This window comes from Adiantum capillus-veneris, chromosome 14 (genome assembly GCF_014529385.1).
Source record: "Adiantum capillus-veneris isolate H3 chromosome 14, ASM1452938v2, whole genome shotgun sequence".
Taxonomy (NCBI): Eukaryota; Viridiplantae; Streptophyta; class Polypodiopsida; order Polypodiales; family Pteridaceae; genus Adiantum; species Adiantum capillus-veneris.
In genome coordinates, this window is record NC_140944.1 from 27,248,673 (window position 1) to 27,537,030 (window position 288,358).

At 42.8% G+C, this 288,358-nt stretch overlaps 2 protein-coding genes across 4 annotated transcripts; both read left to right on the forward strand.

Moving 5' to 3' along the window:
- Positions 1-77,698: 77,698 nt before the first annotated feature.
- On the forward strand, positions 77,699-206,050 carry GRL (transcription activator). Of its 2 annotated transcripts, none has more exons than XM_086528421.1 (25): positions 77,699-77,717; positions 77,872-77,974; positions 95,318-95,655; positions 95,740-95,814; positions 95,996-96,076; positions 96,208-96,288; positions 97,168-97,250; positions 136,114-136,201; positions 138,648-138,773; positions 138,886-138,993; positions 140,025-140,069; positions 160,924-161,063; positions 175,955-176,087; positions 177,154-177,261; positions 177,351-177,429; positions 178,250-178,443; positions 178,965-179,110; positions 185,949-186,030; positions 186,115-186,225; positions 186,305-186,430; positions 203,342-203,481; positions 203,570-203,666; positions 203,746-204,731; positions 205,008-205,244; positions 205,374-206,050. In XM_086528421.1, the coding sequence occupies exons 3-25, from the start codon at positions 95,320-95,322 to the stop codon at positions 205,879-205,881; spliced, it is 4,110 nt and encodes a 1,369-aa protein (XP_086384547.1). In that variant the 5' UTR covers positions 77,699-77,717; positions 77,872-77,974; positions 95,318-95,319; the 3' UTR covers positions 205,882-206,050. The 2 variants fall into 2 exon arrangements, with proteins under 2 accessions (XP_086384547.1, XP_086384546.1); XM_086528420.1 differs by lacking the exon at positions 77,699-77,717 and adding an exon at positions 77,739-77,790.
- Positions 206,051-259,497: 53,447 nt separating this feature from the next.
- On the forward strand, positions 259,498-263,723 carry LOC147442133 (uncharacterized). 2 transcript variants are annotated; one of them, XM_086528422.1, is made up of 6 exons: positions 259,498-261,382; positions 262,152-262,184; positions 262,352-262,363; positions 262,444-262,531; positions 262,986-263,133; positions 263,226-263,714. In XM_086528422.1, exons 1-6 carry the CDS (start codon positions 259,677-259,679, stop codon positions 263,348-263,350), a joined length of 2,112 nt encoding a protein of 703 aa, XP_086384548.1. In that variant the 5' UTR covers positions 259,498-259,676; the 3' UTR covers positions 263,351-263,714. The 2 variants fall into 2 exon arrangements, 1 of the variants encoding a protein (XP_086384548.1); XR_015190178.1 differs by having other exon boundaries at positions 259,512-261,382; positions 262,152-262,363; positions 262,451-263,723.
- The last annotated feature ends 24,635 nt before the right edge of the window (positions 263,724-288,358 follow it).

A 288,358-nucleotide genomic window follows, 5' to 3' on the forward strand; every position in this document is an offset into this window, starting at 1 on the left:
CTCTCTCTTTTTCCCCTCACTCTTCACTTTGGTCCCGCCATGCCCGGCCTTCCCTTCCTTTTCCTTTGCCTTTGCTTGGTCTTGTTTGGCTGGCCTTGGAATGGCCTTGTACACTTGGCAGCTTCCTCGGGCTCTCTCTCCCTCTCTCTCTTCTGTCATTGGCCGCGGGACCCCTCCCAATGGGAGCAATAGCGACATCGCTATGGGGGGGAGGGGGCTTTACCTTCAAAAAAGTTTGGGCCCCAACGGGCGCGGGCACGGGCCACTGGAGGCTGCCATGTCATCATGCTGCTCCACCCACCCGCCGTAGGCCACCACCACGCCGCCCTCTCCAAAATCCGTCGCCTGGATGGCAGCGCCACCACGCTCAGGCCAGCGCGCAACGGAAACACTGCACCTCAAGTGGGCTGCCATATCCACGATCAAGGGGAGCTTCCACTTTCTCATACACTCCCAAAGGATTTCATGCTGTGGCCTTTATACCATGAGGCGTGCGGCCCCCGTCATCACATGTGGGACAATTCCGTCCACGTGGAAATCCCCTAGGCTTTATCTTCCAAAGGCCTCAAGGCCTCTTAAAAAAATATCCTTTTATTTTTTGTTTTTTCCCCCCTCAGTTTGAAGCTTTGCCAGTGACTGCTCACAAAACCAATTGTCGGACCATAAAACCCCTTCGAAAGCCTTCAACCTAGACCTCGATTAGTGCAAACCCCACTGCCCTGGGACTTTCTCTGGCCTCCAACCGAACTGACCAAAAACTTGAAAATCATCTGCAACCTTCCCTCGAGTAACTACCTAAACTTTGACAAGCCATAACTCGCTGCTCCAGGCTTTGTTTGGCATACAATCAACTCCTACTAGCTCCATGCATTGCACAACACCTCCTCACACTTTGTCGCGGTCCAAAAAATGATAGATGGCACGACTCCTCATGTGGTCGGGTGGGCACCAACCTAGCCCCCTGGAAAAACTTCAACGGGCCATAAAATGCAATCCGTGGCTCCGATCTGCAATCTGAAAAGACGGGTTTTCTCCATAAATAGATCATTACATGCCTATACTCTGACATCCACTCGGGCCACCTATCCTCAGTTGCCAGGTCTAGGAAGAATTTGCAACACATTGAACCTTGAACTGCAATATCTTGAGCACCGAGGCTCCGTTTGACGAGCCGTTTGGACCGGCTTCTAGAGCACATTGAACACTACATTCTAGATCACTAGCTTGACACTTCAGAAACCTCCACTTTCTATCCCATCTGGACCATCCCTTCGCTCTTTGGCCTAAAAAATGGCATTAAGCATACACTTCCGCTACCCTTTGGCTGCCCAAGACCTTGGTACCTGCCCTAGACTTCTACACTACACTTGCCTGCAGCCTTTGCCCGGCATAGACCACTTTCTTGCTCGGACCAACTTTGGCTGCACCATGATTGGCCAGCCCCCTCGTCGAACATTTATGTTCGACCAAAAGCATATGTACAGAAATTTAAAACTGGCACACCAAATTCAGAATTGAAAGCACTAAAAAAAAAATTGCAGTCCTATGTACAAGCTATGTACAAAAGCTCCCTTTTTTCTCTTGCACACCGCACACTTTAGGTGGGTTGCCCACCGTGCTTGACTACAATTTGATGCACCTCGGGCACTAGATCTCTTTCAAAATACAACTTGAGCCGCACACCGTCCACCCTGTTACTAAGAAGCTTGCCATTTGCTCTTATCAGTTGATAGGTCCCATTTGAAAAGGCCTTCTGCACTTTATACGGACCTGTCCACTTTTTCTTAAACTTCTTATGGAATGGGAATCCAGGTAGCTTTTGTACTTTATGACCAGGTCTCCTTCCTCTATTCTCTTGTCTAGCAGGTTCTGATTGAACTTGGCAACCCGCTTCTCTCTCTGTTTCACATAATAGTCCGTTGTTGCCTCTCTGTCCGTCTGCAAAGCCACCAAATTGGCTATCCGATCTTGTAGAACTCCTTGTTGAGTGGCATTAACACGCCACATACCCTTCAAAGCACCCAAATGTGCATGCACCGGCAGTACAACCTCCTTACCATAGACTAGCTCGAATGGAGTGAAATTTGTTGCTACTTTATAGGATGTTCTATACACCCATAGACACTTCTCTAGATTTGTTTCCCACTCAGCTTCCTGCTTATACACATACTTTGTTAACATTTTGACGATTTGCCCATTAGAACTCTTGACTAGACCATTGCACTGGGGATGATAGGGTGAGGAAACTTGATGCTGAAACTTTAGCTTTTCCACTAATGCACTTATGAGCTTGGTTCTAAACCCCTGACCCCTATCAAAAACTAACACCCATGGAACAACAAAGCGGCAACAGATGTTATCAAACACAAATTGAGCCACCACATTAGTATTTACTTCCTTCACAACTTTGGCCTCAACCCACCTTGTAAGGTAGTCAATGGCTACCACCACGTACTTCTTACCGCTTGTAGACCTGGGGGAGGACCTATGGCATCCAGACCCCACTTCTCGAAAGCACTTTGTGTGATGATGGCACCTTGTGACTCCACTACCAGTCATCTTTCGCTTATAGTCTGACAGTCGTGGCACGTCTTGCACCAATAATGCACGTCCTTCACTATGGAAGGCCACCAAAAGCTCTAAGCACTCGAAACAGAAGTTGGTCTTTGCCTTCATGTCCACTTTCTTCGTGGCATTGCTCCAACACCATACCTACTCTTCTTTTTATAGCACCCTTCTTAGCACTCCGTCATTCCCATAGTTCATGAGATCTTCACCTATGAGTGTAAATTTGTGGGCTTTCTGCATCACCCTTCTCTTCTGCAACTTGGACAAACCCTCTGAAGATTGTCCTGTATTAAAAAAACCTTCAATCTCTTTTAGAGTCTCCCTACCTACATAAGTGGCTGGGGCCACAGATAAACATGCAACATGCACCTGTACTTTGCTACTTGCTAACTGATCCGCCTCTTGGTTCTACTCTCTTCTCACATGCTTGAATTGAACCTCTTCAAAAGACTTTAGCATTTTCTTTATGGAAAATAACCGATGCTTCAAAGAATCTCGCTTTACCTGCCATTGGCCTAGTAGTTGCTTGATGACTAGCAACGCATCTCCCTTCACCACCAACCACAAAATGCCGAACTCTATACACTCTTCAAACCCAAATGCAGAGTGAGATACTCCGCCTCGTTATTGGTGTGGACATCTTCCAGATCATATGCCTTCTAAAATATAGCTTTGCCATGTGGTTCGTGTATCATCACACCTCCTCGTAACTTCTGTACTACCCTTTGATATGCTCTGTCGAACCACATTGTAAAAGCATTCTCCAAATCAGGCTCCTCCTTAGCTTCATCTTGCACCACCCTTGGATAGGCTGGCAAATCAACGACCTTGCTGACAACAATGTCCGTCAAGTGAGACCGACTCATGTGATCTACCTTGAACTTGAACTCAAACTCTTGCAGCTCCAACACCCACTTCATAATCCTCCTTCCTGGCTTCAAATGCAGCACTACCTCTGGCAATAGATTGTTAGCTATCAACACAAAAAACTTGCACACAATTAAATGCACCTTGAACTTCGTGCAAGCGAAGACCAAAGCCATCACCCATTGCTCTGCTTTGGTGTAGGTAGCCTCTCCTGGGCTAATGACCCTGCTCTCAAAGTATATCAGCTTGTAGCTTCTCCCTACCTTTTGCAGTAGAACCGCTCCAATAGCAACCGTGCCCACTGCCATAGACACATAGAAGTTGTCCTCTTGATTGGGAGGACACACCGCTAGCAACTGACACAAAACTCCCTTAACCCTATCAAAAGCCTCCTAAGCTTCCTCATCCCACTCATAACCGTGCACCTGCTGAGCTCTCTTTTGAAGAGGATGCACATATTGTGACAACATCCAAAAGAAACATGATAGATACTTTATCTTATGAACAAACAAAGCCAAACCTTGAACATCTGATGGTGGCTCCATCAACACCAATGCCTTCACCTTCTCGGGATCAGCCTCTATACCGTTTTTGGACACCAGATGACCCAACAGCTGCGCTCAAGGCTATGCTAGTTTGCACTTCTTGGGTTCAACTGACCTCCTTCTTCATCAAGCCTATGAAATCATAACTATAACTTTGATAGGTGCTCTAATCTTGAACTGTAGCAGCCTATATCATCCATGAAGACCCTGATAAAACGGCCCAAGTATGGACCAAATACCATGTTCATCCAATCTTGGAAGGTGGCATATGCATTCACCAATCCGAACGGCATCCTGAGGTAAGCAAAACAATCCCATGGAGATATGAATGTGGTCTTCAACTGGTCTTCGAGTGTAATCCCTATCTGAAAATACCCCAAAAAGCCATCCATAATCGAGTATCTCTCGTGTCCAGCTGCCTGGTTTAGGATTTTGTCTTGAAATGACAATGGATAGTAATTTCTCTTGGTTGCTGCATTCAATGGCTTATAGATGACACACACCCTCCATTTCCTATTCTTCTTAGGGGTTATAACCACTGGTGAGACCCACTCCGACTCTTTCACAAGGTATATAATTCCTGCATCTAGCAACTTATTGATCTCCTGCCAAAGGGCCTCCTTTTGGATTTCCCGTAGTCTTCTCAACTTCTGTGCCTTAGGCCTATGTCCCTCCTTGAGAAAAATCTTGTGCTCTACTCCTCTTGCACCACATAAATGCTTGTATTCCATCGCAAACACGTTTGGATAGGACCCACACAGTTGAACATAACTCTCCTTTTCACCCTTGGTCAAATCTACACTCAACATGCTTGAAACCTCCTCTATGCTTAAACCATGAGCTTGAGGCTGCATACCCTTTTTCTATAGGAGAGGAGTCGTCTACGATGACTCCGAATAAATATGTGTCTATCTTTAGCATGTCGTCCTCGCTCTCCTCTTCCTATGTGCTAGTGTAGCCTTCATCATAGCTCCTCTCTATCTCGTACTCGTACCTCGTCGTGTTGCCTTCATCTTTAACTACCATAGGACGACAACTGCTCTCCTTGGTCTTCAAATCTAGCACAATCTGTCTTCCCTTCTCTTTGTTAGGCAAGGTGAACACTTTGCTCTCCCAATCCTGCTTAGCACCTATTGCCAAAAGCCATGGCCTACCCAAAATGATCGGATAAGCATTATCTCCTGCCTTCATCACAAAAAAATCTATCAGGCACTCCATGCCCATTACCTTGACCTTCACATCCTAAGCCACACCAAGATACCTGGCTTTAGTATGGTTGGCCATCCTCATACCCACATTCGACTTGGCTACTACCTTGACTCCTATCTCTTGCTGCTTCCGTCATGACACAAACCTACGCTCCACCGTCTATGTAGGTCTGTACCTGCATCCTCTTTTCTATAATTGCATCCACCAGTGGAAGGACATCAATCGGGCTACCTACTCTCAAAGCCATGTTTTGCACTTCTTGCACATTTCCCTAAGCTCTCGACAGCCTGGTGCTAACACTTGTGGACCACTGCCTCCTCAATTTTGGATTTAATAATAGCTAACCAAAAGTAATGTTTGCTTTCTGATTTGGAACATCACTTACCAGATTGTACTCAGGATAGCCCTAATTGGAATCCGCTTGCTTGATTTACAGCGTCTTTGTCTTTTGTTAGGCTCGGGCTGCTCTCTACCTTTGTACACCTTTTCTTTGCCTTTGCGAGCTCTGGTTTCCCGCTTTGTCCTTATCTCTCTCTCATCTCTGGCTCTCTTATTGGCCAAAACCTCGATATCCTCCTTATCCACCCCAATAATATTTACTCTTGGCACCTTGCCTCCGTTTGGTGGGGCTAGCTGCACAGGATTCTCCACTGCTTGCTCTCTTGGACCATTGAACTGCCCTTGGCCTGGACCTCTACCAAACAGCCGGTAAATGCCTCATCTCTCTCTCTCTCTCTCTCTCTCTCTCTCTCTCTCTCTCTCTCTCTCTCTCTCTATGGCTGGGGAAAATCGGGTGCATACTGCCCCTCCTTTCCACACTTGTAGCATCTACCTAGCAGTGGCCTTGCCCTACCCCTTGCTCCTCTTGGTTGTCCTCTAGCCATGACGCCGAGCCGCAACTCCTGCATTTTCTCGGACAAATCCTGCACTGTGCGTACCCAATTTTGTGGCACAACGACTACACCTCGGTTCCCATGATATTCTTCGTCCATAGCCTCCCTCAGACTCTGCGGTTGAATAGGGGCCATTGTCTCATAGCCCGACACACCCTGCCCTATCTTCTTCTTTATCTTTCTGCTCTTTGACCGTGAAATTGCTACCGCACCATTGTAATTTTTTGGGTTCTCGAAATCGACTTTCTCTCTTACCTTAGGATGCAGACATGCCATGAATTTGTCCAGTTTAAAGTAGTCTCCATCATCCAATTGCATGGTTGTCGCTAATTCTGCCCAGCACTCTTCAAAATGACCCAAAAATAGATTGAACTCTTGACTTACATCTTGTTTAAGCACCTTCAACTTCGCATCCATCTCGACTGGGGATGCCTCCTTGTGGAAGTCGTGAAGAAATCTCGCCCGTAGAGCCAACCACGCTTACCTAGGCTCGCTCTCCAAAGCTTCATACCATACTTTAGATTTTCCACGCGTCACCAAAGGAAATGTCTGCATCTTGCTATCCTCGTTTGGCATACACAATTTGTTACATTGATCGCCATATTTGTTGACACTTCTCTTAGACAGCTTATGTTGTATTTTGACAGTACTTGGTGTATGAGTTAGCCAGGATTTGGCTATAGTCAGTTGATCAATTTGTGCTTGGTCTTGTCACAAGTTATTTCCATGGATTTGGCATGTACATCATTGTCAAGGTTTGTGCTTTTCCATACAAATTTTGATGGTTCAAACTTTGAGCATTGGAAAGCAGGTACGCATGACGCATTGACTCAGTTGGGCCAAGTGTTGCCACTACAAGGCATGGATGCTAAGCCAGAGTCTATGGCTGACGATGAGTGGGAGGACTTGGATGAGCTTGCACGTTTGACGATCATGTTACACCTTGGTGAGTGTTTCTATCGCATTGGTTTGGATGCATGTAGTTATGGCAAAGATTGTGCAATGCTTTTGGCACAAATGAGTCTAGAGAGATGCCTACACTCAAAGGATGATCTCGCAGACATAGAGATGTTGTGTGTTGGCATTCTATCACTTTGGATGATGTGGGAGCATAAGTAGCGTATGTGGTTACGCACGACAAAGATGTCGCCTTTGCTTCCATGCTTACTCTTGACTTTCTTATGCCGGTTTTTGATGACACATTACCTTCGCATTGTGAGTGCTAGGTTTCATGTCATGCCGAGTCGTGAGTGGTTTAGAAAATATGCTAGTGGTATGCTTGGACGTGTGTGTCTAGCTGATGGTTCAGTGCATGACATAGTTGGTGTAGGAGATGTCAGACTATTGTTGCCGAGTGGTGCATCATATGTGTTGGAAGATGTACGCCATGTGCCAGGTTTGACGTCGAGCTTGATCTCTATGAGTCAGTTACGAGACAGTGGATGCCAAGTAGTGCTGGATGAGCACAGTTTCAGATTGCATCGTGGACAGCTAGTCATAGTGAGAGGTGCTAGTCACGCTTCATGCGATGCAAGTACCTCATGTACAAGACAACACAGTCTTTGTGAGAACGCACTCATGCAGAGAGATGAGGCACGTCTCCTTTGCGGATAGGTTGCATGATGCTCCAGTTTGTGAGCATGTTGAGCCAGTTGTGCAGACATTTGTGCAGCAAGGCATGTCATTTGTGGATATGATGACAGATATGGATGGCTTGAGTGCTGAGGATTCAGCCGTGATTCAGTCATTCATGGATATGCTTAGGCCAGAGGCTGATGTGTGTGAGTTAGAGCTAGGCATTGCTCTTCCCACACAGGGTTCAGGACACACATATGCTCTTGGTGCGCACGTGACATGAGATGGACACGAGGATGGATTCTAGGGATTGGAGTTCGGGATGTCAGGGTGATTTCCATGAGTGGAGTTCTGAGCCAGATTTGACTGAGATGGTCAAACTGGCAGATATTGCTAGGATTGCATCAGCATTCGGGAGTCTCATGTATGAGATACTCATCTCGAGACCCGAGATTGCATTTGCAGTAGGTGCATTTGCAGTGGGAGCAGTTAGTCATGAAGTGATTGACGTTGGCCTTGAGGATAGGGGCACTTTGCAGCATATGGTGAGATACGTCTTTGGTGAGGAGTATGGTGTTGATCGCTCTATACTTTCTCTATGATTAGAGCTAGATGCACACAGATTCAATGAGCCAATGAGCGTTGGCTAAGGTCATACTTATGATGGCCTTGTACAGGTTTTGTACGGTTTTCTTTTCTCTCTCACGGCCACATTGGCCTTTACGTGGGAGGTTGTTGGGGTAAAGCCCCATGTGGCCGGTTAGGCCAGGTGCCTGCCCACTATACTTATTCATTATGTACATAATAGAATAAGAGGGCTCACATGTAGAGAGTGAGTTTTAGCCCCTGAAAATACAAGGTGTAACATGATTGTCGTATGTGCAAGCTCATCCAAGTCCTCCCACTCATCGTCAGTCATAGACTCTGGCCTAGCATCCATGCCCTGTAGTGGCAACACTTGGCCCAACTGAGTCAATGCATCATGCATACCTGCTTTCCAATACTCAAAGTTTGAACCATCAAACTTTGTATGGAAAATCACAAACCTTGACAGTGATGTACATGCCAAATCCATGGCAATTACCTGTGACAAGACCAAGCACAAATCGATCAACTGACAATAGCCAAATCTTGGCTAACTCATACACCAAGTACTGTCAAAATACAACATAAGCTAGCATAAGTTGTCTATGAGAAGTGTCAACAAATATGGCGATCAATGTAATGAACAAGTGAGAAAAACCGCTCAAATGATGCCAAAAACCCCGCTCTAATCCAAGAGCACTATGTGGTAATCGATGAAACTAGCATCAACAACTAGCATCAACAATCTCCAAGCTGAAGAGATTACCACATGTATGTCAAAGGACATAATCTGGTGAGAAAACACTCTCACAATGCGATGCCAAAACACTATGGCAAAGCAACCACTGAGTACCAAATGCAATCAAAACACGATTGCAAACCATGCGCATAAACAAATAAACTCGTAAGAAAATCCGGCAGAGTTTCAGCAGTATTTGGCTATCTAACCATAATAAACATACATGCCATAAACATGCTCAAAACCATGAGCAAATCATGCACAAAATCCGCACTCAAGCATACATGAGCTGGCCCAAAGTCTCAACTCCCTAAACTTGGAAAACAACCCTGTAATCCGAAACACAAAGTGCATCAACCGCACTCTACAAGCAAGGCATATACTAGCGTAAACTCGGATACAAACCAACCAAAATATGACACAAATTAATGCTCAAAACAGCTGAAAATCAGCCTACATATGCCATTGCAAGGCAAAGAATACCATCCATCGAAAAGCGCACATCATGTGCATCCACATGGCAATATAAACAAGCATCAAGCATGTACCAAAAGTATATCAAAGAGCATCCAAATCAGCTGAAAATTCAACTCTCAATCATGCTTAAAATGCTTGCGAAAACTCACAGCAAATCCATGCACCACACTTTCCGAAATCTGCTCAATTGCATAAGTCAATGCACATAACCTGTGATGAAGCCACTCTCGAATCCTGAGAGTCCACAAGAATGCATACATCCACAAAGCAACGTATGCGCATAAATTTGTTGAAAATATCAACCCACACTCTCTTCACTGAGAGCAAACCATCAATGCGCAAAACAAGAGAATGACAAAGCTCAATCCGAGCTCTCCGAATGTAGCAAATCACCTACCAAGCGATGGGGAGCATTGGGCAGTCCCCAAGATTTGTATTCGCCCAGTATTGACTCAACTGCATTTTTGTAATCACATCACCATGGTCTTCATCATCAGTTATACGAAGGTCAATGCTAAGCGATAGGGAGCGTTTGTTAGTCTCCTTAAGGTTCCTATATGCCCCGTATTGACTTCACTGTATGACATGTCTTTTTGTTGTTGGTTATCATGCCCCAAGGTCTTTGATGTCGCTTGTAATGGCTTTAACACCAAGGTCAACACCAAGCGATAGGGAGGTTTGGGCATGGCTTCTACTTAAAGTTGTACCACATGCAAACTACCTTCAAATTGTCATTGTACTCTAAGAAAAGGAGGTTGTACCACCCAACCTAGATGATGGCATCAACTTGCTTCAAGATCATGAGAACAAGATCAGGGACACAAAGGACCTCAAGAGGAGTGTTTGTTGCTACATCTTCAAGGAACCCAAAAGTAACTATGGGCCTAATTCGCGTTTGTACGAAGATAAAAACAAAGATAAAGGCAACATCAACATAATTGAAAAATCAAGTGATGAAGACAACGGAGGAGTATGCTTTGTAAATGTACTCTAAGACACTCATATCCTACACCCTATTTGCTTACTACTCTCTATGGGAGGAATTTTTTCCCTACACCCTTGTTTCCTACTATTCTCAAGGGGAGGGATTTTCTACCTATAACCTACTGCCACTACTCTCTAGGGAAGGCATTCATTTGTATACCTATCTAAATAGAAGACTAAGATCCCACTAGAAGGAGTTTGACCTTCGATGTGCTTAGACACTAAAAGGGTAGGATTGTTAGTTTTGTGCCTAAGCTCACACCATGGAGCTCTACCCTTGTCACACTTGTCCATATTCATTGTATTTGCCCAATAGACTTGCCTACTACTTTTAGTTGATGCTTGCATTGACTACCCATGATTCACACACGCACCCATAGAGGAGCATGCAAGACCTAGAGGCCATTTGGGCTGATCTGTACTCATTCCATTATCCTTGATGTCATCCAAAGATCTCTCCAAAAGCCTATATAATGCTTGACTATGTATTTGATTTCTAGTTCAATATCAATCCACTTTGTGCCCATTCTCTTTGTACATTGAGTCTCCTAATTGTGGTTAGTGTGGTTGCACATGATGTTCTCGCTATGATCATGAATGCAAGCCTAATCTATCCTTCTTATTCTCTCTATTTTACAAAAAATTAGGGAAAAGGGTTGCTTTTATAGATTAACTTGCCTTGTGAATAAGGAGATTAAGTGTTAGCATTAGTACAAGTGTCTTGCCACTTGTCTAAAAAGATAATTTTTGTTTGATAAGTGTCATTACATGTCTCAAGTGTCTTGCCTTTTGAAAGAAAAAAATTATCTTAACACTTGTTTTTCTTGTGGAATTCTCCTTTTATATTCTTCAAGCCCTTGGCTAGAAGCTTCTAGAACATTCTAGAATTGGCAAAAACTGATAAACTATCAATATGTGAATCAAATGAAAGCCCTTTTTGAGTAGAGCACATAATGCTCAAGCATTTTTTTTTAAAACACTCAATGCAAGTAATCATGCATGTTTTACTATGGTGTGTGCCTAAGGTAGCTTTCATCTGTTTCATACATTGTAACCATCTATATCTCTCTTCCCAAAAAGGTAAGAGGATATAGTCCTTCACGCTTTTCAAGCATGTCAATGGCCATTCATACTTCCCCACTTAGGGATAGAAGTATGTCTAATCAATTATGTTTCGTAAACACATGAACGCATGTTTAGCTATATAATCTTTCAATAAAAAAGGCAACATATGTAATCTTTCATAAATTTCTTTGATTCATATACGAAAATTGATGATATACCTCCCTCCTAAATTTTAGTTGTCCTCAATTAGAAGGGAATTTGTATTCATCCATTTGGCATCAAGGGTTGAATAATTTCAAGGATTTCCTGACAATCTTGCCTTTCGGTCCTTTTTTTGTTGTGTGAAAGACAATTTGTTATGGTTGTAGGACTTCAATAGATTCTTCATGAAGTTCATGTGAATATTACATGATAGTTCTTCATGAAGTTCGAGTGGATTTTCCATGATAGGAGAGTATGGTTCTTCTCCATGGTAGGGCTTCAATAAATCACGTGAAAAGTGTTGTGAATTTTCCAACGAGGAAGCAATTCAAGTTGAATTGCTACGTCTTTGATCATTTGTTTAATCTTTAAGGGCCCATAATATCTTATGAATTGGCTCTCCTCTCTACCCTTCTTCTTCTTTAGGTGTGTGTGTGTGTGTGTGTGTGTGTGTGTGTGTGTGTGTGTGTGTGTGTGTGTGTGAATGTGTGTGTGTGTGTGTGTGTGTGTGTGAGAGAGAGAGAGAGAGAGAGGAGAGGAGAGAAAGTGTCCCAAAAAAAAGCTCGCTCCAAGAACCAAAAAAAGGCTTGGAGCGAGCTTTTTTTTGGACACTCTCTCTCTCTCTCTCTCTCTCTCTCTCTCTCTCTCTCTCTCTCTCTCTCTCTCTCTCTCGATTATATACACATCTAGAAAGCAACAACATTAACACAATTAAATACTGCAAAATGTTACAAATATCCAAAGTGACAATACAAGTTACAATTTGTCAGAGTGGTAGTTCTTTGGTTCGACTACTTATGAGGTGATCCTCTACATCAATTACATAGTACGATGATGGTTGAATACTCACTGGTAGATCTTCGTTTGTGAGCTTGCTTTGATGGATAAACATGCTATGAATCACATCCAATCCAAAGTACTGATAGAAGAGAAAGTGATGTGTTTGCAAGCCATGTATGGTTTGCCTTCTGATGTGCGATCTTTAATGTCTCCACATGTACACATTGTATTATTGGCAATGTGAACTTCATACATCTTGCTTCAAACATGAGAACTAGATGCACCAACCATGAATTGTTCATGCATGTTAACCTGAAAAAAAGTGCACCCTACAATTTGAACCTCCATTGAAACTACTAAGTCTATTCACTTGTAGGTTGCAATTGAGATCCCTGGTCCATAACACACACTATTCAGTTCTTTAATTACACTCTTCCTGATTGTGTATCTTGCATTCTCTAAAGTCATCAATTTACTAGGTGTTGAGTTTGTTCCCTTCTAGATAGGCCATATGCTTGGTACTCTTGTTGGAAACTATATGATGGTGTTACAAATCTACCACGTGTGATCCACACTGTTGTTGCAAAACCACGTAAATTAAGCTTTTGAGTCTTTCTTGCGTGCACTATCTATTCCACTATCCCAAGTTCTAATCCCCAAAATGACGGTGTAGCTACCCCCATATTGGTGTTCTTTGATGTTTTTTTTACTTTTCTAAAGTTCTAATCCCATGTGCACTTTCTATTTCGCTATCCCAAGTTCTAATCCCCCAAAATGATGGTGCAACTACCCCCTTATCGGTGTTCCTGATAATTTTTTTTTGCACTTTTCATCTTATGCACCCAACCATCCTTGGTAGTGTTCTCTACTACCCTTTGGGATGCAACAAACTGTCCACATCATCTTATATATTTTAGTCTCCTTTGCCACTAGCCCCTCATCATATTCATTGCTTGTTGGGTGGAAATCCACTTGCTACATGTGCACCTCAGTGATTCCTAGGAACATTTTGCCTAAGGTACTCAAGTCGGTTTCTTTCTCTTAGTCGACATGACTTGTTTGGTTTTGCTTCCTAGATATTATGACGTTTTTGCCTTCAACAATTGGTCGTTGATAGAGAGGAGTCCCCCCAATGTGTTGTCAACCTCTTTTGCAATTTCTATTGGTGTGGGAGCTCCTCCTTGCTCGGGGTGAGCCAACGTTTTTGCAGATGGCCCAACCCCATGATACATACAGTCCATAAAAGCAAGCATCTTCACACTTCGAAGTAACAAATTGGATAGATTGGACACGCATGCATCGTATAAGCTCAACATCTCTTTATTCCCTTCCTTGCCAACCAATTGGTGTGATTTGTATCCACCAAGTTTGTTGCGGGAATGAATGATAAAAACTCTACCTTCTTCAACAAAGTTCTCATAAGTAATATTTACAGATGATGCTTTAAAATTAGATTCAAAAAACAAGATATAATATTTACCCCTACAAAGTGTTTCCTCCAGTGAGGATATCGTACATGCTCGTATACGAGCTTAGCCAACAATCCATTTGTGAAAAATTTGAGTCTGCGACCTTGCCCGTCCCCACCAAGCTCAAATATTATACAAGGATGTGGATTCATCATCACTCCTATCACCATGCCATAATTCGCATAGATTTTTGTGTTCATCTTGAAAGTTTTTATGCACATATTGAGTAGTGTGAATTTGCAAACTTTACTCCCAATGAAATAAACAAAACCGCTCTCTACCCTCCACTATCTTGTCAAGCCCACCGTTAAATACTGTGTGGATTGGTCTTCACTTTGCTCTAACCTCATCTACCATGAATCCTCAAAAATCAGCTAGATGATGCTCGTTGTCTAGCCATGTGGTATTCATCATTTCCTAAAACATGATCTGCGCTTGCGTATCTTCTTCTATCATCTCACATATAGCAATTGTTTACATTTCTTGAACCTTATAATTCATAGGTTTAGGGTTTACCAATGTGATTTAATTCATGAGTACAATACACTTATGAAGGATCGCACACATGTGCTGCCATTGTTGTCCAACCCACAACTCTTGGGACATGATCAAAGAAAATCCAGCTCCTTTTTTGCAAATCTCCATTCCCATCTTTATCACATTCTACTATAGCTAGCTTGACACCTGATCCGGGTCCACTGGTTGACATTTTGTACACATGGCATCCATTGTTTGGGTCGGTGCATTGACATGGAAAGAGCATCCCATGAAAAAACTTGTAGCCGCATGTGTTTCTAAACTTAAGCAATTGGGACTCGATCCCAACTCCAATCCTTGAAGCACTAACCTCTTTCATCATTCGCTTAAATCTAAAAATGCGATCAAGATGTTACCATAATATTGTATGCACATTGGTCATTCTCAATAGTAATTGAAAGGTTACCTTTGCATATGGATTTATAGTCTCATCTCTTTAATAATTGACATAAGCTCATTGTTATTTAGTTGTTCACTATTAAGACATACAACTGCCCCGATTACCATCTATTTTGCAAGGTTCATTTGCAAATGTCTAGGTCCATATGTAGGAAATTCAAAGATCACTCAAGAAACAAGTTGTTTTGTCCACTAGATTGTACATCTCAATAAAATCTTGGCTTTTAAAGTACCATTTGTAGAGCTTATGATGCCCACAGAAGCAATTGCCATCATCAAATTTCCCGTTAATGATGTTTCATTTGCCCTTCATTTGGTTGGCCATCATTTTTTGGACAATTCTTACCTGAGAGAGTAGTTTTTGAGGATACTTCTCTTTCAAAGGGGCTTTCAAGTTATTATCTTCAGCCAACTACCGGTGCTCCATTCAGCGGAGTGCCATGCATGGTGTCTTCTAGTCCTCGGATTCCTTGCCCATTTCTTGAGGTTTTGGATGGTGTGTTGTAGCCCACAATGCAATCAGAATCTTGGTGAATGTTCTTCTTTAGCCATTTCGATGGTTGCTTCGTCTTTCAGATTTGAGGTGTGACGATTGCTCTTCTTAGAGCATCCAAGCAGTGTTGCCTTGTCTTCCAAATTGATCCTTGGAAACTGTACCATTCATGACACACCTTCTTCCCTTATCCTTAGACTTGCATGTTTTTTTTGTACATGTGGATAGTGGTCCTTCTTGGATTAGGAATCGGTTACAATTAGCCGGCATTATTTAATGTGGGGGGACAGTCTACTTGGTTTTCCCGGATTTGTTTTCAAGCTCCACACATATATTTTCCTTTCGGATTTACCTACGTCGGGTGATCCAAATACACATGTAGAGACTATTGGAGAGTTTTGATAGTTAGCCATGGTCCAAGTGTGAACACCTTCATATGGGGATGTGGAGCTAGCTTGGGAGTCAATTTTTGCGGCTTACTTCCTTTCAATTCTAGTGGTTACATGTGCAAAGGAAAGGATTGACAGTCTATTTGGTGTCTAAGCGCTTTGCCCTGCGATCTCTCTTCTCTCTACTAGCGCTTTCCTTCCCCTTTGCAGTGAGCCCCTACACGTCTGGTTACATGCATGCTTGGCTACCCGTGCCCGTTGGGTGGGCAGTATGCGATAGTAGTTCGACTACGAGGAGATTTGTCACAATAGATCGGAGATCCATTGGTTGCCTGGTCCCGAGAGGTGTTTTTGCTCACAATTGCAGATGAGATCATCATCCAATTCACCCTTTTCCACTGCACCTTTGACATTGTCCAGTTCTATACAATCACTAAACGCTTGTTTCCAAGTTTTACCAATGTCATAAAAGCTTCTCCATAGTTACATAGTGTATGGGATATACCTTGGATGGCTCCTCTAGGTTCACATAAACAAGCCTGTAGGGAGTTTTTGAGGGCATTGTTTTGCAGTTTCCTTGCAGTAAACTCCCATCTGTATTGATGCATATGCCTTACTAAGTGCTTGTTTTTTCATTGTTGTGGCCAAGGAATTAGCCGTAGTCACTACTTGGCAACATTGTGGTATAGTTGATACAGTGCAGAATGAAGCTGAAAATAATGTAGGCTCATGGTTGACTACCATCACATCTTACCAATCCTTCTTCAGGTGCAGTGGGGCATGTTCTTGAATTCACTTTATAAGGCAAGTGTCTTGAATGTTTCTTTGTGTTTCAAATCAGCTAAACTTGCTACACAAAATCAAATTTATCCTTAATGAGATGTTTTTACTTAAATGTTGATGTGTAAGCATTGCTGAGTATTTAATTTAGCTTGTTGCAGTATGCCAAAAAAAAAAAAACATTGCCACTTGGGAGTCAATTTCCTGCGGCTTACTTCCTTTTGATTCTAGTGGTTACATGTGCAAAGGATAGGATTGATAATCTATTTGGTGTCTCAGCATTTTGACCTGCAATCTCTTGTTTCTCTGCTAACAATTTCCTTCCCCTTTGCAGTGAGCCCCTACTTGTTTGGTTACACTCGTGCCCATTAGGTGGGAAGTACTTGATAGGAGTTTGACTACGAGGAGATTTGTTGTGATAGATCTGAGATCCATTGGCTGCCCGATCTCGAGAGGTGTTTTTGCTCACGGTTGCAGATGAGATCATCATCCAATTCACCCTTCTCTGTTGCACCTTTGACATTGCCTAGTTTTGTGCAATCGCCAACATCTCTACCTTGTGTGTATTGAAGGCTCGTTTCCAAGTTTTCCATAGTTTACATAGTGTATGGGATATGCCTTGGTTGGCTCCTCCACGTCCACATAAACATTCCCGTGGGGAGTTTTTGAGGGCATGGTTTTGCAGTTTCCTTGTAGTAAACTCCCGTATGTATTGATGTATATGCCTTAATAAGTGCTTGTTTTATCATTATTGTGGCCAAGGAATTAGCCATAGTCACTGCTCGGCACCATTGTGTTATAGTTGAAATAGTGCAGAATGAAGTTGAAAATAATGTAGGCTCATGGTTGACTACCCATCACATCTTACCAATCCTTCTTCAGGTGCAGTAGGGTATGTTCTTGAATTCACTTTATAAGGCAAGTGTCCTGAATTTTTCATTGTGTTTACTCCGTGCACATCCACTCCTGGTCTTTTCTCAAATTTTGGAGGGTTAATGAATATGTTGTAAATGGCACCAATTGTGTGTCTACAGAGTGCCAACAAATCCATTGACACATCTCAGGAACAAGCAATATTTGCTACACAAATATAGACTAGAATTTGGAAGACCATGATGAGGAGTCAAAAGCGTCAACAGACCTACAAGATGTCGATATTGGCTTGAAAATTCATTTTAATATTTTTAGTCAGGGGTTGTTGCAAATAATTGTCACGCTTGGGAATGCCTTGGTCGATATGTATGCCAAATGTGGTGCGGGATGTCGTCTTTTGGAACGCATTGATTGGATGATATGCCCAACAAGGGCCGGGTTAGCAAGCTTTCAGATGTTTTTTAGCAGGTGCTTGAGGAGCTTATAGTCTGGAACGGTGTCAATTGATTGTGGGATACGCACAACAAGATTAGGGACAAAGAAATTTGAGTTATTCTCAACGGATACAAAGTGAGGGACTCTATCAAGATGCAATCACCTACGCGTGCATCTTGAAGGCATGTGGCTCTACGCAAGATGCTGATATGAGCTTAAAAATTCACTCTGATATTGTTAGTCAAGGGTTGTTGCAAAAAAAATTCGTGCTTGGCAATGCCTTGGTTGATATGTATGCCAAATGTGGTGCACTTCAGAAAGCACAAAACGTGCCTAAGCAGCTTTCTGTCCCGAATGCCTTCTCATGGGATGCATTGATTACGGGATATGCGCAACAGGAGCAGCTCTTCATTGTTTTCAGTGGATGCAAAGCAAGGGCCTCTCTCTAGATGCAATGACATGTGTGTGCATCTTGAAGGCATGTGTCCGTACGCAAGATGCCGATATCGGCTTAAAAATTCACTCTGATGTTGTTAGTCAGGGGCTGTGCAAAAAACTATCGTGCTTGGCAATGCCTTGGTCGATACGTATGCCAAATGTGGTGCTCTTGTGCGGGATGTCATATTTTGCAACGCACTTATTGTAGGATATGCCTGACAAGGGCTGGCCAGGAAGCTTTGGGTTGTTTTTAGCAGGAGTGAAACGAGGGCCTTTCTCCAGACGCTATCACCTACGTCTACATCTTGCAGGCATGTGGCTCTATGCAAGATGCTCTTGAAAAGAGAAAGAGTGCTTGGCATTGCCTTGGTCGATATGTATGCCAAATGTGGGATACTTCAGCAAGCACAAAATGTGCTTGAGGAGCTTACTGTTTGAAACGATGTTAGTTGAATGTGGGACACGCACAACAAGAGTAGGAACAGAAAGCTCTGGGTTGTTTTCAGCGGGGATGCAAAGTTAGGGCCTCTGTCCAGATGCAATCACCTACAAATACATCTTGAAGCCATGTGGCTCTACGCAAGATGCTGATATTAGCTTTAAAATTTACTCTGATATTGTTAGTCAAGTGTTGTTGCAAAGAATTGTCGTGCTTGGAATGCCTTGGTTGATATATATGCCAAATGTGGTTCACTTTAGAAAGCATAAAACATGCTTGAGGATCTTCTTGTCCCAAATGCCTTCTCTTAGAGTGCATTGATTGTGGGATATGTGCAATAGGAGCACGGCTAGAAAGCTCTCAACTATTTTCAGTGGATGCAAAGCAAGGGCCTCTCTCCAAATACAATAACATATGTGTGCATCTTGAAGGCATGTGTCCATGTGCAAGATGTTGTTATGGGCTTAAAAATTCACATTGAAGTTGTTAGTCGGGGGCTATTACAAAAAACTACCATGCTTGGCAATGCCTTGGTCGATATGTATGCCAAATGTGGTGCTCCTATGTGGGATGTCATCTTTTGGAACGCACTAATTGCAGGATATGCCCTACGGGCCAAGAAGCTCTGGGCTGTTTTCAGCAGGAGTGAAGCGAGGGCCTTTCTCCAGACACTAGTACCTACGTATGCATCTTGCAGTCATGTGGCTCTATGCAAGATGCTCTTGAAAAGAGATAGTGTGCTTGGCATTGCCTTGGTCGATATGTATGCCAAATGTGGGATACTTCAGTAAGCACAAATGTGCTTCAGGAGCTTACTATTCGGAACAACATCAGTTGCACTTGTATTACAAACTAGGACTGGTTGTTTCTTCTCAGACATTACCTAATCTAAGAATCCCCATGGTGATAGGTGGATTGTGCAGATCATGTCAAGCGAAAAAAAGATTTGATTTTATTTGTACAAAATTAACACGATGCATAATAATCCCCCTTCCGTTGGCATGAGCACGAGGTTCTCTTTCTAATAAAAGACCAAACATTTCCTTGTCATTGATGGTTTTTCACGTTGGTTAACCAAATTATGGGCTGAGGAATCTATTCTCCCTTCAAATGACAACAAGCTTAACATTTTGGGAACAATGCATAATAATGCCCCTTCTGTTGGCATGAGTACGAGGTTCTCTTTCTAATAAAAGACAAAACAGTTTAAGGTAGTTTATGGATGGTTTTTCTCATTGGTTAACCAAATTATGGGATGAGGAATCTATTCTCCCTTCAAATGACAACAAGCTCAACATTTTGGGAGCGACGGATTTAATAATGGATTCTCCTCTAGGGAGATACCTCCACTTTGCCCTTATTGAGCTATAGAAGCTTGAAATGATTGGATGAGCCAAGTTGGACATTGTTTTGACCTTCTTCCCTACTCTCATTAATTAACACTCAAAAGGCACAAGTGTGGGTAATGCAAAAAAAAAAGGGATTTTCCAAGAAGATAGTCTCTCTTCATTTGACACAAGATTATGAGTCCCTAACAGATTTCTCTTTATAAAATTCATGAACCGGAAAACTCCTTAGATAGATCCATTATTAATGTCATGAATGTAATGTAAAAACTTGGATAAAGGGACATATATAAGAAGAAGGCCATGGATTTCCTCTTGCCTTTATAAAACCCAAGAAGAGGAAGGGAAGCCTTTCTCCTTTATTGTCTTTAGCAAAACTAAAGACAATTAACCAGTAGCATGGTATGAATTTGACCTGACATTGATGACTAATTTTTTTTTCATGCCAATAGGAGAAAAGTATTTGGGATTCCTAGATAATTAATATAAAGTTTCTCCTTTTGATAATGTAAGGTGTGCATAGCCTTTACCCAGCCTTGAGAGGGAAGGGATGGAGAAGATGGAATTGAAGTGCAAGGCACAAGTAGCAGAGGACAAAGAGAAAGCTACAAATAAGGGAAATTCATTGTATTTAACCAAAGGCTAAAATTCAAAGAATTAAAGAGTTCAACCACTTTAATGCATGTATTCCTAGCCATTAACTCTGATGCATGATTTAAGGGCTAAATTCCATAGTGATGTGTGCTTGATTATCCAATAAGCCCCCTTATCAACTGTGCTCCACTTTGGCTTTAGTGGCTTCTTATCTAGTCTAGTGGCTTACACAACTTGTTAGAAAGTTGTAGATTATCCAAGTTGTGGAAACTAAGAATTGTTTGTATTTAAAGTGATGTCTCACATTTCTTGAATCATCCTTGATTATGTTGTGAAATGAAGGGGTTCTTGACTCTTCATAGGGTCAATGTCAAACCCTTTTACAAGTAAACTATTGTGAAAAAATAGAAAGGAAGTTAGTTTAGAATCCACTCTTCATCATATACAAGATTTCTTACAACACCAAGTGGTGGAGCATTTGGTTCATCATGCTGTTTATCTCTGACTAAATCGGCTTTTTGTATGTTCTTGTAAAAACAACCTCTTTCAACATGGTTAGGTCTTCCACATCTTGAACAATTAATTTGATTTTTACAATGCCCATAAGGAGAAGTATTAATGGCAACAACACGTTGTATTTGATGATACATTGTGAGAGCAGGACTGGTGTACATTTCCACAAAAGATGGATGCTTGTTATTAGAATTGACACGTTCCTATTTCTAAAATGAAGCAACTACACTTAGAAATTTGAGATCAGTAAGGTTTTGTAATGTAGTGACAGTATTTCTATAATTTGGCAGATCGTGTGCACTCTTAAGTAGGACAACAATAACTTCACCTTCTTTAACGTTGGCATTAATCCTAGCAAGTTATAACATAAGACTTTGCATACTATTGACGTGAGTTATAAGCATAGTACCTTTCTTCATGATGAGGGAAAATAACTCAATCTTCAGAACAACCTTCACATTCTTCATCTAAGTACCAAATAACTATTCAAGTTATTGCCACGTAATTGCCGATGTAGTCATCCCCACAATATGATGAATGAAATCATCGTTAAATGCGAGTGCAATACTTGAATTTTTTTTCTCAAAGGTTACATATATAGATAATTGAAGAGTTCAAACAATCTAATTTCATGTATTCATAGCCATGAAGTCTGCTCCATGATTTAATGGCTAAGTTCCATATTGGTATACACTTGGTTATCCAATAGATTAATATTAATCAACCATAATTTTTTGGTTTCAAAGACAAGTTCAATCTTCTCCTTTGCTTTTGAAAGATTTGGGGAGCTGGGTTTAAATATAACCAAAATGTTCATAATTTTGTTATACAAATAGAATACATAATTCTTTCATGTTTTTCTACTAACTCTTTAATATACATAAACACCCCCAAGAAAATTGTATGTTCCTTTTGGAAGGCTATCTACATTTATTGATTAATATGAAGAGAAAATTACCTCTACTAATTTTTTTTTGGAAATAATTGATGAGAAACCTTTTAATCTCTCTCTCTCTCTCTCTCTCTCTCTCTCTCTCTCTCACACACACACACACACACACACACACACACACACACACACACATATGGGAGTTTGAGGATCCAATTGAGTGCAACACCACAAACTAGGTATTCTATAACCTTCTATTTAGGAATCATATATGAAGATTATAATAATAGTAAACCTCAATCATGAACTAGCATATAAGGTATCTCTTTGATATATTATCAAAAACCTTGACTAGAGGATGAGCCAACATGATAGTTATCATAGAGAGCGCTTTCATCACATGGTACCAGTAAGGTCAAAATGATCCTTGAAAATTTTCTTGGTCTCAAGGAGTACTATGGTGAAGAAGAAAGAAATTGACAAACCATTTCAAGCCAATGGGAGCCCTCAAATCATATCAAGAAAAATTCAATATCTACTTACTCAAATTCACACATAAGATTTTGTATAAGCATAATGCAATGAAATTTTGGCTACATGACATAGACAAGTTATTCTAAAATATGATTTCATGTCAATCCAAAAGACCAACATTCTTGAGAGGATGAAATCAATATGAGATCCAAAAATTTTGATTTTGTTGAGCCACAAGTGAGATATGATCTTATCTCTTCTCACCTTAGTATAGAAACTTAAAAGATTCAAAGAAATACCACTATGACTTACTGGCCTAAAAGGTATCTCTGACCAAGCGATAAGAAGTATCATGTGAAGTATTTTCATGCTTTCAACTATATGAATGCCATGATCATTGCAACAAGAAGACAAGGGTATGTAGCCATTATAGGGGAGAAGTAGAAATATAAGTTTTCTAGTAAAGAATCAAATAATGACAACTCAAATTCTCACTTTGGAGCAAAAGAAAGTGTAGTCATTGGGTGACCCAATGTACATACATAAGTCTCCATCAATAATTATTTTTCCTAAGGCAAATTTTCTTTCTAAAGGAACATCTCTATTTGTATTTGGTTTTTTCACAAATCATAAAAGAATACAAAATCCTCCCTTCACACAGAAACTGAGGCAAAATGAAACTTTGTTGAGAAGTTAATGCTTGAAGTTGTATCAAAGAAAAAAAATCATAGGGATTCACAAGGGCTTGAGCCACCAATGCAACAAAAAGAATCTAATAGTTGGGCAAGTCTTGGAGATGGTTAATTCTAGGCTCGTAAGGGGATAGGATGAAAAGGGCTTGTAAGCTCCAAAACTCCTCTGAATTTACAAGGACACGATGGAATCACTATGAAGGAAACAAGGTTGAATTAAGAAATTATAGAGTCATTCAATGGGAAAGGTGATTTACCTAGAATTTGTTTTTCATAGATTATTTTGATCTTATATTAAAATTGTCTCAAGGATAAAAGTATCCACATAGTTGTGCATGGCTCTCTATAAGCCATAAAGAAACACAAGCTCTATATATATTAACACAACCAATGACATGCGTACCACAAAAAACATTCACAATATGTTTCTCCATGCTTAATCTCCAACAATGTCACTTTTTGTCAAATTTTCATAGTTGAGTAATGAAGAACTTTTTATTTCTACCACATGAATTGACTACATAAAATCCAAGGGTTTTTTAAATAGGAAAATCTCTGTTTTATTCCAAATTTCTAAATTCTCATGAGAACTCACATGGCAGCCAAGTAATGTGCAATCAAAATGCTTTCACAACATAGGGCCAAAGGTACCATGTATGTCTTTCGGATTATATTATACTTACCCTTATGCATATTAAAGGATAAATGCTAGAATTATATTGTACTTGCCCTAATGAATAATAAAGGATGAATACATGCTAGGGATGGGAAAAAGATCCAAAAAGTTCAAGAGGGATTCCTATTCCAACCGAGTCATCTTGCCCAAACTTAGCCTTTGAGGTAGACCAAATCACATGTTGATTTTATATCCCCTTCCATGGAGGAATACACTATGAGTCCATAAAAGGAGAATAACAAAAAGTGTTTGCTTGACCTTATTTAGATTAAAGAGATAAATACTGCTTTAAATATTTAATTCCGTTAATATTTCTATTAATATGGAAACTGACTCAAACATGCATAATTCTTATCATTTTGTGATATTGTTGTAAGATATCGTTGCTCATGTTTATGGATATAATCTTCCAAATGTTCAATCAAGAAAAGAGAAGATGCCCTCCAGATACTGTAGCATCTTGGCAAAGTTTCATACTTTAGTCAATATAATCCATGTGTAAAGAAATTTTTGGGAACGCAAGTCTCTCATCCCATGCAAAACACTATTTTTTGTATTAATAGTTTTGTAAAGGTAAAAACATTTTTCCTATGACTGAGGATGTGCTTTTATGACAATCTATCCCTAAAGGTAGCACTTTACTTTATTTTCATACAAAGAAACTAATGTCAAATAATATTGTAGCAAAAAGGGATCCTAACACATAATAATTTCCTATAAGATAAAGAAAAAGACAAATAAGGCATAGATGTAATACTTACATAACAAGGACATAACTCTCATTCAATGTTTTGCATTTTATTTGTATATAAAAATGGCATGCTTATGACATAGTAAATATCTCAAGCAGCCCAAAGACTTGCAATGTATGGTGGGATGATGTAAGTGCTATATGTGTTGGCATGCCTACTATTGTACATTGATTCTCTAGCCCACACCATGGCAAAAGAAAAATATTAATGCCTACAGGACCCTCTTAAGCATAGTCAAGGAAGAAAATGATTCAAGAGCGATATGTCATCAAAATGGATTTAGCGATAACTTGAAAATGATAAGGACTGGAATGACTTGAAGAGTAATTCTCTAAAAATGATAAAAAGGGGCTCATATATGAAGTTCTCCAACCTAGATGATCTCGAATGGATGAAGAAGAAAAAAAATTCATGAGTTCCACCATGCTTTTTTGAAAACAAAAGCATGAAAAACTACCTCTAAACTAATACTTTCTCAAACTACCTATGAACTAAGACTCTCTCTCTCTAATTGTACCCAAGAGCATGAGAACATGGCCATAGTAAAAATAAGGTTACACATCAACATATACTGATTTCCTAAGAAGTTTTTCAATCAAGTCACAAGGCTAGGTCAACTGAAAGAAGAAGAAAAGCTTGCGAAAGGCCTAAAAAATAGGCAAAAAAGTAGTGGAAGCTCAATTTAATAGCCTAAAAATGGTAATATGATGATTTTGTCACACCTCTGAGCACATGAGAGTGTAAGGGTCATGGGAAGAGTTGAAAGATATTCCTTTGCATGACCAAGGACTCATGTGGTAGCTCTCAAAATCCTTTATCTCTCTATGCTACTCTCATCTACAATATATATATGTTGGGTGCTCTACAAAGAGATATTTTAGATCTTAACACACTCAGAGGACACGTACAGAGGAAAATAATGCATCACATCCCTTAGGAGAAGTCATTACTAGAGGCCTACAACTAGCGTTATGGAAACATCAACTTCAAGACAAGTTGTGACTAGCCTCAAATAATAGTTGCCAAGCTTAGTGGCTTGTTGGAAACACACGCATGACCCTGTTCAAGACTCTTGCACCTGGATTAACATCCCAAATTTCCCCTTACAAATGGTTGAATCAGTTGGTTGTCAGTTGGAGAATTGGTAGGCCTAGAGTGGGTTTGTGATGGTTAGTGTCTTCAATGACTAGAGCAAACAATAACATCAGTTGATAGGAACAAAGAGTTCCCATCCCACTGTGATTAGAAAGAGCTCCATAAAAGTTGTACCACAAATTTGGCCAGACAATTTGCTGAAGAAACTCCACCCTCAATATGCATCTTTTTTATTGTTTATCACATTTACACTTAGTTATTTTGGTAAAAATAAGTCTTTGCCTAAGGATAATTAATTTAGAGCTTTCCATGCAATGACATAAGCTCTTGGGCTAGAGCATAGAATGATAGATCATTGTAATCCATCTTTAAGCATTCAATAAAAGCAGAACTCTCTTTTTCATTAGCATTGAGTCTCTTTTGTGTTTGTGTGTGTGGTCTTGCCATGAATATATCCATGCATTACCCACCATGTCTCCAACAATTGGTATAAAAGGCATGTGGCTTAGGTCCTTGTGGTGGATAGTCTGTCCTAAAATTAGGTTAGTGAAACTTCATATATTAGTTATGTCCTTACTTTTGACATTTGCTTCTTTAGTGCATCTTTTTGGTGAGTCAAAATTTCATGTGAGAATCCCCTCTAAAAGTAGGTGGACCATATTCTTAGAGCACATCCGCACGTCGAGCTAGAGGGGGTAAATCATACGACATCTAATTTATAAGGTTCCTCTTGCAAAAGATTTGTTGCAGTTTTCTGTGGTGAAGTGTAGCTCCCCAAACGAAGAATGGTTAGGTAACTTTGCCAAAAACAACAGAGTTGGACTTGCAAAAGCTTTGTTAAGAAAATGGTCACAAAATAGTTGACAAAATTAGCCCTGCACTCCCCTTCGTGCTTAAGTGCTCTTAAAAGAACTCCAACAAAAAAGGATTCAAATGCTTGAGTAGTGTGTTTTACGCTTTCAAGCCGAGTGTGTGAGTATGCAGACTAAGAATGGAACCTCACCATGAACTACGCAAACCCTTTCCTTGCTTGGGCAACCACGTGGTTGGCACCACAACATTGAGTAGCCTCTAAGAAACTCAATTTCTCCTTATTTATGAACTAGGAAAATCCTTTCCTTGCACGCTTAGTGTGTGGGCTTATAGATAAGGAATATAACCTAAGACCTTCCTTTTTTTGCCTCAAAAACCACATGGGCTAGAACAACAACATCAATTAGCCTCTAAGTGAATCAATTTCTCCTTATTTATCCTTGTTTATGCACCTTGACCTAGTTGAAGACTAGCGATAGATCGTCTAGCTTATTCTCATTAGGTGCTTTTAAATCAAGGGTGACTTGGACCTCCGTTGCATTTATACGCCCGTATAACAAAAATTATACGTATAAAACGTCAATATACGTCGTATTTTCGAATAATTACCGAATAATCGTATAAAACCGTTTTCGATCAAGATATTTTTCGATCGAAAACTATTTCGATCGAAAAATATCTCAATCGAAAAACTGTATATATATACAATCGTCGCCGTATTCGATCGAAAAGCATTGTGGACTTTTTTGGAGTTTGGAGAGCTTGGAGCTTCTGAGAGTTTGGCAGATAGCGACAGCGTCTTCGGTTTACAACGGTTTTCAGGTATATTTTTTACAGTTTTAGTAAATCCTAACTTTTTTTTTGTGTTGTGCCAGACTTGTGTGGTGCAGTAGTTTCGGCTCTCACCACAAAGTTGGCTTGCAGCCACTTTGTGGTGTGTAGCCATATGGCTCACTCCAGAGGTGTGTAGAATATAGTTTCCTTTCCCGTGGTGTGTAGTTATATAACTCACTCCAGAGAAGGCTTAGGGTAAATTTAGATTCTCACTCGTATGGTATAGTAGTATATCTCTCACCATAGAGATGAGTTAGGATTAGAGGTCGACTCGTGGAGTGTAGTAGGCATGATGCTACACCTCTCACTTCAGAGTGGCCTATAAAATTTACAATCTTAAAGTAAATCATTATTGATTATTCTACATAGAAGCACAAAGATTAACGTTTGTCATTTTAAGAGTGTAGAGATGCATACTTTATGCCCTCTTCATCTTAATGCGACTTTCGTTATTTTTGTGCTTCTATTTCTGTACTAACATCATTGTTCATCAGCAGATGACTTGGTGTTACTCTGAACGTAGATATATACAACAATTGATTTACATTTGAGATTGTTGAGCTATTTTGCTGAAAGTTGTGTTGTCCGTTCCACACACTCCATTAGAAATAGCTTACAAAATTTACAATTTTAGATTAAGTTTTTCTGTCATATGTGTTACATAGAAACACAAGCGTTACCACTCATTATATTAAGAGTGAAGAGATGCATATTTTCATGCCCTCTTCATCTTAATGTGACATATTGGTTACTCGAGTGTTTTATATTCCAAAAGAACATCATTTTTCATCATTAAATGACTTGGTGTTGTTTTGGACGTAAACACATACGATAGGTAACTTACATCTGCAATTGTTAATTTATCCGCTGATAGTTGTGTTGTGAGTTCCACACACTTTATCAGGGATTAGATTGATTAAAACTATCAATCTATTTTACAACAACATCCAGGACTTGTGCTGAGAATATCTCACACTAGCTGAGCTGTTCACATGTACGATTTTCCAACCCGTTAGATGTAGTTTCTTTCAATGATATTTATGGATATTTATTCCATGTGTCATACATGTAAACGCATTTTGAAGTGCTTACCAGAGCCCCAAGAACAAAGCAAGAGACATTTTTTGAGTAATGTACTTTCTCATCTTGAAACCGGCAAGCGCCAAAACCCCAAAACCCGGCCTAATGCTTTTGATCTCTCCTTATGTTTAAATGGTGCCCATAGAGTGGGTTACAACATTGTAATGACATCTGGCTTACGACCAACTGATGATTAATGAAAACACAGTCTCATGATTTCATCATTGTTTTACTTTTGGTGTTAGATTTAATTGTATGTTTAATTGAACAAAATATCTATGTTTGTCATTCGATATACTGTCCAATGTCAAATTGATTGAATGGGTATTTAAAAGTAATGATATGTTCACCTGATATGCAGATATGGAAGAAGAACTCAACCACGCTGAAGCTCGGGCAATTTTTAAAGAAGAACAAGTTAGATGTGGACAAGCAGATCTTTCTACTATTGCCAACATTGAAGAAGATGAATCTGAGCTGCAGGGCAAACCATTAACCCTTAAAGAGTGAAAAAAGCTTTGCCCTGATCACTTTGTACGCCATCTAACTAGTTGCAATGTTTTGAGGCTTATAAATATTGCAAAAAACATACATCAAATCAGCAGCCCGTTTAGTATGAAGTTTGTTTCGCTTTTTAGTGTGCATAAAGTCGAATGCTGACCAGTTTCGCTCACAACTTCCACTTGATGCAGCTACTGATAAAAATCTAACTGCAATGTGTTGCAACTCCACTTTCTCTCCACCATACTCCTTCCACCATAAAGGTGCACTTGTTTTGCCAATGGCATCTATATGCCACGGATCCTGAAACATACCAGTTCTGTTGGCATAATCTACTCGCTGATGAAAAGCTGTTTTTCCATCTTCGTGTCCTAAGAGTTGGGAGCACACTGTTTTGAAGTCGGACATAACTTCTTTGTTGGCAGATTGCTGATGCATTTGAAACTTAGGATCCAATACAAAAGCCGCACCATGCAATGGAATTTGCAACTGCACCCAACGCTTGTTAACAATTGTAATCATGGTAGCTTTATCCTTTGCACCAAAACTGACATTTTCTCTTAGCTTACGTATAGCCTCTGACATATACCAGTAGACCCGACCAAAAATAAAAGAATCTGTGTCAACTGCTCTCAAAAGATCTACAAATGGCTTTGACACAGTTACTATTCTTTCTACATTACACCAAAAGACTAGCGAGTTTACTATTTGCGCACATCGACCAGCTGCTTCCTGATAACTTGGATACTTGCTGAGCCATCCATCCCATCTTCTGTCTGCTAAGGTTTCCATCAATGCAGGCTTCAACTCTTGCAAAGCAGCAAGAACATAGTACGCCGTAGCAAACCTTGTCGCGCAAAATATTTGCAAAGCTTTATTTGGTGACTTGGTTCGAAAAAGAGCGTACGAAAATTGATGCTCTCTAATGAATTTCACCACATGATTTGCATCCAATAAAGTTTGCTTCACACATGCCATTTTACCAATATCTTTTAAAAGCAAATTTAAAGTGTGAGCTGCACATGGTACCCAAGAAATCTCCAAATACTTGACTTGAATAGCTCTTCCTGCTCCTTTGTAGTTGGTCGCATTATCTATGACAATAGCAGTCACATTCTTTGGTCCACCTGCCTTTGCAATTGCATGCTCATACACCCCTGCTAGGTAGGTGATAGTCTTCTCTTTCAATGAGCTGTCAATTGCTTCCACGAACATAGCCCCTCTAGGGTTAATAAGCATTACATTGATTAAAGGTTTTTTCTGACAGTTAGTCCATCCATCCAATGCTATGGTGCATCCATATGCTGGAACAAACTCTAGAACTGTGCGTTTGAGAATGGCTTCAGTACTACCTTTGACTTTATCAAGATATTTAGTTCGCATCTTGTTATAGTCAGGAAGCACAAATCCTTTTTTGACTGTACTCATCAAAGCATCTTGAAATATTGAATTGCGCATAGCATTGAACGATATGCCACACGCAAAAAATGCTTGTGTCCATTTTAAATGCAACTCAAGCAACCATTGTTTATCTAATGCTTCAGGCATTGTTTGTCCATTGGATGACGCTCTGCCGGATTTGCTTGTGCTAGGAACTCCTCCTGATGTAGAAGCATGTCCATGAAGAGGGTTCAATTGAGAACTTTGATCGTTTACTTGAGTGGTACACACCTCTTCTGTTGCCTCATTGCATACAGATGGTTCAATATTCGCATGAATATCTTTAGAAACATCACCTTTATGTTTAGATGCAAGAATCAACTTTACTTTGCGAGAATACATGGCAAATTTTTCATGAATATCTTTTGGTGGTGCCCAACACTTTTCAACATTGCCAGGGACTTTAAATAAATGCTCTTTAATTCTGGTTGCATTACCACTGAACTCGTGGCCACAAGATTTACATTTAAGTTGAGATGTATTTCTCCCAGCTTTCAACTCGTGCACATAACTCCACTCTTGTCCTTTCACCATGATGCACAAAAGTAATTGCTAGTAAAAACAAAGTCAATGATCATTTTTATAATCAAAATCAATTAAAACATTAAATTAATTTAACTAACAATGATTGAACAAAATTAAAATAATTAAAAACAATGATTGAACAAAAATACAATAATAAAAAACAAAACCATTGGATTACATATAAATGTTAGGAAATAAGACGTAGCTAAATAGATAATTGAGTAGATTACTTAATGGAGAGAGACAGATTTACATACACGAGATTATAGAGTAGAGAGAGAGAGAGTACACATGATATATGTGGTTCACCCAATGTGGGCTACGTCCACGGAAAAGCAGCCACCCAATGGCTTTAGTACTTCAAAACAAGAAGTAGTTTACAAAGGGATTATACCCTTAATGGAGCTCCCGCCTTGCTTCACTCTCACCACCTCACACTCACCTTGTTGCATCAACTTCACACTATATAATGTGTGTAGAAATGGCCTCCTTTTATAGACCAAAAGGGCTGCCCTCTCTCATGAGAGGCAGCCCTGTGTAGCCGCCCTTGTGTAGATAAGTCCAAATCGGACCCTTCAATCCGCCCATGTGTGGTTGCCCTTGAGAAGACAAGTCCGCTTTTTAATTCGGCCACCGGCCATTGACTTCCGACCACCGGCCACCGGCCATTGAGGGACTACCGGCCAACCGACGGTTGTTTTCCGACCACTTTCCGGCCACCGTCCGGCCATAATATTCCGGCGAGGGAAAAAAAGTCTCGGCGGCTTCCGCCCCCGAAGCCCCTAAAGTTTCCCCTGATTTTTGGCCGTGAAAATTTTGGTTTCCGACGAGTGATTTTCCTTCACGCACGATGGCTTCTCCTCATAATGGGGGCCTTACAAATGTGCGCTTTTACCACATAAAATTACAAGGGTAAATCAGGCTCCATACTTAACAATAAATTGCATCGATCTATCTAAAGTGCAAGCTTGTAGCTTTAACACATTACGATAATCAATAATTACAATTAAATCAAGTATTAAAATGATTATCATTATAAATTGCTATACATACAAGAGCTATAAGTGACATTTTTAAATGTCAAAACGATAATCACTTACAATACTTGATAATTATCGTATCTATGTAAAGTGCGAACAAAAAGTTCTTACACTTTACCATAGATTTTTAAGCGATTATCTATCTACAATGCGAGCATGTGTATGCTCTCACACAGTATGGTAGATTTTGCAGTCCAAATAAAGATAAGAGAATATCAATATTTTTGGACATGTTTTTCCTAAATTTTTACTCTAGTGAGAGCATAGCAGTGTGAATAGCTCTAGACAAAACGTAAAAATATAATTTTTTTTCATCATATTCATTTCGAAGTGAGAGAAAATCTCTACACATCAAAATCGAACTTAAAATTACATAAGAATTAATTTTTATGTAATTATATTTTTAAACTAATTATCTCATGTGAGAGTACACTCTACACACAACGATAATATCTTACTTTTTTTTTAGTAGTCACTTTCAAGTGTCAATTAACTGAACACATTGACAAGTGATTCTTATAATTACAGTTTGTATCAGGTGAGAGATTAAACTCTTCACAAAATACAAACTTTCAACTATTTACTAAGTTTTTCAAAACAAATTCATATATTTGAATCACAAAACTTAAAATTCTATTGAATTTTAATTTTTATTAAATTCAAATTGTTTTATTTTTTTACAAATTACTTTTTTTTATCGTTTGGTGAGAGTACTCACATGGAAAACACTGACTGTGAAAGCTGGTGTGAGGCATATCGCGTGCTGCTATATATACTAACATATTCGATCGTTATAATTTTTGATCGAAAATAATTTCGATAGAAAAATTAAGAAGTTATACGATCAGCCGTTTATGCTAATGTGGCACCATATAATACGGCCGTATAATTTAGATAAACGAATAATACGTCCATTATTCGCGTATTATACGTCTCCCAAATAACGAATAATGCAACTTAGACTTGGACAATAATTGACCACATAATGGAAGTTCTCCATCTTGATTCGCATGGAAATAGCATTAAACATTGAGCTAGCCACCCTATGATTTGCTAGGCGATGCATCTAAAGAGGTCTAAGGTGAAGCTCCATTTTCTTTGGGTAGCTTGAAGTTCTTTGAAGCAAGTGCAAGTTTCTTTATGTAAGCTTGAGCAAGGTCATGCATTGCTTTTTTGATCGTCGCTCAATTTTTGCTACAATCATTCAAGGTCAAGATTCATCTTTCAAGAGTCTTCATCCAAGAGTATGATTCAAGGTTCATTTAAGCTAAGCTTCAAGATCTATCAAGGGGACGCATATAATGTCAAGGAAGATTCCATACAAAGGTGCATCTAGGTTCTGCCTTAACAAGTTTAAGTGAGAAACTTGTCCAGCTTCAAGAGCAACATTTTGGGTTTTCACTTGGTAACAGACCTTTTAAGATTTCCATCATTTTCTTTCACTTTTCAAGATAATCTTTCTTAAGTTACCTTCCCAAAATAGAGAGAAATGTTGCTCATTTATCCATTTTATCTCACTTTTCTTAGTCATATTATATACATTCTATCAATCATATGTTCTGTTACTCATATATGGAGACGACTTACTAGTGGACTTCTATAATAGTGATTAAGCCCAGAAATCATGTCTACTTTAGATTCAAACTCAGCTTACGTAAGTTTCAAGATCCCGACAATAGAGGAGCATCCGCCCATAATGGATCTTCCAAACTTGCAGTTGATAAAGACCAATTTTGTTGAGAAAGTTTGGATGACATATCATGAGAGCGAAGGAATGTATAGATACATTGACGACAGTGAGGTCAACCTTTATAGGTGCTCAGAGCCATACCAAGAAGAGCTGATGGATTACAAGATTTTATATGTCTATACATAGGGCGTCGATTGTCAATGGAAATCTATAGTTGTTGACAAGTATGAATGACAATACAAAGATGTAGAAAGCACAAATCCACTGACTACATTAGAAATAGGTGGATATTTGGTCAATGAAGGACCACCGATACCTCCACCAAACATGAGAATTCCTATGAGAATTGCAAAAAGGGAGCCACCTGGATTCCCTCCTAGAGCGATACCAAGAGATGAAATGATCACAGAGATGGAAGCCATGCCTCCTCAAGTGAATCTCCCTAATGAAACAATCTCCAACAGAATGACCAATCCCTTTGAAGAAGATCAATATACAATCATGTATCAATCGACTTGACAAGGGGAGTGGAAATGCCGATCTATCCACCAATGAATTATGTCGAACCAAATATACCGCAGTCATTACAATCGGGGCTACATCAAGAAGCCATGCCAAATAGATGTGGTTATCCGATGATCCCAGGACCCAAAGCACCACCACTATTTCCATCATATCTGTATTTGAGTGAAGGTCAAGGACCAGTTGTTAGACTGGCTACTATAGGGCTACCTTATGCAGAAAGAGTATGAATCGAGAGAGCGTTCCGGCAAGACCTACCTGTTGTGCAACATTCACAAGGATATGAACTAGAAGATGAAATCAAAATAGAACCTAGGCATAGTAGAAGGCCCAAAGCTAGAGAAGGATTGGGAGAGTCTATGGTTACAATCGGCGAGTTAGCTTGTCCCAAGTCCAAAAATGGGTAAACAGAAAATACTCTAGAGATAAAGAACAGAGAGATCACGTAGCGGCTTTTATAAGAGTAATTAGAGCAGAGAAAGTTTTGGATTTTGCAACACAGTTTGCAGAATTTGGACTAACTGTAGAAGATGATGTTGCTACATGGCTCAACTCAGTGGGGAAAGACGGGATTTTGAAACTCTAGATAAGCTGCTTAATAAATTGATCGAAGAATTCTCTGAGAAAGGCATAGCTCACAAAACAATCTCACAAATTCATAGATTTAAACAGAAAGAAGGTGAATCCGTATGCAAGGTGGCATTACGGCTCAAAAGATAAGTTTTGTTCGAGAGTGGAACTACCTACACAAGCACGATTGATGTTGATCTTTATCTAGGGAATGAGATATGCCAGTCTTCAGAAGGATCTGCATATGATAAGGAGCCTGACGCTAAAAAAATTGATCAAAGAAGCTCTTTATGTGGTGGATAATTATGAGGAATATAAAGAAAACGATTGTAAGAGTGAAGAGGACCACACATCATCTCAGCATAATGATTCACTAATGATTGAGTCCATTGCAAAACCAACAGCACCTATCAATCAAGAAAAGTTTATCGAGACAAAATGGTCAAGAGGTTAACTCCTCTTGTAAGGTCTGATCCGAGGGAGCATAAGTGGTGCAAAATTGAGAGAAAATGGACAAACCATACGAGGGAAGAGTGCTACTATAGCATGGAATATGCTAAGCAGAGGTATGTACAACCTATTCTAGTAGCACCTACGCCACCTAGATATGGTACGGGAAATGCGCCAAGTCCAATAGGAGTTTCAAGGCCACAATCTTTCTTAGGACAACAACCTTCGATGTTGGGTGCTCAAATGCCTATAGAATTAAGATACACACCGATGAAAGAAGCATCTAATAAACAAGCGCTACTACCAACTACAATGTATTATAACCACCAAAGCGGGTACTGCCCTTCAAAGTGACAGAAGATGAGGGAAACACATGGAGTGGTGAGGCAGGTACATCCTCCACCTCCTACGTTTTGACCTGAAGAAAGAAGGTATGAGATGGATGAAAGGATATTGCGGATCATTGTGAATAGTAGCTTAGCTAGGTCGAAGCCTGCTTACAGCCAACAAGAAATGCAAGAAGCTCCTCAACCAGAGCCAGATTGTCACAAGAGCTGTGACAACCACTTTGTCAAACAATGTCCTCAGACAGAGATCACTCAAGTAAATGCCTACTGTCTTGACTGTGGAATCATTCACTTGATCTCCGACTATCCAAAAAATCCAAACCAAGTCATAAAGATCCCAATGAATGTCTCAGGTATCGTTCAGCTATCCAGTAGCTCAAAAAACAAAAATGCCATACCAATTTAAGTAGTTACGGGAGCGCAAGCTCAAAAGGAAGCTACTGAGAACCAAGAGACAGAGAAAACAGAAAATGATGCGAATCGAAAGACGGGTGGACCAAAGCTTGACGCACCCAGTCAAAAAACCAAGAGCATACGGAATAGTTGGAAAGCTAGAAAGGCTACGATGAAAGCATGTAGGTAACAAGAGAAGAAATCCCTAGTTGAGGAGCTTACAAAGAGAAGATAAGATAACATGAGGAAAGGGTTGCACCTTCTCTTACGCAAACATATCAACCTCTAGAAGAACCATCCACGAAGGAGAAACCAAGAAGTTCTAGTCAGGAGGACCAGTCTTGGTTGAGAAGGTTAATGAGTCATTAGATGCCCTCATGAAATCCTATGAAGTGCGGTTTAAAACAACCAAACCCAAGAACAAAGGTAGATGACATATACATATGCAAATGTGCAAGAAAATGATTCAAACAACCGAAGCTTTCATAGAACCACCAGTTGAAAAACTCAAGGATGTGATCCTTGTCCCACCTACACCAGTAATCCCACCAAACCAAGAACACATATAGGCAGATACCAGTCACGAGCATCGAGCAAAGCTCAAGGACCCAACGTTAGAACCAAGGATAATGTTGAATACCACAAATAACTCTTCCAAGGGATTTAACCTAGCTATACAAGAGGGTTGTAAAGAAATAGATGGTATTGACGAATTGTGGAAACAAGTCAGAGAGGCCAATGAAGACAATGAGCTAAGTAGAAGAGTAAACCGGACATGTGATGGAAGAGAAGTGCTTCTTCCATCAATAGAGGAATTTGAAACTGGATCTCAAATGAATCTAAAAGTGCAATCGTATTGGGGAGACAAAGGATCTGTACAGTCCGTGGACAGTCAACCCCATTCGTTAAGAACACTACCATCCTATACAAGAGAGCACAAGGCCAAATCAAATGTTATTGCAGTCCCATCACAGAGACTGTCTTCCAACAAGGTCATCGATTTGAAAGGTTAATAGATATTCTGTCTACCCCAATTACATGTACGATAATGTTAGCCAAGTTGCTCAGAATAAGACCAAAGATGTGGACTATTGTGGGTAAGTTCCTAGAGAAATTTGGCATTAAAAACCCAATGACTTAGATCAAGGAAGGGATCAAAGAGCTTACAATTCCTTAGCTCAACACTAGGCCAGTGCCATTAAACAAGTTTGAAGAGAAGTATGAGGGAGAAGATGGGCTCACCAATCTTCCTGTGGAATTCCAAGGTGTAAAAACCATGGCAATCCTTGACAATGGAGCTTGTGTTGCCATCACAACTAAAGAGATCTAGAAACAATGGGAAAAACTAGCAGTGAGGGTTACCAGGATGAAATTGCAGCTTACAGATGGATACATGAAAAATCCCATAGGACTGCTAGAAAAATTAGTTGTTACTTCTTGTGGCATTGAATATGAGCATACATTTGTTTTGTTGACTTTGGCAAAAAGAACAACTATGACATCGTTCTAGGAAGACCATTCATGCGACAATTGGAAATGGTTCAAGATGGGGGATACGACCATATATACCTTAGACACATGGAAACCACTACCAAAATAAATCTTAAGAACCATAGCTACAAGGACATGAATCGAACATCAGTTGAGGAGTTTGAATCAACTATGATAGCAAGATCAGAACTTCCAGCATGGTTGAGTAAACCTAAAGAACTGTGGATGTGTGGAGCTTTGCAATGTGGTAGCTTGAAATGAGAGGAGTGTATTTTAGAAAGGACGATCGAAGATAAGGATTATATCCCATAACCATTTCCTGAAGAAGCATTAGAGCCCCTAGAATGGGAAAACATCTTGGCTACTCTGGATGTATGCGCTATTCAAGACGGTCCAACAACGAATAAAGATGGCTTTGATATCGTCCCCTACTTTGCAGTGAGTGTGATCCAAGAAAACAAAGAGAACCAAGCATCAAACAAGTTCCCGATATGAAGAGCAAACAAAGGAATGTGGTGAATCAAAAAACGACAAAGAAGACGAGTTTTATGACTCCGTAGAACACTCGAAGCTTCAAGAAGATACCAACAATGGAAATGCAAAAAAACCTAGCAGGCGACATGAATGACACTTTAACTAATGCACGGTTTTATGATTGTCCAGGTCAAATATCCAGGAATCAAAGTCACCGCTACACAAATAAAATGCATCAAAAGTGGATTCCAAAGTCTCCAGTGGTGATGCAATCATAATAAGCATCCTCATACGTGGCTCCTAACAAGAAGAAAAGACTCAGTAAAGAAGAAAACGACCATGGAAACAAGCTAACAACACACTAATCAATTGGCTAGAAAAATCCTTCAAGAAATTGCAATCCAAGAGAAAATAGACATTAACTTTCCATAACCAGCCAAACCACCAAGGGAAAGCGCCAAACATCAACCTTGATGTTGATAGCAGCTCAACATAAAGCAACAATGGGGAATCTATCACCTACAGAATTCAACCTTGTTGAGGATAGTAGCGATAGTGATGATTCTTATGACATCCCCTACCAGGAACTCAGATCATCACCCTCACTAGCACCTTCTCTAACAACCACAGAAGGCCAAAAGCAAAGAACAACAAGTCAGAGGAAAAAAGTTCAACAATTCTGGATATCAAAGAGCCAATTAGGCCAAAAGCAGGTATGGATCAAGAAGATGAAGATCTCTGATGAAAAATCACAAGATCCAACACCAAAAGAAACACAATCAAAGTGTGCAAGAACAACTAAGAAAATCAAAAAGTTGCAAGCTTTCACAAATCAGATTTGGGTTCCACATAAGTTGGATCAAGCACAAAGAGGTCAAGAGTTTATTTGGATTTCAAAACAATTGAAGTATCAACTTCCAAAGTTTGAATCCCATCCCCAACCAAGCCTACAAGAGCTGAAGAAAAGACCGTTTCTGACTCACACAAAGACAAGGTGGATCCCAAAGAAGTCTCTTCAAACACAAATGAAGCAGGGACAAGTATGGGTTCTCAAACAAGCGTCATCACCAGTAATCACAAAGAAGTGGGTCCCAAAGAAAACCAATCAAACTACTGTCATGACACTGCCACTTGAATTCTTTCAATTCCTCCTACGATTATAATATAGTTAGAAGAGAGCAAGTTTCTCACTTCACCATTGCCTGTTGCACAAGGCTTACAGGTAAGGAGACAAAGTGAATGCACAAGAGAAAGCTCAAAAAAAAACCAGAGGCAACCAAAGAGGAATTCCAGATCTCTCTACAACCTTCAATCAAGCAAACGACACAAGAGCTTCAAAAAACATCATATTGCTTAGAATACGAAGCCTCACAAGCAAATTCCAATAAGCAAATTGCTTATACCCGCATCTTGCACAACATATATTTTTTCCATGCATTGGATGTGTATGCATAATAGGGCTACATTACAAGGCCTGCATTGGCACAATTTTTAATTGCCCAAGCACGACACCACATACCCTTGACGATACCCTATTGTCCAAGAGGACTCCAAATAGGAGGGGGTGAGGCATTGTAAATGTGGAATTAATATTATGAATATTAGAGGGCAATGTTTTGTGAGTTGCATTGAATTTTTTGCATTTTATTGTGATAATTTTTTGACAAAATTCAGAGTATATGCCCTCATAATAGCGTTACAAGTGGAGTACATGGACAAAAGCCATATATGAGCCCCTAAGGACATGTGTATAGTGTACATAGTGTCTAAAATTCTATTCAAATGATTTTTTCTTTTTATTGAGTTGCTTTTTGGTTTTATTTATTTGTTTTTTGACATTTTCTTAAGAAAAACATGAAAAATCCATAATCTAGATGAAGAAAAGATTGAAGAGATATGTGAGCAATACAAAGAGAAGAAGGTCCAAGAAAATAACAAAACTTCACGAGGTATGTCTCAAAAGCCATATGCACAAGGCTATAATGTTAGAGGTAAGAAAAGAACGTTGATCAGTCTTCAACGACAATAGGAGGCCAAAAATGACTGAGAATGGTCATAAAACTCTGGGATGGCATATAAGGACAAAGAAAGTTGGTGATGCAACTAAATGAAAGCACCCATCAAGTGTAAATTTTCCTCTAAGTTCATGTGAATACAAGGCCGTATATAGGAAGTAGATCTTTATACTATAAATATTCTATCTTGTATGTGACTTAATGAAACCTAACAAACAAAAGGGACTAATAGTACTGACAAAAGAAAGGGGGGGGGGGGGGGGGGGGGGAAATGACAATTCAGACATCTATCACGATAGATGTTTGTAGGAGCAACCAAGGGTCAATCCAAATTCTGGTTATCGTCATTGGTTCTACATGTGTTTGGCAGTCAGAAGGTGCCAGAGATGCCCATCAATCATTTTTGAGACTGAAATCCAGAAGTCACCTTGGAAAGCCAAATACAAGTCCAAATCAAGCCAAACTTTGTCAATGGACTATGAATAGCAAATACCAGCTAACGGTGAAGAAAAATTGAAAAAGGATAGACGTCTAACCCTTAGCCAGAGATGCAATTTTTTCAAATCCGAAGCCATGATAGCCATCTACATACCTTGTACATCATGTATATGAGTTTTGGGGATAAATGGAGAATGATACCTCATAGATGGTCATCTATCCCGGATGATGTTGGATAAGCCCTTTTTGAATAAAATTACTAACTTGGGGCATTAACTGGGATTTGGTAGGCTTTAATTAAGTTATGTATCAAGTAGAAGCAGTATGATTACACAACACACAAAAGCTAACATTGGCAAATGTGGCTTTGATCACCTTGATGCAAGAACAAAGGAGTCACCAACGAAGAAGAGGAGACACAAATGGTAGACAAACCAACCTTTAAAGGGTTACATATCTTGTTCTTGATGAGGCAGATTGAATGTTGGACATGGGTTTTGAACCTCAAATCAGAAAAATTATCTCCCAGATTTGGCTTGACAAATAGACTTTGTATCGGATTGCAACTTGGCCTAAAGAAGCTGAAGGTGTAGCCAAACAATTTCTTCATAATCCTTACAAAGTTGTCATTGGTTCACAAGATCCAAAATCCAATCATTCAATTCTATAGATTGTAGAAGTTGTTTCTGAGAATGAGAAATACTCAAAATTGACAGATTTATTGGAGCGAGTGATGGATGGAGCTTTATCTACCCATGGTGATAAGAGTCAAGCTGAACAAGATTGGATTCTTTCTGAATTTAGATCAGGAAGTAGCATTATAATAACAACAATAGATGTTGCAGCTCGGGGCTTGGATGTGAAGGACATAAAGTTCGTTATCAATTATGATTTTCATGGATCGTAGTTCTTGTTGTGGTTTGACAAAAGTACAAGCAGTGGAACAAACAAAAGCAAAAACAACAACAAAGGCCGCACCGACATTGACAATCAAGTCATGTCAAGGACGACATGAATTTGGAGGGGGGGAATGTTGACCCATGGGTCAACAGTACAACATAACTTAATTTTTGTACCAAAGTCTTATTTTTTGAGAGTTTTGAAATGATGTAGATTATGCTTAAAAACATCATTTGTAGTGAGTAGCTATTCTAGTTGCAGAAGCCGAGGTGCAATGGCACTTCCAGATTGTATAACATATGGTAGCCTTAGTATATAAGGTACCCAGGTCATTTTGTAAAGAGAAATTTATGATAATCAAATTTTTGAGCTTCCGTCAACTGTGTGTGAGAGAGAAAGAGAGAGAGCATGAGCTTCATCTTGGCACAACTTCTTGCTTGCTCATTGCATTGGAGATCCAATTGCAACATTGCAATAAACTCATAGAGAGCTATGCAACAATGCCAAGCATTCCATGCGAAATGGAGCACGTGCACCAATGCATCTACGAGCTGTTTGTGGTCGTAAGTGTATCAAACGATGTATGTTTTCTGCATGCAAGTAGTCATTACAATCATGCAAGTAGTCATTAGAATCATGCAAGTAGTCATTAGAATCATGGCAATATAAGCTACGCATAGGTAATCATAGATTTTAGTTTCGCACACTTTCAAAATTATGCGCGTTTTTTGCAAATGGGTTTGGAGTGAGGATTTTGAGTGTAGAGGCTTTGGGATAGGTTATCCTAGTGAGGGGATGGTTTTCCTTAAGTTTCGTACAATTCTAGTATGGTTTGGTGAGTTTCCTTATGCTTGTGTGTATGTGGGTTGGGTGGTGTAGTTGAGAGCACTGAGATTCCTAATGTTGGTTTAGTTGGCCTTCTAGAGTGTTGTATGTATGGGATGGTCTCAGCCTGACAAGCTATAGAGATTGCCTTCGTGCACACATCGTGTCATATGTGTCCTTGATTGACGTCATGTTGATCTAGGTAGTGTTGCATGCACTTTATAGGTGGTGTGATTTGCTCCCGCAACAGGTGGCTTGGATGTTGAGAAGCTTGAACTATTTCTACAAGTTGGAGGTAAAGACTTTCAAGAGAATTCATAGCTACACTTAATAGATAAGAACATTGAAGAGGGCTTAAAGACTGATTGGAAAGGGGTTGAAGACGTTGTTTCACTACCTACCAAGAGACAGCATAGTAGAGACAAGATCGTGGTGGTAAATAGTGTGACTCGTGCCTCTATCCCACCTGAGACTGCCAACTAGGCAATTATTGTGAATCAAACGTGTGATGACTCTTTAATGCTAGATAATCATGTCAAAGGGATGCTTGAAATGAAGCTCAACCTTGCAAGGATGGAAGAAAATGGGAAACCAGCATGGTAAAGCTTCAAAGCAAGGAAGGCTTTGTGCATAGATGTATATGGTGTGATAACACAGAGCATATTTTCTTTGAAGAGAGATCTTGACTTCTTCTAGTAAAATCCATTTTAGGAAAATAGGTGTGAAATTGGGAAAACTTTGGAAAATGAAGAATGTGAAAGTTAGTGGAGAATATGGCAATGATTCATGCCATCTGTCTAGTGGAAGGCCCTACCTTTAAGGCAAAGATAAATCCCATTACAAAGAATAGATTGAAGCTTGTTAAAGATTTTTTTCATGAGGTTGATGGGTTGTGGTTATATGCAATGGCATTAATTGAGAAAGGAAAACCGACTAAAGAGGAGCTAAATCAACCCAGTGATTATCACATGCTATTATGAATGATCCAATGGACTCTCTATGAGCGTATGCATATCCTACCAAGTATCACAATAATAAAGCAATTGTAGAAAAGAAGCATAGATGTGAAAATGGGGATGGAGGTCCCTCAACTTCAAAGAGGGCTATAGAAACTAGAGGGAAAAAGGATCCAAGACCCTCTCACAAGGCTTCACCACAAGAGCCTCCTCCATCTGAAGTACACATGGAAGAATCATCAATAGGAAAGAAGAAAGAGTAGGTAAAAGGGCTTTGCTTATAAGTTACAATCCAACATTGAAGCTACAACCAACTTGAAGAAGGTATTGGATGAAATGATTTTGAAGCGTAAGGCTGAGTTTAGTTTGGGTGAAGCTCTTGGACAAGAGTGTTCCATGATAAAATTCTAGATATTATAAAAAGGCAGAGGCAAGCTCTACTTGAATCTATTCTGCGACAATCATGGTAACATTTTCAAGGTCTCCATCTTGCTATTATATAAGGATCTTGGTTCCAGGCTTAGCATCTTCTTACTAGACCTACCCCATTAATAGGACAGATTCTAGAGTATGAGTCTTGCTTTTGGCTTCTCTAATAGAATTTCATAGCTCATTAGGACATTCTACTTTGACTTCAAGAAAAATGTGAAGAGACTCATCTATTGCATTCTCAACAAGAAGAGGATGGCCTTGGAACCTTTGTAGCTTCCTCAAAGAAATCTATAGCTATTTTATTATCCTAATGATTTTGTTTCTACCAGTGATTCTTACTTACAAGGTCCTCAAGTTTCTCTTGCTATTTGCGAATTGACACAATCCTATCTGAGAGATCCATTGGCTTCATTGGCTACATAAGGGCTTGGGTAGTTTTGATCAACTAGGTGAAGGGGAGACAAATGTGGTAGGATGCTACCAATCTTTTGGAAGAGAGAAACATGTTAGATTTGTGGACGATGGAGAAAAAGATAAATCCACATGCAAAAGACACTACTTAAAACTCATTGGCAAGAGCTACAACAAAAACTTTGGTCAAGGTGGGTCGCCTTGAGGAGCCATATGTTGTGCTGATACATCATGGCTTTGAAATCAATCCCATGTCCAAGAGTCTCTACATGAAGAGCAATTTGGCCGATAGCTATAGATTATGATTGGATGACTAAAGCTGCTAATAACCCATCATGAGATCTATATGGGGCTTCTCCAAATGTGAAGGTGACTATTGGCAATGTCAAGGATGAGCAAAGATCTTTGTGCAAGAAACGTTTGCCTATAGTCTTCTCCTTGGGAAGCCATACATCACATCAATTTGCATGGAAGCAAAGTTCTTTTTGGTGGATGATTCTTAGCTTATGCTAGAACAAGGAGTAGAGATGGAAAGCAATCTATCCATTTTTTTATTATGTGTGTGAATCATGAAAGGAATCCTGATAGTCTTCAAGAGTATTCTCAACCAAAGGAAAATAAAGAGTTCAAAAAATACGTGGAGATGAGGGATTTGGGGCATGTACTATTGTAAAGCAGGATTGCAATGGTACAAAAAGAAAAAGATTTTTGCTTGACCTTAAAGCAAGAAGAAGATATTTCTATAGGTTTTCAAGGTTTAGCAGAGTAAGGGTTAGAGTGTTTCATGAAGCTTGAGGATATGAAAAGAAGTGAGCAACAACATGTATATAATGTACAAAAGAAAATTTTAATGTATATAATATACAAAAGCAACATGTATATAATATACAAAAGCAACATGTATATAATGTACAAAAGCAAATTTTTAAAAATGGTTTTATAGAGGATAGTGAATGTATTTGAGGTCTCTTTGAGAAGGTTTCTTAAGTAGTACTATGTATGACCTTGAGGCTAGAATGAGTAATAACATGCAAGATGGAAGCCAAGTTGTAGAAGTGTTTTGTATGAAAATGTATAAAGTGATTGAGGCTTTTGGAAATGAGGAAGGTTTCAATGTCAATGAAGGACCAAAATTGTGGATAGAGACCAAGTATAGAACTATGGCAAAAAACGTCAGACTAGTGGCCTTATCTTTACCATCAAGTTGAAAGGAGAAGCTAGAATACAGATTCTTTTCAGCCAAATGTGAGAGATCCAAAAAGAATTGAACATAGGTTCATAATGGAATCTTTAAAAGAACTGAAGGTTGGCCTATGAGGAGTTTTTACAAAAGAAGAGAAGAAATGCTTTGAAGATATGGTACGGCTTTTGATTTTCATCCTCATGAGATAGGTTGTGTTGATCTTAGTGTTTTGGCATCTAGATGATCTTTGCTACACCTCATGTACCTTGGAATTTGCATCCAATCTTGGTTCTAAAAGCACATTTTCCAAAGTTTATAGAACCACTCAATGAGAAAATTTAACGTGGGTCTTTTGGAGCCTCTTGGACACTGTATTCAAACAACTGGTTCACAATGCCCAAGAGAAATAGAGGTTTGCCTTTCATACAAGATATGTAGCTGGAAAACAACATTACTATCATGAATGTGTATACATTACCAAATGTGGATGAATTTATAGAGGTGTCTGCAGGAAGGGAAATTCGCTCAATGAGAGATCTTTATTCAAGGTATGATCAATTTCAACTAGCTATTAAGAGGAGAGATTAGACAACAATGAAAATGCCTTTAGGATTGATCACGATGTGAACCTTATCTCAAGAAGCACCTAGTTTAGAACATGTGATGAATGGGATGAATAAAGTATGATCAATTTCAACTAGCTATTAAGAGGAGAGATTAGACAACAATGAAAATGCCTTTAGGATTGATCACGATGTGAACCTTATCTCAAGAAGCACCTAGTTTAGAACATGTGATGAATGGGATGAATAAGGTTCTACACATGACTTCATACCTCAAATCACAATGCCATTTCTTCATGATGTGCCTATCAAACAATGTGAAAGAAAAGACAAAGATGAAGCTATGGATCGCAATGCCATTTCTTGATGATGTGCCTATAAAACAATATGAAAGAAAAGACAAAGATGAAGCTATGCATTTGAGGGGGTGCCATCATTTTTGCATACCATATTGAAGATTATGAGAGGATTTTGTCAAGGTTACAAGCAGCCATTCTTTCCTTGTAAGGGAAAAAGTATTTGTTTGGAGGGAAAGAAGTGTTGATTGTGGGATATATGTGTGGTCCTTATGGTAGAAGGCCTTGTCCAAAGAAGGTGAATGCAGTCAAAAACATGAAAAAAACATGTACAACTATAACTAAAGTTCAAGATTTTTTTAGGTGCATGCATCTTCTATCTTATTTGGATACAACATAATGCACATATAACACATCCTCTTTATCAATTTTCTATGAAATAATCAAAAGCTACAATGGGAAGAGCATACAAATCCATGAGAAAGTTGAAAAAGGTACTTCTTTCATCACAACCTTGAGGAAGGTAGACTATGCAAGTGTAAGACCTATGATAGTGACAATGTGTGGCACGAGTCCTATATGGATTGGATAAGCAATAGGGCAACTTGATTAAAAAGGAAACATGTGTGTGGTGAGATTTGGTGCTAAAGTCCTTAGTTCTTGTCAAAATGATTATGTGCAACTAAAGAGAAATTGTGGGGATTTGTCACAACATTGAAGTAAGACAAGGATTACTTGATAGGGACATTAGTGATTGTGGAAACTAATTGTTTACCTTTTCTTGGAATGATTACAATTTACATCGGTGATTGTGTGTTAGCATGTCACCACAATGGATGTCTGTAGCATAGCTATCTGGCACTAACATAATGTCGATACTCAGGAAGTGACTCGAATGGGGAACAAAGACTCTTTGAGATTGTCAGTCTTCAAGAATTGAACCTAACAAGCAAATGCATCAACTCAACAAGAAAATCACCACTCAATGATTGGAAAATTTACCTATGTCCTTTCTCATTGCTCATAATCATCACGCCATTCCGTCGACTAAATGGACTCGGATCGTCATGAGACTTCAAGGGAAGTTTCATTAGGCCTAAAGGGACAAGTCTACAAAGTCTGACAGCATTATGACAAGGTACATGGATCGTAATCCATCATGACCCAAGTCGAAGACAGAAGAGCCCAAACAAGTCGCGCTAAGGTCTAACAACACTCTCCCATGGTTGAAACATAAAAAAGAAATGACTTAAGCACTCAAATCTGAAGATTTAGCTCGTGGATACATAGTCACAAACCACAACAAAATTTGCAATGCTTACACTTAATTGAAAGAGCATGGAAAGAGGAACGCAATGCAACTTTTGGAATTGAAAAAGGATCACCCAATCATTAGATATGAAGATTACAAGTTTAAGCTGAGAAGCCGCTTGAGTGTACGTACAGAGATTTCTTCCTCTCAAAAAGATAAGCCTCCCATTTGTTACTATATAAATGTGGTAGTAATGTGTGTGAACACACTTAGGACCATCGAGGCATTTTTTCCCTCATTGAGAATTTTTTTCCCCCATGCATTGTATATACGCCCATCACTCTAGGGCTATCTTATCTTTCCATTGCACAGTAAGTAAGACACTCTCTGTTGTATGCATTGAGATTCCTTCATCTTCTCCAAGTTGTGTGTGTTTCCTTGCAACCCTAATTCCAACAATTGCAGGTTGCATCCTCCCTGGCTTAGTCACCAGACAGCAGCTCTAGCACATGCTTGCTCACTTTCTCCTAATTTTGTGAGCTTTGGTGAGCGTCAGCAGGTGGACAAATACTTTGGGGGAACTCATAGAGCTTAATCAACTCAAATTTTTGATTTGGGCTCATTTTGGCCTCCATTTCCACTACAGGCTACTATGCAGACTATTTTGTCATTTTGTGCAAAAATTCTACCAGTGCCATTTTTTGCATAATAGGTCCCTTATAGTCTTCTATGATTTGTTCTATATAGCATGTGTTGTTCCTGCTTTGTTTCTCCTCTTTCCGGGTAATTTTCACATCAGGTGTAGCATTTACCATGGCTCACAACAAGACAGATGTGTTCAAGATGTTTGTTGTTGAGGATAGATTGGATGGGGACAATTACCCTATGTGGGCTTATATGATGCAACATGTCCTTGTGTCAAAGGGTATCTAGAATATTGTGAAAGGCATTGATGTACGTCCTAGTTCTGAGGATGTAGGCAATGCTGAGGATATTGCAAGTTTTGGTGATAGGGTTGCTGCTGCCAGAACTGTTTTGCCTATAAATGAGCAAGCTTGTTAGGATGTGAAAAATTTGCAGGCTCATGCATTGATTGTGTTGTCTGTGAAGCATACCATCACTCCTCACATTTGTTCAATGAAATCTGCAAAACGGGCTTGGGATATTCTAGTTGGTCTTTTTGCAAGTCGCAATGAGGCTAAAATTGCATTGTTGCATAAAGAGATGGAGTCAAAGATTACGCATGAGAAAGTGATATGGACACTTTCCTTTCTAGTGTCAAAAATATTGATGAGCAACTTATTTTGTGCAGGCGAAGTCATTTCTGAAGCCTCCCTTGTGCAGACTATTCTTGATGCTTTGCCAGATTCTTACCAGACTTTTGCTAGTACTTGGAGACTTATGACCCAAGGAAATTTAGAAGTCAAGTTTGATGCATTATGCACATTGTTGAAGCAAGAATCACTTTCCAAAAAAAATAGGACTAGACAGCGTGCAGTTGAACGGACCTTTATTGCTGCTCAAAGAAAAGGTGTTAACAGCAATCTCACAGCAATGTAGCCACTTCTCATGGTTCTTCTATGAGTGGTAAATCACATGCTCCTAATGCTTCTACTCTTAGCAATTTGTCTGGGAATATTGGTGATAAGGGCAAAAAGAAGATGTGTTGCCATTATTGTAAAGCTAATGATCACTTGATCAAGCAGTGTCCAAAATTAAAGGCAAAAGAGAATAAGAAGAAAGAGGTTGATTCCACTACAAATACTGGTTCCACTATAAATGCAACTATTGTTGAGTCTTCTGTGAAAGGAGATTATGATGATGATGTTGATGCAGAATGGGCTTTTAGCGCAGAGTGTACCTATAATCCTTATGTCCATGATGCATGCATGTCAGTTGTTGTTGCAGATTCACATGTGTGGTATTTTGATAGTGGTGCTACAAGCACATTACCTCACATCATGATTTGTTCACCTCTCTTGAGTATGTCCCTCATGGGAATTCAGCACTTGTGCCAACAATGCCTCTTATCCAGTTCAGAGAGTTGGGAAGATTGTGCTTACTATTGAAAATGGCAATTCTTTCACACTTTTTGATGCTTTGTATGTACCTGGAATCAAGAAGAATCTTTTGTCTGTATCTGCACTTGCTAGACTTGGACTTGTGGTCAAATTTGTGGATGACAGATATACAATACATTTTCTCCATTTTGGTGATGAGATTTTTGCATCATGCATTTTATGTCGCGGTCTATATAAGCTCACTTTGTATGACAAGTGTGGATAGAATTTTGCAAGTGCATTTGTGGATTCTAAGGCTATTTCATATGTAAAACCTTGGCATGCATGTTTTGGGCATCTAAATTTTGCCAACTTATTGCGTTTGCAAAAATCTGATATGGTTGCTTCTTTGCCGCCTCTTGAAGCACCTATCAAACATGTTTGTGAAGGCTGTATTTTGGGTAAGATACAGCGTCCTAAGTTTCCAAAGGATAGTTCAATTAGGCCACATGCAGGTTGCAGCTTGTGCATTGTGATGTTTGTGGGCCCATGCAAACTCCATCCTTGGGCAATGACCTTTACTTCATGACTTTCATTGATGATTACTCCAGGCATACATGGGTGTATCCGCTTAAAGCAAAGTTTGAAGTGTTTATGTGCTTCAAACAATTTTTGGCTATGGCTGAAAATGTCTCGAAATGTACTATGGAAACCCTCCGTTCAGATTGAGTGAGGGAGTAAATGTCTCTTGAATTTAATGCATTTCTGGCTAGTCGTAGGATATGACAACAATTTACAATTTCGTGTACACCTCAGCAAAATGGTGTTGCTGAGAGTAAAAACAGGTGTCTTACGAAAAATGGCAAGACGTATGGTCAAAAGTCATGCTTTACCACATTCGTTTTGGCTTGAGGCTATTATGTGTGCCACTTATGTACAGGTGTCTTGAGCAAGCTTTGCAGTCTATGACTCCATATGAAGCATAGCATGATATAAAGCCTTCTATTGAGCACATGCGTGTTTTTGGTTGTTTGGCATATGCTTTAGTGCCACAAACACAACGCAGAAGATTGGATGATAAGGCTGTCAAATGTCTTTTTGTTGGTTATAGTGTTGAAAGAAAATGTTATGGGTTGTATCATCTGCAAACGAAGCGTATCTTGGTTTCACGAGATGTTGTATTTGAGGAAGATTCTGTTCAACCCTTGTTGTCATGTACTAGAGATAGTAATGTAAGATCACGTGGAATTTATCACACTTTGTTGCCTCTTTTCAGTGGTGGAAGTTTGAATATAAATTTCAATGAGGCAAATGTACAGCCTATGGGAGTTTCTTCAAAATGTTACAGATCAACCTATTTCTGATGTAGATGTACATTATGTACTTGATGAGAAAAGGGCTAAGAATGAGCAGGCTAGAGGTATGCCTAAATGGTTGGTACATACTTTGCATGATAGTCAGAGCGCATAACAGTTGGAAGGAACCCAATTTTTCATACTCGTACAAAGCACATTGAGGTGCATTACCACTATGTCAGAGAGATCCTCTCAGCAGGAAAGATCAGCTTGGCTTATGTGCCAACACAGGATAGCCTTGCAGATCTTTTCACAAAGGCATTGTCTCATGAGAAGTTTGAAGCTTTTGGCAAAGCTTTGGGCTTACTGGGAGATTTGTTACCATATACATGTGATAGTGATGTGTGTGAACACACTTAGGACTGTCAAGTAATTTTTCCTTGACTAGGAGGTTTTTTCCCCAGTGCATTGTATATACGCCCATCACTCTAGGGCTATGTTATCTTTCCATTGCACACTAAGTAATACACTTTCTGGTATGTGCCTTGAGATTCCTTCGTCTTCTCCAAGTTGTGTGTGTTTTTTTGCAACCCTAATTCCAACACCATTCACACTAAAGTTATTGACTTTTATACCTAGAGCTTTCTAAATGGCCAATGGATGGCTCACATGGGCCTTTACATATATCATGAAAGAATTACAACTCAAGAAATAGATTTACTAATCTAGAATCAGGATTTACACACAATGTAGCTACACTAGCTCGAAAAAATAATAGAGTACAAATGTGGTGTCCGGCTAGGTGGGCGTCCATATGCTGAATCAGCCAAACATTGTAGAAACTAATTTTCTACCACTTCTTGGAATGATTACAAAGTTTTCAAGCCTTGAAGTTACTAAGTTGCGATGGATTGCCTTTGTTTAACTCTTGGAATCCATAGTTTAAGCATATTGTAGGGAAGGATAATGCAATGGAAAAAATGCTATCTAGGGAAAGATGTGAAAATGAGGAGGATATAGTTGTTGACAAAGATGATGTAGGTACAAAGTTTTGTACTACTCCTCATGATAAGGGTGATCAAGTGTGCTTATCACGAGTTACTTGAGTTACTTTTGAAAGACAAGAGTATTGGTCTTAACAAGAATTCAAGAGGATAAGTAGGAAGGCATATGGGTACTTTTTGAAAAATGGCTATCTATGGAACGTTCAAAACAAAAGGGTGGAATACCACAAATAGTAGTATGTGATATGGACACTCAAATGAAGCTTTTCATGAGAGTGTACGTGCTGGTCATTGAGGTGTATGGGCAACCTTTTACAAGCTGAAAGAAATATATTGGTGGAAAGGAACGTACACAGATGTATCTCAATATGTGGAATCTTGTGAAATCTATCACATCTATTCATATGTAAGGCATCATTATAGGCTATGCATTACAAATGAACAGTAGATTTGGTAGCTATGCCTTTTGGGATTAGGTCATATGAGATACATTGTGCTTGCAAGAGAAGATCTATCTAATCAAGTCAAAGGTCGTACATTAAGAACAATGACTACAAAAGATCTATCTAATCAAGTCAAAGGTCGTACATTAAGAACAATGACTACAAAAGTAGTATGTAGATTTCTCTTGGAAGATGTAGTTCTTTGTTATGGCTATGTTGGAAAAATAGTAGCAGGAAAAAGTGAGATGGATGTTGAGAAATCAAGGGAGTTCTTCTGTAGGATGAGTATCAAACTTGCTTTCACTACTGCTTACAATCTTGAAGGAAATGGTAAATCTAAGTGTGGGCATTCTCCTCTCATTAGCTTTAGCTAAGGCCTTTAAATGTAAACTCGAAGAGTGGCCTAGGTTATTTCTTTATGCAGTATGGCTTGATCATACAAACTAGCCAGGGATTTTATTGACGTGATCTTGATCATGTGATTACATTGATAATGTGAGTACACATGAAAAAGACATGATTATGTTAAGTATTGACCCGATTTTCATGGTAACTTGCAAAAACCACTAGACTCGGTAACCCCATCGAACATTTCTACACCCCGTCGGGCTATTTCATTTTCTTGGCGGGCTCGTCGGTAAAATAAGCAAGCCAGGCAGGCCTGCCAGGAAAATGAAAAATCCTAGCGGGCTAAATTGTATATAGTAAAACCTCGACTAACTTTGCATTTTGACTATACAAATCCCTGGGAGTGTATCCGAGCACCGAGTACAATTATCTCCTTATGAAATTGACCCAAGGTTACAGCATCACATGTCCTTTTTCTGGGCCAAGCGTGATTCCTAATACGATAACCATTTCTTAAAAAATTTAATTCCTTCATTAAAGACAAACGTACGATGCCAAAAAAAATTGAATCTTTGGAGAGTCGTGCTCATTGACACAAAGCCACTAGTTCGTAAAAGGATTGAAGTTGGTTTTAGAAGATGGGCATATTCAAATAATGAGTTGATAGTCAAGGGTCAGATGCCCTGTACTAGTGTATTGAGCATATAAACATCCTTGAAGTATTTCATTATACACCATCATAGGTTTAACTGATATACATTATCATTTCACAATATGAGAGCTATAATCCTTAATTGGGTGAAAATAGATTTTACATATTGAATTGGATGCATAGGGGGGCTACAATCCTTGATTGGGTACAAGTAGTCCTCAATTGTGTAATTGCATTAAAGATTTCATAGTCTTGATTTATGCATTAGTTTAGATAGGGAGTGCATTGTGTATTATGAAAGATTGTTAGTGCATGAGATGGCCAATCATAGGTATTATTGCTTTCGTTTGTGTTTTGTAAATAATTATCATCATTTCAATGTATAAGTTATTATTCTTTGTAGCATATGAAAATAGTTAAGCAAATTTAAAAACCTGAAACCTCTATATATACAAACAATGTGAAGTTTTTAGATGTGTCTTGTTGTCTGCAAATCACAGAGGGTGTATAACTAATCCTCATATTTATAATTGCATTGACAAATTCATGGCATTGTTGTATGCATGATGTTAGATAGAGAGTGCATTGCAATGTGTATATTTTCTCTGGTCGATATGTGGAGTGACAAATGTGCATTGCAAATCACACAATGTGTAAACTTGATTGGCTTTTTTAATGAAGGTTTGAGGGGTATATATTGGAAAGTAGAAAATTGTTTTTATAACTGAACATCTAGTTCTTATGCCTTCAGCATTAAATTCAAGCAATGGAGCAAAATGTCAACACAAGTGGTACGAAGAATGCAAAAAAAAAAAAAAAACCCTTGGCAAAGAGTGCAAGCCTGCTCACAACATGTGCGGTCGATATATGGAGTGGCAATGTAAATTTTTCTTCACCACAAAATCAGACGGGCTACCACATATTAGGGACCATTTTTTGGGTAACCTTACAAGAATTGTCGCACATGCGATCATCCTTAGACGCCTGCAATTGCAAAGAGCTCGTCAAGAAAGGTGGCAAGAGATAGTAGGTACAAAAATATGTTTTGGATGCATGTCAAGAGCAGATAGACTTAAATATCAATCAAGATAATCATGTGATGACACCAACCAAACTTGTAGAACAAGCTATGCAAGGAGAGAAAATACCAAGCAATGTTCCTTTTAAGCGCCAGAATGAAGGTGGACTTGGACAAATGCGTCAAAAATCATTGCATCAAAGTTTTCGAATGCAGTAACTAGAAGAAGCACAAAATACATTCACCATAGCAATTTTTTTCACTGGGAATGCTTTAGTCGTGGTAGACAGCAATCATTGGAAACATGCATGGAAAAAAACTGGTGAGTTTGATCCAAGATTTTCAACCCTTCATATCACACGATACGAAATGATCTCTTGGACAAATGTTATATCAAAGTCAAAGAGCGTGTTTTCAAAATAATTCTTGGGAATATATTGCTTCAGGATGCACAATCATTAGTGATGGTTGGTCTAATGTTCAAAGAAGACCACTGATCAATGTGATGTTGTTTTGTCCAATGGCAGAAACATGTATAAATGCAGTTGACAGTTCTGATGCAATCAAAAGTGGCAAATACATTGCTAAGGTCTTGATTAGTGTAATTAAAGAAATCACTGTTGAATATGTCATTCAAGCAGTCATGGTTAATGCAAAGAACTATATAAATGCTACCAAAATAATAAAAAAGTGCTTTCCACACATTTTTGCCAATGGTTGCAATACGCACAGTTTAAACTTGGTGTTAAAAGATTGGTATACTAGTGAAGAAACCACATCGTTTGCCAAAATAATTGACATAGCACAACAGGTTGTGAAGTTCATTTTGAAACGACAAAGAGTGCTCAATTTGTACAGGAAGCACATGTCAGCTATGGTAAAATTACCTTCTACTTGATTTTGCAAACATTTTTATACATTGAAATCACTCCTATGCAATAAGTGAGATGTGACTGACACTTTCAACTGCACGGCTTTTGATGAATGGAGACCAAAAAAGTGAAAAAGAAAATTATTCGTCTATGTGACTCCGTAAACAAGGCTGCTTGGTGGAGGAGTTGTTACCATATACATTTGGTAGTGATGTGTGTGAACACACCTAGGACCGCCGGGGCATTTTTCCCTCACTAGGATATTTTTTTCCCCATGCATTGTATATACGCCCATCACAATAGGGCTAATTGATCTTTCCATTGCACACTAAGTAATATACTCTTTATTGTGTGCCTTGAGCTTCCTTCATCTTCTCCAAGCTGTGTGTGTTTTCTTACAACCCTAATTTCAACAATTGGTATCACATCAGGTTGCGTCATCCCGGGCTTAATCGAAGCAAGGCATGATAGAAAGCCTTCTATTGAGCACATGCGTGTTTTTGGTTGTTTGGCATATGCTTTGGTGCCACAAACATAGCACAGAAAACTGGGTGATAAGGCTATCAAATGTATTTTTGTTGGTTATAGTGCTGGAAGCAAAGGTTACAAGTTGTATCATTCACAAACAAAGTGCATCTTGGTCTCACGGGATGTTGTGTTTGTGGAAGGTTCTGTTCAGCCCTTGCTGTCATGTACTAGAGAAAGTAATGTAAGCTCACAGGATATTTATGATACTTTGTAACCTCTTTTCAGTGGTGGAAGTTTGAATGTAAATACCAATGAGGCAATATATACAACCTATGGGGTTTTTTGAAAATGTTACAGATCACCCTATTACTGATGCAGATGTACATGATGTACTTGATGAGGAAAGGATTGAGAATGAGCATGCTAGAGGTATGCCTAAATGGCTGGTGCATACTTTGCGTGACAGTAAATTGGATGCACCTTTGTCTAATCATACTCATTCAGGTTCTCACCATGCATCTTATGCATCAGATTGTTATGCTTTGGTTGTGTCTAGCTTACATGATGTTGAGGAACCTCTATCTTTTGATGAAGCACATAATTTAGAAAATTGGATGGTTGCCATGCAATTAGAATATGATGCACTTATAGAAAATGACACATGGACTTTGTATGATTTGCCTCCTGGCAAAAAGGCCATTGGTACAAAGTGGGTTTACAAGTTGAAATGCAAGATGGATGGTGAGATTGATTGCTATGAGGCTGGACTTGTTGCAAAGGGTGAAGCACAGCAAAAAGGCATAGATTATGAAGAGACTTTTGCTCCCACATGTTGTATGACTACTGTGCATTTTCTATGTGCATTGAGAACTCATTTTGGTTGGGATGTACATCAATCAGACATTGTTACTGCTTTCTTGAATGGTAACATATTTGAGGAAGTTCATGTAACACAGCCTCGTGGTTTTCTCAAGAAAGGACAAGAGGATAAGGTGTGCAAATGTAACGAAGTTTTGTATGGGTTGAAGCAATCTCCTCATGCTTAGTATGAGAAGGCTGACACTGATGCAATGTCATTGGGATGCAATAGATGTGTAGGCTCATGCATTGATTGCATTATCTATCAAGCGCACTATTACTCCTCACATTTGCTGAGCATTCTGACTGGTCTTTATGCAAGTCGCAATGAGGCTAAAATTGCATTGCTATGTAAAAAGCTTAAGTCAAAGATTATGCAAGAGGAAGATGACATGGACACTTTTCTTACTGGCATCAAGGATATCAATGAGAAACTCATTTTTCTAGGTGACGTTATCTCTAACCGTTCTCTTGTGCAGACTAGTCTTGATGTGTTGCCAGAATTTTGCTAGTACTTGGAGACTTATGACCCAAGGAAACCCTCTAGCTATCAAGTTCGATGCATTATGCACCTTGCTATTACATGATTCAAGAAAGAATAGGGCAAAACAACATGCAGTTGAACAAGCTTTGTTGGTGCTCAAAGAGAAGGTGGTAAAATCAATGCCGGTTCTTCTCTAAGTAGCAGATCACTTATGTCTATGGGAATTTCATTGAAAAAGGCAAGAAGAATATGCCTTGCCATTATTGCAAGGCTAATGATCACTTTATAAAGCAATGTCCTGCGTTAATAAAGGCAAAAGAAGCCAAGAAGAAAGAGGCTAATCTACTATCAATGCAACTATTGTAGAATCTTCTGTAAATGGACATTGTGATGTTGATGTAAATGTAGAGTGGGCATTTAGTGCAAAGTGTACTTATGATCCTTCTATCCATGATGCATGTATGTCGATTGTTGTAGAATCGCATGTTTAGTACTTTGATAGTGATGCTACAAAGCACATTATTTTGCATCGTGATTTTTCAAGGCTGTCCCTCACAAGAATCCAGTCACTTGTGTCAACAATGCCTCTTATCGAGTCAAGGGAGTTGTAAAGATTGTGCTAATAGCTACAAATGGAAATTCTTTGACACTTGTTGATGCACTCTATACATCAGGGATAAAAAAGAGCCCTTTTCTATATCTGCACTTGCAAGACTTGGTCTTGTTGTCAAATTTGTGGATGATAGAGGTACAATTCATGATCTCAGTTTTGGTGATGAAATTATTGCATAGTCATTTTGTGTCATGGGCTCACTTTATATGACAAGTGTGGAAAAATCTTGCAAATGTAGTGGTGGATTCAAAGGCTATTTAAATGCCAAACTTTGGCATGCACGTTTTGGGCGTTTGAATTTTGTCAGTTTGCTGCATTTGCATAAATTTGATATGGTTGCTTGTTTTCCGCCTCTTGAAGCACATCCTAAGCATGTTTGTGAAAACTCTATTTTGTGTAAGATGCGCATTCAAAGTTTCCAAAGGATGGTTTAGTAAGGGCTACATGTAGGTTACAACTTGTGTACAATGATGTTTCTGGGCCTATGCAAACTCCGTCCTTGGGTAATTACCTCTACTCATGGCTTTCATTGAAGTTTACTCCATCTATGCATGGGTGTATTCACTTAATCTAAGTCTGAAGTGTTCATGTTTTTCAAGAAATTTTTGGTTATGGCTGAAAATGTCTCTAAATGTATTGTGGGCACCCTCTGTTCTATGTCTCATTTATTTAATGCATTTATGGCATGTCGTGTGGTAAAACACCAATGTACAATGCGGTATACACCTCATCAAAATGGTGTTTCTAAATGAAAAAATAGATTTCTTACAAAGATTGCATGATGCATGGTCAAGAGTCAAGCTTTACCACATTCATTCTGGCTTAAGGCTATCTTGTGTGCTACTTATGTACTTAACACGTGTCCAACCAAATCCTTGTAGTTTATAACTCCTTATGAAGCATGGCATGATAAGAAGCCATCTATTGATCACATGGGCATTTTTGGTTGTTTACCTTATGCTTTGGTTCCACAAAGCAACACAAAAAATTGGATGATAAGGTTATAGTCCTCAAAGCAAAGGTCATAGGTTATACCATCCACAAACAAAATGTATCTTGGTTTCACAAGATATTGTATTTGTGTACGATTTTGTTCAGCCTTTGTTATCATGTACCAAAGTTAGTAATGTAAGCTTACAAGACATTTATGATACTTTGTTGCCTCCTTTTTATGATGTAAATTCCAACTAGGCAAATGTACAATCTATGGGGGTTTCTAAAGATGTTACAAATCAATCTACTACTAATGCAGATGTACACGGTGTCCTTGATGTGGAAAGGGCTGAGAATGAAGAGGCTAGGGTTATGCCAAAATGGAAAGTGCATACTTGTAAATTGGGCACATCTGTCTATTCCTACTTGTTCAAGTTCTTGTCGTGCATCATATGCATTAGATTGTTATAATTTGGTTGTTTCTCATTTATGTGATGAAAAGGAACCTCTTTCTTTTGATGAAGCACAAAATTCAAAAAATTGGATGGTTGCTTGCAATCAGAATATGATGTAGTTGTAGAAATTGAAACATGGACTTTATGTGATTTTCCTCTTAGAAAAAGGCCATTGGTAGGAAGTGGGTTTAGAAGTTGAAACATAAGCTCAATAGTGTGATTGATTGCTACAAGGTTAGACTTGTTGCAAAAGATTATGCACTGCAGAAAGGCATTGACTATGAAGAGACTTTTACTCCTAGTTGTCTTTTGACTACTATTCATTTTCTATGAGCATTGGCAGCTTACTTTGGATGCAATGCACATTAATTAAAAAAATTTACTTTTTTCTTCAATGGTGATATATTTGAAAGAGTATATATAATGCAGCCTCGTGGTTTTTTCAAGAAAGGACAAGAAAAGAAAGTGTGCAAATGTAAGAAAGTTTTATATGTGTTGAAGCATTCTTCTTGTGCATGGTATAAAAAAGGTAACACTCATTTGGTTAAACAAGGCTTTCGTGACAGTCCAACTGAAAGCACTTTGTATGTCAAACGTGAGGGTGATGTATATCTCATTCTCATTTTGTATGTAGATGATTTACTGATTACTAGTCCAAACAAGATACGCATTGCTGAATTCAGGGCTAAATTGAATGCTACTTTTAAAATGAAAGACTTGGGGCTTTTGCATCATTACTTGGGCATACAATTTAGGTAGTGTGATGGAGGAATTTCTTTGTGTCAAGCAAGATACATAGAGACATTACTAAGTAAGTTTGGACTTGAGGAGTGCAAACATATTGCTTCTCCAATGGAAACAAGTTTGAAATTGAGTCTTCATGATGTTGGAGATATTGCTAATGTCACTCTTTATCACACTATTGTTGGATGTCTTATTTATGTATGCAATATGAGGCCCGATATTTAGTTTGCAATCTCACAGGATCAATAGATTTATACAAGACGTGATTTTTTAGCGAGCATTCATGGTAAGCGCTTTTTTGGAATCTGCCAACGAGCAAATTTTGAAGATTCCTTTTGTCCAAGTGGGATACTATCCACTTTGCAAAAAATATAAATATTTATAGTAAATGACACTTCTTGTTAAAAAAAACTTTCACAACCTTCAATATATGACATAATGCATTAACAACATTAGCTTAACATTGAGATGGGTGAAACATACCCATATAGTGATATGGAAAGGCTTCAAAGTAAAGATTGAAACAACAATGGCAAAAGGATAAGTGTTGAGTGAAACAAAACAGTACAATAATACCAAATGCTATAGGGTTCACTAGCTTACTTCTCTAACCCTAACTTATAGTGGCAAATGTAGTTGTCGTTGTCGTTGCTACTGTCATTGCCATTGTCATTTTTGTTGTCATTGTCCTTGTCATTTCCATTGTTGGCTCAAGTAGACTGTCCCTATGGAGTAAAGTATGCCCTCCACACTTGTAGCCAAGCCTCCACATACCTCTTGAAGGCTCCACACTCACTTGCACTACAATATCCAAGATCTACCCAGTTCATAGCTGCATTGTGGGTGATAGCCACACATTGCTTAACATTCTCTTTGGTTGGGCTTGTAGCACCATCTAGCCCTAACATGGCATTGAATAGGGAGCTTGTGGTTTCATTGGTTACACAAAAATCTTCTATATTGTTGCGTTCACTTTGTACTTCACATAAGTTAATCATTACATTAGAATATAATTAGCATGCACATTGTTGATAGGGTCAACGTGAGGATAGGTGGAACACGGCAAGAAGCATACCCGTGTTCACCAGTTTGCCCACGCTCAACGCATTATCCACAGTTCCCCGTTGGCATGGTAAATGTGTAGAAGCAAGAAGAATGAAAGAGAAGCTTGTAAATAAGTGCAAAGAGAAATTGCAAATGAATGAAATGTGTATTATATTTTCCTTTAATAGAAAATCAAAGAAACTTTACTTTTTAAGGCCATTCACACCAACAATTACGAGTGCTTTTTGAATAAAATATCACATTAAACAAGATGTCACTTTCAAGATTAAACACCGTTGGTTAATTAAATATAAACCATGGATAACTAAACCACACACATGCACTAAACTCATTTATTGTAAAATAGACAGCAATCCTTTGTAAAATTTAAACATGGGTACATCAACAATTACAAATTTTAGTTCCACATGACCATAAAATTAGTTCATAAGAAGTAAGTAATACAAATTTTGTATCATGGTTTAGGTGTGGTGGTTGTGCTATCTGGCCAAATCATGGTGGAGGCCCCATGGATAGGGAGGAAAAGAGTGGCCTATGGAGTAGTGGGTCGTGGTATGGCCAACCAAGCACTATAGATGGACATCTACCCAGAGATGGATTACATGTCACCATGGGGTCATGGGGATGCGATGTGGATACCTATGTCTCCATGGATCGTGAAACATCACCAAAATGTAGAGTCAACCCTAGCCCACTCGGAAGCCACTGCTGTAGCAACACACGTGCCATAAAGAAACTGCAATCTTGCTCGATGCTAATGTTATTTCATTGAAGACTTTAACACTCTGTCGAGGATTGCATCCCCAACCCTCGTGAATGTACCATTTGAAGGAGCACACGTACATCATTGGACTTGAATCAATTCACAACTTACCAAGATAAGAACTGTCTCTTCTCTACATTGGGCCAAAAGGGTGGTTCGCTATGGCTGAAAGATCATGGCACCTCCTAGAATGGTTCCCAAATCATATCATTATCAACATCAAAACCATCACCATCGACTAACACATATTTGGCATGATGATCATACAACGGAGCAATTGGGAGCCCCATCAAATCTACATATAAGCATGGCTAGCACCAAAGTGCCAACCTGCAACATGGTTTAAGATTACAAAAAAAAAATATAACTATCATCACACATAGAGGAATGGTTTAGGGCTTATTGAATATGTAAAATTGTTGATAACAACATACGTGCGTGAGAACATCCAAAGGAAAATGATACGGAGTTGGCGAAAGTCGCATTCATGAGCCTCCTTGGTGATGATTGGAAAATAATCCGCTCGACACACCATCACAAGTGCATCATCCGGCAACAAAAACTCTGCAACTAAGGTGAATACACTAGCCATGAGCTCGGCAAAGAATACATTTCAACGGGAAATGCCGCCAATATTAGTGCTCAATTTGCAACATGTTGATAAGTCCGCCCACACAAGCTGCACACTTCCGAGCCAGTGAATCAGGATCCATTTTATTGGTGTGAGAGAGGGAGCCTACAAAACAATGGATTACTTGGAGGGTTGCGATGCAAAACAAGATGCAATGAGTGTATAATGAATTAGGTATAGAAAATAGATACTAAAGTTTCATAAATTCACTCAAGGTTTTTTTTCGGTCCAAAAGTGCCCTTCGTAGATGGTCTACATCTGAAAGGACTACAAGATGTAGGGAAACCACTCCAACAACCCCAATTTCCACCATGTCCATGTCCAAGTGTGTTGAGACTGTGTCACATATAAAACATAATAAATTGTTGGAAACCACTTTGATTTAAACATCATGCATTGTCTTCTATTTGTATTTCTTACCGTGGGAAAGGAACCAAGCATATCAAAAGGCCTTGCACAATGATCTGAAAGAGAGTGGTTGTGCTCACTTTGTTTAGTCGCCAAGGAGATGGTGCATATCGAGCCTCTAGATCTCAAATCCCCCAATGGAATTGACCTACATGATTTTAGGCATTAGTCGAAGTCACCCTGCTCAAAATCTGAGTTGTCGCCTCCTTTGAATTTGTTGCCCTTTTGATGACTCCTCCGATTCTTCAATGACTACTTGAACTCTCTTCTTTCCTCTTGATGGTCCTACCGCTGCTATGTTTGGGCTTGGACATCCCCTTGGCCGTGCTCTTGCCCTTCCCCTTTGCCTTCTTATGTAGTGTTGCAAGTCAATTCAATAGTGAGGGTACTAAACACCAACGAGTATACGTTATTTGCATAAGAAGGATAAAATTTATCATTGTATGCTTCCACTTCGTTTTCAAGGAACTCGTCATCGGCAATCTCTCCACACATCCTTGCCATGAATCTTGTCTCTCCACTCATTAGGATAGGTCCCACTCTCCTCTCTCCAACTCCACCCATGCATCACTAGCATGCTCAAGTACAGACTCTGCAAGATTTTCTAGAGGACGCCTACCCAACACATACAATATACAATATTGACTCCATTGTCCAAAACATACAGTATGAATCACTCTGCAAAGTAGCCATTGTTCATTCTAATGGCCGGATTGGCCAAAATATTACAAAAAAAGAATTCTTGGCAAGAGGTGATTGTATGGCACAATATGCACATCAATCCACCCCATTAAAATGTGACTATCAACCACAAAACCAAAGAGGTCACTCAATGGTTCATTACCAACATTTTGCGGTTCTATGGTCATCAAAGTCATTGCACCCATCGATGGAGCTGCATGTGCAACCACCACCATAGATGTAGTAACCACACGCGTTGTTGCTTGCAAAGAACCACTCTCTTGAGTCATATTGATTGGAATTTCTTCTTGACGATCGACACCTTTGGATTGATTTCTTGTAAAGATTGTCATTTTTTCTTACAATGAAAGTGAGAGCAAATAAGAGAAAGAGTGTGAGGGTAAGAGAGAGCGCGAGTGCGAGGTTTAGAGAGAGAGAGAGAGAGAGAGAGAGAGAGAGAGAGAGAGAGAGAGAGAGAGAGATTTATAACATTATACATAACACGTGAGATACAATATATAAAGACCTTTGCCTACAATACTAGTACAAAATCATGTATTTCTTAGACAGTTTATCCAAAAAATACACCATAATTACAGGCCAAAACAGTAAGATGGTCATGCATAGTATGAAAGTCAAAAGTACAACGTACAACACTCCTTCTTTTTAATCAGCAGCCAAGAAAGAGCACCCTTACCTGCATCCACAATAAGAAAACAACCAAGAGATTAGTTTTCAAACAGCATTGCAAGTAATTGGGGTGACCTTAGTTGTCATTCATGTCACCTAGGCACTAGTAAAAAGAGGAAGAAAAATGCTGCTAAGAAAATTATGAAGTGTAAAAACTTTTTGTATTATTTCCTTCAGATGTCATAAGTTTCTCAATAAACCAAGCAAATAAAAACCTATTTGTTCAATGAGAAAGACCAGCAAGTTGCTTTGAGCTAGTACTTTCCATGCAATCATTATGATACCAAAGCATAAATCATGTAGACCAATAACATCAGTAATTCAACTTATCTTGTCAAATGTAACCCACCCAAGCATTTGTTATCCCGGCAACTGCCTACTTTAGAAGTCATATGCAGACAAAAGGTCTTTGTTTGTAAGAAACCGTATGAGGTGTTAACAACACAATTTACCAGCAAAGGGCAATACCCAGTAGTATACAAGAAGCCTATAGTAGGCTTAGCCCAACAATAGGCTGTTCAAAGCCAATACAGCCAATGAGCCTAAGTTTGTAGACCAATAGTCGGCCGAGAAGGTTGATAGATTATCAGAAACTCACCCAACAACAAGAAGGTCTGCTACCATCTCACAAATACTAAGTAGACCTTCTAAAGCCTTCAAATGATCTAATTGTAGACAACAGTAGCCAGGCTCAGAGTATCAAAAGCCTACAAAAACTAAAAGATAGTCAAATCCAACAAGATTGTTTTGTTTTTGCTAACCTGTCAGAAGTAAACACATTCAAGCCTGTTAGATTTAGCCAATACCCAAAAAAAAGAATCAACAAAATTTGCATGATAATTGATGATTTTTTCCAAAAAGATTGTTAGTCGTGGACAATAATCAGTCAAGCAACTGAGAGAGAGCCTTGTAGGCCCCAAAAGGGACTACAAACTATTAGACAATCAGTTGTCTATTGAGGCATAAGAGTTGCCAGAAGGAGGAGGAAAGAAGCAGTTAAAAGCAGAGCAAACCATGTACACACCAAACACTATTCCCATAGATATATGCTAGCTGCCTATTACAAAGTCAGAGATAATAGTACCTATTCAGTCCAGCAACAAGTGATAAGAAAGAAAATATCTTTCAAGACTAAGAAAGCTCTCAGTTCTGACCCAAAGAGCTACCCTTTAAGCCCAAAAATAATCTTGCTACATCTTGCACAATGTGTCATCATAATTGGAGCCAGGACATAATCATGTAACCATATCAAAACAATGTAGAACAAAAAGCTATGTCGAGGTCTAAAATACCCCTTAGACCCCATCACAACAGAATATAGCAGCAGTAGCTGAATCTTTCAGAAGTTATCAACAACCTACCCAAAAAATGTTGACAACAGCCTGTAAATGTCAGCACATTGTATCAAAGGCAGCTAGATAAGGTAGCAGCTCAACCCGAGCTATACATGTACAACCTTAATCAAATACACAAGAAACCAGCTGCCAATCCCAGAGCTAGCAGTACCTAGCCAGACAAGCAGGGTGGTCAGCAGACAATTGCCAGAGACAACTATCATGTTGAAGAATTTCCTCATATAAAAACTAGTGAGCTACCAAGAGAGAGCCCCAGCATCAGAAGGGCCAGATGTTTATGGAAGTAAAAATTGATCATGCCCTTGTAAACCAAGGTTTCAGATGATGTATTGAAGTAAGCCATCTTCTCCATACCTGGATAATCTCCAGAAAAATAGTATCCATCCAAGTAGCCACAGGTTAATGGCTTTTAGAGAAAAATCCCTACCCAAGGCAAGAGCCAAGTTCAGAAAATAGAGCCTGGTTACCTTTGATATCAATAGAACAAGATCAGCTTATTCCAAGCAATAATTCTTTAAAAAGTGATTTTATGGTTACCATTTATGTCAGAACCAGTGCTATCTGCCTGTAAGTTAAGATTTAGTGATTGTTCCAGATGTGAGTTCCATGTATAGGTTGTCAAAGGAGATTATATGAGGAAGGCATATCAAACATTAACCAAACTCACAATTCCACCATGATCTTTAAAAAATCCCTTGAAGAATCCCATATTCCAAAGGATTCTGGACAATAATGAGCAGCAGTTGTGACTAACAATAAAGGTCGTGGTCACAAAGAAAGCCAGTTACAACTAAAATATCAAATCTCACAGCAACAAAGTTTGTGAGGGATTATACCCTTATTCCCCCCAAAAAATATTTTTGAAACCTCAGTTAAACCAATGTGATTACCATAGAGTTTGAAGCCATATGGACCAACTAAACAGACAAACCCCTAAAAATGTAAGATTTTTGTAACAAAATTGGTGGCATTTCAGTACTGTAAGCAGTGATAATAATCCAACCAATTGCTCAGCTAAGAAAAATATTTTCCCCTTCATATTAAGAGGTTTGATTTACAAATTCAATGACCAAGAGCTGTAAAAACAAACCGTAGATTCCACTAGACAGTAGTCGCATAGAGTATAATACCTCATTGGAATTAGCAACAGCTTTCTTGTCGGGGGCCATTGTATTATAGCTTGAGCTTAGAAAACCAAAGTGGCGAGTAGGTGCATGATATAGTGAGCAACACACACACACAAAAAGCAAAATAGAGAAAGTGATGCTAGATGAAAACTAAGTGAGCTAGGGCTCACCTTTTATGGTGATGCCCACTTGGTGCAGAATTTTGTACGCCTTTGTCGTGGCCAAAAAACACAGAGCATGCTGCAGAGAGTAGCACATGGAGCCGAACGTCCACCACCAGCTATTCCTAGCCAGAGCTTCATGGAGCCTACCTTCATTCCAAACCAAGGCAGGTTGAATTTGTTACGCAGCTATGGCAGATACCCGAAAGGAGCAGCCTTCACCACTAGTTTAGTGGTAATGTAGTTATTGCACAAAGGACTTGCCAGCAGAATTCATAGGCATTAAAGAGGTTTGTTGGCAAAAAAGAACCCCATCCTTAGAGTAGGTTTAACAAAAACAACCCACTAGGTAAGTAATCCCAAATAGAGGTGAGTGACCCATGTTTGGCATCAATATTGACACAGGGCAAGTGATAAGGAGAGAGAGAGAGAGGGAGAGAGAAAAAAGGAGAGAGAAAAAAACACAAATAGGGGAGGTAAGGTAATTTCATTGAAGTGCTTGAGTCAGTTAGCTAACTTTGAGAGAGAGAGAGGTAGAAGGAGGCGAGGGGGGGGGGGGAGGGGGAGGGGGAGGTGAAGGAGGGAGAGCACGCGAGAGAGTGGTAGAGGGAGGAAGAGTGAGAGAGAGGTAGAGGGAGGGAGAAGATGGTCGAGTGAGAGAGAGGGGAGGGAGAGCGTGAAAGAGAGAGGGAGACTGAGGCTTGAGTGAGCGAAAGAGAGTGGAAAAAGTGGGGGGAGGGGGCTTCTGCCCCCTTTTATAGGGGAGTTGTTCTTCACAAACAATCCTATTGGACAATTTGACCCCCGAGGGCAGTCCATGCTACCCTTGTGGATTGCGGTCCATGGGGGTAGGGTAGTCTACGTGGGCTACCTCCGTGGATCGTGGTCCATGAGGTAGTCAAAGCGGATTGCAATGTGGAGTGTGGATTGCCTACAATCCGTGTGGTGGTTTAGATTGCACCTTTGTGGCACACCACAGGGACAACGATCGCCCGGATACGTGGGCATGTGACCCGCAGTCCATTTGGACTGACCTCGGTGCCCATCTCAAATGAGCACCCGTGGGGGAGAGAGAGAGAGAGAGAGAGAGAGAGAGAGAGAGAGAGAGAGAGAGAGAGAGAGAGAGAGATTGCACCTTTGTGGCACACCACAGGGACAACGATCGCCCGGATACGTGGGCATGTGACCCGCAGTCCATTTGGACTGACCCCGGTGCCCATCTCAAATGAGCACCCGTGGGGGGGAGAGAGAGAGAGAGAGAGAGAGAGAGAGAGAGAGAGAGAGAGAGAGAGAGAGAGAGAGAGAGAGAGAGAGAGAGAGATGTAGTAGGAAGGAGGAGAGTGGCTTCTCATGGAAGCACTACCCATCTGTGGGAGAAGAATGATAGGATGTAGAGAGTGAAACACATGGATTAGAGAGAGAGTAGGGTTTTTTTTATAAAAAGAATTAGTAAATTTATTTATTTATTTTTAAATAATTTTTAATTAAATCTAACAATTACTTACTTTCACTTGTTATATAAATTTAGTCTCTTTTAATTTTAAGATGAAGTTATGCTATAGTACCATCTATCAACTAAGCTACTTCTTTTTAGATATTATCTCTCTTATGGCTTGTATTCTCAATTTTCTTGCTTCCAATCAATCTTTTCCTTTTTCTAATAGAAATATTATTATACTTGAAAGTTTCTTGATTGACCAAGTTGCTCCTTCAAAAGTTTATTTCTCTAGATGTTATTATTGATATTGGTATAGAGCAAATATATGTACCTCTAGAACATATAATCAATCATCTTGGAGAAGGTGGGTACATTTTGGAGGAATGTTTGTCAAGAGTTCACAAAGTTAGTGTCACAAAGCCATCATCTCCTCATTGCTCTATTGCTAGCACCCCATCATTTTCTGAACCAAGCACTCCAAATTTCATTGATTTAAGCAGCTCCGATGGGAATCATGTGAGTGCAACATTGTTTGCATGCTTCACCATTTGGAACATATGGAAAAAGCCTTGTGAATATTTTGAGGATCGCGTCAAAGAAGAACACCTTAATGAAGGTCATATGTGACATTGATCTCATTGTGAAGGTGATAGAGATTTCCAAGAGTTACAATGACGATGTCATTTTTTAGTTTCCATCGATAAAGGAAAAAGTGCACGCAATGGACTCAATGGAACATTGATATGACCCTCATCTCTAGACGAAGCCACAAACCTCAAACATAGTCTTCTCCGAGATTGCACGACAAAGCCAATACATTGGTTCTTGAAATGCATCAATGAAGTTCGTCCTAAACTTCTTAACTATGGATACTCTACTTATGCACACTTTTGCAGTAGCTTGTTGAGGGCACCAGCACCCGACAAGATATGCAACACAACATCAGGCAAAGTGATCTATCACTTTTTTCTCCCAATGTTGCACTATGCATTAGAGCTTATGAATGTTTTGTGTATTCTGTGATCCCGTCAAATGAGACATGAAGTAGGTTGTTGATTTATCAAGGCACACACTCTCACAATATTCACACTGCCACATCAAAGTCACTCATGGACAAAATCAAAGAAATGTTGAAAAAGGTCGGTGTTGTTGTCAATCAAGCAGGGGCTAAGAAAGTCCAGATGTGTGTAGAAAAAGAGATAGTGTCAGTACGGTCTATTCTTCAATCCAATCATACAAGAAAGAAAATCGGTGACAACTATATGTTGTGGCAAAGGAAATGGGTTTCTTGGTGCAAGACAATTGGTAACTCATCCTTTTCATTTACTATAGCAATTTTTTTTTCAAAATTTAATTTATGTTATGGAGGAGTAATATGTTTGTGATCCTCCTTTCATTGAATTTATCCATTAGATTTCGGTGATCTATTTCATCGATGCGTAGTGGCTCAACCAAAGAATCATTTGGTATCGACGCACTTCTCAAATTGAAATGAGATTGCACTTATGACTTCTTCCAAGGTAGCCAGTTTCCAGGGCAAGATAAGGAAGGGGAGAAATGCTTTGTTTTCAACATGTTCACAATGGGTCTATCATCAGGCATTGACCTAGAGAACCGCATGAGGCAAAATGGAATAAGAGGTCTACATCACGCTTGGATACAATTTGACCACACTAGACCAATCATAGATAGGGTAACAATGACGTGCCGTGTATATGATCCAAGGTGTATTTTTTCAACATATTGTGTGTTACAAAGAGCATTGTTTTGCAAGAAATTGATTTCATTCCTTGGTGGGATGGATGCAAGATTTGCTCATTATAGCCACATGCAAAATGAAGGAAGAGGACATGCAGTCATAGTGCCTCTTTTGGGAATGCCTCAATGAGACGGTGATAAGGGTGTGATGGAGAGCTAAAAGCATTATGCCTATTTCATTGAAAGCAAAGCATGAATCAACACATGATCAAGTATATAGCCGCACCCTCACAAGCAACTCACAAGAAATGTGTGAGAAGTGGAGACAAGCACCATCCAAGGAGACAACTGTTGTCGAAGATTAATTGATACAACAATGGTACTGACTACAAAAGTGCATGGACAAAAATCTTGCATACATGGATTCATGGCTAAGCTGTTGGGAGGTCCGCATTACCCATTATGGTAGCATCATCATATTTGTTGAAAACAACACGGACACTTCCAGCACCTCACGTAAAAATATTACTAAAAGCAAACTTGGGAGCTGGCTGGCAAGAGAGGGATTCAAGAGGCAGATGTCATTGTACGATACTTGTACCATAGACTTAGCAAATGCACTTCTGTAGAGCATGAAGGCTAGTTCATACTTGCAGGGAAAACATTTAGGAAAGGGTCTGTCCTTACAAAGTCTTGTCGAGCATCTAAGTAATCGACCATCTCATGTCACATACCATATGAATGAAGCTACCGAGGGAAGCCATGCTACAGGGCACCCTCGACTCTAACGGGTAACAAGAAAACTTATCAAAAGAAAATGTTACCAATAGAGGTGATTAATATTGAGGATGAGACTCATCGATCGGAGTATAATTTAGTCACAAAAAATCAATGGTCAAGTGGACGGCCAAGGAAGATAACTTTTACAGGTGAAGGGATGTCAAATACGCCTATTAAGAGGAATAAAGGGGGAGGGTCTATGGTAACGTAGAGCAAGATCAATAAAGCAATGTGGGATATTTGGCGCACTTGCACATGCAGCACAGTGACTTGTAGTGGAACGCCTAACGAGGGAGAAGATATAAGAGGGTGTGCCATAGGGAATGAGGCTATTTGTTACCATATACATGTGGTAGTGATGTATGTGAACACACTAGGATTGCCATGGCATTTTTTCCCTCTTTAGGAGGTTTTTTCTCCCATGCATTGTATTTTTGCCCATCACTCTAGGGCTATCTATCTTTCCATTGCACACTAAGTAATACACTCTCAGTTGTGTGCCTTGAGCTTCCTTCATCTTCTCCAAGCTGTGTGCGTTTCTCTGCAACCCTAATTCCAACAATTGGTATCATAGCAGGTTGCGTCTTCCCAAGCTTAGTCGCCAGCAGTTCCAGCACATGCATGCTCACTTTCTTCAATTTTTGTGATCTTTGGCGAGCTTTTGCAAGTCAACAAAATTTTGGGTACGCTCGTAGACCTTAGTGTGCTCAGATTTCTGATTCGGGCTCATTTCGACCTCCGTTTCCACTACAGCCAGGTCTGCACATGCATTTTTGTCATTTTGTGCAGAATTTTTGTCAGTGCCAAATACTGCATAACAATTCCCATATAGTCTGTTGTAGGTTGTGTTATATAGCACGTGCTGGTCTCACTCAATTTCTCCTCATTTCGGGCAGTGTCCTAAGTTGAAGGCCAAAGAGGCTAAGAGGAAAGAGGGTGGTTACAATGCAAATGCTGGTTCCACTACAAATGCAGCCATTGTTGAGTCTTCTGTGAAAGGAGACTGTGATATTGATGTTGATGCAGAATGGGCTTTTAGTGCAGAGTGGACTTACAATCCTGTTGTCCATGATGCATGCATGTCAGTTGCTGCAAATTCATATGTGTGGTATTTTGACAGTGGTGCTACAAAGCACATTACCTCACATCGTGAATTGTTCACCTCTCTTGAGTCTGTCCCTCATGGGAATTCAGTCACTTGTGCCAACAATGCCTCTTATCCGGTTCAAGGGGTTGGAAAGACTGTGCTTTACTGCTGCAAATGGCAGTTCTTTCACACTTGTTGATGCACTTTATGTACCTGGGATCAAGAAGAATCTTTTGTCTATATCTGCACTTGCTAGACTTAAGCTTGTAGTCAAATTTGTGGATGACAGATGTACAGTTTTCATGATCTCAGTTTTGGTGATGAAATTGTTGCATCTGGCCTTTTGTGTCGTGGGTTGTATAAGCTCACTTTGTATGACAAGTGTGGACAAAATTTTGCAAATGCAGTTGTAGATTCAAGGACTATTTTAGATGCAAAACTGTGGCATGCACGTTTTGGGCATCTGAATTTTGCTAGTATGCTGCGTTTACAGAAATCTCATATGGGTGCCTCTTTGTCGCCTCTTGAAGCACCTGTCAAACATGTTTGTGAAGGCTGTATTTTGGGTAAGATACAACGTTCAAAGTTTCCAAAGGATGGTTCAGTTAGGGCCACATACAGGTTACAACTTGTGCATGGTGATGTTTGTGGGCCCATGCAAACTCCGTCCTTGGGAAATTACCTTTACTTCGTGACTTTTCATTGATGATTACTCCAGGCATGCATGGGTATTTCCACTTAAAGCGAAGTCCAAAGTTTTTATGTGCTTCAAACAATTTCCGACTATGGCTGAAAATGTATCAAAATGTACTATAGGCACTCTCCGTTCCCATCAAGGGGGGGAGTATATGTATCATGAATTCAATGCATTTCTAGCTAGTCGTGGGATAAAACACCAATGTACAGTGCCATATACTCCTCAGCAAAATGGTGTTGCTGAGAGGAAAAACAGGTCTCTTACGGAAATGGCAAGATGTATGGTCAAGAGTCAAGCTTTACCACATTTGTTTTGGCTCGAGGCCATCATGTGTGCCACTTATGTACTTAACACGTGTCCTACAAAAGCTTTGCAGTCTATTACTCCATATGAAGCATGGCATGATAGAAAGCCTTCTATTGAGCACATGCGTTTTTTTGGTTGTTTGGCATATGCTTTGGTGTCACAAACACAATGCAAAAAATTGGATGATAAGGCTATCAAATGTATTTTTGTTTGTTATAGTGCTGAATGCAAAGGTTACAGGTTGTATCATCCGCAAAAAAAGTGTATTCTGGTTTCACGAGATGTAGTGTTTGTGGAAGATTCTGTTTAGCCCTTGGTGTCATGTCTAGAGACAGTAATGTAAGCTCACAGGACATTTATGACACTTTGTTGCCTCTGTTTAGTGGTGGAAGTTCGAAGAAAATTCCAATGAGGCAAATGTACAGCCTCTGGGGGTTTCTAAAAATGTTACAGATCAGCCTATTACTTATGCAGATGTACATGATGTACTTGATGAGGAAAGGGCTGGAAATGAGCAGGCTAGAGGTATGCCAAAATGGCTGGTGCATACATTGCGTGACAGTAAATTGGATGCACCTTTGTCTAGTTGTACTCGTTCAGGCTCTGGCCATGCATCTTTTGCATGAGATTGTTATGCTTTGGTTGTGTCTAGCTTACATGATGTTGAGGAACCTCTGTCTTTTGATGAAGCACATAATTCAAAAAATTGGATGGCTGCCATGCAAGAATATGATGCACTTATAGAAAATGACGCATGGACTTTATGCGATTTGCATCCTGGCAAAAAGGCCATTGGTACAAAGTGGGTTTACAAGTTGAAACGCAAGCTGGATGGTGAGATCGATCGACATAAGGCTCGACTTGTTGCAAAAGGTTATGCACAACAAAAAGGCATAGATTATGAAGAGACTTTTGCTCCCACTTGTCGTATGACTACTGTACATTTTCTATGTGCATTGGCAGCTCATTTTGGTTGGGATGTACATCAATTAGACATTGTTACTGCTTTCTTGAATGGTGACATATTTGAGGAAGTTTATGTAATGCAACTTGGTTTTGTTTGGAAAGGACAAGAGGAGAAAGTGTGCAGATGTAGAAGGCTTTGTATGGGTTGAAGCAATCTCCTCGTGCTTGGTATGAGAAGGCTGACATTCATTTGGTCAAATGAGGCTTTCGTAACAATCCAACAGAAAGCACATTGTATGTAAAGCGTGAGGGTGATGTACTTCTCATTGTGGTTCTATATGTAGATGATTTGCTGAGCACTGGTCCCAACGAGGCACATATTGCTGAATTTAAGGCTGATTTGAATGCTACTTTCAAGATGAAAGATTTGGGGCTGTTGCATCATTACTTGGGCATACAGTTTAAGCAGTGTGATGGCGGTATTGCCTTGTGTCAGAAAAGTTACATAGAGACATTGCTATGTAAGTTTGGACTTGAGGATTGCAAACCTATTGCCACTCCCATGGCAATAGGTTTGAAGTTAAGTCTACATGATGCTGGTGATCTTGCTGATGTCACTCTATACCAAACTACTGTTGGCTATCTCATTTATATATGCAACACGAGGCCAAATATACAATTTGCAGTCTCACAAGTCAGCAGATTTATGCATAGCCTAGGGTCTAAGCATTGACAGGCTGTCAAGAGGATTTTTCGCTACCTTAATTGGTGGCACTTTACATCTTGGCTTGTTTTATCCCAAGGGGGATCATTGCTGCCAGACTTACATGCTTTTTCGGACTCGGATTGGGCTGGTTGTTTTGACACGCGAGTGTCCACAAGTGGTTTTTGTTTCATGCTTGGCAGTTCATGTATATCATGGTTGAGCAAGAGGCAACCTACTGTGGCCACTTCTAGTTGTGAGGCTGAGTACAGGGCAGTCTTCACAGCTACGGTTGAGTGTGTATGGCTCAGACACCTTATGGCTGATTTGGGTGTTGGATAGGACACGACCAACACTATGTACATTGACAGTTAGAGCGCATTGGCAGTTGCAAAGAACCCAGTTTTTCATGCTTGCACAAAGCACATTGAGGTACATTACCACTATGTCACGGAGAGGCTCTCAGCAGAAGAGATCAGCCTGGCTTATGTGCCAACACTGGACAACCTTGCAGATCTTTTCACAAAGGCATTGTCTTGTGAGAAGCTCAAAGCTTTTCGCAAAGCTTTGGGCTTACTCCCCTTTGTGGACTGATCATGTCCTCAGGGCATGGCACTTCCCTTTACTCATTTGCCAGCTCTTGTTCACCGCATCACACCAGGGAGGATTTGTTACCATATACATGTGGTAGTGATGTGTGTGAACACACTAGGACCGCCGAGGCATTTTTTCCCTCTTTAGGAGGTTTTTTCCCACGTGCATTGTATATACGCCCATCACTCTAGGGCTATCTATCTTTCCATTTCACACTAAGTAATACACTCTCAGTTGTGTGCCTTGAGCTTCCTTCGTCTTCTCCAAGCTGTGTGCGTTTCTCTGCAACCCTAATTCCAACACTATTGAGGTGTCAGTCATCTATTCAATTAAATATTAATTTAAGAGCCTCTCAAATAATATAAACAACTTTATGTTCATAGTTTCTTTTGTTCACCACTCAAAAACTAACGTTGTGCACTACTCTCTCCCCACAATGTTTGAAGATCTTGAGGCGTCCATCAAATCTGGTTGGGATGCTCTGGAGGCCATCCCCGATGATGGTGAAACAACATATGGAAAAGAATGGTTCAAGTAGGCTTCCAATACAACACTATAAATGTATGGCCTTTATCGAATATGTACTACAAGTGATGTGAAATGTAATGCTTTCTATGAATAATGAGTGTTTATGTTTTTGATGTTTTGATCAAGTTGTCGAATGGGTAGGCAATGCAACGTTCTCAAAGAGTTGAAAAGTATGCGTATGTCTATAAGATCTATAGTCCTTTTGTCCAAGGTCTCTCTCTCTCTCTCTCTCTCTCTCCCCCATTTTCTCTCAATGGAGAGGGTGTGAGAGAGTGGGAGAGTCATGAAAATAGATTAGATAGGTCTTTGTGGTATGTATTCCCTCTCCTCCCATCCCCCTCTCTCGCATAGCCTCTCTCTCTCTCTCTCTCTCTCTCTCTCTCTCTCTCTCTCTCTCTCTCCCCCCCCCCCTTGTTCTCTCTCTAGAATCCTTTTGGAATTTGCTCACTGAATTCCAAAAAGCGCTCACTAGAAAATGGTTGCCAAAAAAAACCCCCATTTATGCATAGCCCATGGTCTAAGCATTGGCGGTATGTTAAAAGGATCTTTCGCTACTTGAGTGGCACTTTACATCTTGGGTTGTTTTACCCCAAGAGGGGATCATTGCAGTGAGATTCACATGCTTTCTTTGACTGAGATTGGGTTGGTTATTATGGCACATGAGTGTCCACAAGTGGTTTTTGTTTCATGCTTGGTAGTTCATGCATATCATGGTTCAACAAGAAGCAACTTAATGTGGCTACTTATAGTTCTGAAGCTGCGTACAAGGAAATCTTCATAGTTGCGGTTGAGTATGTATGGCTCATATGCCATGACACTTCCAACATCATCTACACTGACAGTCTCATAACGCATTTGCAATTGCAAGAAGACCAGTTTTTCATGCTCGCACAAAGCACATCGAGGTGCATTATCACTATGTTAGGGAGAGACTCTCAGTAAGAGAGATCAACTTGTCTTATGTGCCGACACAAGACAATCTTGCATATCTGTTCACAAAGGCATTGCCTCGTGAGAAGTTTGAAGATTTCTGTAAAACTTTCAACTTGCTTCCCTTTGTGGATTGATCATGCCCTTAGGGTATGGCACTTCCCTATACATTGTGTGCCAACTCTCATTCCATATATGTGGTAGTGATGTGTGTGAACACACTTAGGACCGTTGGGGCACTTTTTTCCTCACTAGGAGGTTTTTCCCCCATGCATTGTATATGCGCCCATCACTCTAGGGGTAACTTATCTTTCTAATTGCACACTAAGCAATACACTCTCTATTGTGTGCCTTGAGCTTCTTGTTGCACATGAGGAACATGGGTTGAGATAGTGGTTTTCAATTTTGCTAGATATTGCAAAGCAATAAGTGCTAGAACAAGCATGGCGTTGGCATGCCGGTCCACAAAATTCCCAAAAACTTCAATATTTTGCAATTTATAGGCCCCTTGCTCTATTGTCGAGGGTGGTCGAGCAACATATGTCACCTTTGTTTTTGCTTTGAGCAACATTTTATGAGAGAGGACCTTACAACTATGTCTATTGATTGCAACTCAAAAGCTTGCCCAATTTTGTAGGTGAACTATTGCATCGTCGCCATTGATGAAATATCAAGGATGCATTGTGATGGACCAACCCTCACACAAATCTGACCTTTAGTGTAATGGAAATCTTTAACTAACTAAATTCTCAAAATCTCTATGAGATGTCAAGCTTATCTTGAAGAAAATTGGCAAATTCCATACATGTCGATGCAAAATCGACAAATCCTCCATCTTTTGACACAAAAAAAGCGACTAGAAAAAGGGTATTTTTTCTCACTGGTTTGGAAAAGATTTTTGGTGAATGTTGACGTGGGCATTGGGACTTGGGGAGAAATTCAAGGGAGAAGATTGGTTCTTCAACATGAGTTCATATTAATGACCACTGTAATGACACAGAAACAAGGTTGATTCTTTCTAGGCACCCTTGCCTTTCCAATTTCAAGTCTTTACACTTTTTGTGATTTAGTCTATTTTCTAAAAATAGCTCACATCTCTGCATGTAAATAACGAGCAAAACACTGAATATGGTAGAATGTCGGACAAACGAGGGTGAAGTGTATGTCATAGCATAAGACAATATCTAGTCATTGCCCCTCTTAGAAGATGTAGGAAGAAAGAAAGTTTGCCTTTATTAACTTGCCATGTGGCAGTAATTGACAAGCTTTATACAATAGTCCACAATTGCTTCCAAGGGTTCGATGCTTCACTAAGGTCTTAGTCATGTGAGGCATAGATATCAATTATTTTGTGGATAACTATGCCTCCGCCATGGTCACGTGTGGAAAACTATTGGGGATCATAGAACTATGCAACCTTAGATTGTAACTGGGCATAGTAGCCCCGATAGCTCGTCGTAACTCATTTAATGAATGCTGATCGCAAGTTTGATATTGTCAAAGGACTTCCACATCTCCAAGCGGGTCCAATTCTCACACTTGCAAGGTCCGGTCAATTGTTGCTACTACTACTCCTTTGCGTGACCATGAGGGTCGACCGTCGGTAGTTTGCTTTGGTGTTTGGGCGTAGTAGCACATAGTTATCCGTAAAGGATAACTATGCAGAGCGTGACCACTGCCTTATGTGCCCCAAATGAAGTGTTGCACTCCAAGGTGTTTGTGGGGTGAGCTGGTGACTGGTCCACACTAAAGCTGAAGATGCATTACAAGGTAAGCAAGCTGAAGTAGTACTTAATTACTATCACTAGCCTGTCTCACAAGGTGAGATCTCTAGCTCACGAAGGTGCGCTCATCTCTCTCTCTCTCTCTCTCTCTCTCTCTCTCTCTCTCTCTCTCACACACACACACACACACACACACACAGTTTGCAGGGACGTTTCTCGCGTGGATTTCTGCATGGGTGGCTTGCGGCATAGTTTTTTCGGTATACTGACCTTGTAGCCCTGCATATCACTCTATTCCTTAAGGTACATTCTCTCTCTCTCTCTCTCTCTCTCTCTCTCTCTCTCACACACACACACACACACACACACACACACACACAGACGCACACACGCATCTAGCACTTGCTGCTTGTATTTGTGCAAGAGAAGTTTTGGATTTCCCTTGAAATCAAATCTCTGATTATCGAATTCCGTAGCATCCTGTGGAAGAAGACGGATCAAAGGCAATGAGCATGATGGGTGATGCAAGTATACGAAATCTGTAGAGTCTGAATTATAATTAAAAGGATGCCATAGTTTGCACTAGTGGCTCAATGGAATAATACAATGCCTTACTGTATAGCATGTATAGAACGTAGAATGCGACCGGCCGTCGAGGTGGAGAAGAGTGCAATAAGAACGACTTAAAGGCTCGGAGTGTCACAGGGACTGGAATTGGTCCTACTGCTTTGGAATCAACTGGTGGACGACCCCAAAGACTATGAAGAGAATGGAAAAGCTTCAATGTTAATATGTCTGTTGACGGAAGGTTTGTCACTCAAAAAATGGAAGTAGCGAGTCTCCCACATGCACCATCATTGGAGCTTGCAAGGTCTTATGTGAGAGTTTGCATATTAGACAGTGCTATAGGACACATTGGAATGACATCAAAGTTTGTAGCGTCAACTATGGAGATTAGCTCGACTTCTACCAACAGCCATGGAGATTAGCTCGACTATTGCCATCTCGTTTAACTGATGAGTGTAGCTGGAGGCGATCACAGAGAGAGGTGGATCTGGACCTAGGTTTGGGTAAAGTTGTATTGCAACCTGTTGCAACCCCCTTATTCTCTTGAGTGTGTTGAAAATAATGAATACAGAGTGTAGTTAGTGAGGTTAGTCTGATACTGGCAGCCAGACACGGGCGTCCAGGGTTGGGTCTTCAACCCAACAATCTTTAAGCATGTTATGGACATATATACAAGGTATATAGAATTTGAATCTCTACCCAATCCCATAAGCACTTGATACCATAACCACTTGTTTGTTTAGCTAAACCATAGGTGTATGAAAAATTGTTTTCATAATCGTATGAAAATTGATCGCATCCTCTCACATGTCACACACTTCTCACAATGGAGAGCTAGTGACGTGTCTGTTCATCTATTCATGTTGGTGATGTTTAAGATTGCCTGTGGTTGGTGTTAGAAATATCTCTCTTGGTAGTCTTGCAAGATGTGTGTCACGTGCCTAAGCTATCAACCAACCTCTTATCCATTTATAAAGAAACCTCTAAAGGTATGGAAGTCTAAGTCTCTATCTTGTGGATTGACAATGAAGGTGAATTTAGACCATTTGATAAATTTCTCGCTACTAAAGGAATAGAGCGGTAAACCTCTCCCTCCTACTCTCCTTAGCAAAAGAGTGTCGTAGAGAGGAAGAACATGTAGTGAAGGATGGCACACACTCGGAGGAGACAAAGCAATCATTGCAACATTCCCTATCTAGATTAGCTACTATCCATTTCGATGTATTGAAACCTCATTGTGGCCGTACCTGTTAGGATTCCTAAGAGGGTTTTCACAAGCATTGTATCTTCATTTTTGTTTTTATATGCCTTTGTAACCAAGATGTATTTGTCACTATTTGATCTTTCCTATAGGTCAAGGTAGCCTCTAGAGGACGCTAATATAATCTTTCTTTCTTTCTCTTGCATCAAGCCTCTCTCCCTCCCTCATTTTGGGGTGAAGTTGTGGATGCACCAGTTTACCTTTTCTACCACTCTCTCACATAAGTGGTGGATGACATCATTCCAGACGAGGTATTTATATGCAATAAACCTACATTGTAACAAACTTGGACACCCCAAGTCAAGATTATACCGCGACACAACAAAGATTCACTTCAAAACAGTCACAAATTCACAATTGATTCGACACGGCTCGGCGGAGTTCCGTGCCTAGAGATATTGGCCCCAAAGACTGGCGCCCCTTTCGGTATTTCTTTTTGTAGTAATCTGTGTTCAAAGTACAAGAGAGTGGGAGGGTTCTCACTCTCAAACTTTGCGTCCAGATGCTCTGATTTGTGAGGGCCCTGCCCACTTATTTATAGATTACAAGGGATGCCCAAAAGCAGAGCCCCAAAAGCTTCTCAATTCAAAAGCTCTTAAAATAAAGCAAGTGAGCCAAAAGCTGCCAATTTCAGCCCCTAGCGCTAAAGCAAAATTCCGTACAGCCTTCCGCTTTTTGTGCCGCATTTCATGGGCCTGTCGTACAGCTGCCATGTGTCGCAATTTTTGCTGCCGCCACGTTGGCCTGTCTCCGCATTTCACGGGACTGCCAGCCGGGGTGTGTGTGTACTTTGCTGCCCCATGTCCAGGGCCATGCCACGTCACCAGTTTGTGATATACCCCCCTCTTGAAAGCATTGTAATCGCCCTCGATTACGCCTGCAAAATTGACAGAGGCCATAAACTGTCTTAGCAGACACTGACTGTTAGTATCGACGCACTAGGAACAACACATCTAGCACATGTACCAATCGATAGTCACATCACAGGACATCACTTGACATCACATGACAAATCATATTCAACAATCATTCGAATCTCAGACCATGATTAATCGGCAACCTATTTAGCAATCGCATCTAGATCCAGTCGGGACCTCTCAAATGCCCAATTGACTAATCCTTATTGCAATCATGTCTATAGAGATTTATCAGACCGAAATGCTGCAGTCATTTCGTCTATTAGTTCCTGCACTTAAACAAGTCAAGTACAAATCAATATCATATTATCGGGAATTCCAAGTCTTAAAGTCATTACAGGAGAATATGTCAGCCCACAGTATCCTTGAAAACCAATAGGGACATCAGTGACTCTATTATAAAAAATCAGGGCAATCTGTTGACAAAGGAGCGGAGTGACTCCCCTCTTGTGCAAGCCCGTTGCACCAAATTTCGCCCAAGCTGAAGTCGGGGTTCTATCGGAGTAGACTATGCTAAACCGAATGCTTCAAGGTAAAGATTCAGAATCTGAGGAGTATCTGCCAGGTCCTCCTCCTCCATCCACTTCGCATCCAATGCGGGATAGTTCTTGAATTTAACCAAGAACCACCTTATCGCTTTACCGTTTATCTTTTTATCTTTATGTGCCAATATCTGTTCTGGAACGAGTATCTCCTCGTTTTCCTCCACTTCGGGTTGTTCATTTGGCTCCCCACCATCGGGCACATCGCCTTTAAAAGGCTTCAGGAGAGTCACATGAAAAGAGGAGACACCATTTATATGGAAAGGTCCATAGTATCTCATGCTAAGCTTTGGAAAAAGCCGTTCCTTTCCCTTTTTCTTTCTCAGGCGTGTCTTCTTAAAATGTAAGAGCACCCAATCGTTCTCCTTTAGTTTCAAATCGTGAGGTGTCGATCTGCTGCCTATTTGTGTCTTTCTTGAGATTTCTCTAAAGCCTCCCGGACCTTGGCAAAAGCTGTGTCGAAGTCCCTCGTGTACTGGTCTCCTTCAAAAATCTTATCTTTCGTGCTTAAGAAGGGTGGAACCTTCGGAGCATTTTCAATAATCTTAAATGGCGCCTTCCCGTCGAAGAGTGTATTGTGTTATTGTAGGCAAATTCCACCAAGGGCAAATGCTTTTCCCATTGAGTCTTCTGATCCGAAATGTAAGACTTCAATAAATCCAGTACGACTGAATTTGCAATCTCAAATTGCCCATCTGTCTGCGGATGGAAAGATGACGAGAACTGCAACCGTGTGCTTATGTTCTCCCAAATAGCCTTCCAAAACAAACTCGTGAATCAGGGAACTCTGTCAGAGACAATTGTCTTAGGCATGCCACGTAATCTGAATATCTGGGCAATGCACAGTCTCGCTAAGTGATCCGGCTTGACTGTTTTCTTCAGTCCAGATACCATTGTACCTCCTCTGTGTCTTCAGGACATCAAAAATGAAATCCATAGCAATACTTTCCCAGGAGCGGGTGGGAATGGGTAAAGGTGGCAACAATCCTTGTGCTTTATGCCTGTCAAACTTGACCTTCTGGCATACCAAGCAAATGCGCACAAAATCGTCCACATCCTTCTTGAGTCTCTGCCAAAAGAAGTATTTTTCCACACCTTTCAAAGTGGTATCAATGCCGCGGTGACCCGTAATGGTGGACAATGGCATTAGTTAGAACCTTTTCTCTCAACGGCTGTGTAACACACAACATAGTTTTCTTCATCAAGTAGCCATCTCGAATGCAATATCCCGCTACTACCTCCCAATTCTGTATTCGACTGAATATATCTGCAAAATCTGTATCTGTGGCATACTGATCGACCATATCCTCGAAGCTTCTATGGTGTATCGCAGAAATAGCCAGAACTAAGGGCTTTTGGGACAAAGCATTTGCCACCAAGTTCTTATGTCCCTGCACATGGGCAATCTGGAAGTGAAACTGTGACAAGACGTTTGCTTCTGTGACAAGAAGTAGCGTAAACTCTGAAGATCTGTGAAGACCGTAAAATCGGCTCTGAGTAGGTAATGTCGCCACTAAGTAAGAGCATGGATAACCGCCAAAATCACTTTTTCATATATTTGTGTTGTCAATTCCGGCCTTGAAAACAATCGGCTCTCATAGGCAATGACATGGCCTTCTTGCATTAAGACCGCACCCAGACTACGACCACAACCATCACAATATACTTCAAATGACTTTTGCAAATCCGGCAAAGTCAAAACTGGTCTTATAGTCAATTTCTCTGTCAAAGTTTGAAAGGCAGTCACCTTTGTGGGTCCCCACGAGAAAGGGACTCCTTTCTGTGTCAACATATGCAAAGGGGAAGCAACCTTTGCAAACTTTCTAATGAACTGCTAGTAGTAAGAACATAAGCCCAAGAAGCTTCTAACTTCATGGACATTCTTCAAATTAGGCCAATCACGTGTAGTCTCAATCTTGGCCGGGTCCATTTGCACTCCTGCTGCTGAGACGATGTGTCCCAGAAAGTGTACCTCTTGTAGGAAAAATTCACTCTTCGTGTGTGTGTTTCCCCTACTAAAAGGGCTCGCCCCCTCCTATGTAGGAGCTTGCAAAGACTTTTGTGTACACTCAAAGCATCCAATTTTCCCTAGGGTTGGACCATTGGACATAACCTTTGAATTTTGGGACCTTAGCATTTTGGAAGTCTTAATGGGCTGAACCTTAGGGTCTGTGAAGCCCATTGTTGCACATTGCTCTTTTGCAAATGGCTCCCCCTTTGGATCCCTACTGTGGCCGGTCTGCCAACTTAACCAATATTCTAGCTTTTTCTCCCGTGGTACTTCCCCATATTAAATGATCAGTTTAACATGAGAAAATCATTTAAGAGAATTAGATATTAGTTGTTATGACATGAGATATTGAAAACCACCTACAAAAGTGTCTCATTGTATGAACTTCTGTCTTGATGGTGATTTTATTGAGAGTGTCACAAAACGAAAGCGTACACGAGCACTTAGAAATCTGAAAAATAAAATACTTTGCAAATGTGAGAGAATGGAGAAGATCGACACAGTGTTGGGGACCAGAAGATGGGCTGGTCCCCCCCCGTCAAGAGTATTCTTTATTTAGGGAGAATTCATATACAAGCACGAGAACCCGAGGAAACCCCTCTGTTCTGTAATCTTAGACCCGAAGGTCGTTCTTTCCCGTAAAAGGGCTTGGGCACAAGGCCGTTCTTTCCCGTAAGGGACTTAGGCGCGAAGCCGTACTTTCCCGTAAGGGACTTAGACGCAAAGGTCGTACTTCCTGTGAGGGAGGATTCCTGCAAAACAACCACACAAAGCAATACTCGCGATGTGTAAACGACAAATTATACCTGTTGCTCCTCGCTCGAGAAAGCGACTTCTGCACTTCGTCGTCACACGAACTCTCGCAGATTTCCGTCGTCGGTACTTGCTCCAGAATCCTCAGCGCTAACTCCTTCTGCTGCTCTTGGCCCTCCTAAAACTGGAACGCTTGCTGCCTTTTTATAGGCCCGAGCATCCGGCGGAAATAGGGCACCAAAAGCAGAAGCTTTGGCGCTTCTAGAGAGAGGAGAGAGAAAGCTCGCTGTTTTTGGCCCTGCATAGCTTATTAGCGCTGGTTTTCTTTTTTAGAAGAGCCTTGCTTTATTTTATTATAAGAGGGTTGGTCACTTAAAAGTGGCCAGCCACTTTATAAAATAAAGTGTGAACCTGTTCAAACTTTAAAAACCACTCAGTGAGTTAGAAACAATACGACACAAACACATTCCAGGCGTCCCCGGGTGCAGAACACGGCCACAGATGCAATGCAGACACAAACTCCTCGCGGGAAAGCATCTGCCCTCCCGCGAATGTTCCTGCTTTTCGTAAAAAGCTTCATTGAACCCATCTTTATTCTTGTGCTTGCATTCTTACGCGTATTTTCTTACTCAGTTCGGATTTCCTCCTTAGCCTACGGAATGCCCCCTTACTGATGCACCCGTCACACATCATGTGATGCATGAGGGGCACTCGTAACCCGGCCCTTTCCACCGAACTTACGGAAACTCCTTTGCGATGTTTACCGTCACCCATCAAATGACACATCAGAGTTGTCCGTTCTTGATGGCACTTCCTGTAGCTACAATCTTTTAACAGTTCTTAGTGTACACAATAAAATATCCTAGAAAGAGATTAATCATTAAATTTTTTTAGAAAATAGTCCAATTAGCAACATCCCTCTGGCTTCTTAACAGTTGACCTCAACTGTAGTGCTTCGACATATGCCTCCAGTATCTCGGGATAAGCTGCTAATTCCTCGTGAGTCATCCACTGAGCATCTAGATTCGAATAGTTCTTAAACTTAACCAAATACTTCCATGTTATTTTTCCGGACTTGAGGGGCCGCTCCTGATGACTTACTATCTGCTCCGGTTGGAGTATTTCTTCTGTTTCCTCAACCTCAGGAGGTTCCTCAGCACTTGGCTGACTCGGAGGCGGTCCCACATACGGCCGGAGTAAACTGACATGGAACGCATTATGGATCCTCCAATTAGGCGGTAGCTCTAATCAGAAGGTGACATCATTCACTTGCTCAGTGATCTTAAACGGCCCATAATAACGGGTAGAAAGTTTTACCACCTTCCCCTTATGAGACGCTTGTTTCTTAAGTCTTGCCTTCTCAAACTTGAGTAAGACTAACTGTCCGACTGTTAAGTCTAGATTCCTCCTGTGCTTGTCTGCAGCTTTCTTATGCTTTTCTTGAGAGCATAGAATAGCTCTCCTAACTTGCCCGTAGGCTGTGTCCAAATCCCGGACAAATTCATCTACTGCAAAGATCTTATCCTTAGTTAAAAGGATTGGTGGAAGCAAAGGCTTACCATAGAGAATCTCAAAAGGTGCTTTCCCCGTCGATGAGTGTATGGTATTGTTATACGCATACTCGACAAGGGGCAAATATTTCTCCCAGTCATATTGCCGGTCTGACACATAAGCTTTTAACATATCCAATACTGTGGAGTTGGCTATCTCACTTTGCCCGTCCGTTTGAGGATGGTAGGCAGATGAAAAATTCAGCTTTGTACCAAGATTATCCATCAAAGCACGCCAAAAATTTCCTGTCATGCGAGGATCTCGATCACTCACAATAGACTTAGGCATTCCATGATGCTTAAAGATCTGTGCCAGAAAAACCCTAGCCATATGATCTGCTTTGATCGTTTTTTTGACTCGTATAAAGTGTGCTTGCTTGCTAAACCTGTCCATAATGGTCCAGATCGCGTCATTTCCAGTCTGAGTTCTAGGGAGGTCCATGATGAAGTCCATGGCAATACTTTCCCAAGGTTCATTAGGCACAGGCAATGGTTGTAGCAACCCAGGCGTCTTATGCCGATCATACTTCACTTTTTGGCAAACCAAGCATTCCCTGACATACTTATCAATGTCTTCTTTAAGGCTAGGCCAAAAGAAATATCTTTCCATTGCTAAGGTCATAGGGAGAATACCCCGATGACCGGCATAAGGCGAAGCGTGTGCTTCATCCATGATCTTCTTTCTTAATGGTTCTGCCACACATATGGCTTGATGGTGGTAGAGATAACCGTCCCGAATGGAATAGGGAAACTCATTCTCTCCACGATGTAGCTTTCCCCAAACGGTGGAGAAGTCTGGATCATTCGGATACAAATCCGGTAGTGCTTCTAATTCTTGGTGATACACCGAAGTGATAGCGTTCACCCTTGGCCGCCTAGACAATGCGTCCGCGACCACATTCTTACTCCCAGCCGTGTGAAGGATCTGGAAGTGAAACATAGACAAAAAGTTTGCCCATCTCATCTGCCTTTGAGATAGTTTCCTTTGCGTAAGAAAATACCGCAAACTCTGGTGATCAGTCTTGATCACAAAATCCGCTCCTAGAAGATAGTGCTTCCAGTTGGATAAAGCGTGAATCACATCCGTGAGTTCCTTTTCGTAGATTGATGCATGCAACTCTGCATCCTTAAGCCGTCTGCTTTCGTAGGCCACTGCATGGCCTTCTTCGTTTAACACTGCTCCAATGCAATCGCCTGAAGCATCGCAGTGAACCTCAAATGGTTTCCTTAAGTCAGGCACTATCAAAATAGGTCCATAGCTTAGCAAGTACTTGAGCTAATCAAAAGCTCCTTGTTGTCTCGATCCCCATCTGAAAGGAATCTTCTTCTTTGTCAAATCATGAAGTGGTCCTGCTACATGAGCAAATCCTCGGACAAACCTTCGATAATACGAACATAATCCCAGGAAACTACGTACATCATGTGCCGTAGTGGGAATAGGCCAATCTTCTACCACTCGGATCTTGGCAGGATCCATACTCACTTGATTGTGAGAGACTATATGGTCGAGATAGTGTATCTCTGAGAGAAAGAACTCGCTCTTCTTTGCATTCACATGAAACTCATGCTTTCGCAATTCTTGAAACACTAGGTCCAAGTGCTTCCGATGTTCCTCTTTTGACTTAGAGAAGATGAGTATGTCGTCAAAGAATACTCCTGTAAAAGCTCGATACGGGCTGAAAATGTGGTCCATCATGCGATTGAACGTCGCAGGAGCATTGGTCAAGCCGAAAGGCATTACCAAAAATTGATGTAGTCCAAAGGTTGTGCGGAAAGCAGTCTTATGGACATCCTCAGGGGCGATGCGTATCTGATGATACCCACTCTTTAAGTCTATGCGACTAAAGACACTTGCACCCTGCAACTTATCAAGTATATCATCAATCTGAGGGATCGGAAAGCGATTCTTGATCGTGATCTTGTTTAAAGACCTATAGTCTATGCACATTCGAAACGTGCCATCTTTCTTCTGCACTAGTAGAACTGGAGAGCAGTAGGGTGAAGCACTTGGCCGTACTAACACTTTCTCTAGAAGCTCGTTGACTTGCTTTAAAATTTCCTCTTGCTGAGCAAGACTCACCCGATAAGGGGGTTGATTGGGAGGCGAGCTACCCGGTATGAGATCTATGCGGTGATCTTCCGGGTGTACCGCAGGTAGTTCATCAGGAAGTGTTTCCGTGAAACAATCTTTGTACTTTTCAATAAATTGAAAACGCTTAATGTCCAGACTAGAGAGTGAATCCCCACTAGTTTTATCCTTCTCACGTGCAAAAATCAAGTAAGCAGAAACACACTTCTTCATTTCTTTCTTAATGGAGATACGACTTACAATTGGGAACTGCCAATCTCCTACATCAGCATGAATCTTTATTTTCTTACCCCCATGATCAAAAGTGAGGGTCTTTTCCACATAATCGGGGACAGGTGTCATGTGGAAGTGCCATGGCATACCCAAGATGATATCACATCCCTCGATGGGTGCCATCAAAAATGATTCGCGGTCCTTGTACTCGCCAATCCGAAGATCGAGCTGTCCTTGCACGGGAGTTGCATTGGTTGTCAACCCCTCGAATGCCGATCCGGATGTAACCGGTGTGCCAAGTTGAGCCGGTGTGAGGCACAAACGTTCCACAGTATCCAGGAAGATGAAGTTATCCGTGGATCCTGGATCATAAAGAATCAGTACCGCTGGTTGTTCAAAGACCCCCAGCCCTTCAGAAGCTGACGCTTCCCTTTCTCCGTTTCTGTGTTTCCTTGAACATCTGGAATTGAGTTCGAGCTTGGTGGAGCGGGTTCCTTCCTTGCTTTATCTTGCCTTGTAGAGGCTTGTTCTTGCCGTTGCTGCTTTAGCGGGCAATCCGGTTTCATATGTCCTTTCTTGCCACAGTAGAAGCATCTTCCTTCCTCTCTGAGGTTTGAAGTTGAGTAGGAGAAAGATACTTAGTTCGCTTGCCATTGCCCTCTGGCTTCTTAGAATGATCATAGTCCCTAGATGGAGGACGTTTTCTTCCTTCGCCCCCTTGGTCATCGTAGACCCCTCTTTGTCTCGCACGGTAAGTGCTATGCTCCATTTTTTTGGGCGTCCCAGTTGAGTGCAAATCCTCAACAATGATTGCTGACTCCATCATCCTCTGAAGAGTATCATGCGGATACACTTTCATACTCTTTCGAAGCTGCGGTTGGAGACCCGCTTCGAACTTTCGTTTCTTTTTCTCGTCGGCAATCTTCATGAAGGGAGTGACCTTCAGAAGAACCAACCAATACTTGTCCTCATAGGTCGTTACTCTTTCATGTTCCTTCTGGGCGAGCCAGTCCCATTCCTTCCGTATGTCCTGCTCGAAGTTAGGCGGAAGAAATTGTTCATAAAATTCAGATTTGAATCTCTCCCAAGTTCTGGCGTGAGAACCTTCCAGAATCTTGGCTAACCACCAATTACTTGCCGTTTCCTTGAGGTGCATCCCCACATGGCGTAATTTGGATCTTTTTGTGAAGTGCCCGTTGGTAAAGGCGACTTCAAACTGTCTGATGAAGGACAGTGCTTTGGAGTTATCTCTCCGTCCGTTGTAGGTTTCGAACTTGATGTCCTTGTCACCCGATTTGAAGACTCTCATGCGATGTTGAGACTTGCGACCATGCTTCTTGAATCGTGGCTTATCTTTAGGTTGATGTAGGGTAGTAGTAGTAGGAGCTTCCTTCTTCTGACGAGACGATTGAGAAGTAGAAGTATAATCAGGAGAGTAAGATGGAGATGAGATAGAGATGTCCTTGCTCTCGTCTAACAAATAGAGCGCTTTTTCCTGGCCTTTCCTTGGAGTAGGCCGTTCATTCCGATCCGAAGATCCTTTGTGCACCTCGGCACGTTCTTCTTCTCTTTCCTCCTGTGGTCTCACGCCAACAGTGTGGTCTGGATGCCCGGCTGCATCGGTTCCATTCGTTTTCTTCATTCCGCCCAAGAGCTTTTGGACATCTGGCAATAGTAAGATTTGTTGCAAATCCGCAAGCTGAGCTTGCACTTGTTGAAGCTCCTCTTCAACGCTTCTCCCTTGGCTCGACATGGTTCTTCCCGTTCTTCCCGGAATCGTCCTTCTTTGCAGAGAAAGAGAGGAGTCCGAGCTCTGATACCACTGTCACAAAACGGGAGCGTACACGAGCACTTAGAAATCTGAAAAATAAAATACTTTGCAAATGTGAGAGAAGGGAGAAGATCGACACAGTGTTGGGGACCAGAAGATGGGCTGGTCCCCCCCCGTCAAGAGTATTCTTTATTCAGGGAGAATTCATATACAAGCACGAGAACCCGAGGAAACCCCTCTGTTCTGTAATCTTAGACCCGAAGGTCGTTCTTTCCCGTAAAAGGACTTGGGCACAAGGCCGTTCTTTCCCGTAAGGGACTTAGGCGCGAAGCCGTACTTTCCCGTAAGGGACTTAGACGCAAAGGTCGTACTTCCCGTGAGGGAGGATTCCTGCAAAACAACCACACAAAGCAATACTCGCGATGTGTAAACGACAAATTATACCTGTTGCTCCTCACTCGAGAAAGCGACTTCTGCACTCCGTCGTCACACGAACTCTCGCAGATTTCCGTTGCCGGTACTTGCTCCAGAATCCTCAGCGCTAACTCCTTCTGCTGCTCCTCGCCCTCCTAAAACTGGAACGCTTGCTGACTTTTTATAGGCTCGGGCACCCGACGGAAATAGGGCACCAAAAGCAGAAGCTTTGGCGCTTCTAGAGAGAGGAGAGAGAAAGCTCGCTGTTTCTGGCCCTGCGTAGCTTATTAGCGTTGGTTTTTCTTTTTTAGAAGAGCCTTGCTTTATTTTATTATAAGAGGGCTGGTCACTTAAAAGTGACCAGCCACTTTATAAAATAAAGTGTGAACCTGTTCAAACTTTAAAAACCACTCAGTGAGTTAGAAACAATACGACACAAACACATTCTAGGCGTCCCCAGGTGTAGAACACGGCCACAGATGCAATGCAGACACAAACTCCTCGCGGGAAAGCATCTGCCCTCCCGCGAATGTTCCTGCTTTTTGTAAAAAGCTTCATTGAACCCATCTTTATTCTTGTGCTTGCGTTCTTACGCGTATTTTCTTACTGAGCTCGGATTTCCTCCTTAGCCTACGGAATGCCCCCTTACTGATGCACCCGTCACCCATCATGTGACGCATGAGGGGCACTCGTAACCCGGCCCTTTCCACCGAACTTACGGAAACTCCTTTGCGATGTTTAGCGTCACCCATCAAATGACACATCAGAGTTGTCCGTTCTTGATGGCACTTCCTGTAGCTACAATCTTTTAAGAGTTCTTAGTGTACACAATAAAATATCCTAGAAAAAGAGATTAATCATTAAAAAAATTTAGAAAATAGTCCAATTAGCAACAGAGAGCTCTATAATCAATGCAGATTCTCCAAGATCCGTCTTTCTTCAAAACCAACAACATCGGAGAGAAGTACGGTGAAGTACTCGGCTGGATAAGACCCTTTTCCAAGAGGCCTTTCACTTGGTTCATAATCTCTTCATTTTGGGCTCGGCTTACACGGTAAGGTGGTCGGTTCGGTGGTGTGCTTCCAGGTATCAGATCAATGGTATGATCCTCAGGACGAGCTGGTGGCAACTCGCCTGGCAGGGCCTCAGAAAAGCAATCGGCATGAGTGTGGAGAAAATCCTGGCGTTCTTTATCAAGGTCAGACATATTTGTCCTATGTTCATCATTCAACTCTTTCAAAAAGATTGAGTAAACAAATAGACTGGATTTCATTAATTTTGAAATGGCCGAAGCCGATACAAAAGGGACAGACTCGCCCTTAAGTTTCACATCAAGTACAATGGTTCGGCCCTTTTTATCAGTCAATGTTGCTTTCTTCGCCCGATAATCGACCACGTCGTTCTTATGGTACCAAGGGACTCCCAGGAGAACATCACAATCTTCCAAGGGCATTATGTAGAAGTCCTTGTGCCCTAAATACCCCTGACAATGTAACCGAAGTTTGCCAATGACAGGCCACGTCCATGCTGGGTGCCGCTAGAACTGTCTCTCCTTGTGGTCCCATCCGATCTGGTGTAATCTCGAGCCGCGCCACCAGTTCAGGTGAAATGAAGTTGGCCTTGGCTCCTCCATCAAAGAAACTTAGGGCTTCTTGATCTTTCACTTTGTCCCAAGCTCGGCAAAGTTCTGTACTTTCATCAATCGTGCTTGGGTCAATACCCATGCAATCTGGAACTAGTCCTGCTTTCATCTTGCCTTTTCGTCCACGTTCCTCAGTTGCTTTCAAACTCTCTAGCCTCTCTACATCTTGTTCTTTCTGTGCCTTTTTAGGGCACTTCGTGGAGATGTGCCCATGTTCACCGCATCCAAAACACTTCCCCTCTTTGATGTAGTTGGCTCTCTCTCGAAGAGTGAGCCGGGGTCGTGCATCCTTATCTTTCTTTTCTTGGGGGCTCTTCTTCTTTCAACTTTGAGTATTAGAAGTTTGTTCGGTTCTCTGCGTCATGATCTCATCTGTGGGGTAAGTTAGACTGCCTGAATGTATGGCAAAAGCCCATTTTGCATGACTCATTAGTTCTTGAATAGAATCTAACTTTTGTTCTAAGCAATGATCTCGGATCTCTGTAGGAATTCTGCAGCTAAACCGCTCAATCTGTTTCTTAAACGAGATCTTCTTAAATGAAGAAGCGGTAGAAAAGAGCTCCAAAATCTCTCGCAATATGTGTCCAAAGGATCTCTCTTGGTCATCCGAAGATGATTCCAAGCAGTTCGTATATCTCGTTCGTACTCCCGAGTCAGCCAAGAAGAAATAAAAAGCCTTTTAAATTTCAGCTATTTAACTCTCGCTTTCTTGTTCAATAGAAGGGTGGACCACCATGTTCGAGCATTCCCTTGAAGTAAGAGGTAGCCCTCTGAATCTTGGAGTGCTCTGAGTAATGCCCTCGAGAGAAAGCTATATCAAATTGCTGTATGAAGGCCAAAGCCCTCGAAGCATCTTGGAATCAAGAAAAAGTGTCAAATGTAATTGATTGTCCACCTTCTTTAAATTCTCAAACTTTCTTGCTTTTATCCTCGAGAAAGTCATATTGGTTGGCTTTATAAAAATGCTTCTTCTTTGCGTAAAATCTGTGATCGTCGGAGTCCGAACTATCTGAAGACGAGTCCTCTATAGAACTATCAGAAACTGGGTGAAACTTAGGCTTCTTTGCCTTTTTCTTGCCCTTTCCGAAGCTCTGCTTTGTGCTTCGCTTTTTCCCTTTCCTGTCTTCTTTGCTCGTGTCGGAAGAGCTAGAAGAGCTGTCAGAAGAAGAAGAAGAAGAAGAAGAAGAAGAAGAAGAAGAAGAAGTGGAGACTCCTTCAAATCACACACGCTTCTTCTGCGTTCTTGCAGAGGCAAAAGTAGATTGACTACCCAAATAACCCGGGAAGTCAGTTCCTTTCTTCTGCTTTTTGTCGTGCCTTCTGGCTTTGTTGTCCGCGTCAAAAAGCTGGGTAATCCGTGTATCAACCACCTCTTTCAATTCTTGCTCTGTAAACATCCTCGGAGTAGGAGGTTTCTTGAGTGCCAGTTTGAGGGGTGGCTTTGTGGCTTTCTGCCACTGGGTGTGCACTTCGTTGAAGGATGTCTGAGTCAAAAATTTAGCAAATTTCGGATCCTTCGCAAGGTTGATCATCATCTTTGTCGCATCGTCAACCAATTGTCGACGTTCCATCTCTTCAATCTCTGCCTGAGTAGGCCGAGGTGGGCCGTACTCTTTGTGAGAATCTTCTTCGTGATCTCTTCCCGCATCCCCAGATGCAGAGGAAGTCGACTGTTCGTTGTTGGAACCCATAAGTGCCGCGAGAAAAGGATCGGATTTCCCGGTAGAAGAGAAATCAGCCGCGCTCTGATACCACTGTAACAAACTTGGACACCCCAAGTAAAGATTCTACTGCGACACAACAGAGATTCACTTCAAAACAGTCACAAATTCACAATTGATTCAACACGGCCCGGCGGAGTTCTGTGCCTAGAGATATTAGCCCCAAAGAATGGCGCCCCTTTCGGTATTTCTTTTTGTATTTAATCTGTGCCCAAAGTACAAGAGAGTGGGAGGGTTCTCACTCTCATACTCTGCGTCCAGATGCTCTGATTTGTGAGGGCCCTGCCCACTAATTTATAGATTACAAGGGATGCCCAAAAGCAGAGCCCCAAAAGCTTCTCAATTCAAAATCTCTTAAAATAAAGCAAGTGAACCAAAAGCTGCCAATTTTAGCCCCTAGCGCTAAAGCAAAATTCCGTACAGCCTTCCGATTTTTGCGCCACATTTCACGGGCCTGCCGCACAGCTGCCACGTGTTGCAGTTTTTCGCTTTTTTCGCTGCTGCCATGTCAGCCTATCTCCGCATTTCACGGGACTGCCAGCCGGGGTGTGTGTGTGTGTACTCTGCTGCCCCATGTCCAGGGCCATGCCATGTCACCAGTTTGTGACATACATTCTCTCATCTTCATGTTTTTGGTCGGGTTGCTCATGTTCATGTGTCTGCAAAGAAGAGGACTTTGGATGCTGAATCCAAGGATATGATTTATTGTGGTTATGCTTCTATGAGCAGGTTTCTACTCATCGTGTTACTTGTTTGCAGCAGGTAAATTATGCTTTGATGTCCTAGGGTTTTTGAGCCAGATTGTGTAGAGGAGGCTTTGTCTCACTCTCATTGGGGTGAGGCTATGGTAGCTGAGATTTCACGTATTGAGGAGAATCGTATGTTGGAGCATATATCACATGGATAGTCATAGGAGGATCTTCATGAGGATCAACTGCCTGGTTTTATGAATAAGCTTGGTGTTGCACCTTCTTCTCCTACTACTATTTTTTCTGTTCTCAGGGTGCTATTGCTCTAGCACATAATTTGCTGCTCGTGGATGGACTAAGCACATCGACGTTCATCACAATTTTGTTGGGGAGTACATTGAGGATGGTTTTATTTGCTTGGAGTATTTTCCCACTTGAGACAATTTTGTAGATCTTCTCGCCAAGTCTCTATCCCAACCTAGATTGTATTATGGCACTGAAGAGGTGTTGGGAGACGTGTCATTACTAGATGGTGGCATTCTAGGTTGCATCTCATGATTGTATGGCCACAATGGCCCTACCCATGCTCTTGTAGTTTATTTTGGCCATTTATTAGCTTTTATGCTGTTGTGGCACATGTATTACTATATTTGCCACGTGTTACTATGTTTTTACTGAGGTGGCGGTTTTATTAGCAGAGTTAGCTACAAATATCAGAGTAATTGCACTTGGATCATTCTCTTCCTCTGACATTGTGTTTGTCTCCTCTTTCGCGTGCTCCTTTCTTCATGCCTTCAATTGCATCCATGTTATGATCCTGATCAGTGATGCTACCCTCCCGCAGGTAAGGACTGCTTGATTGCCTAACTGCAAAGATCCTCACTTTGTATAGCCTCTTTAAGGTTTTTGGGATCTCTTGTACTCCGAGCTGCCTCTCAATCTTCATTCACAATTAAGCTTTGAAAAAACTTCACAGAGTGCAGAAGTTTTGAACATGCTAGTGTCCATGCAAGTAAGCTATCAAAACTCAAATATGACCGATCATTTGACCTGCCTCTTTGGCTATGCTATTCTGCTCTTTGTGAATCATCAGATGATGGAAGTCCTTGCTGACCTAACTGCAAAAAGGATCATGCAATCAAGCACACTGATAAATTGCTTACTCCATAAATTCAGCTCATAGAGCATCCCGTTTCATTCTCTATTTTTTGACAAGCTCTATTTGTAGAATCAGGTTTCTGTTTGGCTAGTGATATGTCCATGTGGCAGAGCTGAAGGACAAATGTACGGAAAAAATATTCTTTACTAGATGATGGGAATTTGGAAGGCACTTTTTGCCAACTACACAAATGCAAATACCATCATCACTTAGAGTTTGTTTTGCATTGGCAGGGGAAATCATTAAAGGCTGCATGCATAACTATTTTACTTTCATACTCAAAAACAGTGCACTGTAAAAAACATTGTTAAACAGAAATTTATAACTATCTTGTATATTTGCTCCAGCTATGGAGGATTTTGGATATTCTCAGCATTATGACTATATGGGCTCTTCTTCGCCAAGTTGGAAGGAGACAGGAACAGCAGCCAGCTCATCTAATCAAGATTCAAAGATTTCTCAAAAGCTTCACCAAATAGATGCTGTGCTACAGTTGTGTGATCTTGCAGAAGGCTTAATGACCAAGCTATATAAGTTCAGACAAATTCTGGATAACCCTGATATGGGCTCTTATCAGTTTTCGGAGCTGTTTTGGAAGGCAGGAGTATTTCCAGAGTTACCCAAACTTTGCATGCATATGGCAAAAAAATTTCCAGAACATCCATCAAAGCTACAATTGGAAAAGGTGAAGGAACATGATAGTGGCGTTTTGAGGATAACAATTGTGCCTGCTCTTTGGGCCAGCTGAGACAATCTGCTTGTCTTTTAGGTTGACAAAATGGCCTATGATCAGTTTCGTGATGGTGCAGAGTCCTCTCTTTTTGCAATGGATCCTTGGGTGATGGTGAGGTCATTGTTCGATTGTTACATTACTTTTCCTTAGCAAAATTAAGTTCACAATTTTGTGAATACACTTTTCCAAACAGAGGAATGGTTGTTGCACAGCTGAAACTGCAGTTGCTAAAACTGAATTGAGAGTCTCATGCTTGTGTGCAGCAATTTATTTTTGATCATTTGGCTCTCAGGTTTTGCTTGACCTTATGAAGTTCCGAGAACAAGCTGTTAAAGTTATTTTAGAACTTTGCAGTACAGTTATCACACTTCAGGTATCTCCTTTTTGATGTACACATAAGTAAAGATTACGATTATTCCCAAAGTGATATGTAAGAAATATCACTGTCAAATGCCAGCGGTCAGCTATGATATTCCTTTTTATTTTTTGATGCAATGGTGCCAGCCAAATCAAAATCCTTTGATTCTTCACGGCTTTATGAACTTGTTCTGTTTATATGTCCGACTGCACCTTCTTTCTGCAAAGGTGAGTTCTGTTTTACAAGTTCCATGGCACTCTACTCTCTTGTTAACTCTTTTTTGTCAAACACTTTTCTCACTGAAATTTGATCATTGCTTTTGCTCAGAAAATTTACTTGGACTCATGTAATTTTTTGGATGAGTGATCGTTTATGTACATGAGTGGTGACCAAACTTTCTGGCCAGAAATTCCTGTGAGAAAGTGAGAACAGGAGGGTGATAGAAGTTATGAGTTAGTTGAAAAAATGGCACAACTTAGTTGTCACAGGATGCAGAATTTTCCTACATCCTTTGAGCATAGATTGTGGAAGTTGTGAACATCGCCCACGGCTAGCATATTATCATGACAGCCCAACATGACTCCTGCAAGGGTTCTATGAACTTATTCAGCACATGGAGGTTACATCTTTTTATTGCAAAGTTTTGCCCCTTGAGGTTCTTAAATTCAGACCTAGCTGCAGCCCACCAGCTTCTCTTTCATCAGTGAAAGTGTATAATGGAGGTGTCTCTAGACTTTGATAGTGCTTTTTCACCTTCAGCTCTCGTGAGGTGAGGATGCTGGCTCCTTGCTGACATGATCTCTCGTCCTTGATGAGAGTGACTATAATTGCAAGCTGGAGTGGAGTTGGTCTTCTTTTGGCTTGCATGCTCGCTTCCTTTTTGGCTGTTAACAGATGGTGAGTGATCATTAGTGCTCCTTGACCCTGGCTATGTTGTTACTAGAGATATAGTCTGTTAGTCAGTCATTGCTTTGGGAAAGTCAGTTTTTCCATTTCTAAGGGATGTTTATGGATTATTTGTTGTAATGTGCCAAGTGTTTTCAAACTTGCAATTTTAAGGTTTATTTTGCTCTTAGGGGCATATTCAAATGTATGTGCTCGTGTAGGTTCCAAGGAAAATGCTGCTACAAACATATAATCTTACACACACATTTCTCAAGAATGGAAGGGATTATGAATTCTATCATCGGTAAGCTTGGTGAGAACTTTATATCCTTCTCATTTCTTCATTATATCTAAGTTTACATAGCTTGTTTTCCTAGAGTCTGCTGAACTGAACAAGTGAGAATTTCATGGTGGTGGTTGCGGCGCAGGGGGGGGGGTGTTAAGAGTCATGTTTCAAGGATGGTATGGTAAGGGCAAGGTGTGCATTGGAAGAGTGTTCCTTAAACCACTGTATCAAAAGCTTTGTAGAGGAACACAAAGAAGCAGTAGATGTCACGAGGTTGTGGCAACCACTAACCTTAGTTGTTGGTTTCTTTCCCTTGATTTTTGTTTAATTTTTGGGACCCTCTTTTTGAAGTCACAAATGACCAGACATTGTGTGACCAGTGTGAAACGGCCGACAGCCGAGAGTCACTTGCAGTTGGGAAGGGTAGGTCACTAGCGGATGGTCGGGCCGGTCGGCATTGAAATCCGAGCAGTAAAAGGTGTCTAGGCCGAGTTCAAAGCCATTTTAGGCCCCTCGCTTAATAAGTCGGTGGGTACTAGGAGTTAACTCAAAAGAGGCAAAGTGGACACTTGGCGGCTGCAGATGCAATGTCCCAGTCCAGCATGAAGAGGGGGCGTCCAAATTGAGAGAAGGGCTGATTTTGACTCATAAGTGAACTACTGTGTGTGTGAGTAGTGGGTGCAGGTGATCACAGCTTTAATGGAAAGCTTGCCTTCTCCCTTGTCTTATGTAGCGCGATGATTCCACTCTCACGCACTTGTCTTCCCCTTTGAATACAGATTTGTAATGCCCCGCTCGAGGGCTTTCCATCTGTATGTATAGTTGTGTGGGTTCATGCGCGTATGCCGAGGCAAGAGCCTCTTGTCCAGGTACTGGATTAGCTAGTTGCTAATCCCCCACAGGTACATGTGAATTTGGAGAGCTTTCATGTGAGAAATCTCGTTTGATTCAAAGGGCAAGTAGCCCTATCGGTGCGGGAGTACGAGGGCTTGCTACGGATGCGACCGGCACACGAAACGGAGCCCAAAACAGTAAAATACAGCTTGCTGTGTATTTTTTCAGGTTTAGGGTTTTGACCCTAATTGATCTCTAATACCCCTAGGAGCTTCGGGGAAGTGTTGGGATCATTGTATAGTTGATCTGGTGCATTGTATAGGGTTTAGGGTTTTGACCCTAATTGATCCCTAATACCCCTAGGAGCTTCGCAGAAGTGTTGGGATCATTGTATAGGTGATCTGGTGCATTTTCATGGCAAAAAACAGAGAATTCAGCGTGCTGCAGATAGTGTCCGTATGCGTCGGGAAAGTCACCTTTGGCATGGGGATTTTGTTTGTGAAGCTTCCTACTGCGGTTATGTTCCCAAAATCGGGCTAGAGTAGGCCATTTTCAGCCCGGTAAAAGCAGGACAGCGTGTAGGAACTTGCAGGTTTTCTCCCAAGTTTTATAAGAAAAAAGAAATACCGAAAGGGGCGCCAGTCTTTGGAGCCTACAGGGTGTCACTGTTTGCTTGGTAGCACTCTAGCTGCCAAGCCGTGGTTTGTTTGAAGTGTTAATTCCAGTCACAGGTTTATTCGTGAAATTTTCTTGTGTGTCGTAAAGTCAAGTACACTTTATCAAGTAAAGATTCCGGTGAAAGCTAAAGTCTACCGCCCTACGGGCTGGTTTCATGGTTCCGTTGCCGGGACAGAATCACTTTTTCTTTTAAGAGTGAGCCTTGGTTGGTTTACGGCGAAGACACAGAGCACAAGAACTCAAAATTACACTATGGATGATAGAACAAACAACGCTAGGGAAGAGGGTTCCTATTCATAGGATAGACAGGTTATTCCTCCAGTGTTTTGAGCGTGGAGAGAGTTCATTGCCACCCCTGTCTGTACCTTTTGTTGATTTGAATGCTCCACAAGGTCAAGGGTATACGACTGGGCAACTAGCTGAGGATGCGTTTAGGACACATTTGGTTTTTGATGTGAATGTGTTCGCTCAGTTGGTGCAGAATCCTAGGTTTATGGAATATGTGCAAGCGCTGCCAGTGCTAGAGCAGACAAGGCAACCGTCGCATGGAGTAGAGCCTTTTGATGCTCAAGCCCAGGTCCCTTGTGCGTCCCAGCAAGGCGGGGAGCACTCACATGTTGCGGAGTCACGTGGGGCTCCAAGACAAGTTCCTTCTATCCACGAACAGGTGGTTAGGACGCCTATTCCACAAGCTTTACCAGTTCAGCCAGCCACCTTTCAGAGTCCGCATGTTGCATCAAATGGACAGGGAACCAGTTTCCAGGCTATGCAATACGTTTTTCCACCACCCACGGTACATCCTAGGTATTTCGGGGATGGATTAGTGTTTTAGAGCATGGTTGGTTATGCGCCTTGAAACCAGCAATATATGCTAGGAACAATGTTTGGGGGTATGCAAGGCATGATGCCAAACCCCATGTATGAAGATATTGGCATGCAGTAGGGGTTTCAGTGCAATCCGGGCGAGTTTGGGGTGCCACATGGCAATTTTGACATGGTTGGTTTTTCCGACCAGTAGGTCCATATGGCACTAGTGACGCAAAATGTCAGTGGCCAAGGGGCGTCGATGATCCCTGTTACTACAGTGCCCATGTTGCAGACAATTCCCTATGACAATTTGGGAGCACTAGAAAAGCCAAAAGCCTACAAAGAAGGTGGTGCAACTGTCAAGTTTGAAACCTTGAGCGGCTTTGAGGATAAGGCAAAGGCTCTTACTTTCCTCTAGCAGTTTGATATAGCTTATGTAGGGGGGAATTTTACAGAGGCCTCATATTTTTCCACATCAAATAGCCTTCCTTTAGGGAAGAGCTTGCAACTATCTTCTTACTTTGTAACCGGTCAAAGATGTCTGCAGAAGCTGGATCTATGGTGTCATATCCTCGAAGCTGTGATGGCGAATGGCCGAAATAGCTGAAATTAGTGGCTTCCGAGACAATGTGTCTGCCACCAAGTTCTTCTGTCCCTGAACATGGACGAACTGAAAGATATTTGCCCACCTCATTTGTTTGTCCGAAAGTTGTTTCCGAGACAGGAAGTATCGCAAACTTTGGTGCTTAGTGAACACAATAAAGCCGGTTCCAAGTAGAAAATGGTGCCATTGAGTACGAGCATGGATAGCTACCAAAAGCTCTTTCTCATAAATCTGTGCAACCCGTTCTAGGCACGAAAACATTCTGCTCTCATAAGCTATAACGTGGCTCTCTTGCATTAAGACCACTCCCAGACTGCGACCACAGGCATCACAATAAACTTCAAAGGGTTTTTGCAAGTTTAATAATACCAACACGGGATCAATTGTCAACTTTTTTTTGAGAGTCGTGAAGGCTGCAATCTCAGATGGTCCCCAAGAGAAAGGAACCCCTTTTTGTGTTAACATGCAAAGGAGAATTAATTTCTGCAAACTTTTGAATGAATTGTCGATAATAATAGCACAAACCCAAAAAGCTTCGAACTTTGTGTACATTCTTCAAATCTGGCCAATCTCGAATGGTACAACCTGGGCCAATTTTTATACTCTTCGCAGAAAATGTCCTACAAAGTGTATTTTTGGCAAGAAAAACTCGCTCTTTTTCCCTTTAACCTTGAGTCGATGTTGCCCCAGTGCCTGGAAAGCTTGGAAAACCTGTAACAGATGGTATCTGTGCTCTGCCTCACTCTTGGAGAATACTATGATGTCATTAAAAAAGGTGCCCACAAATGACTGATACTCTCGAAAAATCTTGTCAATCATCCTATTGAACGTTGCAAGAGCTTTTGTGAGACTAAAAGGCATCACCAAATACTTGTACAATCCAAAGGACGTCCTAGACGCGGTCTTGTATACATCTCCAGGAGTGATCATGATATGATGATAGCCACTTTTCATGTCAATTCTACTGAAACATGTAGAGCCGTGCAGGCTATCTAGTATATCATCGATCGTGGGTATTGGAAACTTGTTCTTGATGGTGATTTTGAGAGCTCTGTAGTCAATGCACATTCTCTAAGATCCATCTTTCTTTAAGAATAACAGCACTGACGAACAATAAGGTAGGTAAGACCCTTCTCAAGAAACTTTGTCACGTAGCATGATAGATGCGTAGAGATATGGATAACCTGAAAGATTAAGAGAGACATATTAGAGAGATAGAGAGAGACACAATGTTGGCCCGAACGGCTGGGGCCCCTTCACAAGGATATGTTTATTCCTCTAGAATTACAAGTGTATAGGACGAAAATTCAGCATGGAATCACCGTCAAACAAGTAAAAAAACAATCTTGTTGGTTTCCCCTCGTTTGCATGGGTTGCCCTTGCAAGCACATACAATAGTTGGAGAAATGCACCCGTCTGTGTGCCACCCCAAAGGCCTACCAATGGGTCACCCAACTGGTTGTCTTCTCTTGCAACGTCGAATGTGCAAGAGTGATGTCCTTCAATGAAGAAAAATTCAGCATTGGCTTCCTCATGCGTTCTCCTTCATATAATCACTTTGTTAGCACCCCCTCCAATGTCTTCCTTACATAAGCTTGAATGAGAAATGAAATGAAATGAAATGTTATATTAACGTCTTCAAAAGGCCAAAATGACCTATGAGACCAATCAGTTACAAAATAGTGAATCTAATACCATGTCTTGGTACAAAAGAACTAGAAAAGAACTAGAAGTGGAACAAAATACTACCACTACTACTACAATCTAAATGGAGGGAGGTAGTATGTAGAGCTTAATGGAGGGAGATGTAGCATGTAGAGGTCAAGGGAGAGAGAGGGGTAGCAAGTAGAGGGCAATGGTGTTTGCGGTGTAGAGGCTTCTTGGGCTGAATTAGAGAGAAATTTCAGCAGTGAGTGATCTCCAAAATGAGGGAAAAGGGCGTCGTCAGTGCCCAAGAGTAGGTGCAGGTTTATATAGAGGTCATTCATCCTTTGAACGTACTCTACAAAACCAACGAGCTGAGTTTCTATCACCCTCCGGAGGTGATGGGCATACTTAGCCATGATAAAGGCTAGCATTTGTCAAGCTATAGTAAAAATACTAGAACCGCTAAAGATCAAAACAACAACATAAGGTGTTATTAAGTCAAACAATAAGTGGGCTTTTTAGCTCCCCACTTCTATTGAATTTACTACTGATTATCTTGAACATTCCAAAGGAAGAAACATTAAAAATAAACTTACTACAATGCAAAAATGAACGAACTTTTTTCATGATTCTTTTGAATGAGTATCCTTTTTCAACTAGTAAAGAAATAAGATGGCAAGATTGAACAACAAAAGCAGATTTACTAGAACAAAGACGAGAAAATCTAAATAGTTGAGAGCAAATGACACCGTACTTAGCTAAAAGAGAAATGTTAGAAGAAATGTGAGGCATACGGATGATATTTAGATTGGCATATTCTGGTTCAAGGTGCTTATCATAGATATCTACTTCCAATCCCAAGGGAGTCTGAAAAATCTTAAGGTCTAAAAAGGCACAACAATCACTATTCGTGGTACAGTTGAGTTCACAAAACTCCTTGGGATAAATTCCTCCGCCTATAGAACTCGAATTCAAGTACATAAAATCTTGAAAAGAAGGAACGTCAGGGACAAAAAGATCATCTACAAAGCGTCTTACATTGCATAACTTGTGCAAAAAGATTGGGCAAGTGTTAGCAAGGACAAGACGCTCCATAAAATCAAACTCATAAGTAAAAAGATAGAAATTAGCAAGAAAAACAGCACAATTGGTACCCATAGGGATACCAATTGTTTGCTTGAAAAGAGAGTCGCCGATGGTTATATATAAATTGTCCAAAAGAAAATCTAACCAAGATATGATGTCAATGTCATCTACAATCCTGGTGAATCTCTTTCTTCCTTTGTCTACATCTACATTCTTACTTTTCAACCATAAGAAGTCAAAGTTCAAGGCTGACTTTTCTACTAGCAATGCCTTGTACCTATCCTTCTCAAGCTTGTACGCAAAAACTTTTGAAATAAGAGACTTGACTCTAAATTTAAGGTCCTCCAAATTTAGCTTCGTGTATAGCGTAGTAAAGTCAAAAGTTTGGAGACATAAAGGAGAAGATTTCTCCTTAAAGCTTCTTGAAGAGTTCAAAACTTTAAAACAAGAATCACACCTACTGAATCATTTAAAATCCAACTTGAATCGGTAGGTACGTCTGCTTCCTTTAGTATATTTTTCCACAATTCATTTACGCTAGGTAAAATAGCTTTGAAACAATAACTAAGCCATTTGGAAACCTCGGTCAAAGAGGTGTTACAAGAAGCAGCTATAAATCTAGGCTTTATAGGGTTCTTGTGGAACTTCTAAACGGTATATAAAAAAGGTAATTTAGGTTGGCACTTGAAACCAAAAGACTTACAAAAATCTTGATGTTTCAAGATAACATCTTGAATTGAAAAATCACAATCATTGTAAGTCTGAGAGTTTACTTCACCTAACAAACATTCTAAATAGAACTTTTTGCACGTAACAACAATGTTATTAGAGCACTTATCTACGTAAGAGATTACAAAATCATGATGAAATTTCCTAAGAGCATCACGATCAGAAGAAGATTAGCTATCCCTTCCTGAAGAAACGTTCCGAGAGCAAGATGCTAATTTCAAAGAAGCTTTCTTGAGGACTACAGACTTCCAATGGGTAAAAATACCTTGAACTCCTAAAGACTCCTCAAACTTTACTACGAAACTAAAAATTCCTTTTTCTATGGCTTTGAGAAGGCAAGAGTCGTTTGAGGAAGGGAGCCTATATTTAGTACCTCTTGAGAAAAGGTCTTTCAAGGAATCCGAAGGAAGGATAGAACAATTGGCAGTAACTACATGACCCAAAGCTCCATTTACGTAAGAAGAAAAGACAGTTTTACTACAAGGGCAATCGACACTTGAGATTGCTAGCCTTTCTTGCTTTTTTAGATTACGTCCTATGTCACTATAGTTGAAAGCTTTTTGTTCTAAGGTTTTCACATATTTGAAAGCTACGACGAGATGGTTCCATACCTTTCTCACACAAGGAGGGAGAGCATCCAAAGCTTCTTGAGATCTCAAAATAGAGCTTAATCCACTCTTGTCTAAGTCAGGGGAGGTAAAGATAGTTATAAACAAATCTTTCTTTCCAACCAAGGGATTTTTCAGACTAGGACACTTGGACTTCAGAAATTTGCCTAATAGTACTCGAAGTTGAGTGCTATGAGACTCTCTTAGCTCCAAACCTTCTTAAGAGTAGTTCTCAAGGGTATACAAGAGCTTAAATAGGATCCTTATATTATACCTTTCAAATAATTTATAAGAAAAAGAACCCAATTCCATGGCTCTAGATAGGTAAATCAATCTCCGTTTGAAATCTCTATAAGCAAAAATTCTATGGTTAGAAGGGTCATCACTCTCAATTCTAGAGATTGAAGCCTTAGGGAGACCTTGTATTCTACTAGAAATAGTGTTGTGCAAGACAACTCGATTAATTTCAGGGATAGAAGGTGGATCTGAACAAGAACCTTTAGGAATCCAAGTTCTTTTAAACTGACTTGAAGGGAGAACTAACTCGGGTTTGGGATGCCTTCGCCAAAGACTCTCTTTTCAAGCAAACAATTGGTATCCCTATGGGCACCAATTGTGCTGTTTTTCTTGCTAATTTCTATCTTTTTACTTACGAGTTTGATTTTATGGAGCGTCTTGTCCTTGCTAACACTTGCCCAATATTTTTGCACAAGTTATGCAATGTAAGACGCTTTGTAGATGATCTTTTTGTCCCTGACGTTCCTTCTTTTCAAGATTTTATGTACTTGAATTCGAGTTCTATAGGCGGAGGAATTTATCCCAAGGAGTTTTGTGAACTCAACTGTACCACAAATAGTGATTGTTGTGCCTTTTTAGACCTTAAGATTTTTCAGACTCCCTTGGGATTGGAAGTAGATATCTATGATAAGCACCTTGAACCCGAATATGCCAATCTAAATATCATCCGTATGCCTCACATTTCTTCTAACATTTCTCTTTTAGCTAAGTACGGTGTCATTTGCTCTCAACTATTTAGATTTTCTCGTCTTTGTTCTAGTAAATCTGCTTTTGTTGTTCAATCTTGCCATCTTATTTCTTTACTAGTTGAAAAAAGATAATCATTCAAAAGAATCATGAAAAAAGTTCGTTCATTTTTGCATCGTAGTAAGTTTATTTTTAATGTTTCTTCCTTTGGAATGTTCAAGATAATCAGTAGTAAATTCGATAGAAGTGGGGAGCTAAAAAGCCCACTTATTGTTTGACTTAATAACACCTTATGTTGTTCTTTTGATCTTTAGCGATTCTACTATTTTTACTATAGCTTGACAAAATGCTAGCCTTTATCATGGCTGAGTATGCCCATCACCTCCGGAGGGTGATAGAAACTCAGCTCGTTGGTTTTGTAGAGTACGTTCAAAGCATGAATGACCTCTATATAAACTTTCACCTACTCTTGGGCACCGACGACGTGAGTAGGGATGTCATAGCTGTTGTCCAAGCTATGCATGATAAAGGTGATAATCTTATTCTTCCTGTTTGGACAAGCAGCGAAGTTGAGATCACATATTGTCAAGTTTGGTTCTTTTCTCTTCGTAGGTTTGTAGTAGTATTCATTTTTCGATTTCGTATTTAGCTTACCTGAGGACTTAAAGAATGTGTTCCGTTAGAAGTTGTTGTGTGAAGTTTGATTTCTAGGATTAAGTTTTTAAGATCTCTTATTCTTTTTTGCTTAAAGTTTAGTACTTGTTTTAAGCTAAGTAAGTTGCGTCAACTTATTTTACACATGCCTTTTTTAAAAACATTTTTAAGTTAATAATGTTTTGTTTTATTTAGTTTTGTTTCGTAGCAAACAAAGTGATTTAGTTAGTTAGTTTGTTTGTTTTTGTTTTTCTTTTTCTTTTCTCGTGTCCCTTGCTTTTATAGTTCTCTGAGTGCTTTATTCCCTCTTATAATTCGTGAGTTCAGACTTTCTGAACTTATGAAGGTATATTTCGTCTTTGACAAGTGTCCTTACACATGTAACAAGTGTTTTGACACTTGTCTTTCTTTTGGAATACTCCTTTTACATTCTTATAGCCCTTGACTAGAGGCTTCTAGAAGATTCTAGAATGGGCGAAAAGCTGATAACAAAAATATCAATATGGGAATCAAATGAAATCTATTTTCGAGTAGAATACCTAATGCTCAAGCATTTTTAAAACAACACTCAATAAAAGTCATCAGGTATGTTTTACTGTGTGTGTGCATAAGGTAGATTCCATCTCTTCCATACACTTGTATCCATCTATATCTCTCTTCGAATAAGGTAAGAGGATATAGTTCATGCTTTTCGAGCACGTCAATGGCCATTCATACTTCCTGACTTAGGGATAGAAGTATGTCTAATCAATCCTTGTTCTATAAACACAAGAACGCATGTCCAATTATGTAATCTTTCAATCAGAAAGAAAACATATATAATCTTTCATAAATTTCTTTGATTCATGTGTTACAAAGGTTGATGACATACCTCCCCCCCTAAATTTCAGTTGTCCACAATTGAAAGGATTCCAGATAGGGGTTTAATACTCTTGGATAATCTTTGAAATCATTTTTGTGCTAATTTTTCCGATTTAATGCTTCTTTTAGTGCTAGGCTCCATTATGGCCGAGTCTGCCCTTGATCTCTGGAGTCATGACAGAAACTCAATACGTTGAACTTTGTGTTGATGTATGCTCATGTGTGTGTGCGTGTGGTGTGTGCTGTGTTGGGGAGCATATGTTAGTACCTAGTTCTACACCCACTATTGGGCACTGACGACAGGTTAGTGGGGATGTCATGGTATTTTAGTCAATACTATGCATGATGGAGCTGATGGTTATATTGTCTTGTGGGTGACTACCATGGGTCTTTACCTTCCACTTTCCTTCAAGTGTGAATCTGGGCTTATCCTGGATTCATCTAGGTATAAATCTTTGAAATCATCTTTGGGTCCTTTCTTTTCTTTGTGAAAGACAATCTGTTTTGTTTGTTGGACTCCCGTAGATACTTTATGAAGTACAGATGGATCTTCGAACTTGATTGTTTAGAAGATGTTAACGGCTTCTTTCCTTGAGTTGAGTCAGTCTTCGCTCTCTTTGATGCCGTCATTCGTTGAAGAACCCGTCATTCGTTGAAGAACTGCTTTTGCTTCCGCGTCATATCACGAGCTTCTGCGTTCAATGGTGACTCCAGGCAATGCTTTGAAGTTTCTTTTTTTGAGACATGCATAAGAGGCTTCAAAAGTGGATTTCAAACTTGCGGATAACTTCTTCGTCACTTACATTGATACATTGGGCAGCCTTGAGATATGTATCCCAAAAGCGGTCAATATACCCTTGGAAATTATCCTCTTTCTGGTCGAGCTTATCCGAGTCTGTGCACACGTCCTTCTTGAAACTTATTGGCAGAAACTGAGATGTAAACATCTCTTTAAATTCCTTCCAAGTTTTAGGATCTGTGTTCTTGGTTACATGTGTTAAATACCAATTACTAACAACTTCTTAAAGATGCGTAGATACTTGATGAAGCATAGACTCTTCAAAGAAGTTACAATTCTTGAAGGATAAATCAAATTTTGTGATGAAGGCAAGTGCCTTTGCGATGTCCATGCCCTTCCATCGAAATAAGGAAGTTTCACACTCCCGTCTCCCAGCTTGTAGGTCTCTTTCTTATTTTTCTCATTCTCCGATTCGTATATCTTCTTCTCCTTTGTTCGTAGCTCCATTGGTGAATGATGAGAAGAGGCTATCGCATAGGGCTCTAAGAAAAATAGCATTTTGGAGGAGTCCAGATTGATGGTGCCCTTTGAATTTGTGATGGCCTTCTTAGCGACCACCAATTGCACATCACGATCTGACAACTCTCTTTCATACGCTGAAGGAGATTCTTATTCTTTTCAAGCTTTGTCGATCCATCTTTTCTCTGGTTGTGAGCATGAGATAATGATGGAGTCTTTTCTCTATGTCAGCTAGTTGATTTCTCATGATTACTACTCTTGGAGGATTCTCTTTTGAGGAAGAGGAATCCTTCGAATGACTATAATGTGTCGTTGACCTCGATCTCTCTTTGTGGCTTGGCATCTTTATGGCAGCAAAAGTCATTAAATCCAAGATCGCCCTCAATTACTAGGATGGTAACGAAGGTAACTCTGCTCTGATACCAATGTAACTCGCCCTTGACACACCACAAGCTTATTCCTGCCAATTAACACTTTGCATAAAAAATAAATACTAATCTCTGGTTCCTTGAGAGAGAGGGACATGCATGTGTAGAGATATAGCAAAGTGGGCTGACGAAGATTTTTTCACAGATTTCCCGGAGTCATTGGCGGACTACATGGAAGCCATGCAGCTCACCTTGAAAAGGGGGGAAGTCACGTGCACAGACCTGCATGCCCAGGCACCTTAGAGTAGTTGCATACCCTTTGATTGCACATGAGCACAACCAGTGTCTGCTAGGTGTAGGCACTGGGGAGTGTTCCCATATGGTTGTATTAGTACCTAGCCTAGGTATTTATATGCATGAAGCACCTCTTATAAGTGAGTTTATTAACTCATTAATGAGTGACATTTTTAGAAATTGTGGGATTTTTTATGTGTTTGCTTGACCCAGCTTTAATCTCATATATAAGTGACCCTAGGGGTCTCTTCTCAAGCATAAGTCAGTACCCTCAGTACGAGCACCAAGTACCCGCAGAACCTCAACACCTCTAGCTTTTTTGCTAGTAGTACCACTATCAACATCCATGGCGTTTTTTCCATCAGCATATTCAGCCCACCAGCGTCTTTAGTCTACAGTAGCAGATTTGCATTGCCATCAGTTTTCAGCCCTAGCGTCAGTTTCAAAAGTTGTAGATTTCAGCCATAGTCCCAACGTTTTCAGATTCAGCCCTCAGATCAGCCCAGTGTTTTCATGAGTTCCTTCAGCGTTTTTGCATTTCAGCCCTTAGCTTTGCAGAACCAAGCACCTGCAACAAGATCCCATGAGCGTCTAGGACCATTGTACCAGCATTTGTGCAATCTAAAGCAAATACCTCTCTAGCAATAGAGAGGGGGGCCCTTGGAGGGGGGTTTGGGACCCCATTTGCTGTTAGTCTTCTTCTTCTCTCTCTCTCTCTCTCTCTCTCACTCAAAGAACCTTCATTCAATATCATTCTCTCCTCCCTTTCTAGTCTTTGCACATCTCTCATGAAGTAAAATGAACTCTCTCATTCAATAAAAGGAACTTGAGTACTCATCCCGAGCATTCACCATCAATCACTTCGGCTGCACATTACAACATGGAATCACCGTCAAACAAGTAAGAAAACAATGTTGTTGGTTTCCCCTCGTTTGCATGTGTTGCCCTTACAAGCACATACAAGAGTTGGAGAAACGAACCTGTTTGTGTCACCCCAAAGGCCTACCAATGGGTCACACAACTGGTTGTCTTCTCTTGCACGTCAAATGCATAAGAGTGATGTCCTACAATGAAGAAAATTCAGCATTGGCTTCTTCATGCGTTCTCCTTCATGCAGTCATTTCGCTAGCACCTCCTCCAATGTCTTTCTTCCTCACATAAGTTTGAATGAGAGAGAGGTAGTATGTAAAGCTTAAGGGAGAGAGGTAGCGTGTAGAGCTTAAGGGAGAGAGACAATAGCATGTAGAGGGCAATGGTGTTGGTGTTCGTAAATTTCTTTGATTCATGGGTTTCAAAGGCTAATGACAAGTATCGTCTTTCGTTATCGTCAGGTAGTTCCAAGTCGTGAGGACATCCTGTTCGTACTTTGCAATCAATTATGTTGAAGTGAACAGTTTCTTGAATTATACCCAGGTTTCTAGAGCTTTCTTGTTCAAAAGCAAGGTTGACCACCATGTCTGAGCATCGCCCTTCCGAAAAGATGCCGTCTTTTGTACTTTGGAAGCTTCAGAAAGGTTACCCCAGAGAAAGCGGTGTGAAACTATTGTATATAAGCAAGAGCTCGATGGAAATCCTTGAAGCCCGAAAAAGTGTCAACCTTTACTGCTTGACCCCTATCCTTGAACTTCGTACTTTTCTTTTTCTTCTTCTCTAAGTTGTCGTACCGAGTGGCTCTCAACGGGTGATTTTGCTTCTTTTCATAAACAGTACCAAAAGGGTAGGTATCACTATCAGAAGTATCGAAAGAGGACTAGGTCTCCTCTGAATTACTAGTTTGCTTTTTGTGCTTTCTAGACTTCTTCTTGGATCTGCTTTTGTTGCTTTTCTTGGTCTTTCTCCACTTCTTGCTCCTTTTCTCGTCCTCACTAGAACTAGAGGAGGGGCTGTCGAAACTTTCTAAAGTCCACGAAAAACTGATGTCATCCTCGAAACGAAGACACTTCTTGGATCTACTAGTCTCTTTGAAAGTCGATTTATTGTCCTAGATTAAACCCGGGGTAATTCTTTTATTTTCTTTTCTTTCGAGGGTGCTTTTTTCTTCTCATCAACTGATTGATCTTCTATTCAAGAGCTTCGTCAAACTCTTCTTGCGAGTACAATTTCCTCTTTTTGCACTTAGCTTTGCTTTTGTCTTCATGGCTGACCTGAAAGGTGAGTAGACGGCTCGTCGCCATCTAGAGTGAGCCGTGTCAAGCGGATAATTCTTCAGGGACTTCACATAGGTCGGGTCCTTGGAGTACTTGATGATTCTCTTCGTGCACGTGTCAACTTGGAGTTGACGTCGGTATTCCTCCGTCTTGTCGAGATCCCCTGCGAGAAACTTATGGTCTCTCGAGTCCTTGGAAGGAGGCTTGCTCCTGCTCCCATTGGAATCTCAATGGCTCCCTTTGTTCCCTTGCTCGGATTGGAGTTTTTTTCATCTTCCCTGTTATGTGCAGCGGAAGTGATCTATGGTGATAACTCAGGGTGAGTGCTCAGTGCATACTCAAGGTTCCTTTTACTGCATGAGAGAGTTCCTTTCACTTCATGAGAGAGATGTGCAATAGACTAGGGAGAGAAGAGAGAATGATAGTGTGAGTGATAGAGAGAAGAACAACACCAGATGGCGTCCCAAACCCCCCTCCAAGGTTATCGCAAGAGAGGTATTTGCTTTAGATTGCACGAATGCTGATACAATGGATCTAGATGCTGATATGCTGATGGGATCTTGCTACTTATGCTTGGATCTGTGAGGCTAAGGTCTAAAAGCTGAAAAGGTTGGCTGATCTGCAAAGCTAAACCTGAAAACATTGGCACTGTGCTGGAGATGGTAGCGCTAGGGCTGATCTGTTACACTAAGGTGTCTGCTCCCAAAAATGCCGATGGCTGAGTGTGAATGCAAAAATGCTTGGATCTGTGAGGCTAAGGGCTAAAAGCTGAAAATGTTGGCTGATCTGTAAAGCTAAACCTGAAAATATTGGCACTGTGCTGGAGATGGTAGCGCTAGGGCTGATCTGTTACACTAAGGTGTCTGCTCCCAAAAATGCCGATGGCTGAGTGTGAATGCAAAATGCTAGGGCTATGTGGATGCTGAGGGAACGACAAGGAGTAGAAAGAAGCCAAGGCATGCTTGTGCTGCTGATACTTGTATTGCAGGGACTGGATATGAGTTGAAGAGGTGAACTCCAAGGGCCACTATATAGGTAAGAGAAGTTGGGTCGAGTAGATGCTACAAGAGCCCTTACGATTTTTAATAATGCTGCTAGTATGCCAATTATTAATAAGTTAGAAACCTATTAATAAGAGGTGCTTCATATGCAGTTACTACCTAGGGTTGGTACTAATGATTTGTATGGGAACACTCCCCAATGCCTACACCTAGCAAACATTGGTTGTGCTCATGTGCAATCAAAGGGTATGTAGCTACAATGAAGTGCCTGGACATGCACGTCCTGCGTACAGGCCCATAAAGGTGCCAGAACACATCCTAGGCTGTCCTAAACCCTAGAAATAGGAGTTACAACTTTTCCATATGCACATAGGGTGAGATGTGTAGGTGACATTCCCGCAAACGTGCAGTCAGAGGGGGTGCCGTCTCTGTCGGATTCATTGCTAGAAACCATTTGTGCTGCAGAAAAAGAATCGGATTCTGCATAGAAGAAGAATCGTTTAAGCTTTGATACCACTATATCAGGCTTGGACACCCAAGCGAGAAATCACTAGCAACACATGAACATAAACTGCAACAATTGAACTTGAAAAAAGAGAGAGAGAGAGAGAGAGAGAGAGAGAGAGAGAGAGAGAGAGAGAGAGAGAGAGAGAGAGAGGTGTGAATTGATATATTAACGTCTTCAAAAGGCCAAAATGACCTATGAGACCAAACCAGTAGAAAGTGGTGAATCTAATACCATGTCTGGGTACAAAAAAGAGATGCTAAAAATGAAACTAGGAGTGCTACTAGCTGGTAATGTGTGAGATATGTGTGATCACTAATACAACGGGTGCCTAGTACAAGAGGGTGATATAATGGGTCATGAGTCTATCCTCATCTGTACTCTGAACGTCAAGATAATATTGCTCAAATCCCTAGCTGCAGTCTCCGTCGATGCTGTGAAGCTCCTTTCCTCAGTCGCGGGCGTCTCGATCTCCCTAGCTCCAGTGCTCGATCAGTGAGAGTACGGTGAGTGTGAGTATGAGCTGAGCTTTGCAGCGGCGGCTTCTCCTCTATCACTCCAGTGTCTGGTGTGAAGAAATCGGTAATCTGTCTTTGGGATTGTCTCTCTTTAGATCTCCTCAGTAAGCTGTCCCTGTGTCTGTGTAACTCAAGTAGATGCAATCCAAGGCATCTCTGGTCCTGATAGCTCATGACTCTAGAGACGGGTCTGAAACTGTCTTTGAATAGACAGTGGAAGCGACCTTTCATCTTGTAGTACATTGTGCACTGACATATATAATGCATCTCTGTCTCTGGTTTTGTATGGTATAGGCGGCATATCTTGCTAGTTGCTAGTATCCCTCTGAATCTATCGGTCTCAATCTCAAGCCGGTAGGAAGATGTCCGTATCGGACCAATGGCACACCTTAACCCATGAGAAAGATGTGTATCCATATAGCTGGGTTGAATCACAAACACATCCCCTGTGAGTTGGAGAAGATGCTCTTTATAGAAAGCCATCTTCGTACCCAACTCCTGTGTCGGTTCTATCCATGGCCTCTTGGTGCTCAATTGGGTCAAGTCTTGGCGAATGAGTCTAGTAATCTCCGCCCGTGTAAGAGACAACAATGGTGCATCAAGGGAGTACTGGAAGGGGGGTAAGCTGTCTATGCTGAAGCCATATATCTGGAACCATGATGACATCTGTGCATACGAGCATGATGTGTCCCCCTATGAAGCTAACTGTATGGAGGACTCAAGGGCCAATCCGGCATATCCATCTCTGGTAGTATCCCAGAAGCTATGTATAAAGGAGAGTGATGTGGTAAATGCCTTTATCTCCACTAGGGGGGGTGCTAACTCCGCTCAAATGATCTCATGTGGTACGGAGGCCGTGACTCTAATCAGCCGAGAGATCATAGATACCAAGGGCCTCTCCATACCTCTCCACACATCCTGACCTAAAGAGGGTCCCCAAACCTGAACCCCATAGAGCATACCTAAAGCTACTAAGGTGTCAAAAGCCTAAGTTTTGTTTGGGGTTCCTGGAACCAAACTTGTGAACACATCCTCTCCAATCCTCCCAAGGCCGCATACGCTCTGGTCAGTATAGTCTCTGCTGTCTCTTCAAAGAAAACCTTGGCCCAGTGAAGGCTACCCCAAGATAAGTGTATGCATTTGTGTACTCCACATTCTTCTGACCATAGGTGAATGTAGGTGTTGATCAGCTGATCCTTTGCGGTGTGGTGTGAAATGAAACCGGCCCGTAGTGGGGCGGTAGGCGTTGGCTTTCACCCGAAATTCTTTACTTTAGACTTACACACAGAGCACTTTACAAAGAGAACCTGCGACGGGAATTAACACTTGAATACACACATGGCTCGGCAGCTAGAATGCTCCGAGCAAACACCGACAGTCTGTAGGCCCCAAAATTGGCGCCCCTTTCGGTATTTCTTTATTCTTTAGGAGGGTAAATTACAAGGTAAGGTCCTGGGAATCCTTCACGTGTATCCACCTAGATACCATTTGATTTGGCCAAATTTCGGCAGCATAACAGCCCCAAAACTTGCGCGAAACCAATTCCCCTGCTAGAACTCACTTGCACTGGCGTATACCCTCTGTTTCCTGCCCAAAAACAGTAAATTCAGCACGCTGTATTTACTGGTTTTTGCCCTGTTTTCAGCCCCAAACAGTCCCCTAACTGTCCTCTGCCAGTGGGGCACGATTCCCAATGGTCCTGGCGTCCGTATGGCTGAAAAACAGTGAATTTACAGCGCATACACAGCGCTGATTTTGCACATGTACGGTGAGGTTATGACCCTCACCAGTGCTTGCTTTGGAGCAGCAGCTAGCTACCCCTGTTCCTGCTCAAGGAGGCTCTTGCCTCAACACAAAAGCATGAACCCACACAACTGTACATCAGTCAAATGAGTAGCTCTCTTGTGGGGCATCACATAACTGCACGTAGGGGAGAGAGAGAGCAGTGTGTAGTGTGCAGGGCATCACTCCTAGCACCACACTGTACATGAGAGGGAAAGGAAGCACTCCATAGCTCTTAACCTGTGACAAATTGCATAATGAGGCCTTGCCAGCTTAAAAATTCAGCGCCCATTTTTCTGGAAGAAGCAAGTGCATGAAAATGTGACACTTGGCGCATTTTCAAGCATTTTCCCGTTTCGGGTTCGCCGCTTAAAAATATCCCAACCGACGCGTCAGTTGACTTCGCGGTAGAGTTATAAAATGTTCCCCTAGTCATACCGAAGGTAATGACGCGAACACATTTTTCGGCCCAAAATAGCAGTACTCTAATTTTTAGGAGATGCTTCCGTTGGGCTCCTACTGGTCTTCTGACCATCTATCCTCATTGGGACCGCATCCAAAAGTGCAATGTGGTCCAACTGTCGGATACTTTTTGTTGGTAGTCCCACCTTGACTTTACGCCTTAATTGAGTTCACTTCCTAGTATCCACCAACTTGCTAAGTGCGACGGGGGGACCTATATGATCTTGCTCTGAGCCTAGACATCCTCTTACCATACGAATTCCAGTGCCGACCACTTCCCGTTTGCGGGTGAATCTACCGTTCACATTGGCCATACAATGTCTGACCGTTTGCTACTTCAAAAAGAGGGTCTCAAAACAAATAAAATAAACCCCATTGGAAAGAAACCAACAACCAAGGTTTGCAGTTGCCACATCGCTGTGACATGGTTAATAACTGCCACGTCCTTGTGACATACCCCCCTCTTGAAATCGTAAACGTGCTCGATTGCATACCATAAATACACGCCACTGATGATCTTGTGCTATTAACACTCTTTTATCATCGCATGTATCCGCAAGAAAGGTCGTAACATACATAGATACAAATGACTTAATGAGGCCTTCATACTTTTGCCATTTCCATCTATGGCATTGAATTCATATGTACATTTGATGTACTAGCTCTATCATTACCCCTCCTTTGCACACGTTGGGTTGGGGCATAAGTAGGCTGTAACCCAAAGGCTTCAAGGTAAAGCTGCAATACATTTGGTGACTCTGACAGTTCATGCTCTTCCATCCACTTTGCATCCATAGGCGGATAGTTCTTGAACTTCACCAAATAGCGTCTTGCAACTTGTCCTTCAACTTTTCTGTCCTTATGTGCCAAAACTTGCTCAGGTACCAGGATCTCATCAAGTTCCTCAACTTCTGGTTGATCCTCAACTGGCATATCTTCTGGCACATCACCCACGAAGGGTCTTAGAAGATTCACGTGAAACGCATTATGAATCTTCCATGCATCAGGCAATTTCAGCCTGTAAGCCACATCGTTGATCTTGTCAAGCACTTGAAAAGGCCCATAGTAACGCATGCTGAGCTTAGGAAACAGCCGTTCCTTGCCCTTCATCTTCTTCAACCTTGCCTTTTCGAACCTTAACAGAACCCAATCACCATGTGATAGTAGCAATTCACGACGGTGGCGATCAGCAGCCTTTTTCTTCTTTGCCTGAGTCTTCTCCAAGGCAACTTTAATCTTCTTATACATCTCATCCATGTTCTCAACATATCGATCCGCCTCAAAGATCTTGTCCTTTGTATGCAAAATGGGAGGAACCTTTTTGCCGCCTTCAACAATCTCAAAAGGTGCTTTGCCAGTAGATGAATGCACCGTGTTATTGTACGCATACTCAAGCATAGGCAAATACTGTTCCCACTTGCCCTTATTATTTGACACATAGCATTTCAGCAGATCTAAGACAGTAGAATTAGCCTCTTCTGACTGTCCATCAGTTTGTGGATGAAACGAAGACGAGAACTTGAGCGTAGTACCCATGTTCTCAAACAGTCCTCTCCAGAACAAACTGGTCATGCGAGGATCACGATCACTGATAATCGATTGTGGCATACCATGATACTTAAACACATTGTACATGAACAAGCGTGCCATCTGATCAGATTTTATCTTCTTCTTGACACGGATAAAATGGGCCTGCTTGCTGAATCTGCAGATAATGGTCCATATACCATCATTCCCTGTTGGCGTCCTTGGAAGATCAAAGATAAAGTCCATAGCAATGCTTTCCCATGGCTTATCCGGAATCGGCAGTGGTTGTAACAACCCTGGTGCCTTTTGCCTGTCAAACTTGACCTTTTGGCAAACTATGCATGCTCGCACAAAGGCATCCACATCTCTCCTCAAGGTAGGCCAACAGAAGAATGTCTCTACCGCCTTAACTGTTGCATCAATGCCACGATGCCCTGCATACGGTGGGACATGACTCTCTTCCATGACCTTATGTCGCAATGGCCTAGTGACACAAAGTCTGCCATGCATCATCATAAAACCATCTCTGAGGAGGTAGTGCTCGTGATGTTGCCCCTCTTGTAACTGTTCAAAGATCCTTGCAAAATCTTCATCAGCAGTATACTGTTCCTTCATGTCATCTAACTCATGATGATAAGGAATTGACACAGCTGAAATTTGTGGCTTTCTTGATAACGCATCAGCCACAACATTCTTCTTGCCTTCCACATGCATAATCTGGAAGTGGAACATGGAAAGAATGTTTGCCCATCGCATATGCTTTTCGGATAACTTTGACTGTGTCAAGAAGTATCGCAAGGGGGTGATGATCTGTTTGGACAACAAAATCAGCACCTAAGAGGTAGTGCTTCCAGCTAGAAAGCGCATGAATCACGGCCAAGAGCTCTTTCTCATAGACTTGCATAGTCCTCTCTGGCCCTTGCCAAATTCGGCTTTCATAAGCTACTACCCGTCCATCTTGCATTAGCACTGCTCCGATGCTACTGCCACATGCGTCACACTGGACCACAAATGACTTCCTGAGATCTGGCAAAACAATAACTGGATCTGAAGTCAACTTTTCCTTTAAGAGACTAAAAGCTGAAATCTCTTTTTGGGTCCATTTGAAAGTGACCTCTTTCTTTTGCAATGTGTGAAGAGGCGATGCTATCTCTGCAAAATTTCTGATAAACCTTCTATAGTAGGAACACAATCCCAAGAAGCTTCTGACATCATGCACAGTCTTCAAGTCTGGCCATGTCTTGATAGCTTCGACCTTTGCGGGATCCATTCTAACACCATCCTTTGAGACTATGTGGCCCAGAAAGTGGATCTCTTCGAGGAAAAATTCACTTTTCTTAGGATTGACAAGTAACCTGTGACTGCGCAGCTCTTCAAACACAATGGTCAAGTGACGCCTATGCTCCTCTTCATTCTTCGAATACACTATCATGTCATCAAAGAACGTTCCAACAAACTGTTGATGCGAGCGGAAAATCTGGTCCATCATTCTGTTGAACGTGGCAGGAGCATTTGTTAGCCCAAACGGCATCACTAGAAACTCATAAAGACCAAATGTCGTTCTAAACGCAGTCTTGTGCACATCCTCTGGCCTTATACGAATCTGATGGTACCCACTCTTAAGGTCTATCCTGCTGAAAATTGCAGCACCCTCTAAACGATCGAGAATATCATCAATGCGAGGAATAGGAAACCTATTCTTGATGGTATTCTTATTCAACGCACGGTAATCAATACACATGCGCCATGAGCCATCCTTCTTCTGCACTAGGAGCACTGGGGAGCAAAAGGGTGAAGAACTAGGCTGAATCAGCCCCTCCTCTAATAACTCCTCAACCTCGCCCATAATCTCTTTCTGCTGCGCCGCACTAACCCTGTAGGGAGGTCTATTTGGTGGGCTACACCCTGGCACCAAATCTATCCGATGGTTCTCAGGTCTCTCTGGCGGCAATTGCGACGGTAATGAATCAGAAAAACAGTCACTAAACTTTTGCAAAAATGCTGACCTGTTTTTATCTAACACAGATAAATTTGACTGATCACTATCTGAGACATCACGTGCAAAAATCAAGTACACAGAAAGATGATTCTTTATTACAGAAGTGATAGCAGAAGCAGATACAATAGGGACCGACTCTCCTTTAAGCTTTACATCCAAGATGTGAGTTTTGCCCCTATGCTGTACAGTGATCTTTTTGTTGTAGGCATCCAAGACTCCATGCACTCGGAACATCCACGGGATCCCCAACAAGGCATCATAACCTTCCAGCGGCATGATGTAAAACTCTTCAGTGTCCACATACGACTGAATGCAGACACAGTTTTCCAATGATAGGAGTAACACACTCTGAGTGGCCAGGACATGCCAACCCTGCCTCTGCTGTGTACCCCATCTCTTCAGCTCTGATACCCAGCTTCATAGCTAACTCTGGTGAGATAAAGTTGGCTTTGGCACCTGGATCAAAGAAGATGAGTGCCGTTTGATCCCTAACTTTACCCCATGCCCTGCATAACTCACTGGCATCTGTGCTGGGCCTGTCACCCACCATGTCTGGCACTAAACCAGCCGTGGGTTTTGGCTTCTTGCCTTTTTGGTCTTCTTTATCCTCTGAGTGAGCTGGCCTTTTCCTTTGTGGACAATTGATAGAGAAGTGACCAGGTTGCTCGCATATAAAGCATTTGTTCTCAGCCATTAGGACCTTCTTTTCCTCGAGCGACTTGCGCACAAAAGGCTTCCTTTTCTGTTTCTTTGCGTGCGCTCCAGAAGTCCCGGCTGAATCCTTGTCTTTGGTGGCCTTTTCTGACCCTTGTGACGCATCAGGAGCCGTTTTCGCAAAGGGCTTCTTCGCTGAATTTTTCTTTTGCTGCCCTCCTTTGTCACTGCTCGGAAATCCACTGTCCTCTCCTTTCAACAAGGCAAGACCAGTGTTCGCAACTTCCATAAGCTGAGTAAGGGTAGCCACTCTGTTCTTTATACAGTAATCGCGAAGCCCTCTAGGCAGCCCACAACAATACTTCTCTATCTGCTCTGTCAATGGCACAAATTTGTAGGAGGTCACTGAGAGTAATGCTTTACAAAACCTCCTATTGTACTCCAGCAAGCTCTTGCGCGAAGCTGAAGTAAGCTGGTGCCAATCTGTCAGGACATCGGCTTCAAATTCATTTGATAGCCAAGCAGATGCAAACATTTGCTTGAAGTAAACCCAAGTGGCGGGTGCCTGTCCTTGCATTAACAATGTCGTCCACCATGTAAGCGCATTGTCCTTTAAGAAAGTGGCAGCTTTCCTGACCTGCGAGGCCTCTTTAAAATTCCCTCCCGCATATATCAAACTGCTGGAGGAAAGTGAGTGCCTTTGTCTTGTCCTCGAAACCACTAAAGGTATTGAACTTTACCGCTGCACCACCTTCTTTGTAAGCCTTCGGCTTCTCTAGTGCCCCCAAATTGTCATACGGAATGGTTTGCAACATGGGTACTGTACTAGGCATCATCGGCACGTGTTGGCCATTCACATTTTGCGTCAAAGGTGCGATATCTGGCTGCTGTCCAGAAAAACCAGCCATGCCAAAATGACCCTGTGGCACCCCAAACTGGCCGTGGTTGCTCTGAAAACCCTGCTGCATGCCGATATTACCATACATGGGGTTTGGCATGATGCCTTGCATACCCCCGAACACTGTTCCTGGCATGTACGGCTGATTTCCAGGCGCATAACCAGCCATACTTTGGAACACTGATCCACCCCCGAAATACCCAGAATGTACCGTGGGTGGTGGAAAAATTGAGTGCATAGCCTGGTATCCAGCTCCCTGGCCATTCAAGACAGCATGCTGGCTCTGAAAGGTGGCGGGTTGAACTGGCATAACCTGTGGAATAGGCGTTCTAGCCACCTGTTCAAGCACGGGAGGAACCTGCTTTGGAGCCCCCGACTCCGCAACATGCGAGTGTTTCCTTTCCTCCCGCGCCACATGAAGTACCTGGGCTTGAGCATCAACAAGCTCCGTACGCGGCGTAGGTTGCCTATTTTGCTGTTGCACCGGTGGCGCTTGCAAGAATTTCATAAACCTCGGATTCTGCACCAGTTGCGAAAAGACATTCACCGCAGCAACTAACTGAGTCTTGAACGCATCATCCTCAAGTTGCCCTGTCATAAAGCCCTGTACTACTTGAGGGACATTCACGTTGACATGAGGTATAGACTGACGTGGCCGTGAGCTCTCCCCAATCTCAAAAACCATAGGAATCTCCTGCCTGTCCTTTGAAGAGGAACCCTCTTCCATAATTCCCTTCCCCTTGTCGGCCATAGTGTAATCCCGGTGTTCCTGCACTGTGTGTCTTTACCCTGAACAATCCAGGCTCACTCTTTGAGGAAAAAGTGATTGATGTCCCGGCAACGGAACCATGAAACCTGCCCGTAGTGGGGCGGTAGGCGTTGGCTTTCACCGAAATTCTTTACTTTAGACTTACACACAGAGCACTTTACAAAGAGAACCTGTGACGGGAATTAACACTTGAATACACACACGGCTCGGCAGCTAGAATGCTCCGAGCAGACACCGACAACCTGTAGGCCCCAAAATTGGCGCCCCTTTCGGTATTTCTTTATTCTTCAGGAGGGTAAATTACAAGGTAAGGTCCTGGGAATCCTTCACGTGTATCCACCTAGATACCATTTGATTTGGCCAAATTTCGGCAGCATAACAGCCCCAAAACTTGCGCGAAACCAATTCCCCTGCTAGAACTCACTTGCACTGGCGTATACCCTCTGTTTCCTGCCCAAAAACAGTAAATTCAGCACGCTGTATTTACTGGTTTTTGCCCCGTTTTCAGCCCCAAACAGTCCCCTAACTCTCCTCTGCCAATGGGGCACGATTCCCAATGGTCCTGGCGTCCGTATGGCTGAAAAACAATGAATTTACAGCGCATACATAGCGCTGATTTTGCACCCGTACGGTGAGGTTATGACCCTCACCAGTGCCTGCTTTGGAGCAGCAGCTAGCTACCCCTGTTCCTGCTCAAGGAGGCTCTTGCCTCAGCACAAAAGCATGAACCCACACAACTGTACATCAGTCAAATGAGTAGCTCTCTTGTGGGGCATCACATAACTGCACGTAGGGGAGAGAGAGAGCAGTGTGTAGTGTGCAGGGCATCACTCCTAGCACCACACTGTACATGAGAGGGAAAGGAAGCACTCCATAGCTCTTAACCTGTGACAAATTGCATAATGAGGCCTTGCCAGCTTAAAAATTCAGTGCCCATTTTTCTGGAAGAAGCAAGTGCATGAAAATGTGACACTTGGCGCATTTTCAAGCATTTTCCCGTTTTGGGTTCGCCGCTTAAAAATATCCCAACCGACGCGTCAGTTGACTTCACGGCAGCGTTATAAAATGTTCCCCTAGTCATACCGAAGGTAATGACGCGAACACATTTCACGGCCCAAAATAGCAGTTCCCTAAATTTTAGGAGATGCTTCCGTTGGGCTCCTACTGGTCTTCTGACCATCTATCCTCATTGGGACCGCATCCAAAAGTGCAATGTGGTCCAACTGTCGGATACTTTTTGTTGGTAGTCCCACCTTGACTTTACGCCTTAATTGAGTTCACTTCCTAGTATCCACCAACATGCTAAGTGCGACGGGGGGACCTATATGATCTTGCTCTGAGCCTAGACATCCTCTTACCATACGAATTCCAGTGCCGACCACTTCCCGTCTGCGGGTGAATCTACCGTTCACATTGGCCATACAATCTCTGACCGTTTGCTACTTCAAAAAGAGGGTCTCAATACAAATAAAATAAACCCCATTGGAAAGAAACCAAAAACCAAGGTTAGCAGTTGCCACATCTCTGTGACATGGTTAATAACTGCCACGTCCTCGTGACATTAAACATCATAACCTTGGTTTTACCAAGGTTTACAGACAATCCACTATCCTCTTCAAAGCTATGTAATGCATCCAAATGTTGCTACATACTCTCTGGTGAGTCCGATATCAACACAATATCATCAGCATATAGCAACAATGGAATCCTTGTCCCTACCAACTGGGCGGCTTTGTCACCCTCTCTGTTAATATAATCAGAAACCTCATCTACATTAATACCAAATAGGGCAGGGACAGTGGGCAGCCTTGTTTCACTCCAATAGTGGAGTGCACTAAATCATATATTTCCTTTGAAGTGCGTACATGTCCCACCACTAATTTGTATAGAGCCATGATCCCCCAAATCAACTCATTGGGCACTCCCATCTCCTGTAGTCTGTGCATCAATCTAGCTCTAGGCACCATGTCAAATGCTTTCCGGAAGTCCACAAAGCTACAATGAATCCGTCTCCCATGTGCCCTCCCCTCCTTGATGATGGCTTTGAGTATCAAAATGTGGTCAAGAGTGGAGAAGCCTCTCTTGAAACCGGCCTGTCTCGTTGCCCGTACACCCTCACTCTTTGCCCATCTGCTCAACTGCTCCTCAAGGATAGATGCATCCAACGGTGCCAGTGTATGTCCAATCATAATAGTACGGTAGTTTCTAGGTTCTGTAGGATCACTTGCCTTGTAGATAGGCACAATAGTAGACAGTCTCCAAGTCTCAGGTAGACCCTCACACATGACACGATTGAACAGGACTGCAAGAACCTCTGTCAACATATTTCTAGCATGTATAAAGTGCTCTGCTATTAGGCCATCATGATCATATGCCCTCCTTGTCTTCATCATGTCAATGGCCGTCTTTACGATCTCACTGGTGAAGAAGGTACTTGTAGATGGGCATGGCTCAGGAGGGTCTGTCCAGTGGGAGGGCAGTGCTCATGAAAGAGACGCCATGGCTCTCCTGTGTGTCTGCTCAAGAACAACTGGTGTAAATCCCGCTCCATTTGAGCGAGAAACACGCCCTTCTTCCATCACACAAGACGTCGAAAGGCTATCCGAGACTGCCTCTGATCGATGACCCCTAGGAGAAGATCCCTTCGAAGTTGTGCGCTTGTCTCTCTACATTCCTTGTCATACCAACTATTCAGAGGCATGCTCCTAGGCGGACATCTCTTGTCACAGGCTGAGTATGTGGGTATGTCTCTGCTTCTGCATCATGCAATGTCTCAGTTAGTAAACTGGTGAAAGTTTTGGCCTGGATGTTGTACATAGACGACCATAGATCTCCTCTGTTGTCACGTGCACATCTAACCCTATGTGCATGTGGACAAGCTACTTCAGGTCTAGGGTTTAGGTCAGCTTAGGAAGTGTTCTGGCACCTTTATCAGCCTGTGCGCATGCCGTGCATGTCCAGGCACTTAGAGTAGTTGCATATCCTTTGGTTGCACATAGCATGATCATCAGCATTACAATCAGTACCCATCATGAGCATTTTACAGTGCACAAAACCCATTTTCCCTATTTTATCCATTTTTCACTTATTGTTAATAAGTGACTTTGTTGGGAAACTGGGTAGGCAACTTTGCTAAGTTAATATATAAAGAACCTAGCGCTAGCACTTTCTGGCAGAAGAGGTAGCAGAAGTTTACCAACTGACAGTGCACCTTCTCAGCAAGACTGGTAGGTGACCTAGCGTTTCCAACCAACAACAAATCAAGACCAGCGTTTTGGCTCAGATTCAGCCTAGCGTTTTCAGCAATACCAGATCAGCCCTGGCGTTTTGCAGATCCCAGAACCGCCCTGGCGTTTTGCAGATTCCAGATCAAGCCTAGCGTTTTTGCAGATAGCATCAGCATTAGTAGATTCCCGGCGACAGATTAGCCGCAGTCATTAGCGTTTTCAGTTTTCAGCACCTAGACACAGCAGATTCCGCCCCTAGCTTCGCAGATCTCACCTACCCACTGTAGATCCCTGCTGCATGGTCATGCCAGCCAGCGTTTTCAGTTTCAGCCCGCTGTCCGCAGATTTCAGCATCTGCGTTTTCAGCGCATCATCGTCGCCCTCGCCGTCCTCACCGGCACAATGTCAGAATTTAGCAGTTAGCAGATTTGCAGATTTCAGCCCCTAGCGTTTTCAGATTTCAGCCCGTCTCGTCGTCGTCATCATTGTCGTCAACATCGTCTGTAAGTCCATTGCACCTAGACCATTGTACCAGATTTGTGCAATCAACAACATAGACCTCTCTCGTCGTAGAGAGGGGGGGCCCTTGGAGGAGGGTTTGAGAACCGTCTGGTGTCGTATTCTTTCCTCTCTCTCTCTCTCTCAGTCTCAACACTTCATTCACAATGTCATTCACTTTGTTTGTGATCATTTTCACTCTCTCACTAAAGGAACAGAAGGCTCTCCCTTTCGTAAGTAAAAGGAACCCTTGAGCACAGTTCGGAGCACTCATCTTGAGCAAAGTTCAACATTCACCTCCTCTGCACCTTACATTGGCATCAAAGCTTTGGCAGTGTTCTGTATCACTCAAGAAAAGAACCACAATAAATTTTTTGCTTGTTGCGGTCGCACGTAACCCAAGTCCACTTGGGCGTGTCGATTCCTGATCGTGTTTTTGAAGAGGGACAAGTAACCCAAGAAAGAAGGGCTTGTTCGGCCTCCGCTTGTTCCTATTTTCACTCATTGAGAGCGGACCGTGCACTTAGCGGCCGGCCAATAGACGTGAGGTGGGAAAAAGCAACCTTGGTGTGAGCGCAAGGCCGCCAAGGGGTGCTCGGGTAAGAGAAAAGCCTTCTCTAACATAGATTGCAAGCTAAAGAAAGACCTCAAGAACTCAAGAACCTCAAGAACCCGAGAACCCAAGAATCTCAAGAACCCAAGTTGCTGGTGAACTTAAGTACCCAAGATCTTAGTGTATGAGCATGGAGGTGGCGAAGAAGAATTTTCCCCACCAGGAGGTTTTTTCGACCCTCCCTCTTCCCCATCTACGCCATGGTTTGTACCAAATCCGATGGAGGCTTTGGTCAAGTCGATGATGGACATGATGCTACGACAAGAGGCGCAACGCGCCGCCTTGGATCGCGAGCGCGAAGAAAGAACGGCAGCCTTGGAGCGTAAGCGTAAGCAAGCGCGCTTGGCGATCGAAGAAAGAAGGGTAGCCTTGGAGCGTGAGCATGAGCAAGCGCACTTGGGGGCCGAAGAAAGAAAGGCAGCTATTGAGCTTGAGCGTGAGCAAGCACGCGAAGCCCAACGCATAGCGGCCGAAGACAGACGAGCGGCCTTGGAATTAGAACGTGAGGCGCAAAGAGACCAACGCATGCAAGTGTCGGTCCTACATGTACTCACCTCGAAATCCGAGCCACTCAAAGAATCTTCAAGTAGCACAAGCAGAGATTCTGACTCCAACAATCCAGTCACGGAGAAGTTGACGTTCAGTAAGTATGACGGTAAAATGGATGCTACTATTATTCATTCTTGGTTGCATCAATTTAATGCTTACTTTGCGACAACTAAGAAGACAGGAAATAGCAAGGTTTTGACGGCAGCCATGTACCTTGCCGGTGATGCCATGAATTGGTACCACGCATGGCAAGAGGCACAGTTGACCGCGCACCTAGAGGAAACAGAAGAAGGCGCGCCCCTTTCCTTCAATTGGGCCGACTTCTAAGACAAGCTCAAGGCGCGATTTATGCCACCTCAGTACCTAGCATGGTAGAAAGACGATTGCCGCGGCGAAGGATAAGTGCCCTTTCCTTCAAGGTTTACCCATTGCTTCCATTTTTCTTATTGCCCACTTTCCAAGCTCTCGTATGCATTGGCTCATTAACCCCCATCATAGTCATGAGTTCTTTTACCTCTTCGTTCAGGCCACAAATTCTCACATGTAAGGCACGCACCCGTCTCCTTTGCTCCTCTTCTAGTGTCAAGTTAATAGTGGCGGGTGGTGTGGGCGTTGTTTCCTTGCCTTTTCCTTTCTTGGCAACCTCGATCCATTTCTCGGCCTCGTTCGCTTTCTGTTGAGTCTTTGTAATAACATCCATCCAAGAAGTCATCATTTCTTCGTGTTGCTCCTCCCCCTCTTTGATGGCCTGCACTTGCTCTTTAATTGTGTTGAGTTGTTCAATTAGTAAGGGTTGAAGCTTTCCCTCTTTGAGTGTGTATTGTGATCGTACCTTTGCAAGCTCCTCCTTGAGTAATGCAATCTCCTCATCTTGGGTAGTCACACGGCCTTCAAGTATGTTTATCTTGATTTCATGAGCCGACACGCGCTCGTCAAGCGTCTTTATTGTGCCTAGGAGGTTGCGATTAATTTTGTTGATGGTCTCGCACATTTCTTCTTTGTATTTTTGAATGGCCTGCTCCAGAGGGTCATCCTTGTCAACTTGCTTCTTCATGTTCGAGAACCACAATGGGAGAGGGAGAGGTAGAGAGAGAAAGAGAGTAGAGAAAACTACATTATGTAGATACGTGTTTCCACATTATGTATACATGTGTATTGCACATTTGTCGTTCTAAACCAATAGGTGTTCCCACATCACGCTTACATGTTTATGCCACACCCATCTACATTTCTTGCAAGTCTAAAAAATTTGAAACTGCTGAAAATCTGTAAAATTTCTGCACTGTTGCATTTCTTGAATTTTTGCAAGGTTCTTGGTTTTTGCTGAAATCTGAATTTCGGGGGGGGGGGGGGGGGGGGGGGGGGAGAGAGAGAGAGAGAGAGAGAGAGAGAGAGAGAGAGAGAGAGAAATGAAATGAAATGAAATGTTATATTAACGTCTTCAAAAGGCCAAAGTGGCCTATGAGACCAGAAAGTTACAATGCGGTGTATCTGATACAAAGTCAAATTAACAAAATAAATTAATCTAGGATAACAAAATATAAATACTGCGGGATCCTAAACTAAGCAGTACAATGTGAAGACAATATGGGAGGGGATTAGAGATCCATCTTCATCTGCACTCTGGACGACGAAAGAGTATGGCTTGAATCTTTTGCCATAGCCTCCTTCGAAATTGTGTAGCTCCTCTCCTCCCTCGGGGTCGTCTAGATCTCCCTAGCTCCAATGCTCGGTCTATGAGAATGCCAGTAGTGCGGGTAGACCTCTCCACCGTCGCTGGTTGCTCCTCTGTCTGTTCTTCTGGGTGTACAGTATCTAGTGTAAAGAAATCTGTGATCTGTCTCTCTGCATGTCTCTCTTCACCTCTCCTCAATAAGGTTTCTCTATGCTTGTGTAACTCAAGTAGATAAAGTCCAAGACATCTTTGATCCTCATAACTCATGACCCTAGATAGAGGCCCATAGCCTTCTCTGAATAGACAGTGAAAACGACCTCGTATCTCATAGTACACTGTGCAATGACATATGTAATGTACTTCTGTCTCTGGCTCTAGATGGCATAAGCGGCATATTCTGTTATTTGCTGGTGTCCCTCTGAATCTGCCAGTCGCAATCTCGAGCTGATGTGAGGACGTGCGTATCTGGCCAATGGCACAACGCAAACCATGCGAAAGATGCGTGTCCATATAGCTAGGTCGAATTACAAACCCATCCCCCGTGAGGTGGAGAAGATGCTCTCTATAGAAAGCCATCTTTGTGCCCAACTCTTGTAATGGCTCTATCCATGTCCTCCTCGTGTCCAGTTGGATAAAATCCTGACGGATGAGTCTATTAATCTCTACCCGTGTCAGAGGCCTCAAGGGTGCCTGAAGAGAGTATTGAAAAGGAGGCAACCTGTCCATGGTGAAACCATGTGTCTGAAACCATGATGTCATCTGAGCATACCAGCATGATGTATCCCCGTTAAGAGCTAATTGTCTGGAGAACTCTAGAGCCACCCTGGCATATCTATCTCTGGTAGTATCCCACAGACTGTGTACAAAGGAGACTGATCTTGTGAGCGCCTCAATCTCCATAGGGGGGACAGCAAAATTCCGCTCGAATGATATCATGCGGTACAAAAACCTTGGCTCTAATCAACCGAGAGATCATAGATACTAGGGGCTTCTCCATACGCCTCCACCCATCCTGGCCTATAGAAGGTCCCCAAACCTGCACCCCATATAACATAGTAGAGGCAACCAAAGTATCAAAGAGCCATAACTTTGTCCTAGGTTCCTGGAACTGAACCTGTGAACACATCCTCTCCATTCCTCCCAGAGCCGCACCAGCTCTAGTTAGTCTAGTCTCTGCTGCTCTTCTCAAGGAAAATCTCGGCCCAGTAAAGACTACCCCCAGGTAAGTGTATGCATCTGTATACTGCACAATCTCCTGACCATACTTGAAAGTGTGTATTGATCTCCTGACCCATTGCGGTGTGGCGTTAAACACCATGACCTTGGTTTCACCTAGGTTTACACACAATCCACTATCCTCTGCAAAATTGCGTAGTGCATCCAACTGTCGTTGCATACCTTCTGGTGAGTCAGATATCAGCACAATATCATCAGCATATAGCAACAATGGGATCCACGTCCCTGCCAGCTGTGCACCTCTGTCACCCTCTCTATCGATATAATCAGACACCTCATCAACATACATACCAAATAGAGTAGGAGACAATGGGCAGCCCTGTTGTGACTCCTATGGTAGAGTGAACTAAATCAGATACCCCTTCCGGAGTGCGTACCCGTCCCATCACTGATCTGTACAAAGCCATAATCCCCCAAATCACCTCTATGGGCACCCCCATCTCCTCGAGTCTGCTCATCAATCGAGCTCTTGGTACCATGTCAAATGCTTTACGAAAGTCCACAAAGCTACAATATATTCGTCTCCCATGTGCTCTGCCCTCCTCAATGATGGCCCTGAGTGTCAGAATATGATCAAGAGTGGAGAAACCCCTCCTGAAGCCCGCTTGACCCTTTGCTCGTACCCCCTTGCCCTGTGCCCAATTACTCAAGTGTTGCTCCAGGATGGATGCATACAACCGTGCCAATGTGTGTCCAACCATGATAGTGCGGGAGTTCCGAGGCTCTGTAGGGTCACCAGCCTTGAAGATGGGCACAATATTAGACAATCTCCAAGTCTCAGGTAATCCCTCACACATGGCACGATTGAACAACACTGCGAGAACCTCCATCAGCATATCCCTGGCATGTATAAAGTGCTCCGATACTAGACCGTCATGATCATATGCCTTCCCAGTCTTCATTCTGTCGATGGCCCTTTGTACCATCTCAGGTGTAAAGAAAGTGCTCGTAGCTGGGCAAGGCTTGGTAGGGTCTGGAAGGGGTTCCTGTCCAGGAACCGTATATAATGATGTCGCATATTGGCCCCACACCTCAGGTGAAGTAATCACTGGGGGAGGGGAGTGCTCATGGAAGAGACGCCATGCCTCTCCTGAGTCCCTACTCAAGAACATCTGATACAACTCTCACTTCAATTGGGCTAGGTAAGCTCGCTTCTTCCGTCGCACAAGGCGTCGGAAAGCAATCCGAGACTGTAAGTGATGACTCCTAAAAGAAGATCCCTCTGAAGCTGGTCTCTCATCTCTCTGCATTCTTCATCATACCAACTATTCTGGGGCATGCTCCCAGAATGTCGTCTCTTGCCCGACTGAGTGTGTGGGTATGCCACTGATGCAACCCCGTGCAATGTCTTAGTCAGTAGCGTGGTGCACTCCTCCACTGAGAGGCGTGTACCATTTGTGCCAGCTGTGCCTTCCAATCGACGGTCCCAGATCTCCTCTGAATAAACGAAATCAGTCTCTGGAGTAAAAGTATAGCGGGTGTGTGACCTGCCTCCTGATGTCTGGGTTGTACTATACTGGAATTTAACGGACAGTGTCAAGAGAGCATGGTCTACTGCTATGCCCATTGGCCTGGCTCCCATGTGAAATCCTGAATGCAGGGGATAAAGCTCGGTTGTGTCATAACATAATCCATTGTACTGGCCCCATGTCTATGTGGAAAGCATGTGAAACCGGCTGCTCCAGGAAATCGCTGTAAGCCATTAAGTATGGCTAATCCATGTGTAGTCGTCATTTCCATGAGGTATCTCCCATACTCCGTTTGCTCTCTGTCATCTGAGCATCTGTCAAGCCCCAATTCACCCACATTCAGCTCTCTAAGCATCTCATCTGAAGTGTCGTAGAAGACTGTCTGCGAGTTGCCCGTTCGGGCATTGAAGTCCCCTAGGAGAATGATATCACCATCCCTAGAAAACTCCCAAATGTCATTATCTAGGATAGAGAAAGGCGCCTGGCCTCTGGATGCGGCATACATTGATGTACTGGGAGGAAAGTAACATATGGCAATATATAGGAATCGACCTGTGTTAGGTCTCAGTCTCACCCACATATATCTAGCATGATCATCTCTTCGTACAATATGCAGTAATGGTTGTAGTTCCTCTCTGAATAGCACTGCTACTGTTCCTGAACCTCTACTCCCGTGCTCAGATCTCACATTTGTCCTGTGAGCTGTTTCCCATCTGTATCCCACCACATGTGGCATTACCTGTCCAGGGGCCTGATGAGTCTGTGAGAAGAACACAATATCCTTGTCTTTGAAACTCTCCTCAAATGCGCCCACGTCCAACCTCATAGACCCATTACAGTTGCAGGTAGCCATCTTCAGTGTGGTCCCATAGGTCTCGCACCGTCATGTAGTACGCCGCTCTAAAATCACCACCCGTCCATCTCTGTAGAAGGCTATCTTTCCCTTCTCCCTTGCCGCTGTAATCTCTGGCATTACCTCTCTCATGTGCGAGCTGTGAGAGAGTCAGGTCATCACCGAGGAAAATACCTGTCTTTTTGAGAGTAGGCCTCTTCCTCAAGAATTCCTTCTTCTCTTCCAACGAGGGGAAGCGTAGTATGAGAGCTCTCCCCTTTGAAGACTCACCCGTGCCATCACTTTTCTTACCTACCCTCCATGCCTTTGTGTGCAGAGGCTTTTCCATCTCCATCATGGATGTAAGGCTTGTGACCTCTTTCTCCACATTGTTTATGTCTTTGAGACCGGTCACTCTCACATGCAGTGCTCGCATCCGCCTTCTTTGTTCCTCTTCGAGAGTCATGTTGATAAGCGTCGGTGTACAAGGAGTTTCTTGACCTTTCCCTTTCTTGGCGACCTCAATCCATTTTTCAGCCTCGTCCGCCTTTTTCTGTGTCCTTGTTATCATCTCCGCCCACGAAGATGTCTTTGCCACACTCAATTTCTCTTCCTCTGTGATCATCCTTACCTGTTCCTTAATTTCCTTGATTTCATCTATTACCGAGGGTTGAAATTCGCCTTCCTCTAGTCCATTGCTTACTCTATCAGCAAGCTCCTGTTTAAGGGCTGAGACTTCTTTTTTGAGTACCCGTATCTTTGCGTTTGAACTTTGGGTTCTCCTGTTTGAGGGTTGAGACTTCTTCTTTGAGTGTTTGTATTTTTGCGTTAAGGCTCTCTTTCTCCTTCTTCCACTGTGCGCCCTCATTGAAGACCATCTGAAGTAGGTTGGCCTTCTCCTTCCACCATCCTTCCATCTCTGTTTTCCACTCCTTCATTTCCCTCTCCATCTGCGCCATCCGCTTATTCGTGAGCACGAAGGTTGCCTTTGCTCGCGGCTTGCAAACAGGTGAGACATTGGCGGCTTCCGTGTCCTGTGCAGGGTCTTCTTCAAGTGGACCCCTTACGGTGAGGCCCAAAAGAATCAGGGTCTTCTTCAAGTGGATCCATTACGGTGAGGCCCAAAGAATGAATGAGAGAGAGAGAGAGAGAGAGAGAGAGAGAGAGAGAGAGAGAGAGGTAGAGGTGCGATAGATAGGTTGACGGGAGGGGGGGGGGGGGGGGGGGGGGCGATAGACTGAGGGGGTGGCGATAGATAGGGGGAGGGGGAATAGCTGGAAAACTTAAAGTTTCAGTTAAAATAAATAGGGGGGCGGGGGGGGGGGGGGGGGAGGGGGTTAAAACTAACATTAAATGAAAAATTAAAAGGGGGGGGCGCGCGATAGACTGAGGAGGGGGGGGCCCGCGATGTGGTGGGGGGGGGGGGGGGGGGGGCAGCGCGAGAGAGAGAGGGAGCGATGGAGCAGTAGGGGGGAAGTGCGAGGGGCAGGGGGCGGGAGGGGCAGGTGCAGTAGGGGGTGCGGAGCGGGTAGCAGGGCGAGGGTGCAGCGGGGGAGGGGGGGGGGGGGGGGGGGGGGGGTGTGGCGGGCGCGAGGGGGGCACAGAGAGAGAGAGAGAGAGAGAGAGAGAGAGAGAGAGAGAGAGAGAGAGAGAGAGAGAGAGATGAAATGTTATATTAACGTCTTCAAAAGGCCAAAGTGACCTCTGAGACCAGAAAGTTACAATGCGGTGGATCTGATACAAAGTCTGCGCAACAAAATGAAAAATAAAATACTATGGTATCCTAAGCTACTAGATGTGAATTAAGCAGCTAGCTGGGCGGGGGGTGTGAAGCGAATGGGGAGCTAATACAACACAATGTGGGTGTATCCTCAGAAGAGCTAAATCATAGGAGATCCAGCATCGGTCGCTGGCGGATCTCATCAATGTGATCCAAATCCTCTGATGCAGCCTCCGTCGATGCTCTGTAGTCCTTCGCAGTCGTGGGCATCTGGATCTTCCCAGCTCGGTTGCTCAGTCGATCAACGTGCCTCTGGTGGAGAATGTGGGCTCTGTTGTGGTAGTAGCTGAGGTAGGCTAGCTCCTCCGGTTGTCCAGTGTCTGCTCTAAAGAAGTCTGTGATCCGTCTCTGAGATTGGCTAGCCTCTCCTCTAATCAGGCTCTCTCTGTGTCTGCGCAGCTCGAGCAAAAACAGACCCAGGCATCTCTGGTCCTTGTATCCCATGACTCTTGAGAGTGGTCCAAAGCCCTCTTTGAACAAGCAGTGGAAGCGGCCTCGTATCTCATAGTAGGCTGGGCAGTGACATGTGTAATGCAACTGTGTCTCAGGCTTCGGGTGACATAGGGGGCATGTCCTGGCCTCTGCTGGTACTCCGCTGTATTTCCTAGTCTCGACCCTAAGCTGGTGTGAAGATGTGCATATCTGGGCAATAGCACATCGTATCCCATGAGACAAGTGGGTGTGCATGTAGCTGGGTCTCGTCACAAAGCCGTCCTCTGTAAGCTGGAGAAGATGCTCTCTGTAAAACGCCATCTTCGTGCCTAGCTCCTGTGCTGCCTGTATCCATGTCCTCCTGATGTCTAGCTGAGTTAGGTCCTGGCGGATGAGCCTGGTGACCTCGGACTGTGTAAGAGTCAGAGGGTGCATGCAATGAGTACTGGAAGGGGGGCAATCTATCTATGCTGAACCCATTTGCCTCAAGGTGGAACCAAACGTAATATACTGTACGTATTTGGTAGGTAAGGTACGCAGTCTTGTATGGATGGAGGTTTAAGGTATGTAAAAATACGCACTATTGGTAAATATCCCTTAAAAACTAGGAAGAAAATAGGAATTTCATGAGAGAAGCCTACAAATATATCACTCGATATGTCTATATGGCATTAAACATCAATCAAGTGACCTACCATGGTCCATGATACGAACTTGGGACACCACACCACATTTCAATAATAGCAATGAAAAATAGAAAAAAAGAGAAAAAAAAGTATGGATTGAATCTGTACGGGATCCGTACTATACGGACATACCGTATGGATCCAGTCATTACGTACGTACGTACGGTCCAACCCTGATGTGCTTGGAACCATGATGTCATCTCCCCATACCAGCATGCTATATCTCCCCGCATGGCTAAATGTCGAGAGGACTCAAGTGCTAGGTGGGCATATCTGTCTCTGGGAAGTTCCCACAAGCAGTTTATGAAGGAGACTAAGCTGGTGAGCGCCTCAACCACTAAAGGGGGGGCAGCTAGCTCTGCTTGGATAATGTCACGTGGTACTGAAGCCTTGGCTCTAATAAGCCGCGAGATCATAGAGACTAGAGGCTTCTCCATGTCTCCCCATCCATCAGTGCGACCCGACCTCCCATGATGATCCAATGAGGGTCCCAAATCTCAGCTCCATATAGCAATGCGGAAGCCACCAAAGTGTCAAAGAGCTAGAGCTTCGTTCAAGGCTCCTGAAACTGAACCTGTGAACACATCCTCTCCAATCTACCCAATGCTGCATGGGCTCTGGTCAGTCTAGTCTCTGTTGCTCTCCTCAATGAAAATGCTGGTCCACTAAAGACCACCCCAAGGTAAGTGTAAGCATCTGTATACTCCACTGTCTCCTGGTCGTATGTGAATGTGGGTGCTGACCTCTTGATCCACTGTGGGGTGGTATTAAACACCATAACCTTGGTTTTACCAAGGTTGACAGACAAACCCACTTTCATGGGCAAACCTATGCAAAGCATCCAAGTGACGTTGCATCCCCTCCGGAGAGTCGGAGATCAATACAATATCATCAGCACATAGCAATAGTGGAATCCATGTCCCTGCCAGCTGTGCACCTCTATCACCATCTCTCGATATAGTCAGAGACCTCATGCACATACGTACCAAATAGAGTAGGAGAGAGCGGGCAGCCTTGCTTCACGCCAACAGTGAACTAGTGTAGATAGAACCTTTGAGGTGCGTACATGATTGACCTGTATAATGCCATGATCCCCCAAATGAGCCCTGTGGGTACTCCCATCTCTAGTAGTCTGCGCATCAGTCTAGCTCTGGGTACTATGTCAAATGCTTTGCGGAAGTTTGACATGAAGCGGCGGAGTTCTGATTCCAAATGCACTGGTCCCAAAGTCTGCGGTACATCTTTTTTTATTGCTCAATCCCACTGTACAACTCCCGAGGGTCCTTTGCACGAGCTCTCACGACTTCTGTGCCTGAGAGTGGCCTTAAAAACTGGGCGTTGAAACTTCTCACGCAAAGACAGCCAGAAAGCTGGCCGTACGGACCTGCCACATCATCAGCTGTCAGTGCGTTTTTCAGTCCTGCTGCCACGTCAGCATGTCAGTGCAAATCATGGACCTGTCTGTAATGTCAGTGCCACGTCAGCACATTCACAGGCTTATGCTCTTATTTTCCGGCTTGTCCATTGGATTGTGCCACGTCATCACATATGTGACACTCCTACTTGGTGCATGTGTGCCTATACATGCAAATATGAGAAGGTGTTACTGATCCATTCACCATCACCTTTTGAAGTGCAAGAATTATTGTACAAAAAGAATATTGACTTTTAGAAACTGCGTAAATACCATGCTAAGCTCTTAGGCAACTATCTGATGTCCAACTATCGACTGAACAATGCATATATTGACATGAGAGACCACATGCTAGTGCAGTCGCTATAACCTTACATTTTCTGGAAAACTCTCTCAAGTCTATTTTGAACTAAAAAATGCTTTGTTTCTGTCCATGAATATGTATGCCTTGCGAATCACTAGAAGTAACAGCAATTAAACAGAAGGCTAGCACTTTACTATTGTGATCGATTTATGTCCACTTATTACTCGATGGTGACAGATTGTTTGCATGCCCATTGATGCAATGATATATGTCTTTTTGAAAACTTGCACCTGAGTGACATTAATTTTGTAGAAACATACAGATTATTTAAAAATTATTTCAAGAGTTTTTTAAAATCACATTTTCAACCATCAGTTAAAGAGATTAACATCTTGTGTCGCAATATTTCACTGCTCTTGCCTCTTCATATTGTCAAGAGTAGGAAACTGTATGGTGGGTAGTTTCATTTGACAACGATTGTCCTTTTTGCAGGCTGGTACAATATGTTGATTCATATGATCCACCTTTGAAAGGGTTGCAAGAAGATTTTAACCTCGTCATTAGCCCTCGTGTTGGAGAGGTAAGCTAGCATTTCCTCTCATTAGCTGTAAGCTTGTTTTTGGACATTTAAGCATGATTGAGGCCCAACTTCTGTCCTTTCACCGGCGGGCCCCCCTCTTCTCTTTGGAACTATGGAGGGCCACATCATCGTAAACTCATAGAAGCAGTCTGATAGAAAAAGGGATGCATGCTCCAAAGGTGATCGCACAAGGTTTGCTTGATTCAGGAAGCGACTTCATGTTTGAGCCTGAACATATCCAGTGTGGTAACATGTCGCTGAGAACGTTTTAGTAGTGTCACATCCTATTAACTCATGAACATGACATGATCAAGCATTGTTTTAAAGCCTACTCTGCAGGCATAACAGGTTTCATCTTAGCCTAGGGATCCAGTTGTGTTAACTATAAGGTACTTCAAAAGAATGTACCTTACCAACTTACATCTAGCAAAGTGTGAGATACTTCATTTTCGATGGAGTTTTCCAGTTTTTTTTTCTGAAAACACTGGGATTTCTTCTAAACAACACAGCACCAAGTGCCTAGGCATAAGTGCACAACCCCACCCAAAGGCAGAAATTTTAGTTCTTATTCTGTCTGCACATTGCAGACAATTTTGTGCTAAACTGACACCCGAGAAAATGCTCCTCTGTGCAATTCACTAGACTGCATTTACAAGAAAATTAGCTGCGAGCTTTAGACTAAATCTTTCAGAGAATGAGTATTAGTGAAGAATAACACATAAGGCCAGGCAACAGCTGACCAATGAAGCTGGTTTGAACCACTGTTTAAAACTTGAATGCTTTTCATGGCAGAAAAAAGGGGCCTATAATGCTTAGAAGCTTTCACGATGGGTGTTGTGGCCTTACGGTCTTTGGAGATTTTTTCCCGTGTAAATACTTGCTGCAATCTAGCTTATGCAGACCTTTTGTGTGACGTCCTGATGTCTTAAGGATGTAACCTAGAGAGGCTAATAGTCCACAGATTGATCTTGCACCCAGTCTACCGTACTGAATGGGGCTAGGCAGTATCCTTGGATGTACTTATCTGTCATAACCATTGCATCCCTACTCACGTGGAACAATGTATAATAAATCTACTTTTGCATTTGTGTCTTGTGTGAGACCCACTCACCCATCCACAAACAACTGGACTTTGTATGCAATTGATGTTCAAGAGAGGTGGAACAGATAGCTTTTATCATGGGCCATTTTGGATTTAACAGAGACTAGAATTCACCCTTTCTTCTCTTTCTCCCTAAAAATCTCAGTAAGACTCTATTTTTAGTACTATTGTGCCCTTCAGTTACCCCCACTAGCCAACAGCTAATTTGCCTCACTTGATTTAACTCCAATAACACCCTATGTAACACTACTGTCAATGCACACACATGCGTCTCTTTATGACCAATCTCAATCTTGCATCCTGTGGATGCCTAAACACTTTTTTAACCATTTTTGAGTACAGCAACTATGGCCTTTCCCTCTCCTGCAATTTGTAGCCACTGTTGTCCTGGCACTGTTCCCTCCTAATTAGCATCTGGAAACAACATGTCTTAGATGTTTTGTGGTATGCAAACAAAAAGGTAACCGTCCCATAAAGTCCAGAGTTTGTGTAACAGTACAGAACGCGTAAATTGGCATCTCTGCCAAATTAATCCCGGCACTTGAGCCGCATCCAGCCAGTGTGAACTGGTCCTTGGGATGAGGCAGTTTAGGAGCCCTTTACTCCTTTGTGAGCTATCTTGCATGATCACCACATTTAGACTGTACCTGGACATCCAAACTAGGGTGTGGGTTGGTGGTATAGGTTGCCAATATTTGTGGTATGTTGCGCAATGCGTGTTTGGCTTGTATCATATCATGTGTGAAGGATGGATTGTAGGGTAGTTCTAAACCCATGTCTCCTCCCAATATCATCAGTTTTGGTCTAGTGACATGGGTGGAGGACGTGGGCCAGGTTGATCAGTGCATCTCTTGAATATCTAGCTGTAGCTGCTGTCGCTTTTCGTGTGGTTGTTGATGTGGTCATCACACAAATCAAGTATACGTGGACTGATCTAAGTGGCTGGAAGAAGTTCATGATTTTTGACCGAGGTTGACAGCCTTGTGTAGCTGGGCCTAGGTAGTAACTGCTTTTCCTTTCGTACAGCTTGACACCTAGACAACTCTGATCAGAGAGAAAAGTCAGTTGCAGGAAACGAATGTATATCTTTGAAAGTCTTTGTTTAGCGTAGGACATTTTTCAGGCAGCTAAAAGAAATCTGGCGCATGTAAAAATTCTCCCCTTCAGAATGAGAAAAAAATAAGGTTTTTCCAAAGCGGACCTATAAATACTGTTGGTGTTTGAAAATGCTAGTAGAAGATCGGCTTTGGCAGGCTGCATTAATCATGTTCAGCATATCCACTAAGTTTCGTATAGGCCAAGAAGAACAACGTTATTCAGTTTCTAGCATCTTTGTGTGGTCAGATTTTGGAAGGAATTGCTCCTACGCTACTGCTTGGGGTGGACTATCAGAAGTTGAGAAATGAAGGGTTTCTAAGCCCGTTTCATCCACGATATCCTGACAAGTTAACCAATTCGGCACATCCAGCGGTAATCTTTGTAATGTGCTGTCCAAGTGTTGCTTTGGTCCATGGTCTATTTAGTGAATTGAAATTGAGGATTGATTGTTGTGCTGATACTGAAAATGTTTTTTTCTACCCAGAGAGCCCAAGATTTGGCCTTCATGGATAGCTATCAAAACTGGGTTCTTATTGGATATCTTGTCTGCCCAAATGAACTTTTAAGGGGAAGCGGAATGGATATTGCCGTGGTTTGTGTTTCTTCCCACAATAAACTGATTGTAATATATTCAAAATAAGGATTTTTCGAGGTAAGTTATGAGTAGTGTACCCTTTTAGAGCAGTACTGCTTCATTGTTTGCCTTTCTACAATACATAATATTCAAGGATGGTTCTGGTTACTTGTCAAAATTTGAGAGAGAACCAATTTCTTGTGACATAATGATGCTATGGGATCTTCTAATGATAACTTTGATCTTGCTCCATATATTCATAATCGTGCATGCCAGCATTCTGTGGTGCAGTCATGTGATTGCTGTATTGTGAGTTGTATGGTTTTGTGCATACTTAATCTGGTTTAGTACTTTTTTCTGACAAGAAAGAAACCTTATGGACAAAGTACAAAGAGTTATTATAATACACATCTTGCCTGGAGGCTTTCAAAGATTGGTTAAATTTGAAGTCACTTTTATTTCTAGCATACCACGTTAGCTTCAGTGGACCCTGCGTCATAAACCCCTATAAAGGAAGGAAGTCATATATGTATGTGGAATTGTTGCCGTCTTTGCTATTATCGACCAAAAATCCATCATGTGAACTCAGTAAAGGCTTGGGGACTGGGGGCTAGTAGGAGGAAAACTGATGAGGAAGGAACATGTCTAGTAAGAGCTTACCCTCTATCATAGTTAACAGGGACCGGCCATTTCCAGGTCTCTCTTCCCCTTTCCCCTCCAACCGCCCGTTCCGAACCCCCATTCCGTGTTTCAGACCTGAGTATCCGTAACAGGGAATGGCATTTCATACCCCTTGCCATTGTTCCGATTTCCTGTTCCGGGTAACTATGCTGTCTATGAATATGTACAGCTCTTAGGACTTCCAACTTCAAACATCAAACGCTGCCAATAGTGCTGCTTCCAAGGAGACATGACTAGTTATTGTTTGACCATTTCATTGATTACTCCTTTAAGATATCAAAGATCTATTTGAACCTGCTTTTGTGGATTTTCTTATTCTTGGCTTGAAAGGATTGCTAATTTTTGTCAATTTGTGTTTCTCTTTGTAGGCAATGTTGCGGGATACTCTAGTTCTGCCCCTTTTTCGAGATGAGGTTTGGATTTGAAGTAGATTATTTTGTATCACAAAATTTGCATGCAGTGTGTGTGTGTGTGTGTGTGTGTGTGTGAAAGAGCGACCTGCTTCTGCTGCTCGCGTTTGTGTGTTTGCTCCTCCTTGCGTTTCTACAGCCTTCGTACATATTCGTTTTATAAGGCTTCGTCATTTTTTAAAAGTTTCATGGCTTAGTTTTAAATTAATTTCTTCGCTTGCTTTTAAACGCCATCGCTGGTCTCTGTGTTTTCCAGTGTTCTTTGCTCGCTGTGTGTGTGAGAAGCCTTAATACAATGTGGAGCGTGCGTGTGTGCACGCGTGCGCGTGTGAGAAAAAAAAGAAAAGAAAGTGAGTGTTCTCTGCGAGTTTTCCCTAAAAACTGAACTGTACAGCAAGTGCCTTTGAGTTCTGTTAGAAAGTAGCAAAGGAACGGAATCTCGATACAACGCAAGATCTCTTTGGAAAAATCAGCGGGTTCAAGTTTCATGACAGATATCCCCTGCATCTACAAAAGACGCAAAGCGATGGACTCTTCATCGGATGATCCAATGGCCCTCATCAAGGAATGCTTGCATGATGATTTTGAAGATGCATGTAGGGCCTGGGAGGGTCCGGAACTTGAGAAAGAAGTTGTCATTCCTGTTCAGCAATTGATGGATCCTGTTGCCCAGTACACGTTAAATGCTGTTAACCTTTTCGCCTACGGCACAGGATCTGGGACAATGGGTGGATTACATGTTGAAACGCCAAGCGGTTCGTGGGGTTTATTTCGGAGCTCAAGGATTTTACGAGGTTTTGTTGGCCAGTGAGGCCTGCGACGGCCTGCTTGAAATGTCACCACTGTTCTTCAACACGCAAATGACACATGTATTGCCATGGGCTCTCACTAAGGACTATCAGAGTCTCATTCGGCATAAATGTCCAGTATGGGTGGAGGTCGTGGATTTTCCTCGTACATGGCGTCACTTTCTTCCACTTATGGCTGCCTATAGTTGGGAAAAGTGGTTTGTCCTCCCAGGTTGGATGCAAATACTAATAGATTTTGCACCTTGTGGGATACAGATGTCCCTACACCAGCAGGCATAATGATAAATTCATGCGACCCGTTAGTAGGGAAACGCCCTTTTAAGCTGAAATGGGGCAGATTTGCCAACTCTTGTTTTCGATGTGGTAAGTTTGGTCATGCAATCAAAATGTCCAGAACCCCATTTGCAGCTTCTTTCTTCGGCGCTACCCCTTGTACAGCATGCTCCACCCATAGGGCCCGAAGTCCCGTCCGGAATTTAGACACAATGGTGCTTCGAGTTTGACAACGCCCTCTTTCGTGGATAAGGGGAAAGGGAAACAGGGGTTCATGCCTATTGCACCTCCTTCTACAGTTTCAAAAGAGAGGGAAAAAGAAAAGGACAAAGACAAAGAGATAGTGAAGGGCAAAGACGAGCACAAGGAGGGATGCTTGGATCGTTCCCAAAAAGACGATTAAGGTTCGCTCCAGCCTCCTCTTGAAATTATGTGCCCTCACTGAAGGCTGCGCCTCAAACGAAGATTCTATATAATGATAATAAGTCTCTGGCGGAGGCTTGGGATAAGGTGGTCTGGTCATATAGGAAGCGGTTATAGGAGAATCGGCTTCTTTGCCGAGAGCTCTTCAGACTTTCTTTGCTACCCTTGGTTGTGATCCACCTATGGTTGCTTCTGTAGTAGATGTGGATGTGCTCATGGGCACTTCCACTTGATTCTCGTGTTGCTGTCCTCTATATATATCTCATAGAATGCATGGTTCACTGAGATGCATTTTATATAACGTGCGTGGGTTATGCAATCATGACAAGTGGAGGCTAACCTGGCACTATGTGCATACATGCAAAGCGAATGTGGTAGTTCTTCAAGAGCATAATCAACATCATTTTGCCGGTCATACTTCTTATTTTGCAGGATATTGGATTGGCTATGTAGGCAATACCAATTACTCGGGAGTGCTTATGCTTGTTCGGCATGAATTACAGCCAACTATTGCTTATAATGACCCAAATGGAAGATGGATGGTGGTTCAATGTACTATTAATGGTGAAATCTTTGAATCAGGAGGGGTTTATGCTTTTACAACTTCTAATGATCGTGCAAGATTATGGAGAGATATCTCCATGTACAGTTGGCGTTCTGATGCATTTCTTTGTGGAGATTTTAATAATGCGCCAATTACTGCAGACAATACTAATGGCCAGTCACACATGCTGCGTATGGAAACGTCAGGCATGGGATCGTATGATGTGTTCCTGTATTGCATTGGATCTGTGGCCACTTTTGCATGATGGGGATCCAGGGTTTACCTTTAAGCATAATGTTCGATCCTCTTATCGAGCTCGCCTTGATTGCTGGTATCTTTTTAACAGACAGCAGTGTGACATTTTTGTGTGTGATATGAGGGTTGACTACACTTTATGCCTTTCGGATCATGCTCCTATATGTCCGGTTTTACACTTTGGCCCGTATACGGATGTTACTTCCTTGCCCAGGAAACGACTTTTACATGTCAAAAATGCATATCTGAAGCATGACGTTTTTGGTGCAATGATTGTGGACATAATCCCGCCTTTGACCTTCCATAAATACATAGATATGGATGTTCCGTGGTTCCGCTTTGTTATGCGGATCCAAAGTGTTATTAGTGATTATGGAAAGTATTACATGTCTCAACTGCGGGGAGATGTACAGTAGGCAAGGAACACCTGTCAAAGATTGATGCATATGGCTAATTCCTCCATGCTTTTGGACACTGAACTCAATGCATTGATTTCAGCCCGTACTACCATACGACATAATGATGAGCGGAAATTGGTTAAATGGCAGATGCATGCAAGGCAGCATGATTTTGTTGATAAAGGATGTGCTTCCAAGCATTTTTTCAAGCACTTGCATCATTCTCGTTGATCTCAAGACATCAAAAGAGTTAAGCTTCCCTCTAGCAAATGGACATCTTCCTCCCAGCAGTTGGCAGAGGCTTTGGTTGCGCACTATGGATTCTGGAAAGATCTTTGAAGCACCGCCCCCTCTTACCCAAGAAGCTAGACAGACACACAATCTTTTTCTGTCATATGTGTCTTCAATTATCTCTATACAGCAAGCACAAGATTTGGAGGTTGCGTTCACTGAGGTAGAGTTGCATGCAAGTCTGCGAGATTTAGGAAGATGGAAATCTCCTGGTTGGGACGGCCTTACTGTTGAGTTCTTCCTCTCCTTTTGGGAAAACCTTTATTGGTAATGATGAATATGGCTTGGGAGAAGCAAGATGTACCCCTTTCTTGGAAGGAGGGGCTGCTCAAGCTACTGCCAAAGCATGTCTTTTGTAATCAATTTTCCCATTGGCGGCCTATCACCCTTATGCCAGTAGTCTACAAGTTGATGGCCAAGATGATAGTCAACCGTATTAAGGATTATCTGCATGAAGGACTTCATTAATCCTAGTATGGTTTCATACCTCGCCGGCACATCATTGACAATTTAGCGAACGTCATCACAGGCATGGAATATTCAAAATACACTCAGCAAGATGTGTTGGTTATGCAAGTTGACATTGAAAAGGCTTTTGATACTGTTTTATGGGATTATGTCGCAGAAACAATGCAAAGGTTGGGGGCCGAATATTTCGCAAGCGGTCTTTCTCCTGTACGCTCAGAGCACTTCTGCAGGTCTGTAGAGTGGTTCTATCATAGATGCTTGGAATCTAGGTTGTTTGGTCAGACAAGGGTGTCCTCTGAGTGCTTTGCTTTATGCAATTGCTTCGCACCCCTTGTTGTCATATCTTGAGGCTCTCACTTCCTCAGGTCATATGCGTGGTCTTGCTCTACCTTCTGGAAAGCAATTTATCGGCCAGGCATATGTTGATGACTCTCTTTTCATGCCCAAAAATGTTAAGGAGGATATACAACAGATTATGCATGCTCTACATTTATCTGGCCTGGCAGCTGGACTGCGTGTTAATTTTTGTAAATCCAAGTTGATATCTCTGAAGGAATTTGATTGGCATAGGCTTTTATGGCCAGGGGATATTGTTCCCCCTGAGACCATAGTACGCCATATGGGATATCCAATCGGTTGGAATGTGTACGGCAACGTAGAAACTTGAATGGGTGCTCCAAAGAATGGACTTAAAGCTTAGCTATTGGAAATTGTCGACCTGGCAATCGCATGTGCGACTCAGAATTGTCCAAAGCATAATGATGGCCTATGTGCAGTTCTATTTGCCACTTTTATGTTGGCCCCAACGATGCCTTGGGTCTCTTATATCATGTATGTTGGAACATTTCTGGCATACTTCATCCCATAAGAAAGGATTGCGGTTTCTATCAATGGATAAGCTATGCCAGCCTAAGCGGCTAGGAGGGATTTTATTCGGATTTACATCGCCATGTTTTGGCTCGAAAAGCTATGCTTTTGCTTACACTAGTGGAATAGCAACAGCCATGGACGCTCATGGTTTCGCATTTATGTGATGGCATTGTCACACAATCTTTTGGCCATTGGCATCCTTCGTATTGGGATGTCATTTTTGGGCAATTGGATGACCATTTTCTAGCATGTCCCTTCAGTTCGTCTCTTGTTGCGGATTAGAAGGCTGTCACCTTGCACTTATCCTGGTATGGTTGTCAATCTCCGCCAGGAAATTCACTTTTGTTGGAGAGCTTCCATTGGAGCAAAGCATTCTCTCTTACTTTGGTTCAACGCTCTCCTCGACAAGCTTACTTTCTTTCGCAAAAGGGGATTTGCTAGGTTGATCAAGTGGTGGATAATGCGGGATAGGTTCTTTCTTTTCCGGTTGCTGCTCTTCGTTATGAGTTGGGAGCTCATTATCGACATTTGTGGCAGCAAATTCAGCAGCTACTTACAGGCGGATGGACTGCATATCTGCTGGGTCTGTATATGCCTTGTTGCAGTCTGATGCAATGTCGCTCATGGAAATCAATTGTGGTCCCTCTTTAGATCTCAATTGTGGTGGCAAAAAACACTCTCGCATTTGGAAGAATCACTTACCACTCAAGGAACGCATTTTCTTGTGGAGATGCATGGTGGGTGCTCTGCCGATTGGTACTTTGTTGCATACACGATGATGCTGACGAGTTTGTTACGCATTTGCTTTGGGATTGCTGTTGCTCCCGGACTTTCATCAGGCAGGTGTCCTCAGCTCTGCACCGTCGTTTCCCATCTGGAATCTTTCAGACGGTTTTGGATTTTTGGAGTTCTTCAACCGCCACAGTCTCAGTTTGAGATCTTCTTCAGTTGGGTCAGATTTTGGGTCATGTGGACTATTTGGCACCTGCGCAACTCTCGGATGTTTCATGCATTACAAAGCGACCCTTTCCCTTACTTCAAGTTTTTGCTCGGACGAGCCCTGCGTTATGCTTATGATGTTGGAGATATCTCTCTTGAAGCTTATAGGATTTTCTTTGATTGCTTCTAGCTTTCGGAGCATCACAACACTCCGCTTATTGTACTTTTTTACTGTGGGTTTTCCTCGTTTTGAGGTTTCCCACTGGTTAATTAAATCACGATTTACAAAAAAAAAGAGTGTGTGTGTGTGTGTGTGTTTTAAGCATTTGGCATTTTCTCTCCGGCGTTGCAGCGCTTCGCTGTCTTTTTCATGTGGGCCAGATTTTGGGCTTACTGGAGCCTATGGTGACAAGGTAATGGCTATATGTTCCATTGCATTCATGTAGATCCCTTCCCGTTCCTCAAGCTCTCTCTTAGGCAGTCTTCACGGTTCGCCTTGGGGTTGGTGATGTCACTGCAGAGATACATCGGTTTTCCTATGCCATTTTGTACAGCCGAACACTTCTGTGTTCCTTCCCTTGCACATGACCTTTTTGGTGGGTTTTCCTTGCTTTGAGGTTTCCCACATGTAAATAAATCAAATTGATTTTACAAAAAAAGGGTGTGTGCAGAACATTTATTATTTTTTCACAAAATTCACCCAAGATCTACAAAGGATTATGGATGCATTGTCACTCTAAGGTCTTATTGTGAGGGGGGCATTCTATTTTGTGAAGTCCCTCCTTTTCCACTTCCCCATTTTGTCTGGCGCTCATGTCTATGACCTCATGGTTTGTTGGTTAGGCATCTTGGTTGCCCCATTGGTTGGGATGTTTCAGCTAAGGAGGTCTCTTGGGTCTTTAATCGTGCTGAATGCAATATCACTTATTGGTAGCTGTCCACTTGTCCTCTACAAGTTTGTCTACAGATTGTCCAGTCCATTATTATGGCCTTCCACCAATTACTGGCTTAGAATGCAAAGCAAATTTGTTTGTTTATGATAGAGGTCATAGAATGTTACGACCAGCTTGGTCTGACAGCAAAGGTCTGCATTTGTTCAAAAGAGCTTTGATGTGCTGATGTAAGATGCATGTAGGCCTCAATATGCATGATATTCATGACTTTCATACTTGCTTGGACCTTTCTTCGACAACTAGAGCCTTGGACTAACATGTTGGCAGCCTTGTAACCACATCAGAGTTTGAACAGAGCAGTCTGGACAGTTGATTGTACAGCACAGATTTTGTGTCACGAATCGCGGGCGACCTTATACTGCTGATGTGATAGTTCATATGCTTGTTGACGTGGCATTTAAAAAAAAAACGCTGGGCTGCTTTTTGGGCTAGTTTTATTAAATAACAAACGTCTCGAGTGCTTTTGGACACAACTGTAAATAGCAGATGATTTAAAGTTGTTTCCGAGGCCAGATGTCTATAAACTAGAGGCCAGGGTGCCATTAGTTCTCAGAAGTGATTGAGCTCACATAGAACAGTTGTAACCGCAACAATTCATCAATATAAAAGGAAATACAGCAAGGGGTACCAATTGAGGGGCCAATCTCTTTTAGTTGAGAACTCCACCCCAGTCTGTCTCTTGCCTAAAGTGTTTTTTCCAGTTTAGTTTTCTGTTTTTCGTTCAGTATTACCGGCCGAACAACCGTCCCTTGATAGGCTTAGTAGCCCCTTGTTACAAGACTACTCAATTAGGCGCCCTGAATCCCGTAATATTCAGGCTGACCCAAGGTGGGCCTGAATTACATGTGGCTGACGGCTAAGTAGCTGCCTTGGTTGACATTGGTGAGAGTATCTGTGGGTGCCCAGTGGCTCAAGGGGCTGCCACAGATTCCTTAGGTGGTACCGCCTCAATAGATCAGGAAGCCTCCAAGACGCTAAAGAAACTGAGCCAGATGCCTAGAAGCAGGCTGCCCCCTTGCTTTCTCAACCGGCTAGAAGCAGGGTTACCCCTTTCTATTAAGCAGACCACCCCTGCAAGGAAGCCAGTGGGAGAAATCTGAATTGGCATCTCCCAGAACAGCTTAGCGATAACCATTAAAGCCTTGCCTTAACCACCCATTGTCTTATTAACTTCTAAGAGGGTGCAACAACCTTTGGGTCAGGGCTGTGCAAACCATCCAACACACCCTTGGGCTGTAATTCAGCATAGACAATTCAAAAATTTGTACATTTTTGCATTCATCTAGTTTTTTTGTTACCTCTTTAGTTTTGTTATGAAAAGGAGCTTGAGTATCAATACTATCAAATTAGCATATCATATAGTATTAATCTTAAAGAAATTTGTTGCGAGATTGTTAAAAGCATAAGAGACGGGCAACCATTTTCATCTTCTCCATGAGCACATTTTCTATTCACTATGCATAGATTGACCAGCTCTCTTCGAATTTCAAATTCTACAGAGCAAAGACATCCTCTGTATTCTGAGGCAGTGCCATCCCTAAGGGCTCGAGGAACCCCGTATAATCGGGCCTGATTTCTGTGGCAACAGCTCTTGTGGCGGATGTTAATCCACAAAAAAAGGCATTCTCTGGCTGTCCATTAGTACCAACACGTGGTTGCAATAAGTGATTTACCATGGGCCTTTTTTGATCGCCAAGAAACAGCCCTAATCAAGGTAGTGTGCCATAGGGGTTTGACTTTGACAATGCTCCCAGCTGGCCCGATTTGCATGCATGGATACCCTTATGGATTCCATATATACACATGCGGTGTGTACCCTTTTCCACTTGGAATCACATGTCTTTCACCTACCAAGAGCCACTTGTATGGGTCATGGATCTGACCTTTAGTTTAGCTTCTTGATCTTTGTAAATGTATGTAAAGCACCCCTCGATCAATGAAAAACCTAGCTACTCGACAACTTATCAACATACTATTCATTGAAAACATCTCAAAGTGGAATAGAAGAGGACCCTCTTGGATTTTGAGAAGAAGCTCTTGATCCGCGAGATGTGTTTTTTAGTCGTACAATTGGTGCGACTGGCAGGTGAACATAGCTCAAAAACTTTTCTAAATTATGTAGATGCGGTACAACCACCCTTGCTTAACAAGTAGTTCAAATATTCGTTCACGAGAAACTTTGCATATTCTTTGTACTCCATAAGTGTCTAGTTCAAAGTTTGTAGTAGAGGAGGATTGGTTTGCTTGCTAGAAAAGCAAAATATTGAGCTTTGATACCATTAATGGGTCGGCACCACGTGCCAACGCGAAACTCACTGACAGTCTAAAAACAATTGGAAAACCAGCAAAACTTCACACTTGAACTCTGGGACTACACGAAAGATGTGAAGCTCTTCTTTAGAGAGTGATTGTTGTCAAAGGTGCAGCGGAAAAGGCTGACAGGATGTGATATGATTTTGGGCATTCGATGATTTCGTGAACATAACCCTCTCATTGATTGGGTAAACAATACGCTCACTCTAAATGTCAAAAGTGACTCTCCCATGATCATTCATGGTGAGGAGGGTCTTCATTCTTTACCTCTCATTTCTCATGTGTAGGCGAAGCATGAATTACGAAGAGGAGCACAAGCAGCATTCATTTAAGCCTCTCCAGTCCACTGAGAACCTCAAGGCTTCATAAAGGTATTCATGTTTGTTTACCAAGTATGAGCACCTCTTTTTATAGGATGATCATCCACCTCGTCTTCCTCCCTAGTGGCCGGAGGACCATCGCATAAAACTCACGGAGGGGGCACAACCAGTCAGTAAGGCTCCCTACCGTTTGGACAAGACTCAAAAGAAGAGTTAGAGAGGCAACTCACGGAGTTGGTGGCCCGAGGATTCATACGCCCTAGTGTAAGTCCTTCTGCTGCTCTTATTTTATGTCTGCAAGAAAGATGGTTCGTCTCGTTTGTGTGTTGATTACAGAGCTTTGAACAAGATGATCGTCAAGAACAAGTTTCCGATGCCTCGCATTGAGTATATCCTCGATAGGCTCAATGAGGCAAATGTTTTGAGCAAAGTCGATCTGAAAAGTGGATACCATTAGGTAAGGGTATTTAAAGGCGTTATCTACAAGACTGCCTTTTGCACAGAGCGAGAGCAATGTGAGTATGTGGTTATGTCTTTTGGATTGACAGGTACCGTGGGTACATTCAACCGTCTCATGGTAGGTCATTTTGGTGATATGATTGGCGTGTGTGTGTTAATCTTTCTTGATGACATTCTCATATTCTCTACATCATGGGAACAACACGAAAAGGATGTAGGAAAGGTGTTAGCCTGTTTGGATGAGTGTCAGCTGTACATTGCAGCTAAGAAGTCTAGATTTTTTCTCATTGAAGATACTTATCTGGGTTATATCATTTCTTTAGAAGGTATCAAGCTTGATCCCGCAAAGGTAGAACATGTTTGTAATTGGGATTTGCCCAAAACTGCTTATGATGTGCGTTCTTTTCTTGGTTTATGGTGAGCATACAGTTCGCACATAGAGAGTTTTGCACGCATTGCCGTACCCATGACTAATGTTTTGAAAGGGGTGAAAACTCCTCGCCAATGCGTTGTTTTGTCCGAGGCAGCCGTTGTGGCTTTCACGGCTCTCAAGGTTGCAGAAGCGCCGTGTCTATTCTTGCCTCTTGGGACGACCCCTTTGAGGTATGGACGGATACAAGCAATGTCGTCATAGGTGCTGTGCTTCAACAGCATGGCCGTCCAGTTGCATTTCTCAGTTGGAAGGTAAATAGTGCTGAAAAGAACTATTCAGTTTATGACAAAGAACTTCTATCTGTTATTCATTCTCTCAAGCATTGGAAGCATTTTCTGTATGGTAGAGGGTTCACAGTCCGCATAGATCATCAAGTCCTTAAGTGGCTCCAGTCTATGCCTAGTGCACATCGGAGTGATTGCCAAGCACGGTGGTCACAAAAGTTTTTTGAGGAATTTTGTGGTTTGATTGAGTATGTGCATGGGAAAGCTAACCCTGTTGCAGATGCATTAAGTCACAAAGGACAGATCTTGGCTTTTAAGTTAAGATCCACAGTTTCTATTCAGGGTGTCTCTTTTGACAGCATGAAGAATCATTATGTAGATTCCGAGTTTGGTAAGCAATGGTTGTAGGCTCTTGCTTCCCAAGGGTCCAACAACTATCTCATTCGTGAAGGTTTGTTGTATTTTCGTCACCGTCTATGTCTGTTGCCCTCTCTCAGGACAACCATATTGCACGATGGTCATAACTCTACGGGTGGGCATAAGGGAATGAACACCACTTTGGAAAAAATAAAAAGATTCTTTTATTGACCTATAATGCGAAAAGATGTGTCTCGTTATGTCACATAGTGCACCATCAAAAGGTAAAAGCCCCTAGGGGTAGGCAGCAGGATTAGTACAAGCAATTTTGAATGACTCTCATTCCTCTGTGCCATTGGTAGAACTTCGTATGACGCAGCATTTGGCAGTCTGTTCTAGTCTCTTTTCACTCGTTCGGTTAGTTAATTGCCGGATGTCAATGATGAAAGTCAGTCATTGGATGAGATTACTGAGAGTGTGAAGCTTCGGCTAAGCAAGGCTCAGAGTCTTATTCACGGCAGGCTAATAAGCATCGTCATGATGTTACTATCAAGGAAGGGGATTGGGTCTATTTGAGAATCATGAAGCAACGTCTTAAGCAAGTCGGGAAGAAGTGTCCTAAGTTGTCTTTCAAAATATATGGTCCATTTCTTGTCATTAAAAAGATCAATGAGGTTTCTATGAAATTGCGGTTGTCTAACTCATGGTCCATACACAACGTTTTCCATGTTTCTTGGTTGAAAGTGTTTCAGGGTACACCTCTAAAGGACATTTTTGAAGAAGAGGAACCAGATATCATAGATGAAGCCGAAGTCATGGAACCAGAGGCTAGAGCAAGTCTTGTTGCATCGGTTTCGTCATGGTTCAAAGAAACAAGTGCAATAGTATTTTTTGAAGTTCAAAGGTCGAGGAACCCACGAAGCTGTGTGGGTAGACGATGACTTTTTCAATGATTACCCGGAGTTATTGACAGACTACAAGGAAGCCATGTAGCTCGGTACCAGTACCTCACTTTAAAAAGGAGGGGATGTCACTAACCCTGTGTGCATGTGGACAAGCTACACCAGTTCTAGGGTTTAGGACAGCCTAGGAAGTGTTCTGGCACCTTTGTGAGCCTGTGCGTAGGCCGTGCATGTCCAGGCATACCCTTTGGTTGCACAACCATTAGTAACAAGCATTTGCATTTTCCAAGTCAGGGAACTTAAGGCATTTTATCTTTTTATTATTATTTAATAAATGACATTTTTCAAGGTCGTAGGACTGTAGGGAAGCCTGCTTGACCCAGCTTGGGAAATTGGAATGTTATAAAGGGAGAAGAAGGGGCATGCATTTCCAACAGAAGAGATAACAAAAGAAGTTCTCCAACTTGCAGAGTCTCTTTCTCAGGAGATTCCCGGCCTTCGCCATCACCGAGAGCATCTAGCGTTTTCAGAACTTGGCAGCGTTTTCAGATCACCCTGGCGTTTTCCAGTTTTTGGCAAGTCAGAGTCTCCTATCAGGTTAGCGTCTTCAGTTTTCAGCAGTTTTCCTTTGCAGCCTAACCACTTAACCTTGTAGATCTCACATCCCATAGCAGACCCTCTCTGTATCTATCAGACCATCCAGCGTTTTCAGATTCAGCCCGCAGATTTCAGATTTCAGCATTAGCGTTTTCAGCGCATAGTCGTCGAGTCGTCATCATCGCCGTCCTCTGCGACACGGCGTCGGAATTCAGCAGATCACTCAGCGTTTCACATTTCATCACGTTAGCCCTAGCGTTTTTCAGTTTTCAGCCCGTCCTTGTTGACGCCATTATCGTCGTCGACATCGTCGGAAAGTCCATTGCATCTAGGCCATTGTACCAGATTTGTGCAATCTAAAGCATATACCTCTCTCGCAATAGAGAGGAGGGCCCTTGGAGGGGGGTTTGGGAACCCATCTGGTGTCATATTCTTCTCTCTCTCTCTCATTCTCATCGTTTTTAGTCATAGCAGCATTCACTTTGTTTGTGGTCATTGCACTTGCACTCTCTTTGAGAACGGAAGGCTCTCCCTTCCATAAGTAAAAGGACCCTTGAGTAAAGTTCGGAGCACTCATCTTGAGCACTATCAACATTCACTTCCGCTGCACCTTACATTGGTATCAGAGCTCATGCTTCGGCTTTCCGAACTCAAGGGAAGAACCTAGAGAAGAACCCCAGAAGAATCAAGAACCTCAAGAACCAAGAACCATCAAGAACCCAAGTTGAACCAAAGAACCCAAAGAACCTCTCTCAGATTTTTTTCCTGAAGAATCTTCGAGTCCTGATCATGGACTTATTAATTCCCATCTCCATTGCCATGTCTTTTGAAGGAAGATCGACATCAAATACACGAGAACCCAAATCTTGAGTACCACGATCTACTAGCCTTGTATGCGGATATGGAAGGAGTTGGGGACAGGATCCCTAGCCTCTTCTGCATTTGCATTCGCATGTAGCGTGCATCCACTCCCGTCAACAAGAAACCCTTGGAAATACCTCCGAGCACCCTCACCCTTCATCCTCACCCACAATGTTTTCACGACAGGACTATTCGAGTGGTAGTACTTGCTCGTAGGTAGAGATAGCATCAAGGCTGGATTTTTGCGCTAGTAGTAAGGCTACCTAGTAACTTGTATGGTTGGTGTTTATAGCGCAGCAGTACCTACATCCATAGTATCCACCAGTTTGGAGGAATTTTCATTGGTGATGCATCCACAAGCATCAGAAGCAGTCAACATCAGAAGTACAGATAGAGGTTCGACAGGTGTGTCTCACTTTTAACATGGAGGATGTCACGTGCGCACTTCACTTCCGCCACGTGGACATGTTTCTGCTATAGTCTAGCATGAGTCTTAGCTTAGGACTGAGCCTGACACCTTTGTGAGCCTCTAGCCGGACGTGCATGTCCAGGCTGGTCGCACTTGCATACCCTCTCTAGCACAGAATAGTTATCCCATCATGAGCATTTTCCAAAGCATAGAATCCTTTTTTTCCAAAGTACATATTTTTCACTTATTTATCAATAAGTGACTTTTGTTGGAAAAGTAGGTAGGGCAAATTGCCAAAGAATCTATAAAAGAAACCCATTGGGCACTCAGTAGAAGCTGAAGACGCAAGACAGGCTCAATGCACAAGTGTAGAGTGCAACCAGATAGCTTGCCCTAGCGTTTTCCCACAAGATCAGCCTAGCGTTTGCAGATTCAGCCAGTTTTGCCAGTGTTTTCAGTTTTCCGCCCTAAGCCTTGCGAGAACTCGTTCCCACCCGGTTGCAGATGCTCGTCAGTTTCCTCGTCAAGACCCAGATCATCCTAGCGTTTTCAGATTTCAGCCAGATCAGCCAACGTGTTTGCATTTCAGCCCTAGCCCGGCGAAGCGGTTGCAGATCCAAGCTGCAGTACCGCCACAGAAGCTGATCAGCTCCAACAATGTTTTCTCAGCAGTTTTGCCAGCGTTTGTGGATCCATCCTGAGCGTTTTTCAGCCAGCAGTCTAGCGTTTTGCAGATCAGCCAAGCCAGTGGCGGTTTGCAGATCCAAGTTAGAGCATTAGCGTTTTGCAGATTTCAGCCCAGATCTGCCAGTGTTAGTACTTTCAACCCATAGCCTCGTCAGATCCAATTTGATCCAGTAGCAGATGCTCGCCGCAAGTCCTAGCGTGTTGCAGATCTGTCGCATTCAGTTTTCAGCCCCAAATCAGCCTAGCGTTTTGCAGATTCAGCCAGATCTGCCAACGTTTTTGCATTCCCAGCCTTGCCCGTGTTGGTGGTTGCAGATCAGCCCCGTAGTGGCGCAGCGGTTGTAGATCAATAGCAGTTCGACCTAGCATTTTCAAATTTCAGTCCTAGCCTCGCGTCGTCGTCGTCGTGTCTGTGACAGTTGTCGTCGTTATCGACATAGTACCTCTAGTCCCCAACATCAATAGCATCAGTACCCATTAGCATCAGCATTTAGTCATTGTATCAGCATTGTGCAAGAATAAAGAAAGTACTTGCTCTTGAAACAGAGCAAGGGGACCCTTGAGGGTTGGGACCCGACATCCGTGTGTCGTCTCTTTTCTCTCTCTTGTCTCTCTCTTTCTTTCAGTTCAGTTCAGTTCTTTCTAGTGAAGTAAAGTGTCCCTTGTGTTTCTACGGAGTATTAGATCCGAGCTAAATCCTTAATCTCTTCCGTTGCAGCTGACATTTATGTCATTTGCTGCAAATGCTCATGTGTGGTACTTTGAGAGTGGTGCTACAAAGCACATTACCTCTCATCGTGACTTGTGTAGCTCTCTCGAGGATGTCCCTCATGGGAATTCAGTCACTTGTGCCAACAATGACTCTTATCTGGTCAAGGGACTTGGAAAGATTGTGCTGACTGCTACGAATGGCAGTTCTTTCACACTTGTTGATGCACTTTATGTACCTGGGATAAAAAAGAACCTTTTGCTTGCTAGACTTGGTCTTATTGTCAAATTTGTGGATGATAGATGTACAGTTCGTGATCTTAGTTTTGGTGCTGAAATTGTTGTATATGGCATTTTATGCCGTGGGTTGTATAAGCCCACTTTGTATGACTAGTGTGGGCAGAATTTTGCAAATGCGATTGTGGATTCAAAGACTGTTTCAAATGCAAAACTTTGGCATGCACGTTTTGGGCATGTGAATTTTGCTAGTTTGTTGCGTTTGCAGAGATTTGATATGGTTGCTTCTTTGGCGCCTCTTGAAGCACTTGTGGAGCATGTTTGTGAAGGCTATATTTTGGGTAAGATGCAGCGCTCGAAGTTTCCGAAGGATGGTGAGGGTTACATGCAAGTTGCAGCTTGTGCATAGTGATGTTTGTGGGCCCATGCAAACTCCGTGCTTGGGCAATTACCTTTACTTCGTGACTTTCATTGATGATTACTCCAGGCATGCATGGGTGTATCCGTTGAAAGTGAAGTCTGAAGTGTTAACGTGCTTCAAGCAATTTCTGGCTATGGTTGAAAATGTCTCGAAATGTACTATGGGCACCCTCCATTCCGATCGAGGGGGGAAGTATATGTCTCATGAATTTAATGGTGTTGCTGAAAGGAAAAACAGATCGCCTACAGAAATGGCACGATTTATTGTCAAAAATCAAGCTTTGCCACATTTGTTTTGGCTTGAGGCAATCATGTGTGCTACTTATGTACTTAACATGTGTCCTATGAAAGCTTTGTAGTCTATGACTCTTTGTGTAGTAGTTAAGCGACTCTGTCACAAACTGTTGACGTGTCAACCATTGAAGACCAAAGGGGGTTAGGACTCTCTAAGCCTAACCCTAGTGAACTTGTAGATCTCGACTGAGGGGCCTAAACCCTATCAAAAGAAGAGGTAGAAGAAGAAAAGACCAACTTACTGAAGATGGCAGAGGTGCCTAAAAGACAAAAGGGGTTAGGATTAAAAATCGTAACCCAACTAACTTACAACTCATTGGCCGAGGGGCCTAAACCCTAAAATAAATTAGGGTGGCTGCTTTTGGACCAGTGCTTTTAGAGCTAAGTATGTGAGAAGCTGTTGGATAGGCCAAGGGCCTTTAATTATGATGTGTGGGCTCTCTCTCTAGCATTCTACTGTGTGGAGAAGGAGAGCAAAGTTTCCAGAGCTTGTACTTTGGTGGAAGCAATATAAAGAATATTGAAAGGGGCGCCAGGGTTTGGGGCCAGTGTCTTCTGGGAGTGGAATTCCGACACTCTGTGTTTCTCGCGTGGATTCTCTCTCTCTCTCTCTCTCTCTCTCTCTCTCTCTCTCGTGTCGCAGTGGATCATGCTCTTGTATCGCTGACCATTTCTTTTCAGTTTAGTGTAGCACACAGGCTAAGGGCAGCAGCCCCTACTCGCTACACCTTCACGCGGGAGATTGACTCTGTATACATAGATGGGATCTACAGACCCTTGTGCGCAGAGGAGCCAGGGCGACCTCTGGAGGAGCTTACTACTATACTGACACAGACACTACATGAAGCAACAGCAGAGGCATACCCACATACCCAGCCTGAGCAGAGACGCTGTTCGGGGAGCATGCCCCAGAACAGTTGGTATGATGAGGAATGCCGGGACACTAGAGCTAGACTTCAGAGGGAGGTGCTTTTGGGGGACATCTTCCATAGGCAGTCACAGATCGACTTCCGACGCCTAGTGCGATGGAAGAAGAGGGCATTTTTGGCTCGCCTAGAGCAGGATCTATACCAGCTATTCTTGAGTCAATACTCACGTAAGGCGTGGAGGCTCTTTCATGAGCACTCCCCCCCCCCCCCCCCTCCCCCGCCCGCCATCACTTCTACAGAGGCTTGGGGCCAGTATGCATAATCTTGAAACACAGTTCCTGAGCAGTCTCCCCTTCCCGACCCCCCCGATCCATGCCCATACACATGTGTTTTTTTCACCGCTGAGATGGTGAGGAAGGCCATTGACAGGATGAGGACTGGGAGAGCATATGATCATGACGGCTTAGTGGCTGAGCATTTCATGCATGCCAGAGATTTACTAGCAGAGCTTCTGGCAGTTATGTTTAACCGTGCCATGTGTGAGGGCTTGCCTGATACCTGGAGCCTATCTACTATTGTACCTATCTTCAAGTCGGGAGACCCTATGGAGCTTGGGAACTATCGCACTATCATGATTGGACACACATTGGCACGGTTGTACGCATCTATTCTTGAGCAACAGCTGAGTAGATGGGCAGAGAGGGAGGGGATGCGCCCAGTCGGGCAAGCAGATTTTAGGAGGGGTTTTTCTACTCTTGACCATATCTTGACACTCAGAGCCATCATTGAGGAGGGTAGATCGCGTTGGAGACGGATCTATTGCAGCTTCGTGGATTTCCGTAAAGCATTTGACACAGTGCTCATAGCTAGATTGATGCGCAGATTACAGCAGATGGGAGTACCCACAGAGCTCATTTGGGGGGTCATGGCATTATACAGGTCAGTAGTGGGGCACGCACGCACCCTAGAGGGTCTATCCACACCGGTTTACTCCACTATTGGGGTGAAGCAGGGCTGCCCGCTCTCTCCTACTCTATTTGGTATGTATGTAGATGAGGTTTCTGACTAATTGAGAGAGATGGTGATAGAGGTGCACAGCTGGCAGGGACATGGATTCCACTATTGTTATATGCTGATGATATTGTTTTGATCTTTGACTCTCCGGAGGGGATGCAACGTCACCTGGATGCTTTGCATAGGTTTGCCCAAGAAAGTGGTTTGTCCGTCAACCTTGGTAAAACCAAGGTCATGATATTTAATACCACCCCACATTGGATCAGGAGGTCAGCGCCCGCCTTCACATACGGCCAGGAGAAGGTGGAGTATACAAATGCTTACACTTACCTTGGAGTGGTTTTTAGTGGGCCAGCATTTTCATTGAGGAGGGCAGCAGAGACTAGATTGACCAGAGCCCATGCAGCATGGGGTAAATTGGAAAGGATGTGTTCACAGGTTCAGTTTCAGGAGCCTCGGACGAAGCTTTGGCTCTTTGACACTTTGGTGGCTTCTGTATTGCTGTATGGAGCTGAGATTTGGGGACCCTCACTGGACCATCACGGGAGGACATGCCGCAGTGATGGATGGGGGGACATGGAGAAGCCTCTGGTTCTATGATCTCGCGGCTCATTAGGGCCAAGGCTTCAGTAGCACGTGCTATTATACGAGCAGAGCTAGCTGCCCCCCCACTGGTGGTTGAGGCGCTCACCAGATCTGTCTCCTTCATACACCGCATGTGGGAACTTCCCAGAGAGATATGCACGCCTTGCACTTGAGTCCTCTCGACAGTTAGCCATGCAGGGAGATACAACATGCTGGTATGGGGAGATGACGTCATGGTTTCAGGCGCATGGGTTCAACAAAGACAGATTGCCTCCTTTCCAGTACTCACTGGATGCGCCCTCTCTGACTCTTACACAGTCCGAGATCACTAGGCTCATGCGCTAGGACTTGACTCAGTTAGACACCAAGAGGACATGGATACAACCAGTACAGGAGCTAGGCACGAAGATGGCTTTCTATAGAGAACATCTCCTCTAGCTTACGGAGGATGGTTTTGTGACGAGGCCCAGATACATGGACACTCACCTGCTTCATGGGATACGATGTGCTATTGGCCAGATACGCACATCTTCACACTAGCTGCGGATCGAGACTGGGAGATACAGCGGAGTACCAGCAGAGGCCAGGACATGCCCCCTGTGTGACATCGAGCCTGAGACAGAGTTGCACTACACATGCCACTGCCCCGTCTACTACGAGATACGAGGCCGCTTCCATTGCTTGTTCAGAGAGGGATTTGGACCATTCTCTAGAGTCATGCGGTACAAGGATTAGAGATGCCTGGGTTTGTTTTTGCTCGAGCTGCGCAGACACAGAGAGAACCTGATGAGAGGAGAGACTAGCCAGTCTCAGAGACAGATCACAGACTTCTTTAGAGCTGCCATTGGACACTCGGAGGAGTTACTACCATAGCAGAGCTCGTCGCTTTACACCAGAGGCATACTGATCGATCGAGCGACTGAGCTTGGGAGATCCAGACGCCCACGACTGTGGAGGACTACACAACATCGACAGAAGCTGCATTAGAGGATCCGGGTCACTTTGGCTCGACATGCACGCCCGATCAAACTACTGACCATGGAGGAGATTGATGAGATCCGCCAGCGATCGATGCTGGATCTCCTGTGATCTAGCTATCCCAGCTAGCTGTTTTAGCTGCTTAGTCCACACCCAGCAGTCTAGGATTCCATAGTATTTTATTTTGTCATTTTGTCATCTTGTTACTCTGACTTTGTATCAGATCCACCACATGGTAACTTTCTGGTCTCATAGGTCACTTTGGCCTTTTGAAGACGTTAATATAACATTTCATTTCATTTCATTTCATCTCTCTCTCTCTCTCTCTCTCTCTCTCTCTCTCTCTCTCTCTCTCTCTCTCTCTCAGTTTAGTTGTTTTGAAACCTTACAAAAGATCTGGAAGTTCAAACTGCTGCTGAAACAGAGGTGGTTTCCTCTTAGCGTTATCTCACGGGTTGTGAGACTACACGATGGCTGAATATATCCTTTCCCTTGGCCACTGATTTGGCCCAAATTTGGCAGATTGAGCCCGACAATACCAAAGTATGACATTTCTAATTTGGGTGCAGTTCTGGGCCATTTATCGTACCCACAACCATCATTGACAGCTTTTTTTGTTCTGGCAACAGTGTTTCCATTTTGCCCCAAGGTTGCATCCGTGCGTACGTACGTACGGATCCGTACAGTACGATACAGTAGTACGTACGGAACGTACGGATAGATAGTGTACGTTTTTTTTTCTTGGTTTTTTTGCTTTTTTGTTTTTTTAGGGGCATCTTGCCATTGGGCAATGGACTAAAGTTTATTGTATTATATAGTGTATTCCCATTTTTCTGTCTTTTTAATGGTAAAGTCTAGACTGGTCACTATAGTATGATGTATCCATCTTTGTATGAGGATTGATAATCAATCCTCAATCTTGACTCTTGATGTTTTATGTATTTTGATTCCGGTATCATGGTATGTTGAAGTTTTAAGTTTTGACTAAGCGATGTATTCTAAGAGTTAAGTACGGATAACATTTAAAGCAGTATCTAATGGACATTGAAGCAGTATCTAATGGATGTTTGAAGTAGTATCTATGTCTAGACTCTATGTAGTTCCTAGTATGTATAGGCTGAAAAAGGCTGAAGTCACTATTCTTTTTGTTGTTACAAATGTTACGTACTGGTCACGTACCTTAAAGGCCGATCCTTACAGAAGTACGTACCTTACGTACTGATTACGTACCGTACACTCCGTACCTTTCCACCTTGTTTTGCCCTACCCATACTTTTGTCCTCAGCCTCTTTATAATTTTTTTAATTTTCGAAGACATTTTACTCGAGGAGTTTTAGTCTTTCTTCTATGATTGTTTCTTACATGGCTTCACCCATTTCGAATGGCTGTGTGTTGTTATGAGGGTGGAGAGTCAGTGGGTGGCATTGCCACCTTGGCTACACCAGCTATTTGTTTCGTCTCGTCGCATGACCGTCTTGTTGGGGGAGACATGGCAAGCTTCCACCGAAATGTGCACGGGCTCATACCTGTAAGCATGCACATGTGCTCGTAATAAGGGACAATCTCATCAATCTATGTTCGATTGTTGTATCTCCTTCTTGACCTCTTTTTGATAGTCTCTTTATGACGGAGTCTGTTACATATCGGGGGACATCGATGATCCTCAATTTAGGTCTTTTGCTGGCCTCTTATCATGGATGAATTAACTTGAAGTCAAACCAAGTTGTCCTTATTGCTTATTGTTAATGTAGCATTGGATTTGAATAAGATGCGCAAGCGTGCATGCATGTGTGTTTGGGGAAGGAGAGAGAGAGGCCCGTGTGGGTGTTTGGGAGGGGGGGGGGGGGGGGGGTTAAGGTATGCTAGGACGCGTGTGGCATGGATGTGATTGATTATTGAAACTGACTATCATAGTCTACTTTATGAAGGTGGTACATTGATTGTGATGATTGTTGTCTGCAATGTAGTTTGTCCTTGTGCACGATGAGTACCAGCTTCATGTGCTTCCCAAAATTGACGAGTCGAAAAGGACTGCGAAAGCTGGGCGAAAGCAGAAAGATGCAGATCAAGAATATAATCTTGCCAAGCAGGTCAAAAAAATGATTTGGTATGTCCTTTTTTTAATTCTTTTGGTAATGGCAGGCTTCTTCGTCAGATTTGATAGAAAGAAGTTTAGTATTGAAACAACTTTGATTTAAGATGAAAGGATTTTGCAGTTCTGACATAAGTAACCGGGTGATGACAGCAGGGAAGTTGATAAATTCTTATTCCAACCATGCAGCTTTATAGGATTCTCTTAGGAGCTTTCCTCCATTTAAGGGCTGGCTTAATTGATTTTGCATTGTATGCTAGTGTGGCATTATAACTTCACGTGAGCATTGGAAAGTAGCTACTCTGTTTGTGCATACGATCCGGCCTTATTGAATTTGCGGCACAGACAGGCTCTTTTAGTAATTTGCTGGCTTAATCAATTCCTTTTCACATGCTAGCAGACACTAAACTTCTTGTGACCATAAGCTCTGGCCTTTATGAGCTTGGGGCAAGGACTATGTCAAGTGTTTACAAAGCTGTTCGAAGCATTGTTATCAATTTTTTGGTGAGAGGAACATTGTGGGATCAGCACAGGAGACAAAAGGCAGCTCAGCTTCACTTGTGCTGAGTTACTGAGTTGTAAATTCTGGCTCAGTCCCATTGCAAGGGCCTTGAGAAGAATCTAGCTAGAGAGCTGTAGCGCTTCTTATGCTTGCTGGCTCTTGGATCCGAGGTTTACGCCCTCGCTGAGGGAATCTGAGTTTTTTAAGCTAAACCTGATTTTGGGGATATATGACTCTCAATTCTGAGGGTGTGCACTCTATCTGATGGAGTTGAAGAACCTTATTTTGAAGAGTCACAATTCTCATATTGGATGATCTATACCCTATCTGAGGGATGTCCTTCCCTTGGGTTGATTCTAACTCTGATTAGGGAGTTGGTCATAGCAGAGGATCAAATAACGGAGTCCGCGACTACTTCCAAATTGAAATATTCATGTGTCAATAGAACAAGAAGAGAAGACAATCAAAAGAAGAAAGAGATCACCTGTTGGATTTTGGAAGCGAGAATCATCTGTGTTTGACTTTGTTGTGATAGAACATCACAACAGAAGTTCTCTTATTTGATCTACCACAAATATATATGGTCGCTGCATGCTATTATGATGTCTATGGGGCTGTAAAAAGAGAATAAATAGCAAGCTATCCTAATAGAAGTGATATAAGTGACGTGTATCTATGCTGTGTTGGCGGCAACCGAAGAGATGCTGGCCAGTGAGGGAGAGCATTTTGGCCGAGTTCGAGAAAGGAAGAGAAGCAAGGTTGCCTTTTTTCTTGATATGGAGAATTGAAGGAAAGGGGGCCTTCTTACAGGCACGGGACAGGGGGAATGCAGTAGTAAGGGGTGTGTCCGGTGGTGGCTCCAGTATCTCCCAAGAGCAGTGCAGGGAGTGAGGGCTGTTTTGTGGCTGTGCCTGACGTACCTTCTCGGGTGTGCATTCCACGGTGTTGCCCACCCCGATAGGCTCGCATGAGGCGGGACCCCTGGTCCTAGGGTTTCCCGGGATTAGAGTCTCGAGTGTTTTGCATTCTCTTTGCTAAATGTGGGCAGTATTAGGGACGTCACACATTTATCAGATTTGGGCAGTGCTTTTCAAATCGTGGGGTTTTCTGTAGGTAGGTATGGAATTTTGATTATGCTCCAATATATGCAGGCCCTTCATGGTTGTATTTGATATATCAGTTATGAATAAGCTTCCAACGTTTGGGCCAACACTCTCTCCACTGCCTATTCAGAGAGGTTTTTGGTCCTTTATCTAGGTTCATGAGTTATGAGGATCAGAAATGTCTTGGACTATATCTACTTGAGTTACACAGACATAGAGACACTTTACTGGGGAGAGCTACAGAGAGACAGTCCCAGGGACAGATTACAGATTTCTTTTCACTAGATATGGGACAGCCAGAGGAGCAGCCACCACCGCAGAGCTCGGCCAGACTCACTCGACCGCTACTAGCACTCTTATCGACCGAGCATTGGAGCTACGGAGATCCAGACGACCACGACTTAGGAGAGGAGCTACACAGCATAGACGGAGACTACAGCAGAGGATTCGAGCTATACTCTCTCGACACTCAGAATGCAGATGAGGATGGATCCTCACCATTTCTCCACCCCCCATTCTGTCATTGTTCACATTCACATAGTTCCAGCTTGTAGCAGTAGTATTTTGTTCTAGTTTCTTTTGTACTCAGACATCGTATCAGATTCACTATTTTGTAACAAATTGGTCTCATAGGTCATTATGGCCTTTTGAAGACGTTAATATAACATTTCATTTCATTTTCATTTTCTAGCGTTCTAGCGCTTGGCAGTTCCTCCTCTCTCTAGTTTTTTTTCTCGTGAGCGTCTCTCTCTCTCTCTCTCTCTCTCTCTCTCTCTCTAGCGTCTCTCTCTCTCTCTCCCAGAATAGTTGGTATGATGAAGAATGCAGAGAGATGAGAGACCAGCTTCAGAGGGATCTTCTTTTAGGAGTCATCACTTACAGACAGTCTCGGATTGCTTTCCGATGCCTTGTGCGACGGAAGAAGCGAGCTTACCTAGCCCAAATGGAGCGAGACTTGTATCAGATGTTCTTGAGTAGGGACTCAGGAGAGGCATGGCGTCTCTTCCATGAGCACTCCCCTCCCCCAGTGATTACTTCACCTGAGGTGTGGGGCCAATATGCGACATCATTATATACGGTTCCTGGACAGGAACCCCTTCCAAACACTACCAAGCCTTGCCCAGCTACGAGCACTTTCTTTACACCTGAGATGGTACAAAGGGCCATCGACAGAATGAAGACCGGGAAGGCATATGATCATGACGGTCTAGTATCGGAGCACTTTATACATGCCAGGGATATGCTGATGGAGGTTCTCGCAGTGTTGTTCAATCGTGCCATGTGTGAGGGATTACCTGAGACTTGGAGATTGTCTAATATTGTGCCCATCTTCAAGGCTGGTGACCCTACAGAGCCTGGGAACTACCGCACTATTATGGTTGGACACACATTGGCACGGTTGTATGCATCCATCCTGGAGCAACACTTGAGTAATTGGGCAGAGGGCGAGGGGGTACGAGCAAAGGGTCAAGCGGGCTTCAGGAGGGGTTTCTCCACTCTTGATCATATTCTGACACTCAGGGCCATCATTGAGGAGGGCATAGCACATGGGAGACGGATATATTGTAGCTTTGTGGACTTTCGTAAAGCATTGGACATGGTACCAAGAGCTCGATTGATGCGCAGACTACAGGAGATGGGGGTGCCCATAGAGGTGATTTGGGGGATTATGGCTTTGTACAGCTCAGTGATGGGACGGGTACGCACTCCGGAAGGGGTATCTGATTTAGTTCACTCTACCATTGGAGTGAAAGAGAGGGTGATAGAGGTGCACAGCTGGCAGGGACGTGGATCCCATTGTTGCTATATGCTGATGATATTGTGCTGATATCTGACTCACCAGAAGGTATGCAACGACAGCTGGATGCACTACGCAATTTTGCAAAGGATAGTGGATTGTGTGTAAACCTAGGTGAAACCAAGGTCATGGTGTTTAACGCCACACCGCAATGGGTCAGGAGATCAGTACCCACTTTCAAGTATGGTCAGGAGATTGTGGAGTATACAGATGCATACACTTACTTGGGGGTAGTCTTTACTGGGCCGAGATTTTCCTTGAGAAGAGCAGCAGAGACTAGACTAACTAGAGCTGGTGCGGCTCTGGGAGGAATGGAGAGGATGTGTTCACAGGTTCAGTTCCAGGAACCTAGGACAAAGTTATGGCTCTTTGATACTTTGGTTGCCTCTACTATGTTATATGGGGTGCAGGTTTGGGGACCTTCTATAGGCCAGGATGGGTGGAGGCGTATGGAGAAGCCCCTAGTATCTATGATCTCTCGGTTGATTAGAGCCAAGGTTTCTGTACCGCATGATATCATTCAAGCGGAATTTTGCTGCCCCCCCTATGGAGATTGAGGCGCTCACAAGATCAGTCTCCTTTGTACACAGTCTGTGGGATACTACTAGAGACAGATATGCCAGGGTGGCTCTAGAGTCCTCTAGACAATTAGCTCTTAACGGGGATACATCATGCTGGTATGCTCAGATGACATCATGGTTTCAGACACATGGTTTCACCATGGACAGGTTGCCTCCTTTTCAATACTCTCTTCAGGCACCCTTGAGGTCTCTGACACGGGTAGAGATTAATAGACTCATCCGTCAGGATTTGATCCAGTTGGACACGAGGAGGACATGGATAGAGCCGTTACAAGAGTTGGGCACAAAGATGGATTTCTATAGAGAACATCTTCTCCACCTCACGGGGGATGGGTTTGTAATTCGACCTAGCTATATGGACACGCATCTTTCGCATGGTTTGCGTTGTGCCATTGGCCAGATACGCACGTCCTCACATCAGCTCGAGATTGAGTTTGGCAGATTCAGAGGGACACCAGCAAATAACAGAATATGCCGCTTTTGCCATCTAGAGCCAGAGACAGAAGTACATTACATATGTCATTGCACAATGTACTATGAGATACGAGGTCGTTTTCACTGTCTATTCAGAGAAGGTTTTGGGCCTCTATCTAGGGTGATGAGTTATGAGGATCAAAGATGTCTTGGGCTTTATCTACTTGAGTTACACAAGCATAGAGAAACCTTACTGAGGAGAGGTGAAGAGAGACATCCCCAGAGACAGATCACAGATTTCTTTACACTAGATACTGTACACCCAGAAGAACAGACAGAGGAGCAACCAGCGACGGTGGAGAGGTCTACCCGCACTACTGGCATTCTCATAGACCGAGCATTGGAGCTAGGGAGATCTAGACGACCCCGAGGGAGGAGAGGAGCTACACAATTTCGAAGGAGGCTATGGCAAAAGATTCAAGCCACACTCTTTCGTCGTCTTGAGTGCAGATGAAGATGGATCTCTACTCCCCTCCCATATTGTCTTCACATTGTACTGCTTAGTTTAGGATCCCGCAGTATTTATATTTTGTTATCCTAGTTTAATTTATTTTGTTAATCTGACTTTGTATCAGATACACCGCATTGTAACTTTCTGGTCTCATAGGTCACTTTGGCCTTTTGAAGACGTTTATATAACATTTCATTTCATTTCTCTCTCTCTCTCTCTCTCTCTCTCTCTCTCTCTCTCTCTCTCTCTCTCTCTCTCTCTCTCTCTCTGCGACGTGAGATTATTCGAGCCGAGCTAGCTTTATATCCCCCCCCCCGGTAGTCGAGGCAATTACTAGATCAATATCCTTTATGCACAGTTTATGGGACCTCCCCAGAGACAGATATGCTCGGCTGGCCCTAGAATCATCCCGACCGCTAACGTTCTAGGGTGATACAACATGCTGGTATGGGCAGATGACATCATGGTTTTAGTTACATGGTTTCAACATGGATAGGTTGCCTCCGTTCCAGTACTCCTTGGATCCCTATCTCTCTTTTTTTTTATAGTAAGTGCATTTGATTAATTTACAAGTGGGAAACCTCCAAAGAAGGAAATCCCACAACAAGAAGTCGATACATCAGGGTGAACACCAATGTGTTCAAGTATGAAAAGGCTCTAAAAGCAAACATAAGAAAGTTGATAAAGGTCAGGCGATATATCCCCAGCAGCAGCAGCGAGAGCAAAGCGCAAGGATTGCTGAAGTGACATCTTGAAGTAGGGGGAAGGGTCCATATCAATGAGGTCAAACATGCGGGTGTTGCGTTGGCGCCAAATACTCCAGAAGGTCCAATATCTAACCCATGTGAAGAAAGTAGCAAAAGGCTTTAATGCTGATGCAATGAATCCAAAAAGCCATAATTTCTTCTGAAAGACCGCTGCGGGAAAACGGAGACGCATGAGTGTAGAAACCCAAGCAATAAAGACTCTAGTACAACGACAATCCCAAAGCAAGTGTTGAACAGATTCTTCGGAGGCAGAGGAACGAACGCAGCGTGAGAAGCTGATCCAACGCTTTTGCAAAAAGGAACCAACGGGCAGCACACCCATCAAGCAACGCCACAGAAATAGACGTTCCTTAAGAGGCAAATGGCTCTTCCAAATGGCAGCAAGGGGTTTTTGCCACCACCGGGTGGAACGCTGTAGTGACCATAGGGCATTGCAATGGTCTGCAAGGCACGGATCGGGCAACAAAATGTTGTAAACTTGGCGAGCAGAAACTGTAGTGAAGTTGAATTGATGTAGTCGCCAATCCATGATACGGCATCCATCAGCGAGAGGTGCAATGGGGAGTAGATCAGCCAGCAGGTGCAATTGCCACCAGAGAGGTCGATAATGCATGCCTAAACCAAAATTGCGTGCCATCTCGTCAAAACGAAGCACATTCCCCATACCGGGAGCGAAGCCCGACACCTCGAGAGGAGATGTCTTGCTAACAAGACCACCATGTGTTGACCAAACAAGACCACCATGTGTTATGTGTTGACTATTCACATGACCATAACACTTCATGAGGGACTCATCAATGAGAGGATCATGAGAAACTGGGGACGCACTAGTGTTCTTATTTATGGCATTAACAGAGGATGTGGGTTCTGTGGATTCTTTAGATTCATTAGATTCAATCTTAGGACATGGTTTCTTTATATGACCCTTGACTTGAGAATGATAACATCGACCTTTCTTAAAATAAATGACTTGCTCTTCTGCCGTGATGTATCCTTCTATGATTCCTTGTGCAACTTTTTCATCTGGGGTGAGCTTAGGTTTAGCAAGTGTGTTAGCTTTACCCTTAGATTCATTTTGTGAATCCTTTTCCGAAGGATTAGAGGAAGATTGGCTAGAAGAGTTACCGTTCTTACCATTCTTATTGTTCTGAGGAGTCTATGAGGTACTTGTTCTCCTTAGGCTTTCCCTGATTGTGCTTCATCTCTTGTGTGAGAGCAATCTCTACAGCCTTGTTGAGATCGATTGGATCGAGTACCTTGAAATCATACTTGATATACTCGTTTAATCCATAAAGGAATGCCTCTTTGTACTCATCATCCGATTTGCGTAATTGGGTGCCGAGCTGCAAAACACGATTAGAGAAAGCATAACTGGCATACCATTTTGCTTGAGATTGCGCCAATCGTCTTTCAACCGTGCTAGGTACTAGGGTGGCATAAACCGCGCCTTGAGCTTGTCTTGGAAGTCGGCCCAATTGAAGAAAAGGGGCGCGCCTTCTTTGGCTTCCTCTAGTTGCACGGTCAACTATGCCTCTTGCCATGCGTGGTACCAATTAATGGCATCACCGGCAACGTACATGGTTGCCGTCAAAACCTTGCTATTTCTTGTCTTCTTAGTTGTCGCAAAGTAAGCATCAAATTGATGCAACCAAGAATGAATAATAGTAGCATCCATCTTACCGTCATACTTATTGAATGTGATCTTCTCTATGACTGGGTTGTTGGAGTCCGAATCTCTGCTTGAGCTACTTGGTGAACTATCAACATCTTTGACCGGCTCGGGTTTCGAGGTAAGTACCTGTAGGACCAACTCTTGTATGCGTTGGTCTCTGCGCCTCTCCAAGGCCGCTCGTCTATCTTCGCGCTCGCGATCCAATTCTGCCTTTCTTTCTGGGACCGCCAAGCGCGCTTACTCACGCTCACGCTCTAAGGCTGCCCGTCGTTCTTCGCGCTTACGCTCTAAGGTAGCGCGTTGCGCCTCTTGTTGTAGCATAATGTCCATCATCGACTTGACCCTTCACCACTTTCATGTTCATCACCTTCACACAAAGTATCCATTCCGCTTCGGGTGATGACCATACACTGAGATCTTGGGTTCTTAAGTTCACGAGGAACTTGGGTTCTTGTGGTTCTTTGGTTCTTGAGTCCTTGAGTTCTTGAGGTTCTTGGGGTTCTTTAGCTTGCAATCTGTGTTAGAAAAGGATCTTCTCTTACCAGAGCTCTACTCTTCCTTGCGGCACACCCCTTGGTGGCCTTGCGCTCACACCAAGGTTGTTGCTTTTTCCCACCTCACGTCGATTGGCCGGCCGCTAAGTGCACGGTCCACTATCAATGAGTGAAAAGAGGAACAAGGGGAGGCCGGACAAGCCCTTCTTTCTTGGGTTACCTGTCACTCTTCAAAAACATGATTAGGAATCGACACGCCCAAGTGGACTTGGGTTACGTGCTACCCCAACAAAAAAAATATTTTGTGGTTCTTTCCTTGAGTGATACAGAACACTGCCAAAGCTCTGATACAATGTAAGGTGCAGCAGAAGTAAATGTTGAACTTTGCTCAAGATAAGTGCTCCGAACTGTGCTCAAGGATTCCTTTTACTTACGAAAGGGAGAGCCTTCCGTTCCTTTAGTGAGAGAGTGCAATGGTCACAAACAAAGTGAATGACACTGTGAACGAAGGTACTGTGAGAGAGAGAGAGAGAGAGAGAGAGAGAGAGAGAGAGAGAGAGAGAGAGAGTGAAGAGAATACGATACCAGAACGTTGTCAAACCCTCCTCCAAGGGCCCCACTCTCTATTGCAAGAGAGGTCTATGCTATTGATTGCACAAATCTGGTACAACGATCTAGATGCAATAGAATTGCCGACAATGACGACGACGACGAGACGGGCTGAAATATGAAAACGCTAGGGGCTGAAATCTGAAAATCTGCTATCTGCTGAATTCTGACACTGTGTCGGGGAGGTCGGCAATGGCGACGACGCGACGACGATGCGCTGAAAACGCAGATCTGAAATCTGTGAACAGCGGGCTGAAACTGAAAACGCTGGCTGATCTGACCACGCGGCGAGGATCTGCTGCGGGAAGGTGAGATCTGCAAGGGTTGGGACTTGATCTGCGGTGTCTAGGTGCTGAAAACTGAAAACGCTGATGCTATGGCTGGTTTTGTCACTGGGAATCTGCAAAACACTGAGGTTGGTCTGCAATTGCAAAAACGCCAGGTTGAATCTTGGGGAATCTGCTAATGCTAGGGCTGATCTGCCAATTTGCGAAATGCTAGGGCTGATCTGCTCTTGCCAAACATGCTAGGCTGGTCTTGATGGCTGAAAAACACTAGGTTGTCTTGCCGGGTCTTGCTGAGAAGGTACACTGCAAGTGTGGTACTTCTTCTGCCTCTTCTGCCAGAAAGTGCTACCGCTAGCTTCCTTATATAGTAGCTTATAAAAATGCCCTACCCAGTTTCCAACAAAGTCACTTATTAATAATAAGTGAAAAATGGCTAAAATAGGGAAAATGGGTTCTGTGCACTGTAAAATGCTCATGATGGCTACTGACTTTAATGCTGATGATCATGCTGTGTGCAACCAGAGGATATGCAACTACTCTAAGGGCGTGGACATGCACGGCGTGCGCATAGGCTCACAAAGGTGCGAGAACACTTCCTAAGCTGACCTGAACCTTAGACCTGAAGTAGCTTGTCCACATACACATAGGGCTAGATGTGCATGTGACATCTCAAAGGTCATTTTGGCCTTTTGAAGACTCTAAAATATCATTTCATCTCTCTCTCTCTCTCTCTCTCTCTCTCTCTCTCTCTCTCTCTCTCTCTCTCTCGCGTTGCTGCCAGCCCCCCCCTTCGCGCCACCCGCGAGCCCCTCGCACTCCCCCCCCCCCCCCCCCCCCCCCCCCCCCCCCCCCCCCCCCCCCCCCCCTCCCCTTCTTCCCCCCCCCGTCATTGTTTGGCTGAATCCCCCCCCCCTCGAGCTGCCTCCCGCTTTCACGCCATGGTCTTGCTCCATTGGGCTGCCCATTGACATGGTCTCCCTCCATTGGGCTACCCATTGACATCCGATACCTTTCTCATGGCCTCTCCAGTGGCTAAAGCCTGCCTCCCTCTCAACATGAAGTTCTTGATCACCAACAAGTGGATATCAACACTTTAGGCTGAAGTGAAGGAGTGGAAGAAAGAGATGAATGCAACCTTTCTTCGAAAGATGGAGGAAGAGAAGAGGAACCTATGCGAAAGGATATCTCGCGTTGAAGAGCAAGCGGCTTCACAAGAAGCCACAATCCGAACTCTCCAAGGTGATCTTCTTGCAGCAAAAAGTGGGCGGCTTGAAGAAGGCGAAATTCAGCCATCCATGATGGAAAAATTAAATACACATGAGAGAAGAAATAGGGGTTATCAAGGAAGATGAGGAAAAGAAGTCATGGGCCGCGGTCATCTCCGCAACACAAAAGAAAGTAGAGGAGGCCGAAAAATGGATTGAGTTCGCCAAGAAAGGGAAAGGTAAGGAAGCTCCTTGTACACCCACTCTTATTAATATGACCCTCAAAGAGGAACAAAGGAGGATGCGAGCTCTACATGTGAGGGTAACCGGCCTCAAGGACATAAACAATGTGGAAAAAGAGGTCACAAGCCTCATATCCATGATGGGGGTGGACAATCCTTCACACACAAAGGCATGGAGAGTGGGCAAGAAGTATGATGGCCCGGGAGAATCTTCGAAAGGGAGAGCTCTCATACTGCGCTTCCCCTCCTTGGAAGAGAAGAAGGAATTCTTGAAAAAGAGGCCTACTCTCAAGAAGAGGTATTTTCCTCGGTGATGATCTCACTCTCTCACAGGTTGCGCATATGTGAGAGGTAATGCCAAAGATTACGGCGGCAAGGGAGAAGGGAAAGGTGGCCTTTTATAGAGATGGTCGGGTGGTGATTGTAGAGCGCCGCTTTACATGACGGTGTGAGACCTATGGGACGACACTGAAGATGGCTACTTGAATTTGTAATGGATCTATGAGGTTGGACGTTGGTGCCTTTGAGGACAGTTTTAGAGACAGGAACATTGTTTTCTTCTTAGAGACTCATTAGGCCCCTGGGGCCTGGATAGCTTATGCCACATGTGGTGGGATATAGATGGGAGACAACACACAAGATAGTTGCGAGATCTAAGCATGGGAGTAGAGGTTCAGGAGCAGCAGTGCTATTTAGAGAGGAGTTACAACCGCTACTACGTATTGTACGGAGAGATGATCATGCTAGATACATGTGGGTGAGGTTGAGAGTTGACATAGGCCGATTTCTGTACATTGCCATATGTTACTTCCCCCCAATATGTCAGTATATGCTACATCGAGAGGACAATCGCCTTTCTCAATACTAGAGGATGATATATGGGAGTTTTCTAGGGATGGTGATATCATCCTCCTAGGGGACTTCAATGCGTGAGCGAGCAACTCTCAGACAATCTTCTATGACACTTCAGATGAGATGCTTAGAGAGCTGGATGGGTGAGTTGGGGCTTGACAGATGCTCACATGACAGAAAGCAGATGGAGTATGGGAGATACCTCACGGAGATTACGACTATACATGGGTTAGCCATACTTAATGGCTTACAATGATTTCCTGGAGCAATCCGTTTCACATGCTTTCCACACAGACATAGGGCCAGTACAATGGATTATGTTATGGCATAGTCGAGCTTTATGCGCTGTATTCAGGATTTCATAGTTGGAGCCAGACCAGTGAGTGTAGCAATAGATCATGCTCTTTTGACATTGTCCATTCCATTTCAGTATAGTACAGCCTAGACATCAGGGGGCAGGTCACATACCCGTTTTACATTTACACCAAAGATTGACTCGGTTTATACAGAGGAGATCCATAGCTGTCTATGCACAACTGGTCTTGGTCTCTCAGTGGAGGAGTTCACCACTTTACTCACTGAGACACTACATGGTGTGGCATTAGAGGCATACCCACACACTCAGCCGGGTCGGAGGCGACATTGTGGGAGCATGCCCTAGAATAGTTGGTATGATGAGGAGTGCAGAGAGATGAGAGCCCAGCTTCAAAGGGATCTTCTTTTAGGAGTCATTACTTACAAACAATCTTGGATTGCTTCCCAGCGCCTTGTGCGACGGAAGAAACGAGCTTACTTGGCCCAGATGGAGCGAGACTTGTATCAATTGTTCTTGAGTAGAGACTCAAGAGAGGCATGGCGATTCTTCCATGAGCATTCTCCTCCCCAATGATTACTTCTCCTGATGTGTGGGTCCAGTATGCGTCATCGTTATATACGGTTCCTGGACAGGATCCCCTTCCAGATCCTATAGAGCCATGCCCACCTACCAACACCTTCTATACCACTGAGATGTTAAAGAGAGCCATTGAGGGCAGGTCACATGGGAGACGGATTTATTGTAGCTTTGTGGATTTTCGCAAAGCATTTGACATGGAACCGAGAGCTCGATTGATGTGCAGACTGCAGGAGATGGGGGTGCCCATAGTGTTGATTTGGGGGATTATGGTTCTATATAGATCAGTGATGGGACACGTACGCACCTGGGACGAGATATTTGATTTAGTTCGCTCCACCATTGGGGTGAAACAGGGTTGCCCATTGTCTCCTACTCTATTTGGTATGTATGTTGATGAGGTGTCTGATTACATTGACAGAGAGGGTGATAGAGCCTAGAGGTGCCCAGCTGGCGGGGACATGGATCCCACTGTTGTTATATGCTGATGATATTGTGTTGATCTCTGGCTCACCAGAGGGTATGCATTGACAATTGGATGCATTACACAATTTTGCAGAGGATAAAGGATTGTCTGTAAACCTTGGTAAAACCAAGGTTATGGTGTTTAACACCGCACCACACCACAGTGGATCAGGAGATCAACACCGACTTTCACATATGGTCAGGAGATTGTAGAAAATACAGATGCATACACTTACCTTGGGGTTGTCTTCACTGGGCCAAGGTTTTCTTTGGGGAGAGCAGCAGAGACTAGACTGACTAGAGCTTTTGTGGCCTTGGGATGCTTGGAGAGGATGTGTTCGCAGGTTCAGTTCCAGGAACCTCAGACAAAGTTATGGCTCTTTGATACTTTAGTAGCCTCAGCTATGTTGTATGGGTGCAGATATGGGGACCTTCTGTAGGCCAGGATGGTTGGAGACGTATGGAGAGGCCCTTGGTACCAATGATCTCTTGATTGATCAGAGCCAAGGCCTCTGTACCCCACGCTATCATTTGAGCAAAGCTAGCTGCCCCTCCTATGGAGATTGAGGCGCTTACCAGATCAGTCTCCTTTGTGCACAACTTGTGGGATACTACTAGAGACAAATATGCTAGACTAGCCCTTGAGTCTTCCATACATTAGCTCTTCATGCGGACACTTCATGCTGGTATGCACAGATGACATCATGGTTCCAGACGCATGGCTTCACCATGGAGAGGCTGCCCCCTTTCTGGTACTCTCTTTAGGCACCCCCGATGTCTCTTACACGAGTGGAGATTACTAGACTCATTCGCAAGGACCTGATCCAGCTGGATACCAAGAGGACACGGATAGAGCCACCACAAGAGTTGGGCATGAAGATGGCTTTCTATAGAGAGCATCTTCTCCACCTCACAGGAGATAGGTTTGTGATTCGATCGAGCTACATGGACACACATGTCTCATGGTTTGCGGAGTGCCATTGGTCAAATACACACATGCTCATATCAACTGGAGATTGAGACTGGTAGATTTAGAGAGACACCAACAGACAACAGGATATGCCGCTTATGCCAGCTAGAGCCAGAGACAAAGCTACATTACATATGTCATTGCACAGCGTACTATGAGATACGGGGCAGTTTCCACTGCTTATTCAGAGAGGGTTTCGGTCCCTTCTCTAGGGTCATGAGATATGAGGATGAGAGATGTCTTGGGCTATATCTACTTGAGTTACACAGATATAGAGACACTTTACTGTGGAGAGATAGAGAGAGACAGTCCAAGAGACTGATTACAGATTTCTTTTCACTAGATATGGGACAGCCAAAGGAGCAGCCATCACTGCAGAGCTCGGCACACTCTCATTCAACCACTACCGGCACTCTCATCGATCGAGCACTGGAGCTACGGAGATCGAGATGGGCAGGATTGACGAGAGGGACTACGCAGCATCGACGGAGACTACAACAGAGGATTCAAGCCATACTCTCTCGACATCCAGAGTGCAGATGAGGATGGATTCTAGTAGTAGTATCTTTGTTTTAGTTCTTTCTTTTGTATCCAGACATGGTATTAGATTCACTATTTTGTAACAGATTGGTCTCATAGGTCATTTTGGCCTTTCGAAGACGTTAATATAACATTTCATTTCATCTCTCTCTCTCTCTCTCTCTGGGAGAGCTAGAGAGAGAGAGTCCCAAAGACGGATTACAGATTTCTTTTCACTAGATATAGGACAGCCAGAGGAGCAGCCATCACTGCAGAGCTCGGCCCACACTCATTCGACCACTACCGGCACTCTCATCGACCGAGCACTGGAGCTACAGAAATCCAGACGGCCACGATTGAGGAGAGGGGCTACACAACATCGACGGAGACTACAACAGAGGATTCGAGCCATACTCTCTCGACATGAGGATGGATTCTAGTAATAGTATTATTTTTGTTCTACCCAGGCATGGTATCGGATTCACAATTTTGTAACGGTTTGGTCTCATAGGTCATTTTGGCCTTTTGAAGATGTTAATATAACATTTCTCTCTTAGACACATGTATGGACGTGCACACACACAACCCAAGGTGACACTCACAGAAAGACTGTACACACAGAACACGGCTATGGCAGAAAAAAGGTAGCGACTAAAATAATACTTACGTGAAACAATTCAAAGACTTCATTAAAGTCAATTATGTAAGACAAAAACAAAACGAGAGCAATCAGAAGAGAGGAGCATCGAACGTGTCACAGTTCTCACACGCATGCGTGCGCACACACACACGACTGCTCTGCAATTTCTTCAAAATTCTAGCTTTTTTTCTCAATGAGTCCTATAGTTGTAGTAGGAAATATCCCACAAATTGTTAAGGAAATTTGGGAAAGTAGTATAAATGTTGTGGTATAACTTACGAAATTAAGAAAATGATGGGTTGTCAAGTTCACAATTTGGTGATATGATTTAAGTTTTCTTACTATCCTCATATTAATTTGGATGTCCTTTGGCTGCTTGCCAGTGATTCTCATGAGCTGGCAGTCAGCAGAGCTGAAACTAATCATAGAGAGAGAAGAACCTTTCTAAGGCAAGAGCTCAGCCGAATGGTGTTGTTCTTCTCTGATCAACCAAGCCTTGTCGCACCAAATATTCAGGTACTGGTTCTTAAAGGAATGGGACACTTCTTTAAAAAAGTTGGAGGGTGAGTTGAAAGTAAAGGTGCAAAGGCATCATGAAGGCTCCCGCTTGCTTGGTGTGTTACTCGCTTGGTGTGTTACTCATCCTTTGAGCAACGGGACTCTTGAGGTTGGGTGTTTTTTGTTGTGCTTCCTCAGGATATATTGGATGAGGCTTCTTTTTCATGTTGATAGATTATCAGAACTAGTGATGGTTGCTCAGCTTCATTATGGCTGAGTCTGCTCTGCATGCAAATCTTTGTATTGACATATGTCCATGTGCGCCCGTGTGTATGTGTGCACGCAGAGGGTTCTGGATTTTTGGAGTCCTCCAACTGCCTCAGTCTCTTTTGGGGTCTTCTTCAGTCGGGTCAGATTTTGGGTTATGTGGACCATATGGCACTAACGTAACTCTAATATGTTTCATGCCATGGAAATTGACTCTTTCCCTTACTTCAAATTTTCGCTTGGACAAGCACTATACTTTGCTCATGATGTGGGAGACATCTCTCTTGAAGCTTATAGGATTTACTTCGACTGTTTCTAGTTTTCGGAGCCTCATGGTGTCTTTTGTGCCTCTTATTTATTGTGGGTTTTCCTCGGTTTGAGGTTTCCCACTTGCAAATTCAATCAAGATTTACTAAAAAAATAGAGTATGTGTGTGTGCACGTGCTCCGTGCGTGTGCACTTGGGTGTGGTTTTTTTTTGTGTGTGTGAGTGTGTGTTGGGGGGGGGGGGGGGGGGGGGGGGGGGGGGGGGGGGGGGGGGGCATCATAACTGGCACCTAGTTTTACACCAATATTGGGCACTGATGACGTTAATGTAATATTTAGTCATTACTGTGCATGATGTTTGATAAGTCATAGTGTCTTGTGGATCAGTAGCACAAGTCTCTAACTCGCAATTTCTTTTGAGGGTGCATCTCGGTTTTCCTGGAATCATCTGGGCAAATGAGTCATTTTGATTAATGTGCGCTTAGATTTTGCAATCTGTCTGCCTGTTAATATCTACTTGGTTCTGATTACTTCCATGAAATCTGTTGTAGATGGTATTTTCAGCTTTGTCAATGGCTCGGACCGAGGTTATTTGGTATTTCACACATGTAGGAGTTTTGGCTGGAAAACCTAAAGGACGGTTAGTTCCAGTAGAGATAGTAAGTTTTAGCCACTTCTTTTGTAATTTTGAGACATTGTACTGCTGTAGTAGTCACTGGTAATCAGTGTTTACAAATATTTTGTGCAGGAAGCAACTGATCCTAGCATTGGGTTTCTTCTAAGCAGCATGGATAAGCTGCAGGGGCTTATTCAAAAATATGTTTCAGGTGTTTCTCTCACTCAGCAAGTTTTATTCAGTTCATGTACATTGCAAAAGAAAGGAGCTCCTTCTGTAGTTGTCAATTTCTGCCACTTTCTAGTCTCGTCATGTCTGTTCTATTGATGTGCGTCCTGTTGCATTATTTCAAAACCTTCACTGCTTAGCTTTATACTGAGCGTCTTCCATTTGCTAGCCTTTGCATCCCAGTGACACACCACTTTTCTAATGCAAGTTGCCTTGTAAGGGTCTGAAATCTGAAATGTGAGAAAAAAGGGTATGTTGTTTTACACTGAGCTTGCAGATGAATGGACTAATTGGGCTACAAGTAGACAGTATATTGATGGCAAGAGGGTACACAGCAAAGCCTGAGTAATTTTATCTTTTGATGTTCAATTGGAGAGTATAAGATGCAATGGATAAGGATGGCTAGGATGCCCGATCCTTCTAATAGCTGATAGTACAAATGGAGGATAAAACAGGGAGCAATCATGCCAGATTCAAAAGCCAACAGACTAACTTAATTTTACCAAAGGCCAGCTATCATGAGAGCCTTCATGAAAATAAAAAAGCTCCAGTACTGTTTGTCTTCATCACAAATAGGAAGCCAGCAGTTAGAGTAGAGTCCTTCCTGAGTATTATCACGTTGCTTCTAGCTCAGTAGGTATGTTCAAGGTGTGCCTGTCCAGCTAATTATTGCTATCATGCGAGTTTTATTTCTTGAGGTTGATTTCTGCTAGAAAACAAGAGGTGAGCCAGATTTTGATAACATGCTTCAGCTTTTTTGGTTTCTTTCTTTGAATTTGGTTTCGATACTTTTTTCTGTGCAGCTGTGAGAGGTTATGCATTAGGTTATTTAGCTGGAGCAGGTGAAAGGATCAAGTTGCTGTTGAGCTCACCAGGAATGGTTGCTCTCGATTATGAGCCCCCTCTTCAAGACATTCTGAACTCGGTGTCTAGACACTTGGAGAAGCTTCCGAAGTTTCATATGGAGACAAACTTCAGTGATGCTATCAATCTCTCTGTAAGCCATTGATTTGACACTTAGTGGTGGATCAAGAATTTGCTTGCAAACTAACTGGCTAACACTAATCAACTCAGTATGCAGATATTTGTATTGATGTATACTCGTTGTGTGTGTGTGTGTGTGTGTGTGTGTGTGTGTGTGTGTGTGTGTGTGTGTGTGTGTGTGTGTGTGGGTGTGTGGGAGCATATATTGGTACCTAGTTCTACACCCACTATTGGGCACTGACGATGTTAGTGGGGATGTTGTAGTATATAGTCAATACTGTGCATGATGGAGTAGATGGTTATTTTGTCTTGTGGGTGACTACCACGAGTATATACCTTGCACTTAAGGGTGAATTTGGGCTTATCCTGGATTCATCTAGGTACGTAAGTCATTTGCTTTTTTCACCGTTGAGTCTTCTTTCTTGCAGAGGTATATGTGTGCCTGTTGATTGTGTGTTTCGTGCAAATGGTTCCTCAGTTCTTATAGTTTGCAATTGCAGACCTTTCTCATCTCAGAAGCATGAAATATTGCAGGGCTTTCGAAAAGAGTGGATTTCATTGATGATGCTGGCTTCCTCCTCGAGATCAACTGTTAATGTACGACATTTGGAAAAGGCTGCTGTCCCAACTGGCAAAGAAAGTATTATATCTGAGGGGAATGCGGCTTATCTTTGGTCCAGGTTTGATGATAACTTTTTCCTTGTGTTTGGTTTTGTTTTATGGTAGTTCTACTTTTCTTTAAACAGTGCAAAATATTTGCATAGTTCTGTTATGCTCATTTAAATATTTAAAAGATTATCATATGGCTTTTCACTGCTGTCTGAAATCTGCTACTGAATATTGGTAAGGAACAACAGCACCTGTTTAAGATGGTGGTGGCTTTGGCAGTGATAGACATTGGGCGATAGTGATCTTTGGATCGAGTTCGCTGCTGCTGCATCCTCTCTCAGCATTGCCATTCCCCCCAACCCCCGCCCCCCCCCCCTTGCGTGCTAGGCGACCCCTCGCCCCCTGCCTTGCGCGGCCTCGCCGTCAGCCCACCCACTCCCCCTGCTCAAGATTGTTTCTCGCCCGACTCTTTAGCAAGACTTTGCCCCTTTTGCTTTTCCCGGCAGTAGCAGACACAGATGGAGGCTTGTGCTTTGCCACAGAGGGACTCAGATGAAGTCCCCTTGCCCACCATCCGACTTGCTTTGTCGTCATCAGAGCAAGCGAGCCTTGTAGCAGCGGTGGAGCTCCTTGAGGCCACCTCTGTCATCTACAAGATTATTGGCAGCCCTCCCAACAGAGGAGCGGTGCGTGACCTCCTTCGGGCGTGTCTCCTGGCATAGGTGGGAAAGATCATCGACATACAACTTCTTGAGCATGGATACTACCAGATAGAGTTCGAGACTCTTGAGATGGTTGCCAAGGTCATGGCGATGAGCCCCCTGGCCATTCGAGCGGTTAGGGCTCACTTTCGACAGTGAGGGGGGTGAAGAGCATGCATCAAGATATTACAGAGGCTATAACTCCTGAGTGGCATATCCTTCTTGAGACAGTAGCTCCCAGTTGGATGGGGAATTTCACAAGATTGGAGGTCCTAGGGCTTGCTTAGAGTCAGGACCCTGCATGTTTTTTGAGGTTCAGGGAGAGGGTCGCCTTTACAAAGTTCTGGCTAAGGCATCACAGGTTGCAGAGTGTTGTTTTTAGACAGCTCGCTTGGGTCGCCACATACTGACAACACTTGGCAGGGTTCTTGGAGCACTTGTGGGACAATAGACAGTCGAGGAGAGTGACCATGTTTCAGTGGCTAGTTCATCATAGAGCTACTGCAGTTGGGAGTTGGTTGGCACACAATGGCTTCTTGGCAGTATGTGCAGCTTGTTGCCACCCACTGGAGACTTTGTGTCAATGTCTGTGGGATTGCCCCATTGCACAACAGGTTTGGGTTCGGATTCTTCGGCTGATGCTAGCACTTTCCTTAGCCCGGTAGTACACTTGGGGTGTTGCAACCTGGTCCACACTCACGAGCCTAGCGCTTCGTTTTGAGATGGCTTCCATCAGCAGGATGACATTGATTCAGGAGGGTTGGCCTACACTCAAGCCTGCACAAAGCTCATCTCCTTAGAGTGGTGCAGTGATAGAGTGGTGTTGGAAACTCATCTGCGGCTACTTTGGTTCATCTGGCGGGCCCCCTTTTTTTTTCATTTTTGAGGCTCGTGTTGTTCCTCCGGCAGAATCTGTTCGTGATATCTGGCTGGAGCTGATCCATTCACTTCGAGGTTAGTTTTAGAGACTTTAGGGCAGTTCCAACCGCATGCGGGAGTGCCGTGAGGCCTTCCTTCGACTTTGGTGCCCAGGGGCCTTCTTCACCATGGTCCGTGGCGTGCATAGATGGCACTACTAGCCACATGTGGTGTTCCCTCCTCCCATCTTGTGATTTAGCCCTCATTGTAGATATCTGTCTTTTCATTGGGAGTCTCCCCATGTTTTGATGTAGTCCTCTATAGCAGAGGCTGGTTGTAGCCCTCTTGGGCAGTATTTTCAACTAATGGAAGGATCTTTTTCTTGAGGAAAAAAAATGATAGAAATTGGGATTGTCGAGATAGGACTACCTGGCATTGTAATCGTATTTTGATTTATATAGTCAATTGCCATTGGCAGATTAAGTTGCCAAGCTCTGCTCAACTCTCAATGTGTTGAAGCCTTACCTCCTTATTTACTGCATGTTGTTCAGTTTGCTAAGGAAACTGCTTTCTGTAGAATTCATTCTTGGAACAAAGCATATATGTTTTGAGAGTGATGCGGTGAACGAGAGCTGGCACATAGAGTTTAGGGAAGTACCATGCCCTGAGGACAGGATCAATCCACAAAGGGGAGCAAGCCCAAAGCTTTACGGATCTTCTCACGAGACGATGTCTTTGTGAAAAGATCTGCAAGGTTGTCCCGTATTGGCACAAAAGCCAAGTTGATCTCTCCTGCTGAGAGTCTCTCCGTGACATAGTGATAATGCACATTAATGTGCTTTGTGGAAGCATGAAAAACTGGGTTCCTCACAACTGCCAATGCGCTCTGATTGTCAGTATAAATGATGTTTCAGTGTTGTGTCCAACACCCAAATCAGCCATAAGGCATCTGAGCCACACACACTCAACCATAGCTGTGAAGATTGCCGTGTGCTTAGCCTCACAACTAGAAGTGGCCATAGTAGGTTTCTTCTTGCTTAACCATGATATACATGAATTGCCGAGCATGAAACAAAAACCACTCGCGGACACTCGCGTGTCAAAACAACCAGCCCAATCTGAGTCCGAAAAAGCATGTAAATCTAGTGGCAATGATCCCCCCTTGGGATAAAACAACCCAAGATGTAAAGTGCCACTCAAGTAGCGAAAGATCCGCTTGACATCCTGCCAATGCTTAGACGCTAGGCTATGCATAAATCTGCTCACCTGTGAGACCGCAAACTAAATATCCGGCAAGATCACCAGCAGTTTGGTAAAGAGTGACATCGGCAAGATCACCAGCATCATAAAGACTCAATTTCAAACCTGTCTCCATGGGAGTGGCAATAGGTTTGCAATCCTCGAGTCCAAACTTACATAGCAATGTCTCTATGTAACTTGTCTGACAAAAGACAATACCACCATCACACTACTTAAATTGTATGCCCAAGTAATGATGCAACAGCCCCAAATCTTTCATCTTGAAAGTAGCATTCAAATCAGCCTTAAATTCAGCAATACGCGTCTCATTCGGACCAGTGATCAGCAAATCATCCACATAGAGAACAACGATGAGAAGCACATCACTCTCACGCTTCACATACTGTTGCTTTCTGTTGGACTGTTACGAAAGCCTTCTCATACCAAGCATGAGGAGATTGCTTCAACCCATACAAAGCTTTCTTACATTTGCACACTTTGTTCTTTTGTCCTCTTTTGACAAAACCGCGAGGTTGCGTTACATAAATTTCCTCAAATATGTCACCATTCAAGAACGCAGTAACAATGTCTGATTGATGTACATTTCAACCAAAATGAGTTGCCAATGCACATAGAAAACGCACAGTAGTCATACGACAAGTGGGAGCAAAGGTCTCTTCATAATCTATGCCTTTTTGCTGTGCATGGCCTTTTGCAACAGGCTTACGATTCAACTTGTAAACCCATTTTGTGTCAATGGCGTTTTTGCCAGGAGGCAAATCACATAAAGTCCATGTGTCATTTTCTATAAGTGCATCATATTTTGATTGCATGATGGTAGCCATCCAATTTTCTGAATTTTGTGCTTCATCAAAAGATAGAGGTTCCTTAACATCACATAAAATGGAAACAGCTAAAGCATAGCAATCTGAAGTTTAAGATGCACGGCGAGAACCTAAACGAGTGCGACTAGACAAAGGTGCATCCAATTTACTGTCACACAAAGTATGTACCAGCCAATTCGACATACCGCTAGCCTGCTCATTCTTAGCCCTTTCCCCATCAAGTACATCATGTACATGTGCATGAGAAATTGGCCGATCTGTAATATTTTCAAAAACCTCCATAGGCTGTACATTTACCTCATTCGAACTTACATTCGAACTTCCACCACTGAAAAGAGGCAATAAAATGTCATAAATGTCCTGTGAGCTTACATTCCTATCTCTAGTTTATGGCAGCAAAGCCTCAACAGAATCTTCCACAAACACATCACGCGAAACCAAGATATGCTTTGTTTGCGGATGGTACAACCTGTAACCTTTGCTTTCAGCACTAACAAAAATGCACTTGACAGCCTTATCATTCAATTTTCAGTGTTGCGTTTGTGGCACCAAAGCATAAGTTAAACACCCAAAAACGCACATGTGATCTATAGATTGCTTTCTATCATGCCATGCTTCATATGGAGTCATAGGCTGCAAAGCTTTCGTAGGACACCTGTTGAGTACATAAGTGGCACACATGATGGCCTCAAGCCAAAATGAATGTGGCAAAGCTTGAGTATTGATCATACATCTTGCCATCTCCGCGCGGTAAAAATATGCTATGTTCGCAACAATCAACACAATCTTTCCAAGACCCTTGACTGGATAAGAGGCATTGTTTGCACAAGTGGCTGAATTTCCATGAGGGACATCCTCGAGAGAGGTAAACAAGTCACAATGAGAGGTAATGTGCTTTGTAGCACCATTGTCGAAGTACCACACATGAGCATCTGCAACAACTTACATACATGCATCATGGACAGAAGGATCATAAGTGCACTCTGCACTAAAAGCCCATTCTGCATCAACATCAACATCGCAATCTACTTTCACAGAAGACTCAACAATAGCTGCATTTGTAGTAGAACCAGCCTCTTTTGCCTTCAACTTAGGACATTGCTTGATCAAGTGATCATTAGCTTTACAATAATGGCAATGCATCTTCTTTTTGCTCTTTTCATAAGAATTCCCAGACAAATTGTTGCCAATAGAAGCATTAGGAACAGTTGATTTACCACTCGGAGAAGAACCATGAGAAGTGGCTACATTGCTGTTACCACCTTTTCTTTGAGCAGCAATAAAGGCCTATTCAACTGTTTGCTGTTAGACCTTTTTTTCCGTGAAAAGTGACTTGCAACAGCAATGTGTGTAATGCATTAACCTTGACAACTTCTGGATTTCCTTGAGTCTTAAGTCTCCAAGTACTAGCAAAAGTCTCGTAAGAATATGGCAAAGCATCAAGAACAGTTTGCCCAAGGGAACTGTTAGAAATGACTTCGCTTGCAGAAATAAGTTGCTCATTAATATCCTTGACACTAGCAAGAAAAGTGTCCATCTCATCTTCCTCATGCATAATCTTCGACTCCAATTCTTTGCGCAACAATGCAATTTTAGTCTCATTGTGACTTGCATAAAGACCAGTCAGAATATCCCAAGCTTGTTTGCAGATTTTGCTGAATGAATGTGAGGACTAATAGTACACTTCACAAACAACGCAATCAATGCATGAGCCTGCACTTCTCTTACATCCCAACGAGCTTGCTAACTGTAGGCAAAACAACTCTGGTAGCAGCAACCCTGCCACCAAAACCTACAACATCCTCAACGTCGCCTACATCCTTAGAACCAGGACGTACATCAATGCCTTGCACAATATTTAAACGCCCTTTGACGTAAGGACACATTGCATCATGTAAGCCCACATATGGTAATTGTCTCTATCCAATCTATCCTCAGCAGCAAACATCTTGAACACATCTGCGTTGTCGACAATCATAGCGAATACTTGCACCTGATGTGAAAATTGGCCGAAAAGAGGAGAAAAGAAGCGGGACCAACATGTGCTATATAGCACAACCCTTATATGACTATAAGGACCTGTTATGCAGAAAATGGCACTGACAAATATTCTGCACAAAATGACGAAATTGTCTATGGAACAATGTCTGTAGTGGAAATGAAGGCCGAAATGAGTCCGAATTGAAAAAACTTAGCAGATTGAGCTCTACGAGTTGCCCCGAAATATATGACGACCTGCTAATGCTCACCAACGCTCACTGAAATCTGAGAAAGTGAGCAAGTGTGTACTGGCGACGCTGACGACTAAGCCCGGGAGGACGCAACCTGCTCTGATACCAATTGTTGGAATTAGGGTTGCAGGGAAACACACACAACTTGGAGAAGACGAAAGAAGCTCAAGGCACACAACAGAGTGTATTACTTAGTTGCAATGGAAAGATACGATAGCCCTAGAGTGATGGGCGTATATACAATGCACGAGGGAAAAAAACCTCCTAGTGAGGGAAAAAATACCCCGGTGGTCCTAAGTGTGTTCACACACATCACTATCACATGTATATGGTAACAGACGAGAGGGGAGATGGTGTGTGGGGGGACATGGGAAGCAGGTAACAGTGGGTTCCACTTGAGAAACGTGTTTTGTTCCCCCTATTTCGTGTATGTTTAGAAATGTTTCGAGTGTTTCGTGTTTTGTTTCGTTTCAAGGGCACAAAACGTGTTTTCATGTGACAACGCTGACATTGTGACATGTGGAGTTCTCTCACACAGGTTTCCCTCTAAAGTAGGCGACCCGTCACCCTGGCAGTAATTCTTTACCTGTATTAATCAACAGGATTGAGTACGATTGTATCCTTCTCGGACAGACCACTCAATAATCTAAGTCACAATTTGGCATGCTGGCCTCTTACTTGTAACTCCTTGAGTGCTAAAAGCGGTCAAAGAAATTGCTAAACACAACTCAAAACAGTTAAGCAACTTCAACTTGTGACTCATGCACTTGCATGTAGAACACAAAAAGCATTTACGAATGCAGCTCCTCTTTGCGCTATCTTTTTCAAATGAAAAACATACATAAATATTGTAAAGTATTATGTGGAACCACTAAAGCACAAGAAGTTGAGATAGAAGCCAGTGTAAAGATCCATCTAAGTGAGAAGTTGAGAACCAATCTTCATCTTCTAAACATACAGTCATTGTTTTAACATCCATAACACCCTTATAATCGCACTGCTTTGTTACATCAACAATGCTTTGTTTTTGGGCAGATGCGTTGATGATATTGAGGGCCAGCTGTCACAACACTCATCTCTAAAAACTCTCTACTTTTACCGCCAACATTTAAAGACAGTAAGAGAATTTTTCTTTTTCTCACGAACGAGACTGTAATGATTTTAATTTGAGAAAAGGTGCCATTGGTTGGAATTGAATCAGGTATTTCGGCACACAATGTTTGGCCCAGAGGGAAGACCCCAGCATTGCTGTGCATGGCTAAGGATTGCTGGCAGCTTTGTGGAAAATGTGCACGCAGCTGTCCCGGAAGAGGTCTTTTTTTTTGAAAATGTCAACTCCCTCTTTAATAAGTTAAAGCAGTATTTAATCATCTTCCATGAAAAGCATGCAGGAGAAGGAGATAACAGAAGAGTCAATATCTTATGTTGAATCTGTCCTGGAGTCCATCATGGGTGGCTTTGAAGGGCTGATAAACATTCTAGATTCTGAAGGAGGATTTGGCTCTCTGGAGTATAAGGTGAGAGATCGTTCAATTGAAGTTAAACGAGATGAAAATTTTGCATAGTTGTGATATTTCTCGACCCTGAAGGACCTCTTTTCAGCTTAGGAGCACATTTTAGTGAATGTAAGTACAAATTGATATTTTATGGATTATGGTCTCTCTTATGCTGTTGGAGTAAACTGTAAGTGTTGTTTTGCATGTTTTTCTTTATAGAAATGAATAGTGGCAGCTATTTCCATGATTTTCAAACCAGTCATCACCTTTGCCTGAACAAGCCTTTCCTGGGATAATCTATAGTTGTGAAAGGGCATCTACAATGCTCTTAATGGATGTAGGGAAGTGTTTGATAGTTTAGAATGCAACTTTTTGGTATTTCCTTGCAGGATGGTTGGTGGTCTCATTGATGCCTAATGACATAAGCCTGGTGATTGTTTGAACGGGTCACTCACATGAGATCTCTGCTTGTTTGGACTGTGGTAGTAGGCTTATCTGCTCTTGATTGATCTTGCAATAAGAGGAATTAGAATGCTATTGTTTCTCAGTGGAGACAGGATATTTTGATACTCATCAGCCTTTGTGTTAAATGATGGGAGCCGTGCTATGCTGCATGTTGTTGTAAGTAACAGAGACGAGCGAAGAAGGGTTGTGGTAGGAGAATAAGTGCCGCTCCCTAGTGGAGTGGCTATCAACACAGATATCTGGTTTGGAGAAGAGCATAAGCCAGTTCTGGGTACTAAAAAGATGTGAAGGCTTGCAACTTTTTTTTTTCCCGAGAAAAGATCCTTCTATTAGTTAATGAAACTGCCTGTAGGGCTACAATCACCTCTTCAAGAGAGGGCTACAACAGCCATGATGGGGAGACTCTCCCAATGAAAAAACGGCATATGTACAATTAGGCTAAATCAAGAAATGGGAGGAGGGAAAAGCCACACAGGTGGTCGGTAGTGCCATCGGGGTACACCCTGGACCATGGTGTAGAAAGGCCCAGGACACTAGAGTCGAAGGAAAGCCTCTCTGCGCTCCCGCATGCGGTCGGAGCTGCCCTGTAGTCTCTCGAGCTGTCCTCTGAGAGTGTGGATCAGCTCTAGCCAAAGATCGCGAACAGTCTCTGCTGGTGGCACAGGGCGAGCCTCAAAGAGGCGGAAGCAACATGCCCGCCAGATGAACCAGAGTGTCAGGCCACTGATGAGCTCTCAACACCCTCTCTCACTGCACCACTCCTGTGGAGTAAGCTCTGTGGCAGGCTAGAGTGTAGCCCCCCCCCCCCCCCCGCATCACTATCATCGTGCTGGTGAAAGATAGCTCAAACTGAAGTGCCGGGCCCGTGAGGGTGGACCAAGCCGCTGCTCCCCAAGTGTACTGTCAAGCCGTGGAAAGAGCATACATTAGCCGAAGAACACGAAGCCACACCTGCTGTGCCAAAGGACAGTCCCAAAGACAGTGACACTGACTCTCCACAAGATGGTCACAAGCTGCACATGCGGCCGAGAGACCACTATGCACTAGCCAGCTCCCAACTGTTGTAGCTCTGTGTGCGACCAGCCACTGAAACAAGGTGACTCGCCTCGGCTGTCTGGAGTCCCACAACCTCTCCCAGAAGGCTGCCAAGAACTCAGCTGTGAGATCCTCCTCCTGCCAATGAGGTGGTGCAGCGGGGCGGGCCTCTCTGTGTGCTGCTAGTTTGTGACGTCCCAGTCGAACAGTGTACTAAAAGAACGGGACACCTGGGTGGTCTGTAGAAGAGAAAGGGTCCCTCCAAAGCCACTCTCCAGGATCCCACTGTACTCGTGCCAGTGGACAGCACTCCCAAGCCCACAGTCTCCAGTGTCCAGTCTCAAGAGCTGCTGGGTCAGGATCGATGACACAAGTCCTCCCACAGATGCCCACCGCTCAGATCCATTGAAAACAGTACTCTGCCACCTGCGGGGCTTCTACTGCAACTCGCTATAAGCATCCCACACCGTGTAACTCGAAAAAAAGGGATGGAACAGTCTCTGAGCAGGCCCGAACTGAGATGAGAACCTCCAGTCGTGTGAAGGCTCCCATCCACCTGGGTGCTACTGGCTCGAGAGTTGTGAGCCACTCTACTGGCACTGCCTCTGAGATGTCCTGGCACATGCTCTGCACCCCTCTCATGCCCTGTAGCTGGAAGCCCTGCAACTCCTCTGACAAGCCTGAAAACTCTAACCAGTCACCTAAAGAGCGCGCTGGACCCGCTGCCATGGGACCCTAGGAAACATGAGGCCGACTACCAACCAAGTGGCCTCTCTGAGTGCTAACCATGGGGTTCCAAACAAGGGGTTGTCGTAGGCGCTCCTCCGTGCAAGTAGGCTGTCGTTGCTCCAGGCCTCGCCGTAAGTGCTCCAAGATCGAAGCAAACTCACAGCAAAGCGGTCCTCCAGTCTCCTGCTCAAACCAACTCTGCGCATCTCTGTGAAAATCCATCTGGTCGAAGGTCGCCAGGGGCCTCCAGCTTGAGGCACCCTAGCACGAAGCCGCTGTAGCAAGAACTCCTTCTAGGGTTCCTCACCTGGAAGAAGTCCTCTGACTATGAACTTCCCAAGAAGGGCTCTGCTCTGCTGTGCTCGGTCAATGATCCCAAGCCCTCCCTGTGAACAAGGAAGAGTGATGACCTGCCAAGCCACTTTGGCTCGGGCTATCTAAGTGTCACGTCCTGACCAAAGGAAGTTCCTGATCAGCCTCTCTACCTGGCTGATACAAGAACTCGAGAAGATCCAGCAAGAAGTGATGTACCACATAGTCGCCAACAACACTTGGTTGGCCACTACTACTCTGCCAGCCAAAGAAAGTCGTGCTGAGCTCCAGTGTAATAACTTCCTCCTGATAGACAGGAGGAGGGGAGCAATCTACTGCTCGGGAGATAAGTCCAAACCAACCTGACAGCCCAAGTACCGAACTGCAGTCCCTGGGGGAATCCACCTAACACCCTTTCCTGGCATCCAATCGGGCACAGGAGCACTACCAACCAAGAAAGCCACTGTCTTTCTCCAATTGATCAGTGCGCCAGATGCACAACAGAAGGTCTCCAGAGCCTGCTCACACCTGTGAAGGTTGGCCTCCTGGCCATCTAAGTACAAGGCTGAGTCGTCAGCAAACTCAGCGTCCAGTAGCTCATCTCCCCAAATAGGGAGTGCTAAGCCCCGTAGACCAACCTGCTACGACACCAAAAACCTGCTCATCGCCTCCGCATAGAACAGAAAGAGGAAGGGGGCAAGAGGACAGCCCTGTCTGACCGAACGTATGAGCATGAAGCGATCACCTCTACCTCCTGCCAAAAGTACCTGACTGTGTGCCTGTCTGTACAAAGCAGACACCCCTCTGATCCAAGCATCTGAGAAGCCCATCCTGCGTAGAGTGCCCTCTAGAAAGTCCCAGTCAACTCTGTCCTGTGCCTTCTCAAAATCAAGAAGAAGAATCACCAGGTCCTCACCACGGAGCCGCGCTAGGGAAGAAGCCTCCCAAAAAGTAAAGATGTTGTCAAGGATACTGCGCTCTTTGACAAAACCTGTCTGAGTCCCATGTATAAGGCTCTCTAGAAGTGGCTGGAAAACTCAGAGCCTTGGCAAGAATTTTGTAGGCTGAGTTGAGGATGGTGATGGGGCGCCACTGTCGAATCTCATCCAAGGAGCCACCCTCCTTAGGAATGAGGTAAATCAGACGCTCACTTATGTTGTCAGGCATCACTCTTGTGTGCAAGATGTACTGAAAAGCACTACAAAGATCTGGGCCAAGCAAGTCCCAGTTCTCCAAGAAAAAACTGGGAGTCAACCCATCCTCACGTGGACAGCTACCACGGGGGAGGGCACTAAGAGCCGTGTGCAGCTCCTCAAGCTGAAGTGGCAGCTCAAGCCTTTGACGCATCTCCTCAATCACAAGGCAAGGCATTTGTGCCCACACCTGCTCCCTGCATGCATCCTGACGCTCTGACTGAGGCTCTGCAGACAGTAACTCACGGTAAAAGTCCGTAGCAACTGCACGCATATCCTCGGGCTCAGAAGCAACTGACCCGTCGGGCCTCCTCAACTGATTGACCTTGGCATGAGAATGCCGAGGTCCCACTGCCTCGAAGAAAGCACCAGTCACTCTGTCGCCCATCTGTGTCCACTGAGATGCCTGTCGATGGAAAGCAAACTCATGTCGCCGCTCCTCTGTGCTAACAAGCTCCTGGCGAGCCTGCTGTAGCTACTCCTCCAACCAAGGACTGTGTGGATACTGCTCCTGCAAGCTCTGCAACAAGACAATGCCCTGTTTGAGACGCTGCTCCTCTCTCGCTGCAGCCCGGCGAGCCAAAGACTCTTGGAGAAAGAAACGACCAATCTGAGCTAGTCCTGAGGCCACTCTGTCAGCAGGAGAATCGTGCCTGTCCAAGCTCTCTGTCCAGAGAGCCTCTACTCGCTCTCTGAGTGCAGAGTCCAGCAAGACCCTCTCTGGGATGCGAAGCATCGTGCTCCCTCTCCTTTGCCTGTCTGCCACTGTGAGGATCATTGGTGCATGGTCCGAGAAGGAAGTCCCTGCCAGAATGTCAACTGTCCCTCCCAAGTCACTGAAATGATCTCTAGTGTAGAAGCGATCTATCCGCGATAGATTCACTCCTCCCACTCTGCGGTCCGAACGAGAGAAGGCAAGGCTGTTTGGGGGCCTCACAAAACTAGAGTGCTGCCATACATCCGAGACCCTCAGAGTCATACAAAACCTCTCCCAAGCTGCCAGCTCAACTCCATGCACAGTAGCTTGGCTACCACCAATCCTGTCAGAAGGGTCCTCCAACATGTTGAAGTCCTCCCCTTTACACCAGTGTTCTGCCTGTGGCAGACTCAACTATCTGTGACCAAAACTCTGCTCGTGCACTCGCCACATTGGGTGCATAGATGTTCAGGGAGCCCACAAGGCAACCCTGAACCTGCATAGTAATTCACTGAGCCCTGCCTGGCACAATAAACCCTCTGCCCACAATGGCCTGTTGCTGCAAAGAATCCGCAATAGTCATACATACCCCACCCGGGATGCCTCCAGGTCCAAAAGCAGTTGACCAAAAAGTATCATATTGTCCACGCAAGAGCTGACCACGTCTAATGCGGCTCTCACATAGATGGTGCTCCTGAAGCATAAGGAGATCAATCTCTCCTCCCACAAGGCAGCGTTGAAGCTCCTGACGCAGTCAGCCCCGTTGACGCTGAAACTGGGGCCCAACAAGTCCCTGCACATTCCATGAGACGATCCTCATGGGGAACGAGAGAGAACAGATACTGCCGCAACAGCTAAACGTGCTATCTTCGAGGCTGGCTTGGATGGGGAGTAATTCGCATCCTAGCGTCCTCTAGGTAGGCGTGACTGCAACGAGTGCCTAGCCCAAGCCCAAGTAGAGCGAGCCGTCCGTAAAGCAACCTCCTCTGTCCAGGAGTCCTCAAGAATGTGTAAATAGCATGGCAAGCACTGCGTATCGGCAAAGAAGTAGACCACAATGTGTCTATATTCTGTTGTATCTGGCGGAGTCACTGCAAACTTGGCCAATGGCCACAAAGTTTGAAGCATGTCTGTAACTCTTAGTTCTCCCATGTGGTGAGAGAACTCTAGGACCCGTGTGTGTAACCACCGCAACACTGAGTCGAGAGTCCAGTCAGTCTGGTCCCTGCCACAAAGGGGCAAAGAGAAGCCAACCGCCGTTGAGTCCAAGGCCTCTATCCCCCTAGCTGCAAAGAACAGAACATAGACCCTGAAGCAGGCTGCCTCATGGTTTGGTGATGGGTCGCCGAGAAAACGAGTGAAGTCGTAGTCGAAGAAGTCCCATCGGCGCCGCATGTCGATGCTCGTTAGACCACAAGGGATGGCTGCAAAAGGAGACGTCTGTACCTGTAGAGGGGGTCGCAAGAAAGGCTGTCCCTCTCTCGCCAAGCGACTCGTGGCAAAGGCGCTGCCAAGAGATCTCCTTGCAGCCGGAGATGGCCTTGCCCCCTGGGTCGGTTGTGGAACTGGAGCAGGAGGGGGGGGAGTAGGTAGGAGCAAGGGGAGAGGTGGAGAAGAGGGGGGGGGGGGGAAGAGGTGCAAAGGGGGGGGGGAAGAGGTGAGAGGAGAGCAGGGGGTGGGGGGGAGAAGGATGAGAGTGGGGGGAGGGTGGGGGTGGAGAGTGAGGGAGGAGAGTGGGGGGGGTGGAAGGGATCTCATCGTGCTCAAGAGGACCGAAACGGTTCCCCGTGGGAACCCACTGCTGCTGGGCAGGCGCCTAAGGAACGCTCTGAGTACCAGGCTGTCACTGTGGCCCATGTCGTCGTCGACCACGGACCTGCTATCATCCCTCCTTCGCTGGAGTCCCAGGCTCAGAGAGTGGCTCTGCATGTGTGCGCTGTGTCTCTGTCTGTGGCTGCTGGCCAGCCCTTGTAGGCTGGGGCTGAGTCTGTGGTGTAGGTCGAGGCCTCCTCCGTGGACAGGCCTTCGCGAGATGGCCCGTTTGTTGACAAATGAAGCACTGGTTCGGGAGGCCCGAATACTCCACGCTCTGTCTAACCAACCCCCACTCACCCGAGGCAGAAGAATGACCTTCGGGAGCGTGTGAGTGTCCCTAACCAGAATGCGAACTGAGGGAATGCCAGCTGCCTTGGCAGCTACTGAGGCTGTCGTGCGAGGTATCTGCAGGACAGTCCCAATCGTTGAGCCTATCCTGGACAAAAGTGGTAAGTACTCCCTCCGCAAACCAGGAAAGCAGACGGAGATGGGGATGTCTACCTCCTCTACCAGAACATCCGACGCAGGGTCGAAACCATGTCTCCACTGTCGAAAGTGGGCTCGAGCTGCTCGGATGGTCAATGGACTCATGGCTATGACCTTGGACGCCATGTGGAAGGTCTCAAACTCGATCTGATAGTAGCCTCATCCAAGTATATGTACGTCCAAGATCTTGCCCACCTTTGCGAGAAGGCGGGCCTGGAGAAGGTCACGCAGCTCTCCTCTGCCAGGTCGGGTGCCGAGAATCTTGCAGATGACAGAAGTCGTCTGCAAGCGCTCTACCTCTGCAGCTAGGCTCGCTTGCTGTGTCGGTGAAAGAGCAAGTCGAATGGTGGGCTCAGCGGGGTCGGGCGAGGGGGCTTCGGAAGAGTCCCTCTATGGCGGAGTTGGAGCCTCCATCTGTGTCTACTGCTGTGTCGGAGAAGCGGATAGAGTAATTTCGCTGCAACAAACCGTGACGAGCACTGTCCGAAAAACCAGTACTGCCAAAGCCTCCGGGAAAAAAGGCAGCGCAAAGAAAGAGGCCGGGGGGGGGGGGGGGGGGGGGGAGGGGATTCAGAACGGGGGGGGAGCGGGCAAGGTGGGCTGGCTGGGAAGTGGGCAGCGGGCAGCGGGCGGGGCGGGGCTGCGGGCTGGGAAGCGAAGGTGGCAGCAGGCGGAAGGGTGGATTGCGCATGGGGCGGACAGGGGGCTGGCTGCGCAGGGGTGCAGGCAGGGGGCGGGTAGGGAGGGCTGCGCGAGGTGAGGCGAGGGTGCTACACAGGGGCAGGGGGCAGGCAGCGATGGCTAGATGGGGGGGGGGGGGGGGGGGGGGGGGGGGGGGTGGGGGGGGGGGGACTCGGGAGGGGGGGCAGCAGAAGCGAGCAGCTCAAGTCTTTGTTGTGCCTACTCCGAAGGCTTTTAACTTTTGTTGCTTGTGTGAAAGAAAGTGAGACTAGCTGTAGGCTGGCTTCCAAAAAAATATTTTTTGGAAAGTATGCTCAGAGATTGTGGTGGATATGTGATGTAGAAAGTGTACGTATGCGTGTTATGTGGTTATACCTCTGGCTAGGCATGGTTGGCAGGTGCTGTAAGTCTGTGCCTTGAGTCAATTGGCTCTCATCGAGCTTGGGTATGTGTGTGTTGTAAAGATCCAATGAGGTTTGAGACCTCAGCTAAACGGATCGGCCTAGCAACAGATGCTATCTTGTAATTCACACTAGCATGTGAGCCATGCGCAGGACATGCAGTCAAGTCTACTTCAATTTCAATGATATGAATTTACAAAAAGACTTACTGTATATACAGTGGTTCAGAGATGGTTGACGCAGGTAGGTTAGCACGTTCCATTCGATGAGCTCACAAAACACTTGACAGAGATATTGCATACTTGAAAAAGGCTTGTACTTGTTTTTGCAGGCTTGTGCAAAAGAAGCGAAGTGATTTTGGAAGATTGGAGGCAGAAAGTTGTCAATTGTTTGTATGACATGACAATAAGAGGCCATGGAGGAGCTCTCACGAGAGCCAGCCACTGATAGAAATTACTGCAGCTGATGTTTGGCATGAGTATGCTGGCATGCTGCTCAACATCAGGAGCCCATGTCCCCTCCCTCAATCGATAGGCCAACACATTGCAATTTCTTCACGAAAATGAAAGGAATGAAATGCAATGTTTATTTATGTTTACAAAAGGCCTAACAGACCTATGAGCCAAGGAAATTACGTTGTTTTCATTTGCTCCAATGTCGATTATGGGAAATATAGAAGACTAAGGTAAAAATGCTAAATCGTGGAAAAAGAAGTGAACCGGTAGAGCCAGCTGGTAGTCTGTGTGCCAAAGCCTGATGCCCTCAGGGGGCTGCCAGTGTATGTACGATCACATGAACTTTCTCATGGTCTGTTGTATCATGGCATAAATCTCCTCTTGTGTAAAGAACCTTGGAGGAGCTGCTCTATGCCTCTCAATAATGGACTGAATGAGGGAATAGTAAATATGTCTGTGACGTGATCTCGGAGAGGTACGTGTAGAGTGTAGAAGTGATGGAGAAGGCATACTACAAGGCCACACAAAGTGCACACACACTTTTTTAGAGTGCGCACACACTTTTTTTTTTTTTTAAATCAGTTTGATTAATGTACTGATGAGAAACCTCGAAGCGAGGAAAATCCACTGAAAGGATCATATACAAGAGAAAGAACATAGGACTGTTCGGCTGTACAACATGGCTAAAAGCATTCATAGGAAAGCTGATGTATCTCTGCGGTGATATCGCCAACTTCCAAGGTGAACTGTAAAGATTGCCTAAGAGAAAGGTTGAAGAACGGGAAGGGATCTGCATGCATGTGATGGAACATTGTAACATTTCATGCACTAGTAACTTGTGTGTAGCGGAAATTGATAACATAGTGAGCATTTCATTAAGAAACAAGTTCCTAATGAGCATAGAGAGAGTACTTAATTTGAGAAAGCAACATAGCAATTTACGCCTAGCTAATTTGGCATTGACAATACTTGAAAAGAGAGAGAAATAGAACAATTGACAACAGTTGAGGACCGGATTTACATAAAGCCGGTCCCCCCTCCATAAAGGCTTTGTATTAGAGCTTCTCCCATCAAAGGAGACTTTTGTACAATACAATTCTTGTGTTCCTTGACAAAACTCGTTGGTGCAATGAAGATGGAAGCTTCATGTACCAAATTATGCTTGAAAAGCACACCTAACGTCGCTAGCAGGGAATGAGGATAGATTAGAGGAAGAAGATGTATCATACGAGAAAGAAGTATTCTCCTCACATAATCACTCTAATAGCATAGCTTAGCTTAGTAATTAGCATGGTAGAGGAGATGAGCATGCCATTGAAGCTTGGCTCTTGGTTGGATTTGCATTCCATAGCCAAGAGTTGTTGGTGTAGGCCTCTACTTCTCAATGCTTGGAGAAGGAGGTGGAGTTCTTCTTGCACACATGATTGTGTGTGTGTGCGTGTGTGTGTAGCATTGCGTAAGTAAAAAATATAGCCCTCTCTCTCTTCTTGGTTGACCCCTCTTGCAAAATACTCATGCTAGCCTCTCATTGGCTTTTGCAAAGCTTAGCCAATCACAATTTAGAAGCATAATTGATAGCCTTGCGACATGTGTCCCCCTTTCCCCTTTTGTGAGAGCTTAAGGTATTAAATAATTCAACTAAACTCTCATTGGACCTCTTAGTCTTTTGGCCAATAGGAATCAGGCAAGCCATTGGGCTGCTAGATGCTCATTGGACCCCTTGGTAGACTGTCCAATAGTCTTCTAGGGAGCTTAATTTCTTTTGGTTCTTTTATCAAGCATTTTTTAAATTGATTAGATTAACTTTAGCCTAGCCTAATTCTCATTGGTCCACCTCTATGGCATCCAATAGGATTTGAGGGGAGATTGGGGGCAACTGGCCTAGGAGCCTGACATGTGTCCAGTATTCCCTTTGTGTAAAGGGGGACCTTTGGAGCTCATCCCCTACTAAAAGGGCTCGTCCCCTCCTTCCTAGGGATGTGGGAAGACGTTTTAGTATTCCATGACGATCCAATTTCTCCCTACTTTGGCCTTTGGACAATTGAATTAAAATTAGGAACCTTAGCCTATGGAAGTCTTAATGGAGCTGAACCTTAGGTCTTTTAAGCCCCATTAAAACACATTGCTCTTTTGCAGATTGTCTCCCTTTGGATCCCTGCAGCGACCGGTCTGGTAGCCTTACCAATATTCTAGCTTTTACTCCCCTGGTACTTCTCCATATTAAATGATCACTTTAACATGAGAAAATCATTTGGAAGAATTAGGTATTAGTTTTTATGACATTACCTCTCTCTTGTAGTACTTTTGGTGTGCCATAGGATTCTTGCCCGTTGTGTGCCTTAATCGAGCCTTGGGAAACTTAAGCAAGATCCAATCATTTTGTTTAAAGGCTAGGGCTCTTTTGTGCTTATCAGCAGCAGCCTTTTGCCTTTGCTGAGAGATGATATAGCATCCTTATTCTTGCAGGTCTCGGCTATATTCATCTGCAGCGAAGATCTTCCCATGTACCTTGAGTAGCAGGGGACTTTTTGATCTTCCCTCTATCACCTCAAAAGGTGCTTTTCCCGTGGAAGTATGTACAGTGTTATTGTAGGCATACTCTACTAAGGGTAAGTACTTCTCCAATTGGGACGTTTGATTCACTTCTGTGACATAAGCTTTTAATAGATCAAGAATGGTTAGGTTAGCTATTCCACTTTGGCAATCTGTTTGGGGATGATAGGCCGAAGAGAAGTTTAGCCTTGTACCTAAATTCTCAAAGAGACTCTTCCGAAAATTACTTGTCATTCTAGGATCTCTATCTGACACTGTAGACATTGGTAAGCCATGGTATTTGAAGATTTGTGATATAAAGAGGGTTGCCATTTGATGGGCCTTGATAGTCTTTTTGACAGGTATGAAATGTGCTTGTTCACTAAATCTGTCTACTATCGTTCATATCCCTGTATTTCCATGGATAGAGTTAGGCAATCCAAAGATAAAATCCATGGAAATGCTCTCCCATGGTGAATTAGCGATTGGCAAAGATTGAAGCAATCCAAGTTGCTTCCCTCTATCAAACTTCGTCTTTTGACATACCACACATTTTGAAACATACTCTTGTATGTTTGCGTTCATGGCAGGCCAATAGAAATATGTTTCTATCCCTTTTAGGGTAGACTGAATCCCTCTATGCCCCGCATAAGGAGTAGCTTGAGATTCATGCATTACTTTCTCACGTAGTGAGTCAGTAACGTATAGTCTATTGCCATAGAGAAGATAACCATCTTGTAGGGTAAATGGTTCTTCCTTCTTCCTTAGTGCAATGACTGAAACCACATATCTAAAATCGGGATCGATAGCGTACTCATATATCATAGAAGATAGATCATTGTGAGTTGCTATGGATACCGCATTCACTCTCGGTCGTTTTGAGAGTGTATTGGCCACTTGATTATGCTTGCCAGCAATGTGAGCAATATGAAAATGAAATTGCGAAAGGAAATTTGCCCACCTCATTTGTTTGTCAGAGAGCTTGGTCTGCGTCATGAAGTACTTAAGGCTTTGGTGATCCGTTTGCAGAATGAAAGGAATCCCCAATAAATAGTGAGCATGTAGAACTGCTAAGAGTTCCTTCTCATATATGCCTAGAGCTTGCTCAACAGGGTCGAGCCTTCGACTTTCATAGGCTATGGCATGCCCTTCTTGGAGCAAAACAACTCCAAGGCAATCACCACAAGCGTCGCATTGGACCTCAAATGGCTTTGAGAGATCCGGTAGTGTAAGCACAGGTTGAGAGATAAGCTTTTCGAAAGCATTGTTCTCCTTGGTGGACCATATATACCAAACGTTTTCTTTGTTAGGTCATGTAATGGTTGTGCGATTTGTGAGAACTTTTCTATGAAGCGTCTATAGTATGCACACATACCTATATAGCTTCTTAGTTCATGGAGATCCTTGGATTAGGCCATCCTTTTATTACCTCTAGCTTTGATGGATCCATTTGGATGCCATGTTAAGAGATAATGTGACCTAAATACTGAATCTCTTGTAAGAAAAAATCACTTTTCTTTCGATCAATATAAAGTTTGTTCTCTCATAAAACTTGAAATATTACCTGGAGGTGTTGCTTGTGTTCGTCTAATGAGTTAGAGCAGATGATTATATCATCAAAGAACACTCCAGTAAAGGTTCGGTGAGGCTTGAATAGCTTCTCCATCAAGCGGTTAAATGTCGTTGTTGCATTGGTAAAGCCAAAAGGCATGACAATGTACTCGTAAAGACCAAACGTAGTGCGAAACGTGGTATTTACAATGTCTTAATCAACTATTCTTATTTGATGGTAGCCACTTTTGAGGTCAATCCTACTGAAGTAGGTTGACTGCTCTAGCTTATCAAATAGGTCTTCTACCCGTGGAACAGGAAACCTATTCTTGATAGTGATCCTATTTAGTGCTCTATAGTCGACACACATACGATATGTGCCATCTTTCTTTTGCACTAATAACACTGGTGAACAAAATGGAGATGAGCTAGGCCTAACCATGCCTTTCTCAACCAACTCATGCACTTGCCGCATAATCTCCTCTTGTTGAGCTTGAGAAACTCGATAAGGAGGTTTATTAGGCAGTGAGCTTTTTGGAAGAAGTTCAATTGCATGGTCGTCATCCCCTCGTTTGGGAGGTAGCTCACAAGGGATGCCGTCAATAAAAACATCTTGGAATCCCTTGAGGAAATTGGATAACTCTAATCTCTTTTTATTGGTTATATTTTCACAAGGGATGCCGTCAATAAAAACATCTTGGAATCCCTTGAGGAAATTGGACAACTCTAATCTCTTTTTATTGGTTATATTTTCTTTTGCTAAAACATTAGGTTCGTTTTGAGAATCTTTAACAAAAATCATGTACATGGAAATAGAGCTCTTTATTGACTTATTGAAAGCTTGCTTATGTACAATGGGTATGGTGCTACTCAACTCCTTAGCGTCCATGTACATATCTTTTTCCTTGAACCTAAAGTAGATTTGCCTTTCAGGGAATTTAACATTGGCAGCCATGCGATCAAACCATGGTGCCCCTAGGATTACATCCATATGCTTGAGAGGAGAGATAAAGAAATCCTCCTTGTCCACATAGCTTTGGACATGGAGTCTCAATCTTCCAATTAAGGGAGTGACTAAGGCTTCTTGCCCCTTGAAAGCACCATCGGTAGGTAGAACATCTCCCATCTCAGCAGGGTCAAATACTGGTTTCAAAGATTGGTGATTTTACTCCCGGGTGGAGGGTGAGAAATGATGTTTGAGAATGCTTGTTCATACTCATGGCTCGGACCCTTGTGGTTATTTGGGGGGGGGGGGGGGGGGGGGGGGGGGGTTGGGGGGGGGGGGGGGGTATTAAGAAGTCTGAGTAGTGGTTACTCTCAGCACCTCCAAACGACGCAGGCTGCGGTCTGGGGGGCGTTTGGTTGTAAAAGGCCTCTATATCTCATGGCCCGAACCTTTTTAGGTTATTTGCGGGAGGAGTGATGAGGGAGTCGTTGAACAGCTCATGGCCCGGACCTGGATGGTTATTTGCGGAGGGAGTGTTCATCGGCGGCTTTATGTTTCTGTCTTGTAACATGCATATGTGAGCAATTGTGTTGCATTGTGATGTGCCAACCACTGAATATTCCTAATTGGATGAGATTGCTTGGGTATGTAATTTTAGTGCATCAAGACACCCGTGGAAGATCAGTACGGTCTGGGTGTGATGGCTAATTTTACTACGCCAGAATATCAAGAGTTCCGATCTGGACGAAAGGAGAAGCTAACTCCTTGATCAAAAGAGCCGAAAGGAGAAGCTAACTCCTTAACAAAAAGAGCAAATTGATTGTCCTCGGAAATTTTCAGCTAACTTGAGTTGTTTTGCAGATATGCTGTAATCGCGGACGATTACTCTCTTTCAAGAAGGGGAGATGTAACAAACTGATGACGTGTCAAAGCCTTGTAGAATGGAGCCAACTTGCAGATGCCGGCCAAGGGGCCTAAACCCTAGAAGAAGCAGAAGCAATAGAAGCAACGGAAAAAGAAAGCAACACATTTCCGCCGGACTGCTGACATGGCAGTTTGTAAGGATTTCCAAAAATTCCGTTGATTGCTGACGTGGCAAAACTGTAGGGATTTCCGCTTTTTACGTTGGCAATGCTGACGTGGCAGGGCTGTACGGATTTTCGTAATTTACGTTGGCAGCTTTTTGGCTTTGCTTTTGGACCATATGCTTTTGAGTTTGATGGCTTTTTACTGTAAATTGCTTTTGGGGCCTAGGGCCTTTAAATATGAGGTTAGGGCTCATTCTCTGGCATGCGTCCTGGAGAAGATACAGAGTATGAAGTACCGGCTTGTACTGTGTTGATGCAATATAAAGAAATACCGAAAGGGGTGCCAAGGTTTGGGGCCAATACTCTCTGGGGTGGAATTCCGCCATTCCGTGTCGCGTGTCGTCTCTCTCAGTTCAGTTGTTATTGAAGTGCTAAAAGTCTGTTCAGTCTGTTCTTTTCTATTGGCACGTGGTCCCCGTCTTGTGACAAGATTCACAATGCTTTTCATGTGAGTCTCTTGAAACTTTAAAGGGTGAGGTGCCAGTTGACAGGGAGCCTGATGAGCAACCTGAAGTGGAAGAGAGCGAGGAGATACTTGTTCCAGAACAAATACTGGCCCATAAAGAAAGAAAAGTGAAAGGTAAAGTGATTCGGCGGTTCTTAGTGAAATTCAAGAACTATCCAGCATTGGATGCGAAGTGGATGGAGGAGGACCTAGCAGATACTCAGATTTTGAAACTTTACCTTGAGGCTTCGGCTTAGCTGCATCCATTCCGAAAGATCCCGTGGATCAACAGGGTTGAATCTGGTGCAGATGGGACTGCACAAGAGGGGAGTCACTCCGCTCCTTTGTCACAGATTACGTGGATGGAATAAAGTCATTAATTTCCCTTTGGATTTCAGGGATATTGATGTGCTGACAGTATTCTGTTGTATGACTTTACGATTGAAAATGGGAATTCCTGAACTTGATTTTGATTGATGTGTACTCTCTCATGTGATTTTGTTTGAGTGCAGGATTGAAAGACGAAATGACTGCAACATTTCAACCTTGAGAATCTATAGACATGATCGCAATAAGAATTAGCTAATCTGACATCAATGAGGTCCGGTGTGGATCTAGGTGCGATTGCTAAATACAATGCCAAGAATTATGGTCTTAGATGTGGAATGGGATATGATCATAATATGCACTGACTGAGTCGTCTTTGTGCAAGTGCTAGATTTGTGTTGTCTATTGCGTCGGTACTTAGACTCTAGAGTCAGTGTCTACTGAATTGGTTTATTGCCTTTGTTTGTTTTTGCAGGCGTAATCGAGGGCGATTACAATTCTTTCAAGAGGGGGGTATGTCACAAAATTATCACGTGGCACGCCCAACAGACATGACAAAAACTTATAAGCTATCCCAACTTATGGTTACCTGCCGATAGGGCCCTAGGGACACTAGAGATTTGAAGGAAGCTGGCAGGTTGGCTGTTCGAAGACCTGGAAATCGCCCTTCTGTGATGACGTGGCAAACCGTACGGAAGTCGGCAAATTACGTTGCTATGCTGACGTGGCACCTGTATGGGTTTCCGCAGAACGCGCTGATAGCTTTTGCGCTAGTGCTTTTGAAGCCAGGTGCTTTTGAGTTTGAAGGTTTTTTATGTAACTGCTTTTCCATGGCCAAGGGCCTTTTAATAAGACCCTTGGGTCTCTCTTTGGCTCATGTATGCTGACTTTTCTCAAGCATTTATACAACAAAAAAAAAAACCGAAAGGGGCGCCAGTCTTTGGGGCCAATCTCTCTGGGCACGGAACTATGTCCGGGAGTGTCGACTTAATTGAAGTGTGATTTAAGTGTGAAGTATTTTAAAGTGGTTCTCTCTCGTGTGTCGTGCCAGATTCTCGACTTGAGGTGCCCAAGTCTGTTACAGTTTCCGCATTTTCGAGGCTCGACCCATCCCACAGGCAGAGATTGTCCGTGACATTTGGCTGGAGCTGATCCATACGCTTAGGGGCAAGTTTGAGAGACTCCAGGGAAGCTCCGACCGCATGCAGAAGTGCTGCGAGGCTTTCTTGCGACTTTGGCACCTTGGGCCCTTCTTCACCATGGTTCATGGCGTGCCTAGATGGCGGTACCGTCCCTCGTTTTCCCCTCCCATCTCCTGATTTAGCCATCATTGTATATACCTTGCCTTTTCATTGGGAGAGTCTCCCCACATGTTGACATAGTCCTCTCTAGCAGGGGAAGATTGTAGCCCATTGGGCAGTTTCTTAACTAATGGAAGGATCTTTTTCTTGGGGAAAAAAAAACTAATTGAAGAAGTTACAAATGAAAAATGGAAAAGGGGAAATCACAAGTCTCACTTGCTAAAGGGAGGCATTTGTGGTCATAGAAGCAAGATTTAGCTGATTTTTAGTGAGTGCGCCTCAAGTTGAAGAAGACAACAGGCTATCCTTGTGCATAGCTATGCTGACAAGTGATCAGTGGTCACAAACTCTCAAACATCTTGCATGGTTAAGCATTACATTTTTCTATACAAGAAGCTTAATCAGGGGATTCAATGCAAGATTTTTTTATCATTCTAATCTAGGGAAAAATACTGATAGTCTTTGAATTACAGCTTTCTCCAGACCAGGCTGCCATTCGTCTAAATCAAGCGGCAAAGAGTGGAAATCCTTCTAGCAAGTCCTTAAGAAGTACATTGGATTTGCCTCTACCTGGCAATGAAAGCGAACCTGCAAACAGGGATGCAGTGAAGATGTAAGCCGTTGATATCAAGCAAGTGTTGTTTAGGCTGGTTGACTGCACAAGCAAGGCAGTTAATGTAGTTTTACTGCTGTTTTGACAGGCTTGAAGCTGCTGTTCAAAGGCTTACAGGTCTCTGCACTGCTCTTAATGATATGGAACCAATCTGTCTCCTGGGTCATGTCTTCATTTCTCAAGAGGTAATAGTACGTGTTGTACGATTTTTTTGGCTAAAAGTTTTCTTTTGCAACAGAACTTAAATCATTCAATGCTTGGCAGTATTTAAGAGAGCATGTGCTGAACAACTTCAAGAGGCGGCTTCTTGGCGTCATCAATCCTGAAAGAGAACAACAACGTCCTTCTCAAATAGAAGCATTGTTATTGCGCCACATGCAGATAGTTCATTTGATCGAGAAGCATGTGAGTATGGATTTGAAACAGGGACTGAGGGACACTCTCCTTAAAGAGGCCTTTGTAGGTCCCATGCGAGATCTCCATGAAGCAGATATAATGGAGAATGTAGGTGGTGCAGCGGTTTCAGTAGTGTGCAATTGGTATATGGATAATGTTGTGAAAGATGTCAGTGGTTCAGCTGTAGTTTTCAACCCCTCAGACAAGACATTTAGAAGCTCAAAACCTCTTGGAGGAGGCAACACTGGTGAAATACTTGCAGATTTAGGAGAGCTGAAGTCCTTTGTAAGGGTATTTGGACCTTATGGTGTGGACAACCTGGAGAATTTACTGTATGAGTACCTTAGTGTTTTGGTTGGTTGCATCGACCTTGCGTTGCGCTCAAACAGAGATGCCCTGGAAACTTTAGCATTAAATATGCACAACCAACCTGAACGCTCCTTAGCATTGAAACAAGTTCAAGATATAGAATCCTTAATGGCTTTTTCCATCCAGATCGGCCATGCCCTAAGCTTCAGACTATTGCTAGCAGAAGCTTGTGCAGACGTACTGGGAGCAACTACGCCAGCAGTGTTTTCCCTGCTTTCAGACTTTTCAAAATATGCTCCATTATCTATCCCAGAAAAGGAAGAAGTTTTGAAGCTGAAGATGCTAGCAAATAGATTGGGTGCCTCTTCACAGCAAGATCATATAGTCTTGCATTCTGTCTTGAAAAAGCTGGGTGGAGCCGGGGACTCTATGTGGATTTTGTTACCTTACCTGTTTGTAAGCTGCATGATATCGCAAGTTTGGAGCTCGAGCACGTACAGCATTCATACAGGAGGTTTCAACAACAACGTACATTGCTTAGCAAGGTAGTTTTCTTACTACACTTTCATGCGTTGGTAGCATAGTCCCCCACTGCCATCACCACCAAAAAGATGCTCCCATAGTTTATTGTTGAGTCTAAATATGTTACCAATCAGAGTAGTTGAGAACTAGGGTCTACCCATTATTCTGAGCGGCCATCTGAATGCAAAGAATGAGTAGATGTTTCTTAGCAGTGTAGTTTTCCTTTTATTTTTTTTATGTGTTTTGTTTCTATGCTGCCAAGCATTTCCTTGAAATCCTTTCTTTACTGCATGTTGAAGGTGCATAAATGCAGTGATGGTAGCCAGCGAGTTTATTCGATTGGAGAGAAAGGAATTGCAGCGCCAGCATTCACAGAAACAACTGGGGAGGGACGACATGGAAATGGAGAAGCTGGAATCAGAAGCTTTAACATTGGAAGGAATTGCAGCTGTTGAGGCCAACATTAAATCAAGTATGAAAACATATGTGCAGTGTTCAGCGGTCATTGTGCTGGATTCATGGAACGAGAGCAACAGGTAATGAACGTAAATTGCAGCCGTAATTGCGGAAGGTTGGTGTACTCTTGTTGATGGTTTGTGGGTGTAACATCTGTGTACTTAAAACTACACTTAGATGCCATTAATTAACACTACGGTCCTCAACAGGTCTCCACTAGTTGCCAAGCTCATATTCTTGGAGCAGCTCTGCGCAATCTCAAATTACCTTCCAAGAAGCACCCTCGAAAGCCATGTCCCGTACACCGTCTTGAGGTCTATATATCAATTGTATTATGAGAATGCAGTGCCCACTTTGATGCTCATTGGCCCAACCCGACGACATGGGTCCACACCTACCACAAGCCATGCTCCATTGAGAAGTGGCAGCTTCGCAGTAGATGGAGGAAATGACTTGAATGGAGGCTTTTCAAGCTTTCGAAGTGTCCCTTCCATAGGGGCCAGGCATAGAAAGCATGGAGGTGCAGACAAAGAGCATTCTAATGATAGAGTAGGCAGTGGGAACCACGGTGTTAGATTATCTGGTCCGCTTGATTATAGTGGTGCAAGGAAAGTATCATTTGCGGAAGGTATTGTTTCAGGGCTTGGTTTGCATGGAAGTCCTCGTGAACGCGTTGTAAGCTCAAGATCGGGTCCTCTCACATACAAGGACCACTGAAACTCTCTCTCTCTCTCTCTCTCTCTCTCTCTCTCTCTCTCTCACACACACACACACACACACACACACACACTGCTGAGTTCCTTTCACTGGGAACATTTTTGTAATGCAGAGTACTCGCTTATGTGAATGAGTAAAGGGATGATGAAGCAATTGGCTGTTTTCCTCTTATACTCTTGTCATGTACTGTAATGCAATGTTTTGCTTATGGGTTCCTGTTTGGTTATAGAATACTTATCAACCACACTTGTATTGCTAACTACTACCTACTACTGGGTAATTAATTTGTCTCCGAGATTCACAGGACCCTCAAAATTTCAAAGGGAAAGTAATCCCATCTGTCGACACCCCCCCCCCCCCCCCCCCCCCCCCCCCCCCCCCCCCCCCCCCCCCCCCCTCGTGCGGCTCTGCATACACAGCGCGCTTGCAGCAAATCGATGCAGATGATCCCCCTCGCGACTGCGTGCCCTGGTCTGCAACTCGAAGGAGGTCCTGCTCCACGCATGCCTGCAATGCATAGCATGGCTGACTGCCTTGTTGACGCACTCCATCCTCTCACTCAAACCAAGATGCAGTGCCAGCAGAAGTGATCAAAGAACTCTCTCTCTGCCCCACGTTCGCCTTTGAAGAAATCTCCCTCTCTCTGCCTTGTGTTCGCGCTCAGAAAGAAAAGAGCAGCTCCCGCATTGGTTGCTCCCATGCGCTCTCTCTCTCTCTCTCTTTGCGGCTTCGCCCTTAGACCTGCTATCTCTGCAAATGCCATTCTCCCTTTGTCTCGGGGTCGTACATTCTCCCTCTCCCTCCGGGTTCGTGCTGTCCCTCCCCTTGCTCCCTAACCAAAAATATCTCTGTCGGTTCGTGCACAAAAAAATTATATTGCACATCACGCCTATGTCCCTGCAGTGTCTTTGCGTCTCTTGCTCGCAGTGACACACAAAGGCGTGTGTCTCAAACAAAACAACTAAAAAAATGTGTCCAATTCCTCCACGCATCCTTTCCCACCCTTTTCTCAAACAAAAATGGGAGCATCTCTGCAGATTCTTATCTAAAGAAATGAAAAGAACGTTTTGGGGACCTACTGGATCTGAATCTGTTAAGTAATATTTGCTCTTCGTCATTAAACCGAAGCATGTCCAAAAATTTACAGCTTCCAAGGAAATTAGAGCATGTAAAACATTTAATATTTGAAAGGGAATTGGGAAAAATCATATATGGGCCTACCATTATGCTAAGTCGCCTAGAATGATAACTAGACACATTTGCAATACTAGAATGCAGAATAGTCCCTGCGGAAGGATGCCATAATTGAACTGTACCAATTCCAAAGGAAGTCATAAAAAATGAACCCTTGCAAGACAACCAAGATGAGAAGAATGCAAGATGCACTTGGGCAAAAGGTCACCTCTCTCTCTCTCTCTCTCTCTCTCTCTCTCTCCCCTCCTTGCCCGCACTCCCTACCCATTGCCCACTGCTAACGCTCCCTACCCGCTGCCCTGTGCATTAGCTACTTGCTTGCCCACAACCTGCCCCATGCTCAATCCGCCACCCTCCACCCACACAGCAGGATTAAAATAAAATAGAGCATAAAACTTGCAAATTCAATTGAGGTGGAGTCCAGAATCAGATAAACTGGACAGATTTTTGCAGAGTGTATTTCGGTGTTGGAGAGCTTATTTCGGTGTTGAACTATTGTGGGATGTATGTATAATGTGTCCACCTATATGTAGTGCGGTTTCTTCTTTCAAAAGTTCTCTCTCCTCATTCCGCATGATAGAACAACTTGTCAACAACATTGCCACACTAGAGAGTCACATCTCGGACCTCCACAAAGAGATTGGCCGAAATAAGATAAAAAGACCAACTCAAGGAGGGGGATTTTCAGCCATCTTTGCGGGAGGAAAATGACAACATAAAGGAGCAAGTAAAAACCATAAAGAACAAGGAAGAGCAAAACAAAACAATAGCATCTTCATGGGTTGAAGTAGTTAAGAAGACGCAACAGAAGGTAGATGCAGCCTTGGGTGATGACCTGACCTTAGCACAACTAATTCATGTGTAGGAGTTCATGCGGTAGCAAGAGAAAGAGCAAAGATTGAATTTTATAGAGATGGGAGAGTAGTGATCTTAGACATATGCATCAGTTGATGGTGTGAGACCTATGGGACTAAAATTAAGATAGTTGCATGGAATAACAATGGGTCCACGAGACTCAAAAGTGGTGTGTGAGTGATAAACAATATCCCTATTGTTGTTCCACGAGACTCAAAAGTGGTGTGTGAGTGATAAACAATATCCCTCCTAGTGAAACTATCTTGAAATGCTCTTGGGTGCCTGGACAAAACCTACCACATGTTAGTGGATATAGATGGGAGTTCGCTAGCAGAGACACACCAGGCACCTAGACAAAACCTACCACATGTTATTAGTGGATATAGATGGGAGTCTGCAAGCAGATAAGAGACGAGATCAGAGCTTAGAGGACGAGAGTCCAGCAAAGTACGCAAAGATGTTCATACTCGATGTATGTAGATTGAGGCTTGAGATTGGCATATTATTTTCTCCCAGTACATCAGTCTATGATGGGCCTAGAGAGCATTCACCTTTCTCTATCCTAGACGATGATATATGGGATTTTTCCATGGATGGTGACATCATTCTCCTAGGAGACTTCAATGCCCGGAAGGGAAATGCTTAGACAATCTTCTATGACACTTCAAAGGAGATGCTTAGAGAGTTGGATGTAGGAGATTTTGAGCTTGATAGACAATCTGGCATCAGCCATACTAAATGTGTCAAGTACTTTTTTTGGGGGCGTGTTGACGCTCTGACGAGCCAATTGCCATGACCACCACTCAGTGCAATAGAGGCTTGGTGTATCGAGACAACTTTTGAACCTTGAGGTGTTGTGAAATCAAGTGGAGTGGGATCTCTATCTTTGAGTACATCAGGTCTTTCTATGCTAACTTATGGCCCTGCTACTTGATGAAGGCCTTTTCATTGTCGATTGCTTTGGTCATCTGGTAAGTGGAGCGCTTGACATACGATCTCACTTGTGATCTTGACTTGCACCGTGGCTCGATCCTTGTTAGTGAGTGTTGCTTTTCCATTGTAGTGAATGCTTGTCATAAGCTCGTGAGCTCTCCGGAAATCAATACCCCATGGTGGTAGATGAGAAAAGCCATCCAATTGCAAGCATCGGGCATAATCCATCACCTCAAGCTTTTGATGCAAGGTCCATAGCTCTCTAGGAAGGATGGCGGCCTTGACTTTAGTTTTGTCTCGTGCCTAGAATTTTCCAATGAAAATGTTTGTAGGAATCTGCTCCAATTATTCATCTATAACATGGGTTTACATTCATAGGATAGAGAACAGATAGAGTATGGGAAACATCTCACAGAGATGGCGAGTACACATGGTCTCGCCATACTTAATGGCCTATGATGTTCTCCTAGAGCGGTCGGTTTCATATGCTTTCCACATAGGCATGGGGCCAAGATAGTCGACTATGTTATGGCACAATCGAGCTTTATCTCCTACATTCAGGATTTCATAGCAAGAACTAGAACAATAGGTGTATCAATGGATCATGCTCTCTTTACACTTTCCATCTCCTTTTAGTAGTGTACAGCCCAGGTGTCAAGAGGGGGAACACATACCTGCTATACACTTACACAAGAGACCAACTTTGTTTATATAGAGGAGATCTATAATCGTCTATGCACAGCAGCTAGGCCACGACTCTTTGTGGAGGAGATCACCACTTTACTGACTGAGACATTGCATGATGTAGTAGCAGAAGCATACCCACACACGCAGCCTGCTGATCAGAGACGCTTCTCTTGGAGCATACCTTTAAAAAGTTAGTATGACGAGGGTGTAAAGAGACGAGAGCACAGCTTAAGAGGGATCTTCTCCTAGGATTCATCAATCACAGACAGTCTCAGATAGCCTTCCAACGTATGGAAGAAGTGAGAGTTCCTAGCTCAGATGGTGCAAGGCTTATACCAATTTTCTTGAGTAGACTTAGGAGAGGCATGGCGTTTCTTTCATGAGCACTCTAAACATCTCATAATGTGTGGTATCAATAACATCCTTATCTATGGTCCCTGGATAGACCACCCTTCCGTATCAGTTTCTGCTCAAACTGTCATTGCCCACCTATGAGTACCCTCTTTACCATTGAAAAACGGCCATTGACAACTGAGGATCAAGAGGGCATATGATTACGATGGTCTAGTAGTACAACAATTTACACATGCTAGAGATATCCTTGTAGAGGTTCTTGTAGTTATGTTCAATCGTGTCATGTGTGAGGGTCTACCTGAGACAGTCACTATCTACTATTGTGGCTATCTTCAAGGCAAGTGACCCTACACAGCCTAGAAACTACCGTACTATTATGATTGGACACACATTGGCACGATTGCATGCATCTATCCTTGAGCAACAATTGAGCAAATGGACAAAGAGTGAGGGTATATGGGTAGTAAGACATGACTGTTTTAGGAGAGGCTTCTCCACTCTTGACCATATTTTGACACTCAGAGCCATCATTGAGGAGGATCGGGCACATGGGATTGTATCTTTATAGATGTTTACAAAGCATTTGACATGGTGCCCAGATTCACATTGATGCGCATATTACAGGAGATGGGAGTGCCCATTGAGTTGATCTGGGGGATCATGGATCTATACAGATCAATGGTTGGACATATACTCACTCCAGAGGGGATATCCGATTTAGTTCACTCCATTATTGGAGTGAAGCAAGGTTGTCCATTGTCTCCTAATCTATTTGATATGTATATAGATGAGGTTTTTGATTACTTTGACAGAGAGGGTGACAGAGGTGCCCAGTTGCTTGCAGGTACATGGATTCCATTTGCAGGTACATGGATTCCATTGTTTTTATACGTTGATGATATTATGTTGATCTCTGACTCATTACATAGCTTTGCAAAGGATACTGGATTGTTTGTAAACTTTCGTAAAACTAAGGCTATGGTGTTTAACACCACACCGTAGTGGATCACGAGATCGGCACCTACATTCACTTATGATCAGGAGACTGTGGAGTACACAAATTCACACAGTTATCTTGTGGTAGTCGTCATTGGGTCAAGGTTTTCTTTGAAGAGAGCAACAGAGACTAGACTGACAGAGCATATGCAACCTTGGGAGGATTGGATAGTGTTGGATCTCTTATAGCATAGCTCCGACGGATCAACAAAATCATCAATCCGTGGATGGTAGTGACCTGGCTAGGGCATGAAAGCATCACAAATGGGTGAGTGTGTGAGAGTAATGAGTAAGAAAAGAGTGGGGAAATCATGAGAGTCCCTCTAGATTAGAGAGAAGAGAGAACTAATGAAAGGGATTCTTGTTACACACACGCTAAACCTTATGCTAATCACACATTTCTCTTCATTGCATTCCCTACTAATGCTTGTAATCACATCCCAATCACAAGCTCATCCAAGCTCATGGGGTTACGATTAGAGCAGTGTATGCACAAATCCTAATCTACAAACTAATGTAATCATGCACGCAACACCATAATCAAACACACAATAGGCAGTCAAGCAATTAGAGGGTGATTAGTTGTTAATACACACACATCAAGACACTAATACACACCTTGACTGAAAAGCAAAGAGAGAAGCAATAGGACTCAACTTCATTGTATGCTTAACCGATCCGTGAAGAGAGTACATGCAGCTCCAAGCCTCCACCTCCATAGCCTCCTTCTTCTTCTTCTCTACTCTTGGTTTTCTCTCAAAATGATATCTCCCCTTTCATGTGACCTACAATTCACTTATATGCCTAAGTTTTTTTTTTTAAATGGTCAGACGCTCAATGCACATAAAGTAAAGTCCTAGATTGTATCTAGGACTCGTTCAGAGCCCGTAAACCTATACATGATAAATAAAAAAGTATGCTCATAGAGAGGAGGTAAATAGTTATTAATGTTGGACGTTGCAAACATTCCCCCTGTTCCTAAGCTTTGTCATCCCTGACAAATCCATGTCATGGTAGACGCTCAAGGAAGAATGTGCCTGCAAAAGAAAAACGTGGATGAGGGAACAAGTTGAATTATATGGCAATAAAGCATAAGGGGAATGCAAAGCACATGTGAAATGTTACACTACCATTAAGGATAAATAAATTTCACTTTGCTGAAATTAATTAATCAAGAGTTTTGGGCTTATGGTGGGATGAGTCTCTGAATTAGCTAGCAATAATGACTAAGGGTCAAAACACTCACTCTACCACTAGCTAAGTTAAGAAGATTATATAAATGCAAGATTCCCTATTTGTGTCTTTCGACTTTGATTAGGTAACTAACTTTCACAACTTCAAATAAAAGTTTGAATTTTCTCTTGAAGCTCAATGGAAGTCTTTTTCATGTCATTTTTCTTTCTTTTTATTTTTCTCTTTTTTATTCTTCTCTTTTTTTCATTTTGATGTGTGTGCTTATTTTGGACTATTTGCTTCTCAAATAAAAGCCTCCACAATAGGAACCTCTAGGGCCCTAGCACCATAGGTAATACATGTGAGTGAAGTATCAAGATCAAGCTGGGATTACTCTTCTAGGTTAAGATTTTACATTTGTGGCAATTTTGATTTTTGCTTCCATTTTCTTTGTATTCTCACTAATATTCTTTGTTGTTTAAGTGAGCAAGCCTCTCTATGCCTAAAACACTCCTAAGGTCTCAAATATTCAAATAATTTTACTAACTAAGAATAACGATCAAGTAAATGAGTTAACCTAAAAACACGGCCTCCTAATTTCAAGACTCGTCAATAAGACTAAACTCGAACTCAATCAGCTAAAGCAAAGACAAGTTTATACATCTTTAATGGTGGATAACAAAACATAACTAAATGCACTCAATCAAACCATGAAAAACCACAATCGGCAAATATAAATGTCCATCAACATGAATCATAGGAAGTAGTACACTTGGAGGTATGGGATGTGTCTCCTCAAGAGCTTTGAAATCAAACATGCAATGTTGAAACTCAATCTATCCATGCTACGTGAAAGCTCAAATCCATCTATGCTACAAAATCATAAACAAAACACTACCACCTAGAAGGTGTGTCAACATAGAAATGAAATTTTTATTACCTAAATGCAAATAAAAAGAAATCCTATACTAAGGTCTCACACCTGGATGCCTAGAGGGAAAAACCCCAAAGGGAGAAAAGTGTCTCTATCTTGTTGGAGATCCTTGTGGTAGGATTTATAGGGACACGGATGGTATGAGATATTTCTTGATGATGGGATTGCCCTATTCTCCACGGTATGGCCACGATCCTATAGTCATGACCACACAGAGTCCACTCACACCTGCTATATAGACTTCCCCTACCAAGTCACCTCCCAAATGTCCACACAGATTTTGCCTCAGAGCACAGTTGATTGTTTGAGATCTACAAAGTGATTGAGATGAAGGAGACAAATGCTCGGATTGACGATAGAAAGATTACACTAGAGAGCACTACAGTAGAGCCACCTAGAGTGACTATTCCAGATGTTGTTACTTTTTCTATAGAGGATGTACAACAAAGTGTGATTGCTCCTATGCTAGAGACGAGACCTGAGTCAATAGAGATAGATAGAGTACCAGATTTGACACTTATTTCTGATTCTAGTGCACCTATCATAGAGGTGTGTGTCCCACTAGAGCTTACACTTGAGGATATTATTGACACACATGACCACGAGTGTGCTGACATTATGACTGAGCCATTAGAGATCGAGATACATGCAGATACAATAGAGACAGAGGTTGCCATTGAGATAGATCCTCACGGGTAACCACGGCCAAATTCACCGGCGATTGAGCATTTAGATTTCCCACGCGAGACAGGGACAAATGAGGTACTTATAGACCATGACTGTCACCACCCCCTAGAGTAGAGGTCACACCCGAGGATTCAGAGATTAGTTTCCTAGAGCGACTTCTACCACGACACTTGAGACACTCCAAGATCAGGTAGAGCCTACCTTAGAGGATGTTCACAGGAATAGCACTACCTATGAGAGACCTAGGGCATATTAGGTTTGTAGCTCATCATAGAGACTTATTGTAGGACCACTAGACATGTTTACGTGCCTCGCATGATGACAGAGACTAGACCATTAGCTAGTGATGATACACTTGTTTGGATTGAGAGCAACATTACATGTGATGGTTTATCCTAGAGATGGCTCACATCTAGAAAGTCACTAGAGGCACATGGATTTTATAGAGGACATAGACATATTTGGGATCCTAGACACGTACCGTAGCACATCCTCATAGATCTCCTATTGTTCTTTGACCACACCCATGCTACAGAGATATAGATGATGTTCATGACCTATAGAGAGGTCTACCTCATGACAACTGCCGACATGAGCTTGACATGCGGGACCACAGGTGAGGAGAGTTTGACCTACATTTAGTGAGATACTGCGGACATTGAAGATTTGGCTACCAAAGAGCTGACCACCTATAACACCATGGGTTGACACGAGCCATCACACTTGAGATTTACATTGACCATGTTGTTGACTTAGATCTAGGTAAGAGTTAGCCATTGAGGGGTCTTGATCCACACATCTCATTACTCACAAGTCACATGCTGATGTCATCCCTAGACCCATTAGTTATGCTACAAATTCTACTATCCTCCATATGGAGCTAGGTGCTAGCCAATCGATAACCATTAGACAAAGAGCTAGGAGATTACAGATTTTATTGTTTGGAGAGAGTTCTCTTATTCCTTTTAGTTGCTCTATACCCTTGTCTTGTGCAGATTGACAATGGTGCACTAGACACATGCAATACGTTAATGCTCATGGCTAGCTCAAAACGTTCTGTGCTCTGCTCTCGTCGATATCTACGTTCACACTCATCAACATAAGCCAATGTGTGCTCCAGCCTACGTAACTGCACTATCCTAGGATGTAGCTTGATGTCCAAACAATCATCCAGATGTGCTCTATCTACAACATCATAAGGGATACTCGGTTGGGACATGTATGTGGCCTTGAGCTCATCAGTGAAGAACTCAGTCGAACCAAGGTGACGTCTCTGAACTCTAGCTACCTACCATAAGGTCAATGTCATCCGAGAAGGTTCCTTTGGTGTAGGAACATCCATCAAGATCAACAAACCAAGGCATGACTCCTCTATAGGCTAAGAAATGTAGCACAAGCTCAATATGGTGCTCTCTGTTGTCTGTCGTGGCAACTCTATCCTCATGTGGTACCTACTGGTGTCTCTGGGTGGTGATCTATGTCTCTTCATCATATCTAATGCATGTGATCTAGCAACATCTGTGTCTAGTGTGCTCACAGTATGTGGTGTGGTCTCTACAGCCTCTCTAGCATGTGTACTAGCCGTAGTAGCCTGTGATGTGGTTGTATCTGTACATGGTAACTCTGGTAGTGCATTGGTAAGGCTCTGGCTCCTACGCTCCATGTCTACCCTCGTCTCTGCCATGATCTCAGCAAAGGTTTGTCTCATAGATGGTCTGGATGTTGTGAATCTTGGAGGGGATCTAAGTCGTGCTGGATGTGTAGAGGGTATGGTCATCGAGTCTACTATAGGCTCAACAGCACTACTCCGCGAAGGGGAATAGTGTAGTCCACACAACAACATATAGGTAACCTCGTCTAAATGCTCCTATATGTACCTCGCAAGGAACCTGGTGGGTAGCACTCACTATGTCATAGGGAGGGTACTCTCCAAATCTAACTTTCTTCCTCGTGTACATCCTCCGATCGTCATCAACATACAATGGTCCAGTCTCAAACAAGTCCAAAGATATAGTATGTGGTAGCTCAAAGGTGTATGGGAAATTCTCATGAAGGGCTAACATGACACGCTCTAGAATCTCCTCCGTCATGTGTCTATAAGATGTAACAAAACCATCAAGAAGGTAATCTGGCAAGGTCGGGTGCGCTTGAGCTATAAGCATATGAAAAATGTGTGTCTGAAAATTTGGATGTACCTCTACTGAGTGACTATATGTAAGTATATAGGCAATCCGTCTAACTCGCCATGAACCCACAACAATCTATCAAATATGGCCTTAAGATCCATGATAACCAAAATCTATCAATCTACATCAAATCTAATGTCAAAAGGAGGTCTATAAGCAAGGGCACTAGCTATGGTGAATAATCTGGCAATCGAAGACTAGCCAAGTGCTGAGCTGGGATTACTAGGTGTGAAAAAAGCTCCAACAAACGTCTCTCGATCCAAGTCGCGGTCAAAATCAATCAACGGATCAAATTGGGCTCTAATCATGTGCAAGCGTGTGACCAACAACTAAAATCAAGCCAAGTCAAGATCTTGTATGTGAGTGGGCTCTAACTAGCATAATTTGGTCAATATTAAGATCACAAATGAATCTCTAAGCAAAGAAGGGGCAAATGTGGTCTAGCGTGAAATCTGCAATCAAATTGAACCAAATTCAAAATATGCGCATGAAAAGGCTCTAAATCTCATCAACTGACCGAATATAGACCAAAAATCAAAATGTGTGTAAGGACAAGCTCTATACGTGCAATCTGGCACAGATTTGGTCAAATCGAGCAAAATTGAACTCTCCGAACGTATCTACTCTAAATATGCATAATCGTGCGTAAATGCGCGTAATGGGGCATGTACAAGATATGGGACGCGTATGTGAAGCAACGAGAAGGATTCGGGAAGAGAAACACATATTTTTTTTCATTTTTTGACTTTTTGGATTTTGGATATATATACATATACACACATACACACACAAAATACAAGGAAATAAATGGTATATAAAACAAAAAATGATCAAAAGAAAAATTTGAAAAGAAAAAGAAAAAAAAAATACTCAAAAGAGAAAATAAGAAAAACCAATGTAAACTTTTTTTGGTTTTTATAAGTTTTTAATGTTGATTTTTTTTGAGCAATTTTTATGGTATTTTTGTAAATTTTTTGGAGTTTTTTATGTTCTTTTAAATTTTCTTGGATTTTTTATTCTTTTGTAATTTTTGGGATTTTTTAAATTTATTTGAAAACTTTTTTATTTTATTTGAAATTTTTTTAATATATATTTTTAAAAATCTTATTTTTTGGTCAATTTTTTTGAATTTTCAGTTTTTGTGGGATTTTTGGTCAATTTTTTAGGAAAAAAGAGGAACTTTTATTTCCCTTTTTTGAGTTTTTATATGATTTTCCTCTTTTCTTTTTTTTCTTTTTTAAATGATTTTTAATTACTTTTTCTTTTTAATGATTCTCTGGTTTCTTTTTTTAATCCAAATGGAATGTGCGTAAATGAAATGAAAGGAAAGTGAAATAAAGTGGAATAAAATGTAACAAAACTTAAATGAAAACCAAATGAAATGAAAAATAATAATAAAAGTTGAAATTAAATAAAAGTATCTTCAAAAGTCAACACAAGTGGCGAGAAAAAAAAAGTTAAAAAGGGCAGTGCGCATTTTCGGAGACAGAGGGAGGTGGGGCCGTAAGGGCAGCACGCGACGAGAGAGAGAAAGAGAGAGAGAGAGAGAGAGAGAGAGAGAGAGAGAGAGAGAGAGAGAGAGAGAGAGAGGGGGGGGGGGGGGGGGGGGGGGGGGGATGTTGTTTTTATTTTTAATAAAAAAAATTTGTGTGTGTGCGCACGCATGTGGTGTGAGTCGGTGGGTGGGTACGTGTGGGATGTGTGTGTTAGTGTGCTTGTGGATGGGTGAGTGAGTGTGTGTGTGTGTGTGTGTGTGTGTGTGTGTGTGTGTGTGTGAAATGTTTTTGTTTGTTTTTTGTTTTGTCTTTTTTTTTTTTGATTTGTTTTTCTTGTTTTTTGTTTATTTCTTTTTTTATCAATATTTTGTTTGTTTTTGTTTTGTATATATTTTTGAAATTTTTTTGTTTGAAAATGCTTTTTTGGGGGGGAATTTTTTTATGTTTTTTTTAAAACAAAAGAAACTAAAAGAAAACATCAAACAAAATAGCTCAAATTAAAATTATAGCCAAAAAATAAGAAAAATAGGTTAAAAAAGAGAAAATTATGCAAAAAAATCCAGAAGTAAAAGAGAGAGAAAAGAGGGAGGTGTTGTGGGAGGTAATTGTGTGTGTAATGTTTTTTTTCAAAAATTATAAATTGTGCAAAAAGTTAAAAGAATTACTCGACACTCAAAAATTGTGTGAAAAGTATCCAAAGAATATCAAAAATAGCCAAAATTAACAAAAATTAATGAATTTGCAAAGCACGCTCTGGATCAATAGTTTGCATCAAGGTTTTTTATTTTCATTATTTTTGGATAATAATTAGCAATTTAAGGTAATAAATTAGTAAAAAGATGCTTAAATTTTATTTTAAAAAAGATAAGAATTAACATTTTAAAAAATTTATGCAACCAAATCAGCTCAATTTTCAGCATTTGACAATGTAATCAAATCATCCAGTCGATCAACCATCAATATGTCACTCAAATGAATCGTTCTGGACCGTTTTTTTTCTGTTTTGTACTCAATTTTGACCCAAAAAATCATCTACTAAATGGCTTAATTAAAAACATATGCACATTGGTCCAATACTCACAATCAAATCAACATTTGCAACATCCTACTTGCACATTACTTCAATCATTCAAATCAATTTGGAAATGTGTATTTATGCACAAGTAACACACTTACAAGCTTATACATACATAATTCTACCGCAATTTTGACAACATAACAACATAATTTTCATAATCAAAACTATTCACCATAATCAATTTGATAACCATAAACATCCGATTGCTTCAAATCAATCAATTGCACCAATTTTGATGTGCTTGATCTTCAATTAAAACTTGCAGATAAATCAGTAGTTGAGTGGGTTAGTGCACTCAAAAGTGCGTCAAGATTTGCATTGAACTCCAACTCCAATGGTGCCTACACATATGTGTGTGTACTTAGCAACCACATCACTGCAATTCACTTACACACAACCAATCACAAAAAAATTATTTGTAGTATCAAATTCATGAAAATTACACACATTTTGGCAATGAAGACACATCCAATGCTTGATTTATCTATACATCGCATTAAAATCATATGCAATTAGAGAGGATAATTAGTGAAAAATCCTCAATTCAAAAGAGTGATTTCCAAGCCTCTAATTAGGCACACACATATGTTTAGCACATAAATTGTTAGTAGATTAGTCACAAATTAATGATCAATTAGTGAAAAAAAAAGGGATTTTTAATACCTAAACCTACTCCTAAACACTCAATCTTCTAAAAAAATCTCCTCTAGCTTAAGCTACTGTATCCAACAACGGTGTCAAATGTTGGCTCTCTTGTAGCATAGCTCCAACGAATCAACAAAATCATCAATCCGTGGATGGTAGTGACCCGGCTAGGGCATATGGCATGGAAGCATCACACATGGGTGAATGTGTGAAAGTAGTAAGAAAAGAGTGGGGAAATCATGAGAGTCCCTCTAGATTAGAGAAGAGAGAACTAATGAAAGGGATTCGTGTTGCACACACGCTAAACCTTATGCTAATCACACATTGCTCTTCATTGCATTCCCTACTAATGCTTGTAATCACATCCTAGTCACAATCTCACCCAAGATCATGGGGTTACGATTAGAGAAGTGTATGCACAAATCGTAATATAATCATGCACATCACACCATAATCAAACACACAACATGCAGTCAAGCAATTAGAGGGTGATTAGTTCTTAATACACACAAATCAAGCCACTAACACACAATTTTAATGAAAAGCAAAGAGAGAAGCAATAGGACTCAACTTCATTGCATGCTTAACCAGTCCATGAAGAGAGTACATGTGGCTCCAAGCCTCCACCTACATAGCCTCCTTCTCCTTCTTCTCTACCACTCTAGGTTTTCTCTCAAAATGATATCTCTCCTTTCACATGACTTGCAATTCACTATATGCCTAGGGTTTTTTTTTTTAAATGGTCAGCCACCCAATGCACATAAAGTAAAACAATAGACACAATCTGAAACTCAATGAGATGCCGTGAACATATACATGGTAAATGAAAAAATATGCTCATAGAGAAGAGGTAAACAATTGCTAGTGTTGGATGTTGCCAATAGAGAGGAAGTGTTGAGATTCACTTCTAGCAATTCCAAAGAAAGCTCTCTCTCTCTTTGGTACCTTGATAGCTTCAGCTATGCTCTATGGGGTTCTTGTTTGGGGACCCTATGTGGGTTAGGATGGTTGGAGAGGTATGGAGAGGCCCTTGGTATCTATGATCTCTTGAATGATGAGAGCCAAGGCCTTCGTGCCACACAAGATCATTAGAGGAAAGTTAGCAACCCCTCTTATGGAGATAGAGGCACTTACCAGATTAGTGTTCTTTATACACATCTTATGGGTTACTACCAGAGACATATATGCCAGGTTGGCCCTTGAGTCCTACATATAGTTAGATTTTTAGGGGGGCACATCATGCTGGTATGAGCAACCACTGATACAATGGGTGTGGGGTGCCCAATACAAGAGGGTGATATAATGGGTGACAAATCCATCCTTGTCTCTACTCTGGATGTCGAGATAGTATGGCTCAAATCCTCTACTATAGTCTCTGTCGATGTTGTGAAGCTCCTCTCCTCAATCATGGGTGTCTCAATCTCCCTAGCTCCAATGCTTGATCAATGAGAGTATCACAGGTGTGAGTATGAACAGAGCTTTGCAATGATAGTTGCTCCTCTATCTGTCCAGTTTATGGTGTGAAGAAATTGATAATCCGTCTCTAGGATTATCTCTCTCCAGATCTTCTCAGTAAACTATCTCTGTGTCTGTGTAACTCAAGTAGATATAGTCCAAGAGTTCTTTGGTCCTGATAGCTCATGACTCTGGAGAAGGGTCCAAAGCTCTCTCTGAATAGACAGTGGAAACAACCCCATATCTTGTAATACATTCTTCACTGACATATATAGTGCATCTTTGCCTCTAGCTATGTATTGCATAGGTAGATTACCTTGTTAGCTGTTTTGGTATCCCTTTGAATTTACCGGTCTCGTTCTCTAGGTGGTGTGCAGATGTCTGTATCTAGCCAATGGCACACCGTAACCCATGAGATAGATGTGTATCCATATAGTTGGATTAAATCACAAACCCATTCCCTATGACTTGGAGAAGATGATCTCTATAGAAATACATCCTTGTGTCCAATTCATATGTCGGCTCTAGTTATGTCCTCTTGATGTCCAACTGGGTCAGGTCTTGGCAATTAAGTCTAGTAATCTCCACCCGTGTAAGAGACAACATTGGTACATCAACAAACTATTGGAAGGGAGGCAAGATATCCATGATGAAGCTATGTAGCTGGAACCATGATATTTTTGTATCTCCTTTTTTGTACCCAGACATAGTATCAGATTCACCACTTTGTAACGGACTGGTCTCATAGGTAATTTTGGCCTTTTGAAGACATTAATATATCATTTCATTTCTCGCAAGAAAAGTAAGCGGTGAGCTATCTCCCATCACTTACTGCTAGCTATGCGTTCACCACGAGGTGTTGTTGCTCCCCCGTTCATACCTCCTCCCCATCCCACAATGACATGGCTAAGAATTCCACGAAAGAGGATATGGAAAAATTTGAAGACAAGATGGCCACCTCCATCCAAGACAACAAGAAGTTGATGGATTCATCTCTCAAAATCTTCATCCATCGGTTATCAAAGCTTGAAAAAGAGGTGACAAAGGAGAAAGAGGAATGGAGGAAGGAGAAGGAGACTTTGGAGAAGGAAATAAAGGAGGAGACCGAGACATGAAAGAAAACCCAAGAGGAATGGATGAAGGATGAAGGAGGAGATTCGAAACAAAATGGTGATTCTCAAGGCCTTGATGGAATACCTCACCCATGAGGAGGAAGAGATCAACACTAGCATGAAAGAGGCCATCAAAGAGGAGCTCACCAAAACCCTCGTGGAGAGCATTGTCCGTCGGAAGCTAGAGGCCACCAAAGAGGCGTGGGTGGAATCGATCAAGAAGAACATCATAAAGGAGGCAAAAGTAGAGGCACACAAAGAAGAGATTCTCCTTGTTCACACCAATCTCAAGGAGGAGGAGATGCGACATGCCCGCCGACTCAACATCCGTGTCATTGGCATACTAGAAAAGGAGTACTCCACACCCAAAAAATATGGAAAAGAGTTATGTACCAAACTTGGGACAAGGAAGAAGAGGCAACTCCCTTCACCAAAGCTTGGAGAAACATTAACCAAGAAGACGTATCTCATCCTCAAATTCCCCTCTGAAGAAAGAAGAGCCCTCTTCATTCACATAAGGGCAATCCTACATGCTCTCACAAGAGCCCCTCCTTTCTACCTTGATGATGACCTCACAAAGATGCAAGTAGAGCATAGAGAAGCATGCATGCCTAAAGTACTCCAAGCATGCAAAGAGGGAAATAGAGCTTCTTACCGTGATGGATGGGTCATCATTGATGGCAAGCCATAGCATAGGGACTCATGGTCTATGGGACACACTATGAGGAGATACACCTTGTAGTTTGGAACTGCAATGGGGACCCATGGGCACATCTAGATAGGCTAGAGGAAAACATATTTCTCAACGAGACACACGAGAGCCACAAGAGGAGCTTACCGCTAATACATGGTGTTTAGTGGGTGTCAATACACAACAGATGTACACGGAAGAACACATCCAAAGGGTCAGGAGGAGTCGCCATACTTTTCCCCAGAGAGCTATAGAGCAAGGTAAAGATTGTAGTACGCGATGTGGATGCCTATCTCCTTTGGATTCACATTGAGTCCTCATACGATCAGATCATATACATAGCCCTATGTTACTTTGCTCCTACTGGCTCTAGGTTTGATGTGATATAGTAGGGGGATAAAGAGATTGGTGACTCACCTTACACATGCCTTACAGAGGGGATCATGAAGTAATCACCTCATGGGGAAGTCCTCCTTATGGGAGACATCAATGCTAGGACCTGTAGTTGAAAGCTTGAGATCGATGACTTTGAGGATCCCAAGATCTTGCAGACTTTGGAGCATATAGACACCATGCTGACCTCAACCAACATGGCCCACCCCACAGGATATGGGTGCCACCTACTCAAACTCGGATCTTAGCCCCATCTTGTTACTATTAACGACATCGCAGAGTGGCCCACTTTAGGAGGTTTGACATGCATGCCGCATGCCACGGCACATAGTGTAGCAGAAGGGAGAGGCAATACGGTGGACTACATCATGGGATCTACAGAGTCAACATGCCTATTCAGCTCTTTAACCATTCCTCCTAGGCCCATCAGAGCTGACCATGCCCACCTCACCTTCTCTTTCATAGGAACCCCCATCTCTCATCCATAGACCACATACATCCCCACACCACTATACATTTCACTCATGAGCTACTCTTTGTTTACTCATCACAAGTCTACCACGGCCTTCTTACCCTCAATCCTGACACTCACTTATCCACCCTCACCTCTTAGATCTCATCAGTCCTTCACACATTTTCCATTAGTTGCTTTCCACACAGAGGTCGCACACCTCCACCTGGGACCCCCCCATAATGGATGGTATGATGATGAATGTAGAGATCTATACCGTAGGCTATGAGCACAGAGAGAACTAGAGGAGATCATAGAGTGAGATGCTAGACAACGGATAAGAGCTCTCACGCATAAAAAACAATGAGCGTTTGAGGAGGCCCAGGAGGTAGAGTTGTATCATCTACTCGTAAGCATGGACTATGTGACAACATGGCATACACTCAGAGAGCCTCACACTATCACCCCCATTTAAAGACCCTCATACATGGCATGACTATGCAAAGCGACTCTACAATATCCTTGGGTAGCTACCTATTCTAGAGCCACCAGATCCACAACCCACCACATCCACACTTTTCACAGCAGACATGGTAGGACGAGCCATCCACGGACTACAACACCAGAGATCTATAGATCATACAAGTTTATAGAGTGAGCACCTTACCTTATCCCCATTGATTGCACACCTTTTCAATATGGCTATGGTGGAAGGCTTCCCAGAGGAGTGGACTAGATATACCATAGTGCATATCCACACAAAGCTCGTGACACCTTGGATCCAAGGAACTACAAGACTATCATGATTGGCCACACAATGGCCAAATTTACGGAGCAATTCTTGAGGCAGATTTGAGATGCAAAGAGCAAGGGCATCAGAGCTCTAGGACAGACAGGCTCCGTATGAGCTTTCTCTACCATGGATCACATCTTTGTTTTGCATTGCCTAATTGATGGAGGCAAGGCGTAAAAGAAGAAGCTATATTGCCACTTATGGATTTTTATGAAGCTTTTGACACACTTCCATGAGAGAGAATTTTGACATGGTGGATGGGGCCAAGTCGTAGAAGAAGAAGCTATATTGCTATCAGTCATATATGCTTTATATGAGAAGGTGACATGACAAGTTAGATGCCCACAAGGACTATCGATACCATTGCTAACACCATTGGTGTGACGTAAGGGTGACCCATTTCACCCATGTTGTTTGGGCTCTACACCATTGGTGTCAAGAAATGGTGTCCCCTTGGGTGCTTCACCATGGCTCAGGGGCTGCCACAAATAGTCTCACCAGAGTATATGCAACATTGGCTATGCTAAAGTGGAGATGCCACTTAGAAAACTTTCAAGAGCCTTGCACCAAAGGGTGGCTCTTCATCACTTTGGTTATACCGGCTTTGAGGTATGCAATTGTAGTATGGGCTCAAGGCCTATTAGTAGACACCTGGACCCAGATAGAGAGACCCTAGATTTGTATGCTATCTTAGGTGATCCACAACAAGCATACAATACAACATGATATTGTTCAATCACAAACGGAGACCCCACCTATACTAGTAGAGGATTTTTTCTAGACTATATGCTTCATTCAGAGGATGCAAGAGTTACCTGCAGACATGCTCACATGCAGTCCTTCTGAGGCCTCCATACAGCTCTCAGAGATTGGGGAGACAAGCACATGGTGCTCATAGTTGACATGGTGTTTTGAGATACATGGGATAGACATGGAGAGACTACCCTAGTTTTGATATGATCCCGATTCCACATTCATCCAGCTCACACATAGTGAGAGGAACAGAGTACTCAAAAAAGACTTGTGGTGGCTCTACATCAGAGAGACTTGGGTCACACCTATACAACCTCTTTCCACAAAGATGATCTACTATAGAGAGCAGTTCTTGACCATACTAGCAATCGAGTTCATCCAGTAGTCATGGTACAACATGCCACATGGCTCACGAGTGGTGATTGGCCAACTTAGAGTTTCATCACACAGGCTTGAGCTAGAGACAAGCAGGGCTGCACACATTCCATGAGAGGAGAGGACATGTAGACTATGCTTAGAAAAGATAGAGAGTGAGGAGCACCGTGTATGTAGTTAAACATCATTTGAGGGGATCGGGACCAAATATGAGTCATTGTTCTTAGGACAACCAACTCTGAGAGAGATCATGGAGTTGATAGACCAATGCTAGCTAGGATAGTTCTTTGTAGAGGAACAGAGACACAAAGCGCCTTCTATTGACACCTACCATCATAGCCACGATCGGTGTGAAAGAATCACAGATCACAAATTTCTTCTCACGGGACACCATCGCCCCACCATGAGGGGTGACACTTCAACAGACAAAGGAGGTGAGTGCGAGATGGAGACCTACAGCTCCAGAATATAAGGCCTAGCAATGTTACCACCAAGAGATCTAGATGCGGCACTATCAAGCCATATAGACGGTGTGGGGGAGAGTGAAAACAGATCCTGTAGCCATACTCAAAGGGCTTCTCATCCCTCCCATGCACCACATACAACAGCCATAGTATGGCACTAGATGAAGCTAGATATATTGATGCATCTCATGATTGTACTTCCCTGAGCATATAGATCTTACACCTTTTTTCACCTTAGAGATAGAGCTAACCCCCCCATGCCTTGTATTGGACACCCATTGATCACTATCCCTTAGATATTTCCTATCAGTAGCACTATTACATTCTATTTTGTACCTTTGCTCTTTTGCCGATACGTAGATGATACCCTATCATGTACATGGTTTTGACTCATAGGCCAATTTTGGCCTATAATAGACGTAAATCTCTCTCTCTCTCTCTCTCTCTCTCTCTCTCTCTCTCTGTGTGTGTGTGTGTGTGTGTGTGTGTGTGTGTGTGTAGCTATTTTAACTTATATATTAAGACATAAATGAACTTTTACATTCAAAAGACAGCTAGCTTTAGAGAAAAGAAAAAAATTAGTACAAAAATAACTCGGTCTTTGAATTATCTTTGTACATGGCATATGATAGTATACAATGATAGTGATCCAATAAAGAATTACTTCCCAAGCAATAGGAGCAAGTGTACTATCTAACAAATAATATCTTTAAGCCAAAAAAAAATCAAGAAAAGATAGAGTCCTCACCCGCATCCATCCAAACAAGACAACAAATACGTTAGTCTTGGATGTGTTTTACAGGTGTCAATGGACTATATCAGTTGTTATCCATGTCCAACTTATAATTCAAAAAAAAAAGCTTAGAACCACTGTCCAAAGTGTTCATGTATTTTAGTCCTTTGTTTCTTGCAACCACAAAGATTGGAAAGGAAGTACTTATAATTATGGTATTTATTTATCCTCATTTTTTTATGAAATTTAGACTTTAAATAGATATTATTGTATATATTATTTTGATGAAAAAGGCCACCAACCCCCTTGAACCAAGTGTCTTTATCGTTATATCATCTCTTGGATCAGTTTTTCAATACCAGAATAGCTTTGTCAATTTTGTCAGGCTCCGATTTCACTAGCTTTATTAAGTACCATGAAGCCATAAAGTATCCACAACACAAGCTACAGATACCTCCCATTTTTTGGAAAAAAACTCGGCTCATGTTGACGGGCCAATTTAAATTTCTTATACTCATTTGGGCTTACGGAATTCATCTTACCAGAGTTTGTAAGCTAATGAGAAAAAACACACTAAATGAGCCCAAGACCAGAAGTTTTGTAAAAAGAACCTATTGATAGCTTGTCCATCAAAAAGAGAAAAAATACATATATATTAACGGCACTGTCAACGTCATGCTATATAAGATAATAAGCAAGATCCTTTGCAAGTGTAACAATCCCAAAAATGGCGTAAGGGAAGAAAAAACCCCATTACACCACGCAGTAGTATGCAGATTTTTCCATGCGTCAGATAAAGAGCAAAACAGACCCGACTTTAGGCTGCGTTTTATAAAGACAGACCAGACAAGCGACAGTACCAAGTAAAAGATCCCCCGTTTTTTACTGTTCAAATATTGCCACATCAAGCACCACTACTCTGGTTGTGCATGGGTTACCAAAAATCCTCATTCATAATGAATTAAAGGCAATGTAGAAGCTATCAAAAAACGTTTTATCACAAGAAACTAATCACCCCTTATAAATTTAAAAAAAAAACCAACAGTAATCAGCGTGATTAGTTCCATCTAAAAATGTGTACTGCAAGCCATAATTTCTTTCAAAATCCATCCTACAAATAATTAATTCCAGCATAGTTATGCAGTCGCGGCATAATATCAAAAAAACCCAAGTATAGCCAGTCGGTAATTGCATGAATAACAAAAAATAGCCTAACTTCCTCATAGTAACAGGAAGGAACAAACCATTATTGTATGTCATCAAGGTACTATTATCAAGGTGAGTACCGACTTGTGATGGTAGCTCAACAACCTCCATAGTTGCTCAGTATCAAAGCCCTCACACCTCTCTTTGAAATACACACGCAGAGAGAAAAAATACCCACAGAACTAGTATTGGATCTCTTTCAAGTACTTAGTGTAGTGCTTTTGGCCCATTCTTTAGAGGATGCACAAAAGCTCATGAATTTCTTAATGTTTGCTTGCATAGTGGACTGATTGTGAATGGTTCCAAAACAAAGGTTATGCTTGCAAAAACTCTCAATGAGGAGAAGCCATGCATTGTGTACAATAACTAGTATGCCTTGATTGATTCTTTATGGAAATGGTGTAAATTAAACAAGTACCTTTCACCTTACATCATCTCTTATTCTCAAGGCTTTGCGGTATCTCTCCTCGAATCCTTCGCCAAAAACTCTATGACCTCGCATCACAAATGAGATTTTGCATTAAAAGATGTATAGAGGTGAAAATTTGCACATTATAATAAAGATGGAGAGAGATTCATTTTGTGCATTTGCGATGCTTGTACCCATATAAAAAAAAAGAAAAAAACCATATGTATGTATGGTGTGGAGTTGGCACCATTCTCCACATTTATAATAATATCGTAAGGAACGTGTCCTTCCCCCGTCACTTTTATTCCCTCCAATGTTGAAGGGGGACCTCGGCTTCTCCTCCAGCATTAGAGGGGCCTTCTTATTGTAAAACTACTATAGTTTTACAAGGAAGAACTCATTACCGATGTTATATGAAGACATGTATCATTCCACGTTGCCATACCGTGGTGTATTGTCTATGTGTCCCTTTCTTGGGCATCACAAAAATTCTTCAGCCCTTGTCACCTTCATCTACAATCTTTTGAATGAAAATGATGTAAATTCATTGTTTTAATGTGTACATGATATAATCTAATTACTTTTGAGATCACATAAAGGAAATCAGAATACGGAATATAAGTGTACCTTTGGTATTGGTCGTGTGGATCAACGCACAATATTGGATCGATCCGCTCCTAGATCTTCCCTACATTGTTCCGCCACCTTGCCACCATTATACATTTTGCCATCTCATCCATTGTGCATCTTTTGCAAACATGTCGATTGCTACATTCACTTTTGCTATCATGCCTACCATTACCTGCACTACTTTTGATGTTCTTGATTATGTTGAATTTGCCATATTGTCTGTTCGTAGACTCACACACATACACATACGCATACACAAAGTCGCAATCTTTGGGGCACCCCATTTGGCATACATATTGATCAAAACACAGCCAAGCATGAAATCCTTCTCCAAGAGCCCTCGCATCGCATCCGTTGAAAATAGCCTAGAGCTTTCTGGTGCTACCCTTTTGGAGAAAATATTGCAATGAGGAGAGAGGCCATCACTTTGAATTTGTTGAAAACACACTAGAGCTATCACTTCAAATCGGTTGAAAACAAACTAGAACTTTCAGGCCTACCCCTGTGGGGAAAATCTTGTAATGCCTTCCAAGAGTCCACACTTTGGATAGGAAGCTTTTCGAGAAGTTTCGGTGCTCTATGAAGTGCATCAGATTTAGCAAACATGTCAACCAAGGCATTTCCAAGCACGACATCTTTTTCAACAACCCCTTACTAACAATATCAACGTGAACTTTATGCCCATATCAGCATCTTGCATAGTGCCCCACGCCTTCAAGATGTACACGTATGTGATTGGATCAAAAGAGAGGCCCTCACTTTGCATCTGTTGAAAAAATCCTAGAGATTTTTGGCCCTGTCCCTGTTGTGCATATCCCGCAATCATGCACTCGAAAGACGATTTTCCAGACAAAAAGCTCCTCAAGCACTTTCTGTGCTTTCTGAAGTGCACCACATTTGGCAAACATATCGACCAAGGCATTGCCAAGCATGACATTTTTTTGTAGCAACCCCCCGACTAACAATATAAGAGTGAATTTTTAAAGTGCACTCACATTTAGCAAACATGTCAACCAATTAGGCATTGCCAAGCACCACATCTTTTTCAACAACCCCTGATGACTAAGAATATCAACATGAATTAGGCCCTTGCTTTGCATACGCTGAAAAACAACCTAGAGATTTTTGGCCCTGCTCCTATCGCACATATTCTGCAATCAATGCACTTTAAGAGACGACATTCCAGGCGGGAAGCTCCTCAAGTACTTTCTGTGCTCTCTGAAGTACACCACAATTGGCATACATATCTACTAGAGCATTGCCAATGTAATGTTTCACCTTTCTAGCTGCAGGGAAATGAACTCAAACCTTTAGGAGAAAGCATTGGGCAAACAATCTTAAGCACAACAAACCTATAGCCAAGAACTCTCATAACTAAATTCGGGTAAAACTGACACCGCTATTCTGAAAGATTCACTGCCACTTTAAATTGTAAGAATAATGAATTGTTTTTAGTAATCATTAAAGCTAAAGACTTTACCTTAACCTCCTAGATATTTATTAGATATTTACCGCATATTTATTAAAAAAGCATAAAATTTATCCAAAAATGGTAAAATTGACCAACCAAGTTGGGCAGGTGCTGGGGGAGGTCATCACTGACCTGCCAGGGACACATTTAGCAGTAGTTATTGCCATCTTGAGCCTGGGGTCTGCTTGAACTGCAAGTAACTGTCATTTTCAGTCTGTGAGAGCCTGTGAGTGCCAAAAAAAGTTGCAAATAGGACCCTAGGCTTCTCATTTTTGGGCAGACTTGGAGTCCTCGCCAGAAACTCTCGTGCAAGAGAGATACTTCACAGAAATCACTAAGAGAGCAAAATCTAAGCGATTAAGAGAGGTAATTATGCTAATCTCAATTAATTAGCAATTTATATCTAATTTTTTAAATTCATCTATTAATTAAGAAGATTAGATTATTCTCTACTATTAAACACTCTATTATACATTATTTATCTGTTGATTACTTAATCTTAATGAAGATTAATAATCTACTTAATTACTAACCCTAATTAGGACTAGAATTGATTAATGGGAATTATATTAATTAAGTTTATTAACTCTAAGATAATTTATACTATTAGGAAGCTAGGAAAATTATATTATAATTTTTTGATAAATTTCTATAATTAGTTAGGTAGAAACTTGTTATTTTAAACTATAAATTAATGGAAAACTTAGTAAACCAAATTTAAAAATCACAAGATAATTACCAAAGTTATTAAACATCATTAATAATTCGTGATAATTATCTCATTAAAAAAAATTAATCTAACTATTTAATTAAGTTAAGATTGCTTGTTTTAGCTATAACTTAAAGGAGAAAATTTGCTAATCAACATAGATAATTACAAGATAATTATCAGAGCTAGTAAACATCATAAGTAAGTCGTGATAGTTATCTCATTAACAAAAGAAAAATCTAGATATTTAGTTAAGCTAAAATTGACTAATTTTAGTTGTATATTAAAGGAAAAAATTAGTTTACTAACTTGGATAATTACAAGGTGATTATTAGAGTTAAGAAACATTATCATTTAGTTGTGATAATTATATCATAATTAGTTAATTACTTTAAATAATTATAATAAATCAAAACCCCTATTTTAAGCTAAAATTTAATTAAGATAAATAGAAATTATTGTTAAAAGTTTTTAGAAAAATTACTGGAAGTATAAACCATTAATAGGAAGCTAAGCAAATTCAATCTTTAGGAGATAATGAATAAAATAAATATCAAGCCAAAAATAAATAGATTCGGGCTTCATAAAGAAGGAAAATTTAGAAAAAAGATGCAAAAATTTATAAGAAAAGTAAGATAGCTTAGAAAACCCTTAACGAAACTAAGATAAAATTATCTTACTTATATAATCAAATAAGAAATTACTAGTTCAAGAAATTTATAACTACAAATTTAACTTTAGTTGTGAAAAAAGAGGAATTAGATTCAAAACAAAGGTAAAGTCAAGTTTTTGATGATTTACCTAATAAATAGACGTCCTTTTAATAAGGATAGAAGTCATGACACAAAGAGGACCCGAGCAACCCCTCAATCTGATGAAGAGGGAAATATTCTCAAGAGGACTAGAGCGTCGTACGACGACGAGGCCAGGCCTAGTTGTAGGCTTACTGATGAAAGCATTCAGGCCCCAACAATGCAACAAATGTCCTACCATTCCCAGGTGGGTCTTCATCATAATTTAAGTTTTGAATAATTCAAGTTCTTCTTTAAGTAATAACATTACATACGTAAAAGAGCGGGTAAGGATTTAGGAAAGGTAATGGCTTAAAAATGGAAGATATCTTTCAAGAAACCAACGTACAGTTGTTTATTAAGTAGGAAAGAATCGTTCGGATTAAGGCCGGCTGGTTGACTTAGGAAAGGTATGATTGATCATCCTTAAGACAGCTTGTCTCAAGAAACCTCCGACTCCTTGGTATAAATTGATGAATGATGATGGCTTTTCAGCCATGGATAAGTAGGTTACCACATGAACGATGAGTTTCTACTCCGTGTCATGTCTTGATGTTTCTACATAAGTTAGGATACCATTTTTATCCTAGTACATAGAGACCAAGGCAGTGCCAAGCATGGTAACAACCTTGACTAACAATATCAGAATGATGTTTTAAGCCCACATCAGCATCTTGCATACAGTCACATGCCTTCAAGATGCATGCATAGGTGATTGCATCGGAATAGAGGCCCTCACCTTGCATTTGTTGAAATCAGCCTAGAGCTTTCTAGCCCTGCTCCTGTTGTGCGTATCCCACAATTAGTGCACGTCGTTCCAAAAAGTAAGCTCCTCTAACCTTTTTGTACTTTCTCAAGTGCACAACATTTGACATTCATATCAACCAAGGTAGTGCCATGCACAATTTCTCTTTTCAATAGCATCTTGTATAGAGCCACATGCCTTCATGATGCACGCGTAGGTGATAGCGTTTGGATAAAGGCCCTCGCTTCCCATCTATTGAAAACAACCCAAAGCTTGTTAAGGACTTGGTGCACTCAGACAAGTCCACCACCCTTGACATACATACTAACTAACGTGTTGGCTAGGTATGTGTTATTTTCAAGTAACCCACTATTGCAAATTTTTCTTAGCACAGTCTTTAAGTGAGCTCACAAAAGAAAGACTCATCTCTTCCTCTCCATGTTTGCTTGTGTAGTGGATATTGCTCTGCCCTGTGAAAATGAAACCAATGCTTGCTGCAAAGAGAAAACCGTGTGTGTGTGTGCGCGCGCGTGCGTGAACGCGTGTGTGTGTAGTGTCCATGCGCATACAAAGTGATTTATGAAGTACAACACATCTGGCATACATGTCAACCAAGGAAGTGCCAAGTACAATGTTTCTTTTATACAACCCCTGGCTAACAATATCATCGTGAATTCCTTTGCCCATATCAGCATCTTGCCTAATGCCACATGCCTTCAAGATACAAGAGTACACGATTGCATTTGGATGGTTGCCCTCTCTTTGCATCTGCTGAAAACAGCCCACAGCTTCTTAGCGCTTCCCACGATCAGTGCATTCCAATAGACTACATCCCAAATAGCAAGCACTTTTTGTGCTTTATGAAGTACACCATCTTTGGCATACATGTTGACCAAGACAGTGCCAAGCACGAAGTTTTCTGTCAATAGCCTTTGAATAACAATATCATCGTGAACTCTTTTGCCGATACCAACATCTTCCATGATGCCAGATGCCTTCAAATTGCACGTGTAGGTAATTGCATTTTCCTATTTGCATATGATGAAAATAGCCTAGAGCTACCTGGCCATGCATGCCTTCAAGATGCACACATAGGTGATTTCATATGGACAAAGGCCATCACTTTGCATCTACTAAAAACAACTTGAGATTTTTGTCCTTGCTCCTATTGTGGGTATCCCGCAATTAGTGCATTCCAAGAGATTCCATTTCAAACAGTAAGCTCCTAAAGCTTCTTTCGAAGTGCACCACATTTGGAATACATATCGAACAGTGCCAAGCACAACAACTCGTCAAGAACTTGTTGCACTCGGACAAGTACTCCACGCTTGTCATACATACTGACTAACATGTTGGCTAAGTATGTGTTATTTTCAAGTAACCCACTATCACAAATGTATCCTGCTACCTTGGTAAGATTTTTGGCCCTGTTCCTATTGTGCATATCTCGCAAACAATGCAGATCTCTCAAAGGTTGGGACACCCCAGATTGCTGTAGACATCACATCAGATATCTTCATCATTTGCCTCACATCTTTGGCTTCGTGCGGTTTGTTCAGCATCAGGTGTTGAGAGGGGGTGTTAGACTTACACCACTCTATTACTTCACATAGGTCTAGGGCATACTTGTACAGATAGTATGTCTTCAGGCTGGCCACCCACTACATTGTCCAACCGCCCACCTTGTTCGGGCACCCTCATATTATTTTTCCTTGTTGGGTCATGGGGCTCTAACTAATAGAGGGTGGATATGTGATCAGACCGGCCTATATGGACACTCATTTATCATATGGGATACGATGTGTTATTGGTCAGATGTGCACATCATCACATCATCTAGAGATTGAGACTGGCAGATTTAGGAGAGTACCAGTAGAGGCCAAGATATGCTTGTTTTGTATATAGACCCAGAGACAAAGTTACGTCACATTTGTCATTGTCCGATATACTATAAGATACGAGGCTGATTTCATTGTCTATTCAGAGAGGGATTTGGACCGTTGGCTCATCACTGTCGCTCTTTGAGTTCTCATGGAGGAAAGCCGGTTAAAAAGTAAAGGTTTGTATTGTTTCTTTGTGGAGTTCAAAAAAGCTTTTGCTATGGTTCCTTAGGAGAATCTTTGGAAACATATGGAGAGGCTCTAAGTGCCAAGTGAATATGTGCTTGCGATTTTTTGTATTTACGAGAAGCTGATGTGTCGAGTGCGTATGGGAGAGGTAATTTCACAAGTACTATTTGGTGTTGAGCAAGGATCCTTACTTTCATTGACTCTCTTTGGGCTACTACGTGATGAGTTGGAACACACGGTACTTGAGTTTTTGCAACAAGAAGACATTGAAGAGGTTGGAAATGTGGTGATCGTGCTTTTGCTATATGCAAATGATGTAGTGCTATTGGCCCATAGTTTAGAAGATGCAAAAATGCTTATGCCATTGTCTTAACTTTTTTTGGTTGGAAATGTGGTGATCGTGCTTTTGCTATATGCAAATGATGTAGTGCTCATTCAAGGGCTTAGTTGGCTAAGCATGGGTGCCCAAGTGTGAATGGGGCGAGCTCATATGAAAGTCAACTAAACCTAAAATTCACTCATTCTCTCATTTGTGCAATTGAAGAGTGCTCTTGCTCCATCTCCATCTTCTTCTTCATCTCCTTGTGTGTGTGTGTATGCATGAGAGAGAGAGAGAGAGTGTGTGTGCGATCGAGCATTGCGGCAGCACGACGGCGGCAAGGCGGTTAAGCGCGGCGTAGCGGCGTCTCCCTCTTCTTCGCGGCGGTGAGGAATCCTCCACGATAGTAAGCGTAGAGCGGTGAGTGACACACCAACGCCATCTTTGAGCTTACTAGTTTAGGCTTGTTGTGTGCTTGGAGCCATTTGTGGCTCGCACACAGTGTATCGGCAAGTTCCTTGCATTGACACGTGCGACATACGCGCACATTTTTGGCGCCGTTGCCAGGGAATGCCATACACTAAGCTTGAATGGCACTCTGTGCTTCTTTTGTGGTGCAATTTCAATTGTAGGAAAGGTAAGGAAGGAGGGTGTGTGTGTTGAGAAGAAGGATTTTGTGTTACTACTGTGTATTTTTTTTGTTAATGGAGTTTTCAAAGGTACTGTGTTTTTTCTCTGTGTAAGGTGTTAGTATTAAGGTTGTTAGTTCTGTGTAATATAAAGTACAGTAAGTAGGAAGTAGATCTGTGAGAGCTAATAGAGTGTGTTAGTGTGTAACAGTAGGTGTATTAGTTAGAAGTAGGTAGGTAGAGTGTGTGTGTGCTCTCGCGCAAGCCACGACGACCTTATCCTTTATATTTTATTTTATTTTTTAAATTTTAAAAAAAATTAAAGATAGGACCGGATCGGGAATATCTCCCAGATCCAAGCCCAAGCTCACGCTCAGGCTTAGGCATCTATTGCCCTTTAAAATTACAAATTTTAGCTTCACACGTAGCTAAAAATCGACTTTTTTGAGGACCAACGGAGCTTCAGGTGACTGAACGTTGTGCTGTAAAGCACACCATGACCCTCTGAGTGATACGCTCGTTTTGAGCTATCACACACTTATTAAAAAACATTTTAAAAAAACATTAAAAACGTAAAAAACACGAGCGAAAACGGACGCTTAAAAAAGTAAGCGGTTAACCTTCGAGGTTATTCGTCGACGCTTGTAGGGTGCCAAAGGCACGTGCATCTGCGCTCTGGTCGTGTGCTAGAGATGGAGCAACTAGAGAGAATTACGACTTATGTGAGTTCTCATTATCCACCTACTTTAGGTTCCAGGCCTTCGGCCCAAGGTAGTACAAACCAAGACCCGAACATAGCGGCTAGTGACTCTTCCTCTTACTACGACGTTATGGAGGGTTTCCCAATGCCTAATCCTGATAGATCAAGCCAAGACATGCATGCCATGGGCCCACGGTCCGGACCGAGCGTACTTAGTCGCTTGACGGAAACCTTTAGTAGAGCTACTCGCTCCGAACATGGAGCTAATGATGTAAATGAGGGGGGTGGGGAAGTAAATTCTCCATTCATGACCAACGTAGACCCTATGCCCTTAGAGAATGTGCATGTGAATACTTCATTCACCGCACCTCCTGACTCTTCAGAGTTATTTCCCTCCGAGGTCATATTACCCGATGGTAGAAGCCTTGCCGAAGTGCAAGAGGTTGAGGGGTATATCCTTGCAGTGAGGGAAAAGGAAGTCGATAGCTTACGCAAAGCGGAGCAACGAAGAGAGTTAAAAGCAAAAGCCCCTATGTCAATATCCTTGCTAAGAGAGCAATCGAGTGCTCCTGACTTAGCAACCGCTAAGGGCCAACCCCTAGAAAGCAACATTGCATCTAGCTCAAAGGACACCCCTAGCACCTCAATCCTAGATGGAGTGTTCTTAAATGAGAACTGGGAGTACGAACTAAAAACGGAAACTCTGACCGACTTATACACAAGTCACACCTATCACGTGGGTTGGTTAGATGTCCTACAATCCACAATGGGTGCTACTAGTGTGGAGGATCAAAAACAAAGAGTTTGTGAGGTCATCCATAGGGTCATTGAGTTAGAGAGATAGAACAAGGGGATCAACATGCCTTCAACGGGTCTCATGAGATTCTTAGATACAGGAAAGACTAAACAAACTTATCGCAAATGGAGACTCCCTCGGTAAGTCTGATGGATCCTCCATATGTTGTTTCTCCAGGGGTCTCGGTGCAATCTGAGCCCACAAGTGATAGCTTTACCTTTCCAAGTCTAGCTCATCTTTCCCTTGATGACACCATGGCTACCATGCCTACCCCAATTGATGGGCATGCCGAGAAACACGTCATGGACCTCATTTGTTAGTAAAGCACCACTACATGGTAGCTCAATGCCTGCAACAGTACCTACAAGTGTGCACCAATCGTATACACCCATGGGTCCTCGTACTCATGTAGTCCCTACTCCTCCCATTGTTTCAACTACCTATGCTCCACAACCACAACACCCAAGCTCTTATTTCCATGGGACTATACCGGCTAGCATTAGCATGTCGCATCCAACATCTACTACGCCTAGGGCCACCCATATGAACTATGGACCACCACATAGCACAACATCGTACCCAACGTGGAACCCAAGGGCTTCCTATGCGCCAAGCCCAATGCCAATACCTACTCCACATGTAGTCTCTAGAGCACCTTCACCCACGGTGCCTGCTCACTTAGGTGACTTGGCAACATTTGCTCAAGCTATTGGTCGATCTATTGCTGAGAATATGCGTAACACGCCTGATAGAGAGCCTAGAAGTAAGGCGGTACAAATAGCCAAGCTCACACAATTTTTTTGTGGAGACGGGGATGTGAGAAAGCATATCGAAGTGTTTAAACAAATATGCGATTCTCTAGGAGAACACAATGACCTACATAAGAGTAATGCTTTAAGCCTAACCTTAAGTGGGAAGGCAGGGGATTGGTATAGAACCCTAAGGGTGGAAGAAAAACCGATTTACCCTACTCTTAGGAGACTGTTCTTGAAAGAATACATACGAGAGGGAGTGCTTTGGGGTGTAGCCTCTCAGCTCCAGAAATCCCAACGAGAGGAAGGAGAGTCGGTGAGAGACTTGATTAGTCGCTTGAAGCATTTGAATTCTCGTTGTAATCCAAATGAGCGCTTCAACAATAACCAATTGCTTGATAGATTCATTAGGGGGTTACGACATGAGGATATCTACAATGGCCTAGTCATTAGAGGTATCACCATTTGGGAAGCAGTCACCACCAATGCAATCCAATTGGAGGATAATTTAATGGTTCAAGGAGAAAGAGTGTCTGTTGAGCCTAAATCTATTAGCTCGCAAGCATCAGGGCATCAGCCAATGACCCTAAAGCCTATTGCTAAGGAGCCAAAGATATCTGAGATGACTTTAGCATATCTCACCAAGGCTATTCAAGAGAGTCTTAGAGACAATCGTGCTCTGCAAAACAATCATATGTATCCAAGAAGGGAGCAACAATGGTGCTCAGTATGCTATGGACCGCATAGTACCAGTGAATGCCCTACTTTTAGAGTAAAATTCAATGGGAATTGCAATGCATGTGGAAGGTATGGTCATCAAGCTAAGGATTGTATAGTATTTAAGCACGCGATGGCCAAAATAGACCAACCTTAGCATGGACAGACACACCTCAAGTGCCTGCATTGATGCCGGCCCCACCTCTTGAACAAACATCACAACACATGGTCCCTAGGGCCCAAAATGTTGTTCAAACAACACCTTTACCACCTCCAGTGCTAGGACCGCAACCACCACATCCGAGAATCACTTCAGTGAATCAAGTGGGTTGTGAGTCATCTATTGCTTGTTTGGAAGGCTGTGAGGAAGATATGGACCCTAATTGCCTATGGGATGGATGTGCTTGAAGAAAGTCCACAATACTACATGGAGGACTATTGGGGACAAGTCAAACCTGTCGGTAGTTGCTCTTGCTGCAAGAAGCCAAAATATCAATTATCCTCCTAAGAGACCACCTCTTCAATGCTATGAGTGTGGAGGTCCACATCGTGTAGCCGAGTGTCCTATTAGGCTACAAAAGAACGTCACACCAATGCAAACCAATCAAGCGAGCACTTCTACAATGCTGATACTCATGTGTTAATCGATGTGGCATAGACTCAGCATAGATCATTTGATTTCCCAATGTCCAAATAATCCAAATGCATCGAAGATCACGCCATTAAACTTGATTGAAGTTACCGAGGAGCCATCACAAAGTACACCTGTGGTACCAATAAACGTACTCACACGATCGATGCTCCAAAAACAAAATTATATTCTTGAGGAAAGAGACACGGCATCGATTGCCCAATCTCAGAAAAAGAAGAAAACACGAAGGAAGAGATCGCAAAAAGCAACGAAGTCAGACCCCATTTCAAAGACCAACATAGGGACTGGTGACGACCCCGTATATATGAACCGACGCTAAAGAAGATTCTGATTCAAGTGAAACCATGGAGATCAAAACGACCACTAAGATAGAAACCAACAAGGAAGATCTTCATGAGCCACAATGGCAGGGACCCAAGAAGAAGATAGGAACTTATCCAAACTCTACAGAGGAGATCGAGCGAGTCAAGCAATTAAGGAGTTTGGTAGAAGATACCCAAAGGGATCTAGAACCAGCACCTAGGCAGATCCAGATTACAGACACCGTGTTCCCTACGCAACATCAACCTCACCAAATCCATAGACCCTTAGCCATACCTAGTGTCATCCAAGAAGAAAGTGACTTAAAGTCATGGGAAAGTGGGCGTACTCACTTCTTGATGGAAAGAATGTTTACAGAGGGACTACTTGATCCTATCGAAGAAATGGAGATTCCATCTTCCCCACGTCAAGGGACTGAAGTCCAAAAGGTGCCGTTAAACATTGCCAAATTGATGGATTTCATGTCTTCAAAAGTTAGAACCACCATCATGTCCAAATTATATAAAGACCCTGAGCTAGTCTCAGCTCTTTGAGCCTTCCTCAATGGAGAACTAAAGTTTGGGCTACCACAATTTGCACATATGGATGGAGCTGGGGAGATGCCAATAGAGGAGGAACACTTAGATCCACAACCCAACCTGGTTGAAAACCTTGTTATAGAAATACCTGTTAACAAGTTGGGACAATACTTTGAGGGTGATGAATCCAATACGACCATACCAATCACTACTAAGGGATTAACTGTGAAGGGAATCCTTGATGGTGGCGCTGGGGTTATCATTGTAACTAAAAATTCCTGGGAAACTATGGGAAGACCTCACCTTGCAACCACAACCATTATAGTGAAGATGGCCAATGGGTCTATTGTTAAACCTATTGGGATGCTAGAAGATCTCAAGATCAAGGTCTTTGGACATAAAATAAGGATTACCTTCATTGTTATGGATTTCTCCAAACACATTATGGCATCAGAGATGATCTTAGGATGTCCTTTCATGAGGGAAGCAAAAATGGTGCATGATTGGTCTAAAAACCATGTCTACTTGCACTTCCAAGATTCTATCATTCGAGTGGATCTTGTAACTGGTCGAGCACATCCTCTAGGAAACAAATTTATAATTGATCATAGATCTGACACCACAGTTCACTCGGCCCCATTGCAGTATTATTACACGTGTAAAGCGGACACTGATGTTGGGGAAGATTCTCCTTATATGGATGTACTACCTGGGATGACTGAGTCGGACAATGTGGATTGGGTCCACCTAGCACCAATCATAAACACTTGGGGAAATAGGGGGACGACCTGGGTAACACCTGAGGGGGATGAAATGCATGTACCCTTGAATATGCTACAAGCAATGCATATAGCTTCTGACAAGACTCATCCTAATATAACAAAGAAAACATACAAGTGGGTCCCTAAAGCTTCTTTAGCAACCATAGCCAATGCTAAAAGACAGGAGCTTGGTAAGAGACGTCCCATTCGTCCCAAGAAATGTAAAGAAACGTTGCGTTGGATTCCTAAAAAACTATTGGAAGCCCAAGGCTACTATAAAGGAAATGATCAAATCTTGGTGCCAAAACGTAAATTGTGCTCTTACTTGTCAACCAGGCCCATGTGAGCTCAATCTTGTGGCTCCAAAACAAATTGAAGATCGCGGAAAGGGAAAAATCACGGAATGCGACACACCCACTCCAGAGCTAGTTTGGGTACCAAAAAAAGAACGAATTGTTCCACCTAGCTCAAGAACAACGAAATCAAATGAAGCTTCTTGCTCTTCGTGTAGTTCCTATACGAAAATAGGAGCTTCAACACAACCTCCACCTACCATTGTACATATCCATACAAGCAAGAAAGAGTTTGCACCTCCCGTTGTAAGTTCACCACCTACAACAATGTGAAAATAAAATCATGGGAGAGTACCTTACCACCCTTGCAACTAGATGAAACGCATTGGGCGGTCGAAAACTATTGGTTAAAGCCTTCATCCATAACAACTTGGAACAATTGGTTCCAAAAAGTAACGACACCATTCCAAAAGGTATGATCTACCCAAGGAAGGGGGGAGTGTTTGCTGACATCCATCATTCACTTGCTTCCCTCTCAACCTTCCTCCCTGACCTCTTAATCGCCCAATCTTAGGGAATGTATATATAAAGTCTTATACTCACAAAAAACAAAAATAATAAAGAGCAAGAGCAATTAGCAAACGAGTGTGCACAATAAAAGTCAAAACATTGATCATACCTACATATTCATAGCCGGTACACTGAAATAGAAACCTATGCCATAAAACACCTTTGATCTTCATCACTCGAGTGATGGAGGGTAGGTAGAATTAGTACGATAGGAGTGTTTCTGCTTTAGAGTTGAGTGATTAGCAAAGTTCCTTTTTCTCACTGATGTGCCTCCTAGAGGTATTCTTTGTGTTTCCTAGTGTGTACAGGAACGTGTTGCTGTTGTTAGGATTTGGACCTTCATGGAATCTTTCTCTCATCCACTTTTCAAATCAAGCGCGACCATCAACACAAACAGGTGTTTCTTGTCCATTAGCATTGTCCCTTATCTTTTTTGCATCCATGTTTGTCTGCTTTAATTATGATTGGTGGCATAATTTTCAACACATTTGCTTAGTATCAAACATTAAATTCAATGTAATTTTTTGTCATAATCACTTGTCTAGGTTTAAAAATCAAGCAGTCCGACTAAGCTAGTTTGACCAAGCTAGGTGTTACAGATCTTCTCTTAATACCATGGGGAATGCCTTCCTGTTAATTAATGGTTACTTAGGTTCTTAATCCGATTTAGGCAGCATTGTGTGAAATGTACTAGGGCTTTCTAGTGGGCTTGACCCTATTGACCTTTAGCTTAAGTATTATAAAGGGATTTTACTAGTGTGATGAGCCTGGGGAGGTGTAACAATGTTATCTGACCCCCCAAAGTTACAAAATTAAAATGCTGAAAACGAACAAAAAAAATAAAAAAAATCAAAGTTCCACAATGTAAAATCTTAAGCTGGAAGAGAAATCTCAGCTTGATGTGGTACTTCACTCACATGTATCGCCTATGGTACTAGAGCCCTAGAGGTTCCAGTGTGGGCGCTTTTCCTTGAAAAGCAAAAAACCCAAGGCATACAAAATAAGCACACACAACAAAATGGAATCACTATGAAAAGACTTTGGGGGGTCAAAGAAAAGGTAATCAGTCAGGTGATGATTTCATGAGAAATTCCTTTTATGGTAGCTTAACTACAAGGTCTTCTAGGTATAGCCTCTAGTCAGCCCTCAAACATGAAATACTTGGCTCTCGCTATTAAACAACTTAATTGACCAGAGAAAATTAAGAATCTTACCCATGGTATTAATAGTCGATCTCTAGTGCCTTTCGACCGTTAAATTAGTGACCTCAGACTTGTTTAATTTTTTACCTGTACATCTGTTCATACATTTTATATTGAAATTTAATGTTTATTGTTGACAAATGGTTTAAAATTTTGTTACCAATCAAATTGTCTGCCTACAACTGCATATGCTTTTTAATTGCTTATGAGAATGCAATTACTGTGCCAATGTTGTTTGATTTTGCAGTGACTAAAGGAGGCTAAGGATATTCATCTCAAAAGCTCTTCCACATCGACGAACGCACTTCAACTCAATAGCTTCCGAGGACGGAATCTACATCAGGAAGGGGGACATGTTAACCCTCACGGCTCACGGACACCCTATCACCTACGACGGACGTTGTAACCTACGACGGACATTGTATTATTTACTTGGTAGAGTCAGGTATCGGGCTTGTCGGTCCATTGGCTAAGCATGGGCACCCAAGTGTGAATGGGGCGAGCTCATATAAAAGTCAACTAAACCTAAAATTCACTCATTCTCTCATTTGTGCAATTGAAGAGTGCTCTTGCTCCATCTCCATCTTCTTCATCTTCATCTCCTTGTGTGTGTGTGTGTATGCGTGAGAGAGAGAGAGAGAGAGTGTGTGTGCGATCGAGCATTGCAGCGGCACAATGGCGGCGAGGCGGTTGAGAGCGGCGTAGCTGCATCTCCCTCTTCTTCGCGGCGAGGAATCTTCCACGACAGGAAGCGTAGAGCGGTGAGTGACACACCAACGCCATCTTTGAGCTTACTAGTTTAGGCTTGTTGTGTGCTTGGAGCCATTTGTGGCTCACACACAGTGTATCAGCAAGTTCCTTGCATTGACACGTGCGACATACGCGCACACTTTTTCTTGCATAGTGGGCTGTTTGTGAATGATTCCAAAACAAAGGGTATGTTTGTCAAAACTCTCAACAAGGAGAAGCCATGCATTGTGTACAAAGAGCCCCTTGAAGTGGTAGAGAGCTTCAAGTACCTTGGCCTTGAGATCTTGGCCAATCATAAATGGAATGCTTGTGCTACGTGATGCTTGGAAGCTGAGAAGAGAACCTACTATGCATTTGAGAACATGTGCCATGCGGTTCTCAAGAAATATATCTTTAACACCTTGGTGACACCATTCACTTTTTATGGATTTGAAGTATGGGGTGGTAGCATCTCTAAGTCTACTTGAAATGGGTGAGAATGTACAAAATCACTTTCTCACAAACTTTCTCCAAGGAAAAATACAAACATTGCACATGCTCTTACTTCTTGAGTTTGGATCACTTCCCATTGAAGGGTATGGAGAGAATTGTGGATAGTTTTGGATAGGGATGAAAGGGAGAGTTGTAGCTATGGAGAATCACACAACAAGCCATTCATGTTGAAATGAACATAGTGATTGCATTAGACTTTGAGATAATACAAGTTTAGCATGTGGCCTTATGTATTCTAATCAAGGAGTCTAATATGGGTTACGTAGGGTAACTGTATATGGCTCATAAGATGAATCTAATGCAAAAGAGGGTGGGTCTTACCTCCAAACTTTGGGTTGGGAAAATGTCTAGAACCCATTACAATACATCCTCATAATGGACATTGTTGACATCCCTTTCTTCTTCTTCTTCTCCTTCTTTCACAATGTGTACTTTACCTTTGGCTAAAAGCAAGGGATGGTGGTACAAAATTGGTTGTCCTTGACAGTACCTTTTGATGGTACTTTGACAAATCTTTGCAATGCGATTTATCCAAGTCATAAAAGAAATTAGTTATCATATTATATATCATTGGATACATCTTTAAAAGAGGAACATCAAAATAGAATGTCGCACAAGTTTTGACACAAACTACAAAAAATTTACCAGTCCCCACTTTTTCAGTGGTACCAATAAGGTGGAAAAAAAATTGGTCCTTTTTTTGTACCACCATCCCTTGCTTTCAGCCCTTTGGAATCTCTGGGATTATTTTGGTTTTGAGCATTATCTTTGAAGAAACACCGGTTGGTTGCATGTCTCTTCTTCTTGGTGGACATAGTGCTTGCACTACAACAAAAACAGGTGCCTTTGACGCAGATTTCGATGCAAACCGTCAAAAACTGTGTCGAAATCCTCGTCCCTATGAAACAGTTAAAATACGCGTCGATATCTACATCGATGGTACCTGTTTTCGACATGTATTCCGACGCCTGTATCGACGCATATTTCGACGACCATATCAAAAAAAAAAAATCTTGGGCAAAGGACATGCAGCCTTGTCTGTGCCCAGTGAAAAGATGGACACAGCCACAACCAGACTATGTGTCCTCTGTCCAAGAAAGCGAGCAGCACCAAAATCAACCGTGCTCCCGTAGAAATTTCGGCAGAGTTCCCTTCGTTTTAACATAAACTTTTCAAAAAAAAACATATGTATACACGCCTCCTGCATGATATCCATGTAGGATCTCACATGAGATTTAAGGCACAACTTGATGGAAGAAATGAAACGAACTTTGTGCAAAACCATAACCAAATTAAAACCATAACCATAACGAACTTCATATATAACGAACTTTGTGCAAAACCATAACCAAATTAAAACCATAACCATAACCATAATGATAACCATAACCATAAACAAAACAATAACCATAACCATAACGTTTATAAACAATAAACAATAACCATAATAATAACCATAACCATGTCTATACAAGAAAGAAACACAGAGATGTGTCTGTGTCTCACAAAACATATATAGAAATCCACTGATGACTCGCGCGTCACAACCTGCACATAAAGGGACAAGTCACAAAATTAGTATGATATTATTTCACATATACTTAATTAATTAAGTCAACTCACACATATTATTTGTCTCGATCAAACGTCTTACCTTAATCGATAGGCGAGACTCTAAGGCCTCCCAATCTACAGGCTCTCCTGCGGGCGGCAGCAAGATCATTCAATACTTCATAAATGCCTCTCCGATATCCATATGTCTTCTCCTGGCGTGTCGGGGCTCGTCGATGCATTGCAAGATTTTGCATTTATACAAAAACCAAAGTAATTAAGAATACATGATTCATCGCTCTTGAAAAAAAACGCCATAGCTAGGATTGGATTGGAAACTCACAAACTCATAGCGAAATGTGTCGAAGCCTCCGCTGCCAAGATGAGATGTGCCCCTAGTCTCCCTACGTACCTCCACGGCGAGACGCTATTGTCTGAACCTCGTGTCCGATGTCTCCTCATCCTCCCTGATCTGCTGCCACGACTCGTGTGAGATGCCCGAAGGCTTCAGCGAGCCCTACCTGAAAGCCCGACGAGCTGCATCTTGACGATGTTTCACTATGTCTCGTGCAACATTCGTGATCCACCTCCTCGGAAGCTCCTCTGAACCCGCAGCAGGCCAATACTCTCTCATGATGGTCTCCACTATATAATTGATTTTGTTGCGATCCTGATGAGTCCAAGACGTCATGATAGTGCTAGAAAATTGCACCTCCGCGAGCTGGCGAACCCGCTGTCTCATCTCAGTCCCGACACTGTCCATGTCAACCTGTCCATCTGGCCGTACAGTATAGACCTTGGAGGCACTAGGATCGTGTGCCCCCCAAGGTGTCCGAGGTGTGCTAAGAGGTGTGTCGAGAGGTGTGCCTGGGTAGGATGGGGGTCATGAGCGAGGAGGGGTCGAAGTATCTGTGGACCCTCCTCCACAGCAACCACCACCTCCACCTGACGATCACCGAGATCGACGAGTGCGCCTGTGCTGCGGAGATGCTGATGTACCCATCTCTGCCGTACCCCTAGGTGTCAAAGCGGCTATGATGGGAGACATCACAAGCGTCGTACCCATAGGTGTCCCCCCCCATAGGCGTCGGACCCTCGGGTGTGAAGCTCGAAGGCGTGGTACCCGTACCTCTGGCTATCCAATACTGAGACGCATCTGCCATCTGAGTGGGCGCCATCCATGTGACGAAGCACATAAATGCATCCGTACTCATAGAAGCGGGGTCTGGCGAGACTGGTCTACCATACTAAAGTCCTGCACAAAGAAAGTAAAAGAAAGCGTCAGAACACCTTTGTTTAAATTAAGAAAGTTCTTAATTTTAAATCAACATCTTCACACAAACACTTACAGGCCTCGACTAGTGAGGCATCATTGATAAGATCTTGCACCGTATCATCATCTATCTCTAACTGCAGACATAACTCTGTCCCAACTCGTTCTGGCGGATTGTCTTCATCCATTGCATCTTCATCTATAAGTGTCATATCTGCTTCGTTTGCGTCATCCCTCGTATATTTGTCAGCTTTCTCTGCCATACCTTCTTCCATCTCATCTAATGTCACAGTAGTATCTGCGTCGTCTGGCCGACTTTCCTCTAGGAGCTCTTGCCCTTCAAATACTTGTTTATTTCTTGGAGCAACCTGAACCACAAACCACCATTGTCGCTCTCGAGGGTCCGGTACAAAGACCACTTGCTCGCAATGTTCGGGGAGAGCAAACGTGCCACTCGCATATGTCGAAACCTTTGTAGAATCTATCTGCACAAGCTTGGTTCCATCTCTGCGTACCGTTGCATTGTGACCAGAAGTAATCACCTTAAACCACTTCACATCCAACAAAAACATCTCAAACCGTCTGAAGCTGACTTTCAAGATATCTGACACCAGACCACAGTAATCTAGGTTGCTAGTGCTCTCGTTCGTGTCTCTGGCACTGGCCCTGCTCTTTTGCATGAAACTAACCATTACCCCACTATCAAACGTATTTCTTCTGTTGTCAATTTGTTGTGTTGTGAAATGCTTTCCATGCGACCACATTGCCATGTATGTATGATACCTCCAGTCACATCCAATAGCTAGCTCTTCCTCTTCTAGAGATATGGGTTCTCCGATCTGCCGAGCTGCTCTCACTGTCTTGTCCAACCATGCCATTGTAGGAAATTCAGGTAGAGGAGCGAGATGGTCTGCCAAGGGTAAGCCTCTAGTCGTTCGGCTTCGCCTGAAATCGTGTCGCTCCTTATTGCGTCTCTCTTTCTCTTCTTCGTACCTTTTAAGCGGTTTTTGCGTTGGCTCTGAATTTAGTATACAGAACTTCATGATCTTTTCTCACATGGCGTCGTCCATTTTCTTCGGCACCCCTTGCCTCTGCGGCTCCTCTCCCACCAATCTTGCATCCTCCTCATCGCTCCATAGTCGAGGCATTTCTGGGTCAGAAACGGATAAAAATTCGGTCGTCAAGACAAGAGACTCCACCACCAGCCATCCTTCTGCCATGCTCCCCTCTGGACGCGCTTTTTGGCGAACAAAACCCTTAAGTGTTTTCATTAACCGCTCTAGAAAGAACATGCAACGGCTGTGGACTGTACCTGCCACTGCAACCTCATCTACTACATGGACGAGCAAGTGCATTTGGATAGTTAGGCAACTCGTGGGTAGATACTTCTCAATCATGCAAACTTCCTCAATGGAGTTAGCCCTTGCGACTGCAATGGATTCCTCTCGTATCTCCTTGGAAGAGATCCACCGCATTAGCTATAAATCTTGCATATGAAGGACCGCACTTCCTCCGTTAATCACCCCTTGATCGCAATTGGAAACTTATGCCAGTCGTGCGATTTCAGTCCTGACAGTTGATCGTCACGGGTGAATGCTATCTTGAGACACCACATGCATTCTGTTGGCGTTCTGAACTCTGAAATCACCCTTTTGACTTGTCGTTCCTCACTTTTTAGCAATACCCATGGCGCTCTTGGAAGCTTTGTTTGGCCCGTTGCATTGGTGAAAGGCGACAGCGCTGGCATCTTTCCAACTGACTGCAAATCATCTCGTGAAGTTCGATTGTCTTTCATTCCCATGATTGTCTTCCGGAGGAGCTCTCCCACATTTTTGAATATATGCATTGGATCCAGCAAATGGTTAATTAGTAGATCACCCCAGTATGGCAACGTATGGAGAATGGACAAACGTTTCATTCCTGGAACAGGTTGCCCCTCATGTTGCTCCCATCAACGACGCCACTCTTGTACATGCATAGGACGACATTCGACGCGACCAAGCTGACCTTCACGCAAGTGATGGCCATCTGGAAGATAACAATGGTGGCCTTGATAAATTGTCTTTTGAAGCGAGGTAGAATAGCGCATATCCAAAGACGGCCCGCAAATTGGACATGCATTGTATCCCAAAGTTGTAAGCCCTACATATATTAAAGCATGATTCAGTACTACACAAAGTGCTTGCGAATAGCGAGAACTTTGTAAATCGTCCACCATTACCAGAAGCTTCACCGTATCCTGGCCAATCATGCATAGTCCACATAAGAAGTCCATGGATCCTTGCATGTTGTTGTCCTGCTGGTTCAACCGCATCTACTATGTCGATCCCATGCCATAACTCTTGGAGCTCGTCAACTAGTGGTGCTAGATAAACATCCATGTTTTTTGCCTTGAACTTACTAGGCACAATCAAGCCTAATATCAAATGACCCTTCTTGATGGCAAGCCACGGCGGGAGGTTGTAATTGACAAGGCACACAGGCCAAGTGCTCTATGACGAGCTTCTCAAGCCAAATGGATTGACTCCATCCATTGCCATGCCCAAACGCAAATTGCGTGGTTCACTCTTAAAATATGGCCAAGTATCTTCAATGTGCCTCCAAGCCTTTGAATCAGCGGGCACCCTAAATGTTGCGTCAGTGGATCTATTCGTAGAATGCCATAACATCAACTTTGCAATGGAACCACAACGAAACATGCTTTTTATCCTCGGAATAATAGGGAAATGCCCCAACACTTTAGCTAGCACTGACTCACCAACTGCATCTTGTTTGTAGCGCATTGCTCCGCACTTAGGACACGACAGACAATCTACGAATTCATTGCGAAAAAGAATGCAATCATTTGGACATGCATGAATCTTGTTGTCGTCCAAGCCAACTGAGGTCAATAGTCGCTTTGCGTCTGGCCTGGAGGGGGGCATTTCATTGCCAGCCGGGAGTAGTTGCTCCCGCAACAACCTGTTTAAGCCACATTAAATTAAAAGCTCCCCAAGCACGTCACCGTTGCAATCAAAAAATCTCTTTTGACGTACCTAAACAAAGCAGTGACGTTTGCATCTGACCACCCGTACACTGACTGCAGATTCAAAAACCACAGACAAGTACGAAGCACATATATTTTGGCGCCTTCATAGATTGGTTGACGTGCCAACTTTCTCAACATGTCTTCAGGAGATAGGCGCACGCCTTCTGGTGCTACTTCATTAGCGTTCTCCTCGCTTGTCTGGAAGAAGGCATCAACATCTCCTCCATGCCGTCGTCTTGTGTCTATAAGCCCTCCTCTGCTTCCAATCCTTGGCTCTGGATTGGTCGAACCTTCACGCATAATCCTTTTTCTCTCTCTCTCAGATGTAGGTGTTATGTCGCGAAAATCAATGCCCGTTCCGTAGGAGTCGTATCGTAGATTCTATAAGGTTTCTCTAGCAAACTCTTCGTACTTGTGCACATGCTCATTACATATCCTACGCTTGCGCAAGATTTGATACTTGCAGAGCGTGCACGAGCATGCAATCTTTTCCTCCATGTTAGTTGATGACGTTGCCATCTACAGATTATGAATGTTGTCTCAATATATATACTCCTCATAATGTAAACTACCTTGCATTCTCTAGCCTTGCCTGATCTTCGCACACCTCGGTCCAGAGGTGTACAGAGATCAGGACCACCGGGTCAAAATCTCGTCTTTATTGGTCAAATCCTATATGGGTTCACACATACGTGCTCTCCCAGGTGTACATGACAATGCATGTAGCGGGCAAAACCCCTTTGCCTCTTTTAGTTCCATAGTTTCTTCTAAAGGGAGAAAGAGAGAGAGATAGAGAGAGTTTCTGTCCTTTTCACACAATTGGTCAGCCAAGCTAACTCTTTACCACTACTTTCTCTATCTACTACTATCTCTCTCTCCCTCTCTCTCTCTCTCTCTCTCTTTATCTCTCTATCTCTATTTCCCTCTCTCTCTCTCTCTACCTCCCTATCTCTATCTCTCTCTCTCTCTCTCTCTCTCTCTCTCTCTCTCTCTCTCTCTCTCTCTCTCTCTCTCTCTCTCTCTCTCTCTGTGTGTGTGTGTGTGTGTGTGTGTGTGTGTGTGTGTGTGTGTGTGTGTGTGTGTGTGTGTGTGTGTGTGCGTGCGCAGCTCGTCGAAACCCTAAGCCCAGCCCGTTGAAACCCTAAGCCATATCTCTACGTGTCTCCCCCTGGGCGAGGGCGACCCTGTGGGGGGGCGTTACTGCATCAGTCCCGCCCAAGGCCTGAGCTTCAAGCACCGCGCGCTCTTTGTTGTCGCTCCTGCAGCTGTCGACCCATGCTTGCCAACGAGCGATAGACACCTGCCTCCTTTGCCTCGCCTTGCAACCTCGCCTACGTGACAGAGCCGCTGACAGAGTTGGAGCTCTTTTTTGAAAGCTTTTTTGAAAGCTTACAGAGACCCAAATTATTTGGGGGGGATTTTTGCTCGACAGCTGACAAAGGCTGGTCGAAGGGTTTTTCTTGTTTGACAACAAAGGTCGGGGTTGCTCGACAGCTTACAGAAACCCAAACTCGATTTAATTCCAACCTCAGTTTTGGTCTGAGTTCCTACCCATGGCCACTCGAGCCTCATCTCGAGGAAAGTTCACATTTTCCGCGATCGTAGCCACGCCCCCGAAGATAGATGGCATCGCCCGTCTTCAAAATGAACTCGAAAGACTTCGCAAGGAAAACGAGGAGCTGAAGCAACGACTCGTTTTCATCGAGTCTCGGCTCACCATAGTAGAGAACTCCAAGAAGGAAGAGATGGAATAGATAGAAATCAAGCTTAATGAAACAAAAGCGGAAGTGGAAACCACCCTCATACGGAAGGTCAAGACTCAAGTGCAGGATGTCATCTCCTGCAAAGTTGAAGATCGTGTAGTATCTACGCTACGCGAACAACAACGACAAGATGATATCGCTCTCAATGTTCGCATTGGCGGGCTTCCAAGCGATTGGAAAGGAGAAGGAAAGTTTCACGAGTCTTTCGCCCACATCCAAACAACAATCCATATGGTACAATGGGACCCGCAACAATCACCACACTTACACACGAGCATCGCACCAACCATGCAATCCTCACATTCAAAACCAAGGCCGATCGAGTCAAGCGCCTTGAGCAATCAAGGCTTCTCAAGGACACAAGAATTTGGTTTGCTGAAGATCTCACACACACCCAACTCAAGCAAAAGAAGGCAGAACTCCAAAAGATGCGTGAAGCGTGCATAGCAAGAAAATGGGCAGTCTATCGAGGAGGTAAAGCCATTATCCAGGAGTTCGGAACTCCCAAACCGGCGCCCTCCTCACCTACCCCTCCTTAGGTTTTGTTCATTTCACTTTATCTCCCCCTTTTCCACCCCTCGTTGGACCCTCGGTCCTTAATTGATATGTATCCAACAACCCCCTCACTCAGAAGAAATCCTTTGTAATGCTTTGTTTCTAGTCCCATAGGTCATATCTGACCTCTGTGGACGATAATTCAATCTATCTATCCATCCTCTCTCTCTATTTCTCTATTTCCCACTCTCTCACTTTCTCTCTCTCATTCTCTATTTCTCTCTCTCTACTTCCCCCCCCTCTATCTCTGTCTCTGTCTCTCTCTCTCTCTCTCTCTCTCTCTCTCTCTCTCTCTAATTTCCTACACACACACACACACACATCTCTCTCCCCCTCTGTCTCTCTCTCTCTCTCTCTCTCTCTCTCTCTCTCTAATTTCCTACACACACACACACACATCTCTCTCTCTCTCTCTCTTTAATTTCTTACACACACACACACATTTCTCTCTCTTTCTCTTTCTCTCTCTCTCTCTCTCTCTCTCTCTTTAATTTCCTACACACACACACACACATTTCTCTCTCTCTCTAATTTCCTACACACACACACATTTCTCTCTCTCTCTTTAATTTCCTACACACACACATTTCTCTCTCTCTCTCTCTCTCTCTCTCTCTCTCTCTCTCTCTCTCTCTCCTACACACACACACACACACACACACACACACACACAATGTAGCTTGAGAGAGAGAGGGAGAGAGAGAGAGGGAGAGGGGGGGGGAGGGGAGAGAACAATACCTGCGCTGTAGGTTTCCAAGAAGGCTAGATCTGTGCGCGCGCTCACATAGGCGAAAATGACCGCCTGCGCGCGGATTTGGTTTTTTTCCTCAAATTTTTTTTCGTCGATATACGCGTGAAAATACGCGCCTTTCGATAGGCATTGCCACGTGATTACCACGTTTGTATCGACGCGTATATCGATGCGGAGTATGCCCGTCGAAATGCGCGTGGAAAGGTACGGTGCATCGAAATATTGCGCGTTGAAAAGCGCGTAACATGTTGTAGTGTTGTATTCATTGAAATATAGATGTAACAGATTTGTACAAAATGCGGAAATACTTGTGCAAATGCATGGCTTGAAGCTTCTTGGGTTTTGAAAATCTTGGAACTGGGTAAAACATACATTCCTTTTGGATCTCGTGGAGACTTGGCCTTGGAAACATGCTCTTGGTAGGCTCGGTTCGTTAGAGGAGGGCTTGGAGCTATTGAGTGCTTGGATGTGTGAAGCCAAGGGGGTTTTAGGCCATGTGCCTCAAAAAGTTAGAGAAGAGAGGGGCCCCATAGGCCTTTCTAGTGCATTGAAGGCATTTTTTACTTCTTTGGCACCCTTTCAAAGGGTAGACACACACATAATCCTTCAATTGGCGCGCGCGCGCACACACACACACACACACACACACACACACACACACACTTAATGAGAAAAAAAGAGCATAGAATGAGTGTCTAAGAGCTTCAAGTGTGGACAAACTTAATCAAGATACTACTTTCTCATGCATAATCCAGATGAGATATAGGAAGGCTCGATTAAAAGCTCTTGTGATGGTCTAGGCAAGCACGTATGTATAGATTGAAAAGCTCCAATGAATCCAAAGTTGCAAGCTCATCAATAAAATGGTTTATTTACAATGAAAACAATCAAAAGATAAAATCCTAAACATAATTACACCAAGCACTAGTGACTACACCAAGCGAGGGTAGTGGCTCATTGGAATTACCAAGAACATTCCCAAACCTTGATTAAATCAACGAGTGTAGGTATGCTTATTGCTAGAGCGTCTAAGGGGAAATTATGATTAGCGATTAAGCATATAGTGATGCTCAATTTAGCATAGAGAGTAGATAGAGATTAGGGTTTATGCTTATGCCAACATGATGATGGCTCTGAAAGGGAGAGTTGTAGGTATGGAGGATCGCACAATGAATCATTCATGTTGAAATGAACATAGTGATTGCATTAGACTTGGAGATAATACAAGTTTAGCATGTGGCCTTATATAAGCTCAAAAAGGAAGGTGCATTAATGTTAGAAAGTGATATTCATCACATGTGGAACAAAGGTCAAATAGCATGTGACTATAATTGTGCGCTACACCAAATAGCATGTGACTATAATTGTTTAGCTTGTGTCCATAGTAAAGAAGCATGTGTTAGGAAAATCTATGTAGTAGGATGCATGCATACACATAGGGGTGCACGCTTAGTAGGCTTGGCTTTGGGGTGTGGTCACGAATTGAGTGTAAGCTAAAGGCTTACCCCAACAAGGGAGTATGGGTAGACTTGAAACATGCTTCAATTTGACTTGTTACACAGTGATATGGGCAATTCATGTCCGGTCCAACGGGGATAATTCACGCATGGGTGGCCAACTTTTCACGTCATACTCTACATTCACCCTTAATTTGTATTTATTTATGGATCAAGGTCTGGAAGAGATTATTTTGCCGAGAAGCATCTCTACCCAAGAATTCAAGGCTCTCTCTCTCTCTCTCTCTCTCTCTCTCTCTCAAAGGTTCATCAAAAGATTCAAGCTCTTTGTCTAAGAGTTCATTCCCATAGTCAAGGAGATAGGCTTTCCCTATTTAGGGGCAAATTTCCATTGGAAAAGGTTTCAAGAAAGGCATCAAGAAGGAATAAAAAGGAGATTTGTCAATGCCAATGGGAGTAAAGGTTTTTAACAAAGGGATTTTCAAAGCAAAGGGCATATTCTCATACTCACTCTCTCCATTTTTCATTATAAAAAGCTTAAACGCTTGCATCGAAGCACACTATTTTGAAATTTATGCTTTCACTTTCATCTACGAGGATGATTTTTCGTCATCGTGCTTTTGTGAAGAGGACCTTGGAACACCAAGTATTAAGATCCCTCTATTTGCACACGTAAAACTCGACGATGCAGAAGCATTAGGGAGGGAGAGAATTCATGAGAGAAAAAGATAGAGTTTTCTCTTAACCAACCGACTTGAAATGAATTAGATGATTATACAATGGGGACAAAGTGTTCTATATATACTACACACGGGTCTTTAAGTACCCCCCTCCCCCCCCAAAAAAAAGGATTTGTTTGACTCACACTCATGTCAATAAGTAAAATAAATACCTAAAACACAAATAAATAGTGGGATCACATTGGACATTCACTTGAGATGCACAAACTTTAACACCCTCTCCTCTGAAACTCATAGTGTACATATGTAGGACGACCAAGTCGATGAAGAATCTACCAAGGAAACTCCAATAGTACGTCCACTACCGGATACACCTCACCTTTGTAGCCACCTACTTAGCTGAAAAGAATCTATCGAATACACTCCAACAGTATGTCTACTATCGGCGGATACACCTTTGTAGCCACCTACTTAACTCAAAAGAATGCCATCGCGAGCACCAACTACCTCATAGAAAGTCAAAATGTAGATTATACTACGTCTAAGAGTCTAGGAGTTCAAATTGTCCTTCTCTGCTACTCGCATGCCTCTCTCTAGTTGCAGCATGTTGTGTCAACCGCTATCGGGCTAGAAACCTGTATTTGAGGCCACTATGGCCATTGCCATGTGTGCCATTTTTATGTCTGAGGTAGAATCAATGTCACTGCTATCCTTATCAAACTTTCCTTTGTCTTTGTCACTTTTAGAAACACAAACCTTGCCTTGGGAGACTAAGACAACTTCCTGATACATGAGAAAAGAGTTGAAATCATTTTGAAATCTCACTTTTTCTTCACGATTTGCAAGCATAATGCCTTGGCCACCATCTTGTACTCCTCAGGTAGCTAACTAATTACCAATAGTCAATGCACTTTCCATAGGCATGTTGATATTGGATCTTCTTGGTCGTAACAAGCCACCCTTTTTTACTTTGTCTTTCAAAACATTACACAAATATTGGCTTTTTCTTTGATAGTTCCATAGTGTCTAGGAAACCCACAGTCTTCAAGGCTTGACCTCTTTCAATGCCTCAAAATGCAAAGGCCACCCATGATGTTGAACACCACTCCTCCAAGATCTTCTCAAAACGAAATAGACCCTTGGACTTTAAAACTTCACCTCCTATGCAAAACGTTAGCACAGTGCTTTGGTGGTGCCAGCAAGCTGATCCCAAAATTTGCTAAATTTAGACAATTTGTGGCAAGTTAGAAATTTACCCTAAGTCTTCACAGGCTTCATACCTAGAGTCTAAAGAGTTATTCTAATGACTTGGACTTAGCACAACTACTTTGTGTTTCTAGACTCCTATGATTGCTCTAGGTCATCTCCTTTGTCTTGTTCCTTTGATCAAGGCTGCTCATAACACATTTATCCTTCCTTGACTTGTACCTATGACTGAGACACCTAGATAACAATTACTCTTGCTCTTTTATGGACTTCCTCCCTTTTGGTCCCAAGCCTATGATCGGGCCGGTCCATAAGCATAGTGATCCTCGATTATGGGGCAAGGAAAATAAAGTCAAAGCTAGTCTTGTTATTTTGGGTAGCCTGGATCCCATTTTACCCGACATTCTTCCACGATGGTGACTAACTCCACTTGGTGCTTGGAAGTCTTAGCGGTCGCAAGCACGTATTTACTTAGACTTGATCATCTTTCATAGTAGATTGGCAAGGTCTACTCGATGCTTGAGAGACTAAACTGCCCACAAGCTTGATTTATGGTATGTATACACTTAAACTTATGAATATTTTGAAAAAATCTTAGAGTCAAAACAAGACAAAATGCACTATAAAACATCCTTGTTCATACTTGATTCTTGCCTTTGACATGATTCATTGTAAGTATTTACAAGGTTTACATTATCCTTTAGCTGGATGCCTTGCATCCACCTTGCATCTTCAAAAGGTTAATTCTTAATTTTGACAAGATATCGTCCAATAGTCTTATCACTACTTAAAACCTTGTCTTCTTGTCATAAGATGCTCTCTGGCTGCAAAATCTCTTCTTGACCCTCAAACTTGGGTCGTTCTTTACTGGTTCTTTGGGTGGCTTGCTCATATAAGGTTTCAAGAGACTCACATGATTATGAATGAGTCAGGTACTTGGTAATCTTAATTTGTAAGCAGTTTCATTCATAGGCTTAAGAATTTAAAATGGGCCATAATATCTTTTTGCTAACTTAGCATAATATTTTTGGTGACCTGTTGGGTGTCCTTGTGTTCCCTTGCGCGTAGAATGCTGTGGGCTTGCTTTTGGAAACTTGAGCAATACCCAATCATTTTCTTCAAAGGTCAAGGCTCATCTATGCTTATCTGTAGAAGCTTTTTGCTTCTATTGCATGATATATATAGTCTCCTAAATCTTTTGAAAAGATTCTTTAAGGTCTCTAGTATACTCATCAATAGTAAATATCTTCCCAAGTGTCCTGACTACTATCAATGGGAGCTTGGGTCTTCCTTCAATTACCTTGAAGGGTGCATTTCCTATAGAAGTATGGACAATGTTATTGTACGCATAGTCTAATAAGAGTAAGTACTTTTTCCATTGATCTCTTTGGCCTACTTCCGTAACATAAGCTTTAAATAGATCAATATTAGTCAAATTTTCTATCTCACTTTGTCCATCCGTTTGTGGGTGATAGGCAGAGGAGAAATCCCACTTAGTACCTAGATTCTCAAAGAGACCCTTCTCTTGGATCTCTGTCGGATATTATAGAGCCATGGTACTTAAAGACCTCTGAAATAAAGAGGGTTTTCGTATGTGGCTCTATCCTTTTCTGATGATAGCCACTTTTGAGATTTATTCTACTAATGTAGGTAGATCTTTGTAGCTTATTGAATAGATTTTATATCATGAGAACAAGAAATCTATCCTTTATGGTTATCCGATTAAGCGCCCAATAGTCTACACACATCTATAAGTACCATCTTTATTTTGTACTAATAGAAGTGGTGAATAAAATGGATACGTATTCGGCCTGACCATCCCCTTTTCCACAAGCTCGTTCACTTGCTTCATAATCCCCTCTTGTTGAGCCAGTGAGACTCAATAAGGAGGCTTATTAGCAGGTAAGCTACCAGGTAGAAGTTCTATGGAATGATAATCTTGTCCACTTTTGGGAGGTAGCTCCCTAGGAATGTCATCTGTAAACATATCTTAAAACGTATCTAAGAAACTAGAAAATCCTAACTCCTCTTTAGTTTCACTTTAAACTTCATTAGGAACACATGAGACTCCTTGACAAACCCATGTAACAAGAAAGAGAGCTTTTCATTACTTTGTCTAAAGTTTAAGTCTGTATAAGTGGTATAGTGTTGCATGCACTATTTACATCAAGTGCAACATCCTTGTCTTTATAGGTAAGAGGACTTTTCTCTCAGGAAACTTCATAGTGGTAGCCATGCGATCAAACCATGGTGCCCCTATGATAACATCTTCATGCTTGAGTGGAGAGATGAAGAAATCTTCTTTGTCTACATAGCTTTGCACATGGAGTGACTGAGAGAGAGAGAGAGAGAGAGAGAGAGAGAGAGAGAGAGAGAGAGAGAGAGAGAGAAGGCAAGCGTGCTCCCGTGGCTCCTCCATACTTCTTCCCCTCCTCCATCGCTGCCTTGAGCTCTCATACCAATATGAGAGACTGGGGACTAGCACATGCATATCTCCACCCAACCATACTTAATATAAGCTCTTAGGGTGCTAAATATAGCCCCCCTCCTCGTACTGCATATGTGCCTTGGCCCTTTGCATGGCCTATCTTACCCTGGGCTTGACAACTTGATTCAATTTTACTAATCCTTGTATATTGTATTAATCTCCCACTCAAAAAAGTTCATTGATTTGTGATTGTTTGTCGAAGATGACCATTTTATTAGTTTGTGCTAGCATGTTGTAGTTGAAGTGACTCATCGCTAGGAAGCTATAGCTCTTCTCCCTCTCTTTTGTTCTTGTAATGTCAATGATGTGGCATTTTGTTTAAACGTGAATGTCCACCTTGTATAGAGTGTCTCTCTGTAGGAGGTTGCACGAACAAGAATTGATCACGATACATTAGCTTACACTCAGAGAACTCAACCAATGTGGCACTTTGCGAATAGTCCAGGGACCTATGCCTTGGGAGGGAGGGTTTGGAGGCATTTGTAAGACATGACAAATCACGGATGTAGAATCGCGGCACACGAGGGCAAGATTTATAAGACTGGGCTCAGACGAGCCCAACAGTAGAGCACACATGCTTGCAGCTACTAGCGTGTCGTCTGAACAACCCTAAAGACTAAAAAACACAAGAAAGAGGGGTGCTGAGAGAGGCGAGCACTTCTTCCAGAGGAAAGGGTGGTTTCGTTACAACCATCCAGCTCTGTCCATGTAGACTGAACGCCCCTGTGGTAATCTTTTTCGTCGCATCGCTGAACCCACCCTAAGTTTTTGAAGATGCAATACTCCCAAAAAGATGTGATGCAATTGGGATGATGGTTCCTAAGAATGAGCACGACAAAGGCTCGATCGTGTCTTCGATCCCTTCTCTCTCTTCCTGTGTCATTTATAGTCGAGGCTCACAGCTCGAGAAAGTCCAAACCTACATTATGGACCCCATAACTTGTAAGACATATTGAACCTATTAAGACAGGCAAGCAAAGCTAAAAGTTTCTGCAATACCTAGACAAAATGGAGACAATGATCATCTAGCTTGAGCTTCCCATAGCCACAGGTTGATGCAAGCCCTCTCTTGCCTTGTCACCTCGTGAAGGATCCCCAGAGCGATGGCGGACGTGTTCGGGGCCCCCGAGCTCGTGGAAATGGTGTACCCTAAAGCGTTTCACCAACATCAGCTTCATCATCTTCATCCCAAGGATGGATCCCCTCATTCGCAGAGCGCGGAGTCTCTCAACGAAGGTGAGCCCGAGCTCGAATCTGACGCAGAGGAGCCTCTGCTTAATCCTAGTTCAACCCTAATTGACCCCGAGCCTTACGTCTCTGCCCAGTTCTACACTTTCAACAGTGCCTCTCACCATTTGATGGTGCAATGCATTATGCAGAACAGGTATGCAAGCCCTAAGGAGATCCGAGAGGCTACTTCCCCTTCTGTGTTGCAGTCATGGCGTGGCGTTTGGAAAGACAGAAATGAAGATACGGCTTACACAACTGGTTGGAAGCGCATACAGGACAAGCTGCATGCGCAAGTAGATGCAGATGGGCATGAAATGCTCTTCTTCAAGAACTCTCCGCATCAGTTTATCCCTCATATAAATCAATGGCAAGACATTATCTTTGGGTTTCATGGAGATGCAGATCTGCAGCATCTGGGAGTGAAGGACACCATTGAGCGCATCAAACAGGTGTGGACAGTTGGAGCCAAGCTTTATGGCATCCCCGAAGCATACATTAAGGTATGTGTAGCTTCCTGTCCTGTGTGTTGCTCATCTGACATGTTGACCCATCAGAAGCAGTCTTCCAAAAGGCGTCGGTTCGAGTACACAGAGTCTTTTGAAGTTCAAGCCAAGGAGGTCCCCCAACGCCTCCAGCAGCTTGCTGCAAAACATCAAGTGGTGCTGTGCATCAGGCAAAAGTACATTAGATTCAAGCCCTTTCTTGCTGAGGTGAAGGACTATTGTTGTCATCGCGCAGGTGAGCCAAACCTTAAAAAGCCTGGCGTTTTGAAAAGAAAGAGGTACTCCTCAAAACGATGTGGCTGCGGGTTCCGCATTCGAGCGATTGTCCCTATCACCAACTATAGTGAAAAAGAGAAAACGTTTTCCTATCAGGAAGAAGGGCAAGCAATATTCAAACTTTTTGCAGTGCATTCAGGGCATGAGCCAGGCCCCCATGAAGGAAGTGCACGTATAATGCACAGGCTTGTTGGTTCTTCTGGTATGCACATGGATATTATCACTCCTATGGTTCAAGATGAAGAGCCTGCTGCAATCAATTATGCTAAAGATGATTTGGAAGCTCGGGAAGTGATAATGCAGCAGGTGCATGAGCTTTGTGTGGAGCTACAGATGCTGGACGGCAAGCTAGGGTCTCTCTCTGAAGATGTCTTGCACAACCTGTCTCAGGATCTTGCAGCTATGACTCACAGGATTAAGAATGTAGAAGAACTTCAGGAGACTCATGGCATGTTGATCTCTAAAAGTAATGCAAACGATTTGATCTTGATTCACCCTGAGCTTGAAGGGTGGGCAGGTGGACAGAGCAGGAACAAGGAAGAAGCTGATCATCTTGATCCAGATTTTGATTCTGCACTAGTGCCGGGGGGTCATTGGGATCGACAAAATCTGGGACTTCCAAGTGGAGGAAGGGCAGGTTCTTTGAAGGGTTCATGCCCACAATATGATGATGATGAAATCTCAGCAGGGAGAGATTCAGAGGCTTGTGATCCTGATAATCAGCAAGGAGTATCGATAGAGACGGATGCAGCCCTTGTAAGCATGCCGGTTGACAATTACTATCAAGAGAACGTCAAGTGGTATGAAGGAGTGTCTTGTGGGTTGGATCCTTCTGCCGATGATTTGTCGCATTCTGTATCCGCAGGATTTAGGCACTCTATTGTCTAAGCATTCCTAGCTGTCCGCAATTGCATTGGCGGTTGGGCAAGTTCTTGTATATGTTAAACTGCTAGAGGGGCATTGGGATAATTGACATGGGTGGAGACATGCAGTGATGTGTAGAGATCTTGCACCCAGCCAATTGGCTAGTAACACGCACTGTGATTCTTTTAGGGTTTGTGTCAGTCAAATGATTTGCCCTTGAACTCATCAAGAAGAGTTCACATATAGAAACTGGTAGGTGCTATTTGGATGCCTTTTCAAGTCATGTGGCTCCTAAAGGAAGCAATGATTTAAAATGTCGGACGGTTTTTTAAGTCAGCAGGTGCTGCAAGACAGCAAAAGCCTTAGGATTTTTTCGTTTAATAGCATGGACTGCTATGCGGCTTACTCTTGACTCATTCAAGTTATTAGATAGATAGCCTGTGCAGCGGCCTAAGCCTTTAAAATGTTTGTAAAGCATTTTTGTAAGCTGCAGTGTGTAATTGGAACAATTTGCAGTGGGCATGCGCATAATTGCCATGTTAAGTTTGTGGATGGCCTGTTTTCAAGTGTAGGGTGGTTTTGCATCATATTTGAGATAGACAAGTTGCTGTTGAGTTGAGAGCCATTGTTTTACTCTGAATATACTTTCTACAATGTCGTCAGATGAAATGAGACGTTTGTGTTTGGTGATATGTACTATGGCAGGTATGTCTTGTTTCAGAAGTACTGGCTATCGTGGTAGACTTGAAGATCGAAGTATTGATTTGCAATCTCAAGAAGGTCAGGACTCCAGCGTCCTGGGCTTTGAGGTATGTTCTATGGGGTTTTCTTGATGCAGTGCCTTGTTGAGCAGTCTTATGGGAAAGCCAGATTCTCTGATAAGGTCAAGTGGCCTGCATTCCAAGTGCTGATGTGAGGTAGTGTACAGAAGGTGAATGTATTTGCTTGATTCTGCTTGTGCGTCATGAGTTGACCCTAAAGCTGATCTGTGTTGTAGATTACAGAAGCCGAGCATGTTTACCGGATCTGACATAGATGCTTTCCTTGAATTGAACCAAAAGTTGCTCTGTGCTACCAGTTGTCAGGTTATTCCTATCAGTGCCTGTATTTTTCTGATTGGCCCTGCTTTTATTTTGGGGTAGATGATTGAACGCCTTGGAGCTCCCCAGTCTTTTAATAGAGAGAAAGAGGAGTCATCTAGAGGGCTGGCAAGTACAAGATGTACTTCCTATAGGCTGGGTAGGCCTGATTTATTTGTGTATCACACATTTACGGGTTGAGGGGCAGCTAACTCATGATATAGCACCAAATGATTTGTTTAAACTGAACAGTGCCAAATTTGAATTCCATTGTGTGATAATATACCCACCAGGAGGGTTTTTCTATTTGCGAAAATTTTAGTAATTTAACAGAGATACATCAAGGGGAGGGGTTTTCAGAAAACCCGTTTATTCATAGAAACAAAGAGGGGTCAATCTATTCATGCCAACATTGTAAGCTGGGAGGTTTTTAAGTACCCTATGAATGCATGTTATACAGGGGGTTCTTAATCTCTTTGAGCATGTGGCCGAGCTGGGCCAAGCAGGAACCGCACAGTTACACATCGATGGTGGACAAGTATTGATAGCTGAGTTGGGCATTTATGCATCTTGGGTATCAAGTATTTGTTGTGTCCAAGGTGTTGCAGGTGAAATATGTCAGCCTTCTCTTGTTCGTCTTTTTATAAATGGGAGTCTTATTGGTTGCTGGCCAAGACCTAACAAAACTGAAGGTCAGCAGTGTGTTCCTGGTCATTGGGGTGTGAGCTTTGTGCCCCATTTTGCAACCGCAGAGAGCAGCATTCACTCAAACAGGTTGGAGAAGTCTTGCACGTACCTGGTTGTGGTAAATTCGTAAAGCGCTAGCAAGAAGCAGAGGGTAGTGTTCCTTATGTAGAACAAGCACAACTTGAGGAGGTAGCAAGGAACCGAAGCCTGCGTGTCACCTGTTGATCTTTTACCCAACGCAAATTGGGGAAAGCACATAGAGGTAAGGGACGCCACCAATTGTATTCTTGTTCTGTGAACAATTGAAGTGATAGGCCTATATGTTAAGCTTTACAGTGCATGAGGCCAGCAATTGACTCCTTGGCTTAGCACATCACTTGCTGCAGTGAAGTACAAAATTCAGTCATTTTGTGGTTTTGGTTTACTAATTAAGTATTCAGTGGAATAGTTCATTTTAGTGCCACCGAAGTTTTGTTCCAAGTTTGCTGAACGTGTACAATAGAGTAACACCAAATGCATTTTCGGACATTGTCTTGATACAGTCTCGAAATACACCTTTGTGTGTGTGTGTGTGTGTGTGAGAGAGAGAGAGAGAGAGAGAGAGAGAGAGAGAGAGAGTTTACTGGATTTGTAAACTCGATGGGGCATTTTTAGCCTTGAAACTTAAGGTCCAATTCAATGTCAACCAAGATTTTCCACTGCCAACTGGGAAATTTACACTACAAACCAGGATGTGTGAGCATTGATTGATTCATGTGTAATATGAATGGTTTCAAAATCAAGCATAGTGGTTCAATCTTTGTTTTTGTGTGTGTGTGTGTGTGTGTGTGTGTGTGAGAGAGAGAGAGAGAGAGAGAAATGAAATGAAATGTTATATTAACGTCTTCAAAAGGCCATAATGGCCTATGAGACCCGAAAGTTACAAAGTGGTGGATCTGATACAAAGTCAGAGTAACAAAATAATCTAACAACAATACAAAACAAAGATATATAATATGGGGTCCTAAGTTGATCGATGTGAGCCAAGCAAAAGACCAAGCAAAAAATGGGCGGTTTGTTGGGATAGCGGAATCACAAGAGATCTAGCATCGGTCGTTGGCGAATCTCATCAATTTCCTCCATGGTTAGTAATCTGATCGGGTGTCGTGCATGCTCGGCCAATGTGCTCCGAATTTTTTGTCGTAGCCTCCGTCGATGCTGTGTAGTTCTTCACAGTCGGGCGCCTGGATTTCCCTAGTTCAATCGCTCGGTCACTCAGTGTGCCTCTGGTATGAGACGAGGGGGAGCTTTGCTGTGCGAGTGGCTCTTGCGGCTGTCTCGTGTCTGCTCTGAAGAAGTCTGTGATCAGCCTTTGAGACTGGCTAGCCTCGCCATTCATCAAGCTATCTCTGTGTCTGCGCAGCTCTAGCAAGAACAAACCTAGACATCTCTGCTCTTCGTATCCCATGACTCTTGAGAGTGGTCCAAAACCATCTCTGAACAAGCAATGGAAGCGGCCTCGTATCTCGTAGTAGATGGGGCAACGACATGTATAGTGTAGCTCTGTCTCAGGTTCCATGTTACACAAGGGGCATGTCTTGTCCTCTGTCGGTACTCCGCTGTATCTCCCCGTCTCAATCTGCAACTGGTGAGAAGATGTGCGTAACTGGCCAATAGCACATCGTATCCCATGAGACAAGTGGGTATCCATGTGTCTGGGTCTCGCCACAAAACCATCTTCCGTAAGCTGGAGAAGGTGGTCTTTGTAAAAAGCTATCTTCGTGCCCAATTCTTGTGTTGGTTGTATCCATGTCCTTCTGGTTTCTAGCTGGGTCAGGTCTTGGCGTATTAGCTTGGTGATCTTTGACTGTGTAAGGGTGAGAGATGGTGCATCCAATGAGTAATGGAATGGTGGCAGCCGGTCTATGCTGAACCCATGTGCTTGAAACCATGATGTCATCTCCCCATACCAGCATGTTGTATCTCCTTGTATGGCTAAATGTCGAGAGGCTTCAAAGTGCTATGCGAGCATATCTGTCTCTAGGAAGTGTCCATGTCCGGTTTATGAAGGAGACTGATCTGGTGAGCGTCTCCACCACAAGTGGGGGGGCCGCTAGCTCTGCACGGATAATGGCCCGTGGTATTGATGCCTTGGCTCTAATGAGCCACGAGATCATAGAGACTAGAGGTTTCTCCATGTTCCCCCATCCGTCTGAGCGACCCGTCCTCCCGTGGTGATCCAGTGAAGGTTCCCATATCTCGGTTCCATAGAGCAATGCTGAAGCCACCAAGGTGTCAAAGAGCTAGAGCTTCGTCCGGGGCTCTTGAAACTGAACCTGCGAACACATCCTCTCCAATCTACCCAATGCTGCGTGGGCTCTAGTAAGTCTGGTTTCTCCTGCTCTTTTGAGTGAGAATGTAGGTCCGCTAAAAACCACTCCAAGGTAAGTGTAAGCGTCTATGTACTCCACAGTCTCCTGGCTGTATGTGAGTGTAGGTGCTGACCTCCTGATCCACTGTGGGGTGGTATTAAACACCATAACCTTGGTTTTACCTAGGTTGACAGACAAACCACTTTCGTGGGCAAACGTATGCAGAGCATCCAATTGACGTTGCATTCCCGATGGGGATTCGGAGATCAACACTATGTCATCAGCATATAACAAAAGTGGAATCCATGTCCCTGCCAACTGAGCACCTTTATCCCCATCGCTGTCAATGTAGTCAGAAATCTCATCCACATACATACCGAAAAGAGTGGGAGAGAGCGGGCAGCCCTGCTTCACCCCAATAGTGGAGTGAACCGGTGTAGAAAGTCCCTCCGGGGTGCGTACATGCCCTACTACTGATCTGTACAATGCCATGATCCCCCAAATGAGTTCTGTGGGTACTCCCATTTCCTGTAATCTGTGCATTAGTCTAGCTTTGGGTACCGTGTCGAAAGCTTTGCGGAAGTCCACAAAGCTACAATAGATCCGTCTCCCATGAGATCTGCCTTCCTCGATGATGGCCCTGAGTGTTAGGATATGGTCAAGAGTAGAGAAGCCTCTCCTGAATCCTGCTTGCCCAGTTGCACGTATTCCTTCCCTCTTTGCCCATCTACTCAGCTGTTGCTCAAGAATGGATGCATACAACCGTGCCAGTGTGTGCCCAATCATAATAGTGCGATAATTCCCAGGCTCCATGGGGTCTCCTGATTTGATGATAGGTACGATTGTAGATAGGCTCCAAGTGTCCGGTAGGCCCTCACACATGGCACGGTTAAACATAACTGCTAGAAGCTCTGCTAGTAGGTCTTTGGCATGCATGAAATGCTCAACTACTAGGCCCTCATGATCATATGATCTCCCAGTATTCATCCTGTCAATGGCTTTCTTCACCATCTTAGCAGTGAAAAAGACACATGTATGTGGGCATGGGTCGGGGGGGTTGGGGAGGGGCGGCTGTCCAGGTACTGTGTACAAAGATGATGCGTACTGACCCCAGGTCTCTCTGGAGGAAATAGCAGAGGGGGGGGGGGGGGGGGGGACTGCTCATGAAAGAGCCGCCACGCCTCACGCGAGTCTTGACTCAAGAATAGCTGATATAGATCCTGCTCGAGTCTAGCCAAAAAAGTCCTCTTCTTCCGCCGCACCAGGCGTCGGAAGTCCATCTGTGAGTGACGTCCCCCAACAGCACCTCCCTCTGAAGTCTGGCTCTAGTCTGGCGGCACTCCTCATCGTACCGGCTGTTCTGAGGCATGCTCCCAAATCGGCGGCTCTGCTCAGGCTGGGTGTGTGGGTATGCTTCAGCATGCTGCCTCATGTAATGTTTGTGTCAGTATAGTAGTTAGCTCCTTCAGAGGTCGCCCCGGGTCCTTAGTGCATAGGCGTCTGTAGATTCCGTCCATGTATATAGAGTCAGTCTCCCTTGTGAATGTGTAGCGAGTAGGGACTGCTACTCGTGGCCTGTGTGCTGCACTGAAATGGAAGGAGATGGTCATTGACACCAGAGCATGATCCACCGCCACACCGACGGGTTTGGGCCCAACTGTGAGATCCTCGATACTAGAGATGAGATTCGGTTGTGCCATGACATAGTCCACCGTGCTGGCTCCATGTCTGTGTGGGAAGCATGTAAAGCCTCTCGCAGCAGCAGGAAATCTCTGTAGGCCGTTCAAGATGGCCAATCCATGTGCAGTGCCCATGTCTATCAGGTGTCGCCCATACTCAGTATATTCCATATCGTGTGATAGTCTGGAAAGGCCCGTCTCTGCCACATCTATCTCTCTTAGCATCTCCTCTGAAGTATCATAAAACACTGCCTGGTGATGGGCAGTCCTAGCATTGAAGTCCCCGAGGATGATAATGTCACCGTCCCTAGAGAACTCCCATATGTCGTCATCCAAAAAGAGAAAGGGGACTGTCCTTTGGGTGGTGCATACACTGATGTACTCGGGGGAAAGTAACAAATAGCTAGATAGAGGTATCTGCTTGTCTCTGCTTTCAGTCTCACCCACATGTACCTAGCCTGCTCGTCCCTGCGGGCTATATGTATCAGTGGCTGCAGATCCTATCTAAATAACACTGCCACTCCTCCCGAGCCCCGCCCTCTGTGCTCTGAGCGTGTTTCCTGTATGTAGGCTGTCTCCCACCTATATCCACTGATGTGAGGCATGGTTTGCCCATGGGCCTGGTGTGTCTCAGAGTAGAAGATGATGTCTCTTCCAGTAAAGCTATCCTCAAAAGCACCCACATCAAGACGCATAGATCCATTGCAGTTCCAGGCAGCTACTTTGAGTGTGGTCCCATAAGTCTTGCACCGTCATGTGGAGCGTCACTCAAGTATTACCACTTTTCCGTCTCGGTAAAAAGAGATCTTGCCTTTTCCCCTTGCCGCTCTAATCTCTGGCATTACTTCCTGCATATGAGCGATCTGCGAGAGGGTGAGATCGTCCCCAAGAAAGATGCCAGTCTCTTTAAGAGTTGGTCTTTTCTTCAAGAATGACTTCTTTGCTTCCATGGAGGGAAAACGGAGGATGAGTGCTCTTTCTTTTGAGGTTTCTCCACTGCCTCCAATTTTCTTTATGTTGCCCACTCTCCATGCCCTTGTGTGTGTCGGCTCATGAATCCCCATCAAGGCTGTGAGTTCTTTTACTTCTTCGTCCACATTGCCTTTGTCTTTAAGACCGCAAATTCTCACATGTAAAGCGCGCACCCTTCTCCTCTGCTCCTCCTCTAGTGTCTGGTTAATGATGTTGTTGGGTGTGGACGTGGGCGTTATCTCCTTGTCTTTTCCTTTCTTGGCCACCTTGATCCATTTCTCGGCTTCGTCTGCCTTTTGTTGGGTTTTGGTAAGAACATCCACCCAAGAAGTCGTCATTTCTTTGTGCTGTTCTTCTCCCTCTTTGATGGCCCGTACTTGTTCCTTGATCGTGTTGATTTCTTCAATTACTGAGGGTTGCAGTTCGCCCTCTTCCAGTGTGTTTCTTGATCGGGCTTCGGCGAGTTCTTTCTTGAGTGACGTGATCTCTTCCTCTTGGGTCGTCACTCGGTCTTCCAGCGTGCTTATCTTGCTCTCTTGGATCAACACACGTCCTTCGAGAATGTTTATTGTGCCCCAAAGATTGCGGTTCATCTTGGTGATGGTCTCCGTCATTTCCTCTTTGCATTTTTGAATGGCATCCTCTAGGGGGTCGGCTTTTTCGTTCGTCTTCCTCATGTTTGATCGCCGTCCGCAAGGGGGGTTAGATGCGCGTGTGCACCCACTCTAGCAGCGGGTGCGGCACTAGATGTACGTGTGCACCCACACTGGCGGCGATCGCGACGAGCGGCGGAGCGCGAGGCGGTGTGGCCCGGTGCCCTCAATATGTTCAGCTCTGTGTGTGTGTGCGCCTCGAAAACAAAAGTGAAGGAGAGGGGGGGGGGGGGGGGGGGGCGGGGGGAGGGGGAGGGGGAGGGGGGTAGAAATGAAATGAAATGTTATACTAAAGTCCTCAAAAGGCCATAATGACCTATGGGGCCCGAAAGTTAAAAAGTGGTGGGGGTGGGGGCGAGAAAAAAAAAAAAAACCGACTTCCTACGCGTAGGAGAAGGACATGCTACGCTTAAAAAAAGAGAGGGGAGGGGGGGGGGGGGGAGGGCATCCTATGCGTAGAGGAAGGGGGGACATCCTACGCGTAGAGGGTATAGAGAGAGGGGGGTACTTTACGCGGGCAGCGGGGGAGCAGCCAATGGTGGGGCTATGCAGGCGGAGCGAGGGGGAGGGGGGCGGGGTTGCGAATGCAGCGCGAGGGGAGGCGCGGCAGAGGAGGGGGGGAAGCAGGGCGCAGTAGAGGACCAGCGCGGCAGAGGGGCAGCGCGACAACGTGCAGGCGGCAGAGGGGCAGCCGGGAGGAGGTGCGGGGAGCGCGAGGGGCAGGGGCGGGGAGCGCGAGGGGCAACAGGGCAGGAGCAGGAGGGAGAGAGAGAGAGAGAGAGAGAGAGAGAGAGAGAGAGAGAGAGAGAGAATGAGAATTAAATAAAGTAAAGGCACTAATTCGAAAGAGAGAATTAAATAAAGTAAAAGCACTAATTCAAAACTATATGGGGAAAGTTACGAGACTATATGGCATTGTTGCTTTCTCAAACAAGCTACATCTCAAACAAGCTACAGTGAAGAGGGAACTAGTCATACATTTGACCTTTTGCATGTGAAGCATTGAATGAAATCTCCTTTGGTATCTTGGCTTGCAATGGGTCCTTTCATTTAAGAGTCTCGTATGGGTCCTTTGCATTCTTTTTGTTTTAGATTTAGAAGGCCAAGGTGACTCTTCATCTTGTTGAGTATACTTAGAGCAATGGGAGAGGATACAACCAAATGGCTAAATTGATAGCACCTACTTGTAAAACACTTACATATGGTGGCTCACCTAAATTGATAGCACACTTTGTAATGTGAATCGAATGGATTGGATGTGAGCTTCATTACTTAATGGTAACTACCCAAGGTTGAAGGGGACTTTTGATGTTGTTAATCATTTTACGACCTGTGGTTCCTTTAATTTTTAAACCATTTGGATTTTTGGACCTCCTTACCGAGTTACTTGGTCACTTTACTGTTGCTTGAATTGCTACATTACAATCTACCAGGTTTCCTTAGCCGAGTAATGCACTTTTTTAAGAACCTACTTCGGAGCTAATGGTTATATTGTCTTGTGGGTATTTACTTGGACCCTTTCCTATGCAATTGCCTCAAGTAAAGAAACTCTCTCTATTATGCAAGATGGAGCTAATGAGTATATTGTCGTTTATGATTAACATAACCTTGTGGAGGTTTGGCTTGCATTTGTTACTGCACTTGCTTGTGCCCCCCCCCCCCCCCCCCCTCCCCCCCCCTCTCTCTCTCTCTCTCTCTCTCTCTCTCTCTCTCTCTCTCTCCATGTTGTGCTGATTCCCTCCTGGTCTTGCTGGGTGTACCCGGATGACGTATGACCTGCAATCGCCTCAGGTGCTCGCCCCTTTGATGTGATGACTGGCCTCCCCTATGGGTGCTACAAACCAAGGATGCTTGAAGAGGTTGGCTCCTAGCTAGAATCCATAAGGTGTTGTGATATTTTATATAAAAGGTGAGGGTTTCCTATTACCCTCACTTCACCTTGCATTATTGGTTTTTGTTAAACAAAAATGTGTGAGTGAGGGTCGGTGTGCCTTTTTGTTGGTAAACAATTCTGGCGGTATGGGCATCATGAAAACACTGTTGATACCCAAGTTCTTTTTAAACTAACTTTCTTTTTCATTGAGCAATGGGCTCCTTCTCAGGTGCTCTTTCATTACACTATTTAATACGCTGCTACTTTATTGTGCAATGATCGTAAATCAATACTTAATGATTAATTGAAGCATTCATTGTGTAAATATTAATGGGATTATTTGACCGAGTGTAAGCGTTTTTTAATATGCTGAACCGATGCCTACTTACTTTTGACAATGCTGCCTCCTTATTGTTGGTAAACTCTCGTCTCATACCTGGTCTGAGCTCTGCTTATTGTTTGCTGTCGTAATCTAGAATATGGTTTAAACATGAAGCACCAAATTTTGTGTGTGTGGAGATGGCGTAATAACATTACTCATTGATAATAAAAAAAGACTCCGATGGTATTTAAGGACATTACCTCTGTTATTACTAGTTACGACACTGATGATATTTGGCTTAGTGATCTGGGCCGTGACTCTTAATATTGCTCAAACTTGAGTTTTATTTCATAAAACTTATTAAGGACTCTTGATGGTGTGGAATTGGCTTTACCAAGGGACTCCATAAATTATTTCAAAAGGAAACCAACGTGTGATAATTTTCTCTAAAAAGGAATATGGCTTTTAGGACAAGCCTTTTTTACCTATGATTTTGTTAGTGTTGAGGCACGGATGATATTCTTTCAAGGCATATAAATACCTGTTTGAGCTGATGACAAAGATCTTATAAACAATAGTTGATGCTTTGCTTTGAAAAAACTAAAATTTGGATGACTTTTGGTGTATGTTTTTTTAAAAGACAAAGTAACATACTGCTTTAAGAGGGTGCTATAAATTAACTATGGACTCAATTTTTTTTTCAATCATTACATACTATTTAATTGTTGGTATTGTTCAAGACTTTCACTTTCAGACAAGTGCAATCTAGATATTCTAAGACCATAATGAAAGCTTGTTAAAAAAAACACAAAGTCAACTCAACATGATTAAGTTTGAAAGAAAAACCATTGATAACTTTCATTATGCCAATTGAATCAGAAGGGAGTGATGGCTGTTTGATCCACATAATAGTAAATAATATTTTTCAGATAGTAGTTTAAGTTAAAAGGTTTTTAAGTAGGACAATGATAACAACTGATAGGTTCGTCAACACTTGTAATACATATTCAAGGCCAACAAACATGTTGTCTTGTTTATATGGATGCACGATACACGTGAGAATGTTATCTTTACTTAAAAGTATTTTGGCTTAGCTGCTGCTGTCCGACTTTGAAGATCCCTATTGATTCAACCTGGATGATCTCCACAACTCCATTTCTTTTGTATAGGATCATTGGAATGATGCCTCATTCTTAGTATATTGTACAAAAATGAATCTAAGATTGAGTCATTTTTGTACAAATCGTTGTATAGTTACCTAACGCCAATTGTCTTTTTTGAACGCTATGTTCTTTTGTGTATATGTATTAAGTTTAATACAACAATACACACGTCCTAAACAGAAGGCTCTCCCAGGTAATTGAGTGGTCTGTGACACCGGCTTTAAATATTCTTGTCTATAGGCTTGGATTGACCCACTGTCTATAATTCATTGTTAGGTTGATAGGTGTAAGGTGGGCTTTCTTGAATGTAGACTGGGTTCCTCCTCAGGAATATTGTAGTCTTTTGGTTCTATCGATTTTAGATTGCAGGTTAATACAAATTTACTCACCCATAAGTAATTAATTTAAGTCTTTCAGGATCATACTACCTTTCAACGGACTGCTTGAGGATTATCCATGATCCCGAGAAACTTGGATATAGCATCCATCTAAACAGACCATTCGAGGATTATTCATGACCCTGAGAAACTTAGATACTACATCCTAGACAGACTTTGAACGGTATCCACACTATTTTTTGATGGATGGACAAAGCCTTAAAACCCCTACTAGAGTATAATCTTCTCTGAAGATGTTATCGCATATAGTTCCGATAAGACTTGATTCACTTTCTTCATGGACTTTTGATGTGGTACATCTCTTAGGCTTCACATTTGACTCTCATCGACTTGATGAGACTCTAGGCCCCTACTCAATGGTCTTACTGCCTTAACATTGAGTATGGTGCTTGGGTGTACGTGCGCGTGCGCACGCACACACACACACACACACACACACACACACACACACACACACACACACACACACACACACACACTTAAGTACTTCTACAACTAATATTTAAACCCAGTTAAAAAAAACCCTGACTCTTTTTGTTGGGTTTAGGACTTCTTTACCACAACCCCTCAAATATATAATTAAAAAAGTCCCCCCCCGCTCCCCCTTCTTATATGGGAGTGGCCCCTTAAAGCATAACTTTGTTAAATGCCTCTTAAAGGCGCATTGAAAATAGAACAATATCCCATAATAAACTAGTGGCGGGCAACTCTGGGTATTGTGTTAAATGATCTCGGGCATATCGAGTTGTTCACGCCTGTCTCTACAGTGTATACCACACATAGGAGCTTTGTGCACCCGCACGCTGCATGATGATGTTCATCATCTCGTTTCACCCACTCAGTCCCCCTATGGGCTAAGGCGGTTGCTGCTTGAAGCCATGCACTTTGGAAACGGAGCCGGCTTCAATACCGCTACCATCAAAACACTATATAAAGGTGAGGATGGCCCCGAGCCCCTCACTTAGTCTCTTTGCGTGGTGTTTGTATTGGTATAAAGAGAGATTGAGGGTTTATTTTAGAAGCTTGCCTACTGTCTAACCATGGAGCTTGTGGCAAAAGAGGGCGCTTCTCAGGTCCGTATTTTGTACAATTTTTTTTTTCTTTTTACTGGTGTTTTTGCATTAGGAGTTCTGGTTTCCATATGACATACAAGAAAATGGTTTGATATTTAGTGACCATGTGTATTAAAAACCAGTCCGTAGTTTCTCTGGTTTCTTGACGTAGGAGGGTTTTTTATAGTAGTCGACATAATTTCTCTTGATTTGTTTTGACTTTAGGCTTAAACGGCACTTGGCCTGAGCAAGTTAAAAAGATTTGTATAGATTTATGATGGGCCGTTTTCATATTTTATGAATGCACGAGTATAGGTTTCCCTACACCAAGGCTTGGACTGGCATCCACTGAAAACTAACTGGAATTTTTTCCATCTCTTTGATGGTTAGGGGTGACTGGCATTAGGTAGTACCTATGTACATCACGTAAAGGGATGGAAATATGCCCGAGGCCTTGGTTTTGTGATCGTTATTTTGCGTACTCACTCAATATGATTGGGATATTACTGCGGCTTAGGCTGCTAATGCCGATATAAGGCAATGTACACCTAGGGTATAGCTACGTACTGGCTGGGAATGTTGTGATAATTGTAAAAAAGAAGGGCTGAGTTCGACGAGCCTTTGATTGCATTTGATGGTGGCTGGTTTTTTTGAGGAGCTGCTAACGTAATCATGGTTTTACATTGATGATAAAGTGTCCTATATAATCTGCGTTACATTGCATACCATGATGGAGATGCCATGACTAAACACTCTGGATTTCATGGTTTTTTTCACTTAAGGCATGGTTTATCTACACTTGTTTGTACAAATTTTGATTTTTTTTAGTTCCTCTTACTCAAACTTAATGTAGAGGATTTGATATGCTTTACTGAGTGCTTTTTTTGCCTAATCCAAGCAACTGACAAACTATTTGAGGTGTAGAACAATGTCTTTTTGAGGGATTTAGCTAAAGCTGAGGACAAAAGTTAATATGTTTTGACTAATGGTTTTAAAGACGGAAGTGGAAAGAGATGTACCGTATTTACTTGATTAGTTTAGGAGATTTGTCTGACTAAATTCTACCACACTAAGTAAAAGAATGACATAATTTCTATGTAAAATCTTGATGGAAAATGATTGAGAAGTAAACACAAAATAAAGTATGAACTAATGGTGGTGTTAAGTCACTTGGATCAGAAGGGGTGGTGGCCTTATGATGGAAATGATACATATGTAAATATCTATTTAAGGATGATTAAAAACTGGGTTATATAGAAACCATACATGTCATAAAATCTTATATCTAACCAACCCAAATGATTTTCTCATATTAAACTGCTCATTTAGTGTGGGAGAATAAACGGGAACAAGTGCTAGAATATAGACATGTGCTTATAGATATATCTCAACACGGGGCCAATGGTAAAAGGGTGAAAGCATGTTAACCTGTCATGCTTTTTCATATCCCGGACAATGCTAACTAGCACAATTTTGACATATGCTAACTAGTACAATAACTTCAGCTACATCTCCAAGATCTATGACATATGATATATCAATAGAAAGCACTTGAAACAAGGAATCAAAATGTACAACCTCCGACAAATTTTGATATTATTTGTAAAAAATTTACCGGACGCCCAACTTTTTGAAGATGTGCTAACTTGAAACTGCTAACTAGAACAAAAAGCGCGACAGGTTAACATGCTTTCACCCAAAAGGGGCCCAAATGAGAGATGGTCTGTCAAAGAGCAAGACTAACCAATGGAGCTTAAAGACCTTAGGCTTAGCTTCATTGAAGACCACCAATAGTTAGTGTTAAAAGTCCTTTGACCTTAGGTAAGCTAGGGCTGTGCTTAAGGTGGGAACTCGGCCCAAGCTTGATGTGCTTGTCATGCCTGATGACGAAGATGCTTGAGATGCTTGAAGTTATTGATGATTGAGATGCTTGAGGTGCTTGTCATGCTTGATATGCTAGGGCTATACTTGAGGTGGGAACCCAGCCTAAGCTTGAGGGGCTTAAGGGCCAAGCTTGTGGTGAGAATTGGGCCCAAGGTTGAGGGGCTTGAGGTGTCACAAAAGTCAAACCAAATCCCTACAAGGAGAGGGCGAGCCATGCAAGAAGGGGGGGTGGTTGCTTGACCACTCTCTCTCCCAAAGGGCATCCCTTGCCCAAGAGGCAAGTATGACACATGTCAAGCCCCTAGATATGTTACCCTCATGGTGTGCCTAAAGCCTATTTGTTGGCCTTCCAAGGGATCCAATGATAATTTAGTAATTCAATTAATTGTTTTAGCACTTATCAAGTCCTCTCTCTCAAAGGGGAAAGGGGGACACTTGTCCCAAGGCTACCCTTGTTGCTTGATATGCCCTTGCTTGTGATTGACTTCGCCAATGAGCTTCAAGCATGAGCTACAAGGGAGGGTCGACCAAAGCAATCTAGGGGGTTGCTTGAGGGGTATAATCTCCCATACACACTCACACACACTCTCATTGTGTATTGTGCAAAGTGCAAGAGCTCCCCCTCCTTCTCCAAGCAAGTAGAGAGGTTGAGAGCCTACACCAACACTCTTGGATATGGAATGCAAATCCAACCCAGAGCCATGATTTAATGCTTAAGCTTGCCATCTTCTCCATCTTCATTACTATGCTATTATGCATGCTAGCAAGAAGAGTGATGATAAGTGAGGAACTAATTCTTTATCCTATGAAATGTTTCTTCCTCTTCCCTACCCTCATTCCCTGCTATCTCTCTCCACCTTCGAAGGTGTTTGAGGTCTTGGGACTGACGCTTGGGATAGTTAATTCTTTCTACAAAGTTTATGTTATGCTCGTGATGCATGAAGCTTTCCATCTTTGTTGTCTCACCTAGGTCACAAGGAACACAAAGATTGTATTGTAACAAGTCTCTCTTGATGGGAGAAACTATAATACAAATGCCTATTGGAGGGGGGACGGGATCCATGTAAATCGGGTCCTCAACTATTGTCATGTTCTCTAAACTATCTCTCTTTTAAAAGTATTGTTCATGCCAAGTTAACTAAATGCTATGTTTATGTTGCTACCATCAATTAAGTTCACCGGCTATGCTCACAAAGTAATTTCATAAAAAGTACTTCTCTAATTTCCGCTACTCTCAAAGTTAATAAGCCATTTCTATTACATTAGTATCAGAGCATTTGGTTTCTCTTTTCTTGCTTAAGAACATAGGTCCTTAGCTAGCCTATAAATGGTTGATTTTGTTAATTATATTAAGGTAGGTGGGGCTAGGATCTATTATCGGTTTTGTTGAGCCCATTATGTGGGATATGGTGCAAACCTCGAGAGATTTGGACCTAATAATGGGGTCTTTTTAGACTTGCCTACGGCTTTACCATTATTGAGCCATAAGAAGTCCGAAAGGAGCTACCCCTCGGTAATTCTGCAATATTAGACCCACTCCATTACTCTCTATAATTAACCACTTCAAGACGTAGGTGTAGATACTTAAGCCAATTTTCAAAGGCTAAGAGGAGTAGCAACTAAGGTTTTGAATTGCCAAAGCATACACTAAGTAAGCACACAAATTCTGTTAACATGGCTGACAACAACCAAGAGAGTAGAATAAACACTGATAGCTTTGATTTTTCACATGAAGGTGCTAATGATGATGCCCCCATGTTCATCAATTATCTCGTTACTAGGTTACAACAAGCTATGGGCAACCTTGCTTTGCAAGCCGAAGTTGAGAGCATGATGCCTTCATCTTGTTTGACCCTGGCTCTACTCACAACTTCATATCTACGGAGTTGGCCACCAAGTTGGACATTCAAGCTTTCGATATGGGAGATATTGTAACGGTTGACACAACTTTCAAGGGATAGCAAGCCTCTGTTACTCCCTTGATTGGGAAGTTGAGGCTTCATGTCCAAAGCTATGTCAACAAAGAAGAAATTTTCATCTCTCCTCTCCAACATGAGGATGCTATCCTAGGGGGACCATGGTTTGATCGCATGGCTGCCAACATGAAGTTCCCTGAAAGAAGAATCTACTTTACCTACAAGGGAAAGAACATGTATATAGATGCTAGTGAGTGTGGTTGTACTATACCACTTGTAAATCCTCCTGCTTTTGATAAATCAATGAAGAGCTCAGTTTCTGCGTACATGATTTTTCTGAAAGAGTCCCTAAAAAGTCCTAATGTTTCATCAAATGTAAATGGTAGGAATAAAAAAGAGTTAGACTTGTCTAATTTTCTAAAAGGATTCCAAGATGTGTTCATCGATGATATCCCTATGGACTTACCTCCAAAACAAGGGGATGATGATCATCAAATTGAGCTCCTACCAGGAAGCTCACCACCTAACAAGCCTCCTTATCGAGTTTCTCAAGCTCAACAAGAGGGGATCATGAGGAAAGTACAAGTATTGGTTGACAAAGGGATGGTGAGGCCTAGCTCCTCTCCCTTTTGTTCTCCAGTCCTTTTAGTGCAAAAGAAAGATGGTACATACCGTATGTGTGTGGACTATCAAGCACTAAACCATATCACTATCAAAAACAAATTCCCGTGCCCCGGGTATAAGATCTATTTGATAAGCTACAAGGCTCTACCTACTTCAGTAGGATCGATCTTAAAAGTGGCTATCATCAAATAAGGATAGTGGATGAAGATATCCTAAAGACCACGTTTCGCACAATGCCTAGCTCCTCTCCCTTTTGTTCTCCAGTCCTTTTAGTGCAAAAGAAAGATGGTACATACCATATGTGTGTGGACTATCAAGCACTAAACCATGTCACTATCAAAAATAGATTTCCCGTGCCCCAGGTAGAATATCTATTTGATAAGCTACAAGGTTCTACCTACTTCAGTAGGATTGATCTTAAAAGTGGCTATCATCAAATAAGGATAGTGGATGAAGATATCCTAAAGACCACGTTTCGCATAACGTTTGGTCTTTATAAATATCTAGTCATGCGTTTTTGCTTGAATAATGCACCAACTACATTCAATTGTCTGCTGGAGAAAATCTTTAGATCCTACTGCAAATTCACTGGAGTGTTCTTTCATGATATCATCATCTAATCCCAATCTTTTGGGGAACATAAGCAACATCTCCAAGTGATTTTTCAAGCACTGAGGGAGAACAAGCTTTTTCTCAACCAAAAGAAAAGTGAATTTTTCCTTCAAGAGATTCAATACCTTAGTCATATTATCTCTCAAGATGGTATTTGTATGGATCCATTGAAGTTAGAGGTAATAAAAGCATGGCCTAATCCAAGGAATCTACATGAGCTAAGAAGCTTTATTGGTATGTGTGCACACTATAGACGCTTCATAGCAAAATTTTCTCAAATAGCAGGACCACTACATGACTTAACTAAGAGGAATGTTAAGTATTTATGGACTGCTAAGGAGTAAAATTCTCTTGACAAGCTCAAAGAGAAGGTTGCCTCCCATCCAGTCCTCATGCTTCCGGATCTCTCAAAGCCACTTGAGGTCCAATGTGATGCTTGTGGTGATTTCCTTGGAGCAATTTTGCTTCAAGAAGGGCATGCATGCCATATCATATGAGAGCCGAAGGCTCAATACAAATGAAAGTGTCTTAGGCATTTATGAGAAAGAGATTTTAGCTGTAATACGTGCCCTAGACATATGGAAACATTATTTATTGGAGACTCCATTTATTCTACGAACCGACCACCAAAGTCTCAAGTACTTCATAACGCAAACCAAGCTTTCCGACAAACAAATGAGGTGGGCAAATTTTCTTTCGTAATTTAATTTCCATATTGCTCACATTGCTGGTAAGCACAATCAAGTGGCTTATGCACTTTCACGATGACCAAAAGTTAATGTGGTGTCTATAGCTACTCACAATGATCTATCTTCTATGATAGATGAGTATGCTACTGACCCTGACTATAGAGACATAATATCATCCCTTGATTTGGGGAAGAAAGAGGAACCATTCACCTTGCAGGATGGTTATCTTATCCACGACAATAGACTATGTGTTACCCACTCCCTTCATGAGAAAGTCATGTATGAATTCCATGCTCCTCCATATGCGGAGCATAAAGGTATTCAACCTACTCTCCGAGGAGTAGAAACGTACTTCTATTGGCCTACCATGAAAGTGAACATATAAGAGTATGTTTCAAAATGTGTAGTATGCCAAAAGACCAAGTATAATAGAGGGAAGCAACCTAAATTACTCCAGCCATTGCCTATCCCAAATTCACCATGGGAGAGCATATCCATGGATTTTTATCTTTGGATTACCCAAGTCTATCCATGGGAATACAGGGATATGGACAATAGTCAATAGGTTTAGCAAGCAAGCACACTTTATTCCTGTCAAAAAGACTATTAAGGCACACCAAATGGCAACTCTCTTCATATCACAGATCTTCAAACACCATGGATTACCAACATCCATTGTGTCAGATAGAGATCCTAGAATGACCAGTAATTTATGGAAAGGTCTCTTTGAAAATCTAGGAAGAAAATTGAATTTCTCTTTGGCCTATCACCCACAAACGGATGGACAAAGTGAGATAGCCAATCTTACGATACTCGATCTACTAAGGACTTATGTTACAGAAGTAGATCAATGCTCACAATGGGAAAAGTACTTACCTCTTGTAGAATATGCCTACAATAATATTGTGGATACTTCTACGCGAAAAGCACCTTTTGAAATAATTGAGGGAAGGCCTAAAAGTCCCTTGCTACTTAAAGTACATGGAAGATCTTCGCTGTCGATGAGTATAGCCGTGACCTACAAGAATGTTTTCAGGCTATATCTATCTCTCAACAAAGGCAAAAAGATACCATTGACAAGCACAAAAGGGCCTTAACATTCAAAGAAAATTATTGGGTCTTACTTAAGTTTCCTACGGGTCGATTGAGGCAAACAACGGGCAAAAATCTTATGGGCCATCAAAAGTATTATGCTAAGCTAGCAAAAAGATACTATGGTCCTTTCCAAATCTTGAATTCGATCAATGAGATGGCTTACCAAGTCAAGTTTCCCAACCATTGGCTCATACACAATGCTTTTCATGTGAGCCTACTTAAGCCCTACAAAGGAGAGGCACCAAGTGAACCAGGTATTGAAGACCCTCCCGAAGTTGAAGACCAAGAAGAGGTGCTACAACCCAAAGCTATCCTTCGGCATGAAGACAAGGTACTATGACATGGTAAGATTATCCGATGATATCTTATTCAGTTCAAAAATTATCCTTTTGAAGATGCTAGATGGATGCAAGGAATACAACTTAAGGATAGTATAAACCTTGTCAATGCTTACAATGCTACATTAGAGTAAGCAAATGTACAAATTTCTTTTAAATGACCAATTTTTTTTTCTTATAAGACTAGTTCTCTTTTCATTGTGCACAAATTTAAATAGTATGCATGCTTAGAATCATGTTTGTGATGACGAAATCTCTCAAACACCAAGTAGAATTTGTCACTCTACTTGGGAGAATGAAAGGGACTAAAGAGCAGACATGCTTGCGACAGCTATGTCTCCCAAGCACCAAATGGATTAATCATCCATCTTGGAAAGATGTCGTAGGGTAAAAAGGGATCCTCTACCCACTAAGCAAGATTGACTAATGACTAAGGCTTTATCTCTTCTACCTCATAGTCGAGGATGACCATGATTTCAAGAGAGAGGTAATGTCATAAAATCTAATATGGAACCAACCCAAATGATTTTCTCATATTAAACTGATCATTTAATGTGGAAGAATAAATGGGAACAAGGGTTAGGATATAGACATGTGCTTATAGGTCTATCTCAACACGGGGCTGATGAGTGCGCGTGTGTGTGTACGGAGTGTGTGCAAGAGAGGGGAAGAAGAGAAATGGGGAAGGGGGGGATACACAGGCAGCCACTGTCTTGGGTTAGTGGAGAAGAAAGAGAAGAGTCAACCCTTCCTCTTTCTCTCCCTATATTGAATAGGGGAAATCAAGGGTATAAGGGTGGTTTCCCACGGCCACCTGGCCTACACCCCAACAACCTCCCACTTGAAGGTCATGGTGGCCAATAGTGGCATTAGTATAGTTAGTTTATACAAAATTGATGAAGCATTGCCGAGGCTTCATCCTACACCCATAAGTTCTATATAATGTGTAAATCGCTCCGAGGTTAGGCTCTTTGTGAGAGCATCTGCGGGGTTGTCATCAGTGTGAACCTTGACAAGCTCGATACGCTTGCCAACCAACGCATCTCGTATGACATGGTATCTGACCTCTATGTGTTTTGACTTTGAGTGAAACACTGGATTCTTTGCCAAAGCAATGGCACTCTGACTATCACAATGTAGTACTGGAACCTTGTGAATGCCCAAATCTCCCACTAGACGAGCCAACCATATGGCTTCCTTGTTGGCGTCAGACGCAGCAACATATTCTGCCTCAATGGTAGATGAAGACGTGCAATCTTGGAGACACGATCTCCAAGAGATAGCTGCTCCAGCAAACATGAACACATAGCCAGATGTGGATCTTCTACGATCCACGCAACCCGCATAATCCGCATCTGTGTAACCTACAATAGATGCATCACTGTTTCCAAAGCGTAAACACTTGCTAGCTGTACCTTTCAAATATCTGAGGATTTTCTTCACTGCTTCCCAATGCTTCTTGCCAGGGTTTGCCATGTACCTACTAACCACTCCCACTGCATGTGCAATGTCTGGTCTTGTGGCTACCATAGCGTACATCAAACTGCCAACTGCTGAAGAATATGGTACTTTTGCCATTTTCTCTTTCTCAGCCACTGTCTTGGGAGAGTCTTCCTTGCTAAGTTTGGAGTATGCTTGCATTGGGGTACTCAATGACTTCCCCCCCTGCATACTAAAACGTTGCAAGACTTTGTGAATGTACTTTTCTTGAGATAATTCAAGAATTCCACGTTGCTGTCTCTCTTGATGTGCATACCAAGAAAGTGATTGGCATCTCCCAAATCCTTCATTGAAAACTGAGTGCTTAGCATCTTTTTCAGCTGATTGATTTCATCAATTGATTTGCCTGCGATAAGCATATCATCTACATACAATATCAAGATGATTAAAGAACCATCGTTCAATCTTTTTGTGTATAAGCAGTGATCCTCTTGACTTCTAATGTAACCCTGAGACTCCATGAATTTGTCTAATTTTTGATACCATTGCCTTGAACCTTGCTTGAGGCCATAGAGTGTCTTTTTAAGTCTACAAACCAATTCTGTCCTCGTTGGTTTTTGGGTTTCACATACGAATCCCTCTGGTTGTTTCATGTAGACATCTTCATCTAGATCCCCGTGAAGAAATGCTGTATTCACATTCATTTGGACAAGTTCCATGTCATGGATAGCAACCAAGCCAAGCACGGTGCGAAGTGTAGTCATCTTGACTACTGGAGAGAAAATCTCATCGAAATCCATACCTTTTTGTTGCTTGAAACCCTTGGCAACTAGACGAGCCTTGTATCTAGGCTCGGGATCTTCCGCTGTATATTTCTTCTTGTATACCCACTTGCAAGGTAAAGCATTTTTGCCTTTTGGTAATTCAACCAAATCCCATGTCTCATTAGCCACAATCGAATTATATTCTGATTGCATAGCCTGCTCCCACTTAACGCTATCCTCCATTTGTATAGCTTCTTTGTAGCAGGTTGGCTCTCCACTGTCAGTGACCAAAATGTGGTGTATACCCGGCTCAAACCGCTCGGGCGCACGTGATACTCTCTCAGAGCGTCTCAGTGCCTGACTGCTGGACTCCGCTCTCTCCAGAGCAATAGTAGTATCTTGCACTTGAGGAGTAGGTGCAACACTACTGAACTGAGTTGGTTCGGAGGCTACATCCTCAAAACGAACACGTTTGTATTCAACATCTTTGATGGGCTTCTTGTGCATTTTTGATTCATTGAAAATCACATGTGAGCTACGAATGACTTTGTTTGATTCTGGGTGCCAGAGACGATATCCCATCTCTCCGTTTGCACCATAGCCAATAAAGATGCATTTGTGCGATCTGGGATCTAACTTCCGACGAAGTTCTTTGGGCACATGTGCATATGCTTCGCATCCAAATACACGTAGATGCTCATAGCTTGGCATTTTGCCAGTCCATAATTCCTCTGGAATTTTAAAATTCAAAGGAGAACTAGGTGACCTGTTGATGATGTGCACTGCTGTCAGAACAGCTTCCCCCCAAAACTCTGGAGTAAGCTTCGCCATAGACATCATAGAGACAACTCGCTCTTGAATCGTACGATTCATTCTTTCAGTTATCCCATTTTGTGCAGGTGTGTATGGAGCAGTAAACTGCCGCCGAATGCCTCTTCTATTGCAAAAATCCTTGAACTCTGTGGAGACGTATTCTCCACCATTGTCCGTGCGAAAAGCTTTGAGCTTTGTTCCTGATTGGTTCTCAACCATGGCGAGGAATTTTTGGAATGTCGAAAAGACTTCTTCCTTACGCTTAAGGAGATACACCCACACCTTTCTGGTAGAATCATCTATGAATGTGAGAAAGCAGTTCGCCCCCCCTAGAGTTTTATGTGGCATTGGACCACACAAATCACTGTGCACCAAGTCTAGAGGTTCGCCTAGTTTCTTATTCAATGGCGAAGATGTCAATCTAGTCTATTTGCCATACAGACAATGCTCACACAATGGAAAGTCCGTGTAATCTAACACAGGTAAGTAGCCAAAACGCTGAAGTGTTTTCATTCCCTTTTGGCTAATATGCCCTAGCCGGCTATGCCACAACTCAGGAGACGGCAGCTCGGCAACATAGATAGAGTGTTCGTCGACACTCAAAACAAACAAAGAGTACAGGGATCCGTTTTTATTGCCTTTCATCATGATAAGGTTGTTCTTGCGGATCATCTAAGAACGATTACCAAAAACTGTAGTGTAGCCAAGATCATCCAATTTCCCTATAGAAAGTAAGCTTTTCGTAAGCTTGGGCACATGTCTGACATTCTGCAGCACAAAAGTAGTGCCATTATGCATCTGAAGTTTCACATCACCAATGCCTATAATGTCAAGCTCATAGGAATCACCAAGCTTGACTTTTCCATGCATGGATGCATAAGAGGAAAACCACTCTCTATGCGGTGTGACGTGAAAACTTGCACCAGAATCAAGGATCCAATTCTGTGCATAACCCTCATCCTGTGCAACCAAAGCATCTGGAGTGAGATCTGAAGTGAAAATGAGAACATCGGAGGCATCTGCTGTCACCTCGGGATGAATCTCTGTGGGCATAATGAGCATCACTGGAGGAGGAGCATCCTCTACTGCAGTGGTAGGCATGGGGGACTCAACAATATTGAGCTCCTCAATCTTAATTGTACTTTTGCCTTTGCCAGAATTATCCTTTTGCATGTTTTTCTGATCTCTTAGGAAACTGCGACAATCCTTTTTGTAATGACCCTTCTTGTGGCAATAGTAACACTCGACATTTTTGGCATTGCGGTCTCTACTTTGGTTCCTGTGTCTGCTAGGACTACGAGGATTCCGCTCTCTACTTTTGCTTTTGTATTTGTTCCTGTCACGGCCTCTTGGCTTTGTTGAACTGCCAGCCATACATGCATCTCCATGACTAGCATTATCAAGAGATTTACGACGAATCTCTTCAGTGAGCAACGCATCTGTGACAGCATTGAATTCTAACTTGCCATTCGGAGCCGAATTGCTAATGGCCATGCAAAAGATATCCCATGAACTGGGTAGAGAGCATAGTAAGAAGATAGACTTGAGTTCATCGTCAAATTCCTTAAAGCCCTGAGATTTCAACTGACTGAACAAGGAGTTGAACTCATTTAAATGACTGGAAACTGTGCTCCCTTCTTTCATGTTGAGCTTCATAAGCTTTTTCATGAGAAAAACTTTGTTGGATGCACTTTTGCTCTCCCATGCTGAACATAAGCTATCCCAAAGTTCCTTGGTTGTTTTCTTCCCGATGATAGTGAAGAAGACTGACTCGGCTAGATGTAGACGTATCGTAGCCATGGCTTTTGCATCCAAAAGCTCCCATTGAGCTTGTGTATAATCATCATCCTCTGCGCGCTCTTTCAACGGTTCTGAGAGGCCTTTGTTTATCAAAACATCTTTCATGCGCTCTTTCCACATGGTGAAGTTGCTGCCATCGAACTTCCGAATGAAATACTCCTCCTTTTCTGAAGAAGAAGCCATCGCTGAGAAGAGGGTTTGAGAGGTGCCACACTATGGCGAGAAGCTGTAGAAATTTGGGCAGAGTAACCTTTGTATCGGGAGTAAAATCTCAACCGAAATAGACTCAAAAGTGCCAACAATGGAAGTCACGACTCGCGGGAAGTAAATCCGGCAGAGTATCCTTTGTATGAGGAGTCAAAACTCAACTCAAAATGCATATAAATGTGCCAACTGAACTAACTGGGCATCTGCTGCACAAAACCACTGCTATGTGAGTGCCAACTCGGCGTCAAAAGCATAAATAACCGTCCAGATACATATCCTATGGCGAGGGTACCGTAAAGGGGAACTCCAGCTACCTGTATCACCGAAAGTGTCTCAACATTCGAGCACACCCCAGCTCAAAGAAAACCTCACGCTATCGACCCTCCAAAAGACTAATGCAGACACAAAAATAACTAGCCACAGTCTCAGAAAGGGCTCTTCCGGTCCGAGTCTCAGAAACGGCCGGGAAAAACTGCCAAAATAGCCAAAAATGGCTCCACACGGAGTACAATGGGCAGTGTCCGCAACTCAATGTACATGAGTAAAATCATGCTCAAACAGGCGCCAAGAACTGCTGCATGCAGTGAAAGTGATCCCTGCGGGGACATGTGCTCTCAAAAGAGCTCAATAGCACTATGTGTGCTCACAAAAAAATGCATCTGTCAACGCATGTGTCCGCAGAGAGTCTGCTGTCGTAATGACTGCCAAATCACCTGTGAAAGCGCTGTGTCTGGTAACCTAGAGAATCTGTGAGTGAATGGGCTGAAAACCCCCTATAACCTGTAACCTGCATGTCGGTGTCGCTATGTGCCGATTTCTGCCGCCGGGCAGAAATATGCTAGTCGAATAGCCACCAAAGGTGTCATATCCGTAAACTGTGTCGTACAGGGCGATCGATGCGCTCGGTGCCGATGTCGGGTATCACTCCTCTATGATAGAGGTACCTCACCCGCGCATGTCGCAAGCACGGTCGTCGATCGCGGGAACGCGCTCGTGTGGGGAAGTGCCCGTTGTCTGGGTCGGATGTTGGAAATCCGCTGCAATGAGGAGTGTCGAGTCGGTGCGCATGAGCGGTGTCGATGTCGATGTCGCCTTCCGCCGTCGGGCGGAAGTGGCTAGCCGAATAGCCGTAAAACGCCAATGCTCGAACGGTCAATACCGAGTCGGATCGATATCGATTGCAGATTTTGCTTGATCTACGAAGATTGCCTCAAATTTGTCGGATTCGGTCGCTTGTGCTCGCTCGCAAGCACGGTGTCAAGCTCTCATTTGTCTCTGTCACTCTTTTTTTAGTCACTTGCTGTCGATTTCTCACAGCTCAAGAGTCGGGATCCAAGGGTTTGGAAAGGAGAGGGGGCGGTCGGAGAGTTGGGTTTGAAGGTCAAGGTTTGCATGGGGTGTGCACCCACCCTCGCAGACAAAACATGTTTGTGTCAAAAAAGCCTTAAAAAAAAAAATCAATTTTTTTTTTCAACAGCTCTGTCGATTTCTGTAGACGAGTGTGTGTGTGCGTGTGTGTGAGGATATCCTTACGGCGCCTGCTCCTCCACCACAGCGCCGCCTTGTGTGATACCAATAGATGAGTGCTCCTGCAGCTTGCGGTGCTTCCGGCTGCGCAATTCGATACTGCCCACAACCCACAGCCCGAGTGTGTGTGTGTGGGTGGGGACACGCCTGCTCAAATGCTCCTGCCGGAGAGCTTATCCTCTTGCTTGGTGCAACACTGCTGCTCGGGTTGTACCTCTTAATTTGTTGCTTATACACACACACAGTGTGTGTGTGTGTGTGATACCACGCTCGGACTGCCCGGCTGCAATCCCTCCCAAGCTACTCCAAGCCTTCAATTCGATGCTGCCTTGACTCTATCTCCTTATACCTTGATCTCCTCAATGTCTTGGGCTACTTAACTTGAGAGATCGACAACGCTGCCCTGTGTGTGAGCCCGGATTCCCTGGCTGCCTTAATTGGCTATGTTCACTGCCCCCCGTGACCTGCTCTCGACTTGACCTGCAGCTCTTCCTTGCTTTGCAAAGCTTTCCATGAAGACCTCCAAGCTTCCGATTTTGTCGGGCTTGCCTTCAAGCTCCTGCTACTTCTCGTTTGCTTGACAACACTTGCCTTCAAGCTCAACAACATGCAGATCTCGAATTCCCTGCTGAGACTCCATGCTTCCAAGGGCAGCTGCACACACGGTGATGGGGAGCGGGATTGGTAAGCCAAGCTCTGATACCAATTGATGAGTGCGCGTGTGCGTGTACGGAGTGTGTGCAAGAGAGGGGAAGAAGAGAAATGGGGAAGGGGGGGATACACAGGCAGCCACTGTCTTGGGTTAGTGGAGAAGAAAGAGAAGAGTCAACCCTTCCTCTTTCTCTCCCTATATTGAATAGGGGAAATCAAGTGTATAATGGTGGTTTCCCACGGCCACCTGGCCTACACCCCAACAGGGGCCAATGGGGTCCAAATGAGAGATGGTCTATCAAAGATCAAGGCTAACCAATGGA

Coding starts and splice junctions, on each gene's coding strand:
- GRL (XM_086528421.1), top strand. CDS start 95,320: ATGGAGGATTTTGGATATTCTCAGCATTATGACTATATGGGCTCTTCT. Junction 138,994..140,024: donor GCGGAATGGATATTGCCGTG/GTTTGTGTTTCT, acceptor TTCTCTTTGTAG/GCAATGTTGCGGGATACTCT. Junction 176,088..177,153: donor TTGTCGCACCAAATATTCAG/GTACTGGTTCTT, acceptor AATCTGTTGTAG/ATGGTATTTTCAGCTTTGTC.
- LOC147442133 (XM_086528422.1), top strand. CDS start 259,677: ATGGCGGACGTGTTCGGGGCCCCCGAGCTCGTGGAAATGGTGTACCCT. Junction 261,383..262,151: donor TATCAAGAGAACGTCAAGTG/GTATGAAGGAGT, acceptor GTACTATGGCAG/GTATGTCTTGTTTCAGAAGT. Junction 263,134..263,225: donor TTGTGTCCAAGGTGTTGCAG/GTGAAATATGTC, acceptor GAAGGTCAGCAG/TGTGTTCCTGGTCATTGGGG.